This window comes from Oryctolagus cuniculus, chromosome 1, assembly GCF_051225735.1.
Source record: "Oryctolagus cuniculus isolate XC-2025 breed Fujian yellow rabbit chromosome 1, ASM5122573v1, whole genome shotgun sequence".
Classification (NCBI taxonomy): domain Eukaryota; kingdom Metazoa; phylum Chordata; class Mammalia; order Lagomorpha; family Leporidae; genus Oryctolagus; species Oryctolagus cuniculus.
In genome coordinates, this window is record NC_142867.1 from 119022889 (window position 1) to 119296187 (window position 273299).

At 42.1% G+C, this 273299-nt stretch overlaps 8 protein-coding genes, 3 long non-coding RNA genes and 1 other non-coding gene across 18 annotated transcripts; 7 read left to right on the top strand and 5 right to left on the bottom strand.

Annotated features, from left to right (window-relative positions):
- Positions 1-1819: 1819 nt before the first annotated feature.
- LOC149128583 (uncharacterized) lies at positions 1820-11839 on the top strand. Of its 2 annotated transcripts, none has more exons than XR_016213370.1 (3): positions 1820-2207; positions 9844-10574; positions 11164-11839. It is a non-coding gene; the product is annotated as an uncharacterized LOC149128583 (long non-coding RNA). The 2 variants fall into 2 exon arrangements; XR_016213371.1 differs by having other exon boundaries at positions 9844-10153; positions 11164-11836.
- Positions 11840-22384: 10545 nt separating this feature from the next.
- On the bottom strand, positions 22385-39796 carry LOC149128584 (prostate and testis expressed protein 4-like). The gene is made up of 3 exons (XM_089304331.1): positions 39643-39796; positions 23016-23147; positions 22385-22736 (listed from the first exon to the last, which is right to left on the bottom strand). The coding sequence occupies exons 1-3, from the start codon at positions 39689-39691 to the stop codon at positions 22615-22617; spliced, it is 303 nt and encodes a 100-aa protein (XP_089160457.1). The 5' UTR covers positions 39692-39796; the 3' UTR covers positions 22385-22614.
- Positions 39797-43612: 3816 nt separating this feature from the next.
- LOC149128585 (uncharacterized) lies at positions 43613-47032 on the bottom strand. Its single transcript, XR_016221622.1, has 3 exons — positions 46878-47032; positions 46409-46547; positions 43613-43800 (listed from the first exon to the last, which is right to left on the bottom strand). It is a non-coding gene; the product is annotated as an uncharacterized LOC149128585 (long non-coding RNA).
- A 101-nt stretch (positions 47033-47133) lies between these two features.
- On the top strand, positions 47134-51145 carry LOC149128586 (uncharacterized). The gene is made up of 3 exons (XM_089314100.1): positions 47134-47335; positions 48454-48582; positions 48740-51145. The coding sequence occupies exons 1-3, from the start codon at positions 47275-47277 to the stop codon at positions 48895-48897; spliced, it is 348 nt and encodes a 115-aa protein (XP_089170226.1). The 5' UTR covers positions 47134-47274; the 3' UTR covers positions 48898-51145.
- Positions 51146-54973: 3828 nt separating this feature from the next.
- LOC149128587 (prostate and testis expressed protein 13-like) lies at positions 54974-56580 on the top strand. Its single transcript, XM_089304339.1, has 3 exons — positions 54974-55182; positions 55975-56103; positions 56252-56580. Exons 1-3 carry the CDS (start codon positions 55116-55118, stop codon positions 56407-56409), a joined length of 354 nt encoding a protein of 117 aa, XP_089160465.1. The 5' UTR covers positions 54974-55115; the 3' UTR covers positions 56410-56580.
- Positions 56581-76333: 19753 nt separating this feature from the next.
- Positions 76334-94869, bottom strand: LOC138846644 (uncharacterized). The gene is made up of 3 exons (XR_011384174.2): positions 94683-94869; positions 77550-77675; positions 76334-76695 (listed from the first exon to the last, which is right to left on the bottom strand). It is a non-coding gene; the product is annotated as an uncharacterized LOC138846644 (long non-coding RNA).
- Positions 94870-113693: 18824 nt separating this feature from the next.
- On the top strand, positions 113694-121093 carry LOC149128588 (uncharacterized). Of its 5 annotated transcripts, XM_089314108.1 has the most exons (5): positions 113707-113987; positions 115601-115781; positions 118830-118955; positions 119722-119844; positions 119916-121093. In XM_089314108.1, exons 2-5 carry the CDS (start codon positions 115706-115708, stop codon positions 119924-119926), a joined length of 336 nt encoding a protein of 111 aa, XP_089170234.1. In that variant the 5' UTR covers positions 113707-113987; positions 115601-115705; the 3' UTR covers positions 119927-121093. The 5 variants fall into 5 exon arrangements, 1 of the variants encoding a protein (XP_089170234.1); XR_016221664.1 differs by lacking the exon at positions 115601-115781 and having other exon boundaries at positions 113709-114034; positions 119722-121093; XR_016221656.1 differs by lacking the exon at positions 115601-115781 and having other exon boundaries at positions 113710-113993; positions 119722-121093.
- Positions 121094-132480: 11387 nt separating this feature from the next.
- On the top strand, positions 132481-136151 carry LOC127491560 (uncharacterized). 2 transcript variants are annotated; one of them, XR_016221676.1, is made up of 3 exons: positions 132481-132667; positions 133280-133424; positions 134981-136151. It is a non-coding gene; the product is annotated as an uncharacterized LOC127491560 (transcript). The 2 variants fall into 2 exon arrangements; XR_011384177.2 differs by having other exon boundaries at positions 132502-132667; positions 133299-133424.
- Positions 136152-169709: 33558 nt separating this feature from the next.
- LOC149128589 (uncharacterized) lies at positions 169710-184008 on the top strand. Its single transcript, XM_089335281.1, has 6 exons — positions 169710-170045; positions 170286-170375; positions 170728-170804; positions 171849-171977; positions 172835-172900; positions 174593-184008. Exons 3-6 carry the CDS (start codon positions 170756-170758, stop codon positions 174712-174714), a joined length of 366 nt encoding a protein of 121 aa, XP_089191407.1. The 5' UTR covers positions 169710-170045; positions 170286-170375; positions 170728-170755; the 3' UTR covers positions 174715-184008.
- Positions 184009-188017: 4009 nt separating this feature from the next.
- LOC149128590 (uncharacterized) lies at positions 188018-193029 on the bottom strand. The gene is made up of 3 exons (XM_089304346.1): positions 192849-193029; positions 192024-192173; positions 188018-191552 (listed from the first exon to the last, which is right to left on the bottom strand). The coding sequence occupies exons 1-3, from the start codon at positions 192913-192915 to the stop codon at positions 191377-191379; spliced, it is 393 nt and encodes a 130-aa protein (XP_089160472.1). The 5' UTR covers positions 192916-193029; the 3' UTR covers positions 188018-191376.
- Positions 193030-201004: 7975 nt separating this feature from the next.
- On the top strand, positions 201005-203301 carry LOC103348984 (prostate and testis expressed protein 1). Its single transcript, XM_089306338.1, has 4 exons — positions 201005-201056; positions 201978-202013; positions 202273-202395; positions 203149-203301. The coding sequence occupies exons 1-4, from the start codon at positions 201005-201007 to the stop codon at positions 203280-203282; spliced, it is 345 nt and encodes a 114-aa protein (XP_089162464.1). The 3' UTR covers positions 203283-203301.
- Positions 203302-240032: 36731 nt separating this feature from the next.
- PATE2 (prostate and testis expressed 2) lies at positions 240033-253059 on the bottom strand. Its single transcript, XM_089306341.1, has 4 exons — positions 252984-253059; positions 242351-242374; positions 241791-241919; positions 240033-241451 (listed from the first exon to the last, which is right to left on the bottom strand). The coding sequence occupies exons 1-4, from the start codon at positions 253057-253059 to the stop codon at positions 241315-241317; spliced, it is 366 nt and encodes a 121-aa protein (XP_089162467.1). The 3' UTR covers positions 240033-241314.
- Between the last annotated feature and the right edge of the window lie 20240 nt (positions 253060-273299).

Sequence of the window (273299 nt, forward strand, 5' to 3'; positions counted from 1 at the left end):
GTGGCCAACTGGAGAGTGAACCAGCAGATGGAAGACTCTCCCTCTCTCTCTCTCTCTCTCAATCTCTTTATTTCTTTCTCTCTCTTTCTCTGCCTCTCCTTTGAAGGAGTTAAACTCAGTCATGTTGAAAATTAACATCTTATAATAACACGCCTCCCCTTACCTTTGAGTTTTCTTCAAATCCCAGGAACTGGTTCAAAAGACTGGATGGCCGAGCCAACAAAATAAAGACCAGGTGGCCAGGCCTATGGGATGCTTGTGTAAAATAATACAGCCAGTGCTGAACTCACTGAACTCACTGGCTAAGTACTTGCCAGGAAGAACGGACCCTATACTAAACTTAGAAAGAAAGAAAGAAAAAAAAACCAAACTGCTCACTCGCTTGAATAGTAGCCAATTGTAGGACAAGATGAATTTAGAACACGAGCCTGACAGATGCTGTATAGCTGAACTTGTATGTTCAACTGTATAAAAACCCTAACGACCTTACTGTAGGGGCCGCCAATCCAGCCCAACTGCGCCTGGTGCAGACGTCGGACCAAACTCGCGTCTGAAATAAAACTTGAGTTTGCATCAGCCTCGGCTCCTGGTGGTCTTAATGGATGGGAATTGGATGTTTCGGGTACAACACCTTCTCTCTCTGTGTAACTCTGCCTTCCAAATGAATAAATAAATCTTTAAAAAAACACAGATGCTCCATATTTGCTGAATAAATGCACAAATACACTGCATTCCTAAGACTGGAGAAAGTTGAAGAATTTCCGCTCTGGGCCAAGCAGTTATGGATAACATTGCAGGACTTTTGTTGCTTCTCTGTCCTTTTCTTTAAAACATTGTTTTTAAAAGGGGGCTACCACTTGCAATGCCTACATCCCATAGGAGCACTAGTTCAAGACCTAACTGCTCCACTTCCAATTCCTGCTGGTGCACCTGGGGAAGCAGTGGAAGATGCCCTAAGTTCTTAGGCCCCTGTACCCACGCGGGAGTCCTGGACGTAGTTCCTGGCTCCTGGCTTCAACCTGGCGCAGCCCTGGCCACTGAGGCCATTTGGGGAGTGAATCAGCAGATGGAAGATTTTCTCTCTCTCTCTCTCTCTCTCTCTCTCTCTGCATAACTCTGACTTTCAAAATAAATAAATCTTTAAAAAAAGGGATTTAAAAGTTGTGTGTTGGGGCGGGGAGAGGGAGAGAAAGGTAAATCTGTTTATGGGTTCATTCCCCAAATGTCTACAACAGCCAGAGCTGCGTCAGGCCAAAAGCCAGGAGCCAGGAACATGGGTGGCAGGGGCCTAACTATCTGGGCCATCCTTGTTGTCCCCTAGGGTATGCACTAGTGGGAAGCTGGATTGGACGCTGAGTGATGAGCTGAACCAGGCACTCCCACATGGGATGAGGGCATCCCAAGCAGCGATGTCTTAACTGCTGCACCAGACCTGCTCTTTGTCTCCTGTCGTATCTAACACTGACTCGACTGCTTTTTCCCTTATCACCTTCCCCTTTACTTCCAGCATCCTTGTTCCTTCCCCATGTACCCAGGTGTGGTGGAATGAGGAGGTGAAAAGGTTATTCCAAGATGGCCACCGACAACAGAAACTGCCTGGCAACAGGCCGTGATTGGATGGCTTCGGAAACCACATGACAACAGAGGAAACCACATGACAACAGAGGCTGACTGACGGCAGGCTGTGATTGGATGGTTTCAGAAACTGCCTGGCAACAAGAGCCTGACTGGCAACAGGCTGTGATTGGTTAGGGCATAGACCGCCCCTTGACCGGATTGGCTGGCCTTGGCTATATAAGCAGCTGTAGCAACTGAAATAAACGAGTCTGCGGGCTGCTCGCCTCTGGCCTGCTTTCACCCGACTCCCGGGGTCTGTGTGGTGACTGCGCACCTCTTGCCCCCACCACTCTCCTCCTCTCAGAATGAATCCTCTCAGAACAAATCCACCTCAACATCCAGGCACCTGTGAACTACGCCCCCGCCACCAGGAGTAAGTCCAGTCCTGCTTCCAGCTCATCCTTATTGAGTGCAACCTGTCTGGAGACTAAACCCCTCCAGGCCAGTGGCCAGGCAGGCCTGAAGCGCATCGCTGAAGCTCCCAATGTTTGCAGTGCCCTTGCCTCAACACTTCCAGGCTTTGGAGAGTGAGGAACGCTTGTGCGAGATTTAGGGCAGCTAGCAGTGCTTCCTGTGGAAGGTGTATGAAGGTAGGCGGGGCCTGGTACACGTCCTGGGCTGACCTTTGCCAAGCTTGGGGCTGGGAGAGGGTGTTCCGGGAAAGGGTGTGGCAGGAACAATCCAAGAGACTCCTTTGACCATGCAGGGTGCGTACAGGGTTCAGGGGCATGGACTTCCTAGAAGCCTGGGACCAGTGCACCGTATGTGGGAGGGCTGTTGTGTTTTTCATTTGAATGAGTTAGGCAGTATCCTCTGGTTCTGTCACTGGGCTGAACTGGAGTATTGTAGGGCTGGCTAATGACCTGCAGAAGTGGATGCACTGGTCCACAGATTCATTCAGATGTATTTACTGAGCACTATATGTCAGGATGCTGGACCCCACCCTCATGCATCTGCAACCCAGGCCTCTGGGGTCTCAATGACCCTATTCTCTGCCTCTCTCTGGATGACACCATTTCCTACAGATACCAGGGTTGTAGCCGACTGACTGGGCAATCCTGCAACACTATGAACCATAATATTCCAGTAGATAGGAAACACTGCAATGATTCTCCTCTCTGCAAGAAGTTCTAAAGACTGAACCCAGCTTTGTTGTGATGCTGGTGTGTGCCATGTTTGTTTACTGTTTTCAGTAATAGCAAAAAGAACATCTTTGTGTGTCATATAGATTTTATGTCTAGCTAGCATGATTGCTTCAGGCTGGATACCTCTACTTCATTGCAGTAACATACCATGCCTCTAGTCCTGAATGGTCTTTGGACCCTTGAAAGCTTTACTTAACATATACTAAATTGATCTTCCGTATATAAAGATAATTGAAAATGAATCTTGATGTGAATGGAATGGGAGAGGGAGTGGGAGATGGGAGGGTTGCGGGTGGGAGGGAAGTTATGGGGGTGGGGGGAAGCCACTGTAATCCAAAAGCTGTACTTTGGAAATTTATATTTATTAAATAAAAGTTAAAAAAGATTTATTTATTTGAAAGGCAGTGTTACAGAGAGACAGAGGCAGAAAGAGAGAGAGAGAGAGAGGTCTTCCATCCACTGGTTCACTCCCCAAATGGCCACAATGGCTGGAGCTGTGCTGATCTGAGGCCAGGAGCCAGGAGCTTCCTCCAGGCTTGTTAGCAGGGAGCTGGATCAGAAATGGAGCAGCTGGGACTGGAACTGGTGCCCATATGGGATGCCAGCATTGCAGGTGGTGGCTTTACCTGCTGTGCTACAATGCTGGTCCCCTTCCTACTTGTAATGAAATCCAGCTTATTAACCCTTTCCTTCATTGATCATGCCTTGGTATTGTATCTGAGACGTCATCACTACACCCAATGTTTTCTAGACTTTCTCCTCGGTTATCTTCTATGAGTTTTGTAATTTTGCATTTTACAGTTGGGCCTGTGATCCATTTTGAGCTAACACTTAAAAAGTGTGTAAGGTGTGTATCTAGATTGATTTTTTAAAAGTGGACTTCCATTTATTCCAGCACCATGTGTTACAAAGCCTGTCTCTGCTCCATGGTATGGTCTTTGCTCCTTTGTCGAACATTAAGCTGACTGTATTTATGAACAGGTATTTCTGGTCTCTGTTATCTTCCATTCGTCTACTGACCCATTCTTTGGCCATTCTACATTTTGATTACTGTAACTTTACACAAACATTGAAGTTATATAGTGTCAGTCCTCCAGGTTTGCTCTCCTTTGAGATGGTGTTGGCTGTCCTGAGTCTTTCGATTCTCCATGTAGACTTTGGAATCTGTCAATATCTACAAACAACTTGCTGGGATTTAGATTGAGAGATTTTTTTTTTACTCTAAGGATTGATTTGGGCAGATGTGGTGTCTTGATAGCACTGAGTATTCCTGTCTATGTAGATGAAAGAGCCTTCAATTTATTTAGTTTTTCTCTGATTTTTAAATCAGAATCTTGTTTGTCATACAGATCTCATGTGTATTTTATAGATTTTTACCCATGTTATTTTATTTTTGAGTGCTTATGACTTCTGTGTATTAATTTGATATACTGCAACCTTACTACAATTGCTCATTAATTCCCACAGTAGTTTCTGTCCTTTTAGGATTTTCTACATGGGCAATCATATAATCTGTAAACAAACACAGTTTTATTTTGTCTTTCCCAATATGTATCCCTTATATTCCCTTTTCTTGTCTTATTGTATTATCTAGTACTTCCAGGATCATATTAAAAAGAATGATGAGGCTGGCGCCGTGGCTCAATAGGCTAATCCTCTGCCTTGTGGCGCCGGCACACCGGGTTCTAGTACTGGTCGGGGTGCCGGATTCTGTCCCGGTTGCCCCTCTTCCAGGCCAGCTCTCTGCTGTGGCCAGGGAGTGCAGTGGAGGATGGCCCAAGTGCTTGGGCCCTGCACCCGCATGGGAGACCAGGAGAAGCACCTGGCTCCTGCCATCAGATCAGCACGGTGCGCTGGCCGCAGCGGCCATTGGAGGGTGAACCAACGGCAAGAGGAAGACCTTTCTCTCTGTCTCTCTCTCTCACAGCCCACTCTGCCTGTCAAAAATTAAAAAAAAAAAAAAGAATGATGAAAGGGGTCATCCTTGTCTCCTTCCTGATATTAGTGGGAAAGCTTGTCATTAGGAAGTCAAATGTAACCAATAGGGTTTTTTTGTAGATATTCTTTATCAAGTTACAAAAATTCCCTTCAATTTCTAGTTTACTGAGAGTTTGTAATCATGAATAGGTATTGGATTTTTGTCAAATCTTTTTTCTGGGGCTGACATTTTGGTGCAGAAGTTTAAATTGCCTCTTGTGACACTGGCTTCTGGTTTTAGAGTGCCAGTTTGAGTATCAGATGTTTCACTTCTCATCCAGATCCCTGATAATGTGCCTGGAAAGGCAGCAGAAGATGACCCAAGTACTTGGGCCTCTGTCACACACATGGGAGCTGTGAATAGAGTTCTACCTCCTGGTTTTGGCCTGGCCCAGCCCTGGCTGTTGCAGCCATTTGGGGACTGAACCACTGGATGCAAGATCTTTCCTCTCTCTCTCTCTCTCTCTCTCTCTCTCTAAACCTTTATTTAATAAATATAAATTTTGAAAGTACAACTTTTGGATTATAGCAGCTTTTCCCTCCATAACCTCCTTCCCACCCGCAACCATCCCATCTCCCACTCCCTCTCCCATCCCATTCTTCATCAAGATTCATTTTCAATTATCTTTATATACAGAAGATCAACAAAGTATATACTAAGTAAAGACTTCAACAGTTTGCACCCACAGAGAAACATAAAGTATAAAGTACTGTTTGAGTACTAGTTTTACCGTAATTCTCATGGTACAACACATTAAGGACAGAGATCCTACATGGAGAGTAGGTGCACAGTGACTCTTGCTGTTTATTTAACAGCTGACACTCTTATTTATGACATCAGTAATCACCCGAGGCTCTTGTCATGAGCTGCCAAGGCTATGGAAGCCTCTTGAGTTTACAAACTCCGATCTTATTTAGAAAAGGCCATAATCAAAGTGGAAGTGGATGATATTACTCTCTCTTTTTTTAATTTAATGAATGTATTTTTACATAGATACAACTTTAGGAATACAGTGGTTCTTTCCCCCATGCCCCCCACCCCACTTCCATCCCACCTCCCATTCCCTCTCCCGTCTCCTTCTTCATTATGGATAATTTTTAGTATGTATTTATATACAGAGGACCAACTCTATGCTAATCATAGATTTCAACAATTTGCCCCCATGCCCACACACAATCTATAGAGTAAAGTTTGGGGAGAGAATTTGCAGTCAAGTCTCATATTGCAATTCAATAGGGACAGAGGTCCTACCTGGGGAGCAAGTGCACAGTGACTACTGTTGTTCCTTTAACAATTAACACTCTTTTTTTATGACATCAGTGATCATCCGAGGCTCTTGTCGTGGGCTACCAAGGCTATGGAAGCCTTTTGTGACCATAGACTCCGTTGTTATTTGGACACAGCCATAGGCAAGGAGGATGTTCTCCTCTCCCTTCAGAGAAGAGTGTCTCCTTCTTTGATGACCCTTCCTTTCCTCTGAGGTCTCGCAGAGATCCTCCCTGTAGGATTTTTTCCCCCACAGAGTCTCGTCTTTCCATGCCTGAGATGTTCTTGCAGGCCTTTCAGCCCAACCAGGAAGCCTTGTGGGTTGATTCTGAGGTCAGAGTGTTGTTTACTGCGAAAGTCATTCTAGGAGTCTGCTGTGTGGACCGCTTCCCATGTTGGTCCTTCCTTACTTTTTAAATTCTATTATTTTTACCGGGTACTTGATGTTATTTATGTCATCCATTTTTGAAATTAGACCGGTCTATTTGTTGCCTTTTACATTTGATATGATCATTGTAACAGTGAAGATGGTGTTTATACCACCGATTCTTATGGGTTTGGAGCCCCATGATTAGTTCTTAGGCTGTAGCCTGAGAGGTAAGTCTATATGCCTGTATGTAGAACTAGACTGCTTTACAGTTTCAGACTACCTCCTCCATCTCTTATTCCCTCCCTTGTTTTTAACTGGGATCTTTTTCCAATTGCAATAAAATACATATAATTAACTCTGTATTACATAGAAAGTTCAGCATATAGTGTGAAGTGGAGAGATGAGAGAGAAAGAAAACAGAAAATAACCGACAAAACAAAACAAAAAGGATATACACAGTAAAAAGTAACAATGGTTAACTGTCTCTTGATAATCAGGTCAAGGATTCTTGAAGAAATTAGTTCTAAAAGTGACAGTTTCACTTCTATAGCTTTCATTTTAGTTGTGCTATTAATCCTCACAAATCGGAAGATCACATGGTATTTGTCTCTTTGGGACTGTGTTATTTTACTAAGTATGAGATTTTCCAGCTTGCTCCATTTTGTTGCAAATGATTGGATTTCATCCTTTTTTACTGCTGTGTAGTATTCCATAGTGTACGTATCCACCATTTCTTTATCCAGTCTTCGGTTGATGGACATTTAGGTTGCTTCCATGTCTTAGCTATTGTGAATTGAGCTGCAATAAACATGGAGGTGCAGATAGCTCTTTTGTTTACTGATTTCATTTCCCTTGGGTAAATTCCCAGTAGGGAAATGGCTGGGTCATATGGTAGGTCTATATTCAGGTTTTTGAGGTATCTCCATACTGTTTTCTATACAGTGGCTTTATCAGTTTTCATTCCCACCAACCCTGGGTTAGGGTGCCCTTTTCCCCACATCCTCTCCAGCATTTGTTGTTTGTTTATTTCTGTATGAGGGCCACTCTAACTGGGGTAAGGTAAAACCTCATTGTGGTTTTGATTTCCCTGATGGCTAGAAATCCTGTGCATTTTTTCATGTGTCCGCTGGCCCTTTGGATTTCCTCTTTTGAAAAATGTCTGTTAAGGTTCTTGGACCATCTTTTTATTGGGTTGTTTGTTTTGTTGCTGTGGAGTTTCTTGATTGTTTTATAGATTCTGGTTATTAGTCCTTGATCAGTTATGTAGTTTGCAAAAAATTTCTCCACTCTGTCGGTTGCCTCCTCACTTTCCTGACAGTTTCCTTTGCTGTAAAGAAACTTCTCAATTTGAGGTAATCCCATTTGTTCATTTTGGCTTTGACTACCTGTGCCTCTGGGGTCTTTTCCAGGAATTCTTTGCCTGTTCCCATGTCTTGAAGGGTTTCCCCTATGTTCTCGATAAATTTTGGAAGATCTTACTCTCTATCTCTCTTTCTCTTGCTCCCCCTACCCCTTCAAATAACTAAATAAACTTTAATTCTTTTTGCCTGTACTGATATGATGATTTGCTTTTCCTTTTGCAGCCTGTTGATGTGAATGTGACGGTTACAATAATTGATTTTTCAGTGTTAAAGCAGTCTGGCATGCATGAGATAAATCTCACTTCATTTTGATGTATAATTTTTGTATGCACTATTGGATTTGATTTGCTACTATTTTGTTGAGGATTGTTGCATCTATGTTTATGTCAAATACTGGTGTGTGATTTCTTTTCTTGTAATGTATTTGGTTTTGGTGGCAGGATAATTCTGGGCTCGGAAAGGGCTAGGAATGTTCCCTCTGTTGTCTTCTGAAAGAAATGGTGGAGGATTGTGTAATTTCTTCCTACTATGTCAAGTAAAATTCACCAGAGAACCGATATGGCACTAATGCTTTCTGTTTAGGAAGGTTAATTATTCAGTTCCTTAAGTAGACTCAGTTCTATTCAACATTCAACTGGTCTATTTCTTCTGTGATTTTTTTGACTGCTTAGAACTCATAATGGGAGGTTTTACAATTTTAAATGTTATGTATATGATTAGAATGAACATCCTTTCTTTTTTTCTTAAAGATTTTATTTTTATTTATTTATTTGAGAGGTAGAGTTACAAACAGAGAAAGGGAAAGACAGAGAGAGAGAGAGAGAGAGAGAGAGAATCTCCCATCAGCTGGTTCACTCCCCAAATGGCTGTAATGGCTGGAGCTGAACTGATCTGAAGCCAGGATCCAGGAGCCTCTTCTGGGTCTCCCACGGCGGTGTAGAGGCCCAAGCGCTTGGGCCATCTTCCACTGCCTTCGCAGGTCATAGCAGAGAGCTGGATCGGAAGAGGAGCAGCCGGGACTTGAACTGGCACTTATATGGGATGCTGGTGCCACAGGAGGAGGCTTAGCCCACTACACCACAGCAGCAACCCTGAACATACTTTTATATGGTTTATTTTCTTTCGCTTTTAAGAATCTTTCTTTCTTTCTTTCTTTCTTTCTTTCTTTCTTTCTTTCTTTCTTTCTTTCTTTCTTTCTCTTTCTTTCTTTCTCTCTCTCTCTCTCTCTCTCTCTCTCTCTCTCTCTTCCTTCCTTCCTTCCTTCCTTCTTCCTTTCCTTTCCTTTCCTTTCCTTTCCTTTCCTTTCCTTTCCTTTCCTTTCCTTTCCTTTCCTTTTCTTTTCTCTTTTCTTTTCTTTTCTTTTCTTTTCTTTTCTTTTCTTTTCTTTTCTTTTCTTTTCTTTTCTTTTCTTTTCTTTTCTTTTCTTTTCTTTTCTTTCTTCCTGCACTTATTTGAAAGTGACACAGAAAGAGGAAGAGATAGAGAAAGACAGACAGAGTTCCATCTCCTGGTTCACTCCCCAAATGGCCACAGAAGCCAGGGCTGGGTCAGCCTGAAGCCAGGAGCCAGGAGCTCCATTCCAGGCCTCCCACATGGATGGCAGGAACTCAAAGTTTGTGTCCCCTCTCTTTTCTGACATCACTGTAGGTATGTGGCTGTTAAGAGAGTAGTAAAAAAGGCTCAGGGCCAGTGCTATGGCAAAGAAGGTTAAGCCTCTGCCTGTGGTACCAGCATCCATTTTGGGCACTGGTTCAAGTCTCAGCTGCTCCACTTCCAATCTAGCTCCCTGCTAATGGCCTGGGAAAGCCATGGAAGTTGGTCCAGGTGATTGGGCCCCTGAACCCATGTGGGAGACCTAGAAGAAACTTTTGGCTCCAGGCTTCAGATAGGCCCAGCTCTGGCTGTTGTGGTCATTTGAGGGAGTGAAGCAGTGGATGCAAGACCTCTCTCTGTAACTCTAATTCTCAAATAAATAAACAAATCTTTTTTTTTTAAAGGGGTGTATCCCAATGGTTAAAGTTGCTACTTGGGGCACATGCATCCCATATCAGAGTGCCTGGCTCAAGGTCTGGTTCTGATGCAGCTTCCTGCTGTTGTATACTCCAGGAGGCAGCAGACGACAGCTGAAGTAGTTGGGTTCCTGTCACTCACATGGGAGACTCGGCTTTGGACTGGCCCAGCTAGATGGAAGATCTCACTCTGTCTCTCTCTGCCTTTCAAAGAAAATAAAAATAATAAATAAAGAAACTGTACCATGAGAGCAGATGCTGTGGGCTTCCCAGCTTCAGTCATGTGATGGGAAGTGGAAAAAATCCATCTGCTGAGCCAGACGTCTGGAGACATCCCAAGACAGCAGAGGCATGAACATGAGAGAGGAGTCACACTGGAGTGTTCAGAGTTTCTACTGGAAAACTGGGTACGTGGAATTGTTCCCAGGGTACTAGGTGATACAGGAATCTGAAGATGAGGGTGGAGAGCAATCAGTGGGGGCTGCAGAAGGCCTGCTTCTCCCACTCCCGCTGTCTGCCATGAGTTCAACCTACAAATCCAGCGGCAGAAAGTGGTGTCTGTCAGTCAGCTGCTTCCGTGCTGCTGCCCACAGGGTGTCACCCGCCTTGTGCACATGGGAGTGGCAGGGCAGAGCCCACCTCGCGTCCATGTGGGGCAGTTTGCTCTTTCACGAAGCACCACGCCTGTCAGGCTCTTTCCTGCAACCCAGCTGTGGCACGGGGCCTGGCCCAGCTCCTCATCTCTCCCTGCTGCTCGGGTCTCTAGAAGCAAGGCCTTGAAGAAATTCAGCATTTTGCCTGTGGTTGTCTTCCTCTATATTTTGAGAGGTTAGTCCCAGCGGTTGGGTGGTGTGGGCTGGAGTAGAGTTTTGGGAGATCAATGTCTCCCAGCCTGCGTGGGTTCCCCATGGTCCACAGAGGAAGGGGTTTCTGCACATTTAAGGCCTTTTTCATCTGTCCCAGTCTCACAGTTTCAGTATTCCTCACGCAGACACTGTGTGACCGTTTATTTGGGAGGTGACTGCAGAGTACCTTAGGGACAGGGAGAGTGACAGTGGAGGAAAGGAAGTCTTTTGTGATGCAGTATCAAGCCACTGCCTCTCGGGAAAGCAGGCCAATAATAAGAACGATAGCAGACATGAGCATGAACCAACAGCAGCACATATGAAGTGCTTTGCTTGCATTCTCTATGTCCCTTTTAGATCACGTAGACTGTGGAAGCTACGGTTGTTATTTAAAGTGCCATCATTCTTACTTTTCCATTTTCCACTTAATTTTGCAACAAACACAAGCAAAATGGAATCATTTCTAAGTAATCTTAAAAACACTTCTGAGATGAAGCCGCCCCAAGCGAGGCAAGGTGGAGCTGGTCTGTAGCGCCCCCTTGTGATGGCTGGAATTATTGATTTGTTAACAGGTGCACCAAGAACTCATGTTAGAAGTGATCATCAGAACCCGACTCCTGCACTTTTCCCATGGTGTGAACAACCGGTCCCTGCCCAGTGGTTCTTTTCAGGTGTTGTTCCTCATGTTTTCAGAAAGGCTTCTGTATCATAAGAGTTCAGAAATTGTTTTTTTGGGGACCTGCATTGCGGCATAGTGGGTTAAGTTACTGTCTGCAGTGCCATCATCCCATATGGGCACCAGTTCAAATCCTGGCTGCTCCAGTTCCAATCTACCTTCTTGCAAATGCACCTAGGAAAGCAGTGGAAGATGGTCCAAGTGTTTGGGCCCCTTCACCCATGTGGGAGACCTGGAAGAAGCTCCTGGCTACTTGCTTCAGCCTGACCCAGCCCCGGCCATTGTGGCCCTTTGGGGAGTGGACAAGCAGACAGAAGATCTTGCTCTGTCTTTTCACCCCTTCTCTCTGTAACTCTGCCTTTCAAATAAATAAACAAATTAAATATTTAAAAATTATTTTCTGAATGTTAGAGAAACGTGTGAGATGACAGGAATTTACGTTCTTAAGCTACTATGTAATTAAATGAAGATATTACTCACAAAACAGAAAACACAATCACTGGAAACTCTGATTTCTAAGTGTGTTGTCTTTGTCCCAGACTGTTATATGCGAGGTCATAAAAAAGCTCATCAGAAATTCCTACCATGGAAAAAACTCCATGAATTTTATTTACTTATTTATTTTTTAAGGAAAACTTTTATTTAATAAATATAAATTTCGAAAGTACAACTTTTGGATTATAGCGATTCTTCCCCCCCATAACCATCCTCCCACCCGCAACCATCCCATCCCCTACTCCCTCTCCCATCCCATTCTTCATTAAGATTCATTTTGAATTATCTTTAGATACAGAAGATCAACTCTATACTAAATAGATTTCAACAGTTTGCACCCACAGACACACAAAGTATAAAGTACTGTTTGAGTATTAGTTTTACCATAATTCTCATAGTACAACACATTAAGGACAGATATCCTACATGGGGAGCAAGTGCACAGTGACTCCAGTTGTTGATTTAACAATTGACACACTTATTTATGATGTCAATAATCACCCGAGGCTCTTGTCGTGAGCTGCCAAGGCTGTGGAAGCCTCTTGAATTCACAAACTCCGATCTCATTTAGACAAAGTCATAATCAAAGTGGACGTTCTCTCCTCCCTTCAGAGAAAGGTACCTCCTTCTTTGATGGCCCTTTCTTTCCACTGGGATCTCACAGAGATCTTTCATTTAGGTCATTTTTTGCCACAATGTCTTGGCTTTCCATGCCTGAAATACTCTCAGGGACTTTTTAGCCAGATCTGAATGCCTTAAGGGCTGATTCTGAGGCCAGAGTGCTGTTTAGGGCATTGGTTATTCTATGAGTCTGCTGTGTGGCCTGCTTCCTTTCATGTTGGGCCATTCTCTCCTTTTTAATTCTATCAATTATTACTAGCAGACACTGGTCTTATTTATGTGATCCCTTTGACACTTAATCCTATCTTTATGATCAGTTATGAGCTTAAACTTATCACTTAACTTATTTACTTATTTATTTAAATTTTATTTAAGGCACACAAATTTCATTTATTCTATATATACAGATTCAGGACCACAGTGATACTCCATACCTGCCCTCCTTCCCACCCACACTCCCACCCTTCCTCCTCCCTCTCATTCCCATTCTTAATTTTTACAAAGATCTACGTACAGTGTACTTGATACTCCTAAGATTAACTATACACTAAGTACAGAGTTCAATAAACAGTATGGGCTGGTGCTGCGGCTCACTTGGCTAATCCTCCGCCTGTGGCACCAGCACCCCGGGTTCTAGTCCTGGTTGGGGCACCAGATTCTGTCCTGGTTGCTCCTCTTCCAGTCCAGCTCTCTGCTGTGGCCTGGGAAGGCAGTGGAAGATGGCCCAAGTGCTTGGGCCCCGAACCTGCATAGGAGACCAGGAGGAAGCACCTGGCTCCTGGCTTTGGATCAGCATGGTGCGCTGGCTGCAGTGCGCCAACCATAGTGTCCGTTTGAGGGGTGAACAAAAGGAAGACCTTTCTCTCTCTCTCTCTCTGTCTAGCTCTGCCTGTCAAAAAAAAAGCTTTAAAAAAATAAAAAATAAACAGTATGAAGAAAAAAACCACTTTTGTGTCAACAGTAGAGACAATGGCTATAAACAATCATTGACTATCAAAATGTTTTTGCACCAACCAAAATAAGCCTCTTTTTTTTTTTTATTTGACAGGTAGAGTTATAGTCAGTGAAAGAGAGACAGAGAGAACGGTCTTCCTTCTGCTGGTTCACTCCCCAAATGGCCGCCATGGCCAGCGCTGTGCCGATCCAAAGCCAGGAGCCAGGTGCTTCTCCTGGTCTCCCATGCGGGTGCAGGGGCCCAAGCACGTGGGCCATCATTCATTGCATTCCCGGGCCACAGCAGAGAGCTGGACTAGAAGAGGAGCAACCGGGACTAGAAATGGTGCCCACATGGGATGCCGGTGCTGCAGGAGGAAGATTAACCGAATGAGCCACGGCGACGGCCCCAAACCTCTCTTTTAATTCCATTTTACACAAACTTTTTTTTTTTTAAAGATTTGGTGGTGATAAAGGTGTTTGGAATTTGAACAAAGCCTTCTCTCTTTTTTTAAACTTTTATTTAATGAATATAAATTTCCAAAGTACAGCCTATGGATTACAATGGCTTCCCCCCCATAACTTCCCTCCCACCCACAACGCTCCCCTTTCTCGCTCCTTCTCCCCTTCCATTCACATCAAGATTCATTTTCTCTCTCTCTCTCTCTTTTTTTTTTTGACAGGCAGAGTGGACAGTGAGAGAGAGAGACAGAGAGAAAGGTCTTCCTTTGCCGTTGGTTCACCCTACAATGGCCGCTGCGGGCGGTGCACCACGCTGATCCGAGGGCAGGAGCCAGGTGCTTATCCTGGTCTCCCATGGGGTGCAGGGCCCAAGCACTTGGGCCATCCTCCACTGCACTCCTGGCCACAGCAGAGAGCTGGCCTGGAAGAGGGGCAACCGGGACAGAATCCAGCGCCCTGACTGGGACTAGAACCTGGTGTGCCGGCGCCGCAAGGCGGAGGATTAGCCTAGTGAGCCGCGGCGCCGGCCCAAGATTCATTTTCATTTCTCTTATATACAGAAGATCAGTTTAGTATACATTAAGTAAAGATTTCAACAGTTTGCACCCACATAGAAACACAAAGTGAAAAATACTATTTGAGTACTAGTTATAGCATTAAATCACAATGTATAGCACATTAAGGACAGAGATCCTACTGAGGAGTAAGTGCACAGTGACTCCTGCTGTTGACTTAACAATTTGACACTCTTGTTTATGGCATCAGTAATCACACCAGGCTCTTGTCAGGAGTTGCCAAGGCTATGGAAACCTTTTGAGTTCACCAACTCTTATCATATTTAGACAAGGTCATAGGCAAAGTGAAAGTTCTCTCCTCTCTTCAGAGAAAGGTACCTCCTTCTTTGATGACCTGTTCTTTCCACTGGGATCTCACTCGCGGAGATCTTTCATTTAGGGTTCTGTTTGGTGGTTTTTTTTTTTTTTTTTTTCCCAGAGTGTCTTGGCTTTCCATGCCTGAAATACTCTCATGGGCTTTTCAGCCGGATCCGAATGCCCTAAGGGCTGATTCTGAGGCCAGAGTGCTGTTTAGGACATCTGCCATTCTATGAGTCTGCTGTGTATCTCACTTCCCATGTTGGATCGTTCTCTCCCTTTTTTATTCTATCAGTTAGTATTTGCAGACACTAGTCTTGTTTATGTGATCCCTTTGGTTCTTAGTCCTATCATTATGATCAATTGTGAACTGAAATTGATCACTGGGACTAGTGAGATGGCATTGGTACATGCCTCCTTGATGGGATGAGCAAAGCCTTCTATTTTTCCTTTTTTTAAAAAAGTTTATTTATTTATTTGAGAGGTAGAGTAACAGACAGAGGGAGAGACAGAGAGAAGGATCTTCCATCCGCTGATTCATTCCCCAAATGGCAGCAATGGCTGGAGCCAGGCCAATCTGAAGGCAGCAGTCAGGATGTTCTTCTGGGTCTCCCACTGGTGCCTAAGGACTTGGGCCATCTTCCACTGCTTTCCCAGGCCATAGCAGAGAGCTGGATCGGAAGAAGAGTGGCCGGGACTAGAATCTTCGCCCATGTGGGGTACTGGTGCCACAGGCAGAGGCTCGGCTCACTGCATCACAGTGCCAGCCCCTCCAGAAACTTTCTGAAGTACCATTGTATTTATGTATTACTGAGGGAGGGGAGAGAGAAAACATTCCGTTTTTTCTTTTTCAAAAACGTGGCAGTATTTGTAGCGATACAGTTGTGAAGGCATAGATATGGCCTATCAAGGGGGAGAAGGGATTGTTCTGACTGACAATATGCGCAGGGTCAGGGTTGAGAGAAAAGAGGAGGAGAGAGGGAGGGGGATCTGAAGGGGAGAGGAGGTCAAGCAACGTGGCAGCATAAACCCCTCTGTCCGACCCTCGACTTTAAAAAGCCCTGTTCACAGGAATGCCCTCTGTTCTGTTGGAGGCAATGCTCAAATGTGGGGAATGGGTGGAATCCTTTGTGGCACTGGTGCTTAGCACAGTTATAAGGGATGTGATGGAAGGGGAAATGTCAGCCAGGGCAAGTAGATTTGGAACCATGAGTGGCCAGTAGGGGGCAGCGTTGCAGCGCAGCAGGTTAAGTGGTAGCTCAGCATTCCCTATCAAGAATGCTGATTGGAGTCCTGGCTCCCGTTTCCAACGCAGCTTCCTGTGAATGCACCTGAGAAGGAAGTGGATGATGGCCCAAGTGCTTGGCTCCCTATCACCCATGTGGGAGACTCTGATGGGGTTCCGGCTTCCTGGCTCTGACCTCACCCAGCCCGGACATTGCAGGAATTTGGAAGCAGCTGATGAAAGAACTCCCTCCCTCCCTCTCTCCCTCTCTCCCTCTCTCCCTCTCTCCCTCTCTCCCTCTCTCCCTCTCTCCCTCTCTCCCTCTCTTTCCCGGAGACTTTCCCAGTCGGGGGAGAGCACGTCTAAGGAAGAAGTGCTGGCACAAGTCCACAGTTCCCACTCTGGTCTGACTAGTCCTTGGCTCCTCTTCTGCTTTCTCTGTAAAATGACCCTTTGGACAGTGGGTTCCCATGCAAGGAGCACCTGCCGGAAAGCAATTGTTATAGAGACTCATGGTTTCCTTAGGAGGTTCAGAGCCATGACCAGAGAGGAAGGCTTCGAATTACACTGTGTCACTTCACAGACGCCGAGGCAGAGAGGGAAACAGGCTGAGAAGTCTCCCAGGCCACCTGAGAGTGGCTGGACCTTTTAGATCCAAACATCCATATGCACTCCCGGGAAAGAAAAATACCTTGAGATGTGACCAGAACGTGACAAGGGGCTGTTGGACAAGGGTACGGGCTAAGTGGTGGGAGGGGGTAATGTTACTTTAGTGCCTCCACTGTGTGAGGGATAAGACTCCCCCTTCCCCCACCCCCAGCACTGGATTACAGGGCAATGAGATCAATTTTGGAGAAAGAGCTAGAGAGGAGGTGTCATGAATGCCTGCTGCCCTCCGGGTGTGGTTTTAGAATGGGGCCGCATTTGAGACAGCGCATTTTAGGGTGCCGGTTCAAGTCCCAGCTGTTCTACTTCCTGTCCAGTTCCTTGCTAATGTGCCTGGGAAAGCAGTGGATGATGGCCCAAGACATTGGATTCCTGCCACCCACACGGGAGACCTGGGTGGATCTCCTGGCTTCTGGCTTCAACAGATGCAACTGTTCCCCAGCAGACACAGCTGTTTGGGGGAGTGAACTAACAGATGGAAGATCTCTTTCTCTCTGTCTCCCCCTTCTCTCTCTGTCGTTCTGCTTTACAAATAAAATACATTTTTAAAGTAATAAAACTAAAGAAAAAATAGATCTAGAATCGAAATCATCACAACTTGGGGAGATGGAGTTAATGACGCCAAAGACCTCTGGGAGTGGGGACGGGTAGATCCCACATCCCTGAAGGCTCCCTGGAAGAGGCTGCGGGGCAGGCCACAGAATGAGCTCTAGGGCTTGTTACAGGTGTGTGTCAGCCGGGTGCAAACAGCACAGTGGCCACCAATTAGCAATTTTCTGTAGTTGTCCCCACTTCACCCACTCATCCCCTCCCCTGCCTTTAAAAAAAATAGATTTATTTATTTGTTTGAAAGTCATAGTTGGAGAGAGAGAGAGAGAGAGGAAGGAACATCTTTCATCTGCTTGTTTACTTTGCTGGGCCAGGCAGAAACCAGGAGCAAGGAACTTCATCTGGGTCTCCCACATTTGGGCCATCTTCTACTGCTTTCCCAGGCCATCGCAGAAAGCTGGATTGGAAGTGGAACAGCCAGGACTAGAACCAGCGCCCATGTGGGATGCTGGCACTGCAGGCGGTGACTTTACCCGCTACGCCACAGCGCCCCCACCCCCCAGACTTTCTTATGCTGTTAGACCTGAGGCAGAGAGGCTGAGGATTTGTGAACAGTCCCATGGCCGTGAGCAGCAGCCACGGGATTTCCTGCAGAACCCCAGTCCCTCCAGCAGCACCGTTTGCTGCTTCCATGATTCTGGATCAAGACAGGAGACCAAGGACTGCACTGCAGGTGCCGTGGGATAAATCAAATGGCAAAGCACTTAGGTTCTTTGTCCAGGGGAACGTGGCATTGCTTGGTGACGTAGGGAGAGGAAGCTATGGGACTCACACAGACTCCAGCCCGTGTGGGCTCGTTTTCACGTCTCTCGGGTATATACCTAAGTGTGGAATTACTTTATCATATGGTAACTCGTTTAGCTCTCTGAAGAATCAAAGTGTCAACCAACCTTTTTATATTCCCAGCAGCAATGTACGCGGGTTCCGACTTCTCTGCAGTCGCATTGGCATTTTTCGGTCCATATTTTCATAATAAACACTCTCACCGTGCATGAAGTGGTATTTCACGGTGGTTTTGATTGGCATTTCCCTAGTGATTAATGATGGTGAGCTTGTTTTCACGTGCTTATTGGTCATTTATGTCTTTTTCAGGGAAATAGGTATTTAAATGCCTTGTCTGTTTTTCATTTTTTAGTTGTATTTTTTATATAATTGTTACATTTGTATGTTTGTTACATATTTACGTACTTGAATTCTAGATCATTATTAGATGTATTATTTACAAATACTTTCTCTCATTCTTTTCACTTTCTTCGTGGTGTCCTTTGAAGCACAACATTTTAAATTTGAAGGAAGTCCAATTTATCTCCCACCCCCCCCTCAGGTGGCTTGTGTTTTGAGTATCATATCTAGGAACATAGCCAAATATGTGGTCAGAAGGATTTATGCCTGTATTTTTCCCTATGCATTTTATTGTATAACTCATGGATCTAGGGCTTAGATTCCTTTTGAGTTGATTTTGGTATATGGTGTGAGGTAGGAGGCTAGCTTCATTCTCTTGTGAATATCCACAGCACAGCACCATGTCTTGGGCAGGTCACCTTTCCTCATCTCATTGTCACAGCACTCCTATAAGAAATCAATTGGCCAGGGCTGGTGTGTGGTGTAGCAGGTAAAGTTGCTGCCTGTGACACTGGCATCCATATGGGCACTGATTTGTGTCCGGGCTGCTGCACTTCTGATTCAGCTCCCAGCTGATGCCTGGAAAAGCAGTGGAAAATGGACCAAGTGCTTGGGCCCCTGCAGTCATGTGGGACACACGGATGGTACTCCTGGCTCTAGACTTCAGCCTGGCCCAGCCCTGGCCATGTGGCCATTTGAGGAGTGAATCAGCGAATGGGAGATCTCTCTGTCTCTCCCTCTCTCTCTATAATTCTGCCTTTTAAATAGATAAATAAAAATCTCTTAAAAATAATAGAAATCAATTGGCCATAATAGGAGAGTTTATTTGGACTCTTAATTTTATTCCACTGATGTATATGTTTATCTTTTTTTAAAAGAGGATTTATTTTATTTATTTGAAAGACAGTTACAGAGAGAAAGGGAGAGACAGAGATATCTTCCATCAACTGATTCACTCCGCAAATGGCCACAATGACTGGAGTTGGGCTACGCTGAAGCCTGGAACCAGGAGCTTCTTCTGGGTCTCCTACATGGGTGCAGGGACCCAAGTGTTGGTCTTTCCCTCTGCTGCTTTCCCAGGTGTTTTATCAGGGAGCTTGAACCTGCACCTATATGGGATGCCAGCATAGCAGGCATTGGCTTTACCCTCTAAGCCACAGTGCCGGCCCCTTGTATATTTATCTTTATGTTAGTACTACGAAATTATGATCACTTATAGATTTGTGGTAGGTTTCCAAACTCAGCTGTGAGTTTTCCAGTGTTTTCCCCCACCCCCAAGATTGCGTCGGCTCTTTTGGATCCCTCACATTTATGTACATCATCAGAACAGCTTGTCAGTTTCTACGAAGAGCCATCCAGGGTTTGTAAAGTTAATACAGGGAGGCCCGCGCTGCGGCTCACTAGGCTAATCCTCTGCCTAGTGGCGCTGGTACACCGGGTTCTAGTCCCGGTTGGGGTGCCGGATTCTGTCCCAGTTGCCCCTCTTCCAGGCCAGCTCTCTGCTGTGGCCTGGGAGTGCAGTGGAGGATGGCCCAAGTCCTTGGGCCCTGCACCCCCTGGGAGACCAGGAAAAGCACCTGGCTCTTGCCATCGGATCAGCGTGGTGCGCGGGCCGCAGCGCGCAGGCCGCGGCGGCCATTGGAGGGTGAACCAACAGCAAAAGGAAGACCTTTCTCTCTGTCTCTCTCTCACTGTCCACTCTGCCTATTAATAATAAAAAAAAAGTTAATACAGGAAATCTCTAGATCAACTGGTGAAATTCTGATGTATTAACAAAATTCAGTGTTCCAAGCCATGAATACAGAACATCATTTTAATTATTTAGGTTTTTAAAAATTCCAACAACATTCTGTAGTTGTCTGTGTACAAGTCTTGGACTTTTTTTTGTTAAATTTATTCCTGCCTTTTTTTGATTCTATTGTAAAAAGAACTTTTTTCTTTTTTTTTAAAGATTTATTTTATTTATTTGAAAGACAGAGTTACAGAGAGAGGTAGAGGCAGAGAGAGAGGTTTCCATCTGCTGGTTCACTCCCCAGACGGCCACAACAGCCACGGCTGAGCCGATTTGAAGCCAGGAACCAGGAGCTCCTTCCCAGTCTCCTATGTGGGTGCAGGGCTCAAGGACTTGGGCCATCTTCTACTGCCTTCCCAGACCACAGCAGAGAGCTGGATCGGAATTGGAGCAGCTGGGACTAGAACTGGCGCCCATATGAGATGCCGGTGCCGCAGGTGGAGGATTAACCTACTGCGCCACAGTGCCGGTCCCAGAAGAACTTTTTTTCTTATTTCATTTTTGGGTTATAACTTTTAGTGTATTTCAATGCAATTAATATTTGTACATTGAGCTTGTATCCTGCAAACCTGCTGAACTTACTTATTTTTAAGAGTTTTCTGTGCATTGCTTAAGATTTTCCATATGCCTTGTCAGCTAGAATAGACAATTTTACTTCTTTCTGTTCAATCTGGATGTTTCCAGTTCTTTCTCCTGCCCATTGCCCTGGCTACAACCTTCGGTACAATGTTGAAAAGAAGTAGTAGGGGGGATGGGGCATGTCTAGGTCTTGCTCTTGAACACATGGTTGGCGATTTTGGTCTTCCACCATTACATCGGATGTCAGCAGCAGATTTTTATCAGCTGAAGCCCTTTTTGATCTTTTCTTGAACCGCTCAGGCTCAGTTAATGACCATGCTGCTCGTTCATTTGAGGATAACTATACGACTTGTTCTGTCACGTGTCCCTTCTGCCTAGCTGCCCACCAGAAGGTACTGTTCTCTCCCATCCTAGAATGTACTCAAATGAGCCATTTCACCCTTGGCTTCCTCAGTATTTCTTCTTTGCTTCTTTGCCACGGGTAATTAGGGTTAAAGAGAAGGATGTGGTGTTCTGGCCACTTGTGGGGCCTCCAAGTCTTGAATCTCCCCTGGAGAAACTGATCCTAAGCACACCTGATCCAGGGACCCCTGAATTCTCTCCACAAAGATTTTGCCTTTAAAGCCTCACACGGAAAGACAGGAGCATTTGGCACAGCGAGTGGTTCAGGATGCCCACGGCCCACGGCAGTGCTTAGCTTGTGTCCCAGATGCTCCACTTCCAATCCAGCTTCCTGCTGATGTGCCCTCTGAGGGGCAGAAGATGGTGGATCAAATCCTTGGGTCTATGCCACCCATGGGAGACCCTGTTCTGGGCCTTGGCCTGGTCCAGGCCTGGCTACTACTGCATTTGGGGAGCAAACCAGATGATGAAATAGCCCTCTGCACCTCTGATTGTCTCTCTGCCTTTCAAATTCAGAATCACTCCTCCCTCCAATGAGCTAGGCTGGTCTACTTGATGAAGCCTTCCCAAGTCAAGGCTGATCTTAGGATCTCAGGAGAGTTCTCATTCTTGCAGGCATTTCTGTCCCTGTGTTCTCCAGTCAGCTTGGAAACCGTGTCCAGTGGGTAGCTGACAGTTGTTCTCTGAGTCCTCTCATTTGCACCCTGAAGAACTCAGATGCCATCCTCGCTCCATTTCTTTCTTGCTTCTTTTTCTATATCCTCTTCCCCTTCATTGTTATCCACTTCTTCCCAGTGAGAAGGCAGACCTGGGATGCTGGACACACAACTGCCTTAGACCAGGGAACAATTCAGGGAACATGTGTCGCTCCCCCTCTTCGTGGAGGAACGACACAGGACCCTGCGCTGTTCTTTTGTCTGCTCGGCCTTTCCTGGGTTTGCTGCTGGTTCTTCCCGGGTTGGCTACCATCCCTTCCACCTCCGTGGAAGGGCGGTTCCCCCTGCCACTTTCCCCACTTCCGCGGGGGAGTGGCACACCGCCGGCCGGCTCTCTCGGGGGCTGCACAGGTGTTCCTTCAGATAGATGTTCCTGGTGCATGTTGTCTCTCTCCTCCTTTATAGTCCTCTTCCACCAATCCCAACTCTGCTACCCACATGCTGAGTATGCTGCTCTCCTCCAATCAGGAGCAGGTCCTACAGTTTATTGGTTGAACTGTAGGCAGCTGTGTAGAAGCTGTTTCCTCCTCTCCCAGCGCCATATTGTGGGAGAGCAGATGCATAGAATAAGTCTTAATTCCAGTAACTTAGTCTGGTCCGAGTTGCTCCCAGTTGCTCCCCACAAACATGTCTCTCATATTTGATGCACGTGGATTTTATTGAGAAAACAGGAAGCAGGGATGTGTAAGGAAAAGGGAAAGGGACTGAGTGGGTCCATTGCTCTCCATAGAGATAATTTGTGCAAGGGCCCCACCATCGAAGGATGCACAGCCAGAGAACAGAATGACTACTGCCAATGTTCCCTACCTGCTACACCCATAGAGCAGGAACTGAGAGGGAGCTGAAGCCGTTGCTAAAACTCATTGCAGAAGTCTTTATCTTGGCAGCATCTGGTGTTTGAAACAATGCTCTTCTTGTGAAGGTCAAGAGGCCTGCAGTTCTTCTGACACCCCATTATGGCCACATCTTCATTTCCTAGTGTTAGAGCAAGATCAATAAGGTCAGTTCACATCCTAGTGCCTCTGTGTTTCCTTTCTCACAGACTCTCCCGCAGGCACCTGAGGAAAGAGGTCCTCCAAGGTCTGTGCATTAGCTCTCCTCCTCCCATGGCCCTGGCCTCCTGGGACTTGTTGCTTTCTACAGTTGTTGAGTGGTGGTTTGGCGGGAGCCATGCCTCAGACTGCTGAGAAAGGACCGAAACATCCCCAGACACACTCTGGTTCTGGAAGGCTGGAAACCTAGCCCCTGACTTACTGTGGTAGTCTTCCTTTATTATGTCCAGTCTCACACAGGATTCATTTTCTTTCAGAGTGCAGCTTCCCTTCCCCTGAATACAAGAGTTGTGGTAATAAAACGCGCATACTCTGCATTCTGTGGCCACAGACCCTGGAGAGAGAACAGAGGGGAGACAGAGAATGAGGTGACATTCTACCTGAAAATCTCCCTCTGTCCATATGCTGAGGCTGTCCCTGACCAGTGGTCAGTGCAGAGGAGGATGGCAGGAGGCAGGCTGGCCATGGCAGGCTTGTTTTTCCTGGAGGGTTAGGAGAAGCAGTGGTGGACTTCTAGACTACAGAGACCTGGTGGTCTTGGGCCAGGATTGGGCTGCAAGCATAGTGGTCCTGTTCAGATTTCTTCTGGAGAACTGGACATGGGCAGCCTTCGACCCAGGATTCAGATCTTACCCAGTCCCATTCTCCATTTGAAAGTTTTCTTTGGACCCAGAAGGAGGCCAGTGGAAGTGACTGTCTGTTCCGTGAATTTACAATCAATGTGTAACATTTTAAACTCATCTATCAACTGTATTTATTTTTTTAAAGATTTATTTATTTATTTGAAATGCAGAGTTACAGAGAGAGAGAGAGATATTTCATCCACTGGTTCACTCCTTAAATGGCTGCAATGGCCGGAGCTGGGCTGATCTGAAGTCAGGAGCTGGGAGCTTGTTGCCGGTCTCCCACGCAAGTGTAGGGGCCCAAGGACTTGGGCAAGAGCACTTAGACATAGCTATTAACTTATGAGACATATGAATATCCTCCACTTAATACATTAGAAGAAAGTAAGTCCTTGAGAACAAGTTTTATCATTAATTAAGGGAGCATCTAAGAAAACAAGCAATAGAGTTGGACACTTAGGCATAACTAAAACTTATGAAACATAAATCCCATCTTTTCCTTTATTTCTTTTTTTGACAAGCAGAGTTAGAGAGAGAGAGAGAGAGAGAGAGAAAGAGAAAGGTCTTCCTTTTCTGTTGGTCACCCACCAAATGGCTGCTACGGCCGGCGCGCTGCACCGATCGAAGTCAGGAGCCAAGTGCTTCCTCCTGGTCTATTATGAGGGTGCAGGGACCCAAGCACTTGGGCCATCCTCCACTGCCCTCCCGGGCCACAGCAGAGAGCTGGACTGGAAGGGGAGCAACTGCGACAGAATTCGGCGCCCCAACCGGGACTAGAACCTGGGGTGCTGGCACCGCAGGTGGAGGATTAGCCAAGTGAGCCGCGGTGCTGGCCTTCCTTTATTTCTTGACAAAGAGTATTTTCTTCTATATTAGTAGATAATATTCATACAAAATAATTAACTAAATATCTTGGGAATTCCATGAATTATAAGATGGAAATGTGCATTACAACCACACAGAGATAATGTTATCTCCACTGTTAGATGGTGAGGAAACAAGGTCTAGACTGTGGCTCTGCCAGGACACCTGTCTTGGTTTGCAAAGGCCGCCATAGCTACAAACCACAGACCTGAGGCTTAAACAACAGGACTTTATATTCTTACAGTGTTAGGAGTCCAGGATCAAGATGCTGTATGTTTTGGCTTCTCTTGAGGTCTCTCTTTTTGTCTGACAGGAGACTGTCAGCTGTGTTCTCTGGGTTTCCCCTGCGTTCATGCATCCCTGGGGTCTCTGTGTGTCTACATTTCTTCTTCTTATAAAGGTGCTGCTAAGTGAGATTAGGGCCACTCCAAGGGGCTTTTTTATTTTATTTTATTTTATATATCTAACTATCTATTTTTATTTAGAAAGCTTTTATTTAATAAATACAAATTTCATAGGTACAGCTTTAGGACTATAGTAGCTCTTCCCCCCATACCTGTCCTCCCACCCCCACTCCCGTCCCACCTCCCTCCCCCTCTCCCGTCCCATTTTTCATTAAGATTGATTTTTAATTATCTTTAGATACAGAAGAACAACTCTATACTAAGTAAAAATTTCAACAGTTTGCACCCACACAGACACACTAGGTATAAAGCACTGTTTGAATATTGGTTTTACCATTATTCTCAAGGCACACCTCATTAAGGACAGAGGTCCTACATGGGGAGTAAGTGCACAGTGACTCCTGTTGTTGATTTAACAAATGACACTCTTATTTATGACGTCAGTGATCACCCGAGGCTCTTGTCATGAGCTGCCAAGGCTATGGAAGCCTCTTGAGTCCACAAACTCTGTCAGTATTTAGATAGGGCTTTAAGCAAAGAGGAAGTTTTCTCCTCCCTTTAGAGAAAGGTATCTCCTTCTTCGACAAAGTGGCTCATTTTAATCATGCCTCAAAGGCTGTTTCCTGAAAGCACTCACATTCTGAGGTACTGGTGGTTAGGATTTCAACATATAAATTTGGGGGGGGGGACATAACTGTAATAATGTATTTGTGTGAAAAGTGAGGGTACACAAACTTATATGGCTATAAAATATTCTTTGAAGGATACACAAAAACCGTGAAGTACTGATGGCTTCCAAAGAGGAGGGATTAGGATAAGACTGATACTGGCTCTTATGCTATGCTGCACAGTTTAACTTTTGTCCATGTTTACGTATTATTTATTTCACCTGTTTAAAATAGATAAATGGGTAAAAGGAAATATATATTCAGATGTTTATTTTTAACATGTTTCTGCCCACAAAAATTTGGGAACCATCTAAACATCCAGTGCTGAGTGAAATGTGAAATCAATTTTGGCCCAGCTATTTAATGAAACACCAGACAACTTTAAACAGTGATTACCATTCTGTTCAAAGCTCTTTAAAAATGATACAGAAACTAACTGGTTTTTGTACTTTGATTATGGGAACCAATTCATCAGTTTTGACTGTTCCTGAACTTGCTGAAGACAAGTCACATTTCTGAACTTCCTTGAGGGGAAAGGCACAGGAGAAAAATGGACGAAACACAGGGAATCTAGAGAAGCAGAATCCAGGGAACATAAGCAAAATGGACAGAAAAATAGGGAAGAAAAGGTATAGAAAGGAAACGGAGATGGATGGAGGGCAGGAAGGAATTAGAGGAGGAAGTGGTAGAAAAGGCAGAGGAGAGGCCGCTGAATGCCTGATTGAAACCCAAGGTCCAGTGACAGGCAGGCCTGGCTCCACTTCAGCTCCGGGATCTATTTGGCAAATTCAATATTTCCTGAACCATCATTTATCCCATCTGTGAATCTCACACAGTTGCAGTGAATATTCATTCATTCATTCCACAGAGAGTGAGTGGTTATTTTAACTGCTGGGGATTCGGCAGTGAAAAAATGACCCTTCAGAGGGGCAGGTGTGTGACTGTTAAACTGTTGCTTGGGGCACCTGCTCCCCATACTGCAGCGTCTAGTTCAAGCTCTGGCTCCTGAGATTCTGACTCAGCTTCCTGCTAATGTGCATCCTGGAGACAGAAGGTGAGGCTCAGGTCGTCAGGTCTGCCACACACGAGGATGGCCCAGATGGAGTCCCGGACTCCTGGCTTCAGCATGGCCCAGTCATGGCTATTGCCAACATTCTGGGAGTGAACCAGTGGATGGAAGATTTCTCTCTCTCTCTTTCTCTCCCCCTCCCCCTCCTTCTCCCTCCCTCCATTTCTTTATTTTAAAGATTTATTTATTTTAAAGTTAGAGTTACACACAGAGAGAAGGAGAGGCAGAGAGAGAGAGAGAGAGAGAGAGAGAGAGAGAGAGATCCTCCATCCACTGGTTCACTCCGCAGTTGGCTGCAATGGCCGGAGCTGTGCCGATCCGAAACCAAGAGCCAGGAGCTTCTTCCAGGTCTCCCACATGGGTGCAGGGGCTCAAAGACTTGGGCCATCCTCTACTGCCTTCTCAGGCCATAGCAGAGAGCTGGATCAGAAGTGGAGCAGCCAGGACTCAAACGGTGCCCATATGGGATGCCAGTACTGCAGGCACAGTGCCTTTACAATGCCGGCACAGTAACTTTACCCACTATGCCACAGCGATAGCCCCTCCTATATTTCTATCTCTATCTCTGATTTGAAATAAAATGAAAGCAAAAAAATCAGAAAACCCAAATAAGCAAACAAAAAATAAGAACAAATCAAAACATAAACTTCGCCTTTTTTAAACTTTTTTTTGTACTTTTTTTTTTAACTTTTATTTCATGAATATAGATTTCCAAAGTACAGCTTATGGACTACATTGGCTCCCCCCCCCACCACCGATGACTTCCCTCCCACCCGCAACCCTCCCCTTTCCCGCTCTCTCTTCCCTTCCATTCATATCAAGATTCATTTTCAATTTTCTATACAGAAGATCAGTTTAGTATACATTAAGTAAAGATTTCAACAGTTTGCACCCACATAGAAACACAAAATAAAAAATACTGTCTGAGTACTCGTTATAGCATTAAATCTCAATGTACAGCACATTAAGGACGGAGATCCTACATGAGGAGTAAGTGCACAGTGACTCCTGTTGTTGACTTTACAAATTGACACTCTTGTTTATGGCATCAGTAATCTCCCTATGCTCCAGTCGTGAGTTTCCAAGGCTATGGAAGCCTTTTGAGTTCTCCAACTCTTATTTTTTTTTTTTTTGCCAGAGTGTGTTGGCATTCCATGCCTGAAATACTCTCATGGGCTTTTCAGCCAGATCCAAATGCCCTAAGGGCTGATTCTGAGGCCAGAGTGCTGTTTAGGACATCCACCATTCTATGAGTCTGCTGTGTATCCCGCTTCCCATGTTGGATCGTTCTCTCCCTTTTTTATTCTATCAGTTAGTATTTTCAGACACTAGTCTTGTTTATGTGATCCCTTTGACTCTTAATCCTATCATTAGGATCAATTATGAACTGAAATTGATCACTTGGACTAGTGAGATGGCATTGGTACATGCCACCTTGATGGGATTGAATTGGAATCCCCTGGCACGTTTCTAGCTCTACCATTAGGGGTAAATCTGACTGAGCATATCCCAAACTGTACATATCCTTCCTCTCTTATTCCCACTCTTATATTTAACAGGAATCACTTTTCAGTTAAATTTCAACACCTAAGAATAATTGTGTGTTAATTACAGAGTTCAACCAATAGTATCAAGAAGAACAAAAAAATACTAAAAGGGATAAAATATTAAGTTGTTCAACAGTCAGGACAAGGGCTGATCAAGTCACTGATTCTCATAGTGTCCATTTCACTTCAACAGGTTTCCTTTTTGGTGCTCAGTTAGTTGTCACCAATCAGGGAGAACATATGATATTTGTCCCTTAGGGACTGGCTTATTTCAATCAGCATGATGTATTCCAGATTCCTCCATCTTGTTACAAATGACCAGATTTCATTTTTTTTACTGCTGTATAGTATTCTACAGAGTACATGTCCCATAATTTCTTTATCCAGTCTACTGTTGATGGACATTTAGGTTGATTCCAGGTCTTAGCTATTGTGAATTGAACTGCAATAAACATTAGGGTGCAGACCTCTTTTTTGTTTGCCAATTTAATTACCTTTGGGTAAATTCCAAGGAGTGGGATGGCTGGGTTGTATGGTAGGGTTATATTCAGGTTTCTGAGGAATCTCCAGACTGACTTCCATAGTGGCTTGACCAGTTTGCATTCCCACCAGCAGTGGGTTAGTGTCCCTTTTTCCTCACATCCTCTCCAGCATCTATTGTTGGTAGATTTCTGAATGTGAGCCATTCTAACTGGGGTGAGGTGAAATCTCATTGTGGTTTTGATTTACATTTCCCTGATTGCTAGTGATCTTGAACATTTTTTCATGTGTCTGTTGCCTATTTGGATTTCCTCTCTTGAAAAATGTCTATTGAGGTCCTTGGCCCATCTCTTAAGTGGGTTGTTTATTTTGTTGTTGTGGAGTTTCTTGATCTCTTTGTAGATTCTGGTTATTAATCTTTTATCTGTTGCATAGTTTGCAAATATTTTTTCCCATTCTCTGGGTTGCCTCTTCACTTTCCTGACTGTTTCTTTTGCAGTACAGAAACTTCTCAAATTGATGCAATTCCAAATGTTAATTTTGGCTTTGACTGCCTGTGCTTCCAGGGTCTTTTACAAGAAGTCTTTGTCTGTACCTATATCTTGCAGGGGTTCTCCAATGTTCTCTAATAATTTGATGGTGTAGGGTCGTAGATTTAGGTCTTTAATCCATGTTGAATGGATTTTTGTGAAAGGTAGGGTCTTGCTTCATGCTTCTACACATGGAAATCCAGTTTTCCCAGCACCATTTATTGAATAGACTGTCCTTGCTCCAGGAATTGGTTTTGGATCCTTGATCAAATATAAGTTGAGGCCAGCGCCGCAGCTCACTAGGCTAATCCTCCGCCTTGGGGTGCCGACACACCAGGTTCTAGTCCCGGTCAGGGCGCCGGATTCTGTCCCGGTTGCCCCTCTTTCAGTCCAGCTCTCTGCTGTGGCCCGGAAGTGCAGTGGAGGATGACCCAAGTGCTTGGGCCCTGCACCCCATGGGAGACCAGGATAAGTACCTGGCTCCTGCCATCAGATCAGCATGGTGCGCCGGCTGCAGCACACCAGCCGCGGCGGCCATTGTAGGGTGAACCAACGGCAAAGGAAGACCTTTCTCTCTGTCTCTCTCTCTCACTGTCCACTCTGCCTGTCAAAAAAAAAAAAAAAAAAAGAAAGAAAAAAGAAAAAAAGAAAAAAATAAGTTGGCTGTAGATGCTTGGGTTGACTTCTGGTGTTTCTGTTCTGTTCCATTGGTCTATCCATCTGTTTCTGTACCAGTACCATGCTGTTTTGATTTCAGCTGCCCTGCTGCCCTGTAGTATGTCCTGAAATCTGGTATTGTGATGCCTCCAGCTTTGTTTTTGTTGTACATGATTGCTTTAGCTATTTGAGGTCTCCTGAGTCCCCATATGAATTTCAGCATCATTTTTTCTAGATCTGAGAAGAATGTCTTTGGTATTTTGATTGGTATTGCATTCAATCTATAAATTGCTTTTGGGAGAATGGACATTTTGATGATGTTGATTCTTCCAATCCATGAGCATGGAAGATTTTTCCATTTTCTGGTATCCTCTTCTATTTCTTTCTTTAAGATTTGTAATTCTCATCATAGAGATCTTTAACGTCCTTGGTTAAGTTTATTCCAAGGTATTTGATTGTTTTTGTGGATATTTTGAATGGGATTGATCTTAGCAGTTCTTTCTCAGTCGTGGCACTGCCTGTGTATACAAAGGCTGTTGATTTTTGTGCATTGATTTTATATCTTGCCACTTTGCCGAACTCTTCTATGAGTTCCAATAGTCTCTTAGTAAAGTTCTTTGGGTCCCCTAAATAAAGAATCATATCATCTGCAAAGAGGGATAGTTTGAGTTCTTCCTTCCCAATTTGTATCCCTTTAATTTCTTTTTTTTGCCTAATAGCTCTGGCTAGAACTTCCAGAAATATATTGAATAGCAGTGGTGAGAGTGGGCATCCCTGTCTGGTACCAGATCTCAGTGGAAATGCTTCCAACTTTTCCCCATTCAGTAGGATGCTGGCCAAGGGTTTTTCTTTTTTTTTAATATTTTTTTTTATTCTTTTTTTTTTTTTTTGACAGGCAGAGTGGACAGTGAGAGAGAGAGACAGAGAGAAAGGTCTTCCTTTGCCGTTGGTTCACCCTCCAATGGCCGCCGCTGCAGCCGGCGCACCGCGCTGATCCGATGGCAGGAGCCAGGATCCTGGTGCTTTTCCTGGTCTCCCATGGGGTGCAGGGCCCAAGCACCTGGGCCATCCTCCACTGCACTCCCTGGCCATAGCAGAGAGCTGGCCTGGAAGAGGGGCAACCGGGACAGAATCCGGCGCCCCAACCGGGACTAGAACCCGGTGTGCCGGCGCCGCAAGGTGGAGGATTAGCCTATTGAGCCACGGCGCCGGCTGGCCATGGGTTTTTCATAAATTGCTTTGATTATATTGAGGAATGTTCCTTCTATACTTAATTTGCTTAGAGTTTTCATCATGAAAGTGTGTTGAATTTTATTGAATGCTTTCTCTGCATCTTAAGATAATAGTATGTTTTTTTTCTGCAGTCTGTTAATGTGGTGAATCACATTGATTGATTTGCAAACACTGAACGACCCCTGCATACCAGGGATAAATCCCACTTGGTCTGGGTGGATGATTTTTCTGATGTGTTGTTGCAATCTATTGGCCAGAATTGTACTGAGGATTTTTGAGTCTATGTTCATCAGGGATATTGGTCTGTAATTTTCTTTTAATGCTGCATCTTTCTCCAGCTTAGGGATTAAAGTGATGCTGGCTTCATAGAAAGAATTTGGGAGGATTCCCTCTTCTTCGATTGTTCTGAATAGTTTGAGAAGAATTGGAGTTAGTTCTTCTTTAAATGTCTGGTAGAATTCAGCAGTGAATCCATCTGGTCCTGGGCTTTTCTTTGTTGGGAGGGCCTTTATTACTGTTTTAATTTCTGTCTCAGTTATGGGTCTGTTTAGGTTTTCTATGTCTTCATGGTTCAATTTAGGTAGATTGCATGTGTCCAGAAATCTATCCATTTCTGATAGATTTCCCTGTTTGCTGGCATGCAAGTCCTTGTAGTAATTTCTGATGATTCTTTTTATTTCTGTAGTGTCTGTTGTTTCATTTCCTTTTTCATCTCTGATTTTATTGATTTGGGTCTTTTCTTTTTTTAGTTAGTTGGGCCAATGGGGTGTCAATTTTGTTTATTTTTTCAAAAAACCAACTCCTCGTTTGGCTAATTTTTTGTAATGTTTTTTTTTTTTGATTCAATCCTGTTGATTTCTTCTCTGATTTTAATTATTTCTCTTCTCCTACTAGATTTGGGTCTGGTTTGCTGCAGTTTTTCTAGATCCTTGAGATGTGTTGAAAGCTCATCTATTTGGTGCCTTTCCAATTTCTTGATGTAGGCACCTATTGATATAAACTTTCCTCTTAACACTGCTTTTGCTGCATCCCATAAGTTTTGGTATGTTGTGCTGTTATCCTCATTTACTTCCAGAAAGTTTTTGATTTTTCTTTTGATTTCTTCTATGACCCAGTGTTCATTCAGGAGTATGTTGTTCAGTCTCCATGTGTTTGCATACTTAATAGGGTTTCCTGAGTTGCTAATTTCCAGCTTAATTCCGCTGTGGTCTGAGAAGCTGCATGGTATGATTCTAATTCTTTTGAATTTGCTGAGACTTGCTTTATGGCCTAGTATGTGGTCAATCCTGGAGAAGGTTCCATGCACTGCTAATAAGAATGTAAATTGTTTAAATGTAGGATTCAAAGTTCTGCAGATATCTGTTAGATCCATCTGGGCAATAGTGTTGATGAAATATCCTGTTTCCTTGTTGATCTTATGTCCTGCTGATCTGTCTATTTCTGAGAGTGGAGTACTGAATTCCCCCAGCACTCTTATTAGAATCTAAGTCTTCCTTTAAGTCTCTTAACATATTTTTTAAATAAACCGGTGCCCTGTAATTAGGTGCATATGCATTCATAATAGTTACATCTTCCTGTTGAATTGAACCCTTAATCATTATATAGTGCCCCTCTTTGTCTCTCTTAACAGTTTTTGTGTTAAAGTTTATTTTCTCTAATATTAATATGGCTACACCTGTTTTTTGGTTTCTGTTGGCATGGAATATCTTTTTCCAACCTTTCACTTTCAGTCTGCACGCATCTTTGTTGGAAAGATGTATTTATTGTAGGCAGCAAATAGATGGGTTTTGTTCCTTAATCCATTCAGCCAGTCTGTGTCTTTTAACTGTAGAGTTGAGTCCATTAATGTTCAATGTGACTATTGATAAGTAGTAACTTTGCCCTGCCATTTTCCCAAAGGTATTTTCTAGTATATGCTTTGAACTTCCTGTGATCTTTTACTGTGAGGTTTTCTTCCTTTACCTTCTTTCATATTGATGTCTGTATGTCTATTTTTCTGTGTGTAGCACATCTTTAAGCATTTTTTGCAGGGCTGGATGAGTGGCGACAAATTCTTTCAATTTCTGTTTGCTATGAAAGGTCTTTATTTCACCTTCATTCACAAATGAGAGCTTTGCAGGATATAATATTCTGGGCTGGCAGTTTTTCTCTCTTAGTACCTGGGCTATGTCTCGCCATTCCCTTCTAGCTTGTAGGGTTTATGATGAGAAGTCAGCTGTGAGTCTAATTGGAGATCCTCTGAGAGTAATCTGACATTTCTCTCTTGCACATTTTGGAATCTTTTCTTTATGTTTGACTGTGGTGAGTTTAACTACAACGTGTTGTGGTGAGGATCTCTTTTGGTCATGTTTCCTAGGGGTTCTATGAGCTTCCTGTACTAGGATGTCTCTGTCCTTCTCCAAACCCGGGAAATTTTCTGCTAGTATCTCACTAAAAAGACCTTTTAATCCTTTCTCCCTCTCTATGCTTCAGGAACTCCTAGAACTTGGGTTTTTTAACAGTATCCTGTAGATTCTCAACAATATTTTTTAGATTTCTAATTTCCTCTTCTTTTCTTTGGTTTGACTGTATACTTTCCTGTGCTCTGTCTTCTAAGTCCAATATTCTCTCTTCTGTTTCACTGACTCTGTTTTTAAGGCTCTCTAATGTGTTTTTCATTTGATTTATTGAATTCTTCATTTCATTATGATTTGTCTTCACTATCACAGTTTCATGTTCTACTAGTTGCTTCATTTCATTTTGATTCCTCCTTAATATTTCATTTTCGTGAGAGAGATTTTTTATCCTGTCCAGTAAGTATTTCTGTAGTTCAAGAATTTTTTTTGAGAACTTCTTAATATTCTTACCCAGTTTTTGAGATCCATTTCTTTCATTTCTTCTATCTCATCATCTTCATAATCTTGAATTGCGGTGTCTTGTTCATTTGGGGGCATCATAGTGTCTTCCTTGTTCTTGTTTCCTCAGTTTCTGCATTTGTTGCTTGGCATTGTGGAGATATTCTTTGGTTTCTTCACTGTGGTGTTTTTTCTCATTATACTATGACTCTAGATTAAGTGGACTGTCTGCTTTTGATGGATCCTTAGAGTCCGTGATGGATGTGGCCAGAGAGCTCTGTTTGGTTCTTCAGGGTTAAGGGTGTGCCAAAGGCGACTCACCCAGGTTGTTTCTCTCTCTCTCTCTTTCTCTCTCTCTTTAAACTCAGAAGGGAAGTAATTCCGCACAGCTGAGCGGAATTGAGGGTAGTCAATGTATGAAATCTGGCCCCTGTGTGTATAATATTCATCTGCTCTTCCCCAAGTACCACACAAAGGGTCTATGCAGCCCTCAGTGTGGTCTCAAATTTCTCTGGGGTCTCCTGCTGGGTTGCCAAGGTTACTAACTTTGTATACTCCATGAGTTCTCTCCCACACCCTCAGATTTTCACAGTCTCAGTTCATTAGCTGCATACCTTCACTAGGTCCTAACCTCCTGTTATTTCTCCCCATCAGAGTCAGGTTTTTCTGCTTGGCTGATGGCCAAGTAACTCCACTTTTATTAAATTATTTTTTCTTGGACTATCAGTGTGTTCCCTCACTATTCTGCCATCTTGGCTCTGCCCCAACTTTGCCTTTAAGTTGTGGATTACAGAAAGAGAAAAACAACAAATATTTTAATAACTGAAATGAGCTTTCAGATAAAAGTAAATGACGAGGAGGGATATGGAATGCTGGAAAAGGACGTGGAATTGCAAAGTTTCAAAACTTCCATGAGAAGTAGCATTTCTTTTTTTTTAAATTTTTTTGACAGGCAGAGTTAGACAGTGAAAGAGACAGAGAGAAAGGTCTTCCTTCCATTGGTTCACCCCCCAAATGGCCACCACGGCCGGCGCTCTGTGCTGCTCTGAAGCCAGTTTCCTCCTGGTCTCCCATGGGGTGCAGGGCCCAAACACTTGGGCCATCCTCCACTGCACTCCCGGGCCACAGCAGAGGGCTGGCCTGGAAGAGGGGCCACCGGGACAGAATCTGGTGCCCTAACCAGGACTAGAACCTGGTGTGCCGGCCCCGCAGGTGGAAGATTAGCCTAGTGAGCCGCAGTGCTGGCTGAGAAGTAGCATTTCAGTAAAGACTCTGAGATGGAGGAGGTGCAAGGCACATGGAGTTCTAAGAAAGCACAGTCACTTGTGAGGCAAGGTCTAGTGCTTATCACACTGTCTGATCCATAAAAATGCTCAGAAAAAGTGACACATGAGTCAAAGGAGGAGATTGCTCAAGAGCAGAACTCAGCTGTTAAATAGGCACTTGATGGGGCCAGTGGATTAAACCGTTGCCTTGGGATGCCTGTGTGCCATATTGAAACAGCTCTGGTTCCAACCCAGCTTCCTGCTAATGCACCTGGGAAAGCAGCAGATGATGGCCCAAAGTACTTGGGTCCCTGTCACCCATGTGGGAGACCCAAGTGGATTTCCTGGTTCCTGGTTTTGGCCTGACCCAGCCTTAGATGTTGCAGGCATTTAGAGAGTGAACCAGTAGATAGAAAATCTGTCTTTTCTTCTCTCTCTGTTCTATGCCTTTCAAATAAATAAATAAATCTTAGAAAAAATAGATACTTGGCTTTACATTTGTAGACAGCTTGACTGGCGGGATGGACAGAGAGAGCATTTTGTACTAACAAGCAAGATAGTTCTCTAGGTAGCTGAGACAACAAATGAGAGAAAGTTGAATGCAGCAGTTCTCTAAAAATAAATCAGTGTCAGTATTACTTCACAATGAAGGAATATCTAAGGGAATTGTGAACAAGGTACCTTGCAACTAAGAGACACAAGTTGTGTAAACAGCTTGATTGGCTAGAAGAACAGAGAGAGAAACACAAAATACAGGAGTGGACGCATCCTTGCCATAGGACAATAGGCCCCGCTCGTGGGTGATGCCACCGTGAGCCACCTAAGATCCACGGTCTTCTGACCTGAACTTTTAGATATGGAAGGAGGTGGGGAGTAGCCAAATAATCCAACTGCTGCCTCTTAACAATCCAACCTTCACCTCCCCTCCAATTACCAATCAGACGTAGAAGAGCCTATGAGAGCTAATGGTGGCTTGTTTCCTCTGTCCTTAACTTTAAGAGGTGGATGGGGATCTCCCAACTGGGGCCAAATACATCCCTTGGTTTTGCTAGGTTGTCATGGTTTTGGTCACTGATTCTGCCTCCTGCAGGTGGGAGTTTTATCCTGGTTTTCCACTTCCAATTAACCCTTGCACAGGAGAGTAGTTGCTTTGATGAGTTGTGAAAAGTAGCTTTTCACTGAGTCCTTTTACAAAGATCTGTAAGAAGTGTCCACATGGAGGCCGGGGCTGAATGAGACCTGTGTAGTATCTCTCCAAACCTTTCTGGATATGTACCTCCAGGCACTGTGTGCTGTGTGTTCACAGGGTAGTGAGATAATTTCCTTTGCTTTCAGGTAAGCTACAGTCTGGTTAGGCAGTCTGACACCAGCTATGCATTACGGTGTGGTATGTGAAGGCAGAAAGGTAAGAGTGGATTACTATTGAAGCCGAGATCAGGGCACCCGAGCACGGCCAGGGGTTCCTTGAGGTTTGTGTGAGATGATGCATGATTAAAATGTACATGGCTTGGGGCCAGTGCTGTGGCACAGCGGGTTAATGCCCTGGCCCGAAGCGCCAGCATCCCATATGGGCGCTGGTTCGAGACCCATCTGCTCCACTTCCAAGCCAGCTCTCTGCTGTGGCCTGGGAAAGCAGTAGATGGCCTGAGTCCCCGGGCCCCTGCACCCGCGTGGGAGACCCAGAAGAAGCTCCTGGCTCCTGGCTTCGGATCAGCGCAGCTCTAGCTGTTGCAGCCATCTGGGGGAGTGAACCAGCAGATGGAAGACCTCTCTCTCTCTCTGCCTCTCCTTCTCTCTGTGTAACTCTGACTTTCAAATAAATAAATAAATAAATCTTAAAAAAGTATGTGGATAAATACTGATGAATTTGGTGGGAACACAGCAGGCAGTGACTCTAGAGGGAGGACAGGGAGGAAAGTTGTGTTAGAATTTCTTGTAGTGACTACTTTTTTAATTTTAAAGGGAGAAGGGGCAGGAGAGGGAGAGGGAGAGAGAGAGAGAGAGATAGATAGAGAGAGAGAGAGAGAGATAGAGAGAGAGAGAGAGAGAGAGAGGAAGGAAGGGAGGGAGGGAGGGAGGGAGGAAGAGAGAGAGAGAGAGAGAGAGAGAGAGAGAGTTCTTATTCACTGTCTTACTCCCCAAATGTAGCAGCTGGGACAGGGCCAGGTGGAAGGTGGGAGCTGGGATAGCAATTTGGGTTTCTGGTGTGTGTGTGTGTGTGTGTGTGTGTGTGTGTGTGGACACACAGCACCACTGCGTCCCAGGGTCTACATTAGCAGGAAGCTGAAATCATAAGCTGGGGGCCCATATTGAGCCCAGGTGCTTCAGTATGGGACGCTGGCATCTTAACTAGCATCTTAACCTTTAAGGTCAAACACCTGTCTCTTGAGACCATTTCTGGCCCATCTCCATGGAGAGTTTGAGCTACAGCAGAGGGGGATGCCATGGGTGGGTGAATGAGACCCAGAGGGACAAGGAATTTCAGCACAAGCCCTAATTAGATAAGGGAACTAGTCCTTGGGTGCCTCAGCACTGGGTGGGCCCCTCACTCCTGCATTTGGCACTGTCCAGCATGTCTGGTTAGGTGGCATGCCTCCCTTGTATCTGATGGCAAGCTCAAGAGAATTGGCGGAGGCAGGGGAGTCACATTTGACCACTAGGCCAAAGGATCTGGCTCACTGAACAGAATCCCTGGGCTTGGGAGGTGGGAAAACACCCACGGCCTATGTCTAAAAGAAAGTTTTTGTTTATGGCCAGGAAGCAATCCAGCCCACAGCCTCCTTTCATCGTATGTGGCGGCAGTCTTTCCAAGGCTTCGTCCCCTCTTCCAACCACCCTCTCCTTTCTCCTCCCCTCCCCTTCCTGCTCCTCAGAAGAAATGGCCAAGTTGTCATTAGTGGATGAGCTACTAGGCTGGACTGGGTTAGGAGGTGAAGAGTCCAGGGCAGAGGGAGGCTGGGCATCAGGAACTGGGCTGATGTGATCAGCAGTGACCTTCTTGCTGTTGGTCTCTCCAGGCTGCTCAGGGGTTTAGGATCTGCTCAAGGGCTCTTTCTTGGAGTTATTGGCTTGAGACACAATGGAGATGGGTGCCCCTTAGTTTTAGGGATGATGGGACTACAGCAAGGGGCCAAGACTGGTTGTCCCATCATTTCCATATCACAGGACTCAAAGGCAGCATTCTGTTTGGAAAGGGGCACCCAAATATTGTTTAGAGTGGCATTTTAATGGCACTGCACGTGCTGGCTTTACCTGCTGCGCCACAGCACTGGCCCCTCCTCTCTGCTTTTTTTCTTCATTCTCTCCCCCCACCCCCACCATTCCTCTTTGCCCTTCTCTCTCTCGTTTAAAGCAGAAAACAGATATGGTATGAAAACAAAGATTATTTTGCTTATTTATTTATTTTAAAAAAATCTTTCCCCATTCTGATTAGTGTGTGCCAAGGCAAATATTCATAAGATTAAATGTATGTTCATGGACCTCAAAAATGAGAATGATAAAGGAAAGAAGTGAAACACAGCTGAATCTGGCTGACTGTGTGAGTCTGGTTATTTCTCTTTGCATCTATACAAAAACACCAACGCAAACAGAAACAGTAATTAAACTCAAATTCTTCCATTTACACGGGTCAATTTAGGTCAGATACTAACCAAGAAGATCAGAGATGAGCCAAAGATGATGAATGGAATTTTCATTGTTTTAAAATGACTTAGAATGTTTAAAATGACTAACTCTCCTGGTTAACAAATTCAAGCTTGGGCATTGTACACATTTATACATATATACATATGTATAATACATATATTTATACATATATACATTTATACATTTGTCCAAACCCAGAGAATGTACAAAGGCAAGAGTGAACCTAAAGTAAACAATGATGCACTCTTGTGGTTTCTCAGTTGTAACAAATGGATCACTGTGTACAGGATGTTGATGGTGAGGGAGGCTGTGCATTTGTGGGGGCAGAGGATGAATGGGGACTCTCTCTACTTTCCACTCACTTGTGCTGAAAACCCAAAATTTCTCTAAAAATTAAATCTATGAGAAATAACAGAACTTTGATCGTGACTCAAGTACTTGAGTCCCTGCCACCCACATGGGAGACTCGGATTGATTTCCAGCCTTCCACCTGGCTGATCCCAGCTATTGCAAGCATTTGGAGGGTGAAGTAGTGACGGAAGATCCTTCTCTGGGTGTCTGGCTCTGTCTTTCTTAAAATGACAATAAATAAATAATTTTTAAACATTAAAATAATCAATAACCCATAACCTATAAACTAGAGTTAATCAAACCAAATATTTTAGTTTCTATACTTCAGGTTTATTCTTATATACATAAATGTATAACCATGTGTATATGTTTGGGAAGAAAGGGTTTTCTGGAATGTGGTACTTTTGCCAAAACCCAGAAATCCCAGGGCCAACCTACTACAATTTTAATGTTGTATTTTGTTTTAAAAAAAAGTGCCCACATTTTATGGAAAGATAATGGAAATATACCCAGCTTTCAAGAGTTAATTCTTCCTTGGGTGGTCAAGGGTCAGGGTGTACATAGGACTGCAACTGCAGATAGCGCACTTCCCTAACCACCTCTCTCTACTTACAGACCATCACCCACAGCTCACAGACCACTGCACAGCCAGCACTCACCACCCAGCAGGCAGAACAGAGCCACTCCCAGCACCAGCAGCTTGTCCATGTCCTCAGGAAGGAGGTCCCGTCTGCAGGCTGCTGCTCTGAGTTCCAGCTTTGCTGGGGCTGTGGCTTTATGCTAGCGCTGGGTGGGGGCAGGGACCAGTTGTCTGCAGAATGGGTTCACTATCAGTGTCTTTGATAAACTCATGCTCTTTCCAACACCAATTCCCTCTGCAGGACTGTCACAGGCGCTTCTGAAATTTCTCTCTGGGAGAGCTCCTCACGGTAAACCTTTCAGCTGATGAAATTATTTTCTATTTTTGTTTGTTTAGAGTGATGGGAGAACCTGAAAAAATGGTCTTTGAAAGAAAAGCTGATGGCACCTAGGAGGAATCATATCCCAGTGAGATAGTGGGAACTTGGCACACCCAAAGCCTTGAGGTCCCTGAGCGCTTTCTTACCTACCTCCACCTCTGCTGCTCTCTCCAACCTCACTGTCCTCCTCGCCCCATCACTCTCTACTACAGGTAGAACTCAAGCCTCATGTATAACTTGGGGGAGTCCAGGATGCAGAACAAGGGCAAATCAAAGGATACCAGACAGAAAATCGCGCAAGTGGAAGTGGTGTGAATAGAGGAGGTGATGTAATTAAGTGCAGTGAGCCATCAGGAGAAGTATAGGGATTGGGGCCACGTGATGAGACAAATGAGGTGGACCTAAATCTGGCCCAAGAAAGAGCTGCTCTGTCAGAGGGCAGCACCTGCTAAATGGACACGCTTGGGGACCACGTGACGAGGCAGTGGAAGAGGATGCCTTGTCCGCTGCTGTCATGTGAGAACTTATGAAGAGCATCTGTCATGGAGAGTCTGCTCATCTGTCTTCGACTGTTTTGTGCTGCTATGGCAGACTGTCACATATTAGGTAACTTATAAGGAACAGGAATGTATTTGACTCACAGTTCTGAAGGCTGGGGATTCCAAGGTCAGGAGACCCACATTTGTCAAGGGCCAAGGTCCTTCATGATGCATCATCCCATGTGCAAGGAGGAAAGCCGAGAGAGCAAGAGGCTCCAAACTTGCTTTAAAAAAAAAATCTAATAATTTATCTTAATTATTTGTAGGAGAGGGAGAGGGAGAAGGAGAGGGAGAGAGAGATGGCATTCTGATCTGCTGGTTCACTCCCCAAATGCCCAAAATGGCTGGAAGTAGGTTAGGCCAAAGCCAGGAACTGAGAACTCAGTCCAGGTCTCCCAGATGGGGGAGAGACCCAACAATTTTGGCCACTACATGCTGTCTCCCAGGGTACACGTTAATAAGATTATAGAATCGAGAGAAGAGCTGGGGCTGAGACCCAGGCACTCCAATGTGGGATATGAGAATCCCAAGTGCCATCTGAACCATGCTTGTGTTAGCAAAACTATTCCCATGAAAATGGCAGGGATCCGTCCATGAGTGTGGAGTCCTCCTGCCCTAATCACCTATTGAAGGTCCTATCTCTCTCTTTTTTAAAGGTTTATTTTATTTATTTGAAAGTTACAGAGAGAAGTAGAGACAGAGAGAGAGGTCTTCCATCAGCTGGCTCATTCCCCAGATGGCCACATTGGCCAGAGTTGTGCTGATCTGAAGCCAGGAGCCAGGAGCTTCTTCCGGGTCTCCCATATGGGTGCAGGGGCCCAAGGACTTGGGCCATCTTCTACTGCTTTCCCAGGCCATAGCAGAGAGCTGGATCAGAAGTGAAGCAGCTGGGACTCTAACTGGCACCCATATGGGATGCTGGCACTTCTGGCCAGGGCTTTAATCTGCTGCACCACAGTGCCGGCCCCTGTCCTATCTCTTTCTCATATCATAGTAATCACCTGGAAGCCATCTGGATGTGGCGTGTTCTCCATTGAGGCCGTGGGATGAGGCACTGAATGTTCATGGTAGAACAGGAATGGGAGGAGAACTTGAGAAAGGAAATAGCTGGGACCGGGCCTTGATCATAGGCTGAGGCACAGAAGCCATGCTCCTTGTGTGGTGTTGGGGGAAAGGAGTAGAGATCTGATAAAGATAAGAGGGCTTTTTGAATGTGTGTGTGTGCATGGGGTAGGGTGGCATGGATGGCTGCTAGGATAAGCAGACATTTACAAAAGAGAAGAATGTCCCCATATTTAGATTTTTTTCTGCTTCTTTTACAGTTTTGTTTATGTTTAAATGGAATTTATTATTTTAAAATTGGTTTTATTTGAAAGACAAAGGGACAGAGAGATGGGGGAGGCACACACACACACACACACACACAGATCTTCCATCTGTTGGTTCACTCCTCAAATACGTGCAGCCATGGAGGCTGGGCCAGGCAAAAGCCAGCAGCCAGAAACTCCATCTCTTCCACATGGGTGTCTGGGTTCCAAGCCCTTGCGTCATTCATCATCTACTTTGTCCCAGGCACATTATCATGCAGCAAGACAGGAAGTGGAGGTGGAACTCTGGTTACCAGCACTCCCGTGTGGGATGTGGACCTCGTGAAGGGGCAGCTTAACCTGATGCACCACAACGCCTGCCTCATCAGTTCCATTTTTAAATGCCAATTTTCTGAAATGTTTTTGCAATAGTAATGTAGAATACACGTAGAACCAACGCTGTTGGGTCTCAAATCTGCAAAGAACCTTATGTACACTTTAAGGTTTTTCTGACAAGAACCTTGAGATTTAAGTGCTACTATTTTCTCTATTTCCTTGGTGAGACAACAGAGGAATTGAACTTAAATAACTTATTATGGGGGCCTCATTGCTAACAAATGCCATAACCAGGCTTGCAAGAGCACTTCTGTTGGCTTCCCGATCGTTAGCAACTGGCCAGGAAGCCAACAAAGGGTTCAACAAAGGAGACTGAGAAGACTCAGGTACACACCTTAAAGCTTTTTATTATGGCATCTAGAGGGAGAGACTACTCATCCAAACTCCTGTGAGCACAAGGCACTACGGACCAGGAGAGTCCTCTCGGGCACAAGGCGCTATGGACCAGGGAGAAAGGCTGAGCAACCTCTGCTTACAGAGTCTGAGGGTCCACTGATATACAGTTTTAAAAGGTCAGCCCTGCCCAAACGTCGCCCTCCCAGGTCCAGTAGCTATGGTGATGCGGTTTGTGGTTTGGCGATTTCCTCTTGCAGGGCAGCTTAGAGTGCAGCTTCTTCATCTTCATAATTCCCTGACATACTTCCCTAGTTAAATCTCAGCCTAGAGGCATCCCTGGAAAACCTGGTGGGGCTGGTGCAGGCCTGTAAGTTCTGAACACCCACTGTCTGGAGGTGCTTTAAGGGAGCAGTTTCCTCCACTGGGAGAGAGCTTACTAACTTAGTTTGAAATAGAGGCACGAATTAGGACTTACTGTTAGTCTCTTCCAAATTTAGGATTCTGGAGGGACACGTTTATGGATTGCAGATAAACTTAATGAATGGCATCCAGCCAGCTTCAAATTCCTCCTGGGCCTTTTAAGGAGAGAGAAGAGAGAGCAAAGAGAACTTCCATCCGCTGCGCTGCTATTGAATCTAGTACACTGATGTGGGGTATGGGTCTCTAAACCAGCAGCTTGATGGCTAGGTCAGATGCCCACCCCTCTCCTCTGCTTCTGAGTAGCCACAAATCTCCCCAATATCTCACTGGCGGCTGTGTGCCATTCATCAGAACACTGTCATTTGAAACTATCATTACTCTCCTGCGTAAGCTGATGTGGATACCTCATGGAAACTGGTTAAGGAAGCTTTATGGAAAAGGGTGGATGAAGGAAGGCCGGCAAGAAGTCTGGGATGGTATATGCTGCTGGGAGGGGCTCATGGTCACTTTACTAAAGAGTTAACTTAGGAAGCTCTGAAATGATTGGTGCATGGCATTAGATGTTCGGGTGGAACAATTTCAGCTACACAACATTTCCATTTTATATTACTACAACTATAGACATTTTCTTTTTTTTGAAAGATTTATTTTTATTTATTTGAAAGACAGAGTTACAGAGAGAGGTAGAGACAGAGAGAGAGGTCTTCCATCCGCTGGTTCACTCCCCAGATGGCTGCAACAGCCAGAGCTGCACCCATCTGAAGCCAGGAGCCAGGAGCTTCTTCCTTGTCTCCCATGTGGGTGTAGGGACCCAACGACTTGGGCCATCTTCCACTGCTTTCCCAGGCCACAGCAGAGAGCTGGAAGAGGAGCAGCCGGGACTAGAACCAACGCTCATATGGGATGCTGGCGCTTCAGACCAGGGCTTTAACCTGCTGTGCCACAGTGCTGGCCCCAACTACAGATATTTTCTACTGGCACCCCATCGCACAGTGTTTAAACTTAAGGTTTGCTATTGTAAGAAAATTATGACATCTCCAAGATGGTGGAATACAGAAGAGCATATTGCTCTAGGCTAGAGGTAAATAGTGAAAAAAAAAAAAAGTAGGAAGAAAGTCTCAGGGAAAGTTAGAGAGAAAACCACAGTGGGAACTCTACAGAAGGAAGAGGAACACTGTGGAACTGTGTGGAAGGTGTGGATGCACAGCATGACCCCAGCATCCGAGAGCTGGAGAAAGCCCCAGCTTGGAGACGGAGGTATGATTAGACTGCAGCAACCCGGGCCACTGGTGATATAGTCAGAGGGAGAGCTTGATGTGAGTCCAGCCTGAAGCCCTAAGAGGGAGAAGGTACCCAATGAACCAGTAAAAAAAAAAAAGTAGGGAAATTACTCCCTTCCTGAACTCCCTACAATGGTGCCTGGCACCCAGCTGAGAAAGGGCAGGCCCGTTCTGGGCATAAGTGGCAGCTGTGGAAGCCCTTGTGTGCCCATGCAGCAGCTGGCTGAGACCAGATGCCACCTTTACAGCAGCACTGGCTGCAGCAGCTCTGCTGCAACTGGTCGGGAAAAGGCGATGTTCAGCCAGTGCTCTTGTGTACGTGTGTGATCCAGAGATTCTAGTACAGGGGAAAATCTGTGCTCCCCATTGACTGAGTATGGCTGGGAGGATTGATAGGGGACGAGGCATCCACATAGGACTGTGAGGTGCCCCCAGCCTCCCCACATACCAGAGGCTCCTTGGCTCAAACTGCCAATACAGAGCACCCACAGGCAGCTGGCTCTGGGAACATCTCTCTGTAGACAAAACCATCTGCAAGACATTGGCATAGACAAAGACTTCTTGGTAAAGACTCCAGAAGCACAGGCAATCAAAGCCAAAACTGACAGAGGGGTTATCTACTCAAAAAAGCCTCTGTACTGCAAAAGAAACAGTTAGCAAAGCGAGGGGTAACGAACAGAATGGGAAAAAGTATTTGCAAACTACTCAATTGATAAAGTATAATGTCCAGAATCTATAAAGAGCTCAACAAACTCAACAACAACAAAATGAACAATCCAGTTAAGAGATGGGTAAAGGCCTTGAACAGGCATTTTTCAAAAGAGGGAACTCAAATGGTCAGCAGACGCACGAAAAGATACTCAGGATCACTAGTCATCAGAGAACTGCAAATAAAACCACAACAATGTTTCACCTCATGCCAGTTAGAATGGCTCTCATACTGAAATCAACAAACAACAAATGCTGGTGAGGATGTGGGGGAAAATGGACCCTAATTCACTGCTGGTGGGAATGTAAACTGGTGCAGCCACTGTGGAAAACCGTATGGAGATACCTCAGAAATCTCAGTATAGATCTACCATATGGCCCTGCAATCTCACTCCTGGGAATTTACCCAAACAAAATGAAATCAGCATATGAAAGAGTTATCAGTACCCCCATGTTTTTGCAGCTCAATTCACAATAGCTAAGATATGGATTCAACCTAATGTCCATCAACTGATGTCTGGATGAAGAAATTATGGTATATATACACTATGGAGTACTACTCAGTGATGATAATAAATGAAATCCTGTCTTCTGCAACAAAATGGATGCAACTCAAAACCATTAGACTTAGTGAAATAAGCCAGTCCCAAAAAGACACATATCATGATTCTGCCTCCTGCTTGGCCAGGATAACTGGAAATGCTTTGTGACTGGCATCAACTGGGACATGAACCTAGTCAGGGCTGATATATTCTGGCCTTCTTGTGCCTCGCCCTGGGACTCCAGTTACTCTTGTAACACACAGTGCAGATGTAAGATAACACCAGGTATAGTTGTGTTCACGAACAGGTTTGGAATCACCTAAAATTGTATTTTCTTTTTTTTTTTTTTTGACAGAGGCAGTGAGAGAGAGAGAGAGAAAGGTCCTCCTTCCATTGGTTCACCCCCCAAATGGCCGCTACAGCTGGAACTATGCTGATCCAAAGCCAGGAGCCAGGTGCTTCCTCCTGGTCTCCCATGCGGGTGCAGGGCCATCCTCCACTGCACTCCCGGGCCACAGCAAAGAGCTGGACTGGAAGAGGAGCAACCAGGACTAGAACCCGGTGTCCATAGGGATGCCGGCGCCACAGGCAGAGGATTAACCTAGTGAGCCACAGTGCTGGCTCCTAAAATTGTATTTCCACTCATGGAGGTCTTTATGTGGTTTATGTCTTAGCACACTGGTGTGCTGTGTATGCACTGATAGCTCTTCTGACACTGAACCGTGTGACAGTCCTGCCAGTCTTCCAATCCCTACACCTACGAGCGATTAATAACTGCTGCTGCTGTCAGTGTTTACTTACATCACACGTTTGTAGGAACTCTGATAACAAGTCCGTGACATTCTGGTTTGTTCAAGCAGCAGCCTGGACACATGGAGAGGTTAAGCTGAAGCGTGCCTAGGAAAGGACACCCACTCGCATGTCCTTTGGAGACTCACCATGATGTTTGATAAGCTTGACTGTCCAAGGAACGTGTGACCACATCAGCATCTCCGCATCTTCTGTTTTCACACTGCTAAGATTTACCACACTGATACCACGTTTTTGCTGGTATTGTTAGTAACACATTCTTTAAGCCTGGAAAAAAAATGCAGTGTTACATTAATCTGCTGACAGCTCCATTGATTTGGTCATATCTTGTCACCCCCATATCTGCTGCTTCTACTCTGCCTTTCCTAGTGCTGCTAGGATGGATGGTGTAGGACTGGTGTAGGATGGTGTAAGCATGTCCTGGAACTCCACAGCTACTGTTGCAGGGGCTCACTGCACACCTGGGAGAGTGGGAACACGACACAGTGACTCAGTGTTGCTTCTGGGAGACACATGAAATCATCATTCATGTACCGTGCACCCCTCCAGCTTCTGCTGTGATGGCCATTGGTTCAGAAGGTGAGGAAGGAGGCTCACATGCATCGGAGCTGTGCTCTCAAGGTGGAAATGCAGCCGGACTCTCAGACTGTGGCTGCATGTGGGGTCTCAGGACCTCCCCTCTGGTAGTTGCTCTCTCGCCAGGCAGAACATCCCCCCATCACTTTCTTTTATATTGGCGGTATGAACGGATGCCTGCTCTGTCCATCAGCTCCAAAGAGGCTGCCTGTGTGGGAAGCTTTCCGGAACCATGGTTGTGGTGAAATATCACTGGCAAGTATGTAAAGGAAGTTTCTGCCCACAGCCTGGGAGTGGCTAAGTCCAGGTTCTCCAGCCTGCCCTCATCTGCACACAGAGCGGTGTGTTCCCACCTTTCCTGGGCACAGGGCTGCCTGGCACCTGACACCGTGCTGCATCATCCTCTGTCCCGGCCAAGATGGGCAAGTTCCTGCTCATGCTCCTCCTGCTGGGGTTTTTGCTTCTTGTGCTTGTCCAAGGTATGCATGAGGCCCTGCTTGGCTGGGACAGGGGATGGGGAGAGGGTGTGGGGGTATCCAGAGAGCAGACAGAATAACCACCTGACCAGGTTGCATGGTTGGTGTGTGGGGGAGAGAAGAGGGTCAAGGTCAAGAATTTGAGATCTCTTTCTGTTTTTCCATCCTGACTCCTACCAGGGCAAAAGTTTGGGTCTCTTTTCAAGGTCTCAGAGTGAGGTCAGTCTCTTCCTTGGAAAAATTAGGACCATGATGCTCTCTTCAGGTTTGGCGTTGGAGTCTATCTGGGCAATTTTGAGTGGCAGAGCCAATGATGGCTCGAGGGTCCTCAGGGTTGTGATCTTCCAGGAATATGTCACTGATGGATTTATCTTGAACAACACTGTTTCTCTCTCTCTACACACACACACATACACACACACATAAGTGAGTTTTAGTGTTGTGTTGGGAAAACTGTGGACACTAAAATATGCCTCCCGACCTTCAAGGCTGCACATTCCTTATGTCTTTTCATTTCTCCAGGGTCCTGGCCTCAGGTTGGCTGTACATAGATACTCTGGCTTTGTTTTTCATGACAGAAGTGGGTTAAGGGTGTATATTTCACTTTCTGACCCTCTTCTTAATTTTAAGGGCCTGTTAGCACATAGCTGTTACTGGAGGGGTTTAATCAGATCCTAGTGGACAAGTTTTAAAGAAGCACTGTCTCTCAGTGTTGTTCATGTGCAAGATCTGAACTTGGACCTCCCCCATGAAAACCTTACATTTTTTCCTTATATTTCAGCTCCCAGTATTTCCAGTATCACTTTGCAAGTAGCACCTCAGATTCTTTTCCAAAGTTTCACTTTAAAAAAAAGGCTTCTATGAAATATAATTTACATACAATAGTTACTCATTTAAAGCTGTACCAATTGATTTATTCTTAATGGAACTTGAGATACAGATATGAAAGACCCCATATCCCTAAGGTTCTAATGGAAACAATACATTGGGACTATTAACAGCTCTAAATCACATGTGTCAATATTTAGGGTCATGTTTTTCTTTGAACTCCTGGACTGTAATGGTGTCCTGGTCTACTGGTTCCAGCCTACTTATCTCAGCTTTCACGTCTCTTTCCCCAGGTCAAGCCACATTGTGTATGGTCTGCAGTATTTTTGTGGGAAACACATGTTATGAAGGCCAAGGCAACTGTACTGTGGAACAAGGCCGTGGGTGCAGAACCAGGGATATCTATGTTTTTAATGTAAGAGGTAATACTGTTAAGCAGAAATTCAAGGAAGACTGTGCCAGAAAGCGGGTGTTTCCACCCTGAGGACCAGGCTTGGTGTGGATGGGGAAGATTCTCTCATGTTGAGCCCCACATATTATTATTCTCTGGTACTAAGTATGAATGCTTTTCCTTTCCAGATGGGTTTAGCTACAACCACACTCAAATGGATTGTGCTACTCCATGCCGAGCTTGGAAGCTGATTAAAGGAGACTTGAAAGTTTCAAGTTTTTGCTGTCAAGGACGAAAGTTCTGTAATAGACTTCAAGGAAGATCCGTGGCAAAGATGCATTACTGATATCAAAGGCCCTTGGCAGTGGTGTGTCTTCACCTAGTTCTTGTAATGATGTCTTTGGTCAGTCTCCTTCTATATGGGCTCCTGTTATGCCTGGAGTATATTTGCATAACCCCAAGTATCAAGTATCCCTCTTCACTTCTTTCCTAGCCATGGACTCCCTCCCTCCTGACAGTGTTTTCATTTCATCCATGTTTCCTCTCTCTTCTTCATTCTCATCTGAAAACCACCACCATTTCCCTTTGTCCTGCCTTCTCATCCCTCATTGTCATGTATTCCTCTAACTAAATAACTACCTGGCTTCTAGTCCCAATAAGTTAGAAGTGACTTTCGGGTGCCCAACACACATAAGGAGTCACACAAATCAGTAGAAAACTCAGGGAAGCATGAACCACTGGTGGATGGCAGAGAGGACTTAAAGTCCAGGAAGATATATAGAATGGAGGCAGATAAGTTGGGTTCATCCTCTTTAAGTGCTACCAAATATTTTAGACTTATCAATAGCTTATTTTTGAGGTTTAAAGAATCTGTCCAATGAGTTGAGTGAGAACAGGGGTGGATGAATCACGGACATCAGAGATCACCAAGATAGAATGTGGGTAAAAGTCACTCTTGGAAAGATAGATGGGTGATGATGATAGAAATAGGAGGAGAACCAGGTTTGAGCTGTACCACAGTTTTATTACAACTTGATGGTTATTAGGAATATGTTCTATGGAAAAGTGGGACAGCAGCCATATGACAGTGGGCTCAGGAATGAGGTGGCAGTGACTTTGTACAACCTTTCAAGATGTATGGGCAGAGGCAGGTGTGTGAACCAATGGTTGAGATGCCACTTGGGACACCTGCATCCCATATTCAAGTATCTTAAGTTCTGCCTTTGTTTCTTTTTTTTTTCTTTTTGACAGGCAGAGTGGACAGTGAGAGAGAGAGAGACAGAGAGAAAGGTCTTCCTTTGCCGTTGGTTCACCCTCCAATGGCCGCTGCGGCTGGCGTGCTGTGGCCTGCGCATCGCGCTGATCCAAAGCCAGGAACCAGGTGCTTCTCCTGGTCTCCCATGGGGTGCAGGGCCCAAGCACTTGGGCCATCCTCCACTGCACTTCCCTGGCCACAGCAGAGAGCTGGCCTGGAAGAGGGGCAACTGGGACAGAGTCCGGCACCCCGGCCGGGACTAGAACCCGGTGTGCCGGCGCCACAAGGAGGAGGATTAGCCTAGTGAGCCGCGGTGCCGGCCCTGCCTTTGCTTCTGATCCAACTTCCTGATAATGTGCATCCTGGGAAGGCAGTAGATGATGGTTCAAGTACTTGATTACCTGTTGTCCACACAGGACAACTGAGTTCCTGGCTCCTGCTTTTGGCTCGGCCCAGCCCTAGCCCTTGGGGGGCATTTGGAGACTGAACCAGGAGATGGAAGATCTCTGTATATCTTTCTGTCTCTGATTTTCAAATAAAAGGGACATAAATTAAAAAAAAACTTTAAAAAAAGATGTCTGGGAAGAATGGAGAAGGTAGTCTTTTAAAAGCATGAACTTAATAAAATTTTAGATGAAAAAAGATTAATCTTTAGTCTCCTCTTTAGTGAAAGATAATTCACTCATGATGACAAAAGTAATTTCTGCCACCATCTTAATTTGTCTCTCCATGTATGCTTTAAAAACTATCCCTCATGAATATGTATTTTTCCTGTTCTTCTATCCTCTTTCTCTTCCTACCCCAATACATTAAACTCCTTCTGTCTTTCTCTTTCTTCATTCTCTTTTATTCACTAGCAGTCTATTTTATATTTTTCTTATAAAGACCAGAAAATGTATTTTCATGTTTGGTTGACTTTCATTTCCTTAAAATTTTTTGAACTCATAAGAAAATCTTTTAAAATTTGCTTTTAAACTTTAGAATATCAACTTTAAATATTTCCATGGGTTTTCCCCTCTCATTCTGAGTTGAGACAGAAGTCAAAAGTGAAGGTACATTGGATTAACCACCGGAGTGTGGCCCAATTAAATGCTGAAATATCAGTGATAATTACAACATGAATGGTGTCAGCCTCAGCCCAAATATTCCAGATAAATTAAGCTGGGTGTCCCTACATCTGGTCTCGTGAAAAAGAACCATGGAGGGATCGTGTGATGAAGTCTTGACCAATGAGAGGACTTTTTATTATTTATAGAGAGAACTGCCTTACCAATATGTATCACAGTGATTGTCAAATATTTGAGAAATACAAATGAATCATTAAAATTAAAGACAGACACATGGGTTTCAGTTAGTGACTTGCTTTCAAAAAGTAAAATATGAAAATACAACTGTTCAGTGGAGAAGCCAGCAAATAGTGCCTCAGTCCAGTGATCAAGGTTGTCACCATCAGTGATGCGCCAGGTTGACAGTAGTGTGAACCACAGGTAATTTGGCTCACTTGCAAAAATACATTGACAAAATGCCATGAAACCCAGACAGGGTTTATTGGACAGAGTTTATGCTTCTGCACAAGGAGGACAGCACGGTTGGAAAAGGTTCTGCTGAGGCTCCCCAGTGGGACCTACGCAGGTACTTTTACCAACCTGGAGTTCTGGCTCATCTCCGTGGCACAGGACACTTGGGTTTGCACCCAGCTCTGTGTCCTGTGCAGGTGCTGTAGGTTTTATGCAGATGACACTCTGAGAATGGTGGTGTGGCTCACTACTGCTACCTAGAAAGGTCACATATCCATCACACATGGGCATGTGTGCATGTTAGGGAGGTCCCCGCAGGGCAGGAGGGGATCTTTTGTAGTTAGAGTCTTGACGTTCTTGGTGTGGAGCTGGAGACAGACACATAGTTGGGTCAGGAGATGTCGGGTCAGGAGAGGCTTGATGGAGTGAGTACTGCTTCTGTCTCAGTAGCACCTACCACTGATGTGACATGATTTGAAGGACACTTCACCTCTCTGATCCTCTGTCACCCAAGTGGAATCATAACTGCAATCTAACCGTGAGAAAAAATCAGAAAAGCAGAAAACAAGGGATTATCTGTGAAATTCCTTTTCTGTCTTCTTCAAAATTATGCGTATCAGAGCAAAACAGAACAGAGAACATCTGAGAAATTGTCATAGCCCAGAGGACAGAAAGGAGACATAGTGAGGAAAAGAGATGTAGCTCCTGGGGGAGTCAGAAGACATGAGGCCAAACACTCCTGGCACAAGTGTAGTTACCAAAAAGGACTACCACTGCCTCTTTTTTGTGGTAAATACACCATTCTAATGTGAATTGTTAACAAATGGGAAGTTGGTGGGGAGCAAAAGGAAGTTCTAAACTGTGTTCAATTTCCTTTGTAAATTATAAAATTAAAAGTTATTGAAAGCACCATTCAAACCAATTTTGGGGGAGAAATATTGTCATAATTTGCTGTTTACCTCACCTTCCCTTTCATCATAAATACACACGTATGGGAAGATAACATACACACCCATAAATATATACGTATGTATATTTTATATTTACATATCTACATATATAGATATTTAAGGAAAATATATCTGACAGGGTGGAATCATACACAGGACGCACATATTGAAAATCAGCTATTCTTTGAGGCTCTGGGACAAGTTCACAGACAAGTATTCAGGTTTCTGATTTGTCTTAGATCCAGCTTAGCTTTTACTCTAACCCATCCTCCCAGGCTCGCTCTCAGATGATCTCACTCTGGGGAGGATGTAGGGGACACCAGGAGTCCACTCCAACAGTCTCCACCCCTAGGACTCTCCTCGTCCCTCTCTCCCACTTTGCTTGAGGGTCGCAGGGACTGAGTTCTGCAGGTAGGGGCAGGCTCCAGGGCCAGGTTCCTGGGATACAGGACTTTCAGGCACCAGCTGGCTGCAGAGCAGTTTCTACTCTGTACTTTGGGTAAGCAGAGAACACTTCAGTGTCCCTCCCCTGGGGTTGTTGTGTACTGATTGTGGGCTGTGATTGGGTTGCTTGTGAATTTCCATTGCTGGAATGCTCCAGGAGTGACACCCTCCTCACTCAGGTTGCCCCTTTCTATTTCTAGGGTGGGTGGGGAAACGAGGATAGTGCAGGAAACTGCAGTGGGGAGGGGCCACGCTTCCACTCCTCCTCCTGCTTGGCCAGGGAAACTGGAAATGCTTTGTGACTGGCATCAAGTGGGAGATGAACCCACAATCAATGCTGATACATTCTGGCCTTCCTGTGCCTCGCCCTGGGACTCCAGCTGCTCTCACAACACACAGTGCAGATTTAGGATAATGTGTTCATGAACAAGTTCGGAATCACCTAAAACTGTATTTTTCCTCAAGGAGGTCTTTATGTGGTTTATGTCTTAGCACATTGGTGTGCTGTGTATGCACTGACAGCTCTTCTAACACTGAACCGTGTGACAGTCCTGCCAGTCTTTCAATCCTTACACCTACGAGCGATTGATAACTGCTGCTGCTGTCAGTGTTTACTTACATCACACGTTTGTAGGAACTCTGATAACAAGTCCGTGACATTCTGGTTTGTTCAAGCAGCAGCCTGGACACATGGAGAGGTTAAGCTGAAGCGTGCCTAGGAAAGGACACCCACTCGCATGTCCTTTGGAGACTCACCATGATGTTTGATAAGCTTGACTGTCCAAGGAACGTGTGACCACATCAGCATCTCCGCATCTTCTGTTTTCACACTGCTAAGATTTACCACACTGATACCACGTTTTTGCTGGTATTGTTAGTAACACATTCTTTAAGCCTGGAAAAAAAATGCAGTGTTACATTAATCTGCTGACAGCTCCATTGATTTGGTCATATCTTGTCACCCCCATATCTGCTGCTTCTACTCTGCCTTTCCTAGTGCTGCTAGGATGGATGGTGTAGGACTGGTGTAGGATGGTGTAAGCATGTCCTGGAACTCCACAGCTACTGTTGCAGGGGCTCACTGCACACCTGGGAGAGTGGGGACACGACACAGTGACTCAGTGTTGCTTCTGGGAGACACATGAAATCATCATTCATGTACCGTGCACCCCTCCAGCTTCTGCTGTGATGGCCATTGGTTTCAGAAGGTGAGGAAGGAGGCTCACATGCCTCGGAGCTGTGCTCTCAAGGTGGAAATGCAGCCGGACTCTCAGACTGTGGCTGCATGAGGGGTCTCAGGACCTCCCCTCTGGTAGTTGCTCTCTCGCCAGGCAGACCATCCACATTCATTCACTGTATCCTTCTTTGCTTATTGGCAATATGTACCAATGCCTACTCTGTCCATCAGGGTGTGCTATGTAGAGTATGCTCGTGTTCAGTGGTGACCCTGACTGTGAAGGTCTCTGCCAGGACAGCGCCATCTAGCGGCAGTATGGGAAAGGGAAGACAAGACTGCCTCTGTACCCTGAGAGGTGGTCTATGGCTCCCAACCTGTATCATGATAACGTCCCATGCTCTTGTTTGTCCCTTTGGCTGGCTCTCCAAGCATGTTGAGCATCTGGGGGCTTGAGTGAGTTGAGAATAGCAGTAAAAATGTTTACTTAAAAACATGAATCATATTTTGCATCCTTAAGTACCTTGTGGTCCATATTCTAGTGCAGGCCTGTGATGAGGTATGTGTGGAAATACAGCAGTAAGTGAGAACCTCTGTCAACCTAAATCCACCTTGGCTGGCATGGGTTTATGTTTTTGGGTACAAGATAGAGAAGAAAGAAGCAGGAAGTATTCACACTTTTTCAATAAACTAGCCATTTGTGAATCCTTGTTACTTGTGTTGCCGAGACAGTGTTTGTTGTGTTCCTCATGTGTATGCAATAAACTGAAGGCATATCTCAATGCAGATACTGCCTGGTAGCAGCAGGTGCAAATCCTGGTATACAAAAGGTACTGAGTAAGTATTTGCTGCTATCGCTACCTCTTACTCCCATCAATGACAACATACGTTCTGTAATCGGAGGGAATTGAGCTCAATGGAAGGGAATGAGCTCAAATCCAGGGAGGGTGGAAGAGATGTGAACATCCTTGACCTCATTAAAAAGGAGTCAGGAAGAGGCACTTGAACTCCAATGGGACTGGTTGTGTGGGAAGCTTTCCAGAACCTGGGTGGTGGTAGAACGCCCACTGGCAAGTGTGTAAAGGAAGCCCTTGCCCACAGCTTGGCAGCAGCACTGCCCAGGTTCTCAGTCACCCTCATCTGCACATAGAGCAGCCTGTCTTCTCCCTTCTGGATACACGGCTGCCTAGCTCCTGCCACCCAGCTGAATTGTCTCCTGTCCTGATGGAGATGGACAAGTTTCTGCTCATGCTCCTGCTGCTAGGATTTTCCCCTCTTGTGATCTTCCAAGGTATGGATGAGGTCCTGGATGGCTGGTGCAGGGGGTGAGAAGGGTGTGGTGGTATCTGAGGAGCAGACCCTGGGTGCTGATTTGACCCACACAGTCTATGAAGGAGCAGTATAATGTCAAGTTTAATTCTGAGTAGCAAAAATTGAATTTGTCTCTCTGCTATACTTACCCTGACTCCTACATAGTTAAGAGTTAGTAATCTTTCCATGGTCTCAGAGTTGGATAAACGTGGGCTGGGGTGCTTTTCTGAATTTAGGACTCTCAGGAAGCCTGGCTAGCTATAAATTGCAAAGCCAATATTTGCTCAAGATCTTTTCTGTAGAAATTGCCTATGGGCAGTCTTCTACCATGAAGGTGTCACTGATGGGCTCATCACCAACCAATATTTCCATAGTAAGTACACTATGTTCATTCAATATTTTGAGATGTCATATTCCTTTTTTTGGGAAGGTGGTAGTGGTAGGAAATCTTGTGAGGATGCCTTCCAACCTTCGATCCTGTTCAGTACTTTTGCCTCATCCATTTTCTAAGAAACCTTTGGTCTTAGGTGACTGTTTGTAGATACTCTAATGGTTTTCTGCACAATGGACCCAAAGCTAAGTTGATCCCTTACACTTTATTTCTAGTGAGATCAGAACCCTTGTGTCATAGCCTCAGCTCCTCAAAGAATCAAAGAACACATCTGATGGAACATTTTCACCCTGTAATATTATGTTGGAATTCCTGGGTCCCACTGGTTTCTAGCTTACTTTGGTTGTACCCTAGGTTCAGTATTTATGTCTATTTCTCCAGCTCAAGCCCGCATGTGTACAGTCTGCAGCAATTTTAAGAGAGGCCATTGTTTGGTAGGCAAGGGAAACTGCACTGTTGATTACGGCACTGGATGCAGAACCAGAAATTACTTCATTTTTACTGAGAGAGGTAATACTGTTGAATGGGTCTGAGGGAGCCCTTGCTGGGAGGAGGCCATGTTCCTGCTCAGGAGTCCAGGAGTGTTGTGGGTGGGGGGCCCCCACTGAAAGCTCCAAGCGTTGCTTGTGGCACTAATGTACATGATCTTCTCTTCCAGCTGGGTGGGTATACAATCACACTGAGTTGGACTGCTTCGAGAGATGTTTGTCTCAACACATGTACTACGGGGACTTGAAGATATCTACATATTGCTGTAAAGATCAAGATTTGTGTAATAGATATCAAGGAAAACTACCAAAAGCGAGAGCCAACTAACTGAAAATCCTTTGGCAGCGATCACTTCAACTGTTTCCTGGAGTCTCTTGCCAATTCCCCAACAATGTGGGCTCCTTTGAGTATGCAGTTCCCTCATATAACTTGCAGTACCCTTCTTCTATCCTGGCCACTGCTTCCTTCCGCCAACACTGAGAACTCTCGTTTCTTTCATGTTGTCTCTGTCTCATTCATTCTCATCTGAAATCACCATGAACCCTCCTTGTCCTGTATTTCTTGTTGTCTCCCAGTCATGTATTGGTTTTTCTGACTAACTTCCTGGATTCTAGCCCCACTAACTTCCTGGAAATGACTTTCAGGTTCCAAGAAAGAAGGTGGGTTCCATTTTATTATAGAGCAGGAATCTCAGAAAACACAGGGAAACATGTTTAAGTAGTGGTGGCTGGAGAGATCTTAGTGCTCAGAAAGATATTCTGGCCTGAGGCAGAAAATATGGATCAATTAGCTTTAGATACTACTTACCTATTCACAACCCACTGATCCATGATCTTGAGGTTTAGAGAGCTTCTGTAATACATTGAGTGATAACACGGATGGATGAGTCATGGATACTAGAGACCACCAAGTTGGAGTCAGTGAAGGGAGCTCTCAGAAAGACTGATGGTGATGATTAAATTGGTAGGAGGGGAGCCATACTGAACCCATCACTGTTTTCTATGACAACTAGGAGATTTTGGAAGATCAGGTTCCATGGGGAATTCGGATAGAAGCCGTATGAGAGTGGACTGAGAAATAATGGAGAAGATTGTGACTCAGTGCAACCTTCTAAGACATTTGTGGAGAATTGAGAGGATTTGCAATATGTATTTTTTAAAAAGAAAAGTGACTTTCATATGTTTCAAAACCAAAAATGATTTGCCCTCATTTTTCACAATTTTAAAATGTATAGATCCTATTTTTATTTCTCCAGGAGTCTCTATCCTTATCTTACTATTTGTTTCAACGTATGTTGAAGCATTTTCTTCTGTCCTGTATTTATTCTATCCTGCTCCCTTTTACATCTCTCTCACATTTCCTTCCTTTCTTCTTTTCTTTAAACTTTTTACTAATATAAATAGAACAACTTTTGTGATTACCATGGGTACTGTTCCAAGGAGACAACCACACTTCCCTTACTCCTCTGCTCCCTGCATCTCCCCTCTCTCTTTCCCCTTTCTTCATCAGTTTTTGCAAAGACACCATTAAAAAATTTATTTAAGGTATACAAATTTCATGCATTTCATATATACAGATTTAGGAACATAGTGATTCTTCCCACATATCCTCCCTCCTGACCACACTCTGAGCCTTCTTCCTCCTCTCTCTCCTATTCTCACCCTTAATTTTTTGCAGAGATCTATTTTCAGTTTACTTTACATTCATAAGATTAACACTGCAGTACATAAAGAGTTTAACAGATAGTATGGTGAAAAAAAACCACTGTTCTTCAACAGTAGAGACAAGAGCTCTAAGCAATTATCGAATCTCAAAATGACAAAGATATAATTTTAATACTCTCTATATTTACAAACTTAATTAACCACTAATCATATTCAACAGGTAAAATGTGGGATGACTACAGTTCCACAGGAATATAAACAAGGGCTAAAAATGACAACCATATCCCAAAAGTCCTACTTTTTTTTGGTATTCTATATTAACTGCCATATATCAGAGAAAACATAATATATTTGTCCTTTTGAGTCTGGCTTATTTCACTAAGCATAAGGATTTCTAGTTGTACCCACTTTTATTGCATATGATAGGATTCCGTTCTTTTTAATGGCTGAGTAGTATTCCATAGTGTATATATACCACATTTTCTTTATCCAGTCATCAGTTGATGGACATTTGGTTGATTCCATATCTTAACTATTGTGAATTGAGCTGCAATAAACATGGGGGTACAAATAACTTGTTCATATGCTGACTTCATTTGGGTAAATTCCTGGGAGTGGAATGGCTGTCAATATGGTAGATCTATTTACAGATCTCTGAGGAATCTCTAGACTGTATTCCATAATGGTTGTGCTAGTTTACATTTCCACAGTGTATTAGGGTATCCTTTTCCCCACATCCTCACCAGCATTTATTTGGATGATAGCCATCCAAAGTGGGGTGAGGTGAAACCCCGTGGTTTTGATTTATATTTTCCTGATGGCTCGTAATCCTGAGCATTTTTTTACCATTATTCTTTTTTAAGGACTACAACTTCATGCATTTAATATATACAGATTTGGGAACATGAAGATTCTTCCCCCACTTACACCCACCCATAATCCTGCCTTTCTTACTTCCTCTTCATTTCCCATTCTTATTTTTTTATAGAGATCATTTTTTCAGTTAATTTTTTTTTTGACAGGCAGAGTGGACAGTGAGAGAGAGAGACAGAGAGAGAAAGGTCTTCCTTTGCCGCTGGTTCACCCTCCAATGGCCGCCGCTGCAGCCGGCGCACCGCGCTGATCCTGGCAGGAGCCAGGATCCAGGTGCTTTTCCTGGTCTCCCATGGGGTGCAGGGCCCAAGCACCTGGGCCATCCTCCACTGCACTCCCTGGCCATAGCAGAGAGCTGGCCTGGAAGAGGGGCAACCGGGACAGAATCTGGCGCCCCGACCGGGACTAGAACCTGGTGTGCTGGTGCCGCAAGGTGGAGGATTAGCCTATTGAGCCACGGCGCCGGCTTCAGTTAATTTTTATACTCATAAAATTAACCCTAATCCAAATAGAGAGTTCACCAATTAGTATGAAGGAAAAAACAAAACCAACAGACAAAAAAAAAGTATTGTTCCTTGACAGTCAAGGCAAGGGGTATTCAAATTATTTTTTTTCCTTGTAAATTTTTTTAAAAACTTTTATTTAATGAATATAAATTTCCAAAGTACAGTTTATGGATTACAATGGCTTTCCCCTGCCCCATAACTTCCCTCCCACCTGCAACCCTCCCCTATTCCACTCCCTCTCCCCTTCCATTCACATCAAGATTCATTTTCAATTCTCTTTATATACAGAAGATCAGTTTAGCACATATTAAGTAAAGATTTCAATAGTTTGCGCCCACACAGAAACACAAAGTGTAAAATACTGTTTGAGTACTAGTTATAGCATTAAATCACAATGTACAGCACATTAAGGACAGAAATCCTACATGAGGAGTAAGTGCACAGTGACTCCTGTTGTTGACTTAACAAATTGGCACTCTTGTTTATGGCCTCAGTAATCACCCTAGGCTCTTGTCATGAGTTGCCAAGGCTATGGAAGCCTTTTGAGTTCACCCACTCTGATCATATTTAGACAAGGTCATAGTCAAAGTGGAAGTTCTCTCCTCCCTTCAGAGAAAGGTACCTCCTTCTTTGATGACCTGTTCTTTCCACTGGGATCTCACTCGCGGAGATCTTTCATTGAGGTCATTTTTTTTTTTCAGAGTGTCTTGGCTTTCCATGCCTGAAATGCTCTCAGGGACTTTTTAGCCAAATCCAAATGCCTTAAGGGCTGATTCTAAGGCCAGAGAGCTGTTTAGGACATCCACCATTCTATGAGTCTGCTGTGTATCTCACTTCCCATGTTGGATCGTGCTCTCCCTTTTTTTTATTCTATCGGTTAGTATTTGCAGACACTAGTCTTGTTTATGTGATCCTTTTAACTCTTAGACCTATCAGTATGATCAATTGTGAACTGAAATTGATCACTTGGACTAGTGAGATGGCATTGGTACATGCAACCTTGATGGGATTGAATTGGAATCCCCTGGCACGTTTCTAACTCTACCATTTGGGGCAAGTTCATCTCTTCCGTCTCTTATTCCCACTCTTATATTTAACAGGGATCATTTTTCAGTTAAGTTTCAACACTTAAGAATAACTGTGTATTAATTACAGAAATCAACCAATAGTATTAAGTAGAACAAGCCGGTGCCACGGCTCACTAGGCTAATCCTCCACCTTGCGGCACCAGCACACCAGGTTCTAGTCCCGGTCGGGGCGCCAGATTCTGTCCCGGTTGCCCCTCTTCCAGGCCAGCTCTCTGCTATGGCCAGGGAGTGCAGTGGAGGATGGCCCAAGTACTTGGGCCCTGCACCCCATGGGAGACCAGGATAAGTACCTGGCTCCTGCCATTGGATCAGCGTGCTGCGCCGGCCGCAGCGCGCTGGCCGCGGTAGCCATTGGAGGGTGAACCAACAGCAAAGGAAGACCTTTCTTTCTGTCTCTCTCTCTCACTGTCCACTCTGCCTGTCAAAAAAAAAACCATAAAAAAGTATTAAGTAGAACAAACAAAAATAATACTAAAAGGGATAAAGTATTAAGTTGTTATCAACAGTCAGGGCAAGGGCTAATCAAGTCACCATTTCTCATAGTGTCCACTTCACTTTAACAGGTTTCCTTTTTGGTGCTCGGTTAGTTCTCACCAATCAGGGAGAACATATGATATTTGTCCCTCTGGGACTGGCTTATTTCACTCAGCTTGATGTTTTCCAGATTCCTCCATTTTGTTGCAAATGACCAGATTTCATTGTTTTTTACTGCTGTATAGTATTCTATAGAGTACATATCCCATAATTTCTTTATCTAGTCTACTGTTGATGGGCATTTAGGTGTTAGCTATTGTGAATTGAGCTGCAATAAACATTAAGGTGCAGACCTCTTTGTGTTTCTGTGTGGTGCAAAGTGATGAAATCTTTACTTAATAGATACTAAATTGATCTTCTGTATATAAAGGGAATTGAAAATGAATCTTGATATTAATGGAAGGGGAGAGGGAGCGGGAGAGGGGAGGGTTGCGGGTGGGAGGGAAGTTATGGGGTGGAGCCATTGTAATCCATAAGCTGTACTTTGGAAATTTATATTCATTAAATAGAAGTTAAAAAAATTAAATCTTGGAAATGAAGAATTCAATAAAACTAATGAAAAAATGCAGTGGAAAGCCTTAACAACAGAATTGGTGAAGCAGAATAAAGAATATCCAACTTAGAAGACAAATCGCAGGAAACTATAGTCAGATAAAAAACAAGAAGAGGAAATTAGAAAACTAAGAAACACTGTTGGACATCTATAGAATACCATCAAATGGCCCAACATATAGACTCTTGGAACTCATAGAAGAGTTTGGTAAAGTAGCTGGGTATAAATCAATATACAAAAATCAACAGCTTTTGTATACACAGACAATGCCACAGTTGAGAAAGAACTTCTCAGATCAATCCCACTCAAAATTGCGACAAAAATAAAGTTCCTTGGAATAAATTTAACTAAAGATATCAAAGATCTAAATGATGAGAATTACAAAACATTAAAGAAAGAAATAGAAGAATATACAAAAATATGGAAAAATTTTCCATGTTCATGGATTGGCAAAATCAATATTATCAAAATGTTCACCTTCCAAAATCAATTTACAGATTAAATGAAATACCAATCAAAAAACCAAAGACATTCTTCTCAGATATAGAAAAAATGATGCTGCCGGCACCGTGGCTCACTAAGTTAATCCTCCGCCTTGCGGCACCGGCACACTGGGTTCTAGTCCCGGTCGGGGTGCCAGATTCTGTCCCAGTTGCCCCTCTTCCAGGCCAGCTCTCTGCTGTGGCCAGGGAGTGCAGTGGAGGATGGCCCAAGTGCTTGGGCCCTGCACCCCATGGGAGACCAGGATAAGTACCTGGCTCCTGCCATCAGATCAGCGTGGTGCACGGGCCACAGCGTGCTGGCCGCAGTGGACATTGGAGGGTGAATCAATGGCAAAAGGAAGACTTTTCTCTCTGTCTCTCTCACTGTCTACTCTGCCTGTCAAAAATAAAAATAAAAAATATAAAAAAATAAAAAATAAAATAAAAAAACAAAGTAACTCAGTGTACAAAGTTCAGACAAGCATAACAAGGATCTAGTTAATAGGGAAATCCGCTGCACTACCAGAATCTATCTGCAGAGGTAGAGTCGTGGGTTCTGTTTAAAAAAAAAAGAAAAATGATGCTAAAATTCATATGAGAACACAGGAGACTCTGAATAGCAAAAGCAATCTTATACAACAAAAGCAAAGCCAGAGGTATCACAATACCAGATTTCAAGACATACTGCAGCCTAGTGCTGGTACAAAAACAGATGGATAGGCCAATGGAACAGATATAAATGCTAGAAATAAATCCAAGCATCTACAACTAACATATTTGACAAAGGAACTAAAATCAATCTGGAGCAAGGAGAGTCTCTTCAACAAATGGTGCTGGGACAACTGGATTTCCACCTGCAATAGTATGAAGCAAGATCCCTATCTTACACAAAATTCCACTCAAAATGTATTGAAGAACCAAATCTATGACCCAGTATCATCAAATTATTAGAGAACATTGGGGAAATCCTGGAAGACATTGACATAGGCAAAGACTTCTTATAAAAGACTCCAGAAGCACAAGTAACCAAAGCCAAATTCACAAATGGAATTACATCAAATTGAGAAGCTGCTGTACTATACAAAAGAAACACTCATGAAAGTAAAGAAGCAACCAACAGAATGTGAGAAATTATTTGCCAACTACACAACTGATAAAGGATTAATAACCAGAAAATATAAAGAGATCAAGAAACTCAACAACAACAAAACAAACAACCCAGTGAAGATATGATCCAGCCATCCCAATCCTTGGAATTCACCCAAGGAAGGTAAATCACCATATAAAAGAGTTACCTATACCTGCATATTTATTGCAGCTCCATTCACAATAGCTAAGACGTGGAATCAATCCAACTGCCCATCAGTTGAAGATTGGTTAAAGAAATTATGGGGTATGTATACCATGGGATACTACAGAGTGGTAAAACAAAATGAAATCCAGTCATTTGCAATAGAATGGATGAATCTGGGAAACATGCTTAGTGAAATAAGCCAGTCCCAAAGTGACAAATACCATATGTTCTCCCTAACCTGTGATAACTAATAGAGCACCTAAAAGGCAATCTGTAGAGAAGTGCAATTGACACTTTGAGAAGCAATGACTTAAACAGCTCTTGTCTTGACTGTTGAGCAACGGTGTTTTTTCATACTATTTGTTGACCTCTTTACTTCACATAGTGTTAATCATATGTGATAAAGTTAATTAAAAGTAGATCTTAGCAAAAAATAAGAGTGGGAATAATAGAGGGAGGAGGAATAGGGTGGGACTGTAGGTGGGAGGGCGGGCACAATGGGAAGAATCACCATGTTACTAAAATTGTAATTATGAAGAGTATGAAGTTTGTAATTATAAAGCTGTACAGTTCTGCATACATTCGTATGTACTTACTTCTAAGAGTACAGTTTGAAAACTTGCCATGGAAACCCAAATTCCTTTAAACTGAGTGGTAAAAATAGCATTTTAAATGTTGAAGTGAGCATATGGATAGGATTAAGCGTTAAAGTGAACATATAGATAGGATTAAGAGTTAAAACGATCATATAAATAGGATCAAATATCTGGTAATAATAACAGAATTAAAAAGGAGGAAATGTGTGTCTTATTCACAATAGCTACAAAAAATTAAATACTTTGCAATAAATTTAACCAAGATGTCAAAGATATCTATCATAAAAAAATCACAAAACATTAAAGAAAGAAACAGAATAATTCACAAAAAATGGAAACATCTCCCATGTTGTTGGGTTGGAAGAATCCATATCATCAAAATGTCCATCCTACCAAAAACAATTTACAGATTCAATGTGATACCTATACAAATATTAATGACATTCTTCTCAGATCTAGATAAATGATACTGAAATTCATATGGAAACACAGGAGAACTTAAATAACTAAAGTAATCTTATACAACAAAAACAAAGCTGGAGGCATCAAATATCAGATTTCAAGATGTACTACAGGGCAGTTATAATCAAAACAGCCCGGTATGTGCACAAAAACAGATTTATAGACTGATGGAACAGAATAGAAATTCCAGAAATCAATCCACACACCTACAACCAACTTATCTTTGACAAAGGAGCTAAAATCAATCCTTGAATCTAGCACAGTCTTTTCAATAAATGGTGCTGTGAAAACTGGATCTCTGTGTTCAAGTCACCTACTTTACACTTTATACAAAAATCCACTCAAAATGGATCAGAACTGAATCTATGATCTGACATTATTAGATTATTAGAGAACCTTGGGGGAAACCCTGTAACACCATGGAGTAAGAAAACTACTCTTGGAAAAGACCCTAGAGGTACAGGCAATCAAAGCCAAAACTGACGAATGGGATTACATCAAGCTGAGAGCTTCTGCACTGGAGGAGAAACACTCAGCAAAGTGAAGCCACATCTGACAGAATAGGAGAAAATATTTGCAAACTATGCAATTGAAAAAGGACTAATTATCTAGAATATATAAAGAGCTCAAGAAGCTCACAACAAAACAAATAATCCAGTCAAAAAAAAAAAAAAGAAAAAAGAAAAAAAAAAAGAAATAGGCAAAGGAACTTGAACAGACATTTTTCAAAAGAGGAAATTCAGTGGCCAACAGACTCTTGGAAAAATGCTCAGAAGCATTAGCTAACAGGGAGATGCAAATAGAAACCACAATGACCTCACCCCAGTTAGAATGACTTTCCATACAAAAATCCACAATCCACAAATCCTGTCAAGGATGAATGGTATGATTTCCATTTTTTAAAAAATTTTTTGAGACTTACTTTATGGCCTAGCATGTGATCAATCCTAGTGAAAATTCTGTGCCCTGGTGAGAAGAATATGTATTGTCAACTGTAGGATGAAAAATTCTGTAGATATCCGTTTTGGTCTATTTGGTCTATAGTGTCAATTAACTTTGCTGTTTCCTTGCTGATTTTTTTGTCTGGTTGATCTGTTTAGTGCTGAAAGTGGGGAATTGAAATCCCTTATTACTACTGTATTTGAGTCTATGTCTCCATTTAGATCCCTCAACATTTCTTTTAAATAGTTAGGTGCCCTGTGATTAGGTGCACATATGTTTATAATAGCTACATCTACCTGTTGAATTGATCCCTTAATCATTACATAGTACCCTTCTTTGTCTCCTTTAGCAGTTTTTGTGTTAAAATCTATTTTGTTTGATATCAGGATGGCTACACCACCTCTTTTTTGGTTTCTGTTATTATGGAATATTTTTTCTATCCTTACACTTTCCATCTGTGTGCATGTTTTTATTTTTTTTTTATTTTTTTATTTTTTTATTTTGACAGGCAGAGTGGACAGTGAGAGAGAGAGACAGAGAGAAAGGTCTTCCTTTGCCGTTGGTTCACCCTCCAATGGCCGCCGCGGCCGGCGCGCTGCGGCCGGCACACCGCGCTGATCCGATGGCAGGAGCCAGGAGCCAGGTGCTTTTCCTGGTCTCCCATGGGGTGCAGGGCCCAAGCACCTGGGCCATCCTGCACTGCACTCCCTGGCCACAGCAGAGGGCTGGCCTGGAAGAGGGGCAACTGGGACAGAATCCGGCGCCCCGACCGGGACTAGAACCCGGTGTGCCGGCGCCGCTAGGCAGAGGATTAGCCTAGTGAGCCGCGGCGCCGGCCTGTGTGCATGTTTTTTTTTTTTTTTTTTTTTTTTTTTTTTTTTTTATCTTTTATTTAATGAATATAAATTTCCAAAGTACGTCTCATGGGTTACAATGGCTTTCCCCCCCATACCGTCCCTCCCACCCACCACCCTCCCCTTTCCCACTCCCTCTCCCCTTCCATTCACATCAAGATTCATTTTCGATTATCTTAGTATACAGAAGATCAGCTTATTATACCTTAAGTAAGGATTTCAACAGTTTGCTCCCACACAGAAACATAAAGTGAAAAATAATAGATGATTTTTTTCAAAATGATGATGAAATCAGATCAGACCTATTGTCATGTTTAATCCCAGTGAGAGTCAAGTTGGGAATTGATAGTTTCTTTTTTTTTTTTTTTTTTTTTTTAACAGAAGATCAGTTTAGTGTACATTAAGTAAAGATTTCAACAGTTTGCACCCCCATAGAAACACAAAGTGAAATATACTGTTTGAGTACTCGTTATAGCATTAAGCCTCAGTGTACAGCACATTAAGGACAGAGATCCTACATGAGGAGTAAGTGCACAGTGACTCCTGTTGTTGACTTTACAAATTGACACTCCTGTTTATGGCATCAGTAATCTCCCTATGCACCAGTCATGAGTTTCCAAGGCTATGGAAGCCCCTTGAGTTCTCCGACTCTTATCTTGTTTAGACAAGGTCATAGTCAAAGTGGAGGTTCTCTCCTCCCTTCAGAGAAAGGCACCTCCCTCTTTGAAGACCTGTTCTTTCCACTGGGATCTCACTCACAGAGATCTTTTTCCAGAGTGTCTTGGCTTTCCATGCCTGAAATACTCTCATGGGCTTTTCAGCCAGATCCGAGTGCCTTTAGGGCTGATTCTGAGGCCAGAGTGCTATTTAGGACATCCGCCATTCTATGAGTCTGCTGAGTATCTCACTTCCCATGTTGGATCACTCTCCCCTTTATTTATTCTATCGGTTAGTGTTAGCAGATACTAGACTTGTTTATGTGCTCCCTTTGACTCTTAGTCCTTTCATTATGATCAATTGTGAACTGAAATTGATCACTTGGAATAGTGAGATGGCATTGGCACATGCCACCTTGATGGGATTGAATTGGAATCCCCTAGTATGTTTCCAACTCTACCAATTGGGGCAAGTCAGCCCGAGCATGCCCCAAATTATACATCTCTTCCCTCTCTTATACCCACTTTTATGTTTAACAGGGATCACATTTCAGTTAATTTTCAACACTTAAGAATAACTGTGTGATAATTACAGAATTAAACCAGTCATATTAAGTAGAACAGACAAAAAAAAATACTATGAGGGATAATGTATTAAGTTGTCCATTAGCAGTCAGGGCTATGCTGATCAAGTCACCATTTCTCATAGTGTCCATTTCACTTCAGGAGGTTTCCTTTTTGGTGTTCAGTCAGTTGTCACCGATCAGGGAGAACATATGGTATTTGTCCCTTTGGGACTGGCTTACTTCACTCAGCATGATGTGTTCCAGATTCCTCCATTTTGTTGCAAATGACTGGATTTCGTTGTTTCTTACTGCGGTATAGTATTCTAAAGAATACATATCCCATAATTTCTTTATCCAGTCTACCATTGATGGGCATTTAGGTTGGTTCCAGGTCTTGGCTATTGTGAATTGTGCTGCAATAAACATTAGGGTGCAGACCACTTTTTTCTTTATCAATTTAAACTCCTTTGGGTAAATTCCAAGGAGTGGGATGGCTGGGTCGAACGGTAGGGTTATATTCAGGTTTCTGAGGAATCTCCAGACTGATTTCCATAGTGGCTTGACCAGTTTGCATTCCCACCAACAGTGGGTTAGTGTCCCTTTTTCCCCACATCCTCGCCAGCATCTGTTGTTGGTAGATTTCTGTATGTGAGCCATTCTAACCGGGGTGAGGTGAAACCTCATTGTGGTTTTGATTTGCATTTCCCTGATTGCTAGTGACCTTGAACATTTTTTCATGTGCCTGTTGGCCATTTGGATTTCCTCTTTTGAAAAATGTCTATTGAAGTCCTTGGCCCATCTCTTAAGTGGGTTGTTGGTTTTGTTTTTGTGGAGTTTCTTGATCTCTTTGTAGATTCTGGTTATTAACCCTTTATCTGTTGCATAGTTTGCAAATATTTTTTCCCATTCTGTCGGTTGTCTCTTCACTCTCCTGACTGTTTCTTTTGCAGTACAGAAACTTCTCAATTTGATGCAATCCCAATAGTTGATTTTGGCTTTGACTGTCTGTGCCTCCCGGGTCTTTTCCAGAAATTCTTTGCCTGTGCCAATATCTTGCAGCGTTTCTCCAATGTTCTCTAATAACTTAATGGTGTCAGGACGTAGATTTAGGTCTTTAATCCACGTTGAGTGGATTTTTGTGTAAGGTGTAAGGTAGGGGTCTTGCTTCATGCTTCTGCACGTGGAAATCCAGTTTTCCCAGCACCATTTATTGAATAGACTGTCCTTGCTCCAGGAATTAGTTTTAGATCCTTGATCAAATATAAGTTGGCTGTAGATGTTTGGATTGATTTCTGGTGTTTCAATTCTGTTCCATTGGTCTATCCATCTGTTTCTGTACCAGTACCATGCTGTTTTGATTACAACTGCCCTGTAGTATGTCCTGAAATCTGGTATTGTGATGCCTCCGGCTTTGTTTTTGTTGTACAAGATTGCTTTAGCTATTGGAGGTCTCTTGTGCCTCCATATGAATTTCAGCATCATTTTTTCTAGATCTGTGAAGAATGTCTTTGGTATCTTGATTGGGATTGCATTGAATCTATAAATTGCTTTTGGGAGAATGGACATTTTGATGATGTTGATTCTTCCAATCCATGAGCATGGAAGATTTTTCCATTTTTTGGTATCCTCTTCTATTTCTTTCTTTAAGGTTTTGTAATTTTCATCGTAGAGATCTTTAACGTCCTTGGTTAAGTTTATTCCAAGGTATTTGATTGTTTTTGTAGCTATTGTGAATGGGATTGATCTTAGCAGTTCTTTCTCAGTCATGGCATTACTTGTGTATACAAAGGCTGTTGATTTTTGTGCATTGATTTTATATCCTGCCACTTTGCCAAACTCCTCTATGAGTTCCAATAGTCTCTTAGTAGAGTTCTTTGGATCCTCTAAGTACAGAATCATATCGTCTGCAAAGAGGGATAGTTTGACTTCTTCCTTCTTGATTTGTATTCCTTTGATTTCTTTTTCTTGTCTGATGGCTCTGGCTAAAACTTCCAGAACTATGTTAAATAGCAGTGGTGAGAGTGGGCATCCCTGCCTGGTGCCAGATTTCAGTGGAAATGCTTCCAACTTTTCCCCATTCAATAGGATGCTGGCTGTGGGTTTTTTATAAATTGCTTTGATTATATTGAGGAATGTTCCTTCTATACCCAATTTGCTTAGAGTTTTCATCATGAAAGGGTGTTGAATTTTATCAAATGCTTTCTCTGCATCAATTGAGATAATCATATGGTTTTTCTTCTGCAGTCTGTTAATGTGGTGAATCACATTGATTGATTTGCGAATGTTGAACCATCCCTGCATACCAGGGATGAATCCCACTTGGTCTGGGTGGATGATTTTCCTGATGTGTTGTTGTATTCTATTGGCCAGAATTTTATTGAGGATTTTTGCATCTATGTTCATCAGGGATATTGGTCTGTAATTTTCTTTCAGTGCTGCATCTTTCTCTGGCTTAGGGATTAAGGTGATGCTGGCTTCATAGAAAGAATTTGGGAGGATTCCCTCTTCTTCGATTGTTCTGAATAGTTTGAGAAGAAATGGGATTAGTTCTTCTTTAAATGTCTGGTAGAATTCAGCAGTGAATCCATCTGGTCCTGGGCTTTTCTTTGTTGGGAGGGCCTTTATTACTGTTTCAATTTCTGTTTCAGTTATGGGTCTATTTAGGTTTTCGATGTCTTCATGGTTCAATTTTGGTAGATTGCATGTGTCCAGGAATCTATCCATTTCTGATAGGTTTTCCTGTTTGCTGGCATACAGGTCCTTGTAGTAATTTCTGATGATTCTTTTTATTTCTGTGGTGTCTGTTGTTACGTTTCCTTTTTCATCTCTGATTTTATTGATTTGGGTCTTTTCTCTTCTTTTTTTAGTTAGTTGGGCCAATGGGGTGTCAATTTTGTTTATTTTTTCAAAAAACCAGCTTCTCGCTTGGCTGATTTTTTGTAATGTTTTTTTGGATTCAATCCTGTTAATTTCTTCTCTGGTTTTAATTATTTCTCTTCTCCTACTAGATTTGGGTTTGGTTTGCTGCAGTTTTTCTAGGTCCTTGAGGTGCGCTGAAAGCTCATTTATTTGGTACCTTTCCAATTTCTTGATATAGGCACCTATTGCTATAAATTTGCCTCTCAATACTGCTTTTGCTGTATCCCATAAGTTTTGATATGTTGTGTTGTTGTCTTCATTTACTTCCAGAAAGTTTTTGATTTCTCTTTTGATTTCTTGAATGACCCAGTGTTCATTCAGGAGCATGTTGTTCAGTCTCCATGTGTTTGCATACTTTCTGGGGTTTCCTGAGTTGCTAATTTCCAGCTTCATCCCGCTGTGGTCTGAGAAGCTGCATGGTATGATTCTAATTCTTTTAAATTTGCTGAGATTTGCTTTATGTCCTAGTATGTGATCAATCCTAGAGAAGGTTCCATGCGCTGCTGAGAAGAATGTGAAGTCTGTAGATGTAGGGTTGAAAGTTCTGTAGATATCTGTTAGATCCATTTGGGCAATAGTGTCAATTAAATCTGCTGTTTCCTTGTTGATCTTCTGTCCGGATGATCTGTCTATTTCTGAGAGTGGAGTATTGAAGTCCCCCAGTACTATTGTATTGGAATCTAAGTATCCCTTTAAGTCCCTTAACATATCTTTTAAATAGACCGGTGCCCTGTAATTAGGTGCATATACATTTATAATAGTTACATCTTCCTGTTGAATTGAACCCTTAATCATTATATAGTGTCCCTCTTTGTCTCTCTTAACAGTTTTTGTATTAAAGTTTATTTTGTCTGATATTAATATGGCTACACCTGCTTTTTTTTGGTTTCTGTTGGCATGGAATATCTTTTTCCAACCTTTCACTTTCAGTCTGCATGCCCCTTTGTTAGAGAGATGTGTTTCTTGTAGGCAACAAATAGTTGGGTTGTGTTCTGTGAGCCAGTCAGCTAAACGGTGTCTTTTAACTGAAGAATTCAGACCATTAATGTTCAATGTGACAATTGATACGTAGTGACTTTGCCCTGCCATTTTCCCGGAAATATTTTCTAGTATATGCTTTGAGCTTCCCATGCTCTTTTACTGGTAGGTGTTCTTCCTTTCCCTTCTTTCATATTGATGGCCGTGTTTCTGTGTTTCTGAGTGTAGCACATCTTTAAGTATCTTTTGCAGGGCCGGACGAGTGGCCACAAAGTCTTTCAATTTCTGTTTGCTATGAAAGGTCTTTATTTCACCTTCATTCACAAATGAGAGCTTGGCAGGATATAATATTCTGGGCTGGCAATTTTTCTCTCTTAGCACCTGTGCTATGTCTCGCCATTCCCTCCTAGCTTGTAGGGTTTCTGATGAGAAGTCAGCTGTGAGTCTGATTGGAGATCCTCTGAGAGTAATCTGATGTTTCTCTCTTGCACATTTTAGGATCTTTTCTTTATGTTTCACTGTGGTAAGTTTAATTACCACGTGTCGTGGTGAGGATCTCTTTTGGTCATGTTTATTGGGGGTTCTATGAGCTTCCTGTACTAGGATATCTCTGTCCTTCTCCAAACCTGGAAAGTTCTCTGCTAGTATCTCACTAAAAAGGCCTTCCAATCCTTTCTCTCTCTCCATGCCTTCAGGAACTCCTAGAACTCGAATGTTGGTTTTTTTAATAGTATCCTGTAGATTCCCAACAATATTTTTCAGGTTTCTAATTTCCTCTTCTTTCCTTTGGTTTGACTGTATGTTTTCCTGTGCTCTATCTTCTAAGTCCGATATTCTCTCTTCTGCTTCACCCATTCTGTTTTTAAGGCTTTCTAATGTGTTTGTCATTTGATCTATTGAGCTCTTCATTTCATTTTGATTTCTCTTGACTATTACACTTTCCTGTTCTACTAGTTTCTGAGTTTCATTTTGACTCTTCCTTAAAATTTCATTTTCACGAGAAAGATTTTCAATCTTGTCCATTAAGGATTTCTGTAGTTCAAGGATTTGCTTTTGAAAACTTCTAAATGTTCTTATCATAAATTTTTTGAAATCCGTATCTTGCATTTCTTCTATCTCATCATCTTCATACTCTTGGCTTGGGGTGTTTTGCTTATTTGGAGGCATCATAGTGTCATCGTTGATCTTGCTCCCTCTATTTCTGTGTTTGTTACTCGGCATAGTTAATTCTTCTTGCGTCACTGTGCGCTTTTTTTTTTTCTTTTTTTTTTTTTTTTATACTGTGTCCGTGTTAAGTGGACTGCCTGCTGTTGGAGGAGCCTTGGAGGCTTGAGATGGGTGCGGCCTGAGAGCTCTGCCTGGTTCTTCCAGGTTAAGGGTGTGCAAAGGTGACACCCTCAGGTTATGTGTGGTAAATCTCTCTCTTTTTATTTATTTATTTATTTTATTTATTCAGGGGGTAAGTAACACTGCAGGGCAGGGCTGTGCAGAATTGATGGTATTTAGCTTCCAGTCTTTGGCTCCTCTGGACTCCCACTGGGTTGCCTAGGCTACTGAATTGTAGTGACTCAGTTCCTTAACTCTCCCCCACTGATATGTAAATCCAAAGAGGAGGCCTGCTCTTTGTCTCTTGGGAATTCTTCAAGTCTGGCAGCCTTGTAACCTTTGCAAGGTTAGGGGGAAGAGAAACCCCGAAGCTTTTTTTTTTTCCTTCTTTCCAGTAGTGAGTTTGCTGCACTTTCCGGCCCCCCTCTAGATTCTGACCCCCGTTTCCCCACCAATGTCTCGGGTTATTGAGCTCACCTCCCCTTCCAGCGCCGATGTGTGGACTCGGAGCCCTGAGCGTCTCAAGTCTCCCCGCTGTTTTCTGTGTGGCGTGCACTCTCCTTGGAGCACTGTCGCGCAGACCCTGGGGCTTCTGCGGCTGGGTCCTGCGACTTTGCTTCCGTGCGGTGGGCAACCTTGTTCTCCCAGTAGGTCGTCCGATTCACGCCTGCTCCATTCAGAAGGGTTTCCCCTGCAATTTTTGTTTGGTTCTATTTTCTGCGGCTACCGTAACTCCCCTTTTATTAAACTAAATTTTCCCGGACTATCGGTGTGCGCCCTCACTATTCCGCCATCTTGGCTCCGCCCCCTGTGTGCATGTTTTTAAAGATTTATTTTTATTTGTTTGAAAGAGTTACAGAGAGAGAGGTAGAGACAGACAGAGAGGTCTTCCATCTGTTGGTTCACTCCCTAGATGGCTGCAACAGCCAGAGCTGCGCCAATCCGAAGCCAAGAGCTTCTTCAAGTTCTTCCATGTGGGTGCAGGGGCCCAAGGACTTGGGCCATCTTCTACTGCTTTCCCAGGCCATAGCAGAGAGCTGGATTGGAAGAGGAGCAGCTGGGAGTAGAACCGATGCCCATATGGGCTGCCAGTACTTCAGGCCAGGGCTTTACCCACTGTGCCACAGCGCCAGCCCCCTGTATGCATTTTTGTTGGTGAGATGTGTTTCTTGTAGGCAGTAAATAGATGGGTTTGTTTAATCCATTCAGCCATTCTGTGTCTGTTAACTGGAGAGTGGAGCCCATTTACATTCAAGATGACTATTGATAAGTAATGACTTTGCCCTGCCATTTTCCATAAATATTTTTTTTTTTTTTGGATTTACTATGTACTTTTACTTGGAATTTTCCTTCATTTACCTTCTTTCGTAGTGATGGCCATGTTTGTGTATTTCTGTGTGCAGCACATCCTTAAGCATCTTATGCAGGGCTGGATGGGTGGTAACAAATTCTTTCAGTTTCTGTTTGTCATGGAAGGTCTTCATCTTCATTCATAAATAATAGCTTTGCAGGGTATAGCATTCTTGGTTTACAGTTCTTTTGATTTAAGATATATATATATATGTATATATGTATCTTATATATGTTGGCATAGACTCAGCTGATATATATATATATCATATATATATATATATGATAGCTATATCTCCATTCTCTCCTAGTCTATAGGGTTTCTAATGAGAAGTCTGCTGTGTGTCTAATTGGAGATCCTCTGAAAGTAGTCTGGCATTTCTCTTGTGCACATTTTAGAATATTTTTAAAATATTTTACTGTGGAGAGTTTTATTACAATGTGTCATGGTGAAGATGTTTTCTGGTCATGTCTATTAGGAGTTCTATGTGCTTCCTGTACTTGGATGTCCCTTTCTTTCTCCAAATTAGGGGAATTTTCTGTTATTATTTCACTAAAAAGGCCTTCTAATCCTTTCTCTCTCTCCACATCTTCAGAAATTCCTGGAACCCATATGTTGGGTCATTTGATTTCTAATTTCTTCTTGTGTTCTTGTGTTTGGTCTGATTGTCTAATTCCTGTGCTTTTTCTTCTAAGTTGAGTATTCTTTCTTCTGCCTCACCGATTCTGTTCCTAAGGCTTTTCACTGCATTTCTTTTTGTTCTATTTAATTCTTCATTTCCAAGATTTCATTTTGATTTTGTTTTAAGATCTCAATTTTTTGGGATAAATTTTCTTTCATGTCATGTATGGATTTCATTAGTTTGTGGATTTGCTTTTGATTACTTCTAAGTAACCGTATGATCAATTTTCTGAATTCCATTTCTGGCAATTGTTCAATCCCATCATCTTCACAATCCGGTATTGAAGTGTTGTGTTCTTTTTATGACATCATGTTGTGTACTTTATTCTTGTTTCTTTAACTGCTGTATTTGTTATTTGGCATTTGTGGAAATATTCATTGATTTCTTCTTTTTATTTTCACTATGGGGTCTTTGGTCTGTGTCTGTGTGGATTAGTGGGGTATCTGTTTTCAGGGAACACTTAGAGGTGTGTGGTGGGTGTGGCCAAGGAGCTCTGTTCTGTGTGCCAGGGTGAAGGGAGTGTCTGAGATGACATGCCAGGTTTGGCATGTTAAATCTCCTCTTTTATTTATTTATTTTTTTAATTTTTTTTTTGACAGGCAGAGTGGACAGTGAGAGAGAGAGACAGAGAGAAAAGTCTTCCTTTGCCGTTGGTTCACCCTCCAGTGGCCGCCGCGGCCGGCGCGCTGCGGCCGGCGCACCGCGCTGATCCGATGGCAGGAGCCAGGTGCTTATCCTGGTCTCCCATGCAGGTGCAGGGCCCAAGCACCTGGGCCATCCTGCACTGCACTCCCGGGCCACAGCAGAGAGCTGGCCTGGAAGAGGGGCAACCGGGACAGAATCCGGCGCCCTGACCGGGACTAGAACCTGGTGTGCCGGCGCCGCTAGGCGGAGGATTAGCCTAGTGAGCCGCGGCGCTGGCCAAATCTCCTCTTTTATTTTTTTAATAAGGGGGGAGGTCTGGTCTTGTCTGTTGGCATAGACTCGGCTGAGCTCCTCTCTTCAAAGGAGACCAGTGCCTGGGTGCTAGCTCCAGTGGGTAAATTATTAGCCCACTCTGCCACAGGATCATACAAATGATCTGTGTGGTCCTCAGTGTAAACTCAAATTTCCCAGCAATGTCCTTTGCCAGGTGACCAGTGAGCTCTGATCATGTGGATCCCCACAGTGACGCCCCAAAATCCCAGCCACACCCCGAGTCCTCCCACGCAGCCTCAGTGTTTTCACAGTCCCGGCACACAAGCCTCCCACAGTCTTGAGCACCCAGCCCCCTTTCTGTTCTCCCGACCAGACTCAGGAGTCTCTACTTGGCTGGTTGCTGGGTGTGGACATGGGCTGGCACAGCTGTTATGTATGTTCTAAATAGTGCCTGTTCTCTATCAGCTTGTTACAGAAAGTGGTTGCAGGGTGATCAGGGAGAGAGAAACATGCCCCCCAACTTTGTTTTTTCTCCTCTAATTTGGCAGGTTACACTCTCCCTGAGGACTCCAAGCCAGATTCCCTCTAGGCTCTTCCTGCAGCTTTTTGCCAGTGGCTTGGGCTGCTACAGTATGATCCCATCTCACTCTTTAATGCTGGTGTGGAGGCTCTCAGCTGCTAGGGTCCTAGTTGTGCACATCCTTGCCCTCTACGTAGGTCCACTGTGCCCCTCCACATTGTGTAGTTTCCTCGCTGTTTTCTCCCTCTTTCCTGAGACTGCGCTCTTTCCATTTTTTAAAAATTATCTTCTCCTAGAGCAGAGCAGCAGGCTTCCTCTCTACTCTGCCATCTGAATCCCACTGCCCTCTATTTAATTTTATTAAATATATTTGTGAGGTAGACAGAGAGAATTGGTTAGAATTGTTCCACACCTCATTGACATTCTAGGATATTTTAATATTGTGAACACCACCACCATTCTTCTAGGTCATTAAACTCCATTGAAATAAAGAGTCAGACAAATTAACATTTATTAGGAGAAAATGATAAGGCGGATGTGACTGTGCTGACAGTGAATCTGTTTAAAGATGAAGACTGTGTCTTACTCAGGGTCCTTTGCTCCAGGGTATTAAGTGCCTGGAGAAACTGCTAGTCCATGGTGAAAATTAAACCTAGGAAGAACCAGTGATAAACTAATTAGAAGGGAAGAAAGGTACTGCTGCTATATATTGATCGACTGGCTCAGGAACATCATTGCACATATCACGATTACTACAGCAGAATAGCAGACTTCCAGAATCACTCCAAGATGTGTAGAAGGGGTTACAATCATGTGCACAAACATTATATCCAAGAGATGGGAAAGACACTGTGGAAGATAACAGAAAAAAAAATCAGTCTGAGACATAATAAAAGCCCTAAATCTATTCAAAGCACAGGAGACCTTTTCTGTACAAGCTAAATCCCATGTGGTATTTAGCTCATTTCCAGTACCCTTGGAAGCAGCGTTGGTATAACTCCTTCTCTCTGATTCTCTGATGCTAGACAATGACATATGTCGGATGAAATGTGGTTCTAGATGTGGACAGTGCCCTGAAGGTTCCCTCTCAACTAGACAGGTCCAAAGCCTTTGTGAAAATCTGATGTTCTGGGTTTGCAGTAGGGAGCAAGGGAGTGGTGAGCAATACCAAGTTCCTGTCCTCATGAACCTAGAATTGTAGACAGGCCATTAGTAAACACTGGAATAGATGTTATGAGATGCTATAGTGTCGATGTAGTGTGAACAGTGGAGAGATGCATGTGGACATGCTGGAGGCTCAGAGCTTGCCTGGGCAGGGGACTTTCAACTGAGACAGAATATTGATAAGCAATAGACAAATAGAACAGAGACCACAAGGATAATGGGAAAAATAGCATATTTAAGGATAGTAAGCTATAGCAGCCTTTAGACCCTGATGAATTGTGGAGTTAGGGCTTTTGGGACACTCATGATGGGCTCACAGAACAGTGAGTGACCACAGGTCCCACCAGTCCCCTTCTACCTGGGCACAGTTTGGGAATATTGCTGTCAGGATGACCTCATCTTCAGGCTCAGAACCTTATTTACTATCCACACAATCCCTGCATCTAAATATGATGCCTTGGAAGATATTTGAGCCCTGGATGATAATGAAATACACACACAATTCTCCACCAAAACCTCTGAGCCCTTGAGACACTTACTATTGTTTTTAGAAGACAGTCTATAACCTCTGCAGACGGCACCATTCTCAGCAATACATGTTGCCTCTGTAGATACACAAACTCCTAGATAGTAGTTGGTACAGAGTCTACACTGGAGAGCAAAGGCTGTAGGAAGAAAAGACTGTGTTGAGCAAGGGAGACATAACTGTTTCATCCCAATGAGCGCAGAGATCACCTGATGGCCTGGAAATGACGATCATGTTTTGCCCATAGAGATTTATTACAGGCATTGATGCATCTAGAGTCATAGATGGAGCAGGAAGAAGTATGGAGATGATCTAATTCCACTCCCCATCCATTAGGCAAAGGAGCAACTGATTGGTAGGCAGTGACACGGACTTTCTCCACACAGTTCTACCTTTTGTGTCATTTATCCTACAATTTCTTGTCTACTTCAATGAGAAACATATTAAACATAGGGCACAGAGATGGGTGTTTAAACAGGCAGAAGTGGCTAGGCTTTTTATTGGGAGTAGTCCTTGGAGTCTCTGCATCTCGAGCTCACAGATAAACCACATGTTTAGGGAGTGGAAGGCTGGAAGTCAGAGCTTGTCTCCAGTAGAGTTCAAGGAGTAGGGCATAACTCAAGATTACAGGTAGGCAAAGCCAGATGGCCAGGGATGAAGCCTTCAATTAAACTGGACATAATCCCTCAGATCATTCTTATCATCGATATGTACAGAACCTAAGAGAACAGCAAAAAGACAAGAGCTGCTTAAGTTCAAGGCTCAGTGTAAGTTGATAAAGTCAACACCATGAAATCTAAGGATTATCAATTTCTATGCAGAAAAGAAGGAGACCTGTCTGCAGTGTTTTTTTCATTGTTTATTGGCAAATTCTTGAAGCAGGACTGTGAGAAAACAGTAAGCATGAGAGTTGACCACAGTCAGGAGGGGCAGATACCAGATACCTAATCTTAGCCAATCATCAATATTAATGTGACGTTCCCTCTTCCACAACTTGTTGTTCTCTATTTTCTTCCCTGTTTTCTCTGTGGTAGATTTCCAAAACTGGTGGAAATCTAAGGATAGTCCTGCAACCAACAAATTTTTTAAGGACAGCACATTCATTGAGTGCCTGCAACGGTGACACAGGTGGTGCTAGACATCTAAGAGATATGAAGTTCTCCCTATTTAAAAGTGACTATCTCTGCTGGGAGAGGGAATTTAAGTTAGTGATGAAGATATGATTAGGATGCCTGTTTTCCATATCAGATTGCCAGAGTTTGAGTCATGGTTCTATACTTGATTCTAGCTTCCTATCAATATGTACCCTGGGAGACAGTTGGTGATGCCTCAAGTAGATGGCTTCATTCCAAGCATGTGGGAAGCTAATAATGTTTCCTGCCCCTTGTCTTATACCTTTCCAAGCCCTGGTAATTGTTGGCTTTGCATGGGGGTTGTGAACCAGGGATGGTAAGTCTCAGCCTCTCAAATTTAAATAGCAATTTTCTCCATAACCTTAGAAGAAATTGATCATAGGTAATGCAGCTGGAGAGCACTACAGATCCAACATTATATTCAACAGCTATCTGTATACATAAGCAGAGCCAAACATCTTCTCTTGAAGATGGTCAATTAAAACTTTTTTTACATTATATATTATATATACATATTATATATAATATATACATTATATTATAATACATACATTATATTATAAATTAATATAAATATAAATATATAAAATTTATATATTTTATATATAATATAAATATATAAAAATGAAAAATAAATATATATATATATATTTTAACTTTTATTTAATGAATATAAATTTTTTAACTTTTATTTAATGAATATAAATTTCCAAAGTACGATTTATGGATTACAATGGCTTCCCCCACATACCGTCCCTCCCACCCACTACCCTCCCCTTTCCCACTCCCTCTCCCCTTCCATTCACATCAAGATTCATTTTCGATTATCTTAATATACAGAAGATCAGCTTAGTATACATTAAGTAAGGATTTCAACAGTTTGCTCCCACACAGAAACATAAAGTGAAAAATAATAGATGATTTTTTTTAAATGATGATGATCAGATCAGACCTATTGTCATGTTTAATCCCAGTGAGAGTCAAGTTGGGAGTTGATAATTTCTTTTTTTTTTTTTTTTATTTACAGAGGATCAGTTTAGTATACATTAAGTAAAGATTTCAACAGTTTGCACCCACATAGAAACACAAAGTGAAATATATTGTTTGAGTACTCGTTATAGCATTAAATCTCAATACACAGCACATTAAGGATAGAGATCCTACATGAGGAGTAAGTGCACAGTGACTCCTGTTGTTGACTTTACCAATTGACACTCCTGTCTATGGCATCAGTAGTCTCCCTATGCTCCAGTCATGAGTTTCCAAGGCTATGGAAGCCCTCTGAGTTCTCCGACTCTTATCTTGTTTAGACAAGGTCATAGTCAAAGTGGAGGTTCTCTCCTCCCTTCAGAGAAAGGTACCTCCTTCTTTGAAGACCTGTTCTTTCCACTGGGATCTCACTCGCAGAGATCTTTTTCCAGAGTGTCTTGGCTTTCCATGCCTGAAATACTCTCATGGGCTTTTCAGCCAGCTCCGAATGCCTTTAGGGCTGATTCTGAGGCCAGAGTGCTATTTAGGACATCTGCCATTCTATGAGTCTGCTGAGTATCTCACTTCCCATGTTGGATCACTCTCCCCTTTATTTATTCCATCGGTTAGTGTTAGCAGGTACTAGACTTGTTTATGTGCTCCCTTTGACTCTTAGTCCTTTCATTATGATCAATTGTGAACTGAAATTGATCACTTGGACTAGTGAGATGGCATTGGTACATGCCACCTTGATGGGATTGAATTGGAATCCCCTGGTATGTTTTTAACTCTACCATTTGGGGCAAGTCAGCTTGAGCATGTCCCAAATTATACATCTCTTCCCTCTCTTATTCCCACTCTTATGTTTAACAGGGATCACATTTCAGTTAAATTTCAACACTTAAGAATAACTGTGTGATAATTACAGAATTAAACCAGTAGTATTAAGTAGAACAGACAAAAAAACTACTAAGAGGGATAATGTATTAAGTTGTTCATTAACAGTCAGGGCTATGCTGATCAAGTCACCATTTCCCATAGTGTCCATTTCACTTCAACAGGTTTCCTTTTTGGTGTTCAGTCAGTTGTCACCGATCAGGGAGAACATATGGTATTTGTCCCTTTGGGACTGGCTTATTTCACTCAGCATGATGTGTTCCAGATTCCTCCATTTTGTTGCAAATGACTGGATTTCGTTGTTTCTTACTGCGGTATAGTATTCTAAAGAGTACCTATCCCATAATTTCTTTATCCAGTCTACCGTTGATGGGCATTTAGGTTGGTTCCAGGTCTTAGCTATTGTGAATTGAGCTGCAATAAACATTAAGGTGCAGACAGCTTTTTTGTTTGCCAATTTAATTTAAATATAAATATATAAAAATAAAAATAAATATATTATAAATTATATATTATAAATCTCTCTCTCTCTATATATAGAGATTTATAATATATAATTTATAATATATTTATTTTTATTTATTTATTTATTTATTTTTTTATTTATTATTTATATTTTTTATTTATTTTTTATTTATCTCTCTCTCTCTCTCTCTATATATATATATATATAATAAATGCCACCTCTTGGGGCATATATTATTATATATTATATATATATATATATATATAGAGAGAGAGAGAGAGAGAGAGAGATTTCCATCTGTTGTTCACTCCCCAAATATCAGCAATGACCAGGTATGAACCAAGCTAGAGTCAGCACAGGGGAACTCAATCCAGGTCACAGTCATGGATGGCAGGAAGCCAGTCATTTGAGTCACCACTGATACTTTCCAGGGTCTGCATTGACAGCAAGTTGAAGTCAGAGGAGAGTGTGGTCTGGAACCCATTGCTTCAGTGAAGGATCCTGGTGTCTTAACCACTAGGATCAATGCTTGTTTCCAAGCACAGCCAGTTAAAATAGTGTTTTGGTGGAGGTCAGATTTCATTGGTGGTAGAAACAAGATGGTGATTCTATCCCCAGTGGCACTAGATGAACCTTGGGGCTCACTGCCAGTGTTCCCTCTTACTGACCACTGACTGAGCTTTGCTACCTCCACCATGGTAATCAAGTTCTGGTGTTCTTCATGCTCTAAAAAAACTATCTAGGATTGGCCTTTATTTTTTGACCCTCAGCCACTTCATATCTTTTATGGGTCCAGCTTCCTGCTAATGCCACCCCAAGAGGTGGCATTAATGGTTCATAGAGTTGAGTTCTTGTCACCCATTTGGAAGACTTGGATGGCTTTCCAGGCTTTTGGGTCTGGCCTGACCAATCTCTGGCTGTTAGGAGCGCTTGGGCAATGAACCTTCAAACAGAGGACAAATCTGTTTGTGTCTTTCAATCTCTCTTTGTGTTTCTGCCATTAAACTAAATAAACGAATATATATGTACATATATATATATATATGAATACACACATATACAATTTTGGAAAGTTTGTTTCAGTCAAATGTCATTAAAGATTGTCAACTCCCTATCCTTCTCTTCAAATATCATCAGGAGCATAAACTATGGTAAATTAAAACTAAAATATTATTTTAAGATTGTTATCATGTATATTTTATTACCTTTCAGCTCTAGCTCATATTTGAAATGTACTCTAAGAGAACAGGAAGCTAATTTAAAGTTATCTCTACAAAGGTCTCTTTCTTTTTTTAGCTTCATAATTTTTACTGAAATCTTTGTAAGGATATTTAAAATGCCTATCTTGGACCCTTCTCTTGGCCACCCTGGCTGGAGGTTTCCAACTTGAGTAAATCTTGCTTTGCTCTCTCTGCCTTGTCTGTGTGATAATTCTTCATGAGACAAAGAACTGTGGTCATCTCTTTGCCGCTGCCACTTCATCCTTAACAGATGCATTAAGAAAGTCAAGATCCTCTTCATTAGGTCACTGTTCACACGGGATCTTTCCCAATCAGGACCCTCACAGATGCTGTTTCATATGGCATTTCTGAAGTTTTTCAGCATTTCTTCCTTCTTCTCTACTGAATGTGTCCTTTTTCAAGTGCAAAGCCTCCGAATTGCCCCACATTCCCCTCTGATGAGGACACTGTGACTGGTCTGTTGTAAAGCAGTTTTGTGTAGATCTCTGAGTTCATCTGTTTTCTTCTTATAGAGAAAGGTGTCCTTTCAATTCCTTGTGCAATTGTAAACAGCTCCCTTTGTAAGGAAGAGACCCCCATTGCCAACCTCCCTACTTTCATCTTTTCCATCTTTGTCCTCCTCCTCTCTCGGGTCAGGCCTGTCAGGCTCCTCCTGGAGCCCTCGTACATGGGCTGGGCGGCAGTGCCCTCTCTCTCCGCAGCAAGGCCGACGAGGACATACTGAGGGCCACAGTCCCTGCTGCTGCCAGCCGGACACACAAGGTACATGGAGGCTCCAGAGGTCGATAGATAGAAGGTGTGGGGGGCTGTTGACCTGACTGTCCAGTTGTCAGCTCTGCTCCCCCTATTTCTTCAAATGTAGGAAGATATTCATGGTCTCATCTTGTTGTAGGCAGACATATAGAATAAAATTGATCAGGTTTGTGACTGGAGGACCACACCTTCACCACACCCCTGTGTGACCTCATGCCCCTACCTGATCACACCTGTTCACCCACTGGCCAATCAGATTAATTAACCACTCCCCTTTGGAAGTGAATTAAAAGCCTGGGACATGATGTGCCTGCTCCTCTCCTTTCCTTGGGCTTTTGCCAGTACGGGGCTGGCTGTGGTCCTGCACCTCCAGGGCAGGTGGCCTTTGGGCCACCCACCCAGTGCTTCCTGGCCTAGATGCTCCTTACATGGCTGGTTCCTGGTACTTGGTATGAATCCAGATTTACCTCTCTCTATTAGATCGGGCTCTCACTCTCCTATGCATCTTTCTCACTGAATAAAAGCTTAAAAATGTATCATGCTACCTCATTCATCTATGCCAGTATTCAAAATTCTTCTCTGAATATTAGGCAAGAACCCACACAGGCTTATTAATATTGGTAGTTTATTAATAATCATACAGTGATATCATATGGCACCCCATAGTCTGGTTTCATAGGGCACCCCAGATGGGAATTTTGGGGACTTTAAGGGGGCCATGTTTTGATACCATATTTTAGGGGCCTATTCCAATATCAATCTCTACCACCATTTCTCCTTCTGAAGCAGGAAAACTTTTTAATTAATTAATTAATTAATTTTTTTATTTAGTAAATATAAATTTCTAAAGTACAGTTTATGGATTACAATGGCTTCCCCCCAATAATTTCCCTCCCACTTGCACCCCTCCCATCTCCCGCTCCCTCTCCCATTCCATTCACATCAAGATTCATTTTCTTTTTTTTTTTTTAACTTTTATTTAGTAAATATAAATTTCTAAAGTACAGTTTATGGATTACAATGGCTATCCCCCCCATAACTTCCCTCCCACTTGCACCCCTCCCATCTCCCGCTCCCTCTCCCATTCCCTTCACATCAAGATTCATTTTCAATTATCTTTATATACAGAAGATCGGTTTAGTATATATTAAGTAAAGATTTCATCTGTTTGTACCCACACAGAAACACAAAGTGTAAAATACTGTTTGAGTACTAGTTATAGCATTACTTCACATTGGACAACACATTAAGGACAGAGATCCCACATGAGGAGTAAGTACACAGTGACTCCTGTTGTTGACTTAACAATTTGACACTCTTGTTTATGGCGTCAGTAATCTCCCTAATAAGAGAAAAACCCCTTTTTTATGTGCCCACATTATGGGTCTCTTTAAAGCCTCTAAGGACAGAAATAATACAGTGGTCTTTTCTGTTGTTTCCATCTGCGGCTGTCACTAATCCCAACCTTGACCCTGCCTCTTGGCTAATCCAGTAGCATTTTTTTCCTTTCAAACTCCATATGTTATCTGTATCCATTAGCCAAAATATATTGTTAAACTTTGTTATACAGTTGTGTTGATGATAATAAGATCAATTGAATTATCTCAATTCTATGTGAGTTAGTACATTTAGAAGCTATGTGTTGTTCCAGTTTATATCTAGCCTAAGAGGTTGAATTCTTTTCTACTAGTCACCTGCACAGAGAGGCAAGAAGATGAGACTTGTGAGGCCTGGGCTGTGGTGCAGGTTAAGCTGCAGCCTACGGCGCTAGCATCCCATATAGGGCACCAGCTCCAGTCCCATCTGCTCTAATCTGTTTATGGAACGTATTTTCACATTATCTTCTCCTTATTTTCTAATATACTCATATTTCTCTAAGATTTTTTTTCTGTCATTTACTTAATTTTGTACTGATTCCTTTTTAAAAATTATTTGTTTATTTACTTGAAAAGTCAGAGATAGACATAGGCAGACAGAGAGACAGACAGGGAAAGACAGAGGAGAGAGTTTTCCATCTGCTAGTTCACTCCCAAAATGATCACCATGGCTAGGGTTGGGCCGGGGGTAACTAGGACCTTGGAACTGTGTCCAGGATTCCAATGATGGTATCAGGCACCCTCGTATATGGGCCATTTTCCACTGCTTTCCCAGCTACATTAGTAGGGAGCTGGATCAGCAGAGCAGCCAGGACTCAAATAAACACTGTGAATTGGGATGCAAGTGTCACAAGCAGCAGAAACAGCAGATTACATGCTTGCCTCTCTTACTGATTTCTTATTGAAGAAAAAATACATACAGAGGCTACAATGCATGCAGACATATCTACAATAATTTTTTTATTTTTATTTTTTTATTTTTTGACAGGCAGAGTGGACAGTGAGAAAAAGAGACAGAGAGAAAGGTCTTCCTTTGCCGTTGGTTCACCCTCCAATGGCTGCCACGGCTGGCGCGCCGCAGCTGGCGCACCACGCTGATCCGATGGCAGGAGCCAGATACTTATCCTGGTCTCCCATGGGGTGCAGGACCCAGGGACCTGGGCCATCCTCCACTGCACTCCTGGGCCATAGCAGAGGGCTGGCCTGGAAGAGGGGCAACCGGGACAGAATCGGTGCCCCAACCAGGACAAAACCTGGTGTGCTGGCACCGCCGGCGGAGGATTAGCCTATTGAGCCGCAGCGCCGGCTTCTATAATAATTTTCATACTCCATCACCAAGTATCAAAGATGAACAATAAGAGGACAAAAGTGTCAGTGTACAAACGGATAAGGAAGCAGATAATAGGTGGAGAAGGGTGCTGTTACCTATCAGTAATAGCTAATCCATTATTAAATGGATTAAATTTAAGTGTATTAGAAAAATATAGACTAGATAACAAAACAAGACCAATGCAATATGCTGCCTCAAAAAAGTTAATTCAGCAGTGAATACATAGACTGAGAATGAAGGAATAAGAAAAGATATTTCATACAGCCAAAAATCAAAAGTGAACAGGAGGAGCTAGACACAATAAGCATATTTTAAGTCAAAAACTGCTAAAAAAGACAAATAAGGGGGCTGACATCATGGCTTAGTGGTTAAAGCTGTGGCCTGTGATGCTGGCCACCCATATGGGCACCAGTTCACGTCCCATCTCTCCACTTCTTATTCAACTCCCTGATAATGGCCTATAAAAAGTAGTGGAGGAGGGCTCATGTGCTTGGGCCCCTGCTACCCATGTGGGAGACCTGGAAGAGGATCCTGGCTTTGGCCTGTCCCAGTACTGGCCATTGAGGCCATCTGGGGAGTGAATCAGTAGATGAAAGACCTCTCTGTTTCTCCATCTCTCTCTGTAACTCTTTCAAATAATTAAATAAATCTTTAAAAAAAAGATAAATAAGGTCATTATATTATGATAAAAACCGGTTAAGCAAGAGGATACAATGTCGTTAAGTATATAAGCACTGACCACTGAACCACCAAATGTAGTTGTAAGGGGAAACATAACTCCAATACAATGAGAGTTGGTGATTCAACACCCTACTTTCATTGATGGACAGAAATCTACAAAGAAACATCATTGGTTAACTATATATTATAGATCAAATTAATCTAAAAGGCATTTTTAGAACATTTTATATAGTAACTTCAGAATGCACATTGTTATTTTTAGTACATGGAACTTTCTCCAGGACAGACCATATGCCAAGATACAAATATATCTCACAAATTTTTAAAAATTGAAATCATATCCTATGTTTACTTTAATTAATCATCAGGGAAATGCAAATAAAAGCTGCGATGAGATATAATTTCACCATAGTTAGAATTACAAAAAATATCAAAAGGAAAAAAATGCTGATGAGGACATGAAAAAAGCAATGCTTTCCTATACTGTTGGTGAGAAAGAAATTAGTACAGCCATTTTGTAAAAGAGTATGGTGGTTAGTTAATTAACTAAAAGTTGAACTACCATAAATCTAGCAATTCTACCACTGGGTGTATATGTGAAGGGGAGGATTCAGTGTGTAGAACAGATATCTGCCCTCCACTCTTTATTGCACCAGTATTAAGTATAGCAATGATATGGAATCAACTTAGCTGTTCAATTACATATTAATGGATAAAGAAAATGTGATAGAATTGCACAATGGATTATTCAACCACAGAAAATAATGAAATCCTGTCATTTCCAACTCCTGGATGACCCTTCAGGACACTGTAAATGAAATGAGCCAGGCACAGAAAAACAAACAAAAAACCATACTGCATGTTCTTACTTGATTGTGGAAGCTAGAAAAGTTGATCTCATACAAGAAAAGTGCAGCATAGCAGCTAGTGGAAAGAAGGTAGTAGAAAGAGCAACATGGAGACGATGGAACAAGGGTGCAGTAGGATGGAGGAGGAGTAACTTCTACTGTTCTTTTTGTTTGTTTGTTTGTTTGTTTGTTTGTTTTGACAGGCAGAGTGGACAGTGAGAGAGAGAGAGACAGAGAGAAAGGTCTTCCTTTGCCGTTGGTTCACCCTACAATGGCCGCCGCGGCTGATCTGAAGGCAGGAGCCAGGTGCTTCTCCTGGTCTCCCATGGGGTGCAGGGCCCAAGCACTTGGGCCATCCTCCACTGCACTCCCTGGCCATAGCAGAGAGCTGGCCTGGAAGAGGGGCAACCGGGACAGAATCCAGCGCCCCGACCGGGACTAGAACCCAGTGTGCCAGCGCCGCAAGGCGGAGGATTAGCCTAGTGAGCCACGGCGCCGGCCTAACTTCTACTGTTCTACAGCATATTAGGATAACTATGTTGAACAACAGTTAGTTACGTATTTCAGAATAGCTAGTGGAGAGGATTCTATGTTCACAATATAAAGAAATGATAAGGGGTCAGCACTGTGGTGTAGCGGGTAAAGCTGCTGCCTGCAGTGCTGGAATCCCATGTGGGTGCCAGTTCAAGTCCCGGCTGTTCCTCTTCCCATCCAGCTCTCTGCCATGGCCTGGGAAAACAGTAGAAGATGGCCCAAGTTCTTGGGTCCCTGCACCTGTGTGGGAGACCCGGAAGAAGCTCCTGGCTCCTGGCTTCGGATTGGTGCAGCTCTGGCCGTTGCGGCCATTTGGGGAGTGAACCAGCTGATAGAAGACCTCTCTCACTGTCTCTGCCACTGCCTTTCTGTAACTCTTCATTTCAAATAAAAATTAAAGAAATGATGAATGTTTAACTGAATGGCTATGCCAATCACCTTGATTTAATCATTGCATATTATAAATATGCTTTGAAATATCACATTGTATACTGTGAATATCTACAATTGCTATGTCAACATAAATAACACAAAAATAGGAAGAAATCACTATTGCATCATATTAATGATGTCTAGATAATTTCTCCCCAAGAAAAATGAGTCAAAAAGGATCTAAGAGGAGTAACTGAGGGTGATTAATCAACATGGTCAAATAGAGAGTTCAGAAAAATCAGTCAAATCTGGAAGGGATAACTTTAGATTGGGCAAGGAGCCATGTGCAGCAAGCATTTGGTTAGGAGTAGCTATAAGCAGCTTAGCATGGGTAGCAAAGTGCCCTGTAGGCGCAGGGCAACAAAAGGGAAAAAAGCCACTTTTGTGTTTAGCAGACTCATATAGCAAAATCTGACATTTCTTTAGACCCAAAAATGAAATCGTTAGAGAAAAGGTTAAATTTGAATTGAGGGTGGGAAATAATTGCCATCAGGGTACTTTGAAAGGGCTATCACCCAAACAATTTCTTTGGAAATACTCGATCCTACTATACAAATTATTTGGGAGATGTCTGTTACGTGGATACATGCACACTGAAGTCTCTGTAAAATGGCAAACAATATGAATCAAAGGCATTTGTTGAGATATTGAATTCAAACCTGTAGTAAGAGTGAGGTTTAATTCTTTTGCAAGATAAATTGTCTGCCTGCTTTCAGCCATAATGTTGTGACAGAAGGCTACCAGCAAAACTATATCTTGAGATATCTTTAATCCCATAGGAATGTCAGATATGCCTTCCAGAAATTGGGGCAGTGATGCAGAACTTGAGACATGGAATTCCAGGAGCAGCCAATGACCATGTTTCTAGGGAGCTCTGCACGTTCATTCTTGGATCTAGGCCTGCCACTGAGACAATGACACAACACGTCAAGGAGGTGCAGCTGCTATTGTGAACAGTCTGATCTCTAACACTGTCCTCTTGAGAGGAGAATTCTGGAATTGAAGAATATGTTGTGATATTTGCCCTGAAAATAGTAAAGCTTGGGGATACAAGTACACAATAGAATCCATAAGCTCCTTTGGCAGTGCAGGCAGAATTTTATTCTCATCCCAAAGTTAATGTACCATTTCCTGAGTATTGTCCTGCTGTTTTGTGAAGCAGATCATATTCGATGATTGGCGACTAAAGACATTCCTATGTGAGAATACAATCACAGACATTGCTAGGCGACTTGCAACGAAGAATGAAAGGAAGCAGCATAAATGCTCATGAGAAAATCCCAGTTTCCTGGCTAAAGTGTATTCTCTGTGTGATACCTGGGGATGTAGAAGTAGGGGGTGTGTTTCAAGGCTGCCCTCATGCTCCTGGTGCTCAATTCCTCTGTAGCTGTTCTGTACCATTTCCATGTAGATATTGCTGCAGAAGCCAATTGCGTTTGGGTCTTACTGGTGGTTTGAAGGTGAAACATTTTGGTCTTTTCTCAATAGAGAATTTCTTTTTTTATTATTTAATAAATGTAAATTTACAAAGTGCAACTTTTGTATTGTTGTGGCTCCCCCCCACCTCACTCCCTCCCGTGGCCCTCCCCTCTCCCACTCCCTCTCCCATCCCGCCCTTCATCGAGTTTCATTTTCAATTACTTTCATATACTGAAGATCAACTTAGTATACACTAAGCAAGGATTTCAACAGGCTGCACTCACACAACCGAACAAGGTATAGGGCATTGTTCGACTAGTAGTGTTGTTAATAAGTTTCATAGTAGAACACATTAAGGACAGAGATCCTATGTGGGGAGCCTGTACTCAGTGACCCCCGTTGTTGATTTAACAATTGGCACTCTTATTTATGGCGTCAGCAATCACCCGAGGCTCTTGCCATGAGCTGTCTAGGCTATGGAAGCCCCTTGAGTTCACCAACTCTGAACTTGTTTAGTCAAGGCCGTATCACAGTGGAGGTTCCTTCTTCCCTTTGGAGAAAGGCGCCTCCCTCCTTGATGGCCTGTTCCTTCCGCTGGGGTCTTGTTCACCAGGATCTTTCATTTACATTGTTTTTTGCCACCATGTCGTGGCTTTCCATGCCTGTGAGACTCTCATGGGCCTTTTAGCCAGATCCGAATGCCCCAAGGGTTGATTCTGAGGCCGGAGTGCTGTTTCGGGCATTTGCCATTCTATGAGTCTGCTGTATGTCCTGCCTCCCCCGCAGGATCATTCTCTCCCTTTTAATTCAATCCTTCATTATTTACTTACACTGGTCTTGTTTGTAAAATCTCTTCGACACTTACCCTATCTTTTTTGATTGGTTGTGTACTTATACTTTACCAAGTGCGCTGGCATTGGTACCTGCCTCCTTGATAAGACTGAGTTGAAATCCCCTGGCACATTTCTAATTCCACCATTGGAGGTAAGTCCGAGTGCCCAAGTCTAATGTAATGGATCTCAAATTTTCAAAATCTAAAGTTTGCTGAGGGAATTTTTTGGGAAACAGTAGAGGCAAAATCTTTCCCAAATTGAGACTATTATTTTAATTTCCAGTTTGCTCAGTTTCACTTTCATAGCTATTTTTTTGAAATAGATTTTTAAATTTTCAAAATGATATTTTTCATGTATTGAAATTATGACATATATCATTTTTAGGATACTAGTATCAATTGATTGAAATATGTTGTTTAACCCTAGTTGCAATCCAAGACAAATCCCTCATTTGTCATAATACATATTTTGAAATCTGTGAAATTAAGTAGTCATTTATTTAGAATTTTCATTGACACCAATAAATTAGGTGTTCTATAAGTTTCTTTTAATCATTAAGCATATAAGCTTTTTTTTTTTTGACAGGCAGAGTGGACAGTGAGAGAGAGAGAGAGACAGAGAGAAAGGTCTTCCTTTGCCATTGGTTCACCCACCAATGGCCGCCGTGGCTGGCACGCTGTGGCCGGCGCACCACGCTGATTTGATGGCAGGAGCCAGGTGCTTCTCCTGGTCTCCCATGGGGTGCAGGGCCCAAGCACTTGGGTCATCCTCCACTGCACTCCCTGGCCACAGCAGAGAGCTGGCCTGGAAGAGGGGCAACCAGAACAGAATCCGGCGCCCCGACCTGGACTAGAACCCGGTGTGCTGGCGCCGCAAGGCGGAGGATTAGCCTAGTGAGCCGCGGCGCTGGCCCATAAGTTGTTAGAATCAGTAGTGCTTTGGATTCTGAGAGGATATGAGTAGCTTTAGTTTTACTTATCATTCTAGAAAATTTTTCAGAAGAGAGATGGTCTTTTCTGAAATATGTGTTGGCATAGAAAAGAGCATCCAAACTCATCTATGGTTTTGTATTTTGTTAATGCTTTTGGCTGACTACTAAAAGAACAACTTTTACTAGAATTTAACAACTTTTATGATGATATAATCATAAATTCTATTCTTACATCCAATTTAGCACATTTTCTAGAATTTCGTTTTGATGGCTTTGAAAATATGAATTAGAAATCATGAACTCTAATCTTAAGCTGGAAAGCTATATATCCACCTAAGATGATAAGAAATGAGGTGTAGAAAGTGAGATAACCTTATGCCACATGGGACAAGAAGTTACCTATAAAAGTGAGAAGGAGTTGACACCTGTTTTTGGGTATTCCACACCTAACATCTGGACATTTTTGCCTTTTTATCAGAGTTTTCACACACACACAAAGTGCAGATTACAACCACAAAGGAGACATTTAACTCCTTATCTGATGAAATTGAAATATTAGCAGAAATCACACATGGCTCATTATTAGAAGAGCTATCATTCAATCCAGAGCACATCACTGTGCTAGAAGAGATTAAAACCACATGAAATTTCTCAAAGGATGAAGACAGAACATTATGTGATTCAGACCTGTTCGTGAGCCTATTCTGGGCAGTGTCTTCCATCTGCACTGAGTGTTCGGAGAGCAGGTGGAGGCCCAGTGAGAGGCACACAAACACCAGAGTATGCCAGCCCAAAATATGGATTCATTGCCCAGCTGAGGCCAGTTGCAAACCCTTTCCAATTACCTTGGCCAAGCAAGACGATGAGTTGAAGGGTAGCCTCTTCCACATGGCAATTTCCTCAACTATGCACGATTTCCCACCAACCCCAGAAACAGAAAGGGACAACATGTGTGTGTGCAGGGTGTCACTCCTGGAAGACCCCAGCAACAGAAATTCACAAGAAACCCAATTGCATCCCATAAGCAGTACACAGTGACCCCAGAGGAGAGACACTGGAGTATTCATCCTGCTTACTCAGCTTTCAGAAACTGCTCTACAGCCAAGTTAGACCCCAGAGACTCTGCTCAATGTCAGACTCAGTCTGTGGGACCCTCAGGCAGGGTTGGGGAGCTGACTCACTCTGCCCTGGTGAGTCAGGAGAGTTGGGGCAGTTGGGTCTAGATTCCTGGCTCCTCTAAACTCCCCCCTGAAGTAACTCAGGAACAGAACCTGGAAGGGTGAAGTGGGACAATGGCTCAGCTGGTCTAAAATGAGTGAGGAGCCTGATGCTTTGTCTGTGAACTTGCCTCAAGCCCTCAGCAACGGTTAACATTCAATATGCACATCCTGTGCATGATCTCACTCTATTTGCATGTGTGCGTGTGTGTGTGCGCGTGAGACACAGAGAGAGGGAGAGACAGAGAGAGAGAGAGAGAGGGAGAGAGAGAGAGAGAGATCCTGGAAAGGAAGGCAGGAAAAATATCGAATTATAACAAAGTTTCTTTCTGATGATTGGCTTGGATGGTATTGAATTTTGTAGTATCTTCACATTTACAGCAACATTTCTGATACATTTGAGAGTTCCTCTGTGTTTTCCACAAGCTTTCTGTATTATTAGTAACTTATTAGTATGGTCTATTTGTACCCAAAAGATGAACTTATCTGTAATCATCACTAGTAACTACCTTCCTTCCTGTATGAGATCCTTTTCATGGTTAGTGTTTTTCTGCTTCCCTAGAACTACATCTCTCTTCTTAATCAGCTCTACTTGCCCTCTTTGGGCTGTGAGTTTCTCAGACTTTCTCTGCTATGTCTTAATAGGGATAATTTTTTTTGTTTCAAAGCCTTAATTTTATTTTTATAAGTCATCTATTTAGAAATATAATAAAATGACTGTTATACCTATATACATATTAAGCCAGATCTCTTCAAGTTGAGGCAGCATGATTCCAGATAACTTTTGGATGAACACAGGATTGACTAAATCACAGAAATTGGATTGAAACATTATACACACATAACTCTAATTTTGGAATTTGCATAGTTAGCCCTAACAATACTTCATATGTGTAGCACTGTTTCCTGGGTATCAAGAAGTGAGCAACGTACACAGAGTTGTGTCGTGATTCAGATCAAGTATACAGTGTAGTTTACTCCTGTGCAGTGCCAGCATAATATGCCAGGTCTTTATGGCAGCAGGGAGAAAAGATTTAAAAAAGCCAAATTCAATAACAGGTTTTATTTTAGGCTTTATGTTACTGAAATTTTAAATTTTGATAGTGTTTGGATTTGGGGAGGGATTCTATTAGTTTTTTAAAGGTTCATGTCATTCTATAGCATTATGTATCCCTCCCTTGCATAGCACTGATTACAAGATTAACTTCAAAAGAAGTTTAAATTTTTTTTCCTTAAGGAACTATTAGTGCCCTTCCCACTGAAAATGCATAGGAGAATATGATTAGTGAGAGTTACGGAAGGAGATCTTTATCCTGTAAAAATAAAATTTGATCATATATTAACTAATTTTTTTCCTAGGTAGCTGGATTTGTGACTGTTGTCAGCGAGTCCCCCCCCCAACACCCAGGAAAGTGGGCAGAAGGGGTAAAAACAGCAAAGAGGGATAAAATAGTTTTTTTTTTGTCACACTGTATATCCATTTAAGTGGAATATTTGGTGCCAATTTATTTACTTTTCATTTTTATGCCAATAAAAGTTTTTGAAATTAACTGTGAGCTTGAAATCTGCAAGCTGATTTACTTTATTATAAGTTGCTCTTACTCTTGAAAGTAATTATAGGTAGAAAAATAATTCATCTTCCAAAAGATTTTTTATCTCAGTACTTTGGCTCTCTCGAGAAACTAAGTTGCAAAATAGAGCAATTTAATTTAGACTACTTAACTATTTCTCCATTAGCTTGAGAAACATTTATTTTCATGAAGTTTTCCTAATCTTGTATTGGTTCTGGCCTACCATAGGTAGAGTAATTTAATAACTGAAGAACTTTAATAGCCCAAGATGATAAAATGACAAATGGCCTACACTAAGTTGATGTGGCTGGGTACTGAAGTTAACTGGTGCAGCCTGCCTGCCAGGAAATCATGTTGGATATACTGTTTTAGTGCTACTCGGGCCACCATGCTCCTCCCATCCCCACATGCCAATTATCTAACCTGGTCAGATAAGCATCCTAGGAATGCTGCCCAAACACCTTCACATCTTTCTCCCCACCCCCTGTGTCAGTAGGGCAGTGCCTCACCCTCACCTTGGAAGATCACAAAAGGTAGAGATCCCAGGAGCAGGAGCATGAGCAGGGACTTGTCCATCTCAGTCAGGACAGCAGGACAATGCTGCAGGCTGGAGGAGTCAGGCAGAACTGTGCCCAGGCTGAGGACAGGTTGTGCTCTGTGCAGATAAGGGCAGCTGAGAACCTTGACAGAACTGCTTCCTGATTATGGGCAGAAAATTCCTTTATATGCTTGCCAGTGGGCATTTCAGCAGTACCTGGGCACTGGAAAGCTTCCCAAATATCCAGCCCCTTTGAAGCTTGGGCTTGCCCCTTCTTGTCTCCTATTTGATGGTATTAGTGTTGGTTTTTCCTTCTATCACCCACAGGTTGAAGGTCATCCTGTTGCTGAGCTTATGTTGTCAATGATGGTGGTAGTGGCAGCAGTAAGCAGCTACTCAGTACCTTCCTGAAATCATGACCTGAGTCTGTTGCCAGGAGACAATATCTGCATTGAGATATACCTTCTGCTTAATACAGACGCATCAGAAACAGAAAAAACACCATCACAACAGTGTCTTCAACCCTCATTATGCCTCATAAAAATAACCAAGCTCCAAGACACTCAGCATTTTTTGGAGACCCAGCAAATAGAAGAAGCCAGATCACGATTGTGCAGATCATGATTGTGCAGTTTGAGTCTGATATCACAGCCCAAGAAACCATGGCAGTCCTATGGTATTCTGTCTCTCATCTTGCCAATAGACAACACTGTCAGGGCGAGAACCTTCACAGTCAGCGTCATCAGTGAACCAGAGCACTGTGCAGAGCACATGCTAATGCACAGAGCAGGCATCAGTACATACTGCTAGTAAACAAGGAAAGACACAGCAAATAAGTGAATGTGGGTTGGTCTGCTTTGCCAGAAGTCCCAATGCAGCCACAGTCTGAGTCCAGTTGCATTTCCTACCTCGAGAGCACAGCTCTAATGCAGGTGAACTCCCCATCCTCACCTTCTGAAAGCAAATATCGTGCACAGCAGAAACTGGAGGGGTTCGTGAATGATGAGTCCATGATTTTCCCAGACCCGCTACTGAGTGTCTGTGCTGTGTCCCCACTTGGGAGTGTATGCAGTGAGCCTCTGCAACAGTGGCTCTGGAACCCCAGAGATTCTCACGTTTGTCAGTCCTGCACCATCCCATCAGAATTTGTGCCAGTAATGGAGAAGGAGTAGAACATAAGAAAACCAGCACATATTGTGCTTATTGCATATAAGAGTTATTTTTCCCTTCTGAAGCCTTAATTTACTACTGTCACTCAGTATATTTTACAGCACTAAAGGAAGTTGCTTCCAGTAACCACACAAAATGTGATGCTGGAGTGGGAAGTGTTATCAGCAGGAGGATGTGAGAAATGACTGGTAATAAAGAAAACAATGAACTGGTGCAAGATTTTTGTGGATGGTTAAGTTCATGGAACATCTTGTCGGTGTGGGCAGTCCTTTTCTTGGGTGTTCTTTATTATGTCTCTGTTCTGGCTGGGCAGTTTGTTTTTTAATAAACCTACATTTATATATTTGTGGGATGCAGTTCCATTAGACAAAGTCTGTGACACTTCTCTCACAATGGGAACATCAATTGGAAATGTTCAAAGATCAAAATAGCTTCACTGCCAGATTAAGCTTACCCTGAACCTCATAAGAGGCTGCAACCCAGACTCCCAATGTTAGAAAGAACTCATAGGTATTCCTAATTCCTGCCTCTAAGCCAACATAGTTACCAATAAAGGTGTTGTTACCCCTCATAATGTCCCAGACTAGGGTTGTATTACATGGTAACCTAATCAGAGGTCATCAGGCACAATCTCCAACCAAGTCCAGGAAAATGCTCCTCTGACCACCCAGATCAGGGGTTGCCCCAGATAGAACCATGACACTGAAGTCTGACACACGTGGATTTTTAGCCTCCTTCCAGTATCTTTTTTTTCCTTTTCTTGGAAAGCAGATCTTTTGTTGTCAAGAGTAACAGAAACATCAAGAAGCTTCTGCCATGAGACAGGCTGAGAGCATTGATATTATCCCTGGATCCCATAACCACATGAGGTCCTGCAGTGGCATCTGGGGTCATTCCCTCCATTTCCAAGGGGAAGAAACCGAGGCACAGAGAACTCATAGCCAGGACGGATGCCCCTGTAGCTGGGCTTGAGCCTTGACTGCAGCCCTGTGCAAGCTGCTGTGTCGTTCCTGTAACTCGGTATCTATCCCCCAAACCGAATTTGATGTTGAAATTTGTAATGGGGGAGGGGGTGGCAGCAAACTCTTTTCATGGCTTCTGAAGATCTGACCTTGACCTTGTCAGCTCTGAGCCGATTTGCTAGTCTTGGCTGGAGGGGTTCCACCAGCTCCTCCCATCTAGAACATCGCTGTCTGGCCGGCTCCCTGCCTACTTCTGCCTGAGGCCAGGGGCTTGCCCTCTACCTTGGCTATTTCCTGCATGATGCTAACAGTCCATGCTGCGCTGAGACAGGCAGCTGGGGCCTGGGGCCCCGCCAGCTCCACCAGGTGGGTGGTGGTGGATGGATGGGGTCTGACAGCAGTGCCCTCTTTCCCCGCCCCTGCTCTGTTAGAGAGGCTGGCGGCACCTGGCATCAGGGTAGCACGGAGCTCTTTCACACTCTGCTCCCTGGTCCTTCCTGGCTCAGGCTCCCTCCCGACAGCCCCAGGCTGGAGGCAGATGGCTCAGCCGCTACACTGCGGAGCCAGGTGCCTAGGAGACCCCAATGCATCAAAAGCAGGTTTAACTCTGGGCTTCAGCGGGCCGAGACGGGCGGGTGTGGGAGGGTCACGTGTTTATTAAACACCTCGCAGCCAGCTGCTGCGCGGCCCCCCTGGAGGGGAGGCCCTCTGGTCTGGTGGCATGCTTGTGGTAGCCATTGCTGGTCACTGTTCCTCCTCTGAACAGTGGGAACAGGGGTCCCTGAGAAAGTGGGGGCGAGGGAGAGGTACGCCCAGAAACAACGCCCAGGGCAGATGCCAAGAGAGGGAGTTGACGTCCACACCACGTGAGGCGCTGTGTGCAGGGCTTGGAATGCTACTGCACCAGACACAGAGCTTACTCTCATCCTCTGCCACTCTGAGTCCTACCTGCAGGCAGCAGAGCACCCTCATCTGAAGTTTCTTTTCTTAGAAAGCTTTTATTTAATAAATATAAATTTCATAGGTACAGCTTTTGGATTATAGCAGTTCTTCCCTATACCCGCCCTCCCATCCCCACTCTCATCCCATCTCCTACTCCCTCTCCCATCCCGTTCTTCATTAAGATTCATTTTTAATTATCTTTAGATACAGATCAACTCTATGCTAAGTAAAGATTTCAAGAGTTTGCACCCACAGACACACAAAGTGTAAAGTACTGTTTGAGTACTAGTTTTACCATCAGTTCTCATAGTACAACTTATTAAAGACAGAGGTCCTACATGGGGAGCAAATGCACAGTGACTCCTGTGTTGATTTAACAATTGTCACTTTTATTTATGAAGTCAGTCATCACTTGAGACTCTTGTCATGAGCTGCCAAGGCTATGGAAGCCTTTTGAGTCCACAAACTCCGACATTATTTAGACAAGGCCGTAATCAAAGTGGAAGTTCTCTCCTCCCTTCAGAGAAAGGTACTTCCTTCTTTGATGGCCCCTTTTTTCCACTGGGATCTCACTCACAGAGATCTTTCATAGAGGTCATTTTTTTGCCACAGTGTGTTGGCTTCCCATGCCTGAAACGCTCTCATAAGCGTTTTAGCCAAATCTGAATGACTTAAGGGCTGATTCTGAGGTCAGAGTGCTGTTTAGGGCATTTATCATTCTGTGAGTCTGCTGTGTGGCCTGCTTCCCATGTTGGATCATTCTCTCTTTTTTAATTCTATCTATTATTATTAGCAGACACTTGGACTTATTTATGTGATCCCTTTGGCACTTATTCCTATCTTAATGATCAGTTATGCACTTAAACTGATCACTTTAACTAGTAAGATGGCATTGGTACCTGCCAACCTAATGGGATTTGAAGTCCCACGGCAAGTTTTTAGTTTTATTCTTAGGGGTAAGTCCGAGAGAACGTGTGCTGAACTCTATATCTCCTCCATCTCTTATTCCCATTATTATTTTTAACAGGGGTCCATTTTCAATTGGATTTAAACACCTAAGAATAATTCTACGTTAAGTAAAGAGTTCAACCAATGGTATTAAGTAGAACAAGAAGGGTGTTCCCCAACAAACCCTTTCCCTTACTCTGGAAAAAAAAAGAAAATAGTAAAAAGAATAAAATAATAAACTGTTCCTCAACAAGACAAGGGCTGATCAAGTCATTGCTTCTCATAGTGTCAGTTTCACTACTACAGGTTTGCTTTTAGGTGCTCAGTTGTCACAGATCAGGGAGAACATAGGATATTTGTCCCATTGAGATTGCCTTATTTCATTAAGTGTGACGTTTTCCCATTCATTTTGTTGCAAATGACTATATTTCACTTTTTTTACTGCTGTATAGTATTCTATAGAATACATATCCCATAATTTCTTTATCCAGTCTACTGTTGATTCCAGGTGTTAGCTATTGTGAATTGAGCTGCAATAAACATTAAGGTGCAGACAGATATTTTATTTGCCAATTTAATTTCCTTTGGGTAAATTCCAAGGAGTGGGATGGCTGGGTCATATGGTGGGGGCTATATTCAGATTTCTGAGGTATCTCCAAACTGTCTTCCAAAGTGGCTTGACCAGTTTGCATTCCCACCAGCAGTGGGTTAGTGTTCCTTTTCCCCCACATTCTTGCCAGCATTTGTTTTTTGTTGATTTCTGTATGAAAGCCATTCTCACCAGGGTGTGGTGAAACCTCATCGTGGTTTTATTTGCATTTCCCTGATTGCTAGTGATCCTGAACATTTTTTCATGTGTCTGTTGGCCATTTGGATTTCCTCTTTTGAAAAATGTCTGTTTAAGTCCTTGGCCCATCTCTTAAGTGGGTTGTTTGTTTTGATGTTGTGGAGTTTCTTGATCTCTTTGTAGATTCTGGTTATTAATCCTTTATCAGTTGCATAATTTGCAAATATTTTTTCCCATTCTGTTGGTTGCCTCTTCACATTCCTGACTGTTTCTTTTGAAGTACAGAAACTCCTCAAATTGATGTAATATCACTTGTTAATTTTGGCTGTCTGTTCTCTAATAATTTGATGGTGTTGGGTCATAGATTTAGATCTTCATGCCATCTTGATTGATTTTTGTGTAAGGTGTATAGTAGGTGTCTTGCTTCATGCTTCCTCATGGAAATCCAGTTTTCCCAACATCATTTGTTGAATAGACTGTCCTTGCTCCAGGGGTTGGTTTTAGCTCCTTGATCAAATATGCTGGTTGTAGATGTTTGGATTGATTTCTGGTGTTTCTATTTTATTCCATTGGTCTATCCATCTGTTTTTGTACCAGTAGCAGGCTGTTTTGATTATGTAATAGTATATCTTGAAATTTGGTATTGTGATGCCTCCAGCTTTGTTGTTGTTGTTTAAGATTGCTTTAGCTATTTGAGATCTCATGTACCTCCATATGAATTTCAGCATATTTTTTCTAGATATGAGAAGAATGTCTTTGGTATTTTGATTGGTATCACATTGAATCTGTAAATTGCTTTTGGAAGGATGGACATTTTGATGATATTAATTCTTCCAATCCATGAACATCGAAGATGTTTGTTTCTTCTTCTGTTTCTCTCTTTAATGTTTTGTAATTCTCATCATAGAGATCTTTGACATCTTGGTTAAGTTTATTCCAAGGTATTTGATCTTTTTTGGTAGCTATTGTGAGTAGAATTGATCTTAGAAGTTCTTTCTCAGCCGTGGCATTGTCTGTATATACAAAGGCAATTGATTTTTGTGTGTTGATTTTGTATCCTGCTACTTATAAGTTCCAATAGTCTCTTAGTGGAGTTATTTGGATCCCCTGAAAAAAGAATCATGCTGTCTAGAAAAAGGGATAGTTTGACTTCTTCCTTCCCAGTGCATATCCCTTTGATTTTTTTTCTTGCCTAATGGCTCTGGCTAAAACTTCAAGAACTATATTGAATAGCAGTGGTAAGAGTGGGCATCCTTGTCTGGTACCAGATCTCAGTGGAAGTGCTTCCAAATTTCCCCCATTCAGTATGATGCTGGGCGTGGCTTTGTCATAAATTGCCTTGATTATGTTGATGAATGCTCCTTCTATACCCAATTTTCTTAGTTTTCCTCATTAAAGGATGTTGTATTTTATCAAATGCTTTCTCTGCATCTATTGAGATAACCATATGGTTTTTGTTCAGCAGGTTATTAATGTGGTATATCACATTGATTGGTTTTCAAATGTTGAATCATTACTGCATACTAGGGATAAATCCCATTTGGTCTGGGTGGATCTTTCTGATGTGTTGTTGGATTCTATAGGCTAGAATTTTGTTGAGGATTTTGTGTCTATGTTCATCAGGGAAATTGGTCTGTAATTCCTTTCTCTGTTGCATCTTTTTCAGGTTTAGGAATTAAGGTGATGCTGGTTTTGTAGAACACATTTGGTAGCATTCCCTCTCTTTCATTTGTTTTGAATAGCTTGAGAAGAATTGGAGTTAGTTCTTCTTTAAATGTCTGGTAGAATTTAGCAATGAAACCATTCGGCCCTGGGTTTTTTCTTTGTTGGGAGGGCCTTTATTACTGATTCAATTTTGTTTATTTCTTCTCTAATTTTAATTAATTCTTTTCTCCTACTCGTTTTGGGTTTGGTTTACTGTTGTTTTTATAGATCTTTGAGATTCATTGATAGCTCATTTATTTGGTGCCTTTCCAATTCCTTGATGTAGGCACCAATTGCTATAAACTTTACTCTTTTTATTTATTTTATTTTTTTTGACAGGCAGAGTTAGACAGTGAGAGAGAGAGAGACAGAGAGAAAGGTCTTCCTTTTTCCGTTGGTTCACCCCCCAAGTGGCCACTACAGCTGGCGCATTGTGGCCGGTGTGCTGCGCTGATCTGAAGCCAGGAGCCAGGTGCTTCCTCCTGGTCTCCCATACGGGTGCAGGGCCCAAGGCCTTGGGCCATCCTCCTCGGCACTCCTGGGCCACAGCAGAGAGCTGGCCTGGAAGAGGAGCAACCGGGACAGAATCTGGCACCCCGACCGGGACTAGAACCTGGTGTGCTGGCGCCGCAGGTGGACGATTAGCCTAGTGAGCTGCGGCGCCTGCCTAAACTTTCCTCTTAACACTGCTTTTGCTGTATCCCATAATTTTGATATGTTGTATTGTCATCTTCATTTGTTTCCAGAAATTTGATTTCTCTTTTGTTTCTTCAGTGACCCACTGTTCATTCAGGAGCATGTTGTTCAGTCTCCATGTGTTGGCATACGTTCTAGAGATGCCTGAGTTTCTGATTTCCAGCTTCATTACGTTGTCTAAGGAGATCAATGGCATGATTCTGATTTTTTCCAGCTTTTATCTGGTACTATGACTCTGTAGATAAGTGTAATGTCTGCTTTCAGTGAATCTATAGAGGCTTGTAGTGGGTGTGGTCAGAGAGCTCTGTTCAGTTCTCCAGGGTTAATGACATGCCTAATGTGACACACCCAGGTTTGGTGTTGTAAATTTTCTCTCTCTCCTTTTTTAACCAGAAGGGAAGTATATTCTGCTCAGTTGAGCTCTTCTCCACAATGGAGACCAATGCCTGACCGCTAACCCCAGTGGGTATAATATTCGTCCTCTCTGTCCAAAGGACCACACAAAGGATCTGTGCAGTCCTCCGGCGGAAGTTCAGATTCCCCAGCAATGTCTCTCACCAGGTAACCAGGAACTCCCGAGCTTGTGGCATCTCCCACTGAGACTGCTCAAGTCCCAGCCACACTACGATTCTTCCCACACCCTCAGTTTTTTTCACAGTCCCAATTCAGAAGCTTCACACGGTCACAGGCTCCCAGCCCCGTGTTATTTCTCCCAACCAGAGTCAGGAGTTTCTGCTCCGCTGAATGCCAGGTGCAGACATGAGCTGGTACAGCTGTTACATATGTCCAAAATGGGGCCTGCTCTATTGGCTCATCATAGTACACCTTTGTAAAGTGATCAGAGAGAGAGAGAGAAACGTGACCATCCTGTCCCTTTTGTTTTTCTCCTCTAGTTTGGCTGGTACATTTTCCCCCACAGGGCTTTAAGCCCCATTCCCTCTAGGCTCTTCCTGCTGCTTTTTCGTCAGTGTCTTAGACTGCTGCGGTCTGGTCTCACCTCACTTCCCAGTGCTGGTGCGTAGGCTCTCAGCTGTTGGAGTCTGGAGCTGTGGGCGCCCACGCCCTCCACGTAGGTCCACCGTGTCCCTCTGATTTCGGTAGAGTTTCCTTTGCCATTTTCCCCTAACTTTTCCCTGAGACTACACTATCTTCTTCTTTCTTTTCTTTTTTTTTTTTTTTAGAAAACTATCTTTTCCTGGGCTAGAGCAGTAAGCTCCCTCCCTACTCTGCCATATTGGAACCTCTGGAAGCATTTATAATCATAGGACTCTAACAAATATTTGTAAATACAGTTTTACCACTAAATATAAATTAAGAAACCGTAATTCTGAAAAAGAAAATGATAGATTTGTGACACTGCTAAAAGAGACTCAAAAGACTAGTGAATCTTATGGGTTTCTATGCCATTTACTTAAAACAGTTTTGGTTCTATTCCTAAATGTTTTGTTTTCTAGATTTAAAGATTTTCTTGAAATTTATAGGGTTTTTAACACTTTGGTAAACTATGTATTTGTAATCAACATAAAATGTTTACCTTAGGGCCAGCGTTGTGGTGTAGTGTGTAAAGCCGCCGCCTGCAGTGCTGGCATCCCATATGGGCACCAATTTGAGACTCGGCTGCTCTACTTCTGATCCAGCTCTCTCCTGTGGCCTGGGAAAGCAGTAGAAGATGGCCCAAGTCCTTGGGCCCCTGCCCCTGTGTGGGAGAACTGGAGGAAGCTCTTGACTCCTGGCTTTGGATTGGCACAGTTCAGCCGTTGCGGCCACCTGGGGAGTGAACCAGTGGATGGAAGATCTCTCTCTCTCTCTCTCTCTCTCTCTCTCTCTCTCTCTATTTCTCTGCCTCCCCTTCTCTCTCTGTGTAACTCTGAGTTTCAAGTAAAATAAATAAATTTTGGGGCCGGTGCTGTGGCTCATTTGATTAATCCTCCGCCTGCAGTGCTGGGAGCTAGTCCCAGTTGCTCCTCTTCCAGTCCAGCTCTCTGCTGTGGCCTGGGAAGGCAGTGGAGGATGACCCAGGTGCTTGGGTCCCTGCACCCGCATGGGAGACCAGGAAGAAGCGCCTGGCTCCTGGCTTCGGATCGGCGTAGCTCCAGCTGTAGCGGCCATTTGGAGGGGTGAACCAACGGAAGGAAGACCTTTCTCTCTGTCTCTCTCTCTCACTGTCTAACTCTATCTGTCAAATAAATAAAAAATAAATAAATCTAAAAAAAGTTTACCTTTTAGAGTATTTTTATTTTTCATTGCCATGTGATTGTTCATATGGGTTGAATAAGAATATTTTCTCCCCATAATAGAATGCAAGTTGAATTACTGGCATATCTAAAAATAGTGCACAAAATTCATTCTTGATTTCAAAGGCTTTTAGCCTTTTTGTGAATAAATTGTTATCTTGATATCTCTGAAACTTCAAAAGTTCAGATACTGTAGTTCATATCTACCTTGGTTGGGTTTGCTGACTTTGAGAGTTTTCCAAATCTGAGAATGCTATGTGGTAAATCACATTTTTTTTACCATATTTAATACAAATAATCAATTAATAAACTATAATGTTTTGCTATTAGATCATAACTCTGTTTATTGCTTGTAAGATGCAAATGAGATTTTTAAAAATGATCTTGTTGGTTTTGTTCTACTTTTTTTCCATTTTTGAGCTCTGTACCTATTGCCTGTCAGAATTCTACAGAAGTATAATTCTTAGTGAGATAAGGGTAACCTGATGCTTTGAGATGATGGTTCTCACCTGCACAAGTAATAAAGTTATTTTCAATGATGGACTTAACATAGCCTAAGGACCCTTGTTTCTACCTCACCCTCATTTGTTGCTCAAATGTGGCTGAAAATACTTTTCTTTTTTCTTTCTCTCTTTTTAAAATATTCCCTCCTCAAAGAAACCTTTTATTTCATCAATCTTGCTCCTTCAGTGAGACCAGATAAGACCAAACAGCCAAGACCAAATTAATCCTGGCAATGTAGAGCAAATGGAGCCTAGTAGTAGCTGATCAATGGTGCTTTCAAGAAAAAGATGACAAGGTAGGAATATGTGACTTAAGATGGAGTCACTGACTTCAACCCTAAATTAAAACATAAGGACAGGAGGTTATACAGAAGGGATTCCTATGCATGATTACCTGATGGTAATTATCACAATATACTGCTAGAGCTGCAGCCTCTACAAAGGGCTGCCATTTCAAACATATGCTAACTAGATATGATGCTTGGATTTCTCATGCCTTATGTTAGAATATGTATGATATGTATGATATTATATATATATATATATATATATATATATATATCACATACTGGAGTAGTCAGGCCTGAGATAGCTCTTTGGCATTCTGGCAATGAGCAAGCAAGAACTGGGACTGAGAGTATGACTAGCAATCTAGAAAAACAAAATGCCCAAAAATCTGTACATCTCCAGTCACTCGTGATATACTGCAGGAGGCAAAGGAGATCACTCTTGGACTGTACATCTTGCTGCGTATTGCCACTTCCGGAAAAACAGGGAGGTTACCAGCTCACTTGTGACTGTGAAACACCATGTTATCTGATAATTCAAATTTTACTCTAAAAATTGTATTGTCTTTTAACTCAGTCACCTAGCTTCCTATGAATGAGTGCTATAGGCAAGCAGATAGGATAAATTCGATTAGGTTTGTGAGCTGTAAGACCACACCCCCTGTGTGATCTCATGCCTCTACTTGACCCCACCTGTACACCCACCTGCCAATCAGACTACTACTTGTTCTCAAACTATACTTTATATGTTGTATGTGTGTGTAGGTGAAAACTGCTGAAATCTTTACTTAGCATAGAGTTGGTTCTCTCTATATAAAGTTAAACTAAAAATGAACCTTAATGAAGAATGGGATAGGAGAGCGAGAAAGAGGTGGGAAGGGAGATGGGAGGGCGGGTTTGGGGGAAGGAACAACTATATGCCTAAAGTTTTACCTATGAAGTTTGCATTCATTAAATAAAAGCTTTAAAATAAATTGTCAGTAAAGTAGAAGTACTAGAAAAGAAGGAAGACAGTATATATTGCATGAATTGGATATGTTAATGGATTAAATTGGCATTGTGGGGATTTAATTTACTATCCCCACTTAGTGTATTTTGATGATTTAAAAAATGTTGCTAGCCTTAAATATACAGAGTGTAATGTTGGAGTTAGAAGTGTTATCAGCTGGAGGATTAGAGAAATGAGCTTTGACAAAGAATACAATGATTTGGTCAAACATTGTCGTGGATATCAAGGTCCTGGGACATCCTGATGGGGTCTCCTCAGGGAAGGGTAGGGCAGTCCTTTTTCAGGTGTTCTTTGTCATGACCTCTCTGGCCAGCTGGGCCCTTCTGTTGTAATAAACCTGCGTTTATACATTTTCGGGATGCAGTTCCGTTAGATAAAGTTTGCAACACCTCTTTTACAATGTGAACATCAACTGGAAATGTTCAGATCAAAATAGCTCGACTTCTAGATGAAATTTACCCTGAACCCCATGAAGGCAGCCTCCACGACTCAGTGTTGGCAGAGACCTAATAGGTATTACTAATTCCTGCCTCTGTGACAAGATTATTACCAATAAAGACATTGTTACTCCCCAAATGCCCCAGACCATGACTGTATTTGATGGTAACCTACTCAAGTGTCATCAGGTATAATCTTTCCAGGGCAGGAAGCTTCTCCTTTAACTACACAGAGTGTGTATTCAGAACCACTGCAAGGCATCCAGGCGCACATCAACTCCAGCAGATTTTCCGAGATGTGGATAGGCTGAACACCAACACAAGGAATGCCCTGGAAGAGCCCATACTCTGAAACTTGACACTCCTGTTTAGAAACCTCCTTCCAGCATCTTCAACTTTGAAGCAATGGCAAGTGCCATTATTTGGTTATGTTATGTGTGCGCCCCCCAAAGTTTAATGGGTTTGAAACTTGGTCTCCAGCATGCAAGAAGACTTAAGTAGTGGAACTTGCTAGATGAACACTGGGGCACTGGGGCTCCACTTTGAAAGGGGACACTAATGCAGATCTCTCTACTGTGATTTTCCTTGAAGCACTCGCTGGTTCTAAAGCCAAACCACGCTATATGCTTGGCTTCTTGTGACTCTTCCAGCTTATATCTTCTCCTCCTTCTTAGTTCCCCCATGCACTGATGTCTTCATCCAGACCAAGGACAAATTGTCACAATCATAATGGTGGAATTCTCCTTTAGGAGAAAACAGCATTTCTTAGCAGTGGCCCTTGATCAGTTCCCAAATCAGCATGGTTAGCACGCGACCTCTTGCAGTGCATTCTCGTATGGATTTTGTGTGTTGCATCAATTCTGTAAGCACTACATCTGATGGAAGAGCTGCTTATTCTGGAACTCTAAATTAAACCTATAGGTATCAACTGCATTGACCCCACTCTCAACTTCTGTGTGTGGTCACTCCACCTACCAAATGGCATGATCCACTTCTCTTTTGACCTCCACCAACACAAGCCATGCATGTTGTACCTGTGTCTTTTCATCCGTTACTGCTCAGGTGCCAGAGTGTTTCAGGTGGTGTGCATAAGAGGTGCATGGATGATTGATGTTTATGAATTTAGAGCAGAAAGCCTGGGAAAGTCGTCTCAGTCTTCATGTCAGTTTCCCAGGTGACATCACAGTGTATCGTCTCTCTACATGTCAGGGCCAAGCATGCCCTCTTTCACTGTTCTTTGACATCATTCTCCAGACCCTGTAACCACCACTCACACAGAAAGCACTGGAGAACTCCCACTAGGACCCACTTGGTAAAGTGAGCTGCCACATAGCCTTATCTGCTTTCTGGGTCAGAAACAAGTATTGGAGTGTTCTCTTATCTCAGGACTGCTAGTGGAAAGTCTGTACTCTTCTCTGAGTACAGGGACGTGGGCTGCTGATGAGCCTAAGGCAGTCCTCTCTGTTCTTGTTGATCCCATTAGTTTGTGCTGCTAAATCAGCTGTGTTTGAGAGTTTGATTCATGATCCAGATACTTCCTGCTAGCTTTTTTGTTCTTAAACTACCTTTGGGATTTATTTATTTGCATTCAAAAAAACTTTTAGATTTGTTTATTTATTTGAAAAGCTGAGTTTACAGATGCAGAGAGTGAAGGAAAGCGAGAGTGAGAGCGACAGAGAGAGAGAGAGAGAATCTTCTATCAGCTGGACCTGTCCAAAGCCAGAAGCCAAGAGCCTCCTCCAGGTTTCCCATGTGGGTGTTGGGGCCCAAACACGTGGGCCACCTTAGACTGCTTTCCCAGATCATTAGCAGGGAGCTGGACTGGAAGTACTGGGACATGTACCGTATAGTATGCCAGTGCCTTAGCCAGAGGCTTAACCTATTATGCCACAGTACCTGTCGCTGTATTTTTTTTTTAAATAATAACGTGTTTGTGGATTGCATATGCCATTTCTATATATGTATGTAGTGTGTACAGATAAAATTAGAGTTCTCAACATTTCTCATCTTTAGCATTATTTTATTATTGGAACCATGGAAGTCCTTTCCTCTATTTGTCATACAATCTTGCTAACACATCCAATACTATAATGAAGAAGAGTGGTGAAACTGTATATCCTTGTCTTATTTCATATGAGAGGGAAAATGCTTTCAACCTTCCCCCATTCAGTGTGATATTGAGTTTTCATTCATCATGTATAGCCTTTCTAATTTTGAAAAAATGAAATTTAAACTTAAATACACTAAAAAGGTCAACAAAAGAAAAATAACTTTTAGAAGATAAATAACATTGGGGCCAGTGCTGTGGTGTAGTAGTCGATAAAGCCGCTGCCGGCAGTGCCGGCATCCCATATGGGTGCTGGTTCATGTCCCGGCTCTCCACTTCCTATCCAGATCTCTGCTATTGCCTGTGAAAGCAGTACAACATGGCCAAGTCCTTAGGTGTGGGGAGCAATCCGGACTAGACTAAGTTACTCGAATTAAGACTTATTCTATGCATCTGCTCTCCCACAATATGGCGCTGGGAGAGAAGTAAACAGCTTCCGCACAGCTGCCTCCAGTTCAACTAATAAATTGTAGGACTTGCTCCTGATTGGAGAGCAGCGTACTCGGCGTGTGGGCAGCCGAGTTGGGATTGGCGGAGGAGGACTATAAAGGAGGAGAGAGACGGCATGCACCAGGAACATCTATGGGGAACATCTAAGGGAACCTGTGCAGCCCCCGAGAAGAGCCGGCCGGCGGTGTGCCGCTCCCCTGCGGAAGTGGGGAAAGCGGCCAGGGGGAACCGCCCTTCCACGGAGGTGGAAGGGATAGTAGCCAACCCGGGAAGAACCAGCAGCAAACCCGGGGAGGGCCGAGCAGACGAAAGAACAGCGCAGGGTCCTGTGTCGTTCCTCCGCGAAGAGGGGGAGCGACACTTAGGCCACTGCACCTGCATGGGAGACCCATAAGAAGCTCCTGGCTCCTGGCTCCTGGCTCCTGGCTCTTGGCTCCTGGCTCCTGGCTCCTGGCTTCAGATCAGCGCTGCTCTGGCCATTGTGGCCAACTGGGGGAGTGAACCAGTGGAAGGACCCTCTCTCTCTCTACCTCTTCTTCTCTCTCTGTGTAACTCTGACTTTCAAATGAATAAATAAATCTTCAAGAAAAAGATAAATAATAAATACAAATGATTAGAAAGATTAACAAAGAAAAGAGAATGAACTCAGATAAATAAAATTAGTGATGAAAAAGAGACATTATAAGCCATACTATAAAAATATAAAAAATGATAAGAAAGTACTATGAGCAACTCTATGCTAAAAAATTGGAAAACCTCAAAGAAATGGATAAATTCATGGATTCATGTAGCCTACCATAACTAATCAAGAAGATAGAGGAAATTTAAACAAAGCTATAATGAACAATGAGATTGAGCCAGTAATTAAAAGTCTCCCATCAAAGATCAAGAAATGATTCACACTGAATTCTACAAAAAATTTAAAGAGGAACCAATTGCAATATTTTTCAAACCGTTTCAAAAGATTGTACTGCCAAACTCTTTCTATAAGGCCAGCATCATTCTAATGTTATAATCAAAGACACAATACACAAAGAAAAGTACAGAAAAAATATCCTTTAAGAACATACAAGTAAAAATTCTCAGTAAATACTAGCAAGCCAAATCCAGCATTGCATCAAAAAGAATATACACCATGATTAAATGGGACTTTCCCTAAAGATTCAATGTCATAAATCATGTAACAGAATGAAGGGCAAAACTGTAGGGTCATCTCAACCGATGTGAAGAAAGCATTTGATAACATTGCATGTCCCTTCATGATAAAAGCACAGAACAATTGGGTCCTTGCTTCTGTTTCATCATTTGATGTGTCTTATTTTATGCCAATTTCATGGTGTTTAGATTATAAAAGCTTTGTACAATATTTTGAAATCAAATATTATAATGCCTACAGCTTTCTTCTTTAACCTCAGGAATGCATTTGTTATTTGGGGTCTTTTGTTGTTACATAAAAATTTTACTAGTGTTTTTTTTTTCTACTTCAATGAAGAATATTTGTGGTATTTTAGTGGAACTTTCAGTGAATATGTAGATTGTCTAGGCTAGCATGGACATTTCAACAAGGATAATTCTTCCAGTCTATGAATACAAGAAGCTTTTCATTCATTTTTATCTTCTTCAATTTCCTTTATCTGTGTTAATTTTCATTGTAAATATTATTCATGGGGCTAGCAGTATGATGTAGTGGGTTAAACCACCACATGCATGCTGGCTGCTCCACTTCTGATCCAACTCCTTGATAATATGCCTGAGGAATCAGTGGAAGATGACCCAATTACTTGGGCCCCTGCACCCACATGGGAGACCTGGATGAAGCTCCTGGCTCATGGCTTTGGCCTAGCCCAGCACTGGCTGTTGGGGTCATTTGGGGAGTGAACTAGTGGATGAAAGATACAGCTCCCTGCAACCTTTTCTCTCTTTATGTAACTCTGGCTTTCAAATAAATAGTTAAAACAATCACTCATTTCCTTGGTTCAATTTATGCCCATGTTTTTCGTTTTATTTTATTTTTGTAGCTATTGAGAATGGATTTGCTTTCTTGATTTTTTTTCCTCAGAAAGTTTATTATCGGTGTATAAAAAAGCTACTGACTTTTATATGGTTGTTTTGTATCCTTCAAACTTCCATAATTGAATTCCATAATTCATTTTTCAGTTCTAAAAGTATTTTGGTGAAATCCTTAGGTTTTCACATATATGTATAAAATTGTACCATCTGCAAACAGAGATATTTTGACCTACTCTTCTCGTATGTGGATATCTTTTCATGCTCTCTCCTTCCATATGTCTCTAAGAATTTCAGTACTAATATGAGTATTGAAAAAGGACATTCTTGCATTATCCCTGACCTGAAAGAAAATATCAGCTTTTCCCCATTCAATGCAATGGCATATGATCTTCTTCTTGTGTTCTTGGGTACAATTTGTTAGTATTTTTGTTGACAATTCTTGTATCCATGTTCATCATGGATATTGGTGGCAGCTTTCTTGTGTTGTTGTTGTGTATCTGTGTAATGCTTACCTTATAGAATTAGTTTTGAAACATCCCCTCTTTTCCAATACTTTGTATACAAGGAAAAGAAGTGGTGTTAGGTCTTTGTTAAATATACATCAAATTCTGCAGTAGAACCATTACTCCATAGTACCAGAGTTAGTTCATTTAAAGGTAGAAGCCCCATACCTGATTTTAGTCCACTAAGAATTGAGTCATAAAATGCCCCCACATCAGCACTGCTCACTGAAGCCAAACTTCTAGCTTATGAACCTGAGGAAAACATTAAATACATATACAGCCCACAGCACAGTCCACAGCCTCAGAATCTGAGTTTTGGAAGAAGGCCTGAGAATCAGCTTTTTTGGATCTAGACTTCAGGCTCTGGCCAGCACATTTTCATTATGGGGTGGAGGTCATAGCTCTTGACACAGCTTGGCTTTTGCAGTCACTGGGGAGTGAACCAGCATATGGAAGATTTGTTTCTCTCTCTCTCTGCCTTTCAAATAAATAATTATGAGAATAAATAAACAAATAAATAAGTCTTTAAAACACACTAAAAGCCCAGCAACAACAAGAAGGGTGATAACTCAAAGCCAAATATTTCAGATAAATTAAGTTGGGTCTTGTTATTTCTGGTCCCATTAAAAACAACCACAATAAACAGACTGAATTAATGAGGGATATTCTTATTTTGTTAAAAATTGCCCTTTAGACCTAAATCTATGTCCTGATACCATCAACTTATTTAAGGAAAACATCAGGGAAACTCTGCAAGACATTGTCATAGGCCAAGACTTCTTGGAAAAGACCCCAGAAGCACATGCAATCAAAGAAAAAATAGAAAGATGGGATTACATCAATCTAAGAAGCTTCTGCACTACAATGGAAACACTTTAACAATGTGAAGAGGCAACCGACAGAATAGGAGAAAATATTGCAACTGATAAACGATTAATATCCAGAGTGTACAAAGAGCTCAAGAAACTCAACAACAACAAAACAATCCAGTTAAGAAATGGGCAAAGGACCTGAACAAGTATTTTTCAAAGGATGAAGAACAAATGGCCAATAGACACATGAAAAGGTGCTCAGGATCACTATCAGGGAAATGCAAATCAAAACCACAGTTAGAATGGCTATCATCCAAAAAAAAATGATAAGTACTGGCAAAGATATGGGGGAAAAGGTATCCTAATCCACTGTTGGTGGGAACGTACACATGTATTGAAATGTCACACTGTAACCCATACATACATACAATTATTGTTAGTAATAATTAAAAATCAATAAATGTTAAAAAATTTAAAAGTAAAAATCCTTTCAGGAAGCATCTGGATCATCAAATGAACTCTCAAACAAAATTGGCTTAGCTGCAGGAAGTTACTGGGAATGACATAGAACAGAGTGGACAGCCCCTGGCCCATCAGCAGCCTACTTCCTTGCACTCAGTCTGTGTCCTTGCTGGTGGGGAAGCCGACAGAACCTTGGCAGAGCCATGCCACCATCAGAACTGTGATAAGAAGAGAGCACTCTGATATCTGTATCTGCTCAGAGAGCAGATAAGGCTGTGTGGCACCTCCTTTTATCGACTGGGGCCTTGTGGGCATCTCCAATGCAGATTTCACTTTCTGTCTGTGCAGTGGTTATGGTGTCTGGAAACGATGCCAAAGAGACAGTGCGGGAGGGCATGGTGGGGAGTCTCCCTGCTTGGCCCTGACATACAGAGAGGTGATCATACTCCACTGTCATCTGGGAAATTGACACAAAGACTGAGAGTCTTGACTTCCCCAGGCTTTCTGCCCTAGTTTTTAATCACCAATCACCCAAGCCTCTCATATGCACTGTACCTAAAGTATTCTGGCCTCTGAGCAGTGACAGATGGAGGACACAGTGCAACATGCATGGCATGTGTTGGAGGGGGCAAGGGAGTAGTGGCTATGCTGGTGGCCTGGGTATACTGACACACAGGAGAGGTCTAGGGTGTACTCATATGGTTTAAATCAACAGGTTTCATTCAGAGTTCTGGAATAAGCAGCTCCTCTTGATCAAAGTTACACACAATCCACTTAAGAATGCGGAGTAAGAAGATGTACATTCACCTTGGTAATTTGGGAACAGATCAAGCGCCAGTGCTGAGAGCAGGCTGTTTTCTCCTCCTAAAGGAGCATTTGATTTTTGTGGTCTATTGAGCACAAGTCTGGGGATGGTGGAATGGAAGTGGTCAACACTAAACTCATTAAAGAGGAGACAGGAAGGGGCACCCAAATGCTCCAAAGGAACTGGCTGTGTGGGAAGCTTTCTGGATCCGTGGTGGTGGTGGGACTCCCACTGGCAAGTGGAAAGGAAACTTCTGCCCACAGCTGGAAAGAAGTGCAGCCCATGTCCTCAGCTGCCCTCATCTGCACACAGAGCAGCCCATCTCTCCCATCCTGGGCATAGTACTGCCTGACTGCTGGCACCCGGCTGCATCATCCTGCTGTTCCAACTGAGATGGCTAAGTTCCTGCTTACATTCCTGCTATTGGGAATTTCTCCTCTTGTGATCTTCCAAGGTGTGGGTGAGGTCCTGACTGACTGTGACAGTGGATGAGGAGGAATGGTGAGGGTATCTGGGGAGAAACTTGGGGTATGGATTTGACCAGGTTGTGTATTTGGCATGTGGGGAAGAAGTCACGGTCAGGATTCTGGGACTATCTCCCAGCAAGATTTTGAGACTCTCTCTCTCTCAATCTCTGTGTGTGTGTGTGTGTGTGTGTGTGTTTATGTGTATGTGTCTATCTTGATGACCTCAACAACAAAAAATTAACCACATTAAGAAATAACAGTAAATGCCTGAGAAACACACAACCCAGGAAGATATAGTAATGCCAGATATATGAACAGTTATGAACAGTTTTGAAACCACATAAAGTTCTATTTTCATCCTTTGAAATCTTTATGTGGCTTTTTAAATTTTTTTTATTTATTTGAAAGAGTTAGAGAGGGAAGGAGGGAGGGGAGAGAAGGAGGGAGAAAGAGAGCGAGATCTTCCATCTGCTGGTTCACTCCCCAGATGGCTGTAATGGTAGGGGCTTGGCCAGACTGAAACCAGGAGCCAAGAGCTCTTTCCAGATCTCCCACATGGGTGCAGATCCCCTATGGGTGCCAGTTTGAGTCCCAGTGGCTCCACTTCTGATCCCATTCCCTGCTAATGTACCAGGGAAAGCAGTGGAAGATGACCCAGGTACTTGGGCCCCGGCACTCACGTGGGAGACCTGGAAGAAGCTCCTAGCTCCTGGCTTCAGCCTGTCCCAGATCTAACTGTTACAGCCATTTGGGGGAGTAAATCAGTGGACGGACCTCTCTCTCTGTTTCTTCCCCGCTCTCTTCTCTCTCTATATCTCTTTCATATAAATTAAATAAATATTTAAAAATCCTAAAGGAACCAAATATTAATAATCTAGATACATGAAAAAATAAATCATTTTGAAAATTTCAAAAGTTGTTTCAAAACAACAGCTATGAAAATTGAAGCTTTTGGGCAAACTAAGATCTAAAACTATTTTCTTAACTTCAGATTTTACCTCTTCTATTCCTCCAAAACTTACCTCAGCAAACTTCACACTTAGAAAATTTGAGATCCAATCCATTTGACTTGGAAGTAAAAGAAAGGCCCTATTGAGAAAGTATCAGAGTGTGCTTTGCCTTGAGACCATCAGTGAAGCTCACAAACACAATTGGCTTCTCCAGCAAAATCCAGGTAAAAATGGTACAGAACAGGGGGTGGAGGAGCTTCAACACTAGCAGCACCAGGAAAGCCTTGAAAATCAGGCCCAGTTCCTAGGTCCCAGGCACTAGGCACATGACGCACGTTAGCCAGGAAAGCTGGAGTTTTCTCATAGACATTTACACAGCTTCTTTACATTCTTCTTTGGATGTCCCCTAGGAATGTCTATGATTTTATTCCCACATGGAAAGATCTTTAGTTTCCAATTTCCTCATAACAGCTGCCTCACAAACAGCAAGACAATTACTCACGGAGTGGAAATCCGTAGTCCCTAGACATTACCTTGTGGATGAGAACGCTAATCTGCCTGTACTGTGATAGGAGCACAAGGGTTGCTCTTGATTCTATACACCGTGTGTTTGTGCCCCCAACTTTAATTCAAGCTTCATTGTCTTCTAGGAAAATGTCACATGGTATTCTTCGGTCCTGAGATTTTGAGAATTCTCCTATTAAGAGGACAATGTTAGAAACTAGACTGCTCCGCAGCACCACTGCATCTCCTGGATGTGCTGTGTCACTGTCTCAGTGGCGGCTCTGGAATCTGCTTATGCACAGGCTGAGCCCACTAGAATCATGGCTGGTAGCTGCTCTTGTGATACCACATTTATTATATCAGTTAGTTTTGTTGTCCCATTTTTGTCTGGAAGCATATCTGACATTCTTCATGAAATAACAGATTTCTCAAGTTGTAGGATTTTCTGGCAGCCTCCTGTCACAACTTCTGTCACAATATCATGCCAGAAAACTGGCCCACAATAACCTTTCAAAAGGATTAAGCATTGCCATTGCTACAGGTTTGAATTAAATATCTTAATCAATGTCTTTGATTAGTACTGTTTACCATTTTGCAGAGACCTCATTGTGTACACATCCATCTAGCAGACCTGTCCAAAATAATTAGTATGCTAGGTAAAATATTTCCAAAGGAATTGCTGGGATGTAGACCTTAAAATACCCCAGTGACTACTGTTTTCCACTCTCAACTTAAAATTAATGCTTTTTCTAGTGATTTAATTTGTAGGTCTAATGAAATGTCTGATTTTGCTGTATGTGTCTATCAAATCCAAAGATGTTTTGCTCTTCCTGTAATTTGGACCTTTCTCACTGATAAAGCCTCGAAAACACAGTAATTTGTTCACCTGTGTTTAGAATGTCTCTGCTGTCCAGTCCCAAGTTATCCCTCTAAATTTGACAGAGTTGGGGTGGGTGCTGTGGCATAGCGGGTCAAGCCACTGCCCGTGACACCAGCATCCCACATGGGTGCCAGTTCATGTCATGGGTGCTCTACTTCCATTCCAGCAACATGCTAAAGACCTGGGAAAAGCAGTGGAAGATGGCCCAAGTGCTTGGGCCCCTTCATTCACATGGGGGTCCTGGATGAAGCTCCTGACTCCTGGCATCAGCCAGACCCAGCCCTGGCCCTTGTGGTCATCTGAGGAGTGAACCAGTGGATGGAATCTCTCTCTCTCCCTCTCTGTCGTTTTGACTTTCAAATAAATAAATACATCTTTAAAAACAAACTAAAAAGACAAGTTTAACAAATAAAGAATAAATTTGACAGTTTTCTGAGCTCCCTATTTGACCATGCTGATCAATCACCTTCAGTTTCTCATCTCTTCTTAGGTCCTTTTTGGCTCTCTTCTTGGACTTATCTTGACATCATCAATATAGTGCATGATATTTTCTTTCTCTTTTTTAATTTTTTTATTTTGATCGACAAAACAATTGCAGATTTTCACAGTAGACAGTGTGATGATACCTCAACACATGTTTTCATTTATCACTTCTTTTTACTGTAAACACTCAAAATTGTGTCTATTAGCTCTTTTGAAATATGGTAGTGATTGTTGTTCAGCATAGTTAGTCTAGTCCGCTCTAGAACATTAGAAGTTATTCCTCTACCTGCACACCTGTTCCATCATCTCTACATTAATCCTTCTACTGAACTCTTTTCAACCTCTGAAAGCCACTATTCTACTCTCTCTACTTCTATGACATCAACTTTTCTAGCTTCCAAGAGCAAGAGAGAACATGCAGTATTTGTTTTTCTTTTTTTATTTAGTAAATATAATTTTCCAAAGTACAGTTTATGTATTACAACGGCTATTTCTCCCCCATAACTTCCCTCCTACCCGCACCCCTCCCATCTCCCGCTCCCTTTCCCATTCCATTCACATCAAGATTCATTTTCAATTCTCTTTATATACAGAAGATCGATTTAGTATATATTAAGTAAAGATTTCATCAGTTTGCACCCACACAGAACATAAAGTGTAAAATACTGTTTGAGTACTAGTTATAGCATTACTTCACATTGGACAACACATTAAGGACAGAGATTCCCACATGAGGAGTAAGTACACAGTGACTCCTGTTGTTGACTTAACAATTTGACACTCTTGTTTATGGCGTCAGAAATCTCCCTAGGCTCTGGTCATGAGTTTCCAAGGCTATGGAAGCCTTTTGAGTTCACCAACTCTGATCATATTTAGACAAGGTCATAGTTAAAGTGGAAGTTCTCTCCTCCCTTCAGAGAAAGGTACCTCCTCCTTTGATGGCCCATTCTTTCTACTGGGATCTCACTCGCAGAGATCTTTCATTTAGGTCTTCCTTTTTTTTTTGCCAGAGTGCCTTGGATTTTCATGCCTAAAATACTCTCATGGGCTCTTCAGCCAGATCCGCATGCCTTAAGGGCTGATTCTGAGGCCAGAGTGCTATTTAGGACATCTTCCATTCTATGAGTCTGCTGTGTATCTCACTTCCCATGTTGGATTGTTCTCTCCCTTTTTGATTCTATCAATTAGTATCAGCAGACACTGGTCTTGTTTGTGTGATCCCTTTGACTCTTAGACCTATCATTATGATCTATTGTGAACTGAAATTGATCGCTTGGACTAGTGAGATGGCATTGGTACATGCCACCTTGATGGGATTGTATTGGAATCCCCTGGCACATTTCTAACCCCACCATTTGGGGCAAGTCAGCTTGAGCATGTCCCAAATTATACATCTCCTCCCTCTCTTATTCCCACTTTTGACTCTTTTCACTTATATAGTGTTCTCCAGGTCATCTATGATATTGAAAAATGATATGATTTCATTGATTTCTGTAGATGGACTATTATGTATGAATGCACCACATTTTATTTTTAATTTGTATAATATATTTTATTTTGATGTAATATCATTTATGTTTCATAATATCTGAGTATTTGTTAATAGCCATAATTATTTCATCTGAATCCACAGAGCCCTAAATCTAACACCCAATAAATATGACATCAATCAGTTCATCAAGAGATGGCTATATAAACACACTGTACATATGGAGATTCATACACACACACACACACACACAGATAATATTATTATTCTTAAAAATAAGCAACTCCTGTCATTTGTTAAAACATGAACCTAGGAAACATTACTTCTCTGTCTAAGGAGAGGAGAGATGAAATTAGATCATGTGCATATTTTGTCCTGTGATTCTAGCAGCATCCATACCTGCAATGAGTCCCCATAATGCTGAACATGAGCATCATTTCCAGGCAGTGCAGGTGATCTCTGTTCTCGTTTAGATGTGACAGTGATGCGTCTATTGCTCAACATGGCCTTTTTCTTCCTGCAGCCTTTGCTCTCCAGTGCAGATTCTGTAATGACTATTTTATGGGCATCTGCACAGATACGGAGACAACATGCACTGCCAGTTATGGTGCTTCCTGCAGGAGTTTCAGATTATCAGATAAAAACAACAGTAAGTATACTAAGGACTTAGAGCTTCTGCTAAAGAAATGTGGCTGTCTTTCCTAATCCTTCAGTGCTCAAAACATCTTCTAAGTTCTCACATTTGGATGCAGGGATTCTGTGGAGAGTGAGCTTTTGAGCCTGGAGATGAGGTCCTCAAACGGCACAGGGTGGAAGGGGACTGACTGGACCTGTGGTCACTCACTGCAGTGGTGATCCCTTCTTGAGTCTCCTGAGAGCCCCAACTCCCTACACATTAGGGTCTAGGATCATTAATGGTTCTGTTTCTCCAATTCTACCCTGGATGCCTCTTCTCTGCTTGTCTACTGTTGACCAATCTTCTGTTTCAGCTGAGAGTCCCCTGCCCAGGAAACCTTCGACCCTCCAGCATATTCACATGCATGACCTCAGTGTTTACACAGCAGCTCCACCAAGGTCATCTCATAACATCCCTCCCGATGTCCACTAATTCCTGCCTGCAGTTATTGGTTCATGATATCAGGGAGCTGGTGTTGCTCAATGCTCCAGTTGCCCCTACTGCAGCAACAGAACTCAGCAGGTTTTCAGCAAGTGTTTGGGCCTGCCTGTCTGAGACAGAAGCCTCCAGGCTAATGTCTACCTCTAGAACCATATCTTATTCCAAGTACATCACTGCCCAGTATCAGAGAATCCAGGGAGAAGGAAACATATCAATGTTGCTGCACAGGGGTGCCAGGTTAGATTTATGGTTGCATTTCTTATCTCTCATGAAGTTTTTTCTCTGTTTTCTTCCACAGTGTCTTTCCCGTCTCTTGGATATAATGATTGTTCACCAGACTGCAAGCCCCAGTACACCACTTGGGAAAACTCTGCATTGCTGGCATTCTGCTGTAATAGCCATGATATGTGCAATGATGTTGGTGAGTTAGTTGATCAATACATAGCATCAGTACCTCACATTTCTTTTTAGTTTATTCTTGGTTGTTCTCAGGTTTCATCTGACCTGAACTAGAGGTTTCCCTGAGTACCTGAATTCCTGGAATAAAGTAGCCAGAGGAAGACATTGTCTTCATGCTATGCCAGACTCCGTGACTGCACAGCCCACATCATCTGCTTATTAATTTCCTCTAATCAACATGAACTTGTCAGACTCTTGATTTCAATGGATTTTCATGACCTGGCAGACATCTGGTAGTGTTCACAAGAAAAAAATATGGTAGACTATAGAAGGGTAGATGGACAGTGTTTTGCAGTTAGTGGTAGGGCACTGAGTTTCTCTGAATAACACTGCCAGTCTATGGAATGACAGGAGGTGGGTTCAAATATTAATCACATTTCAATGGTGGAGGCAGTCAGGTGAAGCTGTTTAGGTAGGCTGGGACCAGATTCTAAAGAAACTTGCTCATACATATCAAATTTGGTCATCCTCCTATGTAATGCTTTCTGCTTCCCACCCATATACCTGTCCATGTTTAATGACAGACAAAATGACACACTAACACATTTCATTCCTCCAAAATGTATGAATTTAAATTTCTAGCCAGTACAATGGGCTTGCAGGCACTAGTGTTTGTTCAAATGGGATATGCTTTTGTAAGAGCGACAGTGGTCCAGGGTCACCACCAGAATGCAGAATCACTGAGTGTGAGACTTTGATTTCCTCATGATCCTTAGCTGTTCTGACAATTTTTGTTTCATTTTTATTTTCCTTTCAGTAGGTGAGAGAACAGCCCTAAGTGTAGAGCCCCTCTGGAGCCCTTCCATTACTCCATAGCATTGCTTTCCCTTGTCTTATGTCCAAATGCTATTGATTCCAGGGAGGTGGGCTCCATCTTGGGCTCCAGAGATCATGGACAGGTAAACTAGCTGACATCTGGTTAAAGAACTTGTGCAGAGGTGCACTGGAGCTAGGCTGAATACAGTGGATCAGACCTGAACATATGCATATGCTTTTGCTGTGGGGAATGAGACTTTTGGACTTCAGATCTGGAAGGTCTGCAGCCGTTATACACCAAGAATGAAAAGGCTCCCAGAACAAACTTTTCAGAAACCAAACAGAGCTAAGCTAATCACAAAGAACTGGGGTAGGAGCTTCAAGATTCACCAAACTGTGAAAGTCTCCATCCATTGGCTTGTTGTGCTGTAAGACAATAAAGTCACAGAATACTGCTTCAGTTTGTGAAGGGCTTTATTTTATGTGGAACTCTGAATCATGTGTGATGGGGCAGTAGAAGATGAATCTGCTTAGGAATATATTATATTCTTTTTTTTAAAGTTCTCTCTTTTTTTATCATTTTATTTATCTTTTCACCCAAAAGAAACCTTTTATTTAAGGAATACAGACTTCATACATTTCATAAGTACAGCTTGAGGAATATAATGATTCTTCCCACCATACCCGCCCTCCCACCCACTCTCCCACCGCTGCTCCTCCTCCTTCTCCCATTCTCAGTTCCATTCTCCACTAAGATCCATTTATGATTAACTTTATATACAGAAGACCAACTCTATACTAAGTAAAGAGTGCAACAATTTGCACAGTAAAAAAAAACAAAAAAACCAAACCAAAACAAAAACTGTTCCTCTACAGTCTAGACAAGGATTGTTCAAAGTCATTGCATCCTGAAGTTAATCTCACTTTTTTTTAGAAACTTAATTAACTTTAACAAAGCACCCAAGAATGATACATCTTTTGGGAGCACTTAGACATAGCTGCAATACAACTCTTTGAGGACAGAGGTCCTGCGCGGAAGTTAGTGCACAGTGACTTCTATTGTTAATTTAACATTCTGTCGGTTGCCTCTTCACTTTCCCGACTGTTTCTTTTGAAGTACAGAAACTTCTCAATTTGATGCAATCCCAAATGTTAATTTTGGCTTTGTATTTGATTGGTTCCAAGCCACCTGCTTATCAGTGAAGAATATTATTTTGGTACATTCAATGAATTTGAAATTCTATGATTTTTATAACATATATTTCATTTTCTTTCATATTTAGTTTAAATTTAAAAGATATTCTATGAAAACCACTTTCCAGTACAATTATTTGAAAATGACTTCAGATAGTTTGCATAGAAATTCAAATTCTTTAAAAAGTGGTTAAGGGGCCGACATTCTGGCGTAATGTGTAAAGCCACTGCTTGCAACACCAACATCCTAGTATGGTCACTGGTTTATGCTCCAGCTGCTCCATTTCCTATCCAGCTCCCTGTTAATGGCCCTGGAAATGCAATAGATGATGGCCCAAATGCTTGGGCCCCTGCCAACAGTGTGGGAGACCTGAATGAAGTTCCTGGCTTTGGTGCGGCCTACCCCTGACTGGTGCAACCATTTCCTTCATCAGTAGTGACATTAATAAGCTCTTAAAAAGAGCTTATTAGGGACTGGCACTGTGGCATAGTGGGTAAAGCTGCCGCCTGAAGTGCTGGCATCCCATATGGGCACTGGTTCGAGTCCTGACTGCTCCACTTCTGATCCATCTCTCTACTGTGGTCTGGGAAAGCAGTAGAAGATGGCCCAAGTCCTTGGGCCCCTTCACCCGTGTGGGAGACCTGGAAGAGGCTCCTGGCTCCTGGCTTCAGATCAGTGCAGCTTCGTCTGTTGTGGCCAATTGGGTAGTGATCCAGTGGATGGAACACCTCTCTCTGCCTCTGCTTCTCTCTCTGTGTAACTCTGTCTTTCAAATAAATAAATAAATAAATACATTTAAAAAAATAAAAAAGAGCTTATTTAAAAAAGCTGTATGTAAAAAAGACATAAATATATTTCACCAATCACTAAAGAGGGGTTTGAAATAATCAAAACTTTAAATGTAAAACAAATATAGAATTTGAGAAATATTTTTTGTTTGTGTGTCTCTTAAACTTTCCTCATCTTCTGGCTTCTGGCTTTGGATCGGCGCAGCTCTGGCCATTGTAGCCAACTGGGGAATGGAAGACCTCTCTCTCTCTCTTTCTCTCTCTCGCTCTGCCTTTCAAATAAATAAATGCTTAAAAATATTTTCTGAAAGAATTGGCAAAGGACTTGAACAAATACAAATGACTGACAAATATATGAAAAAATGCTCACTCTCAGTCGTCATCTGGTGGAAGACAAATCGAAAGCATGATATATCGCCTCAACCTTGTCAGAATGGCTGCTGTCACAATGACAGGAAACAAATGCCGGCAGGGATGTGGAGAAAAAGGAACTCTCATACACACTTGATGGAAATGTAAATTAGTATAGTCACCATGGAAACAGTGGTGGTTCCTCAAAAAAAAAAAAAAAAAAAGAAATAGAACTGTAATGTGACCCAGAAATCCCACTGCTGGCTATGCATACAAAAGGCTCAAAATCATTGTATCAGACAGATGCCTGCCCCACCTTGTTTATAGCTGCACTGCTCACAACAGCCAAGATGTGGGATCAACCAAAGTACCCATCATCAAATGAATGGATAAAGAGAATGTGGAGCATGCACGCACACATGTACACACACACACACAAGAATATTATTCAGCTACAAAAAAGAACGAAATGCTATCATTTTCGACAAAGTGTTTAGAACTGGAGGACATAATGTTGAGTGAAATAAGCCCGAAATGCAATTTTGAATTGTATTGTATTCAGTGTTTTGATGTTTTAGTGAGAACTGATATTTTTCATATATTCAGTAAATACAATTATCAAAAATGAATAGATCAACAGATTGGTATTGAAACACTAACGAGAATGGTTGATGAGAAACTCAACAATCTCACAGCACAAAAATAATACGGCACATACTGTAGACTAATCATGATTGAAAGAATAGCACTATCTTAATCCTGTGATCATCTTAACAGCATGCATAATTTTGATATTATAATTCTCTTTGATACAATATAAAATGTATAATTACCTGTTTAATAATAGCCATGCATGTTTAATTTGAAGCCATAAAGCCTTAAATCTAATATCAAATAAACAAAATAAGTGCAATTATCAAATGAATGGACAAAGACATGATATAGGGTATTTTAAAAATTTCATGGAAAATAGAATTAAAAGACAAATTTATTCTGCTTTAAGCATTTTGAAAGCCATGATTTTCATAATAATACCTTTCATCCATGAGCTTTTGGAAGACCTTTTGTGTGTGCATGTAAGCTGTTACCTGTAATGCAATATTGTTCATTCTTTTAAAAAGGAGCTCTTGACAATTGCTACAGATTGATGAATCAGGAGGACATTATGGTAAGTGAAACAAATCAGACATAGAAAGAAAAAACCCATGATCTCCCTTAGTGCAATCTACAAAACAGTAAGTAAAAAAAGAAAACATTGAATTCGCAGAAACAGAGACTAAAATTTTGGTTACCACAAACACATAGAAGATTGAGGCAGGGGGCTGGTGTTGTTGCATAGCAGGTTAAGCTGCCACCTATAGCACTGGCATCCAATGTGGGTGTTGATTAGATCCAGACTGCTCCACTTCCAATCCAGCTCCCTGCTAATAGCCTGAGAAAGCAGTGGAGGATGGTCCAAGTGCTTGGGACCCTGAACCACATGGGAGAACCAGAGGAAGCTCCTGGCTCCTGGCTTTGGCCTGGCCTAGTGCTGGACCATTGCAGCCATTTGGGGAGTGAACCAGTGGATGGAAGCACCACCCCCCTTCTCTTCTTTCTGTTTCTATCTCTCTCTCTTCTTTCTGTAACTCTGACTTTAAAATAAATAAACTTTAAAAAAATGGGGTAGAAGTAGGGTGGTGTAGTTCAAAGGCATCATTCTGCAGATATGTAGCATTAACAGTTGTAGAGATCTACTGTACATGAGAAGTGTAGTTAGTAATATTTTGGATAGAGTCAAGACAGGTGAATAGAAGTGTACTGCTCTCACCTCTGCCACAGAGAAGAAACGGAACAATAAAAGGAAGATCACATTTCCAGGGAACTGGTTAAGAGAAAAATTTAGGAAAGAAGGAATGGGAGAATTGAACAGTGTAGAGTCTCAGAAGCTGTTATTTAGAGAGGAACACAGAATGCTATAACTCACACTCTGGCAGCAGTGATCAGAGGAAACTGCACTTCACAGGGCAGAGAGCACATCCGTCTGCATCCCACGGCTGTGGGATTGCTGCCAACAAAACTCCTTTTACATGGCTCATATTGTTCTCATACCAAAACAGACAATCAAACAAACAAAAAACAGCAAAAAAAAAAAAAAAAAAAAAAAGAGAGAGAGAAAAATACAGACCACTATCCTTTATGGACATAAATACAAAAATTCTCAATCAGTATTAGCAAATTGAATCCAATATTATATCACAAAGATGAAGTACCACAATCAAGTAGGATTTATCCCAGTGATGCAAGGATGTAAGGATGGTTCAATATTCATAAAATACTAAATGAAATAAATCACATTAACAGAATAAAGAAGAAATTCATATTAGTAATAGTTTCAGAAAAAACATTTCATAGGTTTCAATATTCCTTCATGATAAATTCTCAACAAATTAGGTATAGAAGTAACATACCTCAACATAATAAAGACTATATATGGGGGGTGACACTGTGGCATAGCAGGTTAATGCCCTGGCCTGAAGTGCCGGCATCCCATATTGGTGCCAGTTCAAGACCCAGCTGTTCCTCTTCCAATCCGACTCTCTGCTATGACCTGGGAAAGCAGTAGAAGGTGGCCCAAGTCCTTGGGCTCCTGCACCCATGTGGGAGACCCAGAGGAACCTCTAGGCTCCTGGCTTTGGGTTGGCGCAGCTACGGCCATTGCGGCCAATTGGGGAGTGAACCAGTGGATGGAAAACCTCTATCTCTGCCTCTGCCTCTCTGTAACTTTGCCTTTCAAATAAATTAATAAATATTTTTGAAAATATATATCTCTCTCTCTCCCCTGCCTCTCCTCTCTCTGTGTAACTCTGGCTTTCGAATAAATAAATCTTTAAAAAGACTATATATGACATTCCACATTCAATGTCATACTGATTGTTGAAAAAAATGAAGACATTCCCCTAAGATCTGGAATGTGACAAGGATGTCCAGTTTCATCAACCTATTCAGTTAAATTTGGAGGTCTTAACAACAGCAATTAGGGAAGAGAAAGAAATAAAGGGCATTTAAATTAGAAAGGAGGAAATAAATGTAATCCATGCTTGCAGATGCCTTGATTTTATACACTGAAAACTTAAATACTCCACCAAAAAGTTGTTAGAACTGATCAACAAATTTAGTAAAATCTCTAGATATAAAATAAAAATACAAAAAGTAGCATTTTAATATACCAATAACCATATTACTGAAATAGAAATTAAGAAAGCAACCCAATTCATAAGAGCTACTAATAAAATAAAATCTTTAGAAATCAATTTAGCATAAGAAGTGAAAAATATCTACAATGAAAGTTATAAAAGGGCCAGAACTGTGGCATAGTGGGTAAAGCTGCCGCCTGCAGTGCTGGCATCCCATATAGGCACTGGTTTGAGTCCCCGCTGCTCCGCTTCTGATCTGGCTCTCTGCTGTGGCCTGGGAAAGCAGTAGATGGCCCAAGTGCTTGGGCCCCTGCACCCACGTGGGAGATCCTGAAGTAGCTCCTGGCTCCTTGCTTCACATAGACCCAGCTCCACCAATTGTGACCATCTGGGAAGTGAACCAGCAGATGGAAAACCTCTCTCTGTCTCTGCCTCTCTGTAACTTTGCCTTTCAAATAAATTAATAAATATTTTTTAAAAAGTTATAACAGCAATAAAAGAATCACAGAGGACATGAAAAAGCAGAAATATATCTCCTGTTTATGGAAAGGAAGAATTAATGCTGTGAAAATATACATACTATTGGGGCCAGTGCTGTGGCTCAGTGGGTTAAAACCCATGAGTGCCAGTTCAAGTCCTGGATGCTCCTCTTCTGATCCAGCTCTCTGCTATGGCCTGGGATAGCAGTGGAAGATGGCCCAAGTCCTTGGGCCCCTGCACCCACGTGGGAGACCTAGAAGAAGCTCCTGGCTCCTGGCTTTGGATTGGTGCAGCTCAGGTTGTTGCAGGCATCTGGGGAGTGAACCAGCGGATGGAAGACCTCTCTCTCTCTGTCTCTACCTGCTCTTTAACTCTGTCTTTCAAATAAATAAAATAAATCTTTGAAAAAAAAAGAGAAAATATGTATACTATCAAAAGTAATCAACATACTCCATACAATCTCCAACAAAATATCAATGGTATTTTTAAAAGAAATAGTAAAAATCATCCTAAAATTCATATGTAACCACAAAAGACCCAGAATAGCCAAAGCACTCCTAATAAGTAAATAAATGAAGATGTGGACATTCCAATACATGATTTCAAAGAATCCTACAAACCCATAGTAATTAAACCAGCCTAAAACCCAGAAAGTAATCCTGATGTTATCTTCATTTTCTTATGCAATACAAAATCCATATCACCAATTATACCCACAATTATTTAACTTGCTTCCAAAATGTCTTTAGATCTAATTTTCAGATAAAAAGGAAGCGTGGGGCTGGCACTGTCGCACAGTGGATTAAACCACCCGCCAACGCACCAGCATTCCATTTGGGTGCCTGTTCCAGTCCCATCTGCTCCGTTTCTGATCCAGCTCCCTGCTCTTTCACCTGGGAGAGCAGAGGAAGATGGCCCAAGTCCTTGGACCCCTGAACCCACATGGGAGATCTGGATGAGCTCCTGGCTCCAGGCTCCAGCCAGGCCCAGCCCTGGTCATTGCGGCCATTTTGAGAGTGAACCACTGGATTGAAGTGGTTCACTTCTGTATCTCCCTCTCTCTCTGTAATTCTGACTTTCAAATAAATGACTAGCCCTTTTTTAAAGAAGATTTATTTTACTGACTTGAAAGACAGAGTTATAGAAAGAGGTAGGGCCAGAGAAAGAGGTCTTCCATCTGCTGGTTCACTTCTCAAGTGACTGAAACGGCCCATAGTTGAGCTGATCCAAAGCCAGGAGCCAGGTTCTTCTTCCAAGTCTCCCATGCAGGTGCAGGGGTCCAAGGACTTGGGCCATCTTCTACTGCTTTCCCAGACCATAGCAGAGAGCTGGATTGGAAGTGGAGCAGCCGGGACTCGAACCAGCACCCACATGGGATACTGGCACTAGAGGTCAGGGCTTTAACCCACTGCACAACAGGGCCAGCCCCTAAATGGTCTTTTTTTTTTTTTTTTAAAGAAGTGCAATGATATTATAACAAAGAAACACTACATCTGAGCATCTAGATCAAATGTGTAGGTCTCTCTGGAGCAGGACAGTGTAGCAACACAGAGCTTTGCCAGATTATTGATTATTCAGGGACATTATAACCTCCCGCATTATCAAAGCTGCAATGGGTGATGGTTGGGATGGCTGGTTCTAAAGAAAATTTCTGATAACTGGAGAAATTTGAATATTGATTTACTGTTTGGAGTGATGACACTTTGTTTACATGTCAAAGTCAGAGCATTTTAGCTGAAAGCTAACCCTTACGGCAGAACATGCATGAGCTCCTTTGGTTAATTCTCATTTGTATTCTATTGTGTTGTATGCATTATCAATTGTGTGTTTTGCTATAAAGTTTTCTGGGTGGTAGAACTATGGTATTCTTACTATTCTAAATACTTCTCTGGGTGCTTCACATTTTGACAATGCACACAAACTGGTGTAGGAGTAATAAAATGGCATTTTCAGTTCCTTTTACCTGAAAATGAAGACCAACCTTAGATGAACACTCTGAATGCAAATGACAAGGATAGAAGCATTGTTCCTAATGACTTTGTGCCTCATATTCATTGTCCTCTTCCATGCCATGTGGATTGAACTGCATATATGGTTAATTTTTCAGTGCAAAATGTTATTGCCAGTGCTATGTTTACTATGTCAATAAATGCATGCTATAAATGATAGCCTCTCTCAGTCCATGACCATTTAAGGCAAACAGGTCTTTAATGACCCAATTGCATGAGTGATACTCTGATTGTCTCGTACTTGGCTGTTGGCACCTTGTACAGATGCCCTTTTTCTGGTTTGGATTTGGCTGCTCTGAGAACCAATGAGTTAAAACTGGTCTGCTATGAACTCACCCATTATTTTCCTCTGAAACTTCAGAGAGGATGCAGGGTCCAGTAGAAGGTTACTCTTTCTGAGAGGTCTTTCAGAATTGGGAAAGACATTGCAGGTGTTAGGTTAGGGGATATCTGTCCAGAACATTTAGTTGCTCTCAAATGGGTGATCAGTGGAGACAACACAGTGTTCTTGGGACTGGACAGAAAGAATGTCACACTTTGTTCCAATCAGAGAATAGATGCACATGAAGAAAACAGATAAAGGTAAAAATGGACCAGTATATAGACTTGTCTTCAAGTCCCTCAGGGGATCTGAAGTGGCTCAGAGCCAAAAAAAAAAAAAAAAAAAAGAAAGAAAAGAAAAGAAAGAAAGAAAATCTAATCCTAGATGGTTCTGTTACAGTAACAAGAATACCTGATTTGGACTCACAATTAAGGTAGCAAAGTTCAGTTAATGATCAATTAAGGCAACTGTGTGTCACTGATTATATAATCTCCACCCTTTTTCTGCCTGCAATAAACCCTGATTTTCATTGTGACTCCATCTTCTATTTCTAAAAGCCAATCATCTGTGAGAACAGGCATTTAGCCTAATGGGTAAAACACCTGCATTCCACATAAGAATACCTGGATTGCATTCCAGGCCCCAGCTTCTGACTCCAGAATCCCATCTGGAGAGCAGCACTGATAGTTCAAGTACTTGGGTTCCCACCTCCCATGAAGAAGACATGACTTCCCATCTCCCAGCTCAGGCCCTGGTCCAGTCCAGGCCTTTGCAGGCATTCGAGGAATGAATAAGCAGATAGGAACTCTGTCTCTTTCTCTGCCTCTCAATAAAAGCAATTTTTAATAGACTACCTTCAAGGAACAATACATTTCTTTTCTTTTCTTTTTTTTTTTTGACAGGCAGAGTGGACAGTGAGAGAGAGAGACAGAGAGAAAGGTCTTCCTTTTGCCGTTGGTTCACCCTCCAATAGCCGCCGTGGCTGGCGCGCTGCGGCCAGTGCACCGCGCTGATCCGATGGCAGGAGCCAGGTACTTATCCTGGTCTCCCATGGGGTGCAGGGCCCAAGGACTTGGGCCATCCTCCACTGCACCCCCTGGCCACAGCAGAGAGCTGGCCTGGAAGAGGGGCAACCGGGACAGAATCCGGTGCCCCGACCAGGACTAGAAACCGGTGTGCCGGTGCCTCAAGGCAGAGGATTAGCCTAGTGAGCCGTGGCGCTGGCCTAGGGACAATACATTTCTATCATGGAATGTTCCCATTAGACTCTGCCTATATTTGCAGGAGTCCCTTTTGTACTCATGTCGACTGTAGCTGCCTCTGGCTGCAATAAGTATGATAATTTTCTTCCTACTTATGTAAAAAGTTGCTTTTTTAATTTGAGAGGCAGAGGGGGACAGATCATCCAATTGCTGGTTCATTCCTCAAAGCCCACAATGACCACGCTGAAGTCAAGAAAAGAAACTCTGAGGCCAAGTGCTGTTTAGGACATCTGCCATTCTATGAGTCTGCTGTGTATCTTGCTTCCCATGTTGGATCGTTCTCTCCCTTTTTTATTCTATCAGTTAGTATTTGCAGACACTAGTCTTGTTTATGTGATCCCTTTGGCTCCTAGTCCTTTCATTATGATCAATTGTGAACAGAAATTGATCACTTGGACTAGTGAGATGGCATTGGTACATGCCACCTTGATGGGATTGAATTGGAGTCCCCTGGCATGTTTCTAACTCTACCATTTGGGGCAAGTCAGCTTGAGCATGTCCCGAATTGCACATCTCTTCTGTCTCTTATTCCCACTCTTATATTTAACAGCAATCACTTTTCAGTTAAGTTTCAACACTTAAGAATAACTGTGTATTGACTATAGTATTCAACCAAAAGTATTAAGTAGAACAAATAAACAAAAATACTAAGAGGGAAAACGTATTATGTTGTTCATCAACAGTCAGGGCAAGGGCTGATCAAGTCACCGTTTCTCATAGTGTTCCTTTCACTTTAACAGGTTTCCTTTTTGGTGCTCAGTTAGTTGTCACCAATCAGGGAGAACATATGATATTTGTCCCTTTGGGACTGGCTTATTTCACTCAGCATAATGTTTTCCAAATTCCTAACAGGGATCACTTTTCAGTTAAAATTTAAACACCTAAGAATAATTGTGTGTTAATTACAGAGTTCAACCAATAGTACTAGAACAAAAAAAATACTAAAATGGATAAAGTATTACATTGTACATCAACAGTCAGGACAAGAGCTGATCAAGTCACTGTTTCTCATAGTGTCCATTTCACTTCAACAGGTTTCCCCTTTGGTGCTCAGTTAGTTGTCGCCAATCAGGGAGAACATATGATATTTGTCCCTTTGGGACTGGCTTAATTCTCTCAGCATGATGTTTTCCAGATTCCTCCATCTTGTTGCAAATGACCTGGTTTCATTGTTTTTGACTGCTGTATAATATTCTATAGAGCACATGTCCCATAAAGCAGATCCGGTTGAAAAGCCCATGAGAGTATTTCAGGCATGGAGAGCCAAGACACTCTGGAAAAAAATGACCTTAATGAAAGATCTCCGTGAGTGAGATCCCAATGTAAAGAACGGGTCATCAAAGAAGGAGGTACCTTTCTCTGAAGGGAGGAGAGAACTTCCACCTTGACTACGACCTTGTCTAAATATGATCAGAGTTGGTGAACTAAAAAGACTTCCATAGCCTTGGCAAGTCATGACAAGAGCCTAGGGTGATTACTGAGGCTATAAACAAGAGTGTGAATTTGTTAAGTCAACAACAGGAGTCACTGTGCACTTACTCCTCATGCAGGATCTTTGTCCTTAGTGTGCTGTACATTGAGATTTAATGCTATAACTAATATGCAAACAGTATTTTTCACTTTGTGTTTCTGTGTGGGTGCAAACTGTTGAAATCTTTACTTAATATATGCTAAACTGATCTTCTGTATATAAAGAGAATTGAAAATGAATCTTGATGTGAATGGAAGGGGAGAGGGAGCGGGAAAGGGGAGGGTTGCGGGTGGGAGGGAAGTTATGGAGGGGAATTTATATTCATTAAATAAAATTTAAAAAAGAAAAGAAACTCAGCCCAATCCTCCCACATGGATAGCAGGAAACCAACTACCTGAGACATCATCTGCTGCCTCACATGCAGCAAAGAGTTGGAATCAAGAGTGGAGTGGGAATAGGACCCAGATATTCCAATAGAGCATATAATCCATCAGTGTTTAACCACCAGGCCCAATACATACTCTCAAAAGAGAACTATTCTCAAGCATGAAGCATTTCACATGTCTAGGATGCCTCTCCCTACCACATGTCAAGATTTAGGTATTTAGTGAATGTACTGCCCATAAAAATGTAAGGATGACAAGACTGTGTTTAGATTTCCGATAGATTTGGGAACCTAAAACAAAGAAGACTAAGAAAAATGAGAGATGAATAGGTCATGGAGAAGGAAAGTCACTATTGGCAGAGAAGATTGACTTAGATTGGTATCTGCCATCCGCCTACTCTGTTCTTACTGGTGAACATCCTTGGTTGAGTGCATTTTAGAGTGGCTGAAGGTCGAATTGAGCAAGCAGTGTTTTCTGAGCCATCAGCTCACGTGCACCTTTGTCTCTCACAGATTCTACTTTGCAATCTGCTAAGACAAGATGGAAAAACTAATGCATCTGAATCTCTTTCTCCTCGGCATAGAAATTGGTAACTTGTTGGAAAAGGGTTGATGGGGTGGACCTTATCAAACTATAATCGGCCCTGCCATATATTTAAGCAGATCTTATCTTTTGACACTTTCTGATAGTGTGAGCTTCTATGGGCATGATCTGAGAAATGATGGCTGGGCTTCAGAATTGGTCAGCTGGCTTCATCTACCTTTAGTTCTAGGTGGGAACCAGTTCTGACTTCCACGATTTATACCCACTAACCTATGGTTTATCTGTGGACGTTATGATACAGGGGGACTCTCTGTCATCCTGAGGACTTCCTGCCCTGGAAAAGCTCAGCCACTTCAGCCTGAGTTCGGAATACCCAGCTCTGTGTTCTCTTTAATGTTACTCACTGAACTAGATAAGAAATTGCCATGGGAGGTAGGGTGGACTATATGGTGACAGATCAATGTCAATGTGCCCTTGTCTAATGGAAGGAGGAAGAGTGGAGTAAGATCATCTCCCTGTTCCATCCTGCTCTGTATGTGATTCTGGATGCCTGCATACATGTAATAAAACCCATGGGCAAAAGGTGGACATCATTCCCAGACAGTGCAGGTGAGCTCGGCTCTCTTTGGGATGTGACAGTGTTGTTTCCTTTGCTCAGTACAGTCTACTTTCTGCAGCCTGTGCTCTTCAGTGTAGACTTTGCATTGACTACTACAATGGCGTGTGTGAAAAGAAGGAGACAACATGCATTGCCAAGGATGGTGCCAGCTGTAAGAGTTATAGAGAATCTTCTGAAGCCAACTGTAAGTGTCTCAAGGCCTCCAAGGTTCTGGTGAGGGAATGATAGCTTTATTTCCTTATCCTCCAGGGCTCAAATCATCTTCTAAGATGTCATGTTTGGACACAATGATTTTGTGGAGAGTAAGTGAGGTTCTGAGCCTGGAGGTGAGATCATCCTGACAGGAATTTTCTATTTGTGCCTAGGATAAAAGGGGACTGATTGGACCTGTGGTCACTCACTACAGTTCTGATTCCTTCATCAGTGTCCCAGGAACCCCAAATCCACATCCAAAGGATCCTAACTCTTAGAATCTTTAAATATGCTATTTTCCCACTATCCTGGTTGCATCTGCCCCTGCTTGTCTATTATTGACCTGGCTTCTATCTCACCTGAGAGTCACCTGCCCAGGAAACCTTTGACCCTCCAGAATGTCCACTTGCACCTCCTCAGCATTTGCACTGCATCCCCGTCATGGCCATCCCACAGCATCTATCCCAGTGTCTACTAATTCCCCGTTATAGCTGCAATTCTAGACTCATTATAATAGGGTCTGATTGCTCAGCATCTACTGGCCCCTACTCTAAGAACAGAATGTAATAGGTCTTCGACAAGGGTCTTCAGCCTGTCTGGCTGAGAGGGAAGTCTCCTGGGCACTGCCCACCTCTAGAACCACATCTTAAGGGCTGGCATTGTGATGTAGCAGGTTAAGGTGCCACCTGCAATACCTGCATTCCATATGGGTGCCGGTTCAAGTCCCGGCTGCTCCACCTTTTTTTTTTTTTGACAGGCAGAGTGGACAGTGAGAGAGAGAGACAGAGAAAGGTCCTCCTTTGCCGTTGGTTCACCCTCCAATGGCCGCCACGGCCGGCGCGCTGCGGCCAGTGCACCGCGCTGATCCGATGGCAGGAGCCAGGTGTTTATCCTGGTCTCCCATGGGGTGCAGGGCCCAAGGACTTGGGCCATCCTCCACTGCACCCCCTGGCCACAGCAGAGAGCTGGCCTGGAAGAGGGGCAACCAGGACAGAATCCGGCGCCCCGACCGGGACTAGAACCTGGTGTGCTGGCGCCGCAAGGTGGAGGATTAGCCTAGTGAGCTGCGGCGCCGGCCAGGCTGCTCCACTTTCAATCCAGCTCCCTGCTAATGTATCCAGGAAAGCAGCAGAAGATGCCCCAAGCATTTGGGCCTCTGTACCCCCATGAGAGACAGAGACGAATTTCCTGGCTCCTCACTTCAGCCATTGTGGTCATTTTTGAGCCAGAAGATGGAATATCTCTTTGTGTCTCCTTCTCTCACTGTAACTCTTTCAAATAAACAGATAAATCTTCATTTAAAAAATTCTGCCTTTAAATAAACAAATGAACCACATCTTGTCACAAATGCATCACTGCCCAGCATCAGAGAATCCAGGGAGAAAGAAACATGCCAGTGCTGCTCCATAGGGGTGCTGGCAGGACTATACATGAGATTTACTTGTGTGGAAGTCTCCTGTCCCTTGCAATGTCTTCACCCTACCCTAGAATAATTTTATGTTATAAATGTCTCTCAAAATAATGTTTTTCTTTTGTTTTCTTCCACAGTATCATTCCCAACACGTGGATATAGTGAATGTTCCCATGATTGCTATCCCTACTATGGAGTTTGGCAGGGTTTAACAATACTGGTATTTTGCTGTGATAGCCATGATTTGTGCAATGACCTCTCTGAGCCAATTGATCATTACATAGCAACAACACCTAATATATTATTTTAGTTTCTTCATCATTGTTCCCAGATTTCATCTCACCCTGGACTGGGATTTCCCCAATGCACCTGAACTCTTGGAGCCTAAGAAAGATACTGTTTTCATCTTATTTCCCATATCCTCCTGCTTTTTAGTTTCCTCTAATCAACACGAACTTGTCTGACCTTGATTTCAATGGGCTTTCTTGATCTAGAAGGGAGGAGATAATATTCACATGTTAAAAATATCCTGGGCTATAGAAGGGGAACTGAACAATGCCACCCAGTGGGATAATTCAGTGTTTTACAGAGTGGTAAAAGTGGTAGGGCACTGAGTTTTTCTGAATAACACTGTCAGTCTATTAAATGACAGGAGGTAGGATCAAACATTAATCAGATATGAATGGTGGAGGAAGTCTAGGTGAGGCTACTTAGGTTGTCTGGGACAGCCCTGAAGAGCTTGCAGATATACATCCAGTTTCATCTTCCACCCATATGACATTTTCTGCTTCTAATCCATGGACTTTTTCATAGTGAATATATATTTTTAATGGGAGGCAAAATGGTAGATTTCACTAAGACATTTCACTCCTCCAAAATGTATGTGTTTGAATTTCTTTCTAACAAGCACTGTGGACCCATAGTCACTAGTGTTTGCTCAAACAGAAGGAAGCATACCCTGGGAGGCAGACTCAATGGTTCCTCTCATTCAGGTGAGATACCTGGGTTGAGTTCCCGGCTCCCAGCTTTAGCCTCATGGTCACTGTAGGCATTTGGGGAGTGATGCAGTGGATGTGAACTCACTTTCTCTGTCTCTCACTCTCCCTCTCCCTCTTTTTCTCTTCTTTCTCTATCTTTTTTTCTCTATGGATCTTAGCTCTTAGACAAAAAAGCCAACTACTATATCTTAAATAGAAACATTAAATATGAAAAATTATTGTTAAATGTAAATGTTAGGATTTGTGTGCTGTATATTTGATTACTGCTAAATTAAAAAGTATTGTATTAAAAATAAAATATTTGAAATTACTTCAGATGATATACATAAAAATTTATGTTCTGTTTACATCTCGGGCTTTCAGCAGATGGTGGCTGAGTAAGATGCTTGGGTCATCTCTGCACAGAGGGATCAATTTTAATATCTATTCACACACAAAGTCCCCTTTACTAGAGCTGCAGAAGTCAAATTAGAGACTTTTGTGTCTGATTTTAGTATAAAAATAAAAAAAACATTGATAAAAAAGAATGAAAGAGTTGCCTAAGTCATCCCTCTCCTACCTCTCCATCCAGGTAACACAGTATGGAAAGAAACACCTTGCCTCTCACTTGGGAGAAGGGGAATGAATTGAGTCCATACCTTAGACTTGGAATCCAGTACTAGGTTTGCCATAATAAAAAACTTGTGCCAAACAGAATCTCATAGTCCTTATCCCAGGCTTGAACCTGCAGATTGAGATTTTGTACTCTCCTTAGCCTGGTAGCCAAGGAACTACCTCTCTTCCCCCAATCTCTGGAAGACAGTTGAGCAATGCTCCAACTTCTGGGGAGGACAGGAAAGGGAATTTAGAAACGTGTCATGGAGCCCAGAGTCTGGACGTAGCTCTGAAACTCAGCACCTTGTAAAGCCCAAAGGCATCTACTTCCAATTCAGTACTTGCAAATTTAGTCTTTAGAGTTGTCCAGCATCAGAGATACACATACTGGTGAAACTGACCTTTTTCAATGTGTATTGCTTCCAGCCTCGCATGGACCTCAAATGCATCCCCCAAGACTGTACAGGGCCTACTGATGATGAGACGTAGCTTGATCCAACTTAGTACCAGCATGGGTGGCCAAGGAGCTACCTTTATAATCCCTCCAACAACATTAAGCAAAAAACTGTGGTATTCTGCATTGGGCTCAGTGCTACACTGGTAAAACCAAACATTGTACAGATCCTCACAGTTCCCATCTTCAGCCTAATACCAGCAAATAGAGCCTGTTGGACATCCTTTAGGGCCAAGCTTAGTTATATAGCTCCAATTGATTGCATTGATTAAATTCTAGCAATAATTATTTGCATCTAGTTGCAGTCAGTGATGCTTGCAGAATTAAGAAGTAAGGGGTATCCAAATTGAAGGAGGAAGTCAAATTTATCACTGTTTTTAGATGACTTTATATCATATATAGAAAAACCTCAAAGACTCCACCAAAAAGCTGTTAGACTAATAAACAAGTTCATCAAAGTTGTGAGATACAAAATCAATGTACAAAATTAGTAGTATTGTTACACACCAATAGTGAATCATCTGAAAAAGAATTCAAGAAAGCTACCCCATTTTCAAAAGTTACAAAAACAGAACCCCAGCAATAAATTTAGCTAAAGAGGTAAAAGATCTCTGTAGTGAAAGCTATGAATTAATTATGAAAGAAACTGAAGTGAACATAAAGAAATGGAAAGACATCCAATGTTCATGGATTGGAAAAATCAAAGTGATTTGCATATAAAATGCAATTTCTACCAAGTTCCCAATGACATTTTTTTCACAGAGCTAAGGAAAAAATATAAAAATGTGTATGACTCACAAAAGATCCCAAATAGTTAAACAATCCTGAGAAAAAAATTAAGCAAGAGAAATTACAGTGTTTGACATTAAAATATAGTACAAAGAAATAATAATTAAATGGCATGATATTGGCACAAAAACAGATTCATAAACCAGTGGAACACAATAGAGATTCTGGAAGTAAACCCACATGTCTACAATCCACTGATCTAAGGATACACAATGGATAAAAGGCGAGTCTTTTTAATAGATGGTGCTGGGAAGATTATACATCTATATACAGAAGATTGAAGCTAGGCCTCTCTGTCTCAATATGTACAAAATCAAGCAAAAAATGGATTAAAGACCTAAATCTGAGATCCAAAATCTTGGAACTGTTTGAGAAAAACATTGAGAAAGCCCTTCAGGACACTGGAATGGGCAAGAATTTCCTAGATCAGATGCCAAAAGTGCAGGATATAAAAGCAAAAATAGACAAATGAGATTTCATCAAACTAAACAGTTTTGCACATCAAAGAAAACAACCAATATAGTGAAGATATAACCTAGAAAATATGCAAGCTACAGATTGAATAAAGGGTTGACATCAAAAATATATAAAAACTCAAATATCTCAACAGCAAAAAACATAACACATACACACACAAAACAACAACATCCAATTAAAAATGGATAGTAGATCTAAATAGACATTTAACAAAGGGAGACATACAAATGGTCAACAGGTACATGCACAAATTCTCAACATCACTAATCACCAGGGAAACGCAAATCAAAACCACAAGGAAGCATCACTTCAGTAAGATTGGCTATTATCTAAAAGATAGTAAGTGTTGGTGAGGATTTGCAAGGAAGAAAATCCTTGCACACTGTTAATGAGAATGTAAATTATTATAGCCATTGTGGAAAATACTATGGAGGTTCCTCAAGAAACTAAAAATAGATCTACCATGTGGTGCAGAAATCCCATTGCAAGGCATATAATCAAGGGAAATGAAATTTATATGTCAAACAGACATCTGTACTCTCATGTTTATTGCAGAACTATTTATAATAGGCATGAAATGGAAGTAATCTTAGTTTCCATTTACTAAGGAGTGGATAAAGAAAATATGTAATGCATACAATGGAATATTACTCAGCCATAAAATGATGAAATCTTAATTTGCAATAACTTGGATAGAACTGGAGGTCATTATGTTAATCAAAATAAGCCAAGCACAGAAAGACAAATATCACATGATCTCACTCATACATGAAATCTAGAAATATATGATCTCATAGAAGTTAAATATGCAGTGGTGGTTACCAGAGGTCGGGGATCAAAGTAGGCGGAGAGGTACAGGTTGTGGCAGGATCTTTGGGCAATCACTGGGTCTGGTTACAGAAGCTCAGACTTCTCTAAGTGCTGGGGAGGATCAAAGCAGAGGAGTAGGCACCCACAGTGAGGAGTGCATAGATCCTTTCTGTGGTTTGTGAACTTGAGTGGGATGAATGGGCATGCACTGTGGGCTCACCCTGTGCTGTTGGTTCACCCTGGAAAACGGACTCGTGCAAACAAATGCTCCCCACAGCTGACATCAGAGGAGGTCTACCATACCCAATTTGGCTGTCACTCTGCACTCTTGCCCCGCACTCAAGCATGGGTAGAACTCCCTGCACACAATTCTGAATATCAGTACACAATTCTGAATATATGCTGATGCAGCAAGTACTTCACTAAGCCATAGAGGCACATTTTCAACAACAAAATCCTCAGAAGAGAAAACCAACAACTATTTCCACAAATGGCTAAAAATAAATGTAGAAATACAAGAAACATGAACAGGAAGACAATATGACTCCCCAAAAGGAACACAACAACAACAACAACACTTCAATATTAGAATGTGAAGATGAAGAGATTGATGAAATGCCTGAAAAGGACTTCAAGGGAATGATCTTTGATTACTCAAAAGCACAGAGAAGCAGGAATCCAAGATGGCTGAATAGAGAAAAGCATGCTGATGTGATCACAGGAAAAGAAGAGAAGCAGAGTACCTATTCTCTGGGGAGAATTGGAGAGAAGTCTGCAGTGGAAATTACACAGAAGGAAGAGGGACGCTGAGGAGCAGTGTGGACAGTACAAACAGCAGTGAGCAGAGATACTGTGACTCATGCAGCCAGGGGCTGGAGCAGATACCATTTTCTTGGAGTGAGATGAGAAGAGACTGTCGCAGACCCTGTTACTGATGATATTACCTCATGCACCACACTGACTTTGAGTCCATTCTGGAGCACTAGCAGGGAGCAGGGGACACACATAACCTTAAAAAATCTAAGTAGAGCCTACAGTGGCTCATGCATATGTATGACTAGGAGATTTTATTGGGGGGATAAATCTACTGTCCCCACTGACTTTGAGTCTGACCTGGAGGGTTAGCAGGTGGCGGAGTGCCCAGTTAAACCTATGAGCTGCTCCTCTTCCCCCACTCTATCACAGATGCCTGGACTCAAACTACCATGGAGGAGCACTGACTGGCAGCTAGCTCTGGAAGTGCCTCCGCTCTCTCCATGGGCAGGGCAGGATTGTGGGGCTGAAACTGGATCCTTGCTCCTGGTAATTGTGGGAACCTCGAATGCTATGACTGTGGGAATCTGTGACTATGGAGCTGTAAAAGTTCCTTATATATTCTTTAGATCAGCCTCTATAAGAAACATAATTTGCAAATATTCCCTCCAATTCAATAGATTGTCTTTTCAATCTATTTCCTTTGCCTTGAAGCATTTAATTTGATATTGTCCCATTTATTTTTCTATTCAAAAATATTTTAAAGTTTTATATGTATGCTCATAAACCAATATACTCCTGATTCATTTGTTCTCTCTCTCTTTTTTTTAAAGATTTATTTATTTTACTTGAAAGTTACACAGAGAGAGAAGGAGAGGCGAGAGAGAGAGAGAGAGAGAGAGAGAGAGAGAGAGAGAGAGAGAGAAGTCTTCCATCTGCTGGTTCACCCCCCAGATGGCCGCAATGGCCGGAGATGTGCCGATCCGAAGCCAGGAACCAGGAGCTTCTTCCAGGTCTCCCACGTGGGTGCAGGGACCCAAGCACTTGGGCCATTTCTACTGCTTTCCCAGGCCACAGCAGAGCTGGATCATAAGTGGAACAGCTGGGACTCGAACCGGTGCCCATATGGGATGCTGGCTCTGTAGGTGGCAGCTTTACCTGCTATGCCACAGTGCCAGCCCCCCACTTGTTTTCTTAATCACAACGTTTAGGGCCAGTGCTGTGGGGTAGCATGTAAAGCCTTAGATGCTGGAATTACATATGGGTGCTGGTTCATGTCCTGGCTGCTCCACTGCTAATGTGCCTGGAAAAGCAATGGAGGATGGCCCAAGTGTTTAGGCCCTTGCATCCATGTGGGAGACCTGGAAGAAGCTCCTGGCTCTTGGCTGTTGCTGCCATTTGAGGAGTTAACCAGTGGATAGAAAATCTCCCTCTTTCTGTCATTCGTCTCTCTCTGTAACTCTGCCTTTCAAAAATAAATAAATATTATGTAAGTTTAATTAAAAAATCACAGTTTGATTCACAAATTTAAAAGCATTTAGATTTCAATTATACACTAGCTTTCTTGAATTTGCATCATTGCCTGGGACTTTGGTATCATATCTAACGAGAGCTTGCCAATACCAATGTCATAAAGCTTTTCCTTTGTGCTTTCTCTTAGGTGTTTTACAGAGTAAGACCTTGCATTGAAGTCTTTAAATACTCCACGTTGATTTTTGCTTATTGTGCAAGATACAGTTCCAGTTCTTCTGTTTTTGCATATGTGGTTTCCCAGACGCTATTTGTTGAAGACTCTCCTTTCCCCATTGTGTATTCTCAGCATCCTTATCAAAGATTGGTTAACAACACATGTGTGGATTTAATTCATGGCTCGCCATTCTGTTCCACTGGTCCATATGTCTGTCACATACTGTTTCATGCTGGTATCATACTGTTTTCATTACTGAAGCTTTATAGTATACTACAAAGTTGGAAATGTCTTTAGCTTTATTAAGTCTCAATATTGACTTGGATATTTTTGATCTTCTGGGGTTCCAGTTGATTTTTAGAATTGTGTTTTCTATTTCTCTGAAACAATGACTCTTAGATTTTGATTAATATTGCATTGAGTCTGTAAATTATTTTGTAAAGTGTGGACTTTTAAAAAATAATACTAACTCTTCCAATGCATGAGCCCAGTATGTCTAATATTTGTGTTTTGTTTTATTTCTTTTATCAATGTTTTATAGTCTTCAGCATATACATCTTTCAACTCATGAGTTAAATATATTTCTGGTTATTTTGTAGTTTTTGGTAGTATTTTAATTCCAACCTTTCTTTATTCATAGTTCATGATTAGAGTATATAAACACATCTAGTTCTTATATTGATTTTGTGTTCTGTGAGTTTACAGAATTCTTTTATTAGTTGTGGCAATTTTTATGATATAATTAGGGTTTTCTACACATAAATATTTTTGTTTGCATGCAGAGAAAATTTTGTTTCTTCATGTCTGATCTGGGTGCCTTTCATTTATTTTTCTTCTCTAATTGTTCTGGCCAGAATTTCTAACACAGCGTCAAACAGAGTGAAAGTGAGTTCCTAATCTACAAGTACAAACTTCTGACTTTTGCTATTGAGTATGATTAAGATGTGGAATTTTCATATGTGACTTCATTATGTTAAAGTAACTTCCTTTGATTCCTAGTATGTTGGGAGTTTATTCGTGAAAAGTGTTGAATTTTTCATTTTCTGAATTTCTGGAGAGATTGCTATGATTTTAATTCTGTATTCTACTAACATGGTATATCACATTAATTCATTTTTGTATGACGAAGCATCTTTACTTCGTGGTAGTTAATTGCAGTAGATCATGGAGTATGATCTTTTTAATGTGCTGTTGGATTCTATTTGTCAGTATTTAGTTTGAGGATTGCTGCATGTATACTCATCTGAGATATTGATCTGTAATTTCACCTTTATTTTATTGTGCATATAAACAGAACAAATTACATGTAATTCACATATTTAGTTTTAAGAGCACAATGATACTACCTACCATACCTTATCTCCCTCACTCACTCTATTACTCCCTCCTCTTTTCTTTCTGATTTTTCTTTCAATTTTTACGACATACTTTCAATTTATTTTATAATAACAAACTTAACCCTCCAATAAATAAAGAATTCAACAAATAGTAAGTACAAAAACTGTTGTTTCTAACTTACTGTATTTATTCAAAATGCAGAGGGTGGGGGAAGGAGGGAGAGAGAGAGAGAGAGAGAGAAAGAGAGAGAGAGAGAGAATGAATCTTCCATTGTCTGGTTCCCTCCCCAAATGTCCACAACAGCTGAGAGCTGAGGCTGGGCCAAGTTGAAGCCAGGACAGCCCAAACTGAAGTGAGGAGCTAGGAACTTCATCTGAGCTGGGCTTCCAGGTGGGTCCCAGGCACCCAAGTATTTGAATCCAAACCTGCTGCTTCCAAGGTGTGCGTTGGTAAGAAGCTGATTGTAAGCCAAAGAGGGACTTGAAAACAGACACTTTGATTGAGATTCAGGTATCCTAAGCAGCTGCTTACTCACTGCACCTCAACACCCAGCCCTCATTTACTTTCATTGTAGTGTCTTTGTTGATGTTTCCTATTGTTTTTATTTTCTATTTCATTTATATCTCCTCTTGTCTTTATTGTTTCTTCTACCAATTTGGGGTTTACTTTGTTCTTTTTTCTAGTTCTTTGATGGTAAAGTTAGATTAGGTTGATTTAAATTTTCTTTTCAGCCAAGACACTGTGGCAAAAAAAAAAAGCCTACATGAGTGAGATCCCAGTAGAAAGAACAGGTCATCAAAGAGGGAGGTACCTTTCTCTGAAACGAGGAGAGAACTTCCACTTGGACTATGACCCTGTCAGAATAAGATCAAAGTCAGCAAACTCAAAAGGCTTCCATAGCCTTGGCAACTCATGACAAGAGCCTAGGGTGATTAATGACACCATAAACAAGAGTGTCAATTGTTAAATCAACAACAGGAGTCACTGTGCACTTACTCCCCATGTAGGATCTCTGTCCTTAGTATGTTGTCTAATGTGAAGTAATGTTATAACTAGTACTCAAACAGTATTTTTCACTTTGTGTTTCTGTGTGGGTGCAAACTGTTGAAATCTTTACTTAATATATACTAAACTGAACTTCTGTATATAAAGATAATTGAAAATGAATCTTGATGTGAATGGGATGGGAGAGGGAGCGGGAAAGGGGAGGGTTGTGGGTGGGAGGGAAGTTATGGGGGGAAAAAGCCACTGTAATCCAAAAGCTGTACTTTGGAAATTTATATTTATTAAATAAAAGTTAAAAAATAAATTTTCTTTTCAAAGTAGATGTTTATTGCTGTAAAAGTACATCTTAGTATTACCTTTCTTCTATCCTATGTTTTGATGCACTGTGTTTTCCTCCTTATTCACTCTCCTACCTACTTCTTAGAAAGAAATGAACATAGATTTTTAAATTCAAATAAAGTACTTTCATATATCCCTTTTACTAGAACTACCTATCTTCTGAAGGACTACAGTATTAATGTTCATATTTTCTCTTCATTGCCTATTTTATTTTTGTTTTCTCATCCATGATACCATTTCTTTCAAAGTGATGAAAGCACTGAGCAGAACTCAGAATACACTTTTGTTCATATCTATTAGAGAGGAAATACGGAGCATAAAAGGTGGGCTATAGGGTCATATAGGGTCATATAGCGTCCTCCAGGTTCCTTGACTCATGAAGTTCTGATGCTCGGGAAAACATCTAGTCCAGAATAGAAATACAAACTGTGGGTTATACTTTTGTATTATAGATTTAGGAGGAAGGAGGAGAGTGATGAGGCTATTGGAAGTTTCCTCAAACTATTGTAACATAATTGGCACATCGATGTCATTGCAAAAGTCAAAACCACTACAGCAAGTTGTCACCACTGTTTGAAAATCAGAAATATCCTCCTTGCTTTGACAGTCTTTCACACACTTGCTCTCTGCACTCTGCAGTTTGTTTTCTGTGAAAGACAAAAATAGAAACAAAATGTTATTTAAGAAATGGACAAACAGTTTGAACAAGCATTCCTTAAAATGAGAAACACAAATGGCAAAAAAGTACGGAAAAAATGCTCAATATCATTAACCATCAGAGAAATGTAAATTAAAAGCACAGTGAGCTACTGCTTCACCCTAGTTATGACTATTATTAAAAATCAACAAATGCTGGCAAGAATCTGAAGAAAGATAACCTTATACATTGTTGATGGGAATGCAAATTAGTATAGCCATTATGGAGTACAATATAGAGGTTTTCCCAAAAAACTATTTGTCATGTAATCTAGGTATCTGACTTCTGGGATGTATTTGAAGGAAATGAAACCAGAATATCAAAGAAATGCATGTACTCTTGCGTTCATTGCAGCACTATTCGCAAAACCCAAAAGTACACCAATGGATGAAAGGATAAAGAAAAGTGGGATATATACACAATGGAGTGTTATTCAGTCACACTAAAGACAAAGTCAGATATCTGCAGCAAAATTGGATGGAACTGGTGGTCATCAGGTTAAGTGAAATAAGACACATAGAGGCAAATAACACGTTTTCCCTCATATGTGGGACTTAGAATAGTGGAAAGAAGGAGGGGAAGGAATATTGGATAATGAGTATCACCAAAAATACCCACTTGGATAGAAGTAATAAATTCCAGTATTCCACAGCACAATGGAGTCAATATAGCTAATAATAATGTATTATATACTGTACAAGAATCTGGAAGAGAAGAACTGGTAGGCTGCAAACAGAGAAAGGATAAGGAAACAGAAATGTTAATTGCTAGATTTGATCCCTTTACTCAATATACGAGCTGAACTCTTGTACTGTACTTCATTAAAATGCACAAGTAGTACATGTTAATAAAAAATTTTAAAATAAATAAAAATTTCATTTTGATAGCCAGGATGCAAGGCCCTGTTAAATCAGGAATGCTAAATCAGGATTCAACGGAGGATGAGACTTGTACAGGCACTCCAATATGGAATGCTGGAGTTGCAGGCAGTGGCTTAACCCACTGTGCCATATCAGCCCCAGCTTATTTCTTCTATAGCAGCCAAAGGTACACCAGTGGCAATCCTACCATGGGCTTTTAAGCCACATTTAGTAAGTCTCATTCTGCCTGAAGTCTCTACTGAAGGGACCTGTATACTTGATATTGAGGTCAGGATTATAGGTGTTGAGTTCAAAATGGCACTTCCTCAGCCAGACAGGCACAAAGCACTTGTTGAAAATCTGGTGCATGCCAAGTTATGTGACAAGAACCAGGGTGGAATAGTGAGCAACATCAATTCTTTCTTTCAAGGACAAGATGTAAGAAATGGCAAGAAATTGGAATACCCTGTTGTAAGTGTTATGAGATGGACATAGCCAGGACTTGGTGGTAACAGACAGGAGGATCATGTGGATAAGGGTCAAAGAATGTTTCCAGAGAAGGGGACTCTAAACTAGGCAGAATTTGGACTGATAATAGGCCACCAGAGCAGAGGACACAAGGTAGAGTGTGAAATGTTTTAAAGACCCCTTGGAGTCTTGGACCCTGAGGTTGAGCCTTGGGAGACTCAGGAAGGGCTCAGTGCACTGGTGTTTAACAGCCCTAGCATACCACATTCTCTCCTTAATATTTTGAATCAACAATCAAGGTAATCCCACCACAGGACTCAGAAACTCACTTCTCAGTCTCAACAAACTCATTTCACGCAGGCAATATGTCTTACGTGAAGGTGATTTTGAGCCCTCATGGAAAAGTAATCGTTCTACACCAGAACACTAAAAACACTTACCACCATCAGAAGAAAAGACTCTGCGGATCATACAAGATTCACCATCACTAGGAAAGCAAGTTTCCATCCTATGATGACAATTCATATTTGTGTATCCACGACATTGTCTACACCGGAGTGCTAAGGCTGCCAAAAAAATTATGTTGACAGAGAAAGGAGCTACTACTGTCACTTACTAAAAGGAATAGAATCTGATCACACCAATGATTTACCCTCAGGGATATGCTCCAGGCAATAATATGTTTTAATACCACACACTTAGCTGGAGGCACTGGGAGGTGGTCTAATTCTCTCCATACATTTGACAAGGGAATAATGACCAGCAGGCAGGGAGACTGACCACTCTTTACAGAGCCATGTTGCTCATGGCATTTGGATTTAATTTTTCAATTTACCACAGTGATTATTACGAAGACTGCAGGTTAGTTCCTGGGTTATCAGAGCCTGGCCTGAGGCTCCAGGGGCAAGATCAGGATGGACAGTTCTTAGGCTGGCCAAGAGCACCTGCTTTCTCACTCCACATACAAGTCATAATTTAGGGAGTGTATAAAGCTTAGAGGTCAGAGGACAAGGATGAGTGAAGGATTCAGGTGACTGAGGTAAATGAAACTGGATGGCCAGGGCTACAGCCTCTCCATTTGTGAAACCAAAACTTTTCCTCAGAAGTTGGTTGGCGCTCACAGAACCCAGGTACTAAAAGCCAGGGATAGGACTGGACTGAATTTAGCCATCATCAAGCTGCCTCCCAAGGATTTACCAATTTCTATGCACAGCAGAGAGAGACCCAGCTTCAGGAGGGTTTCCATTCTGTTTCAGCTGATTCTGTAGCAGATTCTGTTAGAGAACAGGTAGCACTTGAGACTTTCGGCAATGGAGCTGCACCTGCTGAGGTCAGCCCTCAAATCACTTTATAACACATTATTCCAAAGATAATGGCCAATAGGTACAGAACAGGCCAAAAGCACATCCAAATCTAAGCACGTACAGTAGTGGCAATAGTCCAGATCCCTCTTCCATGACCAAGTGCTTCTCTCTTTTCTTCCCCAGACTTCACTGTTCTAGCTTGCCTCAAACTACAGATTAACCAAGAGATAATCTCATCAATAGCAATTTTCATGTATAGCACATTAAGTGCCTTCCTGTTAGGGCCAGCCTATAATGGGGGTTGTAGAACAGACAAGTAACAAATATTACTTACCCCAAATCAAATAACTAGAGAGCAAGATGATCTTAAGGAAAACAGTGGGCTATTGCATATCCAAGATGTATATGCCAGACACTTCAGGCAGAGCCATGAGGATCCTTCCTTCTCAGAATACTGGAGATAGGCTGGGTCTTGAAGACGGTCAAGATTAAAGAATGGAGCATAGTGTGTGTTAATGAGTCACAGTGCACTGTAAACCAAGCAGTTCTAGCCAGTATGCCAGCTGGGATATATTATGATCCTTGGAGCCCACAGAATCAGTTGCCTTTCAATTCATGCCCCTTGAAACATAAACCTGCAGCACATATTGTTGTTTCTATAAACATAAATTCTTGTTCCTGCTGCCCACCACTCTCTGATTCTTGTTGAGACTTGAGGATTTATCTTTTCCCCAGCCCGTTTCTAAAGTGTCTAGGATAATGTGAGCCAGGAATAAGTAAAAGATTTTATATATCAGCACTGTACTCCTGTCACTGGGATTATTGACAGCCTCTGGTTTCTTCATTAACCTCTGTAACCCTACATTTGCACTCTAACACCAACACTGATCACCTATCGGAGCACAGCTGTATACTCTAACACATAGGTCATCCCCAGAAGACCTCAGGACACACCTTTCTCAATCTTCATCAACCACTCTCGAAGTTGAACCCTTTCCTGAGGTCAAGACGCTCTTTGCACTTGCAGGACTGGGATAGAACTGAGCATAGGAACATCTCTCAGGCAAGTGCTTCTGAGAGTAGTTACATTCCAACTGGAAAAGTTCCTTTTCCATGAGGTGTCTATGGCCAAGTTCCCGAGATACAGCTCAGCCAAATATCGGGACTTTGAATTCCAAAGTGATGGGGTAGAGAAAGGGGTTCAACTATCCTAAGCATCTTCTGAGGTAGCCAATTCAGCACACTCAATGCTGTGGTTAAACTCCTCTGTTCACAGAGTAGGAAAGATGACAACAGGAGAGATTTGATTATTTTTTTTAACTTTTATTTAATGAATATAAATTTCCAAAGTACGACTTATGGATTACAATGGCTTCCCCCACATACCGTCCCTCCCACCCACAACCCTCCCCTTTCCCACTCCCTTTCCCCTTCCATTCACATCAAGATTCATTTTCGATTATCTTAATATACAGAAGATCAGCTTAGTATACATTAAGTAAGGATTTCAACAGTTTGCTCTCACACAGAAACGTAAAGTGAAAAATAATAGATGATTTTTTAAATGATGATGAAATCAGATCAGACCTATTGTCATGTTTAATCCCAGTGAAAGTCAAGTTGGGAATTGATAATTTCTTTTTTTTTTTTTTACAGAAGATCAGTTTAGTATGCATTAAGTAAAGATTTCAACAGTTTGCACCACCATAGAAACACAAAGTGAAATATATTGTTTGAGTACTCGTTATAGCATTAAATCTCAATGCACAGCACATTAAGGACAGAGATCCTACATGAGGAGTAAGTGCACAGTGACTCCTGTTGTTGACTTTACCAATTGACACTCCTGTCTATGGCATCAGTAGTCTCCCTATGCTCCAGTCATGAGTTTCCAAGGCTATGGAAGCCCTCTGACTTCTCCGACTCTTATCTTGTTTAGACAAGGTCATAGTCAAAGTGGAGGTTCTCTCCTCCCTTCAGAGAAAGGTACCTTCTTCTTTGAAGACCTGTTCTTTCCACTGGGATCTCACTCACAGAGATCTTTTGCCAGAGTGTCTTGGCTTTCCATGCCTGAAATACTCTCATGGGCTTTTCAGCCAGATCCGAATGCCTTTAGGGCTGATTCTGAGGCCAGAGTGCTATTTAGGACATCCACCATTCTATGAGTCTGCTGAGTATCTCACTTCCCATGTTGGATCACTCTCCCCTTTATTTATTCTATCGGTTAGTGTTAGCAGGTACTAGACTTGTTTATGTGCTTCCTTTGACTCTTAGTCCTTTCATTATGATCAATTGTGAACTGAAATTGATCACTTGGACTGGTGAGATGGCATTGGTACATGCCACCTTGATGGGATTGAAGAGAGATTTGATTATTATGAGAGTGAATGCTCAACAATTGTTGGATGACATGAATGTGCCACACCAACTAATAAACTGGCTGACATTTCCACGCACAAAATTGCTCGATCTCCAGATTTTCTTTCCTACACTTTATCTTTTTTAGAGAGAGACAGACAGAAAGGTCTTCCTTGTCCATTGGTTCACCCCACAGTGGCTGCTGCGGCTGGTGAGCTGCGGCCAGCACACAGCGCTGATCCGAAGCCAGGAGCCAGGTGCTTCTCCTGGTCTCCCATGCGGGTGCAGGGCCCAATGACCTGGGCCATCCTCCACTGCACTACCAGGCCACAGCAGAGAGCTGGCCTGCAAGAGGAGCAACTGGGACAGAATCCGGCGCCCCGACCGGAACTAGAACCCGGTGTGCCAGCGCCCCAGTTGGAGGATTAGCCTAGTGAGCCGTGGCCTCTTTCCTACACTTTAGAAAGTGAAAGCAGTACATATGTCTTTCAGATATCTCCCATCGGGCATTTGTAGAAGTATTTACAATTTTGGAAGTAGTTATTTCAGCAGTAGGAAGAGCTATGGAGCCTGAAACTAAACATCAATAGAGAGAATACCTGTGAAATCTGAGTCAATTTTGATGAGATTTCTTTTGTGGTGAAAGTTGTGGCTGATTTCTATGAAGAATTTTTAGACAAAGTAGACTATTCCCTTTATGAAGATCACACATTCCAGTAAACATCTTATCCTTTGACTTAGAATCTATCCTTTTGTTTGCTTTTGATGATTGATCAAAATCTTTTGGTAAACATACCACCAAATTCACAAATTGTTTTTTTAATTTATTTTTTATTTATTTGAAAGGCAGAGTTACAGAGTGAGAAAGAAAGAGAGAGAGAATATTTTTCTTATAAAGTTTAAGAATTATTTATTTTATTTCAAAGTCAGATTTACAGAGAGAGAAAGAGGCCTTCCATCTGCTGGTTCACTCCCCAGACAACCACAACAGCCGGAGCTGCGCCAATCCGAAGCCAGGAGCCAGGAGCTTCTTCTGGGTCTCCCACATGGGTGCAGGGGCCCAAGGACCTGGGCCATCTTCTACTGCTTTCCCAAGCCATAGCAGAGAACTAGATCAGAATTGGAGTAGCCGGGACTTGAACTGGTGCCCATATAGGATGCCGGCACTGCAGACGGCAGCTTTATCCACTACGCCACAGTGCCAGCCCTGAGAGAGAATCTTCCATCCACTGGTTCACTCCCTAAATGGCCACAACAGCTGGGGCTTGGCCCATCTGAAGCCAGTAGCCAGGAGCTTCTTCAGGTCTCCCATGGGAGTGCAGGGGGCCAAGCATTTGGGCCATCTTCTGCTGCTTTCCCAAGCACATTAGCAGGGAGCTGGATCGGAAGTAGAGCAGCCGGGTCTCAAACCAGCACCCGTATTGGGTGTCAGCACCACAGGCAGAGACTTAACCTGTTATGCCACAATGCCAACCCCAAATCGCTTTCTTAAACATGTCTTTCAGGCTAAAACTTCATTTCCTACAGTTAACAGGTGCATTCAGACTTATAGTTCTCAATTTATACAACAAAGAGAATAAAGAGTTGCTCTTCTATGTTTGACATGTCTTACCTTTCCGATATTAAGACAAGGCCTATAGAAAATATTTTCTCAACTGCAATCCCACTCCTACTTTTCAGTTTTTCTAAGAAAAAAATATTTTCCATGTACCTCTATAAAATTTTTCTGCATCATGGACTCTTCTGATAGAATAATCATATTTAATACTGATAGCACTAATCCTTTTGTGTCACATTATCATTTTATTTAAATATAAACAGTATTATTTGTTGTATGCAAATTTTGGTGGACATATGTTATTTTTTCCACCCATCACCCTCTTATCAACTTCGCATTTTGTATTGTAGCTGTCCATCAACATATATCCTTTTGCTATACTGGTAGGAAGGTAACTCAGTCATGGCCAATGATAAAACTCAATCGCTTGACACATGTTACTGAGCCAGTATCCAGCATGTTAGTACTACTACAAGTATTTTTTTTCCTTTCAGAAACTCTTCATTGTCGCTCCCCCTCTTCGTGGAGGAATGACACAGGACCCTGCGCTGTTCTTTTGTCTGCTCGGCCCTCCCCGGGTTTGCTGCTGGTTCTTCCCGGGTTGGCTACCGACCCCTACACCTCCGTGGAGGGGCGGCTCCCCCTGCCACTTTCCCCACTTCCGCGGGGGAGCGGCACACTGCCGGCCGGCTCTCTCGGGGGCTGCACAGGTGTTCCTTCAGATAGATGTTCCTGGTGCATGTTGTCTCTCTCCTCCTTTATAATCCTCTTCCACCAATCCCAACTCTGCTACCCACACGCCGAGTATGCTGCTCTCCTCCAATCAGGAGCAGGTCCTGCTGTTTATTGGTTGAACTGGAGGCAGGTGTGTAGAAGCTGTTTCCTCCTCTCCCAGCGCCATATTGTGGGAGAGCAGATGCATAGAATAAGTCTTAATTCCAGTAACTTAGTCTAGTCCGAGTTGCTCCCCACACTTCATAGTGTAGCATACACAGAAGTATTCATTGTAAACCAAACAGAATATTGCAAATGCACACAGCATAGTACCCACTTTCTTGTCCAGTACATTCACATGATTACCTAAACCACAAAAACCATGCTATCTCCCCATTTCCAAGTCAATGTCCCAGCCTGAATGTCACCACTATTCTGACTTCTATTGTTAGAGACTAAGTTGGCTGCTTTGGACAATATTAACATTTTCATATACCATGTAGTGTTTTATGCCAGACTTCCTTCATTCAACATTGTGTTGGTCAGATGCAGTCATGTTGTTGTGTGCAATAGTGTCTCCTTCCTTTAATCATTCTTTTAAAAAAGAGATTTGTTTATTTATTTATTTGATAGAGTTACAGAGAGACAGGGAGAGATGAGCAGAGAGTAAGAGTGAGAGCAAGGGAGATAGAGAGAGAGAGAGAGAGAGAGAGATCTTCCATCCACTGGGCCACCCCCCAGATGGCCACAACGGGCAGGGCTGGGCTAAGCTAGGAGCTGGGAGCTTCTTCCAGGTCTCCCCCATGGGTGGGTGGGGAGAAAATGCTTGGGCCACCTTCTACTGCTTTTCTTAGGCCATTAGCAGGGAGCTGGATCAGAAGTGGAGCAACCAGACATGAACCAGCACCTATATGGAATGCTGGTGGTGACTTTACCCTCTATACTACAACACTGGCCCCACATAGTTAAGAGTAAATTTCAGGGTCATATAGTATTTTGAAATGAGATACTTGCTGTTCTTTTTCAGTTGCTTTAACAAATGATTTAACAAAGAAATGAAATATCACTACAATGAAAATGATAAAACACTGATGAAACAAATCATCAAGGTCATACAAAAAATCAGAAAGATATTCCTTGTTCATGAGTGGAAGAATTATTGGTGCTAAGATGTCCATTCTACTGCAGGCAGTGTATAAAGTCAATGGAATCTCTATCAGGGCCAATATTATGGTGCAATGGGTTAAGCTACCATTTTCATTGCTATTATCCCACATCAGAGTTGTGACTTCAATTCCCAGCTCCCTGGTAATGCACCTGGTAAGGCAGTAGATGATGGCCTAAGTACTTGAGTACCTACCACCCAGGTGGGAGACCTTGAACTTCTTGGCTACTGGCTTCAACCTGGCCTAGCCCAGCCACTGCAGTCATTTGAGGGAGTGAACTAATAGAAGATTATTTCTTGATCTTTTTCACTCCCCCTTTCCCTGTCTCTCTGCATTTCAAATACATAAATAAAAATCTTTTTAAGGTACCAATGGCATCCATTACAGAAATAGAAAAAAAAACCCTAAAATTCATAAGGACCCAGAATAGCCAAAACGATTCTAAGCAAAAATAAATAAGTACAATGAAACTGAAGGCATCACAAAACCTAATTTCAAAGCATACTACAAAGCTACAGTAATTGAAACAGCATGGCACTGGCATAAAACTGACACATAAACCAATGGGACAGAACAGAGACACATAAATTAATCTACATACACATAGCCTAGTAATTTTTGACAAAATGTCAATATATGCATTGGAAGTAAGAAGTAGTCTTCTTCAGAGCCAATTTCATATACATTAAATTAGATCACTAGCTCTCACCATATACAGCAAGAAATTCAAGGTGGATCAAAGATCTAAATGTAAGAACTGAAACTGAAATTGCTGGAAGGAAAATATAGGAAACAAATCAAGACATTGGTGTGCAAAAAGGAAACCTGTTGAAGTGAAATGGACACTATGAGAAATGGTGACTATATCAGCCCTTGCCCTGACTGTTGATGAACAACTTAATACATTATCCCTCCTAGTATTTTTTATTTGTTCTACTTAATACTATTGGTTGAATTCTGTAATTAATACACAGCTATTCTTAAGTGTTGATACTAAACTGAAAAAATGATCCCTGTTAAATATAAGAGTGGGAATAAGAGAGGGAGGAGATGTACAATTTGGGACATGCTCAATCAGACTTGCCCCAAATGGTGGAGTTAGAAACATGCCAGGGGATTCCAATACAATCCCATCAAGGTGGCATGTACCAATGCCATCTCACTAGTCCAAGTGATCAATTTCTGTTCACAATTGATCATAATGATAGGACTAGGAGTCAAAGGGATCACATAAACAAGACTAGTGTCTGCAAATACTAACTGATAGAATAAAAAAGGGAGAGAACGATACAACATGGGAAGCGAGATACACAGCAGACTCATAGAATGGCAGATGTCCTAAACAGCACTCTGGCCTCAGAATCAGCCCTTAAGGCATTCAGATCTGGCTGAAAAGTCCATGAGAGTATTTCAGGCATGGAAAGCCAAGACACTCTGGAAAAAAAAAAAAACTAAATGAAAAATCTCTGTGAGTGAGATCCCAGTGGGAAGAACAGGTCATCAAAGAAGGAGGTACCTTTCTCTGAAGGGAGGAGAAAACTTCTACTCTGACTACGACCTTGTCTAAATATGATCAGAGTTGGTGAACTCAAAAGGCTTCCATAGCCTTGGCAACTCATGACAAGAGCCTAGGGTGATTACTGATGCCATAAACAAGAGTGTCAATTTGTTAAGTCAACAGCAGGAGTCACTGTGCACTTACTCCTCATGTAGGCTCTCTGTCCTTAATGTGCTGTAATTGTGATGTTTTTGCTATAACTTGTACTCAAACAGTATTTTTCACTTTGTGTTTCTGTGTGGGTGCAAACTGTTGAAATCTTTACTTAATATATGCTAAACTGATCTGTATATAAAGAGAATTGAAAATGAATCTTGATGTGATTGGAAGGGGAGAGGGAGCGGGAAAGGGGAGGGTTGTGGGTGGGAGGGATGTTATGGGGGGGAAGCCATTGTAATCCATAAGCTGTACTTTGGAAATTTATATTCATTAAATAAAAGTTAAAAAAAAAACAAAGACATTGGTGTGGACAATAATTTTTTGGCTAAGGCCCCAAAACACAGGAAATAAATGCAAAGTGAGACAAATTGGATTACATAAAGATCAGAAATTTCTTTTTGTTTTCTTCACAGCCAAAGAAACAATCACCATGGTGAAGAGGCATCTAATGGTATGAGACAAAATATCTGCAAACTACTTATATGACAAAGGATTGCTATCTAGAATGTAACAAGAACTCAAAAATTTTATCAACAAAAAGCAATTACTCCAATTAAGAAATGGGCAGGGGCCACGCTGTGGCATAGCAGGTAAAGCTGCCACCTGCAGTACTAGCATCCATGTGGGAGACCTGGAAGAAGCTCCTGGCTCTTGGCTTTGGATTGGCATGGCTCCAGCCATTGCAGCCATCTGGTGAGTGAAACAGCAGTTGGAAGACCTCTCTCTCTCTCTCTCTCTCTCTCTCTGCCTCTCCTTCTCTCTCTGTGTAACTCTGCCTTTCAGATAAATAAATAAATCTTAAAAAAATAGCTAACAAATTTATGAAACAGTACTCAGTATAATTGGCCATCAGAGAAATGCAAATCAAAGCCACAATGAGATGTTACTCATTCCTGTTACACTGGCTGGTGCCAAAAAGACAGAAAGTAACAAAGGCTGAGGAGGGTCTGTAGAAAAGAGGATTCTTAGAAAACATTGCTGGGAATGGAAATCAGTACAGTCACTCTGGTAAACAATATGAAGATTCATTTAAAGATTAGAAATGAAACTAACATATGATCCAGCAATCCCACTCCTGGGACATAGCCAAAAGACTTGAAGTAACTGTATCACATAGCTGCCTGCTCTACCACATTTATGGCAGCACTGTTCACAATAGCTAAGATATGTAACCAACCAAGGTGTCCATTATCAGATTAATAAAGAAAATGTAGCACACACACATATTGAAAAATTATTCAACCACAACAAATGAAATCCTATCATTTGCAGCAAAATATATGGAACAGGAAGACAGCAGTTGGATGAAATAAGGCAGACATAGAACCACAAATACGGTTTGTTCTCCCTCATAGGTGGAAGATGGGAAAAAGAACCCAATGTGAATGCAGAGTAGTAATTACTAGAGTTTGAGAAGGGAAGTAGGGATAGAGGGATTTTGGATGATGGTTAGCATATTAGCTAGATTTAAGGAGTAAGATCCTAGTGTTACACAATATAGTTGGGTGACAATAGTTCACAATAACCTAGAACAGATAGAAGAAAGGTACTCCAAGGTTCCATCCATATAGTGTCAAAGAAGGGGAAGGGTTGATTACCCTGATTTTTATAAGTACACATGGTATACATGAGTCAGAATGTCACATTGTAGTCCCTAAGTATGTGCAATTATTAATAAATGTTTTTAAACGTTCTAGAGTGGTAGGTGCTTGGCATAATGGTTAAATCTCTGCTTCTGAGTCTGCATTCCACATCAGAGTGCCTGGGTTCACATTCCAGCTGTACTCCTGATTACAGCTTCCTTCTAATGCACACTATAGGGTGCAGAAGGTAATGGCTCAAATGGTTGGGCACTTGACACCTATATGAGAGACCCAGATTGAGTTCCGAGCTCCCAGTGTCAGCCTGGTCCAGTCAAGAGTGCTGTTTGGGGTGTTTGCCATTGTATGAGTTTGCTGTGTGTCCTGCTTCCACCGCAGGATCACTCTCTCCCTTTTAATTCTATCCTTCATTATTTGCTTACACTGGTCTAGTATTTTTGTTGTTGTTGCTCAGTTTGTTCTACTTAATACCACTGGTTGAACTCTGTAATCAATACACAATCATTCTTAGGCATTTAAAAATTAACAGAAAAGTGATCTCTATTAAACATAGGAGTGGGAATAAGAGAGGGAGGAGATATATAGGTTGGCACAGGCTCACTTGGACTTACCTCCAATGGTGGAACTAGAAATGTGCCAGGGAATTTCAACTCAATCTTATCAAGGAGACATGTACCAATGCCAGCGCACTTGGTAAAGTGATAAGTATAAGTACACAACCAATCAAAAATATAGGGTAAGTGTCAAAGAGATCTTACAAACAAGACCAGTGTAAGTAAATGCCATCTTAACACCTCTACCACCATCTGGTTTAGTCATCCAACAAGAAGTGAATATGAAATTCCAGCAATCAGAAAAGAACAAAAGATTGGAGCTGAAGACCTTAAGTGCTTGCTTTTGCCCTTTGACCAGATTACTAGAACCATCTACATTATCTGTGCAGCATGGGGCTTTTATTATTTTTAAATAAAGATGTCTCTTTGGGGGGCCGGCACTGTGGCACAGCAGGTAAAGCCACCGCCTGCAGTGTCAGCTTCCTAAATGGGCGCTGGTTCGAGACCTGGCTGCTCCACTTCTGATCCAGCTCTTTGCTATGGCCTGGGAAAGCAGTAGAAGATGGCCCAACAAAGTGTCTGGCCCCTGCACCCACATGGGAGACCAGGAAGAAGCACCTGGCTCCTGGCTTTGGATTTGCGTAGCTCCAGTCATTGCAGCCATTTGGGGAGTGAACCAGCAGATAGAAGACCTCTCTGTCTCTCTCTCTCTCCCCCTCTCCCTCTCGTTCTCTCTCTGTGTAACTCTGACTTTCAAATAAATAAATAAATCTTTTTTTTAAAGATGTCCCTTTTTGGTAATGAACTTTTTTTTCATTTTCAATTCTCTTTATATACAGAAGTTCAGTTTAGCATATATTAAGTAAAGATTTCAACAGTTTGCACCCACATAGAAACACAAAGTGAAAAATACTGTTTGAGTACTAGTTATAGCATTAAATCACAATGTACAGCACATTAAGGACAGAGATCCTACATGAGGAGTTAAGTGCACAGTGACTCCTGCTGTTGACTTAACAAATTGACACTCTTGTTTATGGCATCAGTAATCACCCTAGGCTTTTGTCAAGCGTTGCCAAGGCTATGGAAGCCTTTTGAGTTCACCAACTCTGATCATATTTAGACAAGGTCGTAGTCAAAGTGGAAGTTCTCTCCTCCCTTCAGAGAAAGGTACCTCCTTCTTTGATGACCTGAATGAACTTTTTTTTTAAAGCCAGGTTTTTCTCAATATGCCTTTAAAGGGTTTAAAATTGTTGCATATCTGGTTAAGTTTAGATTTTTAAGAACTTCATTTTTAATTTGTAATAAAAGTTTATTGCTTGATTTTTTTTCCAAAAAGTCAACAAGCTGCAAGCACCTGTAAATAAAGGTCTTAAGTAATAGAAAAGAGTAAATATTAATAATGTGACACATAGGATTAATATTGCCTGTATTAAATATGATTCTTCTGTCAGGATAGTCACATTGTGTGAGAAAAAATTATAATACAGTGCAGAAAAAATGAAAACTCAGAGATGGTATTGAAAAGAGGTAAATACGTTCTAAAGGCCTTGTCTTGATATAAGAGGGTGAGATACAAACAACATTTTCTTTTTAGATTTATTTTATTTTTATTTGAAAGGCAGAGTGATAGAGAGAGGAGGTGGGGGAGACAGACAGAAAACTTCCATCCTCTGGTTCACTCCCCAAATGGCCACAATGATCTGAGCTGGGCCAGGCTGAAGCCAGGAGCCTGGAACTCCATTCAGGTCTCCCAAATGGGTGAGAGGGGCCAAAGCACTTGAGCCATCTTCCACTCCCTTGCCACATGAGCTAGCATGGATCTGGATCAGAAGCAGGGCAGCCAAAATTGGAATGGGCATTCCCATATGGGATGCCAGGTTCTAAGCAGCAGCCTAACTCACTATGCTGCAATGTTGGTCACACATAAAACATTTTGACAGGGGTGGGTTTTTCACCTTCTGATTAAGACACTTTATCTCATATCTGAGTGGTTGAGTTCAATATCTGCCTCCATCTCCTGACACCATCTTCTTGCAAATTCATACCCTGGGAGGCAGCAGTAGTGTCCCCAGTAATTTGGATTCCAAGTACCATGCTGGATTTGTGGGAGACCTGTGTTGTGTTCCTGTCTCCCGGCTTCAGCCCAGTCGAGTCCTAGCCATTACAGGGATTTGGAGTGAAATAAGAGATGGGAGAGTGCTCTCTCTCACACTCTCTCTTATTCTCTCTCTCTCTCTCTCAAAAATCCAAAATTAAAAAAAAAAACTTGATAGTATTCTTGTTGAACTTTCTCATTTCAGTAGTGAGAAATATATGTTTAAATGCAATGGTTAAAGTCAGGAAATGAAGTGTTAGCTTCAATGACATGTTTAAGAAGATTCAATGTTTGTGAATGTAGCGGCATATTGAAGGAAAACCTATTTTGATCAGTACTTCAAAAGCAAAATCATTGAATAGATTAAACATAAAAGAATAATAAGTGTTAAAGTGAATGTGTCATCTTCATAAAGGGAATAGACATTCTCTATTCTGTCCAAAATCATTATTGAAAATCAGGGATAAGCACTTCACCAAGTGGTTAAAATGCTAGTTGACACATTCATGTTCCAAGATGTTGAATAGGGAAAAAGATATGCTGATTTTGACCACATGGAGATAACAGAAGAAAAGCAGAGGAAGCTCATTCCTAGGGGAGAGTTGGAGAGGTTTGTGGTGGAAATTCTACAGAAAGAAGAGAGATACCATGGAGCAGTGTGGACAGTACAAACACACAGCTGTGAGCGGGGATATCACCAGCAACTCCCACAGCCAGGGGCTGGAGGACATGACCTCTTCTTGGAGCAAGAACATGCCTCTTGGGGGCAGTGCTGTGGTGCAGCAGGTTAAAGCCCCAGCCTGAAGCGGCGGTATTCCATATGGCACTGGTTCTAGTCCGGGCTGCTCCTCTTCCGATCCAGCTCTCTGCTATGGCCTGGGACAGCAGTAGAAGATGGCCTGAGTCCTTGGGCCCCTGCAACCAAGTGGGAGACCCAGAAAAAGCTCCTGGCTTCTGACTTCGGATCGGCTTAGCTTCAGCCATTGCAGCTATTTGGGGAATGAAGCAGCAGATGCAAGACCTCTCTCTCTGTCTCTACCTCTCTCTGTAACTCTGTGTTTCAAATAAATAAAATAAAGCTTAAAAAAAGAGAACATGTCCCTGGATATCCAGTGAAGGAACAGATACTCCACTAAGTCACAGAGGTATACTTCAATGATAAAAGCCATCAGAGGTGAAAACCAACAAGTGTTTCCACAAATGCCCAAAAAGAAACATAGAATTACAACAAATGTGAACAAGGAAGACAATATGACAACCTAAAAGAAATACAAGAACACTTCCAAATTAGAATGTAAAGACAAAGAGATTAATGAAATGCTTGAAAAGGAATTCAAAAGAATATCATGGCCGGTGCCGCAGCTTAATAGGCTAATCCTCCGCCTGCGGCGCCGGCATGCCGGGTTCTAGTCCCAGTCGGGGCGCCGGATTCTGTCCCAGTTGCCCCTCTTCCAGGCCAGCTCTCTGCTATGGCCCGGGAGTGCAGTGGAGGATGGCCCAAGTGCTTGGGCCCTGCACCTACATGGGAGACCAGGAGAAGCACCTGGCTCCTGGCTTCGGATCAATGCGATGTGCCTTTGCCATTGGTTCACCCTCCAATGGCCACCGTGGCCGGCACGCTGCAGCCATTGGAGGGTGAACCAATGGCAAAGGAAGACCTTTCTCTCTGTCTCTCTCTCTCTCACTGTCCACTCTGCCTGTCAAAAAAAAAAAATATCATAAGATCAGTAAAAAAAAAGAGCAGCAAAACAAGGGTTAAAGAAATCCATACATGACATGGATAAAAAAGTGTGCCAGGAGATAGAAATATTGAAGAGAAATCAAACTGAAACATTAGAAGTGAAGAATTCGATATGTCAAATAATAAATACAGTGGAAAGCCTTAACAACAGACTGTGTGAGGCAGAAGAAAGACTATTCAAACTACAAGACAAATCTCTGGAAATATCTCAGTCAGACAAAAATAGAAGAAAAATTTAGAAAAACTGAAATAATATTAGAGATTTATGGGATGCTATCAAATGATGTAACGTATATATCTTAGGAATTCCTGAAGGTATGAAAAGAGAGAATGGATTGGTAGACCTATTCAGTAAAATAATAGCAGGAAACTTCCCTAATTTGGAGAAATATGGGGACATCCACAGACAGGAAGCACAGAGAACTCCTAACAGACATGATCATAAAAGATCTTCACCATGACACATTATAGTCAAACTATCAGAAGTAAAACATAAAGATAAGATTCTAAAATATGTGTGTAAGAAATACACCATGTTATCCTCAAAGGATTTCCAGTTAGACTGACAGCTGATTTCTCATCAGAAACCCTGTAAGCTAAAAGAGACGTAGTCCAAGTCCTAAAAGAAAAAAAAAAAAAAACTGTCAAGCCAGAATAGCGTACAAACCAAAGTTTTCATTTATAAATGAAGGTTGAATAAAGACTTTCCACAACACACAGAAATCGAAATAATTTGCCACTGTGCATACAGGCTTACAAAATTGTGACACCAGCTCGAGTCCCAGCTGCTCTGCTTCTGATCCAGCTTTCTGCTAAAGTTCCTGAGAGAGCAGCAGAGGGTACCTAGGTACTCGGGCCCCTGCCACCCATGTGGAAGACCAAGATGGAACTCCTGGCTCCAAGTTCCAGCCTGGCCCAGATCCAACTGCTGCAATTTAAAGAATGGATCAGCAGGTGGAAGATCCCCCTCCCTCCTCCTCTCTCCCTCTTTCAATCTATACTTCCCCCCTTTCCCCTCCTTCTTTCTCCATGTTGCTCAGCCTTTCAAAGAAATCGAAACAATTTGTTTCTTGCCAATATTTAAAAATAAAACAAAATGGAGGCAAGGAAGTCCAGGGTTCTAGCAGTTTTTTTCATTGGAAGTGTCAGCTATTCATTAGTGGGTGTGGCACGTTCAAGTCATCCAACATTTTTTACTCACGCACTTCGTTGCAATCAAATCCTCCCTATAGTCCTCCTTCATACCCTTTGCATTGGTGGGCTCCACACATGATGAGTTTCTCCACAAGTGCTTAGTGTCTGTTCTGAGTGTGTTACCTCAGAAGATGCTTGGGATCTCACAGGGATTCCTACTCCAGCACTTTGGAACTCAAAGTCTTGCTGTTTGGCTGAGCAGTATCTCAGCTTTCCAGGTGATCAGTGGAGGTATCAGTGCAAATGGAGGGTGAGACATTTGACTTTTGGGTTTGCCAGAACCGGAGGACAGAATGAATGAAGAAATCAGAATGAACCAGAGGGATGCAGGTTCTCTCTCCATCTGTGTCTCTGCCTTTCAAATGACAATTAATAAATTATTTTTAAAGCAACAGAGATGTTAGTAATCCCAGAAACATGAATGAAACACTGATGTATAAAATCTCTCACCTTGTTCCTGGTCCACATTCTTCCAGTGAACTTAGAAAGTGCTGGGACAGACACAAGTTCTCAAGTCTCAACATGGATCAGAGAGTGGCTAGAAGTAGGAACAAGAATTTCTGCTTCTAGGAAGCCTGGTAACAAGAGGCAAAAAAGCTCACCCCAGTGTACCATTATTTCAAGTAGCAAAGGGCACAGATTGGCAAGCAACTGATTACGTGTGCTCCAAGACCTTTTGTACATGTTAGTTTGCACAATGACCACCACTGCTTGGTCTTCAGTGCATTGTGACTTATGCCCAAACACCATTCTCCATTTTTTTTAAACTTTTATTTAATGCATATAAATTTCCAAAGTACGACTTATGGATTACAATGGCTTTCCCCACATACCGTCCCTCCCACCCACAACCCTCCCCTTTCCCACTCCCTCTCCCCTTCCATTCACATCAAGATTCATTTTCGATTATCTTAATATACAGAAGATCAGCTTAGTATACATTAAGTATGGATTTCAACAGTTTGCTCCCACACAGAAACATAAAGTGAAAAATAATAGATGATTTTTTTAAATGATGATGAAATCAGAGCAGACCTATTGTCATGTTTAATCCCAGTGAGAGTCAAGTTGGAAATTGATAATTTCTTTTTTTTCTTTTTTTTTTTTTTTACAGAGGATCAGTTTAGTATGCATTAAGTAAGGATTTCAACAGTTTGCACCCCCATAGAAACACAAAGTGAAATATATTGTTTGAGTACTCGTTATAGCATTAAATCTCAATGTACAGCACATTAAGGATAGAGATCCTACATGAGGAGTAAGTGCACAGTGACTCCTGTTGTTGACTTTACCAATTGACACTCCTGTCTATGGCATCAGTAATCTCCCTATGCTCCAGTCATGAGTTTCCAAGGCTATGGAAGCCCTCTGAGTTCTCCGATTCTTATCTTGTTTAGACAAGCTCATAGTCAAAGTGGAGGTTCTCTCCTCCCTTCAGAGAAAGGTACCTCCTTCTTTGATGGCCTGTTCTTTCCACTGGGATCTCACTCGCAGAGATCTTTTGCCAGAGTGTCTTGGCTTTCCATGCCTGAAATACTCTCATGAGCTTTTCAGCCAGCTCCGAATGCCTTTAGGGCTGATTCTGAGGCCAGAGTGCTATTTAGGACATCTGCCATTCTATGAGTCTGCTGAGTATCTCACTTCCCATGTTGGATCACTCTCCCCTTTATTTACTCCATCAGTTAGCGTTAGCAGGTACTAGACTTGTCTATGTGCTCCCTTTGACTCCCAGTCCCTTCACCATGACCAACTGTGAACTGAAACTGATCACCTGGAACAGTGAGATGGCATTGGTACATGCCACCTCGATGGGATTGAATTGGAATCCCCTGGTATGCTTCCAACTCCACCACTTGGGGCAAGTCAGCCTGAGCATGTCCCAAATTATACATCTCTTCCCTCTCCCATTCCCACCACCATGTTCAACAGGGATCACATTTCAGTTAATTTTCAACACTTAAGAATAACTGTGCATCAATTACAGATCTAAACCAGTCATATTAAGTAGAACAGATAAAAAAAACTACTAAGAGGGATAATGTATTTAGTTGTTCATTAACAGTCAGGGCTATGCTGATCAAGCCACCATTTCCCATAGTGTCCACCTCACTCCAACAGGTTTCCTTCTTGGTGTTCAGTCAGTCGTCACCGATCAGGGAGAACATATGGTATTTGTCCCTTTGGGACTGGCTTATTTCACTCAGCGTGATGTGTTCCAGATTCCTCCATTTTGTTGCAAATGACTGGATTTCGTTGTTTCTTACTGCGGTATAGTATTCTAAAGAGTACATATCCCATAATTTCTTTATCCAGTCTATCGTTGATGGGCATTTAGGTTGGTTCCAGGTCTTAGCTATTGTGAATTGAGCTGCAATAAACATTAGGGTGCAGACCGCTTTTTTGTTTCCCAATTTAAATTCCTTTGGGTAAATTCCAAGGAGTGGGATGGCTGGGTCAAATGGTAGGGTTATCTTCAGGTTTCTGAGGAATCTCCAGACTGACTTCCATAGTGGCTTGACCAGTTTGCATTCCCACCAACAGTGGGTTAGTGTCCCTTTTTCCCCACATCCTCACCAGCATCTGTTGTTGGTAGATTTCTGCATGTGAGCCATTCTAACCGGGGTGAGGTGAAACCTCATTGTGGTTTTGATTTGCATTTCCCTGATTGCTAATGACCTTGAACATTTTTTCATGTGCCTGTTGGCCATTTGGATTTCCTCTTTTGAAAAATGTCTATTGAGGTCCTTGGCCCATCTCTTAAGTGGGTTGTTGGTTTTGTTTTTGTGGAGTTTCTTGATCTCTTTGTAGATTCTGGTTATTAACCCTTTGTCTGTTGCATAGTTTGCAAATATTTTTTCCCATTCTGTCAGTTGTCTTTTCACTCTCCTCACTGTTTCTTTTGCAGTACAGAAACTTCTCAATTTGATGCAATCCCAATAGTTGATTTTGGCTTTGACTGCCTGTGCCTCCCGGGTCTTTTCCAGAAATTCTTTGCCTGTGCCAATATCTTGAAGGGTTTCTCCAATGTTCTCTAGTAACTTGATGGTGTCAGGTCGTAGATTTAGGTCTTTAATCCATGTGGAGTGGATTTTTGTGTAAGGTGTAAGGTAGGGGTCTTGCTTCATGATTCTGCACGTGGAAATCCAGTTTTCCCAGCACCATTTATTGAATAGACTGTCCTTGCTCCAGGAATTAGTTTTAGATCCTTGATCAAATATAAGTTGGCTGTAGATGTTTGGGTTGATTTCTGGTGTTTCAATTCTGTTCCATTGGTCTATCCATCTGTTTCTGTACCAGTACCATGCTGTTTTAATTACAACTGCCCTGTAGTATGTCCTGAAATCTGGTATTGTGATGCCTCCGGCTTTGTTTTTGTTGTACAAGATTGCTTTAGCTATTCGAGGTCTCTTGTGCCTCCATATAAATTTCAGCACCATTTTTTCCAGATCTGAGAAGAAGGTCTTCGGTATCTTGATTGGTATTGCATTGAATCTGTAAATTGCTTTTGGGAGAATGGACATTTTGATGATATTGATTCTTCCAATCCATGAGCATGGAAGATTTTTCCATTTCTTGGTATCCTCTTCTATTTCTTTCTTTAAGGTTTTGTAATTTTCATCGTAGAGATCTTTAACGTCTTTGGTTAAGTTTATTCCAAGGTATTTGATTGTTTTTGTAGCTATTGTGAATGGGATTGATCTTAGAAGTTCTTCCTCAGCCATGGCATTGTCTGTGTATACAAAGGCTGTTGATTTTTGTGCATTGATTTTATACCCTGCTACTTTGCCAAACTCTTCTATGAGTTCCAATAGTCTCTTAGTAGAGTTCTTTGGGTCCTCTAAATAAAGAATCATGTCATCTGCAAAGAGGGATAGTTTGAGCTCTTCCTTCCCAATTTGTATCCCTTTAATTTCTTTTTCTTGCCTAATAGCTCTGGCTAGAACCTCCAGAACTATATTGAATAGCAGTGGTGAGAGTGGGCATCCCTGTCTGGTTCCAGATCTCAGTGGAAATGCTTCCAACTTTTCCCCATTCAATAGGATGTTGGCTGTGGGTTTTTCATAGATTGCTTTGATTGTATTGAGGAATGTTCCTTCCAAACCCAGTTTGCTTAGAGTTTTCATCATGAACGGGTGTTGTATTTTATCAAATGCTTTCTCGGCATCTATTGAGATAATCATATGGTTTTTCTTCTGCAGTCTATTAATGTGGTGTATCACATTGATTGTCTTGCGCACATTAAACCATCCCTGCATACCAGGGATGAATCCCACTTGGTCTGGGTGGATGATCTTTCTGATGTGTTGTTGCATTCTATTGGCGAGAATTTTATTGAGGATTTTTGCATCTATGTTCATCAGGGATATTGGTCTGTAATTCTCTTTCAGTGCTGCATCTTTTTCCGGCTTAGGAATTAAGGTGATGCTGGCTTCATAGAAAGAATTTGGGAGGACTCCCTCTTCTTCGATTGTTCTGAATAGTTTGAGAAGAATTGGAGTTAGTTCTTCTTTAAATGTCTGGTAGAATTCAGCAGTGAATCCATCTGGTCCTGGGCTTTTCTTTGTTGGGAGGGCCTTTATTACTGTTTCAATTTCTGTCTCAGTTATGGGTCTGTTTAGGTTTTCGATGTCTTCCTGGTTCAATTTAGGCAGGTTGCATGTGTCCAGGAATCTATCCATTTCTGATAGGTTTCCCTGTTTGCTGGCATACAAGTCCTTGTAGTAATTTCTGATGATTCTTTTTATTTCTGTGGTGTCTGTTGTTACATTTCCTTTTTCATCTCTGATTTTATTGATTTGGGTCTTTTCTCTTCTTTTTTTAGTTAGTTGGGCCAATGGAGTGTTAATTTTGTTTATTTTTTCAAAAAACCAGCTCTTCGTTTGGCTGATTTTTTGTAATGTTTTTCTTGATTCAATCCTGTTGATTTCTTCTCTGATTTTAATTATTTCTCTTCTCCTACTAGATTTGGGTCTGATTTGTTGTAGGTTTTCTAGATCCTTGAGGTGAATTGAAAGCTCATCTATTTGGTGTCTTTCCAATTTCTTGATGTAGGCACCTATTGATATAAACTTTCCTCTTAACACTGCTTTTGCTGTGTCCCATAAGTTTTGGTATGTTGTGCTGTTATCCTCATTTACTTCCAGAAAGTTTTTGATTTCTCTTTTGATTTCTTCTATGACCCATTGTTGATTCAGGAGCATGTTGTTCAATCTCCATGTGTTTGCGTATGCTCTAGGGATTCCTGAGTTGGTTATTTCCAACTTCATTCCTTTATGATCTGAGAAGCTGCATGGTATGATTCTAATTCTTTTGAATTTGCTGAGACTCGCTTTATGGCCTAGTATGTGGTCAATCCTAGAGAAGCTTCCATGTACTGCTGAGAAGAATGTAAAATCTTTAGCTGTAGGATTGAAAGTTCTGTATATATCTGTTAGATCCATTTGGGCTATAGTGTCGTTTAAATCTACTGTATCCTTGTTGATCTTCTGACCGGATGATCTGTCTATTTCTGAGAGTGGAGTATTGAAGTCCCCCAGTACTACTGTATTGGGGTCTAAGTCTCCCTTTAAGTCCGTTAATAAATCTTTTAGATAAACTGGTGCCCTGTAGTTAGGTGCATATACATTGATAATTGTTATATCTTCCTGTTGAATTGATCCCTTAATCATGATATAGTGTCCCTCTTTGTCTCTCTTAACAGTTTTTGTGGTAAAGTTTATGTTGTCCGATATTAAGATCGCTACGCCCGCTCTTTTTTCATTTCTGTTGGCATGGTATATCTTTTTCCAGCCTTTCACTTTCAGTCTGTATGGATCTTTGTTGGAAAGATGTGTTTCTTGTAAGCAGCAAATAGATGGGTTTTGTTCCTTAACCCAATCAGCCAATCGGTGTCTTTTAACTGGACAGTTCAGGCCATTCACGTTCAAAGTGACTAATGATAAGTGGTAACTTTGCCCTGCCATTTGCCAAAGATAAGTTGTAATATATGCTTTGAATTCCCTGTGATCTTTTGCTGTGAGGTTTCCTTCCTTGGTTTCCTTCCTTTACCTTCTTTCATATTGATGACCGTGTTTCTGTGTTTCTGTGTGTAACACATCTTTAAGCATCTTTTGCAGGGCTGGACGAGTGGCAACAAATTCTTTCAATTTCTGTTTGCAATGAAAAGTCTTTATTTCACCTTCATTCACAAATGATAGCTTTGCAGGATATAATATTCTGGGCTGGCAGTTGTTCTCTCTTAGTACCTGGGCTATATCTCGCCATTCCCTCCTAGCTTTTAGAGTTTCTGATGAGAAGTCAGCTGTGAGTCTGATTGGAGATCCTCTGAGAGTAATCTGACGTTTCTCTCTTGCACATTTTAGGATCTTTTCTTTATGTTTCACTGTGGAGAGTTTAATTACAACGTGTCGTGGTGAGGATCTCTTTTGGTCGTGTTTATTAGGGGTTCTGTGGGCTTCCTGTACTAGGATTTCTCTGTCCTTCTCCAAACCTGGGAAATTTTCTGCTAATATCTCACTAAAAAGGCCTTCTAATCCTTTCTCCCTCTCCATGCCTTCAGGAACTCCTAGAACCCGAATGTTGGGTTTTTTAATAGTATCCTGAAGATTCCCGACAATATGTTTCAGATTTCTAATTTCCTCTTCTTTTCTTTGGTCTGACTGCATCCTTTCCTGTTCTCTGTCTTCTAAGTCCGATATTCTCTCTTCTGCTTCACCCATTCTGTTTGTAAGGCTCTCTATTGTGTTTTTCATTTGATCTATTGAATTCTTCACTTCAGTCACTATCACAGTTTCCTGTTGTACTAGTTGTTTCGTTTCATTTTGATTCCTCCTTAATATTTCATTTTCACGAGAGAGATTTTCTATCTTGTCCATTAAGGATTTGTGTAGTTCCAGAATTTGTTTTTGAGAACTTCTTAATGTTCTTATCAATTTTTTGAGATCTGCTTCTTGCATTTCTTCTATGTCATCATCTTCATAATCTTGAATTGGGGTGTCTTTTTCATTTGAGGGCGTCATGGTGACTTCCTTGTTTTTATTACCTCGGTTTTTGCGTTTGTTATTTGGCATATTGGAGATATTTGGTTTCTTCACTGTGGTGCTTTTTCTTGTTATACTATGACTCTAGATTAAGTGGACTATCTGTTTTTGATGGAGCCTTAGGGCTTGAGATGGGTGTGGCCTGAGAGCTCTGTTTGGTGTGCCAAAGGTGACACTCCCAGGTTAGGCGTGGTAAATCTCTCTCTCTCTTTTTTTTTTGATTCAAAAGGGAAGTAATTCCGCACAGCTGAACGAAGTTGGAGGTAGTTAGCAGGCAAATGATATACCCACAGGAGCCAGAGATCGGAAGCTCTTTCCCAAGATCCCCACAGGGAATCCGTTCGGCCCTCAGAGTGGGCTCAAATTCTCCTTCAGCCTCCCACTGGGTTGCCAAAGTTACGGAATTGTAGCGTCTCTGGAGAGTGCTCACGTGAATTCCGTGAGTTCTCTCCCCCACCGTCTCTTTTTTCACAGTCTCAGTTCAGTAGCACCACAAATTTACTAGCTCCTAATCTCCTGTTAATTCGCCCCGCCCAGAGTCAGGTTTTTCTGCTAGGCTCAGGGCCGGTGCAGACCTGAGGTCGCTCTGCTTATGACGTATGTCTAAGATGGCGCCTGCTCTTTGTCTTGCTCACCCTTGAGAGGTGAGCGGAGAGAGAGAAACCCGTGTCCGTAGTAGTCACCCTTTTCTCTCTCTCTCTCTCTGTTCCAGTTAGCCTTGTGAACTTCCCCCCCCGGGGGTCGTTCCCTCTAGTCTCCTCTCTCCGCTTGCCTGCCGGTGTCTCGGGCTATTGAGGTTCGGCTCACCTCGCGTTCCAGCGCTGGTGTGTTGAGTCTGCCGCTGATGTCCCGAACTGTGGGCTCCCACGCTCTCCACGCAGGTCCGCTGTGAGTCACGCGTTCCGGAAGAGTTTCTTCTGCTGTTTCCTCCCCTACTCTTCCTTGAACCTGCAGTATCTCCACTTTTATTAAAGTATCTCTCCCCAGACTATCAGTGTGCTCCCTTCCTATTCCGCCATCTTCCCATTCAAAATCCCATTCTCCATTTTTTAATCTTGACCATCGTCAAGGCCCAGCACGTGCCCAGTATTCTGAGAAGGGCTCTCCTGATTCTGCTTGTGTGTACAGGTGCCTGGTGTACACAGCTTGGATGTGCAATATCTCATTGTTTTCCCTAGGATCACTTTTTTCTCCAGTCGGGAAGATAGTTGAGTTAAGGTAGGTAATGTTTCTTACATATCTCTTCCACAGCCCACATGCAACCTGACCCTGAGAAGTAGGCACTTGGTGTGCTGTACATGAGAATTGCTGCTGATGAGATAACCCCTTAGATCATTTGTAGTTGGGGCAAAATAGAGCAGTGAAGTCTGGTGGAAGAAAGAGGGTCATGAAAGAGGGATCTGGACTATTGCCACTGTTGCAAGTGCTTAGATTGGGATCTGTTTTTGGCCTTTCCTGTACCTACAGGCCATTAATCTTGGCAGACTGTATTATAAAATGAAGTGGAAGTTGATTTTAGCAAGCAATGCCCCACTACCAGAAGTCTTGAGTGTTACCTGTTCTCTAACAGAATCTGCTACAGAACCAGCTGAGACAGAATGAAAACCCTCCTACAGCTGGGTCTCTCTCTGCTGTGCACAGATATTGGTAAGTTTGGGCACTTTCTGCTATGCATAGAAATTGGTAAATTTGGAGCTGGCATAACTGGTAAAGCCACCATCTACAATACCAGTATCACATGTGGGTGCCACTTCCTGTCCCATCTTCTGCACTTACAATCCCTGCTAATCTGCATAGGAAAGCAGTGGAACATGGCCCATTCCCTACGTGGAAGACCCAGAAAAAGCTGCTGACTCTTGACTTCAGACTGGCCCAGCTCCTGCCACCTCAGCCGTTTGGGGAATAAACCAAAGGATGGAAGATCTCTATCTCTCCCTCTCTCCCTCCCTCCCTCTCTCTCTTTCTGAACTCTGCTCTTTAAATGAATAAATAAAATCTTTTTTTTTTTTAAAAAAGACATTGGTAAATTCTTGGGAGGTGGCCCAGTAATGGCTAATGTATCAGCCCAGGCCTATCTCATGCTTATATGTGAGCAGGTCTTGTCTGTTTCTCATTCCCTGGGTTTCTTGAATTCCAACTGGCTTCTGAGGAAAAGTTTTAGTTTCATAAATGGATTGGATGTAGTCCTTGCTTCCTTCATCTCAGTCCCCTGAATTCTCCCCTCATCCTTGTCTTCTTTTGGGAAGCTGATCTGATCTCTAAGCTTTATACAAAATTTACTAAAGTAGGACTTGTATATGGAGTGAGAAAGCTGGATCTTCTGGTAAGTCTAACTGTCCATTCAGATCTCATCACTGGTGATTCAGTCCAGGCTCTGATAACCACAGTGCTCTCCATAATAAGCACTGTGGTAAACTGGAAAATTAAGTCCAAATGCCATGTGCAGCACAGCTCTGTGGAGAGAGGTCAGTCTCCCTGGCCGGTGGTCAGTCGTTCAGTTGTGTAACATAGAGTGGTAACTAGATGATCTCCTGCTCAATGTGTGGTATTAAGACAAATTGTTGCCTGAATCATAGCCCAAGAGTAAAAAACTGGTATGGCCATGATCTCAGGCACTTAGGGTGATCCCTGCTCTCTTGGGAGTGACAGTGATACCTCCCTTCTCCTTTAACACAGTCTTTCTTCTTTCAGCCTTATCTCTTCTGTGTAGACAATGTAAGTCCTACACACGTCAAACGTGTAGTCACGGGATGCAGACATGTGTTGCTAAAGAAGGTGAATCTTGTATGACCCGTCGAGTCTTTTCCCATCCTTATACTTGTAAGTATGTCTGGTTTAGAGCAATGGAAATTCTATTTTTCCTTGAATATTCAAGCCCCTTTTTTTCTCTAAGACTCTTTAAGGGTGTCTATTCAGCTGAAGGTGTGATGTTCTGAACCTAGCCATGAAGTCATCTTGGTTGGAGAATCCTGAAATTATGGGAAAGTTCGAGTGGTCTGGAGTTGTTAACCCCCACTGGGCTGATTGCTTCCTGAGTCTTCTGAGACTCCGCCTCTATGGTGTTCACTGTCCAGAGATTCTGATCCATTGGGTCTTGAAATGCACTGTTTCTCACACTCCATCCTGGCAGCCTCTGTTATGATCTCCTAATATCAATCCAACTTCTGTTCCAGTTTAGAGTTGCCTGCCGTTGACACTTCTCCTTGTGCACATGACCATCCTGTCTCCTCACAAGCCCTTGGCCATGTCCATCTCACACCGCCCATCACAAGAGTATTCTAATTGTCTATTATATATTAACACCTGGTCCTTGAAAGCAGAGATTTGATGCTACTCACCACTTTGCTCTGGTTTTACCGTAGAGTCTGGAAATAAGCAGATTTCTAGTAACTGTCTTGTTCCTGTCTGGCTAAGAGGAAGGACTTTTTTGTGCTCAACATCTGGACTCTCTAGCCCACCACAAAGTGTATATTTCATCAGCAGTAGAGACTCCTGGGAGACTGAGCCTTGCACGATGTGGCTTAGGAGCATGTGGTAGGACTGCCATTAATTTGCCTACAGCCACTATAGGGGAAATGCACTTTCACTTGAATTATTCCTGGTTTAACATATGTGGTTTTGGGACACATACCTTGGTTATGAAAATGATCATTTGTTTCTGCTCTTTCCTTCCACAGCAGATATTCCACTGTCTGCAGAGAGCAAATGTGTCAAAGATTGTGAAACTAAGGATGATCTTTCCGGTGAGCATGTAATACTTGAAGTCTGCTGTGTACACCATGATTTCTGCAATGACCTCAAAGTGCCAATTTATGATTGAGGAAACATCAAATTGCCTCATCAATTTCTTTATATTATTATTATTGTTGTTTCTCACTAGGGTTCCATTTTCATTCTAGACTAGGGCTTCCCCAAGCCTCAGAATCTCTGGAATCAGGGAATCTGAGAAGATTCTTTACTCATATGACAATCTAAATGGCTTTACAGCCCACCTCTTACGCTTGATATTTTCCCCATAACTGATGTGAATGATAGCTGATTCTTAGTTTCAATTAATATTTTCATTACTTGAAAATGAGATAGCAACATTGATGAATAGACAAAAACATAGACTATAAAGAGGAGAAGGACAACTAATGAACAGGATAACTAGTCTTTTTATATAACACGTGCTTAGTTCCCTAAGTGCATTAAAGGGCTATGTGTCCATTAAAGGGAATGAAGGGATGAAAAATACAAATAAGATATGCATGCTAGAGGTATCATGAAAACTAATCTGCTTAGATAGGTTGGGAGCAGATCCTGAACCACTAGTTCATGTGCACCCCCTTTCATCTTCCTTCTCTTTCTCACTAGTTCTACTTCCAATGTGTGAATAGATCTGGGGTACTTCTATCATATCTTCAGTGATAAGCTTTATGATATCTCTCTAACAGAGTTGGGAAACATTTTCCCTGTGAAGGGTCATTTGGATACTTACAACATCATTTGTGAGTCATGAAAAATTATCCACCTAGACATTAACCAATTGCAGATTTATTGAATTTTGAGTCTTTCCTGTGACTGCCTTGGCAGGGCCAGACCAAATGATTCTACAGGCTTTATACAGTCTGTGGGCTGGAAGTTCCCCACCTCTGTATCTAAAACAACACACACTTAAAATGATATTGGTGTTAGACTTGTATTGAATAACTATGTTAAATGCTCATTTTTTTTGCAAGAAAGTTTTTCCAGTTATATTGATGGTCCAAAATCATTGCCAAAATGAGGATCAATGTAGATTATGAATATGTTCATTTGTTTGTTATTCTGCCCAATAATGAAAATTTGCTTGGTTAAATGGTGTTTTCTACTGTACCATCTACAGTAGAAAACTGTACTGTAAACAGATGGTACAGCCCTAAGTATGCTCTCCTGGTTATTTACCCATTGGTTCCATAAGAACCCTTTTTCCCCCCCCTCAGAGTCTCTATATGATATCAAAATGGCTAAGTCCAATTCAGACACCAGTAATATGCAGGGACCACAATTTGGTTAAAAGCTGACTTCTGGCTAAACAACGTGTGTAGAAGTTCCTGCATTCCTCAACACAAAAGGCAATTTATGACAAACCCACAATCAGCATCCTATTGAATGGGGAAAAGTTGGAAGCAGTCCCACTGAAATCCGGTACCAGACAGGGATGCTCAGTCTCACCATTGCTATTCAGTATAGTACTGGAAGTTTTAGCCAGAGCCAAGAGGAAAGAAAAAAAATCAAAGGGACACAAATTAGGAAGGAGGAAGTCAAACTATCCCTTTTTCCAGACAGCATGATTCTTTATTCAGGGGATCCAAAGAATTCCACTAAGATACTATTGGAACTCATAAAAGAGGTTGGTAAAGTAGCAGGATATAAAATCAATACACAAAAACCAACAGCTTTTGTATACACAGGCAATGCCACGGCTGAGAAAGAACTTCTAAGATCAATCCCATTCACAATAGCTACCAAAAAAATCAAATATCTTATAATAAACTCAACAAAGGATGTCAAAGATCTCTATGATGAGAATTAAAAGACTGTGAAGAAAGAAATAAAAGAAGATACGAAAAAAATGGAAAAATATTCCATGTTCATGGATTGGAAGAATCAATATCATGAAAATGTCCATCCTTCCAAAAGCAATTTACAGATTCAATGTGATATCAATCAAAATATCAAAAACATTCTTCTCAAATCTAGAAAAAATGATGCTGAAATTCATATGGAGACACAGGAGACCTTGAATAGCTAAAGCAATCTTGTACAACAAAAACAAAGCCGGAGGCATCACAATATCAGATTTCAAGACATACTACAGGACAGTTATAATCAAAACAGTCTGGTATTGGTACAAAAACAGATGGATAGACCAATGGAACAGAATAGAAACACCAGAAATCAATCCAAACGTCCACAACCAACTTATATTTGATCAAGGAGTTAAAACCAATTCCTGGAGCAAGGACAGTCTATTCAACAAATGGTGCTGGGAAAATTGCATTTCCACATGCAGAAGTATGAAGCAAGACCCTTACCTTACACCTTACACAAAAACCCACTCAAGATGGAATAAAGATCTAAATCTAAGACCTGACATTATCAAATTATTAGAGAACATTGGAGAAACCCTGCAAGAATTTGGCACAGACAAAGACTTCTTGGGAAAGACCTGGGAGGCACAGGCAGCCAAAGCCAAAATGAACAACTGGGATTATATCAAATTAAGATGTTTCTGTCATGCAAAAGAAATAGTCAAGAATGTGAAAGGCAACTGACATCATGGGAGAAATTATTTGCAAACTATGCACTTGCTAAAGGATTAATAACCAGAACGTACAAAAAGATCAAGAAACTCCACAACAACAAAACAAACAACCCAATTAAGGACTTAAGGGCCAAGGACTTAAAGAGACATTTTTCAAAAGAGGAAATCCAAATGGCCAATAGACACACGAAAAAATGTTCAGGATCACTAGTCATCAGGGAAATGCAGATCAAAATCACAATGAGGTTTCACCTCACCCCAGTTAGAATGGCTTTCAACAGAAATCAACAAGCAACAAATGCTGGTGAGGATGTGGGCAAAAAGATACCCTAATACACTGTTGGTGGGAATACAAACTGGTAAAGTCATTATGGAAGACACTTTGGAAATATCTCAGAAATCTGAATATAGTCCTATCATATGACCCAACCATCCCAGTCCTCAGAATTTAGCCAAAGGAAGTGAAATCAGTAAATAAAAGAGCTAACTGCACCTCCATGTTTATTGCAGCTCAGTTCACAATAGTTAAGAAATGGAATCAACCTAAATGTCCATCAATGGAAGACTGGATTAAAAAAATTATGGGATATGTACTCCATGAAATACTACACAGTGGTAAAAAGATGAAATCCAGTCATTCACAACAAAATGGATGGGAAAACATCATCCTGAGTGAAATAAGTCAGTTGCAAAGGGACAGATATCATCTGTTCTCCCTGATCTGTGATAACTAACTGAGCACTTAAAGGAAACCTGTAGAAATGAAACTGACACTATGAGAAGCAATGACTCGATCAGCTTTTGTACTGAGTGTCAAGGAACAGTTTACTATTTTATTCTTTTTACTATTTTCTTTTTCTACTTAATACCATTGGTTAAACTCTTAAGACAGAATTATTCATAGGTGTTAAATCCAATTGAAAATTGATCCCAGTTAAAAATAAGAGTGGGAATAAGAGAGGGAAGAGAAGTACAGTTCAGGCACACATTCCCGTAGACTTACCCTTAAGGATAAAGCTGAAAACTTGCCATGGGACTCCAAATCCCTTTAAGTTGGCAGGAACTAATGCTATCTTACTAGTTAAAGTAATCATTTTAAGTATGTAACTGATCATGTAGATAGGAATAAGTGTCAAAGGTATCACATAAATAAGACCAAGTGTCTGGTAATAACAATAGCTAGAATTAAAAAGAGAGAGAGAGAGTGAGAGAGAGAGAGAGAATAATCCAATATGGGAAGCAATCACACAGCAGACTCATAGACTGACAAACACCCTAAACAACACTCTGGCCTCAGAATCAGCCCTTAAGGCCTTCAGCTCTGGCTAAAAAGCTCATGAGAGCATTTCAGGCATGGAAAGCCAAGACACTGAGGAAAAAATGATCTAAAAGAAGGATCTCTGTGAGATTCCAGTGGAAAGAAGGGGCCATCACAGAACGAAGGGAGGAGAGAACTTCTACTTTGTTTATGGCTCTATCTAAATACTGGTGGAGTTTGTGGACTCAAAAGGCTTCCATAGCCTTGGCAGCTCATGACAAGAGCTTGGGTGATCACTGATGTCATAAATAAGAGTGTCAATTGTTAAATCAACAACAGGAGTCACTGTGCACTTGCTCCCCATGTAAGACCTCTGTCCTTGAAGAGTTGTACTATGAGAATTAATGGTAAAACTTGTCTTCAAACAGTACTTTATACTTTGTGTGACTGTGTGGGTGCAAATTGTTGAAATCTTTACTTTTTATAGAGTTGGTCTTCTATATATAAAGATAATTAAAAATGAATCTTAATGAAGAATGGGATGAGAGAGGGAAAGGGAGGTGGGATGAGAGTGGGGATGGAAGGGCGAGTATAGGGGAAAGAACCGCTATACTCCTATGAAATTTATATTTATTAAATAAAAGCTTTCTTAAAAAAGTTTCTGGAGGCTGGCGCCATGGCTCACTAGGCTAATCCTCCGCCTTGTGGCGCCGGCACACCGGGTTCTAGTCCCGGTCGGGGCGCCGGATTCTGTCCCGGTTGTCCTTCTTCCAGGCCAGCTCTCTGCTGTGGCCCGGGAGTGCAGTGGAGGATGGCCCAAGTCCCTGGCCCCTGCACCTGCATGGGAGACCAGGATAAGTACCTGGCTCCTGCCATTGGATCAGCGCGGTGCGCCGGCCGCAGCATGCCAGCCGCGGCGGCCATTGGAGGGTGAACCAACGGCAAAGGAGGACCTTTCTCTCTGTCTCTCTCTCTCTCACTGTCCACTCTGCCTGTCAAAAAAAATTCCTGGAATCTATATTGAATATAACAAATAATCATAGTTTTCAAGAGTCATTTTTCATAAGTGTCGCCTTTCTTTTCCCAAAAAATTAGGCTTGTACATTAAAGAGTTGGCATTGCTGCAATGCTTTTTATAACCATGTAGAAAACATTTAGAGGACTATTTTGCCATGAACAAAAGTAGGCCTGAGGCAGTGACAGTGATAATAGGATAGAGCTCCAAGATTCATCCATGTAGGACATCCTCCATCAATTGGGTTCTAAGTTTGTCGCACAACAAATTTATTAAATCCTTAATCCAGTTTGTGAAGTTTGTTCTTTTCTGAACAATTTTGAATCCTGTTTGTTAATGATGTTGACTTTAAATCTATTTCAGGAAGATAATACTACATTACACTGTAGCCCTTTGACTTCTCCGCGCTCTATAAATGTTGCCTCTCTTTCTTATCTCCTACCAAGCTTCTTAGAGATTACGTTTTCACCTCACTGAACTGATATATTCCCAGTGCTCCACACAGTGTGAACTGGCTGTTCTTCTTTATGTATATGAATATGATATATGCAGATATTACTAAGTTATCAAGATATGTCTAAATTAAAATATATTTGTTAAAGGAAGAACACTTTCTGCTTTATAATAGGGAGCAGAAGTTTGTGAATGTCTTGTACAAGAAAAGAAAATATGAATGTTGGACCAGCACTGTGGTACAATGGGTTAGGCCACTGCCCATCCCATGTGAGCACTGATTGAGTCCCAGCTGCTCCACTTCTGATCCAGCACCCTGCTAATGTGCCTGGGAAAGCAGCGGAAGATGACCCAGATGCTTGGGCCCCTGCCACCCATGTGAGAAACCTGGATCGAGTTCCAGGTCCTGCCTGGATCAGAAAGTGAACCGTGAGGAGTCAGGCAGACAGTCTGATATAGGATGCCAAAGTCTGAAGCAGTGGCTCAATCTGCTGGGCTACAATGCTAATCCATTAACTAGTTTTTTATAGATAACAAGAAACAGAGATATGGGGCCACATACTAATTCTGGGTTTAACTTTTTGAGGAACTGTCAAAGTGTTTCTCAAAGAAACTGCCCCATTTTATAATCTCATCTTCAATTTTTGAAGGTTTTGTTCTCTATATGTCTTTCCTCTCATTTTTTACAATTTTTAAATTATTTTGTTTTATTTTTCTGAGAGGCAAAAAGACACACAGAGACAAGTAGATGGAGGGAGGGAGGGAAGGAGAAAGGAAGAGAGAGAGACGCCTTCATTTCGTTCATTCCCTAAATGTCCACAAAGGTAGGGACATATATGTGAATGAGATATCACTGCTGCCTCACACTGTCTGCATTAGCAGGATGCTGGAGTTGGGAGCCAGGGCTGGGAATTGAATCTAGTTCTCCAATATGGAATGCAGTCATCTTAATCAGATTCTTAACCATTTATGCAATATACCTGCCTCTCCCCCTCCATTCTAGAAAAATATTGTACTTTATTATTTATTTGTATTTATATGAAAGGCAGAGTGACTGAAAAAAAACAATACAGACAGACAGTTCTTCAATCATTGGTTCACTCCATATATACCTACAACCAGGACTGACCCAGGAACCAGGAACCCCATTTGGATCTCACATGTAGGTGGAAGGAATCTTGATACTTGAGCCATCATCTGATACCTTCCAGGGTGCACATTAGCAGAAATCTGGATTGGAAGCAGAAGCAAGACTTGAACCCAGGAACTCCAATATGCTATGCAGGTCTCTGGAGTGGTGGTTTAATCCTCTGTGCCACAATTCTCACTCCTACCCCAGGTGGGTATGATTTGGTATGTTGTTGTGGTTTCAATTTATATTTCCTTAACAAGCAAGATTTACCAGCCCTTTCCTGTGCTTGTTGCTGACTGCATAATTTCTTGAGGGAAATGTCTATGCAATTCTAGATGATTTTCATTGGGTTTGAGTTTTCTTGTTCAATCATAGCAATTATTTACATATGAAGGGACTTCCAAAAGTTCATGGAAAAATATTATTAAAATATTAGTTTAGGGGCTGGTGCTGTGGGGCAGTGGGTTAATGCCCTGGCCTGAAGTGCTGGCATCCCATATGGGTGCCGGTTCGAGACCCAGCTGCTCCACTTCCAATCCAGCTCCCTGCTATGGCCTGGGAAAGCAGTAGAGGATGGCTCAAGTCCTTGGGCCCCTGCACACATGTGGGAGACCCAGAAGAACTCCTGGCTCCTGGCTTCGGATCGGTGCAGCTCCGGCCACTGAGGCCAATTGGGGTGTGAACCATCCGATGGAAGACCTCTCTTTCTCTGCCTCTCCTCTCTCTGTGAAACTCTAACTTTCAAACAAATACTAAATCTTTAATAAAAAAAAAGATTAGTTTGAAGAATCCATGATAGCTGACAAAAGAGGCCTTGCACTTGCCTCTGTCACATAAAATAACCAGAAAAACCAAGGAGGTACTATGTTCCCAGGAGACTGAGGGAAAACTTTAGTGAAGAAGTAACAGGAACACTAAACAGAAACAGAGGCTTGGAAAGACAACACAGAGGCAGGAATAATGCACTCAGTAACTTCTACCCTGGCTTCCTGACTGGGGGACTCCACTTTTCCAGGAAAAGGTAAGTAGGAAAGCTGAGTGACTCTAATCATCACCTCAAAATGGCAGCCCCTCCACCCCAACTACAGAATTCCACTGTCCTCAGAGGCTTAATTATCCAGGCTAGAAAGCTGACTGGGGTCCACTCGACTTCTTTGTTCCAGAAAAGGAACCCATATGACCCTCTGCCACAACCCCGTCCTGAGCTGCTTCGACACAGCTTCTGCTAGACTCTATTCTGTCTTAGGGGTCAAGAGGCATTGCTAGCCACCACCAGAAGCCCCAGAACCAACATCCCACAGGGCAGGGAGCAGACCTCTCTGCATCTTGCAGCTACTGGATTGCTGTGCACAAGCCCTGGATCACGCTTGCTGCTGTCCTTTGTGTCCTGGGGCTCAGAACTAGCAGTAGTAGATGCAGGGACTTTAGTGAACCTGAGGAAGTCTTCCTCTGCACCTTGTGACTTAGGACTCTCAATAACAAGATACAAGCTGCAGCACCACAAATTCACACTCCTGGGGAACATCCCCAGGTCCCTTCTACATCCTGCAGTTCTGGGACTGTGGCTGTTGGTGCTAGAATCCCTGAATAACACATTCGCCCTTTGAAAAGGTCCTACTTACTGCTACAATTTTAGTTCTGCAGCTCCCAGAGCACAATTCTAAAGATAACATGTGTTTGCTTCATGAAAACTGAGTGTGGGGCCCTCTGTGTCTGGCAGCCTTGGGATAGTGACTGTTGACTCTATGAACCCTTGGGGTTCTCATACCTGGGGAAGGCCTTTGTGCATTGCACTACTCCAAGCCATGCCTGTCAGCCTACAATCCCCAGAATAGCCTGAACTCACTCTGAGGACCTTGGGGAATATGCTAGAGAACTATTCTTACCTATCTAGTAAGGTGTTACCCAAGTCCTAGAATACTGGTATTGTGACTATTGGTTGTACAAGCCCTAAGGATACTCCTTTTTTTTCCCTATGGGGTCTGGGAAAGGCCTTCCTGGATTTCACTGTTCTAGACCTATACTTACCCATGCACACGTCCCATCATAACCTGAATTTACCCTTCAGAATCTGGATAAGATCCGCAACACATTCAGTTGCTCTGAGACTGTGACTATTGGTGCTATAATCCCCTACATCATTAATGACCCCAGGAGGACATGGGGATGGTCTCATGTACATTCCACAGTTCCAAGGCCATTGTTATTCACTCCACAAGGCCTGGCATCACCCTTCTTCATCCTACAGGACCTGGGGACACTCCCTTCTGTGTTTCACAGTGCCAGGAACATAGTTGCTACCATCATAAAACACAGTGTGATTGGCAATAGACTATATGTGCCCTGAAGACACACACACCTGCAGGAACCCACATTTGCTACAGTGTCAGATCACCTCCATGAACTGCTGCAGAATAGGCAAATCTGGCACTCATATACACGGCTCATATTGATTAAAGCTGAAGAAACCACCTAGAGGTGATGTTTCTGGGCTAACCTACAATCAAAACCAAAGTGACTACCCAGCTGGCACTCCACTTCTCATCTCAGTGAAAAAATGAGATTGTCCTCAGCGGCTCTTAGTTCTTCCTGAGTCTCAGGCTTTAGTGGTTATTGACTCTGATGGGGAAAAGAGGATGGCTGGAAGATGAACCTGGATAGGCTGAGCAGTTATAGCCTATAACTAACTTTTCTCCAGACACTCTAGACTTCAGGATTGATGTCTGTCTCTGTCAGAGGGAGGTATACAGTCTCCCCTGATCCTGTAAGAACTGTGATCTTCGGGACTGGTGCTGTGGCATAGCATGTAAAGCCACCACCTGCAGAGCCGGCATCCCATATGGGCGCTGGTTCAAGACCTGGCTGCTACACTTTTGATCCAGCTCCCTGCAGTAGAAGATGGCCCAAGTCCTTGGGCCTCTGCACTGGTGTGGGAAAACCTGGAAGAAATTCCTGGCTCCTGGCTTCAGATCGGCACAGCTCTGGCCGTTGCAGCCAATTGGGGAGTGAACCAGCAGATGGAAGACTTCTCTCTCTCTTTCTCTCTCTCTCTCTCTCTCTCTCTGCATCTCCTCTCTCTGTGTAACTCTGACTTTCAAATAAATAAATAAATCTTAAAAAAAAAAAGGACTGTGGTCTTCCTCTGGGCCAGGAGATCTCTATCTAGCAAAGGGACCTGGACTCTCTGGTTTGATCAAAAAGGAGTGAGTAAGTATTATATCATTCCAGGCACAGCACACAGGCTGGGTGAAATATCTAACTTGGTGGGGGGTGTCCTGAGACACCCTTACCATAGCTATATTAAAGAGGAGGGGGGCAAAGCCAGAGCAAAGAACAGAAAAGGTTGATCTTCTGTGTCCAGTATGAGAGCAGTCCTAGGCTCCTGGGTGCTGATCTGATGTGTCATTGGAACCTGTAAGGAGACCCCCAGGCACCGTCATTCCCATATGGGAGGTCTACTGGAAATGCCAGACCCTGGAGCTCTTGACTTTCAGTGGCATCAAATCTCCAATGATCTCCTCTGCAAGTAGAACATGGCCCTGGGGGTCCTTTTTGACAATCCTTGGTGAAGTGTCCCCTCCTTTGCAGTGAAAGCACTTGGGAGATCCCTGGGGGTCTTGCTGGAGCTGAGATGTCACCATGAGTTCAGCCCCCTCTTATCCTTTCTCTCCTGCTGTTGGGTCCTCTCCTGATCTCTGTTATAAACAAAGACCATAGTAGCCACTTTTAAGAGGTTGTCTAGAACTCTACATTTACCTTTGATTTTGGAAATTTTCGAAAGTCAGTTATTTAAATCAGTGTTATTTCTCAAATGTATTCTGCCAAGGTACTTGAAATATTCTTGATTTAACTTGTGTTGACTTTATTATCTTGGGTAACTTTATATGTGAAGGTCTATTTTCCACATAATTCCTGTATACTCTTTTGTCACTAACATTGCTTCACTTCTCCCAGTGGCAAAATGCATGCCATGATAGTCCTGAAAACATTTGCTCATGCTAGCCAGCATTTTCATTTTGAAATCATAAAGTTGTTTACATTTCTCCAAGTTGTGTTGCTCCTTCCATGTACATTGTTTTGCAAAATTATGTCACCAAAGTGGATACTTTCAGGTATTCGTGTTAGTGTAATATCTTTCTATTTTCTTATTTTTTGTAGTACTCAAAATTAAACATTATCTATTAAAAAAAAAGAGGTTGTCTACAGTTATTCTTAAGTGTTGAAAATTAACTGAAATGTGATCCCTGTTGAACATGGTGGTGGGAATGGGAGAGGGAAGAGATGTATAATTTGGGACATGCTCAGGCTGACTTGCCCCAAGTGGTGGAGTTGGAAGCATACCAGGGGATTCCAATTCAATCCCATCGAGGTGGCATGTACCAACGCCATCTCACTGTTCCAGGTGATCAGTTTCAGTTCACAGTTGGTCATGGTGAAGGGACTGGGAGTCAAAGGGAGCACATAGACAAGTCTAGTACCTGCTAACGCTAACTGATGGAGTAAATAAAGGGGAGAGTGATCCAACATGGGAAGTGAGATACTCAGCAGACTCATAGAATGGCAGATGTCCTAAATAGCACTCTGGCCTCAGAATCAGCCCTAAAGGCATTCGGAGCTGGCTGAAAAGCTCATGAGAGTATTTCAGGCATGGAAAGCCAAGACACTCTGGCAAAAGATCTCTGCGAGTGAGATCCCAGTGGAAAGAACAGGTCATCAAAGAAGGAGGTACCTTTCTCTGAAGGGAGGAGAGAACCTCCACTTTGACTATGACCTTGTCTAAACAAGATAAGAGTCGGAGAACTCAGAGGGCTTCCATAGCCTTGGAAACTCATGACTGGAGCATAGGGAGATTACTGATGCCATAGACAGGAGTGTCAATTTGTAAAGTCAACAACAGGAGTCACTGTGCACTTACTCCTCATGTAGGATCTCTATCCTTAATGTGCTGTACATTGAGATTTAATGCTATAACGAGTACTCAAACAATATATTTCACTCTGTGTTTCTATGTGGGTGCAAACAGTTGAAATCCTTACTTAATGCATACTAAACTGATCCTCTGTAAAAAAAAAAAAAAAAGAAATTATCAATTCCCAACTTGACTCTCACTGGGATTAAACATGACAATAGGTCTGCTCTGATTTCATCATCATTTAAAAAAATCATCTATTATTTTTCACTTTATGTTTCTGTGTGGGAGCAAACTGTTGAAATCCATACTTAATGTATACTAAGCTGATCTTCTGTATATTAAGATAATCGAAAATGAATCTTGATGTGAATGGAAGGGGAGAGGGAGTGGGAAAGGGGAGGGTTGTGGGTGGGAGGGACGATATGGGGGGGAAGACATTGTAATCCATAAGTCGTACTTTGGAAATTTATATGCATTAAATAAAAGTTTTTTTTTTTTTTAAAAAAGAGGTTGTCTAGAGTGTTTTCTGGTTCCATTGCCAGTTTCTGGAGTTTTCTTCTAATATCCAGGGCTGACTGGGTTAGGAGTCTGTCTTAAAGCTGTTTGCCCTTCTACAGAGTCAAGATCTAATGGAGTATATTTCTTTAAAGTCTCCCTCAAACATTTTAAGGAGGCAGACTTTCTCATGGCCCCTGATCCATCAGGGATAGTTTAGCACAAAGAAAGCCCGGACATAAGAGACAAGCCACTTAGACTAACTTTCTCCATCCTCTACCTTGTAATCAGCCAGGTGGGGGGACAGAAAAAGATTAGCCATTTTTTCTTTAAGCTCTGAGAGTCAAAGGAATCCCAATGTCTAAGGATGCATCCCAAGATAAAACCTACTGCGGATGGTTTGCTTCCCATCTGGAATGAGAGGATGAAGACAGAAGCTTCCCTCAGTTTTCTCTCTCCTGAGTTTGAGATGTCTCTCAAAACTCTGTCTCTGCCTGTGGCATCCGACTGTGTGCACTAAAGCCCAAAGGGAAAGCAGGAAGGTGCAGCTGGGAGTAACACTTATTGCTCACACTGGCTCAGCCTTCCATGCCTGCAACCTAGGGTACATATTTGTCAGAACAACATTTGCAGGGAGTGATCAGTTCCCTTTACCAGCATCATGCCTCTGCCTGGTCATGGGCCTCTGCCTGGTCACTTTGTTCCCCTACAGGAAGAGAAATAGTTTTACACCTCAACCTTGAATGCTACCTTGTGGGCCTGATTTCAACAATAAGCCTTCATGACAAGAGGCGTAACAAGGGTGTGTTGAGCTACAGTTTGGAGGGAGGGTACCAGTCCTAGCCATCACTTGTGTTGGTTGACTAAGTGGCTAAGAGATAAAGGGATATAGTGAGGGAATAAAAATTCTCCCCCAGTGTGCTACCTTGGAGATATGGACTACATAGGAAGGACCAGACAGGGGTGGACCCAAAAGAGGAAGAGACCTGAGAAGGAAGGAAGAGGAAACCAGAGAACACGCTGGGGTCCTGTCTCCACACGTTCTACACCTAATGGGGTCTGGATGTAAAAGGCCGCTCTTCTGCAAAAGGAGTACCTAAATTCTGACCCAAAACTAACCAGACATCTAGGGAAATACTGACTATTGAGACCAGGAATTTAAATATGGAAGAATTGAGAATATTCAGCAGGGCAAAGAGAGCATCTAAATGACTGTGGCAAGCAGAAGAGATGAGATATTTGCCAAGGTCTTGGGTAAAGAAAAGATTCTTGGGGCTTTGGGGCATGGAATCGATGGCTTCACTCCAAGCCACATCCAGTCTCGCATGGAAAGAACAGAATGCAGTTATTTATTTATTTTATTATTATTATTTTTTGACAGGCAGAGTGGACAGTGAGAGAGAGAGAGACAGAGAGAAAGGTCTTCCTTTGCCGTTGGTTCACCCTCCAATGGCCGCCGCGGCCAGCGTGCTGTGGCCAGTGCACCGTGCTGATCCGATGGCAGGAGCCAGGTGCTTCTCCTGGTCTCCCATGGGGTGCAGGGCCCAGGGACTTGGGCCATCCTCCACTGCACTCCCAGGCCACAGCAGAGAGCTGGACTGGAAGAGGGGCAACCAGGACAGAATCCGGCACCCCAACCGGGACTAGAACCCGGTGTGCTGGTGCCGCAAGGCGGAGGATTAGCCTACTGAGCTGCGGCGCCAGCCCCAGAATGCAGTTTTAAGCTCAACACCCTCATGGACTGTTGGAGCCTGATTTTCAGTCAAGAAGCTTTTGAAAAACACCAGAGTGTTGCCCTGGCCTGAATTTCACAGTGACTCCAAGACCTTCTCCCAGTCTCATTCAACAGTTTGATCCATGTGAAAGGAAACTAAATCAGACAGAATCAACATTCCCAGAGCTGAGGTGAAAAGTGCGAAGTGTGGAGCCTCTAATTTTGCGGAGACTCCAAAAGAGTAGGCAATGAGCACTCAAGCCCGGGTTAACGTGTGAAGTCATTGGGGCTTTTGGGTATGGAGCCCATGACCTCACTCCTAACTGTGCACAGTGCCAATAGTACTGTTCCCGGCAGCAAGTACACTTCACAGCCAAACACCCATATGGGCTTGTCTGGGACTGGAGTCTAACCAAGAGATTTTCGGAAAACACCAGGGTATGTGCCCTGGCAGAATTCCTCAGTCATCTCAGAGTCTTTTCCCAGTTCCTTCAGAAGGGCCCATCCACAGGAGAGGGAGGTTAGAAGAGAGTCTCAGCTCCAGGGGGTTGCTCCAACCTACCAGCAAGCCTGACCCGAGTCCTAAGACCAGAAGCTACATCAACCACTTTTAACTGGCTGACAGGGACCGAGTGTTTTAGAGAGAGTGAGATAGTCACTGTGAAGGAGAATGAGACCCTCCAAAAAACAAGCAAGAGCAGTCTGCATGCTCACCTACCCAGCAGGGTGCTCCAATGCTGGCTGGAGTCAAATTTGAACTGGGTCCAAGTCACATTTGAGTTATATCCCAGTCATAGCACCAACGGCAATGAAGGAGGCAACATTGGTTCTTGTCCCACATAAAAAAAATTTCGACATGGACAGGACAGATTTATTGAAGTCAGAAACCTTCTGCCACAGTGTCAGGAGAGGGCTCCAAGAGAGGAAGACCCCAGCAGAGAGCTTTTCATGGTAGTTTCTTATGAAGGCAAATCATTATATATAAAAAAAAGCTTTGCCACCTAACACCTCCCAGTACAAATAATGGGGGGAGAGGGGCGGAGGAGAGGTGGTCTTCCACCTAACACCTCCCAGTACAAATAATGGGGAGGGAGGGGCGGAGGAGAGGTGGTCTTAGAGAGGAATTGGTCAGCAGAACACTGAGAAGAGCAGATGGAAGAAAATATTTCAGTGAAGAACTAACTCCCCAACAGAACGTAGAGACCAGGAGACTTGTCAGCTGGGAGGTACCTTGAACAGTCCCCTTTTGTTGAACGACATCTACATCTTATAGCTGACATTTCTGGAATCTTTTTTTAAATTTATTTCTACTTTTAGGCCTACAGCAAGATTTAGGGACTTATGTCTATCCTAACTCTAGCTTGCTTTGTTAAAATAATGATGTTTGAGTGACTTCAAAGAGACTTTTCACAGCAACGTTGAACCAAAAAATCTCCAGAATGCTGTGTGAGACAAGCTGGAAGCCAGTCTTTTTCCTCAGCTCTTCTGGCACATTCTAACCTGACCACTCATATGAGAAACATTAACAGACTGTACCGGAACACTTGCCCACCCCTAATAGCAAAAAATAATTCCTTTTTGTGTAATTTATTTCCTTTAATTGTTGGTTAACATATTAAACTTGTACATCATCATGGGGCACAGGGTTTAAGTTCGGCATAGGCATACAGCATAAACCAATCAAAGCAGACAATTAGCATAATTAATGTTTTTATTTCCTGATTCTTTCCCCATTTCTGGAGCCATACAGTGTATAGCACATCATTGTGAACTGTGGTTACCCTACTCAGCCATGGAACTCTAGAACAATTTATTTCTGGTTTCAATAATCATTACCCAGCTCCCTTTATTCCCCTTCTTCCACCATTCTCAGCCTTCACTGATCACTAAATTAAGTTCAAATTGATTCTTAGAAAAACTTCTGCATATGATAGAGAACATGTTGTATTTGTCTTTCTGTGTCTGGATATTTCACCTAATATAATGAATTCCATTAATTTGGCTGAAAATGACAGGTTATCATCATTTTTATGGCTGAAAAATACTTTGTGGGTGTGCACATCATATTTTTCTTTATCCAGTCAGCTGTCAAAGAACAGCTAGGTTTATTCCACTTCTCACGTGTTGCAAATAATGCAGCAATAAACATAGGAGTGCAGGTGTCTCTACAAGTTGATTTCATTTTCTTTAGATATATCCAGAAGTGGGATAGTGTGATCATATGGTAAATCTATTGATAGTTTTTAGAGTAGCATCCATACTTTCCTTCATGAAGATTGCACTAATTTACATCAGCATTTGATATTTTTGTATGTTGATAATAGCCACTCTAACTGGTTGTGGTTTGCTCTTGCATTTCCCTGAGAACTAATGATATTGTGATTTTTTTCATATATTTGGAGACCATTTGTATTTTTCTTTTGAAAGATGTCTATTTTATCCTTTTCCCATTGTTAACCACACTGTTTTGTTATTTGTTGCTGAAATTCTTTAGTTCCTTATATGTACTGGGTATAAATCCTCTGTCGGATGAACAGTTTGGAAGTATTTTCTCCTATTCTGTCAGCTGTTTGTTCACTCTGTTTCCTTTGCTGTGTAGAAGCTTTCTACTTTGATCTAATTCTGTTGGTCTACTTTTACTTTTGTCTGTGCTTTTGGGTTCATTTCCAAAAAATTATTACCTAAACTGGCATCTTTTTCCCTGTAATGTTTCCCTATGTATTCCTCTAGCAGTTTCATAGTTTCAGGACTTAAACTCTGTTTGGGATCCATTTTAATTTTATTTTGGGGGAGGGGCATTCAAAAATCAGCCTTCTGCAGATGGATAGTCGGTTCTCCCAGCACCATTTGTTGATGAGATTGTCCTTTCTCTAGTGTATACTTTTTGTGACTTTGTCCAAGATCTGTGGACTGTTCATTTCTGGGATTTCGAATTTGTTCTTTTGGTCTACATGTCTATTTTCATTCCAGTATCGTGCTGTTTGGGATGCAGTCTGTAGTATGTCTTGAAACCTGGTATTATGATGCTCCCAGGTTTCATCATCTTCTTCAAGATTGCTTTGGCCATTCATTCTGTGTTGCCATATGAATTTTAGGATTAGCTTCCTAGTTGAGTAAGGAATTTCACTACCAGGGCTGCTACAGTGAAACCCATTACCAGACGGGCCCCAAAGCCCCTCCCCAAGCAGTCTCTGTAGACTGACAGTGACCAAGGAACCACTTCTACCACTCTTACCTCTGGCAGACAGCTAGAGCGACACTCCAGCCGCTGGCAACTAAGGTAGGAAATTGAGTTTAGGACTGCCTTGAAGCTCAGTGCAGTGAGGTGCAGCATTAGGTAAAGTCCAAAGGCCTATATTTCTAGACCAGTACTTGCAAATGGAGCCTCTAGATTTGCCATGGTATCAAAGATCTGCTCCTGAATGATGGTCTCATTTCAGCCTGTATCCTCATCAGCCTTATGCAGGCCTGGCATGCATACCCAAGACTGTGCAGGGCCTGGTTACTCTGAGACCCAACTTGGGCAGTCAAGGGACTGCTTCCACCACCCCTCCTTCAACTTTGGGCAAATAGCAAGTAATATCTCAACTGCAGGGGAGTGAGTAGGACAGTGAGAACAGGGCTTTGCCTTGAAGCTCAGTGTCAGTTCTGTTATGGTGAGATCCTGAAGCACATACAGCCTAGAGACCCTTATATCCAGGCCAGTACTCATAGACAGAGTTCCTCAAATTGTGCCAGGCCTGGTAAGATGGACTCATGTTTTGGCCTAAATCACCCAAACCTCACAAGGGCTTATGCATGTCTTCAAGACACTACAGAGTTCTGTGACTGTGAGACTCAGTTGCAAGCCAGCTTAGCATCAGCGTTTTGAACTGCATTCATCAACCTTGAGAAGACAGCAAGGAGAAGATTCCAGCCCCTGGGGAATAGGGCACCAAGTGAGCACAGAACTAAATATTTGAACTCAGTGTTGGGCTGAAAAAACAAAACATTGGGCTGATCCTAACAGTCTCTTTTCCAAGTGAGTGCTTATGAATAGAGCCTCTGGATCTGCCCTGGTACCAAGTAGAAACACATTTCTCTAGTCAATTGGACTTGTGTCTCAGCCAGCACTCACTTCTAAATCAGCATGAGGATGTCGAGCAGAGCGAGTAGAGGGAGATTCCTCTGCACCTGCATTCCAACTTTGCCACTTACATGATCAGCACACTCACTGAAGTCTCTCAATCTCCCCTACTCACAGTTTCTTCCTCTGAAAATGGAGGTAATAATCTCTTCATTGCATTGGATGGCTTATGAGATGAAGTGAAAAGTGGCCAGCCAGGTATTTGGTACACAATTGATGAAAAACAGCAAACACATTCTGATGAACATGATTCTAATAGACACAAACTCAACCCCTATATGGTATGAAAAAAAGCTAATTAAGTTGCCCAAGATTCAGACTCACGAAGTATCAATTTGTGTTCTTTAATACTTTAAAGTCCTACAATGACAAGAATTTTTTCTTTCCCACTGTCCTCATCACACCTTCCATCCCAACCAGCTTCAAGAGATGATGATCCCCCAGGGGACAGCAAGGACCTCCTAGTCCAGACACATGGTTTCCAGGATCCATCCAGGCCTAGCAGGGCAAGAGACTAACAGTATTTAGGATACTAGACATTTGAGGAGTGAAATAACACAAGGACTTTTTGCCAGACCATTCTCTGCCTTGTGTCTCTTCCTTCTTATCTCACCCAGGTTCTGCATGCTCTATGAACAGTCCATGAGTTTCCCTGAATAGTTATGCTACTCCTTAGAGTTGTTATTCTGAACCTCTTAACCCCTTACCTATGTCCCAGCACAGCCTGCTCCCCCCCCCCCTTCCCACTGCCACTTGGGTTTGAGATTTGAAATCAAACTGGAACAGCCCAACTGAATGTTAGACCTGTGGATCAGAATTGGTTGGTTAAGCCAAAATTCTCCCGTCTGGAGGATTGGATGGGGAACATGTCTTTTTAACCAACAGACTGTTGCAGTAGCTTTCGTTACAACAGGAAAATATTGTTTTGGACCATTTGGTGATCTGCACAAATTCCACACATCTTTTGGGACATCTCAGGATGGAATATTGGTACACGTATTCTGAATATGAAAGGAGAAAAACAGAGAGGCCCTATGTTAGACTTTGGATGTGACAGGGAAGGTGGCTAAGTAAGCAATTCCCCTCTCTCCCATTCCCCTAGGTAGAGCCCGAGCCCTGAAGACCCTTTCACCACAGAGCAATCTCCTCCCAGGGCAATTTACCACTTCCCCAAGACACTCATTTTAAAACAAAGGAACTGAGCAGCCCCACTCTATTATGGATTAAGTCACTGGATATCAGACGGATGTGAATTTGGAGGCTTGGAGGGTGCCTATTAAAACTCAATGACTATACAGATGAGAATTTTGAACTCAGAGAAGGGAAGTAACATGTCCAAGATCATCGGCTGAATTAATACCATGGCTAGTGGGACTAGAAAATTCTGATACCAGATCAAATGTTCGTATCTTCCCAAGCCAAGTCATAAATGCCAATCTCTCATCCCTCCTCTTAGTCCTGCCCCACCTCACCTCCAGTGAAATGTTGAATATATATGTCTTTGGCCTGGCATGCAAAGGCAGGAGGTTTGGACATACACACACCAGGATTCTTTCTGCAGGTATTGGCAGAATATTCATCACAGGATGTACAAACAGGATATTTCCTTACAGGATCTGAATCTAATGTTAGAATCACAGGGTGAGACCAAGAGATGTCACTAGGGGAGGGATGGAGACACTGGTGCAGATGTCTAGCTGGGAACTTCTGGGGATCCTCCCTTTCAGGTGTATCTTGCCCCAAAGAGGCCAGGTCTGTCACAAAATCTTACTTGAGGAGTCATGGCACTGCCAGGAAGCATTCTCCCCTTCCTCTTTACAGCCTGAGCCTCTAGCTATGGTTTCTAAAGGGAAACTGAGATAGACATTCCAATACTAGTGGGAAAGGTTAGATGACAGAGAGGACCCAGGATCAAGTAGAAAAAAGGTAAAGGTTCTCCCTTCTGAGTCACTTACCAAGACACTTGAGTCACTGGGCACACTAACGATAAATGGTGCTAATATTCTGTTTTGCCTATCTATGGACGCAAAATGAGTCTTTATAACCCACTTCCATCAAGCCTCCCTTCCAACCCCTTTCCTAGAGTTGGGGTTTAGAGGAGGTACTGGTGGAAAAAAGCAGGTTCTCTGGAAGAGCTTCCATCCTGGAGAAGGAAATTTGTGCCAGCCAGAGGTTCAAAAACATAGACACAACAAACACTGAGCTTTTATCTCCTTCCTCTCCTGATCAAGACTTTCAGAAAGTTATTCCCTGGTCCAATCACCCTGCTCCCTTTGCCTCCGTGACATGGAACTTACCCTCAACAGGAGTTTGGCACAAAGTCAAGAGGGCTCCTGGGAGCAAGAGGAGCAGGAGCCGGTTCATTTGTGTTGGAGAAAGCAAGAGAGGAGAAGAATGATGATGCAGGCAATTAAGAAGCCAAGAAGAACTCAGCAAATCTACCCTGGAAAGGATGTGGGATGGGGAGGAAAGTGTGGTTTCTCCCTAATCTCCTGCTCTGTGAATTATGTCCTGGGCTATAAAAGGTACAGTTCATTCACAATGAGAGGCTCTGCCTCTGGGAGAGTGGGTGTTTTGCTTCTTTTCTGTATTCCACAGCCAGCCCACAACTTTCACCAAGAAATTTGTATAGGGGAGAGGTGACGCTATGATCAAGGAAAGACAAGATAGCCTTACCTCACGGGCATACAAGTGTATGTTAAATTCCCTAATTCAGCCATGTGATATAGCGTTGGGTTGATGAAGTTGAGGAGGTTACTCACCTTGGAGTTTTGGTGTGTCTGATGGGGAATGGAATTGGAGACTACAAATTCTGCTATCATTCAAAAATAGGTCCAGGACAAGGAACCCAAGATATAGCTATATTACATTGCTGCAAACATAGAGCCAATCATAGGATAAGACATCTGAGAATAACACATTTCCATCCAAGTACTAACCAGGCATGACCTTGCTTGACAAGACTGGGCGTGTGGCCCCCTGGGAAGCTGGATCCCTCAAAGGGTTTGGGTTTGTAGACTTCAATAGTGAGGAAGACACCAGAGCTGCCAAAGAGGCCATGGAAGATGGGGAAATTGATGGCAACAAAATTACCTTGGACTGGGCCAAGCATAAGGGTGAAGGTGTGGCTTCAGGGGCTGTGGTGGAGGCAGAGGTGGCTTTGGAGACCGAGGTGGTGGCAGAGGAGGCCATGGCAGATTCAGTGGCAGAGGCCATGAAGTTTTGGAGGATGAGGAGGGTTCCAAGGAGGCAGAAAAAGAGGCGGGGACCACAAGCCCCAAGTAAAGAAGGCCAAATTTGAATAGTTTCTTCTGTCCCTATCTTTCCCTCTTCTATTTGAAAGAAAAGACTCTGGGGTGTTTACTCTGCCACCTGGTCAATGATTGAGCTTTCTGAGAACAAGCCAAGCCAGTGTGCAGTCTCGTGGACTACCTGGAAATCCACAGAGATAACATTTCAAGGGTGATACTCTATTGGTTTTGACTGGATATTCACATAAACTTTTTGAACAGATGTGTGATAGAGCTAACAATTTGTGGTGTTTCATCCCATGTACAAAACCTTTTTTTTCCTACAAGTAGTTTTTGTTCCCATTGGGGGCTTGTAAAGGAAAACAGACTGTTTTATCAGGAGTTTTGTTTCAGTGACTTCAAGATGAATCAAAAGTCCTAAACTCTGGAAAAAATAAAGAAGAATATACTCATTAGTTTTTTTTTAAATTTTTTTGTGTTTTTTTTTAACTTTTATTTAGTAAATATAAATTTCCAAAGTACAGTTTATGGATTACAAAGGCTTCCTCCCCCCCATAATTTCCCTCCCACTTGCACCCCTCTCATCTCCCGCTCCCTCTCCCATTCCCTTCACATCAAGATTCATTTTTGAATTATCTTTATATACAGAAGATTGATTTAGTATATATTAAGTGAAGATTTCATCAGTTTGCACCCATGTAAACACAAAGTGTAAAATACTGTTTCAGTACTAGTTATAGCATTACTTCACATTGGACAACACATTGAGGACAGATCCCACATGAGAAGTAAGTACACAGTGACTCCTGTTGTTGACTTAACAATTTGACACTCTTGTTTATGGCATCAGTAATCTCCCTAGGCTCTAGTCATGAGATGCCAAGGCTATGGAAGCCTTTTGAGTTCGCCGACTTCGATCTTATTCCGACAGGGTCATAGTCAAAGTGGAAGTTCTCTCCTCCCTTCAGAGAAAGGTACCTCCTCCTTTGATGGCCCATTCTTTCCACTGGGATCTCACTCACAGAGATCTTTCATTTAGGTCTTCTTTTTTTTTTTCCCAGAGTGTCTTGGCTTTCCATGCCTGAAATACTCTCATGGACTCTTCAGCCATATCTGAGTGCCTTAAAGGCTGATTCTGAGGCCAGAGTGCTGTTTAGGACATCTGCCATTCTATGAGTCTGCTGTGTATCCTACTTCCCATGTTGGTTCATTCTCTCCCTTTTTGATTCTATCAATTAGTATCAGCAGACACTAGTCTTGTTTGTGTGATCCCTTTGACTCTTAGACCTATCAGTGTGATCAATTGTGAACTGAAATTTATCACTTAGACTAGTGAGATGGCATTGGTACATGCCACTTTGATGGAATTGTATTGGAATCCCCTGGCATGTTTCTAACTCCACCATTTGGGGCAAGTCCGATTGAGCATGTCCCAAATTGTACATCTCCTCCCTCTCTTATTCCCACTCTTATATTTAACAGGGATTGCTTTTCAGTTAAAATTTAAACACCTAAGAATAATTGTGTGTTAATTACAGAGTTCAATCCATAGTACTAGAACAAAAAAAAAAGTACTAAAAGGGATAAAGTATTACACTGTACATCAACAGTCAGGACAAGGGCTGATCAAGTCACTGTTTCTCATAGTGTCCATTTCACTTCAACAGGTTTCCCCTTTGGTGCTCAGTTAGTTGTCACCCATCAGGGAGAACATATGATATTTGTCCCTTTGGGACTGGCTTATTTCACTCAGCATAATGTTTTCCAGATTCCTCCATTTTGTTGCAAATGACCTGATTTCATTTTTTTTTTTTTTTTTTACTGCTGTATAGTATTCTATAGAGTACATGTCCCATAATTTCTTTATCCAGTCTACTGTTGATGGGCATTTAGGTTGATTCCAGGTCTTAGCTATTGTGAATTGAGCTGAAAACACTAAGGTGCAGTCAGCTTTTTTGTTTGCCAATTTAATTTCCTTTGGGTAAATTCCGAGGAGTGGGATGGCTGGGTTGAATGGTAGGGTTATATTCAGGTTTCTGAGGAATCTCCAGACTGACTTCCATAGTGGCTTGACCAGTTTGCATTCCCACCAACAGTGGGTTAGTGTCCCTTTTTCCCCACATCCTCGCCAGCATCTGTTGTTGGTAGATTTCTGAATGTGAGCTATTCTAACCAGGGTGAGGTGAAACCTCATTGTGGTTTTGATTTGCATTTCCCTGATTGCTAGTGATCTTGAACATTTTTTCATGTGTCTATTGGCACATATTTAAGTCTTTGAAACTATAAGAAAAAAAAAGAAACTAAGAGCTGAGGATTTTTTCTTGAGTGTATTTATATTTTCTAAATGTTCTGTCTTCCTTCTTCTGTACCTACCTCTGAAAGCTGCCAGGAGTTCTAACACTACATTGTTTGAGTGTGCCTTGGTTCCCTTTCTCACCTGATTGAGATTTTCACCTCTTAGCTACTGTCCCTTTGAGCTTCAATGATCCAAAACTACCTTGGGTCATGATCCTAAGATGTTCTGTATCCATGACCCTATGGCCTGGATTTCAGGCTGTTCCTGGAAGGATAGTCCCAGGACTATCAGGGTTGCATGACACCAAGCTGCTGTCTCCAGAACCCACCTCCCACCCAGTCTGGAGTTTCATGACCCCTCCCCACCCCCAGGAAGACCTTCTGCATTCTTGCCCCTTCTCAAGAACAAAGATTTTTTCTGACTTCCTCTTGCATTTTAGGAAATGACCAAGGGACACATTTTCTTTCTTTCTTTCTTTCTTTCTTTCTTTCTTTATTTCTTTCTTTCTTTCTTTCTTTCTTTCTTTCTTTCTTTCTTTCTTTCTTTCTTTCTTTTTGATAGGCAGAGTGGACAGTGAGAGAGACAGAGAGAAAGGTCTTCCTTTACTGTTGGTTCACCCTCCAATGGCTGCCGCGGCCAGCGCACTGCGGCTGGCGCACCGCGCTGATCCGAAGGCAGGAGCCAGCTGCTTCTCCTGGTCTCCCATGGGGTGCAGGGCCCAAGCACTTGGGCCATCCTCCACTGCACTCCCGGGCCACAGCAGAGAGCTGGCCTGGAAGAGGGGCAACTGGGACAGAATCTGGCGCCCCGACCAGGACTAGAACCCGGTGTGCCAGTGCCGCAAGGCGGAGGATTAGCCTAGTGAGCTGCGGCGCCAGCCTGGGACACATTTTCCTTGGGACCTCTTTTTGGATTTAGTTATACAAAATCTTCTTTCTTCAGTTGCCTCATTTTATTCCTTCCTGTGAGCATTTTGCCAAGTTCCCACACTTGACTAGTTTTCTCAGTTTCCAGAGCTTTCTTCCTTTTTTTCTTCTAAGCTGCTCCAACTTCTCATCCCTCTTTCCTGAACTCAGGGGAACAGAAGCAGATTTCATCTCTATTTCCTCCCCTGCCCAAACCCAGGGCTTAAAAGACTCCATTTCAATGGATTTAATTACTGAATAATAGTGAGCAACATGGAGGATACAATAAAAAGTAAGAGTGGAAATGGACAGAATGAGACTAGTGATACAATGAGGGCAGGACAGACTGGTCTCTGTAACTGGTTGAATGCAGAATGAGGGAGCAGTAGGAGTCAAAGTTAATGCTGTCTATATTCATATCATAGCTCGTGGATATGCTGTGGGCATACACAAAAGCAACTTCATTAGAGGAGAGGTTCTTGAATGAAACTTATAGCAAGAATAGGGCTTCCTCTTCCAACTGAGAAAGATTCTTCATTGTTAAAGTATCAGGTGCAAACTGAGTGGGGCTAAATACACAGGAAGAAAGCAGGTGAGAGCAATTCTCTACCTGGAGAGACTTCCCAGGATCCATAGGCCTTTCCACAATGACCCAGGGACCCAACTGTCTTTCTCTCCTTCCCATATTTTCACTGTCCACTGTATGTTCTGAAGCCTTTTTCCATTTATACCTTGCCATGGAATAAGCCACTACATTCCATATCTGGATTTGTAATTTTTATTTCAGGGTTGTCCTACAATTACTTCAAACAAAGAATCTGACAAGGAGTTTTCAAATATTACCAGGTTCGTGCAATCCCTATTCTATGGAAAACAGCTACCTTCTTTCCAGAGAGGGCCATTTGATCATCATGTTTAGAAGTTAAACTCCACTTTACTTTTTTTTTTTTTGACAGGCAAAGTGGACAGTGAGAGAGAGAGAGATAGGAAGAAAGGTGTTCCATTTCCGTTGGTTCACCCTCCAATGGCCGCTGTGACCAGCTCGCTGTGGCTAGTGCGTCGTGCCGATCCGAAGCCAGGAGCCAGGTGCTTCTCCTGGTCTTCTCCTGGTCTTCTCCTGGTCTCCCATGGGGTGCAGGGCCCAAGGACTTGGGCCATCCTCCACTGCACTCCCTGGCCACAGCAGAGAGCTGGCCTGGAAGAGGGGCAACCAGGACAGAATCCGGTGCCCCGACTGGGACTAGAACCAGGTGTGCCGGCACCGCAGGCAGAGGATTAGCCTATTGAGCCGCGGCGCCGGCCCAAAGTTGACTTTCTTCCCAAAGAATGGCACAGAGACATAATTAAATGCTGTTTCCTTGGTGGTTGAGATGTTTTCACATAATGATATGTCTGAATAGGGTAATAGGCTGGAGGGGATGCCAGGGCTTGAGGAAAGATTCTCAACATGAGCAGATCCCCTGGTGAGGAAGAGGCTAAACAAGGTGGAGAAGGACAGTTGCTATTCCAATATGTGCCAATGGCCTTAGGCTACTGGAGTCTTCCTAGTACCTGCAGAACTAACATTAATGGCCCAGGAGGGGAAGAACAGTTTCTTCTCTGCTAGGGTCCAGAGGAATGGTCATGAGAACAGCCTGTTTCCTTCAGACAGGTGAACAGCTCATCTCTGCGGAGAAGGACAGAGGAAGTGTCCAGATAACATATGCAGATCTGAGAAAGAACACAAAACAAGAGTCTCTAGGGAGTCTTAACTGTGTGTGCTTTCCTCCCGGGAGAATTGCCACCCCTGGGGTTTTCTGGGAAAGTCAGGATTGTTCAATATATCCACAGTTCCCGAGATAGTTTCTTCTCATTGTGCTCAGAGTTGCAGAAGCTGGCATGGAAACTGCTGTGACTGGGCCAATTTCTCAGCAGATTTTTCTATAACCTTAGTAAGAGCTGTGTTGTTTTTTACAATAATAATAAATAGCAATGAACAGAAAATTGCCACTTAAAAATTCTTCTTATTGACCTGTATGAAATTACTGAAGATTCAAACTAAAAGCCCTATCCTATGATCCAAACATTTTCTAATCACACACACACACACACACACACAGAGAGAGAGAGAGACAGACAGACATGACTAAGTGCCTAGTCATTCTCAGAGTGGAGGTACAATCCAGAGCTCACTCTTCGGCACCAATTGCACCTTCCGAACTGATTTAGAAAAGGTGAGCATCGTGAACGGAGGGCCTTGGAGACCTAAATAGATTCAGAGAAACAGGGAAAAAATGAGTTCCTGAATATTTCTAAGTCATGAGTCTGGAACTTATGACATACAAAGAAATATTTTTGGAGTGCCTTTAAGAGATGAGAAAAAAGAATTGGAGGCTCTCAGGAAAGGAACAGAGTGAGGCCAGTAAGAAAGGCAGGTATGAGAACTACTGAGACAAGGAGTAGGAACTTGGGGAAGATTTAAAAACCAATTCAGTAAAAGGGGGCTCGAACAAGCTGGGAATCAAGTGGTTCAGTGCAGTCGGGAGGAGAAAAGTTCTGCTGTAGGAGAAGTGGTGCAGTACACTCGTAGACGGGCAGCTAGGTGAGCAGACAGTTCTCCACAGTCTTGCATTAGGCAGAGAATTAAATATGGAATTATTGGAAGGAAAGGAGGGGGGAATCTCAAAAGGTAGGATAAAGGAATATCAAGATAAAAAAAAAACGCTAAATTTTGGGCCAGTGAAAGGATGGGAATGGAGAAATCCTGCAGTGAATAAGAATACAAACATAAGTGCTGCCATAAGTGTGAATATACATGTGCAAATGCCTCCACACGTACATATATAATGTGAATATTCAAAGCTTCACCAGGATATTAGGTACTCCCAGGCAAGCAGTTAACTATTGCATACCTCTCTTCCTCCATACGTGGAAATACAGTTTGCTGTAACATGCAATAATAATCCCCAAAATATCACTGACACAAGAATCTTGCCAATTCATCACTCCTGCTGTCCCATCACTTCAGCCAGGTCCTAGCTGAGACCACGCCCTCACTTTCTTTACACTGCACTGTGCCTGGTTGCAACCTGTTTCCTTCTGGTTTCTCTCCCCAGATCTGCTTTGCCCTCAGCATGACACAGACCCTTTCCTCAATTCTCTGCAAGGACAACAGCTGGGTTGTAAATTTGGTAACACTTTAGTTAGGGCATAGCAATAACTGAAGGAAATGAACAGAAAGCTTAGAATGATCCAGCTTTTCTTAAAATCCACAGGCTCAATCCCCTGCCCATGCAGCCACCTCCTGCCTCCTATCCCTGACCTGACCTCAAGTGAGGATATGCTAACCTCCCTCAGGAGAGGTCATCTTAAACTTCCGTCTCCTAACTAAAGTATAAGCATCAGCCACCAGGAAATTTCAAAAAAAAAAAAAAAAAAAAAAAAAAGGAAGCACTGCTTTTCTTGTCTTTCATCTTCTGTCCCAGGGTCTCTTCTTTCCAAGATGATAGACAGTGGGAAACCTTACACCCCTCGTGAGAATCCTCTGTCAAGGTCTCTGAGCCTACCCATTATGTCTCCTCTCTTTTCTACTTTCTAGTAATAAATGTTCTTTCAAGGTTCTGTGCTCAGCCTTCTGCATCCCAGTTATTTATATTCATATATTCACTCAGCCTTAATGGGAACTTTGGTGTACATGACTCTGATCTCTACTATCCAGCCCTAGCTCATCCTGTTGTCCTTCCACAGTGTGGTGTAGTGAAGTGGCCATAGAACTTGGCATCAGATATCCAGGGAGGTAGGACTGGAATCCACTGGGTCTAGGACCTTCCTGGCCGGTCTTTTTTGCCACAAGTGGCCAAAAGGAGAAATAACAGAATCACTGATTTCCCCAGGAGCAGAGTGCACCTTTCACAGACTGCCACAGTGTCCCCACCCCCAATCTTCCTGAGGAGCCAGGCTTGCAGGTATATAAGTATCTATTGATGCTGTCCTGCCCTGACTTGGTCTTCTCTCCCTTAAAAATGGACAAGTGCCCTCTCCCGGAACTCCTCATCCTGCTCTGCTGCTTTAGGGGTGAGTCCCTAGGGCTGACAGATGGAAGGACGTGCCCAGATCCAAGAATGGGTCAGAGCTTGTGACAGAGCCTCAAACCACATGGTTACAGAAGGATGGTGAGCAGTCACTCTTTGTCGTGCCTCCCATCCACAGCACACCACCTAAGCCCTTATCCCTCCATTTACAGGAAGAATTGGGTGGATTAGAGGAATCAAGAGCTGTGAGGTGGGGTTTGGAAAATGAGGTCTTCAGAGTATATCTTTTTTATTCAACAGTGCTATCTGGGTCGTTTTCAGACAGAGTTGACCAAGGTGAGTAGAAACAGATGAGAAGTATAAGAGGGGGAAGATGAGAGGAGGGATGATGGACCTGGGTGAGGGTTGGGGGCAGAAAAGAATGCAGAATTGAGCCTTGAATGTCAACATTCAATAACCTCCTTCAGCAGGATGGGGCTGGCTTGGGAGCTGATTTTAGTGCTAAAACAGCGTTAGCAGATGCTGACAAGGGTAGAGGTGAGTGTCATGAACAGCAAGAAAAGCGGCAGAGAGAAAGAACTATGGCTTTACAGGCAGCAGCTGGCCAAATCCAAAGTGTGGCAACTCCATGAATTTCAGATGCTGATCCTTGTTGTCAGATTCCCGGCACATGTGAATAAGAATGTCATGTAGGGTCATTTATAAAAAGAATGAGGCCCAAATCGAGGGAAAGACACACTTGTCTTCCTCCTTCTGGCCTGTGCTTCACCCTGTAGGGATGATCGGGGAGTATGGGAACCCCTAAGGAGGTGAAGAGCTCAAGAGAGCAGGGACACCCTAAGCAGGTGACAGGAAGGGTAGGTGCAGGGGGCCCTGAGGGGGTAGGTCACAAGGGCCCAGTGCAGGAGTAAATCTCAAGCAAAATTGCAGCTTTATTTTATTTTATTTCTTTTTGCCATCACAGAAAATGAAGTAATTTTTGATGAAGATCAATATTCTGGTGAGTGTGAAGAAGATCAAGTCTGAGCATCTCAGTCTTAATAATATTCCTCTTTTCTTTTAGCCTCCACTTTTCTTTCTTCTCCTAGATCATAAATTCCAGTCACTCCTTTGGCTTAACCTATCTTAACAGAGGCAGACTTTCATGCTGCATGGAGCTCTGGCAAACCCCTCCAACCTGCGTTTCAACCTGGAAGGGGAGGTACTCCTTCCCTGGAAGTGTCATCATATCTCACTTGTATTTCCATTCTCTGGCTGAGTTCGGAGATTTATTCAATGTAGGATGTGTCACCTCCAGTTCCCAGGAGAAAAGTGCTCTAGAGGAAGGGGCTTGTGTACTGCAACCACAGAGGAGGCCTGCACAGTTGCCAGGATGTTTGATAGTAAGTTGTGTGTTGGGAAAAGGAGGAAGGGGATGGGGCGTACTGACCGCGATGAAAAGGGGGGACCTTGCTTTACCACAGGCAGTGCCGTGCCTGGGATGACTGATATCCCGAGTTCCACACATACTGTAATGAAAAACATATGGAGATGGTTACTGAGGTGGAAGCAGGGTATGTAGCTAAGAGCACAATGTGTTGGGAAGCCTGAAGAAAATAGAGGAGACTGAGTTGGGGTGAGAGGAGAGGCATGGTGTATGCCCAACAGGGAACAGCCGTTTGCTGGGGTGAGACGAGCAGGTCTCGGTCCTTGTGCCTGCTTGGCCTTCCTCACGGGTGGTTCTGAACTACGGAGATACAAAGTTCAGCAGCAGCAATAGACAACTGGCTAAGTGAATTTGATGGGTAAGACTAGACCTCATGATTGCTGTTTTCTCATCTTTGTGCTTTGTCCCTTGGCCTAAGCTTCAATTAAACCATTGTAAAGAGTCTCAATTAAAAACAACCCCAGCTGTGGTGTTCCCTGACTTGCTGCTGTCATTATCTCCCAACATCCAATAAATTGTTTAAACTGCTCTGTCTTTGTTTTACTTTTGAGAACCCCCCAATTGGGAACATGTTCTAATTCTTCACATCTGACTAAGAATTGGACTTGAATGGTACAAGCTTGGCTTTATAGGACTGTGGGCTGGAGAGAAGTTCCCTTGCAGAAGCCTCAGGGCCAGGTTTGTTGATCCATTTCTCCTCTTTCTGCAGAGGATGGAGCTCTCTGGTTAACCTTCATGGGCTGCCTAAAGAACTGTGCTGATGTGAAAAACATAAAATGGAGTGTCTATTCGGTGAGCTTCAGGTGTTGCAGGAGCTACGACTTGTGCAATGAAAACCTATAGAAGTTGCTGGTCCTTCTGTGGAACCAGTCACTGGGTGACACTGAGGCCTCAGTCTCGTCACAAGGACTTCTCTTAATTAAGAAGAAAAAAACCACACTTCAGAAAACGATTACGAAGACATGGCTCTGCCTCAGGCAGATGAAATAAAAAGTCCTCTCCTTTTCTAGGGTCTTTATCTTGCACCTTAGAAAACATCTCAAGAGCAAGATCATTGTGTCTTGCAGCTTGTTACAAAACCTGCGCTAGTCCTACTTAACTATGTCATTGGGAAAAGGAGGAAATGGATAGTTCAGTCTTGGAAGAGAATGCCTGCCACTTTTCCATGTTTTTCTCCATCCTTTTGTAGTAGGATACTTAATTTTTAAAATTATTTTCTCTTTAAAATGTTCCTCTTATCCCACTCCAATTAAAGCACATAGCGCTGGCCTCACAGGGGAGGGGGTGGCAAAGTGAGATGGCTCAGATCATCTTGGATTTTGTTCACGAATGCTATGTCCACCATGAGAGAAGGTTATGACGTATAAAAATATTTGCACCAGGCCCATGAAGAGAGAAAGATTTCCGTCTTCTAGAATGAGAATCTATTAGGAATTGGGAGTTGGAGAAGAAGATGAGGAGGAAGCATCTGTGTTGTTCTGCCCCTAACTTTGCTGGAGAACTCACAGGGAGGTGTCAACTCCTAGTTAAGGAACAGCTGCAGAAGGCTTCCAAAGACAAGGGAGCATGGGCAGCAACACAAAGATTCCCATACCTGAAGCATGGCAGGAAGGTAGCCAAGAGCTGTGGGAGCTGAGCAAGCAGAGACCCAGCCACAAGACATCTCACTAGAAGTGTCTGTGGGGAGGTACATACCCCAGGACCCAATGCCTCTCACACCCACCTCCACATCACACACTCTTGTGTTTTCCACTGTGTATAATTCTGGTACCCTGGGGTAAGGAATGACTGTGCCCACAAGGGTTGAGGCTGATTCCTAATGAACTGTCAGAATAAGCCTAGAAAGCATGATCAATTGCTATTATAAAAACATAAAGAAAGCCACATTTCTTCTGGACTTTCCTTTCTTTCCTTTCCAAACCCTTCCACAATTCCTTAAACATACATCTACTCCAAACATACTATGTTCCAGGAAGTAACAATTATGATCTCTAATCTCATGGGAGGGACAGACTTTATTAGTGATGATGGGTAACACCTACCTGATAATCATGATGTGGGAGGCATTGCTACAAATGATTCATATCTTCAGATTCATTCACTCTTCACACCAAAAGAGTCCTACTGTCGGTATCTTCACTTGGGGCCAGCGTCATGGTGTGGTAGGTAAGCTTACTGCCTGTGATGCTGGCATCCCATATGGGGCCCAATTCATGTTCTGGCTGCTCCATTTACAATCCACCTCCCTGATAATCGCCTGGGAAAGCCAGAGAAGATGGCCCAAATGTTTGTGCCCCTGCCACCCATGTGGGAAACCCTGAGGAAGCTCCTGGCTCCTGACTTCAGCCTGGTCCAGCCTTGGCCATTGCAGACATCTGGAGAGTGAACCAACAGATGGAAGATCTCTCTCTTCTCTCTTCTCTCTCTTCTCTCTCTCTCTTTCTTTTTCTCTCTATATACACATATATATGTATATACATATATATATCTGACTTTCAAACATAATAAATAAATCTTTTTTTTTTTGACAGGCAGAGTGGACAGTGAGAGAGAGAGACAGAGAGAAAGGTCTTCCTTTGCTGTTGGTTCACCCTCCAATGGCCACCGCGGCTGGCGTGCTGCGGCCGGCGCACCACACTGATCCAATGGCAGGAGCCAGGTACTTGTCCTGGTCTCCCATGGCGTGCAGGGCCCAAGGACTTGGGCCATCCTCCACTGCACTCCCTGGCCACAGCAGAGAGCTGGCCTGGAAGAGGGGCAACCGGGACAGAATCCAGCGCCCCGACCGGGACTAGAACCTGGTGTGCCGGCGCAGCTAGGCGGAGGATTAGCCTAGTGAGCCACAGCACCGGCCCAATAAATCTTTTTAAGAATGAATCATTGTTAACCAGGTGTTGAGGGTGAGAAAAGGCCAAAGGGAAACTTGAGTTGACAGATAAAGAAATTGCAGGAAAGCCAAAATCTGTAGTCCTAGGAGATCACAGGGAAGAGGCTGGGGTTATTCTACCTTAGAAACTTGGGGGAGAGACCCCTTGGTACTGGGACCAAGATATCTCAGCAGGGGGATGCCCTATTGTTCCTAGTATCCCAGAGCTCCAAGATGGATGCCCAAGAAGATAAAATTCACACCTAGGGGAAAGGACACTTTCAGCTGGTGCTGGTGTCTCTGCGCAAGCACCAGGAAACCAGTTCTGGAAAGCTGGGGAGGGGAACCACAAAGCAGAACCAACTGTAGCTCTGAAACCAAATGCCTCTGCCAGGATGAAGAACCATTGAGAGGAACAAGAAATAAAAACATTTTTTCTCTTCCTCCTCCACACTTGCATTCTCTTTCTAGCACTCCCTGTTGGCAGAGTTTTACTGGGGACTTGGCTGCAAATGTTGGCATTCTAAACCATCCTGAAGCTGAGAGACAGTAGTGCAGCCACCCTTCTTTGGCCATGCAACATCTGTACACATCCTTCTACTTGTATTCAAACTCTGTTTAATAATAGAGACAACTTTTCTCCTCCAACCAAATATTCCTGCTCTTTCTCTAAATAAGGAAACAGTCTAAACAAATATCTGCATCTCATAGTGTAGCCTAGATATTCCTTTCTGCACAATGTTAAATACTCAGATCCGATCAATTACATCTGTCAGTTACCACCACAATAATTCTTATGTAAAATAATAAAGAGATGGAGAAGAAAGGATGAAGACACACACAGTGGCCCAGTGATTGTTTTTATAACTGGTAATGAGGTTACAAGTGACATTTATAACTTACTTCTATCAAATCTACATTTTATATTCTCTCAGTTGGAAATGTGGTGTGATGTAAGTCTTTATTACTTACAGGTTAAATCTTCAGTGGCTTTGCTTTTCAAGATTTCAGAGTCTTATATTTACTTCTAGTTTTGGACTGAGGGTTACGCAGCACTTCAGGGAATCTCCTGTGTTCCAGATATAGCGATCCTCTTTCTGAAGCTGCGACCCCTTTACATTCAGGATCCGTTTTCTCAGCAATGAGAACAACCTCCATGCTTACTGTTTCTGTGGCATCAGAAGCCAAGATGGTCAGCTTTCAAATCACCTGAAGCATCATAATGTTTCCCAGTAGAAGCAATTTATCTTGGCAGTTAAGGATTCCTAATGAGTAAAAATCAACGGTGCATACAATGGAGACTTTATTTCAGCCTCTACATCTTGATTCTGGAAACCTGTGTTCTGATTATTGGAAAAGCAGAATCAGGTATCACTTGTTGATTCAGAAGATACACTGCTTCTCATGCTCCTAACTCACAGCTTATCTGAAATTTCATTGGGCACACCCCCATTCCTTCAAGCAAGTTGCTTCTGGCAATGAGATGCATAGTAAATAAGTGATTTCTGTCAGTATGAACACATTGCTAGCCTTTCTTTGCAGTGAAATGAGTTCTATGCTTGGAAATAGTGCTGTGTGAAATATCTTGATGGAGAATAAAGCATTCTGTAAGTCCACAACTAATGGTGGCAAAAGTATTATTGGCAGGGATATCCACATCCAAAATGCGTATATTTTTAACCCAGTGAGGATAAATCCACCCATCATAGAAGGTATTTAGGCTGGCACCGCGGCTTACTAGGCTGATCCTCCGCCTTGCGGCGCCGGCACACCAGGTTCTAGTCCCGGTCGGGGCGCCGGATTCTGTCCCGGTTGCCCCTCTTCCAGGCCAGCTCTCTGCTGTGGCCAGGGAGTGCAGTGGAGGATGGCCCAAGTCCTTGGGCCCTGCACGCCATGGGAGACCAGGATAAGTACCTGGCTCCTGCCATCGGATTAGCGTGCTACGCCGGCCGCAGCGGGCCGGCCGCGGTGGCCATTGGAGGGTGAACCAACAGCAAAGGAAGACCTTTCTCTCTGTCTCTCTCTCACTGTCCACTCTGCCTGTCAAAAAAAAAAAAAAAAAAGAAGAAGAAGAAGGTATTTAGTATCAAGCAAAGTGTAGCAACTAGCTACAAATTAATGTAGGCCTTTCTAGACTAAATGGATGATCAAATGTAGTCACCATCAAAAAAAGTGTCTTCTTTATTGCTATTCATAGCCTACTTCTTGTTTTTGCCAGAATATCCATAATAAACACCAATTTCTCCTTTCTCAACTCAATCAATTAGTTAGAAAGTACAAACTAGGTAAATATGTGTGTATAGTAGAAAATAAGTAATACTGCAGAACTGCTGGTTCACACAACTCACATAAGCCATCCTGACCTGCAAGTACCTGGTTTCTTATTGGCCATATCCCCTCAGTGGCAGATTGCCACTCTATGTGCCCAGTACTATGACTTTATGAAAACCCAATTCATCATGGGCAGCTCAGGTCTCATGATCACCTGATGACTCACAGCTAGAGAAACTGAGTCACAAAGAAATTAATGTAGTTGCCAGAATCATATATGTAGGAAACAACAGATGTGATAGTCAAACTCTGGTAATCTGTCTCTCTGTCTCAAGTCTTTACTCTTTTTTTAAAATTTATTTGACAGGTAGAGTTATAGACAGTGGGAGGGAGAGAGAGAGAAAGGTCTTTCTTCTGTTGGTTCACCCCCAAAATGGCTGCTACGGCCAGAACTATGCTGATCTGAAGCCAGGAGCCAAGTGCTTCCTCCTGGTATTCCACACGGATGCAGGGGCCCAAAGACTTGGGCCATCCTCTACTGCCTTCCCGGGCCACAGCAGAGAGCTGGACTGGAAGAGGAGCAACTGGGACTAGATCCTAGCACCCACATGGGATGCTGGTGCTGCAGGCGGAGGATTAACCAAGTGAGCCATGGCACCGGCCCCTTTACTCTTTTTTAAAAAAGATTTATTTATTTATTTGAAAGTCAGAGTTACACAGAGAGAAGAGAGGCAGAGAGAGAGAGAGGTCTTCCATCCAATGGTTCACTCCCCAATTCGCCGCAATGGCTGGAGCTGAAGCCAGGAGCCAGGAGCCAGGAGCTTCCTCCTGGTCTCCCATGCAGGTGCAGGGGCCCAAGGACTTGGGCCATCCTCCACTGCTTTCCCAGGCCATAGCTGAGAGCTGGATTGGAAGAGGAGCTGCCCGGACTAGAATCAGTGCCCATATGGGATGCTGGTGCTTCAGGCCAGGACACCAACCCACTGTGCCATAGCGCTGGCCCTCAAGTCTTTACTCTTAATAGTGATGCTATAAACAACTAGGAAAATACATTTTCTTCAAAACTTACTATTTCATCTTTTGTTTAAATCGGTTTACTTTAAACCATGCAAGTGACGCCAAGTACTTCAAGTCTCCAATATATTAAATAGATGTGGTTAAAAGTCTTGCTATGAATTAATACAGGATACAGAATAATTGCTACTTAATAATCCAGGTGTCTTCACTCAAGAACTCTTACTTTTTAAAAATTTTTATTTAACTTATATAAGTTTCAGGTATTTCATACATACCAGTTTAGGAACAGAGTGATATTTCCCTTCCTACCCTCCCACCTGCCCACACTACAACCCTTCTTCCTCCTCCCTCTCACATTACTAATCTTTTGTTTTTATAAAGACTACTTCCATTTACTTAATGATTGTAAAGTTAACCCTACATTAAATAAAACAGCTCAACAGATAGTATGAAGAAAAAAAATTGTTCCTCAACAGTAGAGACAAGGGCTGTAAATGATCATTGAGTCTCAAAATGTCCATTTCACTTCAATACATTACATTTTAGGTACTCTATTAGTTATCTCGGATCAGGGAAAACATATGGTATCTGTTTTTTGGGGGACTTGCTTATTTCACTAAGTATAATGGCTTTCAGTTGTATCTTATTTGTTGCAAAAGACAAGATTCCAACTGTACTACTACAGCTGAGTAGTGCCCCAACCAAAAGAAATCAACATATAAAAGAATTATCTGTAGCCCCATGTTCATTCGCAGCTCAATTCATAATAGCTAAAATATGGAATGAAGGTCGGCACCATGGCTCAATAGGCCTGTGGCACCGGCACACCGGGTTCTAGTTCCGGTTGGGGTGCCGGATTCTGTTCTGGTTGCTCCTCTTCCAGTCCAGCTCTCTGCTGTGGCCTGGGAGTGCAGTGGAGGATGGCCCAGGTGCTTGGGCCCTGCACCTGCTTGGGAGACCAGGAGAAGCACCTGGCTCTTGGCTTCAGCTCAGCGCGGTGTGCTGGCCACAGCACGCTGGATGCAGAGGCCACTGGGGGGTGAACCAACAGAAAAGGAAGACCTTTCTCTCTGTCTCTCTCTCTCTCTCACTGTCCACTCTGCCTGTCAAAAAAATAAATAAAATAAAAGATGGACCTTTATACCATACATGAAAATTAGCTCAAAATGAATCAGACATAAATGTAAGATATATAAATATAAAGCCTTTATAATAAAGGTATAATTAATAAGGTAATAAAGGCGGAGGATTATCTTAGTGAGCCGCGGCGCTGGCCAAAGGTCCATCTTTACCCTTTCTCATGTGGATATTGTTTTCCCATGAATTTTAGACCTTCTAGTGTTTTCTAATTATTCATTAACATCCTTTTCTTCTTATTTTATCCTTGAGCATTTTTTGAAGTACAGACTTGCTGTTGATAAATTTACTAGTTTTTTGTTTTCTGGGAGCATCATTACTGCATCTTCCTTTCCGAATGATTGCTTTTCAGTGTAAAATCTCTTGGTCAGCAGTGTTTTTGTTTTCCCATCACCATTTTGAATACATCACCCCACCTCCTCCTGGCCTGTAAGGTTTCTGCTGAGAGATGTGCTGCCAGACAGATTGGAAAAGTGTATGAATTTGTTTCTTTTTCTATTGTTGCTTTCATAAAATTCTCTTTGTCTTCAATTCTATTACTAATGATTTCTATTACATTTTTTATTTCATTTACTTTTTAAAAGATTTATTTATTTGTTTGAAAACCAGAGTTACACAGAGAGAGAAGGAGAGGCAGAGAGAAAGGGGGTGTGGGGGGGAGAGGTCTTCCATCCTCTGGTTCACTCTCCAATTGGCCACAATGGCCGGAGCTGCACCAATCCAAAGTCAGGAACTTCTTCTCGATCTCCCATGAGGGTTCAGGGGCCCAAGGACTTGGGCCATCTTCCACTGCTTTCCCAGGCCATAGCAAAGAGTTGGATCAGAAGTGGAGCAGCCAGGACTGAACCAGCTCCCATATAGGATGCTGGCACTGCAGGCAGTGGCTTTACCTGCTATGCCACTGGCCCCTATTTATTGTGTTTTGAAAGTTTTATTTATTTTATTTGAAAGACAGAGTAAGAGAGAAAGGGAGAGAGAGGTCTTCCATCTGCTGGGTCACTTTCTTTTTTTATTTTATTTTTATTTTTTAAAAGATTTTATTTATTTGAGAGGTAGAGTTACTGACAGTTGGAGGGAGAGACAGAGAAAAAAGTCTTCCATCCGCTGGTTCACTCCCTAAATGACTGCAATGGCCATAGCTGTGCTGATCCGAAGCCAGGATCCAGGTGCTTCTTTCCAGTCTCCCATGTTGGTGCAGGGGCCCAAGCACTTGAGCCATCTTCTATTGCTTTCCCAGGCCACAGCAGAGAGCTGGATTGGAAGAGGAGCAGCTGAGACTAGAACCGGTGCCCACATGGATATGCCGGAGCTGCAGGCAGAGGATTAACCTATTGAACCACAGTGCTGGCCCTGGGTCACTTTCTAAATGGCTACAATGGCCAGGGCTGCTTCACACCGGAGACAGGAGTCCAGAGCTTCATCAAGGTCTCTCACGTGGGTGGCAGATGCCCAAGCACCTGGGCCATTCTCCACTGACTTCCCAGGCACATTAATAAGGAGTTGAATTAGAAGCAGAGTATCCAGGACTTGAACTTGTGCTCTGATGCAGGATGCCAGTATCACAGACAGCAGCTTAGCTCCTTGTGTCACAACACTGGCCCCCATTTATTGCATGTTTAAGTAACAGTATTTGATTTTTTAAAAAATTATTTCAGCCTCTCTGTTAAGTTTCTCTGATAGAGGTATCTGTCAGATTCATTGCAATGCAGAAGCACTGCTCTGAATTGAAAGAGAGAGAGAGAGAGAGAGAGAGAGACAGAGAGACAGAGAGGAGGGAGGGAGAGAGAAGGGAGGGAGGGAGGGAGGAAGGGAGAGAGCAGGGGGGGAGGGAGAGAGGGAGAATTAAGACAATGACAACCAGGGGTTCTTAGAGTTAAGTGTTCCACCAGAATAACAATGCAGAGACATGTCTGATTCAAGTGGCAGGCAAATAATAATTTTCCCACTATATGACAGAGATTACAGTCTGGAGAAGTGTTCTCAGGGCTGGAGACCCATGTTGGCTCTACCCTAGAATTATCATGACCACTGGGAAAGAAGGGCAATGCGTAAGAAAAGTCTTTCCTCTTCATCAAAGAAAAATGAGTCTTTCTCTTGCCTGGGAGATACAACTTTGACTAGCAAAATCTCATTGAATGTAAGGGGTCCCACAAACTGGAATTTTCATGCCATAGTTAGGGAAGCGCTTGTCATGGGCCATCTTCAAGAGTCTTGCATTTGGTATATGTGAGGCATAGGCAGCAATCCCCTGGCAAAATCTCAGACGATTTGAGCTAAGAGCATCAATCTCATACCTCCAGGAAAGCACCTTTGTGCCAGCCAAAGAAGATATCCATGCACAATGCCCTGGGCTCTGAGTGATTAAATATGTGGGTGAGAATCCCAGACTCACTCAACTCAAATTTCTCTCATGATTCGATCAGGCTTTTTTTATATTTTTTAACTTTTATTTAATGAATATAAATTTCCAAAGTACAGCTTATGGATTACAATGGCTTCCCCCCCATAACTTCCCTCCCACCCGCAACCCTCCCCTTTCCCGCTCCCTCTCCCCTTCCATTCACATCAAGATTCATTTTCTCTCTCTCTCTCTCTCTCTCTCTCTCTCTCTTTTTGACAGGCAGAGCAGACAGTAGAGAGAGAGACAGAGAGAAGATCAGTTTAGCATATATTAAGTAAAGATTTCAACAGTTTGCTCCCACATAGAAACACAAAGTGAAAAATCCTGTTTGAGTACAAGTTATAGCAAAAACATCACAATTACAGCACATTAAGGACAGAGATCCTACATGAGGAGTAAGTGCACAGTGACTCCTGTTGTTGACTTAACAAATTGACAGTCTTGTTTATGGCATCAGTAATCACCCTAGGCTCTTGTCATGAGTTTCCAAGGCTATGGAAGCCTTTTGAGTTCACCAACTCTTTTTTCTTAACTTTTATTTAATGAATATAAATTTCCAAAGTACAGCTTATAGATTACAACAGCTTCCCCCCCATAACGTTCCTCCCACCCGCAACCCTTCCTTTCCCATTCCCTCTCCCTTCCATTCACATCATGATTCATTTTTGATTCTCTTTATATACAGAAGATCAGTTTAGCATACATTAAGTAAAGATTTCAACAGTTTGCTCCCACACAGAAACATAAAGTGAAAAATACTGTTTGAGTACAAGTTATAGCAAAAAATCACAATGTACAGCACACTAAGGACAGAGATCCTACATGAGGAGTAAGTGCACAGTGACTCCTGTTGTTGACTTAACAAATTGACACTCTTGTTTATGGCATCAGTAATCACCCTAGGCTCTTGTCATGAGCTGCCAAGGCTATGGAAGCCTTTTGAGTTCACCGATCTGATCATATTTAGACAAGGCCATGGTCAAAGTGGAAGTTCTCTCCTCCCTTCAGAGAAAGGTACCTCCTTCTTTGATGACCTGTTCTTTCCACTGGGATCTCACTCATGGAGCTCTTTCATTTAGTTTTTGTTTTTCCCCAGAGTGCCTTGGCTTTCCATGCCTGAAATACTCTCATGGGCATTTCAGCCGGATCCGCATGCCTTAAGGGCTGATTCTGAGGCCAGAGTGCTGTCTAGGACATCCGCCATTCTATGAGTCTGCTGTGTATCTCACTTCCCATGTTGGATCGTTCTCTCCCTTTTTTATTCTATCAGATAGTATTTGCAGACACTAGTCTTGTTTATGTGATCCCTTTGACTCCTAGTCCTATCATTATGATCAATTGTGAACAGAAACTGATCACTTGGACTAGTGAGATGGCATTGGTACATGCCTCCTTGATGGGACTGAATTGGAATCCCCTGGTATGTTTCTAATTCTACCATTTGAGGTAAGTCAGCTTGAGCATGTCCCTAATTGTACATTCCTTTCCTCTCTTATTGCCACTCTTATATCTAACAGGGATCACTTTTCAGTTAAGTTTCAACACTTAAGAATAACTGTGTATTAATTACAGAATTAAACCAATAGTATTAAGTAGAATAGACAAAAACTACTAAGAGGGATAATGTATTAAGTTGTTCATCAACAGTCAGGGTGAGGGCTGGTCAAGTCACTGTTTCTCATAGTGTTCATTTCACTTTAACAGGTTTCCTTTTTGGTGCTCTGTTATTTGTCACCGATCAGGGAGAACATATGATATTTGCCCCTTTGGGACTGGCTTATTTCACTCAGCATAACGTTTTCCAGATTCCTCCATTTTGTTGCAAACGACTGGGTTTCATTATTTTTGACTGCTGTATAGTATTCTATAGAGTACATATCCCATAATTTCTTTCTTTTTTTTTTTATCTTTTATTTAATGAATATAAATTTCCAAAGTACGACTCATGGGTTACAATGGCTTCCCCCCCCATACCGTCCCTCCCACCAACAACCCTCCCCTTTCCCACTCCCTCTCCCCTTCCATTGACATCAAGATTCATTTTCGATTATCTTAATATACAGAAGATCAGCTTAGTATACCTTAAGTAAGTATTTCAACAGTTTGCTCCCACACAGAAACATAAAGTGAAAAATAATAGATGATTTTTTTTAAATGATGATGAAATCAGATCAGACCTATTGTCATGTTTAATCCCAGTGAGAGTCAAGTTGGGAATTGAAAATTTCTTTCTTTTTTTTTTTTTTTTTTTTTTTTTACAGAAGATCAGTTTAGTATACATTAAGTAAAGATTTCAGTCGTTTGCACCCCCATAGAAACACAAAGTGAAATATACTGTTTGAGTACTCGTTATAGCATTAAGCCTCAGTGTACAGCACGTTAAGGACCGAGATCCTACATGAGGAGTAAGTGCACAGTGACTCCTGTTGTTGACTTTACCAATTGACACTCCTGTTTATGGCATCAGTAATCTCCCTATGCACCAGTCATGAGTTTCCAAGGCTATGGAAGCCCCTTGAGTTCTCCGACTCTTATCTTGTTTAGACAAGGTCATAGTCAAAGTGGAGGTTCTCTCCTCCCTTCAGAGAAAGGCACCTCCCTCTTTGAAGACCTGTTCTTTCCACTGGGATCTCACTCACAGAGATCTTTTTGCCAGAGTGTCTTGGCTTTCCATGCCTGAAATACTCTCATGGGCTTTTCAGCCAGATCCGAGTGCCTTTAGGGCTGATTCTGAGGCCAGAGTGCTATTTAGGACATCCACCATTCTATGAGTCTGCTGAGTATCTCACTTCCCATGTTGGATCACTCTCCCCTTTATTTATTCTATCGGTTGGTGTTAGCAGATACTAGACTTGTTTATGTGCTCCCTTTGACTCTTAGTCCTTTCATTATGATCAATTGTGAACTGAAATTGATCACTTGGACTAGTGAGATGGCATTGGCACATGCCACCTTGATGGGATTGAATTGGAATCCCCTGGTATGTTTCCAACTCTACCAATTGGGGCAAGTCAGCCCGAGCATGTCCCAAATTATACATCTCTTCCCTCTCTTATTCCCACTCTTATGTTTAACAGGGATCACATTTCAGTTAATTTTCAACACTTAAGAATAACTGTGTGGGCCGGCGCCGTGGCTCACTAGGCTAATCCTCCGCCTAGCGGCGCCAGCACACCGGGTTCTAGTCCCGGTCGGGGCGCCGGATTCTGTCCCGGTTGCCCCTCTTCCAGGCCAGCCCTCTGCTGTGGCCAGGGAGTGCAGCGGAGGATGGCCCAGGTGCTTGGGCCCTGCACCCCATGGGAGACCAGGAAAAGCACCTGGCTCCTGGCTCCTGCCATCGGATCAGCGCGGTGCGCCGGCCGCAGCGTGCCGGCCGCAGCGGCCATTGGAGGGTGAACCAACGGCAAAGGAAGACTTTTCTCTCTGTCTCTCTCTCTCACTGTCCACTCTGTCTGTCAAAAAAAAAAAAGAAAAAAAAAAGAATAACTGTGTGATAATTACAGAATTAAACCAGTCATATTAAGTAGAACAGACAAAAAAAAATACTATGAGGGATAATGTATTAAGTTGTCCATTAGCAGTCAGAGCTATGCTGATCAAGTCACCATTTCTCATAGTGTCCATTTCACTTCAGGAGGTTTCCTTTTTGGTGTTGAGTCAGTTGTCACCGATCAGGGAGAACATATGGTATTTGTCCCTTTGGGACTGGCTTACTTCACTCAGCATGATGTGTTCCAGATTCCTCCATTTTGTTGCAAATGACTGGATTTCGTTGTTTCTTACTGCGGTATAGTACTCTAAAGAATACATATCCCATAATTTCTTTATCCAGTCTACCGTTGATGGGCATTTAGGTTGGTTCCAGGTCTTGGCTATTGTGAATTGTGCTGCAATAAACATTAGGGTGCAGACCGCTTTTTTGTTTATCAATTTAAACTCCTTTGGGTAAATTCCAAGGAGTGGGATGGCTGGGTCGAACGGTAGGGTTATATTCAGGTTTCTGAGGAATCTCCAGACTGATTTCCATAGTGGCTTGACCAGTTTGCATTCCCACCAACAGTGGGTTAGTGTCCCTTTTTCCCCACATCCTCGCCAGCATCTGTTGTTGGTAGATTTGTGTATGTTAGCCATTCTAACCGGGGTGAGGTGAAACCTCATTGTGGTTTTGATTTGCATTTCCCTGATTGCTAGTGACCTTGAACATTTTTTCATGTGCCTGTTGGCCATTTGGATTTCCTCTTTTGAAAAATGTCTGTTGAGGTCCTTGGCCCATCTCTTAAGTGGGTTGTTTGTTGTGGGGTTTATTGATCTCTTTGTAGATTCTGGTTATTAATCCTTTAACTGTAGCATAGTTTGCAAATATTTTTTCCCATTCTGTTGGTTGCCTCCTCACTCTCCTGACTGTTTCTTTTGCAGTACAGAAACTTCTCAATTTGATGCAATCCCAAATGTTAATTTTGGCTTTGACTGCCTGCACCTCCAGGGTCTTTTCCAAGAAGTCTTTGCCGGTACCTATATCTTGCAGGGTTTCTCCAATGTTCTCTAATAATTTGATGGTGTCGGGTCGTAGATTTAGGTCTTTAATCCATGTTGAGTGGATTTTTGTGTAAGGTGTAAGGTAGGGGTCTTGCTTCATGCTCTGCATGTGGAAATCCAGTTTTCCCAGCACCATTTATTGAATAGACTGTCCTTGTTCCAGGAATTGGTTTTAGATCCTTGATCAAATATAAGTTGGCTGTAGATGTTTGGGTTGATTTCTGGTGTTTCTATTCTGTTCCATTGGTCTATCCATCTGTTTCTGTACCAGTACCATGCTGTTTTGATTACAACTGCCCTGTTGTATGTCCTGAAATCTGGTATTGTGATGCCTCTAGCTTTGTTTTTGTTGTACAAAAGTGCTTTAGCTAGTCGAGGTCTCCTTCATCTCCATATGAATTTCAACATCATTTTTTCTAGATCTTAGAAGAATGTCTTTGGTATCTTGATTGGTATCGCATTAAATCTATAAATGGCTTTTGGGAGAATGGCTATTTTGATGATGTTGATTCTTCCAATCCATGAGCATGGAAGATTTTTCCATTTCTTGGTATCCTCTTCTATTTCTTTCTTTAAGATTTTGTAATCCTCATCGTAGAGATCTTTAAGATCCTTGGTTAAGTTTATTCCAAGGTATTTGATTCTTTTTGTAGCTATTATGAATGGGATTGATCTTAGCAGTTCTTTCTCAGTGGTAGGCCAGGCTTTTTGAATAATGTATTTTCCAGAGTAAAAGTAACAAAGGCTTGATATATATACATAAAAAATCTCTAATTGTGATGCTAATTCTAACAAAACAGAGTGACTATTTGACCACACTTCAATTTTGTAGTATTCTTTTTTTTTCTTTTTCTTTCTTTTTTCTCTCTCTCTCTCTCTTTTTTTTTTTTTTTTTTTTTTTTTTTTTGGACAGGCAAAGTGGACAGTGAGAGAGAGACAACAGAGAGAAAGATCTTGCTTTGCCATTGGTTCACCCTCCAATGGCCGCCACGGGTGGTGTCCACGCTGATCCAAAGCCAGTAGCCAGGTACTTCTCCTGGTCTCCCATGCGGGCGCAGGGCCCAGGGACTTGGCCCATCCTCCACTGCAGTCCCTGGCCACAGCAGAGAGCTGGCCTGGAAGAGGGGCAACCAGGACAGAATCTGGTGCCCCAACTGACTAGAACCCGGTGTGCCAGCGCCACAGGCAAAGGATTAGCCTATTGAGCCACAGCGCCGGCCATTTAGTAGTATCTTGCACATATATAACAACTTGATATTAAAGAGCTCTATCATGACTGACATTGTGTGGTATTTTGAATTTGGCACTTGATATTGCGGAATGTGTCCTCACAAGTCACTGTCCCTCTTGGAATGTGAGACCCAGGGCAGGGCAGACGATTCAGGATCCAGTAACCCAAGAAACCTCCATGAGAGGCTGATGTCCTGCACCTGCCTTCCTAACTCAGTTACAACTTTCCCAGCTGCTGAGCTTGTCAACAATCCATGCTCCAGAAGCTTTGCCAGACAGACTTGTGCCATCTAAGGTAAATCCCCCTCCCAGAGAGAAGAGAGGAAAATGACCTTTCCAATCTAGCCTTACTTCCTTGTCTCCCATATATGAGCCTCTTAGACTTTCTGAGTCCTCTCCTGAGATTTCTCCTGGGGTTCAGAGCCTGTAATTGCACCATCAGAGCTGGCTCCTGCCCAAACCTCTTCATTCCTCACTGATCTTTCTGGACCAAGGATTGAAGGACATGCTGTCCTGTCCTGTCTTGCTACCATCCTGCCCAAGTTGCACCCATCTCTTATACCTGCAGCAGGAGGAAGAGTATTTGAGGTCAAAATAGGCTCCTTTGTAATCAGCCCAAAGTTGTGCATATGTTGCCCCTTCAGGGAGGCTGTGCTATGTGAGATAGATTGAAAATAAAAACAATGAAAAGAAAGTGTCCTGCACTCAGCTAAATCCTCTTCAACTTCTTGAACCACCTCACCTGGGCAGTTCTTGGGTCCTGCCCAGCAGAGAGGAGATTTGAACAGTGGAACCACCATTCCAAGACTGATCTATCGACAAGGATCCATTAGAAGCACCGCACAGGCAGGGAAAGGGAAGCACTATCTGAGGGATGCTCAGGTTTCTTCTCTGTGGCTTCTAACTCATCATACTCTGCAGGAGAAACTGGGCCTGAATAACTAGATGTCCTGGAGCTCAGCCCTTAATCAGACCTGAGATCCCTCAGGCAGCCCAGTGCAACGCCAACACATTGCCCTGTAGGCCTGAATCACACTTCTGACATTCTTGGCTTTCCATCACCTCCTACAAGGCCAACTCAAATAAATACCTGACCAAGCTCCATTTCCCACTTTTTCATTGCCCTCCAAGTTTTCTAGTATAGGATAGACTTGAAGGTGCTGTAGAGTGTAACCTTGACTATGTGTGAAAATAAAGGTATTTGGCAATAAAAACATTATAGTCCAATGTCCATTTCTCAAATAAGAAGGAGGACTCAACATACAGAATGTAAATAGGCCAATAACCAAGAAAGTGATTGAGTCAGTAATGAAGACCCTCTCAACAGAGAAAAGCCCAGGACTAGATGGCTTCATTACTGAATTCTACCAGACTTTTAAAGAAAAATTAATTACAATTCTTTTCAAATTATACAAAACAATTGAAAGGGAAGAAATCCTCCAAAACTCCTTCTGTGAGGCCAGTATCACCTTAATTCCAAAATCAGCAAAAGATGCAACAAAGAAAGAGAACTATAGACCAATACCCTTGATGAATATAGATGCAAAAATCTTCAACAAAATATTAGCCAATTGAATACAAGCACATCAAAAAGATCATACACCCAGAACAAGTGAAATTTATCCCTCGTATGCAGGGAAGGTTCAACATACACGAATCAATAAATGTAATATATCACATTAACAAACTGAAGAATCAAAATCATAAGATTATCTCAATAAATGCAGAGAAAGCATTTGGTCAAATACAACATAGCTTCATGTTAAAAACCTGAAGCAAAAGGATCTAAAACTAATTCCTGGAGCAAGGACAGTCTATTCAATAAATGGTGCTGGGAAAACTGGATTTCCACGTGCAGAAGCATGAAGCAATACCCCTACCTTACACCTTACACAAAAATCCACTCAACGTGGATTAAAGACCTAAATCTACATCCTGACACCATTAAGTTATTAGAGAACATTGGAGAAACCCTTCAAGATATTGGCACAGCAAAGAATTTCTGGAAAAGACCCGGGAGGCACAGACAGTCAAAGCCAAAATCAACTATTGGGATTGCATCAAATTGAGAAGTTTCTGTACTGCAAAAGAAACAGTCAGGAGAGTGAAGAGACAACCGACAGAATGGGAAAAAATATTTGCAAACTATGCAACAGATAAAGGGTTAATAACCAGAATCTACAAAGAGATCAAGAAACTCCACAAAAACAAAACCAACAACCCACTTAAGAGATGGGCCAAGGACTTCAACAGACATTTTTCAAAAGAGGAAATCCAAATGGCCAACAGGCACATGAAAAAATGTTCAAGGTCACTAGCAATCAGGGAAATGCAAATCAAAACCACAATGAGGTTTCACCTCACCCCGGTTAGAATGGCTAACATACACAAATCTACCAACAACAGATGCTGGCGAGGATGTGGGGAAAAAGGGACACTAACCCACTGTTGGTGGGAATGCAAACTGGTCAAGCCACTATGGAAATCAGTCTGGAGATTCCTCAGAAACCTGAATATAACCCTACCGTTCGACCCAGCCATCCACTCCTTGGAATTTACCCAAAGGAGTTTAAATTGATAAACAAAAAAGCGGTCTACACCCTAATGTTTATTGCAGCACAATTCACAATAGCCAAGACCTGGAACCAACCTAAATGCCCATCAATGGTAGACTGGATAAAGAAATTATGGGATATGTATTCTTTAGAATACTATACCGCAGTAAGAAACAACGAAATCCAGTCATTTGCAACAAAATGGAGGAATCTGGAACACATCATGCTGAGTGAAGTAAGCCAGTCCCAAAGGGACAAATACCATATGTTCTCCCTGATCGGTGACAACTGACTGAACACCAAAAAGGAAACCTCCTGAAGTGAAATGGACACTATGAGAAATGGTGACTTGATCAGCATAGCCCTGACTGCTAATGGACAACTTAATACATTATCCCTCATAGTATTTTTTTTTGTCTGTTCTACTTAATATGACTGGTTTAATTCTGTAATTATCACACAGTTATTCTTAAGTGTTGAAAATTAACTGAAATGTGATCCCTGTTAAACATAAGAGTGGGAATAAGAGAGGGAAGAGATGTATAATTTGGGACATGCTCGGGCTGACTTGCCCCAATTGGTAGAGTTGGAAACATACCAGGGGATTCCAATTCAATCCCATCAAGGTGGCATGTGCCAATGCCATCTCACTAGTCCAAGTGATCAATTTCAGTTCACAATTGATCATAATGAAAGGACTAAGAGTCAAAGGGAGCACATAAACAAGTCTAGTATCTGCTAACACTAACCGATAGAATAAATAAAGGGGAGAGTGATCCAACATGGGAAGTGAGATACTCAGCAGACTCATAGAATGGTGGATGTCCTAAATAGCACTCTGGCCTCAGAATCAGCCCTAAAGGCACTCGGATCTGGCTGAAAAGCCCATGAGAGTATTTCAGGCATGGAAAGCCAAGACACTCTGGCAAAAAGATCTCTGTGAGTGAGATCCCAGTGGAAAGAACAGGTCTTCAAAGAGGGAGGTGCCTTTCTCTGAAGGGAGGAGAGAACCTCCACTTTGACTATGACCGTGTCTAAACAAGATAAGAGTCGGAGAACTCAAGGGGCTTCCATAGCCTTGGAAACTCATGACTGGTGCATAGGGAGATTACTGATGCCATAAACAGGAGTGTCAATTGGTAAAGTCAACAACAGGAGTCACTGTGCACTTACTCCTCATGTAGGATCTCTGTCCTTAATGTGCTGTACACTGAGGCTTAATGCTATAATGAGTACTCAAACAGTATATTTCACTTTGTGTTTCTATGGGGGTGCAAACGATTGAAATCTTTACTTAATGTACACTAAACTGATCTTCTGTAAAAAAAAAAAAAAAGAAAGAAAGAAATTATCAATTCCCAACTTGACTCTCACTGGGATTAAACATGACAATAGGTCTGATCTGATTTCATCATCATTTAAAAAAAATCATCTATTATTTTTCAATTTATGTTTCTGTGTGGGAACAAACTGTTGAAATCCTTACTTAAGGTATACTAAGCTGATCTTCTGCATATTAAGATAATTGAAAATGAATCTTGATGTGAATGGAAGGGGAGAGGGAGTGGGAAAGGGGAGGGTTGTTGGTGGGAGGGACGGTATGGGGGGGGAAGCCATTGTAACCCATGAGTCGTACTTTGGAAATTTATATTCATTAAATAAAAGATAAAAAAAACCTGAAGCAAATGGGTATAGAAGAAATATTGTTCAACACAATCAAGGCAATATATGACAAACCCACACCAGTATCATATTGAATGTGGAAAAGTTGAAAGCATTTCCATTAAGATCTGGAAGCAGGCAAGGATGCCATTTCACTATTGCTGTTCAATATAGTCCTGGAAGTTTTAACCAGAGCCATTAGGCAGGAAAAAGAAATCAAAGGGATACAAATTGAAAAGGAGAAAGTGAAATTACCCTTGTTTGCAGATGACATGAGTCTATATATAGGGGAACCAAAAGATTCCCCTAAGAGACCACTAGAATTCATGAAAGAATTTGGCAAAGTTGCAGCATATAAAATCAATACACAAGGGCCAACACTGTGGCATAGCAGGTAAAACTGCTACCTGCAGTGCCAGCATCCCATATGGGCCCATATGGACGCTGGTTGGAGTCCCAGCTGCTCAATTCCAATCCAACTCTCTGCTATGGCCTGGAAAAGCAATAGAAGTTGGCCCAAGTCCTTGGACCTCTGCATCTGCGTGGGAGACCCAGAAGAAGTGCTTGGCTCCTGGCTTCAGATTAGCACATCTCTGGCCATTGCAGTCAACTGGGAAAGTGTACCAGCAGATGGAAGCTCTCTCTCTCTCACTCGCTCTCTTTCTCTCTCTCTTTCTGCCTCTCCTTCTCTCTCTGTGTAACTCTGACTTTCAAATAAATAAATAAATCCTAAAAATCAACATACACTGTGGCCTCAGAATCAGCCCTTAAGGCATTCAGATCTGGCTGAAGAGCCCATGGGAATATTTTAGGCACGGAAAGCCAAGACACTCTGGCAAAAAAAAAAAAAAAAAAAGACCTAAATGAAAGATCTCTGTGAGTGAGATCCCAGTGCAAAGAACGGGTCATCAAAGGAGGAGGTACCTTTCTCCGAAGGGAGGAGAGAACTTCCACTCTGACTACGACCTTGTCTAAATATGGTCAGAGTTGGCGTACTCAAAAGGCTTCCATAGCCTTGGTAACTCATGACAAGAGCCTAGGGTGATTACTGATGCCATAAACAAGAGTGTGAATTTGTTAAGTCAACAACAGGAGTCACTGTGCACTTACTCCCCATGTAGGATCTCTGTCCTTAACGTGCTGTACATTGTGAATTAATGCTATAACTAGCACTCAAACAGTACTTTACACTTTATGTTCTGTGTGGGTGCAAACTATTGAAATCTTTACTTCATATATACTAAATTGATCTTCTGTATATAAAGAGAATTGAAAATGAATCAATGAGAATGGAATGGGAGAGGGAGCAGGAGAGGGGAGGGTTGTGGGTGGGAGGAAAGTAATGGGGGGAAAAAGCCACTGTAATCCAAAAGCTGTACTTTGGAAATTTATATTCATTATATAAAAGCTAAAAATAAATAAATAAACAAATAAATGGGAAAAAATCAACATACAGAAATTAGCCTTTGTGCAAACAATGTCATGGCTGAGGAAGAACTTGTAAGCTCAGTTCCATTCACAATTCCTATAAGAATTAAATACCATGGAACGAATTTAAACAAGAATGTGAAAGATTTCTCCAATGAAAATCACAAAACATTAAAGAAAGTAATAGAAGAAGACACAAAAATGTGGGAAAAGTCTTCTATGTTCATATATTGGAAGAACTAATATAATCAAAGTGTCCATACTACCAAAAACAATTTACAGATTCAATGCGATCAGAATCAAAACACCAATGACATTCTTCACAGATCTAGAAAAAAGCTATGATGGAATTTATATGGAAACAAAGAGATCCTAAATAGCTAAAGCAATCTTACACAACAAAAGTAAACTTAGAGCATCATAAAAACAGACGCAGACATACAACAGGGAAGTTAAAGTCAAAAAAGGCTGGTACTGGCACTAAAATAGATGTGTAGACAAATGAAACAAAATATAAACCTCAGGAATTAATCCATGCAACTGCAACCAACCAATCTTTGACAAACAAGATTAAATCAATCTCTGGAGAAAGGATAGTCTGTTCAACAAGTAGTATTGGGAAATCAGATCTATGTGTGCAGCAGCATGAAACAATACTACCTGCCATAGACCTTGTACAAAAATCAACTCACAACAGATCAAGGACATACATATATTACCTGATACTATCAAATTACTAGAGGAAAACATTGGGGAACTCTGCAAGATATTAGTATAGGCAAAGACTTCTTGCAAAAGACCCTAAAAGCACAGGGAATAAAAACAAAAATGAGATTGTATCAAACTAAGACCCGCACAGCAAGGGAAACACTCAACAAAGTGAAGAAGCAACCAACAGAATGGGAGAAAATATTTGTAAAATATGTAACTGGTAAAGGATAAGTATCCAAGATCTATAAAGAGCTCAAGAAATTCAATAACAAAAAAACAAGCCAGTTAAGAAATGTGCAAAGGACATGGACAGAGAGTTTTCAAAGTATTAAATTAAATGGCCAACAGACACATGAGAAGATGGTCAGGAAACTAGCTGTACTTGTCTGTTGGAGTGTGCAAGCAAGAACAGTTCCTTCTAGATGGCCTTTGAAGTCAGGGACACAGCTTCAGACAAGATTGTCTGGTTTTCCCTGGTGGGTGGGCAATTATGAGCTATGTTGTTGAGACTGAATGAAACTAAATCCTGTTTTACAATTCTAGGTTGTCCCAGACTAAGAAACATACAGAGAATGCATAGTGATTGTAAAAAGAGCAAGCGAAATGTGTCTTCTCTCTATTTTTAGAGTAGGACTTAATAACATTGGTCAGGACGCTGGCATTGTAGTGTAACAGGTAAAGTCACTGCCTGTGACAATGGCAACCTATATGGGTGCCAGTTTCTGTCCTGGCTTCTCCACTTCTGATCCAGCTCCTTGCTAAATGGCCTGGGAAAATAGTGGAAGACGGGCCTCTGCCACCTACTTGAGAGAACCAATTGGGGTTTCAGGCTCCTGGCCTTGGCATGGCCCAGTCCTGACCGCTGCAGTCATCTAGGAAGTAACCAATGGATGGAAGATTTTCTCTCTCCCTCCCCCTCCCTCCTTCACTCCCCCTCTCTCTGCAATTTTTCTTTTTTAAAAATTTTTATTTAATGAATATAAATTTCCAAAGTACAGCTTATAAATTACAATGGCTTCCCCCCCCATAACTTCCCTCCCACCCACAAACCACCCTCTCCCACTCCCTCTACCATTCCATTCACATCAAGATTCATTTTCAATTCTCTTTATATACAGAAGATCAGTTTAGCATATATTAAGTAAAGATTTCAAGTTTGCACCCACATAGAAACACCAAGTGAAAAATACTGTTTGAGTACTAGTAATAGCATTAAATCACAATGTACAGCACATTAAGGACAGAGATCCTACATGGGGAGTAAGTGCACAGTGACTCCTGTTGTTGACTTAACAAATTCACACTCTTGTTTATGGCATCAGTAATCACCCTAGGCTCTTGTCATGAGTTGCCAAAGCTATGGAAGCCTTTTGAGTTCACCGATCTGATCATATTTAGACAAGGTCATAGTCAGAGTGGAAGTTCTCTCCTCCCTTCAGAGAAAGGTACCTCCTCCTTTGATGACCTGTTCTTTGCACTGGGATCTCACTCACAGAGATCTTTCATTTAGGTCATTTTTTTTTTTTGCTACAGTGTCTTGGCTTTCCATGCCTGAAATACTCTCATGGACTTTTCAGCCGGATCCGCGTGCCTTCAGGGCTGATTCTGAGGCCAGAGTGCTATTTAGGACATCTGCCATTCTATGAGTCTGCTGTGTATCTCACTTCCCATGTTGGATCGTTCTCTCCCTTTTTTATTCTATCAGCTAGTATTTGCAGACACTAGTCTTGTTTATGTGATCCCTTTGACTCTTAGTCCTATCATTATGATCAATTGTGAACAGGAATTGATCACTGGGACTAGTGAGATGGCATTGGTACATGCCTCCTTGATGGGATTGAATTGGAATCCCCTGGTATGTTTCTAACTCTGCCGTTTGGGGCAAGTCAGCTTGAGCATGTCCCAAATTGTACATCTCTTCCATCTCTTATTGCCACTCTTATATTTTACAGGGATCACTTTTCAGTTAAGTTTCAACACTTAAGAATAACTGTGTATTAATTACAGAATTAAACCAATAGTATTAAGTAGAATAGACAAAAAAATACTAAGAGGGATAATGTATTAAGTTGTTCATCAACAGTTAGGGCAAGGGCTGGTCACGTCACTGTTTCTCATAGTGTTCATTTCACTTTAACAGGTTTCCTTTTTGGTGTTCAGGCAGTTGTCACCGATCAGGGAGAACATATATTTGTCCCTTTGGGACTGGCTTATTTCACTCAGCATGTTTTCCAGATTCCTTCATTTTTGTCTGCAACTCTTTTTTTTTTGGTTGGTCATTCTCTTATTTTTTTATTTTATTTTTTTAACTTTTATTTAATGAATATAAATTACCAAAGTACAGCTTATGGATTACAATGGCTTCCCACCCATAATGTCCCTCCCACCCGCAACCCTCCCCTTTCCCACTCCCTCTCCCCTTCCATTCACATCAAGATTCATTTTCGATTGTCTTTATATACAGAAGATCAGTTTAGCATACATTAAGTAAAGATTTCCACAGTTTGCTCCCACACAGAAACATGAAGTGAAAAATAATAGATGATTTTTTTAAATGATGATGAAATCAGATCAGACCTATTGTCATGTTTAATCCCAGTTAGAGTCAAGTTGGGAAATATAATTTCTTTTTTTTTTACAGAAGATCAGTTTAGTATGCATTAAGTAAAGATTTCAACAGTTTGCATCCCCATAGAAACATAAAGTGAAAAATACTATTTGAGTACTAGTTATAGCATTAAGTCACAATGTACAGCACATTAAGGACAGAGATCCTACATGAGGAGTAAGTGCACAGTGACTCCTGTGCAACTCTTTTTCAAATAAATAAATAAATAATTTTTTTTTAAAAATCGGTCATGATAATGCAAATTTTATCCTTGTGGTTGATGGAAGTTCATATAACTACAGTGTACTTGCTGTAATAATTATCTCTGTAAAATAATGCTTACATTTGGAAAACTATCAAGGTTCCAGTGGGATACTACATGTTGAAATGCATCGCTTCACTTCATACTGCTGGAGAGATCTTAAAAGGAATAGAATCTCAAGAGCTAAAAACATCTTGTGCCCTTTGTGGGACTTGAGAGCTAAAGTTCATTCCATACTGTCCTCAAAAAAAAAAAAAAAAAAAAAAAGTCCCCAAGCCTTCAGCAGTGTCAACCAATCCATGGCTCTGGAAACAAAATTCAAACTGCTGGGGGGCAGGCCTAACTCTACTCCTCTACAAGTATGTTTCGGATGGCTGCCATCTGTAAGGCATTGAAAAGTTTGTTGTGAGGGGCCAGCGCCATGGCTCACTTGGTTAATCCTCTGCCTGCAGCACCAGCATCCCATATGGGCACCAGGTTCTAGACCCAGTTTCTCCTCTTCCAGTCCAGCTCTCTGCTGTGGCCCAGGATAGCAGTGGAGGATGGCCCAAGTGCTTGGGCCCTGCACCCTCATGGGAGACCAGGAAGAAGCACCTGGCTCCTGGCTTCGGATCAGCACAGCACTGGCCATAGCGGCCATTTGGGGGATGAACTAATGGAAAGAAGACCTTTCTCTCTGTCTCTCTCTTTCTCGCTATCTATATCTCTACCTGTCAAATAAATAAAAAATTAATTAAAAAAAAGTTTGTTGTGGTGCTGAGGCTACTATTCAGAAGAAGAGACAGGAGAAAACAATGGTGCTTTGAAGAAAGACTCAGAACCTTGGGGACAAAAAGCAAAACTGTTATAGAACATCTCCAAAACTGGTAGGAGGAATTGCTACCCCCAAGTAGAACCCCAAAAACTGGACCCATTCTCCCAATACACAGACCCTGCAATGGTAGAATAAAGTTATTTATTTGCAATGTGCAGAGCAAGGAGTCAGACAGCTGTTGTTCAATTCTTGGACTCTGAGAGGTTAAATGCAGTGAATCTTGTAACATGGGAGCTGAGCAGTGCATTATACACTTATGTGTGTGCCTTTGGCTGGACCAGTGTACAAGTGACTTTCCTGTCACTGTTGGTCAGTGATAAGAGCCAGGGTACTCCTTTTGAAATGGCAAAGATGGACTCTGGTCTGCCTAGGGTCTATGGACAGATTGGGCGTGATTTTCATCAGGACTTGTGAGTTCCTGCAAGACTCTCAAAGCAGGTGCCAGCAGTGAGTGGTGAACTATAGGGATATTGTGAATCTCTGTGATTCAGGGTGTGGGCTCTGGTTAATTTACTTTTATGTCATTCTCTTAATTTAATGAGTTGCTCTTTCCAGAGGAACTGCAAATTGAGGGAGAGATACTGGGACCTGATACAGTCTACATCAAAGGCATTAGGGGTAGGGCTCGGTTTTGAAGCTTGGTTATATCAAAGCTTGGGTTATGTCCATGAAAGGAACGCCTGGCATATATTCACTTTCCTTCTCTTTCCACTGGGCTATGGAAAGCCAGGGGTCTCTTCTTATCTGGGGGATATCTTCCAGGACCCCAGGAGATGTCTCAAACCAAAGGTAGTACTGAACTCTCTGTTAGTATGTACTAAATATTTTCCTATACATACATACTGATTATAAAGATTAATTTATAACTCAGACACAATAAGAGGTTAGCGACAGTAACTGATAAAATAGGACAGTTATAAATAAAATGCTATAATAAAAGTTATTTAAAACAATGGATTGTTTATTTCTGAAACATTCCATTTTTTTAATTTTTGAACCAGGATAGATCACCCGGGTAACTAAAGCCACAGAAAGTACAACCTTGCTTCAGGGAGATTACTGTCCTCATCTATGATGTGGGGGAGCCAGGCAGGAAGTCAGTTAGAAATAAATGAGTAGCAGATTTTACTGCAATTTTTTAAAAAAATTTATTTTATTTATTTGAAAGACAGAGTTACAGAGAGACATAGAGCCAGAGAGAGAGGGAAAGGGGTCTTCCATTCTGCTGGTTCACACCCCAAATGACCGCAACAGGCGGAGCTGAGCAGATCCAAAGCCAGGAGCCAGGAGCTTCTTCCGGTTCTCCAACATGGGTGCAGGGGCCCAAGGAATTGGGCCATCTTCAACTGCTTTCCCAGGCCACAGCAGAGAGCTGGATCGGGAGTGGAGCAGCTGGGACTCAAACCAGCACCCATATGGGATACTGGCACTGCAGGTGACGGCTTGACCCACTACACCACAGTGCCAGCCCCTACCGCAACTTTTGATCTGTAGACCTGCAGTACAACTCCATCCCCTAGCATATTGATCCTGTATGCCCACTTTCCCATGGTGCAACTGCATCTCAACTGGGACTGGCAGCATGAAACTTCCAGAAAATCACACACTAATCCTCAAACTCCATCTCATTTATATCCAGTGAGGGAGTCATGCTCACCCAACAAAGGGAACTGTTGCACATGAGGCTGGCCTTTTTTTTTTTTTTTGCCTTTTGCTTTTTTTCCTCTTCTGGCTTTTGGTCCATCTCTTTCCTTCTCCTGCATGCTCTCTGTGGGCACCTCTCGGGCCCTCTCTTGGAGGATATCTCTCCTTGTGGGGTTACCCACACTCATACATGAATGTGTATTCACTCTCTTTAAATAAAGCCTGCTGTCATTTGTGCACCTTTCTTATGCCTCTGCCTTGAAATGCTATATCACTTGAGGGAAAGAACTTAGGATAAGTGATGTTTGTCCTCCCTTGGCCAGCAGTGGGTCAGCCACGGGGAAGAGCAGCTTTTCCTGGAGGAGACGTGACCCAGGATGTCCAAGCTGCCAATGCCTAGAGGCAGATGGCCAATGTTTAACAGCCCTAGAATAGAAACTTGATGTGATAGATAGCATGAGAGAACACTTTTAAATTCTGACCACCTAGAAGAGATGCCTATCCTTGTTGTGTGCTGAAGCAAGGTTAATTATTGCAGAAGCAGTGTAAACAACACAAAGGAGCACATTTAGGAGATTCAGGGCTCACTGGAGATATCCCAGCCTTTTAACACATTGCTATAGGAGCCTAAATTTTTAAGCTACAAGAGAAGCTCCTAGAAAGTTCTCAAGAGTAGCGAGAAGGGCATGCATTTGGCCTGGTGGTTAGGACACCAGGTAGGATGCCTGCATTCCATATCAGAGTACCTGGATTCGGTACTCTGTGCCACCTCCTGACTCCAGCTTCCAGCTAATGCAGATCCTGGGAACATCAGATGATGGCTCAAGTTGTTGGGTTCCTGCCATGCACCAGGGAGACCTGGCTTGAATTCCTGGTCCATGGCCTAGACTGGAGTCATTGCATTCTGTTCCTCTGTCTGCCCCCTACCTCTCAAATAAGAGGAAGGAAGGAAGGAAGGAAGGAAGGAAGGAAGGAAGGAAGGAAGGAAGGAAGGAAAGAAAGAAAGAAAGAAAGAAAGAAAGAAAGAAAGAAAGAAAGAAAGAAAGAAAGAAAGAAAGAAAGAAAGAAAGAAAGAAAGAGAGAAAGAAAGAGAGAAAGAAAGAAAAGAGAGAAGAAACACTATGTTGATCTGTAGGAAAAATAGGAAGGATCTCTAGCTAATTTTTCAGGCTCAGCCTTGTCAGGAGGCATTGAAGTATACATGGCAGATTTGGCCAGGCAACTGGGTCCTGTGCGCAGGTGCAGAGGCTTCCGGGCCTGGAGGTTTCTTTGACTTTCAATGAGATTTTTCTTTTACCTCCTGCAGTAAGTAATCTGGCTCTCCATACACTAGGTACCTCCCTTCCCAGGGGTGAAATAAGATTTGCTACAGAGAAAGAAAAGCTAAAATAGCATAGTAAAATGCAGAGTTTAACATTTAAAATCAGATGATGCAAATTGAAAGTAGCCTCATAAGTTGGAATAATTTTGAGAAGGGATTTCTCCAGCTCCTTTACCTTTCATTTATTATGTCAACAATTTAACACAAGAGACATGGATCACAAAATCCTCTCATTGAGCACAGGGTATACCTGCAGCTTATCAGCCAATGATTCCTGGGCAATGCTATGATAGAGAGGAAGAGGAAGCACAGAGAGGTGAAGCAAGATAAGAGAGGAGACAGCAAAATAGTTGCATCTCGATTGCTTGAATCCACTAGTTGTAGCAAAAGATCACTGTACAGGGGCTGGCGCCGTGGCTTACTTGTTTAATCCCCCGCCTGCTGTGCTGGCATCCCATATGGGCGCCAGGTTCTAGTCTCAGTTGGGGCTCCGGTTCTGTCCCGGTTGCTCCTCTTCCAGTCCAGCTCTCTGCTGTGGCCTGGGAGTGCAGTGGAGGATGGCCCAAGTGCTTGGGCACCTGCACCCGCATGGGAGACCAGGAGAAAGCACCTGGCTCCTGGCTTTGGATCGGTGCAGCGCACCAGCCGTAGCGGCCATTTGGGGGGTTGAACCATCGGAAGGAGGACCTTTTTCTCTGTCTCTCTCTCTCTCACTGTCTAACTCTGCCTGTCAAAAAAAAAAAAAAGGATCACTGTACTGATGGGGGGACTTATTTGGATTATCAGAGTAATCTAAGCCCCTGTTGTATAATAGGGGAAGAAAGCTGATAATTTACACTCAGGGGGTTCCTGGATAACTTCTGCTTCTCACTGGCTTAATTGTCCTGTTCAATAGAAAACTGAAACAACGCCATGAGGACAAAACCACCAAGCATCTGTATCCCACAGGAATAAGGGCTGGGATGTGCCACCAGGTCAAAAACTCTTCCAGCTGAGATACTGGCAGAAGTAAGAGAGCCTGGAGTAAGCAGTATGGGATGCACCTGTGTCTGCCATCTTGGGCCTGATCACCAGTTACAGAAGCAGAGCCCACATCAAATATTTTTATATTGCTTAAGCTCTACATTTATCTATCTAGTGCCCCACAGTCTCACAGAAAGAGCTCTCATGGTGGCTGTTCCATGTTTTGTGGTGGTCATACAGCTGAATTCTTATCACCTCTCAAATGTAACCTTGTAATGGGAATTTTTTTATGCCCTGCCATGGGAATATAAACTTCTCGCCAAGATAATGATGAAGAGGCCGGCGCCGCGGCTCACTAGGCTAATCCTCCGCCTAGCAGCGCCGGCACACTGGGTTCTAGTCCCGGTTGGGGCGCCGGATTCTGTCCCGGTTGCCCCTCTTCCAGGCCAGCCCTCTGCTGTGTCCAGGGAGTGCAGTGGAGGATGGCCCAGGTGCTTGGGCCCTGCACCCCATGGGAGACCAGGAAAAGCACCTGGCTCCTGGCTCCTGCCATCGGATCAGCGCGGTGCGCCGGCCGCAGCGCGGCAGCCGCGGCAGCCATTGGAGGGTGAACCAGCGGCAAAGGAAGACCTTTCTCTCTGTCTCTCTCTCTCACTGTCCACTCTGCCTGTCAAAAAATAAAAAAAATAAATAAAATAAAATAAAATAAAAAGATAATGATGAAGAGAAGTGCTAGGAGGAAAAAGGACTGGGGTGTGCTGGTTTTCCTCCATTTGCCCCAGTTTTCTTTTTTTCTTCAAAGACTGCAGCTGAGGAGAGGAGGCAGTGGGGTTTAACCCTTCAGACCCTTATACTAGCACAACATAAGTTCGGCCCCATAACCTGACAATGGGTTTTTAGGTTAAGAAAAAAATGATGCCAATTCCATGCCACGTTTGAGCCTCATTGCTTGAGAGTCCCAGGCGCTCGTCTGGAAGTCCTAAGATCAGAGACTCAGTTCAGAATTTAGACAGTTCTTTTAATATTCTAGAGGTAATTTCCTGAAGACTCGATTCTCCTAGCATCTCCCTAGGTTGATTTTTAGATCAAGATCTGATGGTCAAAAGAATTCTCAATCGTTGGTTCATTATGGGCACCTTCTCTTTACTGGAAATATTCAAGCCCTGGGCTGTGGGAGCATCACTTCACTGCGCACACAGTGAGGGAGAGGTCGGCGGGCAGGAGTAGACGAGCTTACCCACTTACCTATGCTCAGCCACCTCTCGCCCATGTCCCTGGGGTGCCTTGACCCATGCCAAGGATATTGACTTCCAGCAGGGTGGGAATGCCCAGGGAGTGTTATCCAGTTATCAGACTAGAAGAGCCAGCTCTGGGTGTCCCCAGAGTTTCCTTCAGTCTATAAAACATCAGCAAGGTATCTTCCACTGTCCTGAGGCTTCCTGGAGGGGAAACCTTTGAAAATGGACCTGTCTGGAATGTCCTCCCCATACCAGTATGGCCCTATTCCTCCCTCCCTGTAAGTACAAGCTGTGGGCATCACATTCACTTACAGACTCTAAGCTCTCATTTTTGGAACATTTGAAATATATGCCCACTCTCTGCTTAATGGGCCTGTTAGCTGGACACCAAGGAGAGTGTAGCAACACAGTCCTGCTAGACTGCTTCAGAGAGAGGTAATTCAGTCTAGACAAGGCCTGATGAGTAAGATCAGAGACCTGGAGAGAGGAGGCTAAGGGGATCCTGTTAGAGCTAGAAGGCAAGAAACCAAGGCAGTTCGCAACTCATCTGGAGAATCTGGACCGCATAATCGAGGGGAGCCTGGGGATTTCACCCTCCCTCCACCAAGGAGAGGAGCTTTGTTGGAAATGACAGGAGACTGTCATCAGGCAGTTGGTGCCTGGTTTCACTTAGGGAGTGTCCGATCACATCAAGTAGCTACAGAGAGAGATCATCTGTCCTCCACTGGTGGAGTGCATCCATGGTATCATTCCAGAAAGGAAAATGGAGAGGACAGGAAAGATCAAGTAGGGCCAGCAGGCCATTGCTAATCTCTTACTGCTTGGAAAGGAAATCCTGGATGACCTCCTAACAAGGTTGCAGGAAACCTGGTGAGATTATTTCCAGCTTGTGTCCCAGTGTCCATGATGATTTAGGAGACCAGACACATGGTAAGAAGAAGCAGTTTTATTTAAGAAACAAACAAGCCAGCGCCGCAGCTCACCAGGCTAATCCTCCGCCTTGCGGCGCCAGCACACCGGGTTCTAGTCCCGGTTGGGGCGCCGGATTCTGTCCCGGTTGCCCCTTTTCCAGGCCAGCTCTCTGCTGTGGCCAGGGAGTGCAGTGGAGGAAGGCCCAAGTGCTTGGGCCCTGCACCCTCATGGGAGACCAGGATAAGTACCTGGCTCCTGCCATCAGATCAGCGCGGTACGCCGGTCGCAGCGCGCCAGCCGCAGCGGCCATTGGAGGGTGAACCAACGGCAAAGGAAGACCTTTCTCTCTCTCTCTCTCTCTCTCTCTCTCTCTCTCTTTCTCACTGTCCACTCTGCCTGTCAAGAAAGAAAGAAAGAAAGAAAGAAAGAAAGAAAGAAAGAAAGAAAGTCTAAAGAAGTTGAGGGGCTGGTAAAAAGACAAAGCTGCTGTCTTGAGTTTGTCATCTCAATCTAGTTGTTATGTTAGCTACTGTGAAGGCACAGGCAGTCTTAATGGAACCTTTTCTCATTTGTTTCGATCAAAAACTGAATCTTGTTTTCTGTTGGCAAATATTTACTACAAGGGGCTTCATCCTGTTCTGTTTAGTGTGTACATGGCTGGCAAGGAGCTACGGGATGGCATTAGTGTGGCCTGTTTTTAGTCCCAGGATCCCTCACTACCATGGCTCATGTCTGCTGACTTTCAAGACACCAAATAGCTGTTTAAAATGAAATGGAAGAGAAAAAGCATAAATGTTACAAGTACCACTGTTCGTACCAAAATCTAGCCTTTTAGAAATAAACACTTCTCATCTTGCCAGAAATATTAGGTCTAAGTTGTTCAGTGCTGGATGGCCAATTCACCAAATACATGGGTTGATGTAAAGAAATAGGTTCATTTGAGAAACTAGCAATGTTGGGAGAAAATTGACATCTTCAATCTTGAAAGTGCTTTAAAGGATAGGTAAGGATTGAGGGGATTTAGGCAAGACAGTGGGCTCAGTTAATTGTCAAGTAAATTTCTAAGAGCAGCTTGAAACTAGCTGGGTGCTGATCCCTTTGACATAAGGCTTGATTGTTTACAAGCAGTGTGATTCTAACCACTTCCCTGTAGTCAGTTCCTGGAATTCTTAAGCAAGCATTCTCTGCCTGTTGAGTTAATCAAAAATTGATTAGGCCTAACATCAGCAGGAAGCTTGTTCATCAGAACGTGAAATGAGGAAAGAGGATGTACTCTCCTACAGCTACAGGTGTATGTTCATTCACAAGGTCAGAATATGAAAAGATGCATTCATTAAAGTTATTGTCAACGTGTTTCAAGCCTACAATTAATTTCCAGAGTTTGAGAAAGCTGCTTTTGACTATCTTTTCTTGCGTTCTCACTACTTATGGAGAAACAGACTCTTGGAGGTCTTTATGTTGGGGTCCAATAGAACAGGGTTCTTGTTTCTGATGTACAACATAATTGGAAGACAAGATATAGATAAAAATTCAGCAGAACGATAAGATTTAGTGTCAAAGCAAAATGACAAACCCAGAGAGAGTGCAAGTATGCTGTAGAGTGAACTGCAAATGATGAGTATAGGGGCCAACACTTTACATGGTCTGGAGGTATAGGGGGTGCTTTGGGAGGAAATTTCCAGGAATTTGGTGACTGCCATTTTTTGGCCCATTTAGGAAGTCCTGGAAGTGTCATGGCATCAAGTGCATGATGGGAGTGGGAGTGGGAATCATGGTAATTATCATATAATTATTTATAGATTATCATGGGGAGCTAGTCAGCAGCCATGTTGCATATTTTCATCCGGCATCAGTGCCAGGCAGCAGTTACACTAAAATAGCAATTTTGGGTTACAAACCATAGAGGGGTTTTAGAGACAGTCCCAGGGGAGGGTGTGGTGACATATTTCCTCCATTCTGAGTCTTACTCTCATGACACATTCTTGGAAAGAGGAAGAATAAAACTTTTTTTTTTTTTTGCCAATTCAGTTAACTTGACAGTTTTGTTGGTGAGAGGATAATACACTCAATATAAAGATATTATTTTTATTAATAACTGTGGGAAAATTAAATAGTTTTCATTGACAGCTGAAGAAACTAGACTGTATGATTTTTAAAAAGATTGATTGATTGATTGATTTGAAAGCCCAGAGTTACAGAGAAAGAGAGGGAGAGACGCAGAGACAGAGATCTTCCATCTTATTTTTCACTCCCCAGATTACTGCAATGTCCATGGCTGAGCTGAGGTGAAACCCAGAGCCAGGAACTTCATCCAGGTCTCCCCATGGATGCCAGGGTCCCAACACTTGGGCTGTCTTCTGATGCTTTTCCTAGAACATTCACAGAAAGCTAGATCCAAAGTAGAGCTATTGGAACAAAAACAGGCACCTGTATGGGATGCCAGCACCGTATGCATTGGCTTTATCTGCTAGACCTCAACACCTGCCATTAGACTGTGTTTTAATTACAATATAAGTCCAAGTTCCAGCAAGTTTTAGTGCATGGTTAAATTTTATTCATGTGCTCAGTAAGCATTTTTTGAAACAATTCTAATTAATGTTATTATTTAGAGAATAACAATTTGTTTTCTTGGTAACTTCCACATTTTCTCTCACTAAACTCATTCCTGAATTGTAATAACTGAAAAGGATCGGTGCAGCACGCCGGCCGTAGTGGCCGTTTCGGGGGTGAACCAATGGAAGGAAGACCTTTCTCTCTGTCTCTCTGTCTCTCTGTCTCTCTCACTAACTCTACCTGTCAAATCAAAAAAAAAAAATAAAGGGAATGCCATGGGGCAGCTTGGAAAGTACAGATGCGCAGCAGTGAGCAGGGACACCACCCACGACTCCCGCAGCCCAGGGTTGAAGGAGACACCAGGTTCAGAGAGTGAGGTGAGGACAGACTGAGGCAGCCCATGCTACTGGTGGTTTACCAGAGGGAAAATCTGTGTTTCCCATTGACTTGAGTTGTACTGGGAAGGTTGGAGAGGAACTAAACACCCACTTAAGATTGCGAGGGCACCATAATCTCAACCTATCACAGGCTCCAGGGCTCAAACTGCCCAGGAGGAGCACCCACAGGCAACTGGCTCTGGAAACAACTCTGCTCTCTCTGTAGATGGGGATGCTTATGGCAGATGCAGCAATCTTAATATATGCCAAGGCAGACGTTAAGAAAAAAACTGTTAAAAAGACAAAGAAGGGCATTATGTAATGATTAAGTGAACAATTCAACAGAAAGATGTGACTCTAATAAATGTATAAGCACCAAATGCCAGGATGCATGACTATTTAAAACAAATGTTAATGGATCTAAAGGGAGACATAGACCCTAATACAATAATAAAAGGGGACTTCAACACCCCACTTTCATCAATGGACAGATTGACTAGACAGAAAATCAACAAAGAAACAACAGAGCTAATCTGCACTCTGGACCAAATGGACCCAACTGATGCCAACAGAACTTTCATACCACTGTTGCAGAATACACATTCTTTTCATGGAACTCTCTCTAGCATAGACTAAATGTTAAGCCATAAAGTAAGTCTCAGCAATTTCAAAAAAATTGAAATCATACCATGTATCTTTTCTGACGATAATGAAATAAAGCTGGAAATTAGCAACCTAAGCAACTCCAGAAAATGTACAAACACATGGAAACCAAAAAAAAAAAATGCTCCTAATTGAACAGTGTGTCATAAAGAAACCAAAAGAGAAATCAAAAAATTCCTCTAAATGAAGGAAGATGACAATATAATACAATATCAAATACAAAAACTGTTAAGAGAGATGAAGAGGGACACTATATAATGATTAAGGGATCAATACAACAAGAAGATATAACAATTATCAATGTATATGCACCTAACTACAGGGCACCGGTTTATCTAAAAGATTTGTTAAGGGACTTAAAGGGAGACTTAGACCCCAATACAATAGTACTGGGGGACTTCAATACTCCACTCTCAGAAATAGACAGATCAACAGGACAGAAGCTCAACAAGGATACAGTAGATTTAAACGACACTATAGCCCAAATGGATCTAACAGATATCTACAGAACTTTCAACCCTACATCTATAGACTTCACATTCTTCTCAGCAGTGCATGGAACCTTCTCCAGGATTGATCACATACTAGGCCATAAAGCAAGTCTCAGCAAATTTAAAAGAATTAGAATCATACCATGCAGCTTCTCAGACCACAGCGGAATGAAGCTGGAAATTAGCAACTCAGGAAACCCCAGAAAGTATGCAAACACATGGAGACTGAACAACATGCTCCTGAATGAACACTGGGTCATTCAAGAAATCAAAAGAGAAATCAAAAACTTTCTGGAAGTAAATGAAGACAACAACACAACATATCAAAACTTATGGGATACAGCAAAAGCAGTATTGAGAGGCAAATTTATAGCAATAGGTGCCTATATCAAGAAATTGGAAAGGTACCAAATAAATGAGCTTTCAGCGCATCTCAAGGACCTAGAAAAACTGCAGCAAACCAAACTCAAATCTAGTAGGAGAAGAGAAATAATTAAAACCAGAGAAGAAATTAACAGGATTGAATCCAAAAAAACATTAAAAAGATCAGCCAAGCGAAGAGCTGGTTTTTTGAAAAAATAAACAAAATTGACACTCCATTGCCCCAACTAACTAAAAAAAGAAGAGAAAAGACCCAAATCAATAAAATCAGAGATGAAAAAGGAAACGTAACAACAGACACCACAGAAATAAAAAGAATCATCAGAAATTACTACAAGGACTTGTATGCCAGCAAACAGGAAAATCTATCAGAAATGGATAGATTCCTGGACACATGCAATCTACCAAAATTGAACCATGAAGACATAGAAAACCTAAATAGACCCATCACTGAAACAGAAATTGAAACAGTAATAAAGGCCCTCCCAACAAAGAAAAGCCCAGGACCAGATGGATTCACTGCTGAATTCTACCAGACATTTAAAGAAGAACTAATCCCATTTCTTCTCAAACTATTCAGAACAATCGAAAAAGAGGGAATCCTCCCAAATTCTTTCTATGAAGCCAGCATCACCTTAACCCCTAAGCCAGAGAAAGATGCAGCACTGAAAGAAAATTATAGACCAATATCCCTGATGAACATAGACGCAAAAATCCTCAATAAAATTCTGGCCAATAGAGTACAACAACACATCAGGAAAATCATCCACCCAGACCAAGTGGGATTCATCCCTGGTATGCAGGGATGGTTCAACATTCACAAATCAATCAATGTGATTCACCACATTAACAGACTGCAGAAGAAAAACCATATGATTATCTCAATTGATGCAGAGAAAGCATTTGATAAAATTCAACACCCTTTCATGATGAAAACTCTAAGCAAATTGGGTATAGAAGGAACATTCCTCAATATAATCAAAGCAATTTATAAAAAACCCACAGCCAGCATCCTATTGAATGGGGAAAAGTTGGAAGCATTTCCACTGAAATCTGGCACCAGGCAGGGATGCCCACTCTCACCACTGCTATTTAACATAGTTCTGGAAGTTTTAGCCAGAGCCATCAGACAAGAAAAAGAAATCAAAGGAATACAAATCAAGAAGGAAGAAGTCAAACTATCCCTCTTTGCAGACGATATGATTCTTTACTTAGAGGATCCAAAGAGCTCTACTAAGAGACTATTGGAACTCATAGAGGAGTTTGGCAAAGTGGCAGGATATAAAATCAATGCACAAAAATCAACAGCCTTTGTATACACAAGCAATGCCATGGCTGAGAAAGAACTGCTAAGATCAATCGCATTCACAATAGCTACAAAAACAATAAAATACCTTGGAATAAACTTAACCAAGGACGTTAAAGATCTCTATGATGAAAATTACAAAACCTTAAAGAAAGAAATAGAAGAGGATACCAAAAAATGGAAAAATCTTCCATGCTCATGGATTGGAAGAATCAACATCATCAAAATGTCCATTCTCCCAAAAGCAATTTATTTTATTTATTTGAAAGACCGAGTTACAGAGAGAGGTAAAGACAAAGAGAGAGGTCTTCCCTCTACTGGTTCTGTCCCCAGACAGCCGCAATGGCTGGAGCTGTGCAATGGCTGGAGCTGAGCAATGGCTGGAGCTGGCCAATCTGAAGCCAGGAACAAGGAGCCTCTTCAGGTCTCCCACATGGGTGCAGGGGCCCAGGGACTTGAACCATCTTCTACTGCTTTCCCAGGCCATAGCAGATAGCTGGATCGGCAGAGGAGCAGCTGGGACTCGAACTGGCACCCATATTGGGGGATGCCTGCGCTTCAGGCCAGGGCTTTAACCCTCTGCACCACAACGCCGGCTCCTATAACTTCATCTTACACAAGGTAGTTTGTTAACTATAAGTTCATCTTGCACAGGGTAGTCTGTTACTCGAACACAACTTCATAGAATCTGTGTGCATCCTGTTTTCTTCAATAGCCATGCTGCTTGCCTCATTATTGATATTTTATCTTTCACTCCCATGAGAACAAACTGACTAGCCATCCTTGAGGAAGGTCTCCATTCCAAGTCCAACCACCTAGTTCAATTATGTGCTTGCTCAAGGCTACCTGGCCATGGTCATTTAAGCCATGATAACTGAAAACTAATTCCACTCGCACCAAATTTCCTCTCAAAGCTTAAATTCCCCTAAAACTTTCCTCGATGTCACATTATTGTGTCTGTCCAGTATTTTGTGTCCTGAGATCCTCCTCAAGAGCTCTACCAGAGCAAGATTTTTCTCATGTTGTCAACAAACTGGAAAGCTGGGGGTGAACCTTCTTCTACCTCCAGAACTTATTGGCAAAAAGGTAGTGCCAGGAAGTATCAGAGTTAGTCTAAAGAGCATCTCAACCCACAGAATATGAGTGTAAATAAGAATAGAATATGACTTCAGAATTATCAGTACAAACTTGGTATTACTATGGTCCCAATTCTTTGTGTTTTCATAAAGACAATAAAAAAAGGACTAGGCTTAAGCTTCTTCGTGGTAACAGCATCATGAGAAAACCAAAAACTCCCTGCCAAATGTAACCAACAGGGATTTTCCAAAGATCAGTCTAGTGCTCCATCGTTAATGAAACTCAGTCACCCTTCCCTGTGTCTACATGTGATTTCTTCTCTTTTTACAATGGCCAGCTTTCTCACTTTCTAACACTGGCTAGAAGGGGAAATCAAAATGCAAGTTTGGGGGGAGGAAGTGAAAGATGTAGTGTGTAGAATAATGACCCCAAATCCAGGAAAGATGTGGAGCTAGAGTCCCTCAGGGAGATTGCAATAGTTACTATGTTTGCAACAAATGAGCTCTGTCCTCTTTTCAAAATCCAAGAAGTTGATGTCCTCACAGTTGGACATACACGATAGTTTTGAATAATGGTACATACTTCGTCCTAAGGAAGGAAAAAAGGGAAATACAACTTTAGTGACTTCACTTACTCCTGTGTTCCTAGGAATAACCTGTCTTCAGGTGCTCACTAACCTTTCTCTAGGTCCTAACGAGCAACAAGTCTATTAATTCCTGACCCAGAAACTGGATTTTATTCTGTGACTGATAAGGGACATTGACTTCTTCTCCACCCAATAATGTCTTCAATGCATCTTTGCCATTCCCTCTACATGACCACCCATCCTCACCCATCCTATTTACTCCACGTACTCTGAAGGCGAAACACCACTGCTTCTAAGAGAAAGAGGTAGTTATTTCTCAGTCACTCTATATCCCATGCTACCTTTTGGGGTAAGTATGTAAAAGTTCTCAATAGCACAGGACTGCTGATACTTCAGGCTGCAGGTCTTCATAGATTCATAACATAGTCCCAGATGGTATCTTTTACATTTGAAGCACATTAGTCTAGTCTCTGTAAGACACAGAAACAGGTACTTAGAAGAGAAGGTTCTCTGAGCATGGGAGCTTCTCTATGGGAAAGCAATATTTCCAGGTGATTCCTAGCTTTCCTTGGGGACACAGACTCCTTTGATAATCTTGTAAAAGAACTGGTACACACATAAATCGAATGCTGTCTATGACTTCGGGAGGTTAGAGTGCCTATAAAATTGATCTATGGAACTCAAGTAATGAACCCCATATCTAGCCTGATGATTTGTCCAGTAATAGGTAAAAGAAAATAAAAAAGGATATTTAACCTGCTTATTCCAAGAAAGGGACTACACATCTTGGTAGGAGGCAGAGGTCCTAGTAATCTATGTTAATAGTGAATGGAGGGGAGGTTTACTCCAAAATGCCACAAATGATCTATTTACAAGGACTCTAGCCCTGCCATGGTCATACCTTTTAGATGGTCTTGAAGTTCACCTATGAGGAAAAGAAAAACCTTCCTTAGAACAATCACACAGACATCTGCCACAGCCCCAAGAGCTAATCTGGAAACGTTCCTTCTCCAAGAAACTGTCCATTTATTAACAAGCTACCAGCTACCACCTTATTTCTAGGACTTACTGCAACATGGACAGAATAGAGAAGCTATGCCCAGCAGAAGTGGAACAAGCATCCTGCAACTTCTGTCACGCGTTGCTTCTTGCAGAAGCTGCTGGTTGTTCTCCTGTCTTCTGTTTCTGAGCTATTCATCCAAATCATTTCATCATAAAATTTCAGGGACATGGAGTGCTTCAACGTTCCCAGAGCCAAGCCACCATATCCAGTTCCCTCACAGCAGTTTAAAGCTGTGTCCAATCTGAAATTGTATAAATTCTCTAATAAAAAAGAAATCATGGTCTTATTAATTGACCAAATCTGTTCCTGCTTCACTGTTGCAGATCTCAGAAAATCTGGAAGAGACAAATTGTGGGACAGATTAGTAATTGTCTTGCCACATCCATAGTTTCATTCTTCCTCTAGTCCATTCCACACAGAGCAACCAAGTGGATCTGAGTGATATTTTTTCCCAACTAAGATCCCAAGACAGAAGGTGGCAAGTATTTTAAATTTCAAAGTGAAGTGTTCTACTTATCCAGTTTTATGGAAATAATGTATAAAAACAAGTTTCAGTATCCAGTGCCTTGTGCTCCCCCAGAGGGTGCAGATACACAGTAAAGTGTCAGAAACTCACACGGAATTTTCTATAATCTAGGATAGGGATCCATTTTTACATAGGGCTTAAAATACAAAATCACTTAAAAAAGATTGAAATGATTTACTGCATTAAAAAGAAACTTTTCTACATAAGGGGAAGACCAACTGCTAACTCATAGAGAAGTCCAAATAACAAATAACCAATAAAAAAGATATTTGTATCAAAGACTAAGGGCTAATCTTACCATACAAAGAAATTTCGAAATTTGATTTTTTTTATTTATTTTTTTTTGATAGGCAGAGTGGATAGTGAGAGAGAGAGACAGAGAGAAAGGTCTTCCTTTGCCGTTGGTTCACCCTCCAATGGCCACCACGGCCGGCGCGCTGCGGCCGGCGCACCGCGCTGATCCAGTGGCAGGAGCCAGGAGCCAGGAGCCAGGAGCCAGGTGCTTTTCCTGGTCTCCCATGGCGTGCAGGGCCCAAGCACCTGGGCCATCCTCCACTGCCTTCCCGGGCCACAGCAGAGAGCTGGCCTGGAAGAGGGGCAACCGGGACAGAATCCGGCGCCCCGACCGGGACTAGAACCCGGTGTGCTGGCGCCGCTAGGTGGAGGATTAGCCTAGTGAGCCGCGGCGCCGGCCTCGAAATTTGATTTTATAAAGATTAACAATTCAATAGGGAAGTGGGCAGTCAATAATAATCACATGTAGATCACAGAAAAAGAAAGAAAAATATTCTTAAACATGTGAAATATGTTAAGCCTTGCTCCTAATTTGAGTAATATAATTTTTTAAACTTTTATTTAATAAATATAATTTTCCAAAGTAGAGCTTATGGAGTACAATGGTTTCCCCCCCACCATAACGTCCCTCCCACCCGCAACCCTCCCCTTTCCCACTCCCTCCCGCCTTCCATGCACATCAAGAATCATTTTCGATTCTCTTTATATACAGAAGATCAGTTTAGCATATATTAAGTAAAGATTTCCACAGTTTGCACCCACATAGAAACACCAAGTGAAAAATACTGTTTGAGTCATAGCATTAAATCTCAATGTACAGCACATTAAGGACAGAGATCCTACATGAGGAGTAAGTGCACAGTGACTCCTGTTGTTGACTTAACAAATTCACACTCTTGTTTATGGCATCAGTTATCTGTGGAAGCCTTTTGAGTTCACCGACTCTGAGCATATTTAGACAACGTCGTAGTCAAAGTGGAGGTTCACTCCTCCCTTCAGATAAAGGTACCTCCTTCTTTGATGACCCATTCTTTCCACTGGGATCTCACTCGCGGAGATCTTTCATATAGGGTTTTTTTTTTTTTTTTTGGCCAGGGTTTTTGGCTTTCCATGCCTGAAATACTCTCATGGGCTTTTCAGCTGGATCCAAATGCCTTAAGGGCTGATTCTGAGGCCAGAGTGCTGTTTAGGACATCTGCCATTCTATGGGTCTGCTGTGTATCTCACTTCCCATGTTGGATCGTTCTCTCCCTTTTTTATTCTATCAGCTAGTATTTGCAGACACTAGTCTTGTTTATGTGCTCCCTTTGGCTCTTAGTCCTATCATTATGATCAATTGTGAACAGAAATTGATCACTTGGACTAGTGAGATGGCATTGGTACATGCCACCTTGATGGGATTGAATTGGAATCCCCTGGTATGTTTCTAACTCTACCATTTGAGGTAAATCAGCTTGAGCATGTCCCGAATTGCACATCTCTTCCCTCTCTTATTCCCACTCTTATATTTAACAGCAATCACTTTTCAGTTAAGTTTCAACACTTGAGAATAACTGTGCATTGATTACAGTATTCAACCAAAAGTATTAAGTAGAACAAACAAACAAAAATACTAAGAAGGATAACGTATTAAGTTGTTCATCAACAGTCAGGGCAAGGGCTGATCAAGTCACCATTTCTCATAGTGTTCATTTCATTTTAACAGGTTTCCTTTTTGGTGCTCAGTTAAACATGTGAAATATGTTAAGCCTTGCTCCTAATTTGAGTAATATAAATTAAAACTAAACTCAGACACTAATTTTACTTCACAGATTGACAATAATCTGAACTTGATGACATCACTGAGTTGGTAAGATTGCAGTAAATCAAGCACTGCCATATATGGCTCGTGGGGCTCGTGGGGCATATGAGTTAGTGCATTAGTAAGGAGGAAAATTCAACAACAGCTTTCAACATCATACAGATACAGTAAACATAGTAATTCTCTGGAATTATTAGCATTGTTTTTAGAATTTATCAGGTAAAAAATAGATGAGTAGGTGACAAAAATATCTAATTCAAATATAATGCTACAAAGTTGTTAGTTGCTGTTTTATCACAATTATATCTCCTTTATTTTACACTAAGAATCCTGGCTCTCCAGGGTGCAGCATTAGAGTATAATAAAATCTAAGCTATATATGTTTATTTAATATATATTATATAATAAGAGAGTAAAAAGTTTGTGGAAAATGGAACTTAAAGGTAAGCTTATTTTGATGCAAAATATTTGAAATACATGCATATGCAGGGTCTTGAAAGGTTCATGAATATGCATATTATGAGAAAACTGCATAGATGTTTATTGCATAGTTATAATGTGGTGTATATAGAATAGAACAATAGGGGCTGGCATTGTGGCATAGCAGGTAAAGCTACCACCTGCAATGCTGGCATCCTTTGTGGGTGGGATTTGAGACCTGGCTGCTCTATTTCGGATCCAGCTCCCTGCTAATGTGCCTGGGAAAGCAGTGGAAGATGACCCAGTTGCTTGAGTCCCTGCACCAATGTGGGAGACCCAAAAGAATCTCCTGACTCTTGGCTTTGGCCTAGACCAGCTCCAGGCCATTGCAGACATTTGAGGAATGAACCAGCAGATGGAAGATATCTGTCTCTCTGTCTCTTCCTCAATCTGTGCAACTCCGTCTTTCAAATAAATGAATAAATAAATAAATAAATATTTTTTAAAAAAACAATTAAAAAAGAAAGTCAAAAAGAGTCAGTAAAGGATTATAACAACATTTTAAAAAATAGAACAACATTAGAATGGAATGGAATTAGAATATCCTATAATCAGTCACTGCTTTACCCAATATTAAACATCTAACAGCCTAAGCATAATGATACTATTATCACCACCAATTATGGTTACTAAAATATCTTCACATTTTGTTTGTATCCTCTGCTTTCATACCCACCACAATCTGCTACCCATGTGGGAGACCTGGAAGAAGCTCCTGGCTCCTGTCTTTGGCCTGGCCCAGTGCTTGCCATTACAGTCATCTGAGGAGTGTACCACTGGATGGAAGATATTTCTCTCTGTCTCTCCCTCTCTTTCCATAATTCTTACTTTCAAATAAATAATTCTTTTCAAAAAGTTCAAAGAACATTTTTATGAGGTTTCATAAATTCTACAAGAATATGTTTCAGTGTTAATCATTCTAAGTCAATATTCTCAGGTATATAATATACTAATTCAATGTTGTTGGTTTTTTTTTTTTTTTTTGCTTTTTTTTTTTTTGACAGGCAGAGTGGACAGTGAGAGAGAGAGACAGAGAGAAAGGTCTTCCTTTGCCGTTGGTTCACCCCCCAATGTCCGCTGCAGCCGGTGCACTGCGCTGATCCAAAGGCAGGAGCCAGGTGCTTCTCCTGGTCTCCCATGGGGTGCAGGGCCCATCCTCCACTGCACTCCCGGGCCACAGCAGAGAGCTGGACTGGAAGAGGAACAACCGGGACAGAATCTGGCGCCCCAACCAGGACTAGAACCCGGGGTGCCGACGCTGCAGGCGGAGGATTAGCCTATTGAGCTGCGGCAACGGCCTACCAATTCAATTTTTTAAAAATCATTGGTGATGAGCAACTTAATATGTTATCCCTCTTAGTATTTTTTTGTTTGTTCTACTTAATACTTTTGGTTGAATACTGTAATCAATACACAATTATTTTTTTTTTTAGTTTTTTAATTTTTTTATTTTTATTTTTTTGACAGGCAGAGTGGACAGTGAGAGAGAGAGACAGAGAGAAAGGTCTTCCTTTGCCGTTGGTTCACCCTCCAATGGCCGGCGCGGCCGGTGCGCTGCAGCCGGCTTACCGCGCTGATCCGATGGCAGGAGCCAGAAGCCAGGTGCTTTTCCTGGTCTCCCATGGGGTGCAGGGCCCAAGCACCTGGGCCATCCTCCACTGCACTCCCTGGCCACAGGAGAGAGCTGGCCTGGAAGAGGGGCAGCCGGGACAGAATCCGGCGCCTCAACCGGGACTAGAACCCGGTGTGCTGGCGCCGCTAGGCGGAGGATTAGCCTAGTGAGCCGCGGCGCCGGCCTATACACAATTATTCTTACGTGCTGAAACTTAACTGAAAAGTGATCACTGTTAAATAAAAGAGTGGGAATAAGAGAGGGAAGAGATGTACAATTTGGGACATGCTCAAGCTGACTTACCTCAAACAGTAGAGTTAGAAACATACCAGGGGATTCCAATTCAATCTCATCAAGGTGGCATGTACCAATGCCATCTCACTAGTCCAAGTGATCAATTTCTGTTCACAATTGATCATAATGATAGGACTAAGAGCCAAAGGGAGCACATAAACAAGACTAGTGTCTGCAAATACTAGCTGATAGAATAAAAAAGGGAGAGAACGATCCAACATGGGAAGTGAGATACACAGCAGACCCATAGAATGGCAGATGTCCTAAACAGCACTCTGGCCTCAGAATCAGCCCTTAAGGCATTTGGATCCAGCTGAAAAGCCCATGAGAGTATTTCAGGCATGGAAAGCCAAGACACTCTGGGGGAAAAAAAACCCTATATGAAAGATCTCCGCAAGTGAGATCCCAGTGGAAAGAATGGGTCATCAAAGAAGGAGGTACCTTTCTCTGAAGGGAGGAGAGAACTTCCACTTTGACCATGGCCTTGTCTAAATATGATCAGAGTCGGTGAACTCAAAAGGCTTCCATAGCCTTGGCAACTCATGACAAGAGCCTAGGGTGATTACTGATGCCATAAACAAGAGTGTGAATTTGTTAAGTCAACAACAGGAGTCACTGTGCACTTACTCCTCATGTAGGATCTTTGTCCTTAGTGTGCTGTACATTGAGATTTAATGCTATGACTAGTACTCAAACAGCATTTTTCACTTTATGTTTCTATGAGGGAGCAAACTGTTGAAATCTTTACTTAATGCATGCTAAACTGATCTTCTGTATATAAAGAGAATCGAAAATGAAGCTTGATGTGAATGGAAGGGGAGAGGGAGTGGGAAAGGGGAGGGTTGTGGGTGGGAGGGATGTTATGGGGGGAAGCCATTGTAATCTATAAGCTGTACTTTGGATATTTATATTCATTAAATAAATGTTAAAAAAAATCATCCAGAAAAATTTTTTGAATGATTGTTAATTTTTAGTATTTGTTCTGTTTTTTTTTTCCTTGGGTTTTTCTTTTCAGGAGCTCCTATTATGTATACATTGAATCATTTTTGTCAGAAAGTGAACATTGTTAAGTCTTTAAGTCTCATTCTTTATTTTAGATTTCAAATTTTTCTTCCTTTTGCTATTTCTCTAAGGATAATATTTGTTTGTTCTTACTTCACCTTTATTTACATTGAGAGGGGCATCCCATCATGAATCCTGAGTATCACTGCACATTCTTCTTGGGCTTGCCAAGAATGCGAGACCCTGACCACTCCTTGCCTAGGCTGTCTCTCAATGGTATGTTGGCAGTGAGAAGCCTTGCAGGATGAGGTGGCACTCACCCAGGAGAGAGCAGGCTTGCTCTCACTTAGTAAATAAGTGGTATATACCTCAATTTCAGTGTTCACAATGAGATAACATCAACCTAGCCCTCTCTAGTCTCCTCCTGTGGAACCCAGGGGACTATGAAGCTCTGGCTTCTGCTTTTACCATAAATAATAAGATTCTTTGTTTCTAACCCAGGAATCTTGTTTCTTCCACCGATATCCATAAAAATAATAACAAACTATCTTCTTAGCTTGTAGGTAGGATAAAATCCCAGAACCCTGTAATCCTTGACAGTTATGGAGATGACGTTGATATGGTAGCAGGGACCATCTCTCTGGAAGAAAAAAGTCAAAGGTTCCCAATAGACTGGGTACGCAATAAGAGAAGACTTCCTGGGATCCAGTAAGTGCTTCCACCCAAATTTGGGGCAAGGTAACAGCAACCCAAATATCATGACTGTCTTAGATTTCTATTACTGCATAATAGCTTACCATGGACAAAGGCTTAAAATAATATCAATTTATTATCTAACAGTTTCTATAAGTCAGAAGTGTCAACATAACCTGACTGGATTCTCTGCTTAGGAGAGAATCAGGTGATTTCACATCAAGGTGAAATCAAAGTATCATCAAAGCCTATCATTCTTATCTGGAGCCCAGGAACTAACAACTTTGCCCAACAACCCAAGAAGAACTGAATCCTGCCAGTCTATGTGAGTGAGGTTAGAAATAAATTATCCTTAAGGGGAGCCACAGGATTATTCCACCTTGGATATAGGCTGCAAGAGACTCTCAGGCAAAGTACTCAGCTAACCCACACCCAGATTCCTGACCAACGGAAATACTGAGATAATCAGTTCTATTATTTCAAGACATTAAGGTTTGGGAAATTGGTTACACAACAGTGCAGAACTAATATAATGATCAAAAGTACCAAGAACAATAGGGCAAACCACAGTTGCTCATGTGGGAACAAAAAGAGCATCAGAGGCTGGGAGATACATGTGGGAAGCAAGGTGCCAACAATGACAGAAAGCCTTCCTACCGCTTTGCCAGCTCTCCCCTCCAGACTAGCCTTCTCCTTCCTGTGCCTTCCAGTCCTGACCAGAGAATAACGAACTCTTCACAGCTTGCTGCACTTTGGATATTACATTTGATGTTCTCTAAAGTTCCATGTCTAGAAGCTTGGTCCCATAGTGGTACTATGGTGGAGGAGGGTGGAGACTGGATCCAATGATGCTGCAGATTCCTCAGGTCGCTAGGCTCTCTCCTAGGATCATATTCTGAAAGCAATCAGTCCACAATATTTTTCTATGTAAATTAAAAATATTGGCTGCAAAAATCCTACAGGAAAGCAACTTTGGTAGAAGCAAAAGGAAAGTATTTGATCAACTTTGAATGAAGTGAAAATCTGCTGTTTGAACTTAAGACTACTGCAATCATGAATAACAGTATCCTCTTTTATGATAATAAGTGAGCAAGTTCCCCTTTTATTTTCATATTCTTATTGACTCTTTCATCTTTTCTTTTTTTAACTTTTATTTAATAAATATAAATTTCCAAAGTACAACTTTTGGATTATAGTGGCTTTTCCCCCATAACCTCCCTCCCACCTACAACCATCCCAGCTCCCACTTCCTCTCCCATCCCATTCTTCATCAAGATTCATTTTCAATTATCTTTATATACAGAAGATCAATTTAGTATATACTAAGTAAAGATTTCAACAGTTTGCACCCAAACAGATACACAAAGTATAAAGTGCTGTTTAAAGACTAGTTTTACCACTAATTCACATAGTACAATACATTAAGGACAGAGATCCTACATGGGGAATAAGTGCACAGTGACTCCCATTGTTGATTTAACAATTGACACTCTTATTTATGATGTCAGTAATCACCCAAGGCTCTTGTCATGAGCTGAAGGCTATGGAAGCCTCTTGAGTTCACCAACTCCGACCTTATTTAGACAAGGTCTTAGTCAAAGTGGAAGTTCTCTCCTCCCTTCAGAGAAAAGTACCTCCTTCTTTGATGGCCTGTTCTTTCCACTGGGATCTCACTGGCAGAGATCTTTCATTTAGGTCATTTTTTTTGGAACAGTGTCTTGGCTTTCCATGCCTGAGAAACTCTCATGGGCTCTTCAACCAGATCCGAATGCCTTAAGGGCTGATTCTGAGGCCAGAGTGCTGTTTAGGACATCTGCCATTCTATGAGTCTGCTGTGTATCCTGCTTCCCATGTTGGATCATTCCTTTTTAATTCTTTCAGTTAGTATTAGCAGACACTAGTCTTGTTTATGTGATCCCTTTGACTCTTAGACCTACCAGTATGATCAATTATGAACTGAAACTGATCACTTTGACTAGTGAGATGGCATTGGTACATGCCAACTTGGTGGGATTGAATTGGAATCCCCTGGCATGTTTTTAACTCTACCATTTGGGGCAAGTCTGATTGAGTATATCACAAATTGCACATCTCTTTCCTCCCTTATTCCCACTCTTTTATTTAACAGGGATCACTTTTCAGTTAAATTTAAACACCTAAGAATAATTGTGTGTTAATTAAAGAGTTCAACCAATGGTATTAAGTAGAACAAAAAAATACTAAAGGGAGTAAAATAGTAAGTTATTCCTCGACAGTCAGGAGAAGGGCTGATCAAGTCCTTGTTTCTCATAGTGTCCGTTTCATTTCTACAGGTTTCTTTTTAGGTGCTCAGTTAGTTGTCACTGATCAGGGAGAACATATGATATTTGTCCCTTTGGGACTGGCTTATTTCACTCAGCATGATGTTTTCCAGATTCTTCCATTTTGCTGTAAATGACTGGATTTCATTGTTTTTTTTACTGCTGTATAGTATTCTATAGAGTACATGTCCCATAATTTCTTTATCCAGTCTACTGTTGATGGGCATTTAGGTTGATTCCATGTCTTAGCTATTGTGAATTGAGCTGCAATAAAAACATTGAGGTGCAGACTGTTCTTTTATTTGCCAATTTAATTTCCTTTGGGTAAATTCTGAGGAGTGGGATGGGATGGGGCTGGGTCATGTGGTAGGGCTATATTCAGGTTTCTGAGGAATCTTCAAACTGTCTTCCACAGTGTGCCACTTAATTTTTAATGAACTTTATTAAATTATGATTGAAATAAAATAAAGCTTAGCCATGGTAACTATGTAATCAATGAGTTTTGACAAATGCATGCACCCTCTGTAACTCTCACTAAAATCAAATTATGAAACCTTTGTAGCACTACAAAATGTTTCTTGGGACCTTTAAAATAAAACTCATCCCACCCATGACCCCAAGCAATGGCTGGTTTGTTTTCTGTCAATATGGAATATATTTGCATTTAATAGAATTTTATTTTTAAAAGGAAGAGCTGCAGTGAGCAGTTATGTATATGTCTTTATGAGTATAGGTTTTCATTTATCTTGGTAAAGTTCTAGGGAATGGGATTGCCCAGTTGTACAGTCAACACATATTTGACTTCATAGGAAGCTGACAAACTGCTTCAAAGTGATTTACCATTGTGCATTCCTATCAGCCAGATATGAGAGTCCCAGTTGCTCCACCTTTTTGTCAATATTTGGCATTTTCATTTTCATTTTAGCTAGTCTGGTAGGTACATATGATATCTCTTTATACTTTCAACTGATATCTTCCTGATGTGAACCATAAAGTGACTCCCTGTGTAATCTTCCCACTTTGGGTGTGATAAGAATCTGTGAACTACACTTTCAGACCCTTAACATTGCCATTAGGTAATCAAAGGGCTGAATTGAAATGAAACTCTGTTTCCTTTATGGGTAGCAAATTTGTGTCTTGTTTAAGAAAACAGGGCTCCATAAACATAAACACATTCACTTTTGTTTTAAGTTATTTATGTTTTTAATTTCCTATTTAAATCTGCCATCCATCTGAAAATTATTTCTGTGGGTTATGGAGTAGGGGTCATTATTAGTAAATACATACAGCAAAACATCATGTTGTATACTATAAAAACATACAATTTTATTGTCAATAAATAAGCCATTTTAAATATTAAATGAAGGTAGATTAGTGGTACTTTTCCCACATGAATCCCAAATACACTAACACTCTGTAAAAAATCAGCCTGACCTCTTTGTTACACTTTACCTATGTAACAAACATACATCCATCGGTCTGCTTCTCAGCCTTTACCACGGTATCATTCTTCTGACTTCTGTAGTTCTCCATTAAGCCATACATGGTAGTGTCTTTCTGCTTTTTCCATCATCTCCAACTCAACTATGAGTCAAAATATTGGAAAACCTATAAGAAATAGCTTAATTTTTGGATATGCGTAACTCATGAAAAATGAACCAGGAAAACAGAGGAAACCTGAACATACAAATAACAAGTAATGAAATTTAATCAGTAATAAAATATCTCCTAATAAAGAAAAGCACAGAACCAGATGGCTTCACTGCTGAATTCTACCAAAATTTTAAGGAAGAACTTATACTAAGTTCTTTCAACCAATTGCAAAAAATTGAAATGGAAGGGACAATTGTGAAGTCATTCTACAAGGCCAGCATTACTGTGATTCCAAAACCATACAAGGATGCAACAAAAAAAAAAAACTATAGATAAATATCCTTCATTAAATACAGAATCAAAAAACGGGAACAAAATTGCAAATTGAATAAAAAAAACGCATCAGTAAATCATATACCACGTTCAAGTGGGATTTATCCCACGGATGCTGGGATAGTTCAACATACTCAAATCAGTAAACACAACACACTATATCAACAGAATGAAAGTTAAACAATCATTTGATCAACTCAATAGATGCAGAAAAACATTTGATAACAATGAATTATCTATTCATATTTAAAACCTTGAACAAATTAGGTACAGAAGGAATATACATCAAGATCATAAAGGCTATGTAAACAAGCACACAGCCAACATAATATGGATTGGGTAAAAGATGAAAGAGTTTCTTCTGTGATACAGGAGAAGATAAAGATATCTATTCCCCGGGCCGGTGCTTTGGTGTAGCGGGTAAAGCCGCCACCTGCAGTGCTGGCATCCCATATGGGTGCAAGTTCAAGACTCGGCTGCTCCACTTCCCATCGAGCTCTCTACTAAGGCATGGAAAGCAGTAGAAGATGGCTCAAGTCTTTGGGCCCCTGCACCCACGAGGGAGACCTGAAAGAAGCTCCTGGGTCCTGGCTCCTGGCTTCGGATCGGCATCGTTCCAGCTGTTGCAGCCGTCTGAGGAGTGAACCAGTGGATGGAAGACCTCTTTCTCTTTCTCTCTCTCTCTCTCTCTCTCTCTCTCTCTATCTATCTCTCCTCTCCCTCTCCCTCTCCCTCTCCCTCTCCCTCTCTCTCTGTGTAACTGTGACTTTCAAGTAAAATAAACAAATCTTAAAAAAAAAATAAAATAAAGATATCCATTCTCAGTGCTCTGACTCAACGTAACTCTGGAAGTTTTTTTCAGATCAATTAGGCAAGAGAAATAAATAAAAGACATACAAGAGGAAGAAGTCAAAGTATCCCTGTATAAAGATGACATGATTCTATATAGAGAGAAGCCCAAAAAATCCACCAAGAGACAATTAGTACTGATTAATGAATTCAGTAAACTGCAGGATACAAAATCACATAAAAGTCAATAGCATGGTTTATACCAATAACTAACTTACTGAGAATGAAATTATAAGAGCAATCTTCTCCACAATAGCTACAAAAAATACCTTAGAATGAATTTAATGATGTGAAAAACCTCTACAATGAAAACTACAAAATACTAATGAAAGAAATGGAATATATGTTCCAAAAAGGAAAAAATTTCCACATTCATGATATCAAATAATTAAATAATTAATTAAACCATTAAATTTACATAAAATATACATCCTATATAAAGCAACTTACAAATTTAACACAATATGCATAAAAATATCAATAATATTCTTAACATAAGTTATGAACATAATCCTAGAATTCATTTGGAAGCACAAAGGACCCTGAAGAGCCAAAGAAATCCTGAGTAGAAGAAGTTGAAGGCGTCATTGAACCACTTCTCAAGATATACTACAGAGTTTTTGTAACAAAACAACACTGTACTTGTACAAAAACAGTTACATAGACCAACACAACAGAAAAGACATCACAGAAATCAACTCATGCTTGTACAGCTAACTGATCTTTGAAAAATGCACCAAAAACATTTGCAAATTATGCATGATGAAAAATTAATATTCAGAATATATAAGGAATTCGGAAAACTCCACAACAAACAATCCAGTTAAAAATGAGTAAAAGATCTGAATAGACATTTCTCAAAAGAAGTATGAACTGTCAGCAAATACATGAAAAAATTCTCAAATGAGATTTCCGGCAAGATGGCGGAATAGGAAGGGAGCACACTGATAGTCTGGGGAGAGATAGTTTAATAAAAGTGGAGATACTGCAGGTTCAAGGAAGAGTAGGGGAGGAAACAGCAGAAGAAACTCTTCCGGAACGCGTGACTCACAGCGGACCTGCGTGGAGAGCGTGGGAGCCCACAGTTCGGGACACCAGCGGCAGACTCAACACACCAGCGCTGGAACGCGAGGTGAGCCGAACCTCAATAGCCCGAGACACCGGCAGGCAAGCGGAGAGAGGAGACTAGAGGGAACGACCCCCGGGGGGGGGGAAGTTCACAAGGCTAACTGGAAGAGAGAGAGAGAGAGAGAAAAAAGGGTGACTAGTACGGACACGGGTTTCTCTCTCTCCGCTCACCTCTCAAGGGCGAGCAAGACAAAGAGCAGGCGCCATCTTGGACATACGTCATAAGCAGAGCGACCTCAGGTCTGCACGGGCCCTGAGCCTAGCAGAAAAACCTGACTCTGGGCGGGGCAAATTAACAGGAGATTAGGACCTAGTAAATTTGTGGTGCTACTGAACTGAGACTGTGAAAAAAGAGACGGTGGGGGAGAGAACTCACGGAATTCACGTGAGCACTCTCCAGAGACGCTACAATTCCATAACTTTGGCAACCCAGTGGGAGGCTGAAGGAGAATTTGAGCCCACTCTGAGGGCCGAACAGATTCCCTTTGGGGATCTTGGGAAAGAGCTTCCGATCTCTGGCTCCTGTGGGTATATCATTTGCCTGCTAACTACCTCCAACTTCGTTCAGCTGTGCGGAATTACTTCCCTTTTGAATCAAAAAAAAAAAGAGAGAGAGAGAGAGAGATTTACCACGCCTAACCTGGGAGTGTCACCTTTGGCACACCAAACAGAGCTCTCAGGCCACACCCATCTCAAGCCCTAAGGCTCCATCAAAAACAGATAGTCCACTTAATCTAGAGTCATAGTATAACAAGAAAAAGCACCACAGTGAAGAAACCAAATATCTCCAATATGCCAAATAACAAACGCAAAAACCGAGGTAATAAAAACAACGAAGTCACCATGACGCCCTCAAATGAAAAAGACACCCCAATTCAAGATTATGAAGATGATGACATAGAAGAAATGCAAGAAGCAGATCTCAAAAAATTGATAAGAACATTAAGAAGTTCTCAAAAACAAATTCTGGAACTACACAAATCCTTAATGGACAAGATAGAAAATCTCTCTCGTGAAAATGAAATATTAAGGAGGAATCAAAATGAAACGAAACAACTAGTACAACAGGAAACTGTGATAGTGACTGAAGTGAAGAATTCAATAGATCAAATGAAAAACACAATAGAGAGCCTTACAAACAGAATGGGTGAAGCAGAAGAGAGAATATCGGACTTAGAAGACAGAGAACAGGAAAGGATACAGTCAGACCAAAGAAAAGAAGAGGAAATTAGAAATCTGAAACATATTGTCGGGAATCTTCAGGATACTATTAAAAAACCCAACATTCGGGTTCTAGGAGTTCCTGAAGGCATGGAGAGGGAGAAAGGATTAGAAGGCCTTTTTAGTGAGATATTAGCAGAAAATTTCCCAGGTTTGGAGAAGGACAGAGAAATCCTAGTACAGGAAGCCCACAGAACCCCTAATAAACACGACCAAAAGAGATCCTCACCACGACACGTTGTAATTAAACTCTCCACAGTGAAACATAAAGAAAAGATCCTAAAATGTGCACGAGAGAAACGTCAGATTACTCTCAGAGGATCTCCAATCAGACTCACAGCTGACTTCTCATCAGAAACTCTAAAAGCTAAGAGGGAATGGCGAGATATAGCCCAGGTACTAAGAGAGAACAACTGCCAGCCCAGAATATTATATCCTGCAAAGCTATCATTTGTGAATGAAGGTGAAATAAAGACTTTTCATTGCAAACAGAAATTGAAAGAATTTGTTGCCACTCATCCAGCCCTGCAAAAGATGCTTAAAGATGTGTTACACACAGAAACACAGAAACACGGTCATCAATATGAAAGAAGGTAAAGGAAGGAAACCAAGGAAGGAAACCTCACAGCAAAAGATCACAGGGAATTCAAAGCATATATTAGAACTTATCTTTGGCAAATGGCAGGGCAAAGTTACCACTTATCATTAGTCACTTTGAACGTGAATGGCCTGAACTGTCCAGTTAAAAGACACCGATTGGCTGATTGGGTTAAGGAACAAAACCCATCTATTTGCTGCTTACAAGAAACACATCTTTCCAACAAAGATCCATACAGACTGAAAGTGAAAGGCTGGAAAAAGATATACCATGCCAACAGAAATGAAAAAAGAGCGGGCGTAGCGATCTTAATATCGGACAACATAAACTTTACCACAAAAACTGTTAAGAGAGACAAAGAGGGACACTATATCATGATTAAGGGATCAATTCAACAGGAAGATATAACAATTATCAATGTATATGCACCTAACTACAGGGCACCAGTTTATCTAAAAGATTTATTAACGGACTTAAAGGGAGACTTAGACCCCAATACAGTAGTACTGGGGGACTTCAATACTCCACTCTCAGAAATAGACAGATCATCCGGTCAGAAGATCAACAAGGATACAGTAGATTTAAACGACACTATAGCCCAAATGGATCTAACAGATATATACAGAACTTTCAATCCTACAGCTAAAGATTTTACATTCCTCTCAGCAGTACATGGAAGCTTCTCTAGGATTGACCACATACTAGGCCATAAAGCAAGTCTCAGCAAATTCAAAAGAATTAGAATCATACCATGCAGCTTCTCAGACCATAAAGGAATGAAGTTGGAAATTAGCAACTCAGGAATCCCTAGAGCATACGCAAACACATGGAGATTGAACAACATGCTCCTGAATGAACAATGGGTCATAGAAGAAATCAAAAGAGAAATCAAAAACTTTCTGGAAGTAAATGAGGATAACAGCACAACATACCAAAACTTATGGGACGCAGCAAAAGCAGTGTTAAGAGGGAAGTTTATATCAATAGGTGCCTACATCAAGAAATTGGAAAGACACCAAATAGATGAGCTTTCAATTCACCTCAAGGATCTAGAAAACCTACAGCAAATCAGACAAAATCTAGTAGGAGAAGAGAAATAATTAAAATCAGAGAAGAAATCTACATGATTGAATCAAGAAAAACATTACAAAAAATCAGCCAAACGAAGAGCTGGTTTTTTGAAAAAATAAACAAAATTGACACCCCATTGGCCCAACTAACTAAAAAAAGAAGAGAAAAGACCCAAATCAATAAAATCAGAGATGAAAAAGGAAACGTAACAACAGACACCACAGAAATAAAAAGAATCATCAGAAATTACTACAAGGACTTGTATGCCAGCAAACAGGGAAACCTATCAGAAATGGATAGATTCCTGGACACATGCAACCTGCCTAAATTGAACCAGGAAGACATCGAAAACCTAAACAGACCCATAACTGAGACAGAAATTGAAACAGTAATAAAGGCCCTCCCAACAAAGAAAAGCCCAGGACCAGATGGATTCACTGCTGAATTCTACCAGACATTTAAAGAAGAACTAATCCCATTTCTTCTCAAACTATTCAGAACAATCGAAGAAGAGGGAGTCCTCCCAAATTCTTTCTATGAAGCCAGCATCACCTTAATTCCTAAGCCGGAAAAAGATGCAGCACTGAAAGAAAATTATAGACCAATATCCCTGATGAACATAGATGCAAAAATCCTCAATAAAATTCTCGCCAATAGAATGCAACAACACATCAGAAAGATCATCCACCCAGACCAAGTGGGATTTATCCCTGGTATGCAGGGATGGTTTAATGTGCGCAAGACAATCAATGTGATACACCACATTAACAGACTGCAGAAGAAAAACCATATGATTATCTCAATAGACGCCGAGAAAGCATTTGATAAAATACAACACCCGTTCATGATGAAAACTCTAAGCAAACTGGGTTTGGAAGGAACATTCCTCAATACAATCAAAGCAATCTATGAAAAACCCACAGCCAACATCCTATTGAATGGGGAAAAGTTGGAAGCATTTCCACTGAGATCTGGAACCAGACAGGGATGCCCACTCTCACCACTGCTATTCAATATAGTTCTGGAGGTTCTAGCCAGAGCTATTAGGCAAGAAAAAGAAATTAAAGGGATACAAATTGGGAAGGAAGAACTCAAACTATCCCTCTTTGCAGATGACATGATTCTGTATTTAGGAGACCCAAAGAACTCTACTAAGAGACTATTGGAACTCATAGAAGAGTTTGGCAAAGTAGCAGGGTATAAAATCAATGCACAAAAATCAACAGCCTTTGTATACACAGACAATGCCATGGCTGAGGAAGAACTTCTAAGATCAATCCCATTCACAATAGCTACAAAAACAATCAAATACCTTGGAATAAACTTAACCAAAGACGTTAAAGATCTCTATGATGAAAATTACAAAACCTTAAAGAAAGAAGTAGAAGAAGATACCAAGAAATGGAAAAATCTTCCATGCTCATGGATTGGAAGAATCAATATCATCAAAATGTCCATTCTCCCAAAAGCAATTTACAGATTCAATGCAATACCAATCAAGATACCGAAGACCTTCTTCTCAGATCTGGAAAAAATGGTGCTGAAATTTATATGGAGGCACAAGAGACCTCGAATAGCTAAAGCAATCTTGTACAACAAAAACAAAGCCGGAGGCATCACAATACCAGATTTCAGGACATACTACAGGGCAGTTGTAATCAAAACAGCATGGTACTGGTACAGAAACAGATGGATAGACCAATGGAACAGAATTGAAACACCAGAAATCAACCCAAACATCTACAGCCAACTTATATTTGATCAAGGATCTAAAACTAATTCCTGGAGCAAGGACAGTCTATTCAATAAATGGTGCTGGGAAAATTGGATTTCCACGTGCAGAATCATGAAGCAAGACCCCTACCTTACACCTTACACAAAAATCCACTCAACGTGGATTAAAGACCTAAATCTACGACCTGACACCATCAAGTTACTAGAGAACATTGGAGAAACCCTTCAAGATATTGGCACAGGCAAAGAATTTCTGGAAAAGACCCGGGAGGCACAGGCAGTCAAAGCCAAAATCAACTATTGGGATTGCATCAAATTGAGAAGTTTCTGTACTGCAAAAGAAACAGTCAGGAGAGTGAAAAGACAACCGACAGAATGGGAAAAAATATTTGCAAACTATGCAACAGACAAAGGGTTAATAACCAGAATCTACAAAGAGATCAAGAAACTCCACAAAAACAAAACCAACAACCCACTTAAGAGATGGGCCAAGGACCTCAATAGACATTTTTCAAAAGAGGAAATCCAAATGGCCAACAGGCACATGAAAAAATGTTCAAGGTCATTAGCAATCAGGGAAATGCAAATCAAAACCACAATGAGGTTTCACCTCACCCCGGTTAGAATGGCTCACATGCAGAAATCTACCAACAACAGATGCTGGCGAGGATGTGGGGAAAAAGGGACACTAACCCACTGTTGGTGGGAATGCAAACTGGTCAAGCCACTATGGAAGTCAGTCTGGAGATTCCTCAGAAACCTGAAGATAACCCTACCGTTCGACCCAGCCATCCCACTCCTTGGAATTTACCCAAAGGAATTTAAATTGGCAAACAAAAAAGAGGTCTGCACCCTAATGTTTATTGCAGCTCAATTCACAATAGCTAAGACCTGGAACCAACCTAAATGCCCATCAACGGTAGACTGGATAAAGAAATTATGGGATATGTACTCTTTAGAATACTATACCGCAGTAAGAAACAACGAAATCCAGTCATTTGCAACAAAATGGAGGAATCTGGAACACATCATGCTGAGTGAAATAAGCCAGTCCCAAAGGGACAAATACCATATGTTCTCCCTGATCGGTGACGACTGACTGAACACCAAGAGGGAAACCTGTTGGAGTGAGGTGGACACTATGGGAAATGGTGGCTTGATCAGCATAGCCCTGACTGTTAATGAACAACTTAATACATTATCCCTCTTAGTAGTTTTTTTATCTGTTCTACTTAATATGACTGGTTTAGATCTGTAATTGATGCACAGTTATTCTTAAGTGTTGAAAATTAACTGAAATGTGATCCCTGTTGAACATGGTGGTGGGAATGGGAGAGGGAAGAGATGTATAATTTGGGACATGCTCAGGCTGACTTGCCCCAAGTGGTGGAGTTGGAAGCATACCAGGGGATTCCAATTCAATCCCATCAAGGTGGCATGTACCAATGCCATCTCACTGTTCCAGGTGATCAGTTTCAGTTCACAGTTGGTCATGGTGGAGGGACTGGGAGTCAAAGGGAGCACATAGACAAGTCTAGTACCTGCTAACGCTAACTGATGGAGTAAATAAAGGGGAGAGTGATCCAACATGGGAAGTGAGATACTCAGCAGACTCCTAGAATGGCAGATGTCCTAAATAGCACTCTGGCCTCAGAATCAGCCCTAAAGGCATTCGGAGCTGGCTGAAAAGCTCATGAGAGTATTTCAGGCATGGAAAGCCAAGACACTCTGGCAAAAGATCTCTGCGAGTGAGATCCCAGTGGAAAGAACAGGTCATCAAAGAAGGAGGTACCTTTCTCTGAAGGGAGGAGAGAACCTCCACTTTGACTATGACCTTGTCTAAACAAGATAAGAGTCGGAGAACTCAGAGGGCTTCCATAGCCTTGGAAACTCATCACTGGAGCATAGGGAGATTACTGATGCCATAGACAGGAGTGTCAATTGGTAAAGTCAACTACAGGAGTCACTGTGCACTTACTCCTCATGTAGGATCTCTATCCTTAATGTGCTGTACATTGAGATTTAATGCTATAACGAGTACTCAAACAATATATTTCACTTTGTGTTTCTATGGGGGTGCAAACTGTTGAAATCCTTACTTAATGCATACTAAACTGATCCTCTGGGAAAAAAAAAAAGAAATTATCAATTCCCAACTTGACTCTCACTGGGATTAAACATGACAATAGGTCTGCTCTGATTTCATCATCATTTAAAAAAATCATCTATTATTTTTCACTTTATGTTTCTGTGTGGGAGCAAACTGTTGAAATCCATACTTAATGTATACTAAGCTGATCTTCTGTATATTAAGATAATCGAAAATGAATCTTGATGTGAATGGAAGGGGAGAGGGAGTGGGAAAGGGGAGGGTTGTGGGTGGGAGGGACGGTATGGGGGGGAAGCCATTGTAATGCATAAGTCGTACTTTGGAAATTTATATGCATTAAATAAAAGTTTAAAAGAAAAAAAAGGACAAAACAAAGATTAAGAAGTGGAATGAGGCCAGCGCCAAGGCTCACTAGGCTAATCCTCTGCCTGCGATGCTGGCACCCCGGGTTCTAGTCCCAGTCGGGGCACTGGATTCTGTCCCGGTTGCCCCTCTTCCAGTCCAGCTCTCTGCTGTGGCCTGGGAAGGCAGTGGAGGATTGCCAAGTCCTTGGGCCCTGCACCTGCATGGGAGACCAGGAGAAGCACCTGGCTCCTGGCTTCGGATCAGCACGCCGGCCGCGGTGGCCATTGGAGGATGAACCAATGGAAAAGGAAGACCTTTCTCTGTCTTTCTCTCACTGTCCACTCTGTCAAAAAAATAAAATAAAATAAATAAAAAAGAAAAAAAAATTCTCAAATGAGTCACCAGGGAAATGCAAATCAAAACAATAATGAGTATCACCTCACCCCAGTTAAAATGGCCATTATCAAAAACAATAACCAAAAAGGAACAACAAATGCTGGTGAGGATGTGGAAAAAAAGCTTATACATTTTTGGTGGCATGCAAATGAGTGCAGCCTTTATGGAGAACACTATGAGGACTTCTCAAAACAATAAAATAAATTACCATATACTCCAGCAGTTCCACTTCTGGGTATATATCTAAAGGAATCACAATCAGCATATGAAAGCGATAACTGTTCCCATGTTCATTGAAGCACTATTCACAATAACAAAGATATGGGATCAACCTAAGTATCCACTGACAGATGATTGAATGAAGAAAATGTTGTGTATATGTACAATGGGATACCATTCAGCCATAAAAAAGAAAGAAATCCTGGCATTTGCAGCTCAGTGGATAAAACTGGAGATTGATGTCAAATGAAATAAGCAAGATGCAGGAAAACAAATACTGTGTGTTCTCCTTCAAAATAGGGGTAAAAAATTGTATTTCAAATGGTGATTACATCAAGCTAATAAGGGCGAGGGAGGAAGAATAGAAGGAGTTTTGAATAACATCTACCAAAATATAGTCAGGTAGTAATGACAAGTTTGAATTATTTATTGCATAGAGAACTGGAGGAGATAAGCTCCAAACAAAAAGATGAGAAGATAGCAAAGTTGGTTGTCTGACTTCATTGATTTATGCTGTGTATATGTGTTGGAGTATTTGACGCTACCCCATAAGTATATTACAAAAATTTTAGATGATAAAATAATTTACTGTGGGAACTGTCCTTAGTGTGTTGTCCAATGTGAAGTAATGCTATAACTAGTACTGAAACAGTATTTTACACTTTGTGTTTCTGTGTGGGTGCAAACTGATGAAATCTTTACTTAATATATACCGAATTGATCTGTATATAAAGATAATTGAAAATGAATCTTGATGTGAATGGAATGGGAGAGGGAGCAGGAGATGGGAGGGGTGTGAGTGGGAGAGAATTTATGGGGGGAAAGCCATTGTAATCCATTAACTGTACTTTGAAAATTTATATTTACTAAATAAAAAATTTTAAAAAAAGAAAACTGAGTTTGATATTTTAATTTTTAGACAAAGAAAAATGTCAGGAATAAAGAGGAGCATTACATAATGATAAGTGGATATATTCTCCAAGGAAATACAGTAATCTATAACGAGAATGCATCCAACAACACAGCATCAAACTATGTGGGGGAAAAACTGATAGGGTTTCAAGAAGAAATATATGAATCTACAGTTACAGTTGGAGACTTCAACATCCCTGTATCAGAAATGGATGGGTTCATCAGGAAAAAATCAATAAGGATATATTTGACTTAAACAATACCATCAATCAAGTATATCTAATTGGCATTTCAATTCTTTTATCAAACAACAGAATATAATTTCTTCTCAAATTCACATAAAACATTCAACAAGATAGACAAACATTGGCAAGAAAAACACCCTTAACAAATGTAAAAGAATAAAAATCATGCCAATTATATTATCAGACCTCAATGGAATTAAGCTAGAAATTAATAATGGAAAAATTTATAGGGAAAAATCCCCAAATATTAGAGATTAGGCAACACTCTTTTCATGAGTGTTAAAGGAGGAGTCTCAAGAGGTTTTAAAATATCTTGAACTAAACTAGAATACAATTTATCAAAATTTGTGACATGCAGACAAAGCATTAGTTAAGAAGAAATTTACAACATTGAATGCAAACATCAGAAAAGAATAAAGATCTAAAATCAATAATCTAAATTACCACTAAATAAAACTATAAGAAAACAAAATACAAACCAGAAATAAGAATAAAAAGAGCTGATATCAATGAAATTGAAGGCAGAAAATCAATAGTGAAAAGCAAGAAAACCATAACCTGGGTTTTGTCTCTTAAAAATACATTTGTGTCCTAAATGTGCTGTACATTGTGATTTAATGCTATAACTAGTACTCAGACAGTACTTTACACTTTGTGTTTCTGTGTGGGTGCAAACTGTTGAGAGCTTTACTTAATATATATTAAATTGATCTTCTGTATATAAAGAGAATTGAAAATGAATCTTGATGTGAATTGAAGGGGAGAGGGAGTGAGAGAGGGGAGGGTTGCGGGTGGGAGGGAAGTTATGGGGGGCAAAAAGCCATTGTAATCCATAAGCTATATTTTGGAAATTTATATTCATTAAATAAAAGTTTAAAAAATACATTTGTTTCTTTATCTGAAAGGCAGAATCACAGAGAGAGACAGAGTTGGAGAGAGATCTTCTATCTGCTGGTTCCCTACCAAAATGGCCACAACAGCTGGGGTTGGCCAGGCTGAAGTCAGGAGACAGGAACTCCCCCTGGTCTCCTACCTGGGTAGCAGGTGCCCAAGCACTCAGGTCATCTTGTGCTGACATCCAAGCTACCTTAGCAGGAAACTGGATCAGAAGCTGAACTGTGAACCAGCACTCTGATATGTGATGCCAGTATAGCAAGCAACAGCTTAACCCAACACACCACAATACTAGTCCTCAAAGCATTTCTTTAAAAAAAAAAAAATCAGTAAAAACCGTAAAGCTCTAATAGGGTAACAGAAAAATAAGGGAGAAGATGCAAATTATGAATATCAGAAAGACCATAATTTTTGATCCCATGGAAATTTAAATGATGATTAAGATAATATTATGAAAACTCTATTCCACAAATCTGATAACCTAGATGAAATGGACAATTCCTTCATAGACCCAATCTTTCAAAACTTACACAAGAAGAAATAAATGTACAAGCCTATTAAAGAAACTTAACGCATAAGTAAAATTTCTCAAAACAGAAAGCACTAAGCCCAAATGGATTCACTGGTGAAAACTCTAGCAAATACTTCAGGAAGAAATTATAGAAATTCTCACCATTTCTTACAGAAAATAGGAGAGGGAATATGTCCTAACAAAATAAAGAATAACAGGGAAATAACTACTAATGCAATAGACACTTTTAATGATAAAGGTAGGCATTCAGTCTAGCAGTTAAAATATCAGTTAAGACACTGGCATATCAGATTACAGTACCTAGGTTTGATATCCACGTTTGGCTCTTGACTTCAGCTTCTTGCTAATGCAGACCCTGGAAGACTGCAGGAATTGTTCAAGTGATTGGATTTCTGCCACCACAGTGGGAAACCTGGATTGAGTTCCCAACTCCTGGCTTCAGTATGACCTGAGTGTGTGTCTTCCAGGTCTCCCATGTGAGTGCAGGGACCCAAGCACCTGGGACAACCTCTATTGCTTACCCAGGCCATAAGAAGAGAGGCAGATCAGAAAAGGAGCAGCTGGGATTTGATAGGTGCCCATAAGGGTTGCTGCTGCCACAGGCAGAGGATCAACCTACTATGCCATAGTGCCAGCCCCACAAGTGTTCAATACTAAATAGGCAATTTGAACTGCTCTGTAACCGTTAAGGAAATAGAATTTTTAATTCTGTGTTTTTCAAAATTTAAAACATAGGGTACAGTGCTGTGGCATAGCAGGTAAAGCTGCCGCCTGCAGTGCCAGCATCCTATATGGGCACTGGTTCGAGTCCCAGCTGCTCCATTTCCAATCCAGCTCTCTGCTATGGCTTGGGAAAGCAGTAGAAGATGACCCAAGTCCTTGGGCCCCTGCACCCTTGTGGGAGACCCCGAAGAAGCTCCTGGCTCCTGGCTTCAGATCAGTGCAGCTCCAGACATTGTGGCTAACTGGGGAGTTAACCAGCAGATGGAAGACCTCTCTCTCTCTCTCTCTCTCTCTCTCTCTCTCTCTCTCATTGCCTCTCCTTCTCTCTCTGTGTAACTCTTTCAAATAAATAAATAATTTTTTTTAAAAAGCAACTTCTTAGAAGTAACATTTCTCAATCAAGACAATAAATGACAAACTCACAGCCAGCACCATATTGAATGGGTAAAACTGAAAGCATTTCCAGTAAGATCTGGAACCAGACAAGGATGCCCACTCTCACTACTATTATTCAATATAACTCTGAAAGTTTTAGCCAGAAAAAGAAACCAAATGGGTACAAATTGGAAAATAGGAAGTCAAATTATCCCTGTTGACAAATAACATGGTCTTGTATATATCAGAATAAAGACTCCACTGAGAGACTATTAGAACTCATAAGAGAAATTGTCGGCTGGTGCCGCAGCTCACTAGGCTAATCCTCTGCCTTGCGGCGCCGGCACACCAGGTTCTAGTCCTGGTCAGGGCACCGGATTCTGTCCCGGTTGCCCCTCTTCCAGACCAGCTCTCTGCTGTGGCCCGGGAGTGCAGTGGAGGATGGCCCAAGTGCTTGGGCCCTGCACCCCATGGGAGACCAGGAAAAGCACCTGGCTCCTGCCTTCGGATCAGCGCGGTGCGCTGGCTGCAGTGCGCCGGCCGTGGCGGCCATTGGAGGGTGAACCAAAGGCAAAGGAAGACCTTTCTCTCTGTCTCTCTCTCACTGTCCACTCTGCCTGTCAAAAAAAAAAAAAAAGAGAGAGAGAGAGAGAAATTGTCAAAATTGCAGAATATAAAATCAACACACAAAAATCAATAGCATTCTTACATATCACCAATGCTCTGAGAATTAACTTATAAAGTCAGTCCCATTCACAATAGCAAAAAAAAAAAAATTTAAGATTTATTTATTTGGAAGTCACAGTTACAGAGAGATAGAGGTAGAGGCAGAAAGAAAGAGATCTTCCATCCACTGGTTCACTCCCCAAATGGCCCCAATGGCCAGACCTGAGCCAATCTGAAGCCAGGAGCCAGGAGCTTCTTCTGGGTCTCCCATGTGGGTATAGGGGCCCAAGGACATCGGCCATCTTCTACTACTTTCTCAGGCCATTGGAGAGTTGGATCAGAAGTGGAGCAGCCAGGTCTTGAACCAGCGCCCAAATGGGATGCTGGCACTGCAGGCAACGGCTTTACCTGCTATGCCACAGCACTGGCTCCACTACCAAAAAAAAATTATAAATACTTGGGATAAATTTAACCAAAGATGTGAAAGATCTCTACAATTAAAATCACAAAATATTAATGAAGAAATAGAAGATTTTTCAAAAAATTGAAAAACCTTTCATGTGGATTGGAATTAATATCACCAAAATATCCATACTACCTAAAGCAATTAACAGATTCAAAGTGATCTCAAACAAAATTAGAGAACATTTTTCTCAGAACTAGTTAAAAAAAATCCTAAAATTCATATGGAAACATAAAAGACTCCAAATAGGTAAAGCAATCTTAAACAATAAAAACATATTGCGGGGCCGGCACTGTGGCTCACTTGGTTAATCCTCCGCCTGCAGCACCGGCATCCCATGTGGGCACCAGGTTCTAGTCCCGGTTGCTCCTTTCAGTCCAGCTCTCTGCTGTGACCCAGGAGGGCAGTGGAGGATGGCCCAAGTGCTTGGGCCCCTGCACCCGCATGGGAAACCAGGAAGAAGCGCCTGGCTCCTGGCTTCGGATCAGCACAGCGCCAGCCGTAGCGGCCATTTGGGGAGTGAACTAATGGAAGGAAGACCTTTCTCTCTGTGTCTCTCTCTCACTGTCTATAACTCTACCTGTTAAATAAATTAAAAAAAACATACTGCAAAGCCTCTAATAATCAAAATAACCTAGTACTGGCACAAAAATAGACAAATAGAACAATGGAAAAGAATAGGAAATTAACTCATACATCTACAATTGACTAACCTTTGATAAATGTCCTGGACAAAGGACAGTCTCATCAACAAATGGTGTTGGGACAGTGGATTTTCACAAGCAGAAGTTTGAAACAAGATCCCTACCTTACACCCTGTACTAAAATCAACTCACAGTCAATCAAGGATCTGAACTTAAGATCTTAAATTGTCAAATTGCTAGAGGAAAAGATAGGGGAAATTCTGCAAGACATTGACTTGGGCGAAGATTTCCTAAGACGGAGAAGCACAGGCAATAAAAGAAAAATAGATAACTAGGATTACATCAAGGAAGAGATATGTAAGCCTTGTCTTCTTGAAAGCCAGAGGACTTCCACAGAATAGAGATGACTTCTTATTCTCCACAAAAACACTTCTAAAATGTGACAATTTACAAGTCTGCTTCTGATACCTGTTTCGCCTGGTGACAGAAATTCTTTTAGAGTTATGTACGGAGTCTTGGTTGTTGTAAAACAAATGAGTGGCCACAATGTGAGGAGATTTCTTTTTCGTTAAACTAGCAAATCTATATGGTTACCAAGCATCATAGGATCTCCATCTGTGAACAGAAAAGAAGCTTCATTTTCCAAAGTTCTGTATGACAAAATTACCCTTTTTCTATTGCCAAAAACTTGAAGATTATCACAGTTTTCAAAAGAAACATGACACGAGAATTCTGTGATACCTTTAGCATACCCAGAGCAAGCAAAACCAAAAGGAAAAAATGGGAACTGGCTATGTTAAAAGATACTTTTGGTCTCATCCAATTAGAGAATGAAGCAGGATAGAAAAAGTGCCAGTTCTACGATGACTGCAATTTTTTTAAATCAACTATTCTATTTGACAATTTGCAGTCCACAAACTAGTTGTACAATGCTAATTTTTTTTCTGATAATAGATCATCATTCATTTTTCAAGCTAATAAAAAAATGCATGGGGAGTCCCAAATAAAAGCATTTTGTAAAAATGGAAAAGTTGCATTTAGAAGTATGCCAACTTCTTCAAATTGAACTTTTCTTATCAGGAAAAAAATCCACATCCTGAGATGCATTTTCAGGACAGGCAGAAGTGAAATGTTTTTTGATGCTGTGTGGTTTCACACTGCAAGTCAGAATAATATTTCCACATAAATAAAACCAGGCTGACCTTTAAGACCTAAAAAGTTCAAACTCAAACCATTTGATTTGTGATCTTTCACAAGTTGCCTTGTGGAGCAAGCTCTCAAGATCTGTTAATAGTTTTTGTAGACTGCCACCAACACTGAGCAGGGAAAGAAATGATTCATATCAGTTAGAACTTAATAAAAAACAAAATATACAAATTTTTGTATCAGTGTTCATGAGTTATGTGAAACTAATAGGACACTACACCCTAAATCAGTACCACAGGATTGGAAGTAAGGTGCCAAGAAAAATCTGATGTTCACAAGCACAAAAATCATAAGCAGCTCCAAAAATGATTTTTGTAATTATTTTGTTATTCATTGTGACTTTTAATCTGAAGTAGCATATTAAGAGCAATATGGTGAATGTAGTTTGAATTTTAGTGACATTAATCTAGGCTTCAATCTCAGCTTTGCTCCTTGCCAGATACCACCACTAGGTTTCTGCGAGGTCTCCATGAGATGATGCATATGGAAGTGGCTAGCCTCATGCATTGCCTATAGTAAGCCTCTAATAATAGTAGTTTTGTTCTTTTTTGCTTCACCTTTTCCCCACCATCAATTATAAGTGAGAAGAGCTAGATGTGTACTCCAGGTTTTTGTCCTTGTCCTTGTAAGCAGGCACTCCTCCACCAGATTTTGTTAAAGGATCATTATCTGGCTCTAGCTTGAGTGTGTGTGTGTGTGCGCATGTGTGTATATTCTAGAAAATCAATGCTATCCCTAGAAGCCCAAGAACAAGGCCACTGATCCATTCCAAAGCCAGAATCCATTCCCTCAAAGCAAGGACGTGTGAAAACACAAACTAAAAGGACTGTTCACCTATGATATCACCAAGACCTCAGCTACTCACCCTCGAGCCAAGAGAGACCAAGAACATGAGGACACAATGTTCTGCCTTCTCCTCAGAGCAGGGTACACAGTAACTGTGCTGAGTGGCGGGCCTTCTTGGCAGAGAATACATTCATGGATTACCATGCCTAGTGAGTCACAGGCATCATGTATAGTGGCATCAGATGCCAGACAGACCATCAGGTGCTTCAGGAAAACAGAACCTGGCACTCATCCTCATGACTTATGTGATGGAACCATAGAATGCTGGAGTTGTAAAGGACTAAACGAATGGTTAAGATGTAACATCACAGATATGTGACTGGCTGAAGATACAAAGAGTTACACAGTGATCACCCACAGGTCTCCAGACTCCCAGGAACAGGCTCTTTGCATTACAACCACACAACTTTCGTTAGTAAGTTCTAGCACGCATCCTCTCCTATCTCATGGTGAATGAAGAAAGAAATCATTTTCAAAATTAAATTGGTAAGTGAGATGTTGAAATTATGAGTAGGTCAACATTTATTTGGAGCTAGAAAATTCTGGAATCCTAACTGGAAATAATAGACTGGAGATTCAAAACTCAGCTATCCTTTCAGACAACACCTGCCAAGGAGAACCCTGAAGGAAGAATAGAAACTGAAAACCCATTGATGTTTCACTAGACTGTCTGCTTCTTTGATTCTAGTGTCACTCTTTATCAATAAACAGAGCCTAAAGCAGATAAAACAAGTGACAAATGAAATGCCCAGGGATACTGCCAAACCACAGCTCCAGTCTCAGGGCTTTGCCTTCTTGGTAAGCCTGAGGCTGTCCTGAAAAATTCTATCTGGATTCAAAAAGCCTATCTGGAAATATGGCAGAATATAAATAGAATAAATTCAAAGACCACAATTTGACTTTCTATGTAGAATATAATTATTTTCCTTTTACAACTTTTACTTACTTATTTTTCTTTTTTGAAATGCAGAGAGACAGCTAGAGGTCTTCTGTCTCCCTAAATGCCCATAAAAACCAGGGATGGGCCAGGTTGAAGCCAGGAGCCTAGAACTCCATCCAAGTCTCCTCTTTGGGTGGGAGGGACCAAGTACTTGAGCTATCAACCTGCTGTCTCCTAGTGTGTGTTTTAACAGGAAGCTGGACTGAAGCAGAGGACTGGAACTTAAACCAGGCACTGGAACTTAAACCCAAGTGGCAACTGAAATACTGCATTAAATACCCACCAAAAAATCAATTCTTTTCAAAGGAACAAACTGTCTCATGTTTAAGTCTAAGACTTTTGGCCCTCAGACAAAAATGGGCTCCAAATTCTGACTGATCACACACAAAAAAATTGCCTATTTTACGGCATCTGACCCAAGATGTTATTTCATCCAAAGTTCATCTGATGTCTAAAAATCTCAGGTCCGATATTTTAATGAACATATTGCTCCTATAATTAAAGGACATGTGGTTCAATGAGGTTTTACTTCACCCCAGTTAGAATGGCTTTCCTACAGAAATCAACATCTAACCCATGAAAAAAATTGAGCAGATACAAAATGTGTAGTTGTTTCAGATCAAGTTGTGAAATAATTGTAGGAGTGATTTCACAACTCCACGAAGTCAAATAATCTCTGGTCTTGTAGCACGGATTTCTGGTAGGAGAAAGAGTTCTGAGCTGAGAATCGGAAGTTCTAAGTTGAAGGCTGACCGTGTCTCTTCATCTTTCCTTCTCCTGCTTTTCATACATAAATAAGGTAAGTAAGGGGCTACATGAGCTTGTATATCTCGTTCACTGCTCTACTAGGAACTGTGCATCATATTGAATACCTCAGTAAATATATGCTGAATGTACACATGAATTTCAAAGAGATCTTGAGTCATGGTTGTGAAAAGGATGGACTCTAAAATGAGAAAGTCTTGCTTTGAATACCAGCACTAGTCGTCACTAGATGTGTAGCCATGGGGCAGATTCTGGACGTCATCAAGTCTCAGATTCTTCCTCTGTGAAATCACACTGAAAATAATAAGATCATAAGTAAGAATAATGTGTTTGGCTTTTCATCTACGTAGGATCCACATCTGCAGATTCAATCATGATTGAAAGTTTTTGAAAAAACTTTGTGACTGTACTGAACATGCAGATGATTTTTTCTTGTCACAAGTCCCTAAGCAATGCAGCATAACAATAAGTTACATAGCATTTACATTGTATTGAATAATGCAAGTAACCTAGAGATGATTTAAGGTATATGGGGGCTTCTATGTTTTTTATGTCAATACTACACTATTTTACATGTTGAACATCCATAGATTTTTATATCCACAGGGGTTCCTGAAACCAATCCCCTGCAGATACTGTGGGAAAACTGTAGTTACTTAATTACTAATACTTTTTTAAAGATTTATTTATATTTGAAACGCTGAGGGACAGAGAGAGAGGGAGACACGCAGAGAGAAAGAGATCTTACATCTGCAGGTTTACTTCCCAAATGGCCACAAAGATCAAGCTGGGCTAAGCTGAAGTTAGGAGCATGGAACTCCATCTGCATCTTCAGCATAGGTGGTAGAGACCCAGTGACCTGGACCATCATCCACTGCTGTCCAAGGCACATTAGTAGGGAAATGGATCAGAAGCAGAGCAGCTAGGACTTGAACCAGTGTTACAGTATGGGATGTCAGCAACATAAGCAGCAGCAT

Coding starts and splice junctions, on each gene's coding strand:
- LOC149128584 (XM_089304331.1), bottom strand. CDS start 39,691: ATGGACAAGCTGCTGGTGCTGGGAGTGGCTCTGTTCTGCCTGCTGGGT. Junction 23,148..39,642: donor TCTGTTCTGCCTGCTGGGTG/GTGAGTGCTGGC, acceptor TTCTCTCTCCAG/GGTCTGTGGCCACAGAATGC. Junction 22,737..23,015: donor AATAAAGGAAGACTACCACA/GTAAGTCAGGGG, acceptor CTCTAACACTAG/GAAATGAAGATGTGGCCATA.
- LOC149128586 (XM_089314100.1), top strand. CDS start 47,275: ATGGGCAAGTTCCTGCTCATGCTCCTCCTGCTGGGGTTTTTGCTTCTT. Junction 47,336..48,453: donor GCTTCTTGTGCTTGTCCAAG/GTATGCATGAGG, acceptor CTCTTTCCCCAG/GTCAAGCCACATTGTGTATG. Junction 48,583..48,739: donor CTATGTTTTTAATGTAAGAG/GTAATACTGTTA, acceptor TTTCCTTTCCAG/ATGGGTTTAGCTACAACCAC.
- LOC149128587 (XM_089304339.1), top strand. CDS start 55,116: ATGGAGATGGACAAGTTTCTGCTCATGCTCCTGCTGCTAGGATTTTCC. Junction 55,183..55,974: donor CCCTCTTGTGATCTTCCAAG/GTATGGATGAGG, acceptor CTATTTCTCCAG/CTCAAGCCCGCATGTGTACA. Junction 56,104..56,251: donor CTTCATTTTTACTGAGAGAG/GTAATACTGTTG, acceptor CTTCTCTTCCAG/CTGGGTGGGTATACAATCAC.
- LOC149128588 (XM_089314108.1), top strand. CDS start 115,706: ATGTGCTGTGTCACTGTCTCAGTGGCGGCTCTGGAATCTGCTTATGCA. Junction 115,782..118,829: donor GCCCACTAGAATCATGGCTG/GTAGCTGCTCTT, acceptor TTCTTCCTGCAG/CCTTTGCTCTCCAGTGCAGA. Junction 118,956..119,721: donor ATTATCAGATAAAAACAACA/GTAAGTATACTA, acceptor TTTCTTCCACAG/TGTCTTTCCCGTCTCTTGGA.
- LOC149128589 (XM_089335281.1), top strand. CDS start 170,756: ATGAAAACCCTCCTACAGCTGGGTCTCTCTCTGCTGTGCACAGATATT. Junction 170,805..171,848: donor TCTGCTGTGCACAGATATTG/GTAAGTTTGGGC, acceptor TTCTTCTTTCAG/CCTTATCTCTTCTGTGTAGA. Junction 171,978..172,834: donor CTTTTCCCATCCTTATACTT/GTAAGTATGTCT, acceptor TTCCTTCCACAG/CAGATATTCCACTGTCTGCA.
- LOC149128590 (XM_089304346.1), bottom strand. CDS start 192,915: ATGAACCGGCTCCTGCTCCTCTTGCTCCCAGGAGCCCTCTTGACTTTG. Junction 192,174..192,848: donor GTGCCAAACTCCTGTTGAGG/GTAAGTTCCATG, acceptor TTCTAACATTAG/ATTCAGATCCTGTAAGGAAA. Junction 191,553..192,023: donor TATTCAACATTTCACTGGAG/GTGAGGTGGGGC, acceptor TTTCATATTCAG/AATACGTGTACCAATATTCC.
- LOC103348984 (XM_089306338.1), top strand. CDS start 201,005: ATGGACAAGTGCCCTCTCCCGGAACTCCTCATCCTGCTCTGCTGCTTT. Junction 202,014..202,272: donor TGATGAAGATCAATATTCTG/GTGAGTGTGAAG, acceptor TCTCTGGCTGAG/TTCGGAGATTTATTCAATGT. Junction 202,396..203,148: donor AGTTGCCAGGATGTTTGATA/GTAAGTTGTGTG, acceptor CTCTTTCTGCAG/AGGATGGAGCTCTCTGGTTA.
- PATE2 (XM_089306341.1), bottom strand. CDS start 253,059: ATGTATGGCTTAATGGAGAACTACAGAAGTCAGAAGAATGATACCGTG. Junction 242,375..252,983: donor TGAGAAGCAGACCGATGGAT/GTATGTTTGTTA, acceptor TTTTCCTCATAG/GTGAACTTCAAGACCATCTA. Junction 241,920..242,350: donor ACTTCAAGACCATCTAAAAG/GTATGACCATGG, acceptor TGTGTCTTACAG/AGACTAGACTAATGTGCTTC.